The sequence below is a fragment of the Leptopilina heterotoma genome, unplaced genomic scaffold (assembly GCF_015476425.1).
Source record: "Leptopilina heterotoma isolate Lh14 unplaced genomic scaffold, ASM1547642v1 Lhet_275, whole genome shotgun sequence".
Lineage (NCBI taxonomy): Eukaryota > Metazoa > Arthropoda > Insecta > Hymenoptera > Figitidae > Leptopilina > Leptopilina heterotoma.
Window position 1 is genome coordinate 1,035,095 of NW_025110983.1, and position 227,251 is coordinate 1,262,345.

General features: G+C 25.0%; 11 protein-coding genes and 1 non-coding gene across 18 annotated transcripts; 5 read left to right on the forward strand and 7 right to left on the reverse strand.

Moving 5' to 3' along the window:
- The first annotated feature begins 10,428 nt into the window (after nt 1-10,428).
- On the forward strand, nt 10,429-12,861 carry LOC122503958. The gene is made up of 4 exons (XM_043614750.1): nt 10,429-10,670; nt 10,919-11,048; nt 11,426-11,722; nt 12,472-12,861. The coding sequence occupies exons 1-4, from the start codon at nt 10,567-10,569 to the stop codon at nt 12,634-12,636; spliced, it is 696 nt and encodes a 231-aa protein (XP_043470685.1). The 5' UTR covers nt 10,429-10,566; the 3' UTR covers nt 12,637-12,861.
- Nucleotides 12,862-13,447: 586 nt separating this feature from the next.
- Nucleotides 13,448-27,886, reverse strand: LOC122503932 (putative inorganic phosphate cotransporter). Its single transcript, XM_043614707.1, has 7 exons — nt 27,518-27,886; nt 25,108-25,238; nt 23,441-23,741; nt 22,808-23,046; nt 21,647-21,796; nt 16,682-17,059; nt 13,448-13,896 (listed from the first exon to the last, which is right to left on the reverse strand). Exons 1-7 carry the CDS (start codon nt 27,600-27,602, stop codon nt 13,663-13,665), a joined length of 1,518 nt encoding a protein of 505 aa, XP_043470642.1. The 5' UTR covers nt 27,603-27,886; the 3' UTR covers nt 13,448-13,662.
- Nucleotides 27,887-29,404: 1,518 nt separating this feature from the next.
- LOC122503933 (putative inorganic phosphate cotransporter) lies at nt 29,405-42,054 on the reverse strand. Of its 2 annotated transcripts, none has more exons than XM_043614708.1 (7): nt 41,901-42,054; nt 35,397-35,536; nt 35,036-35,336; nt 32,169-32,416; nt 31,710-31,859; nt 30,021-30,401; nt 29,405-29,863 (listed from the first exon to the last, which is right to left on the reverse strand). In XM_043614708.1, exons 1-7 carry the CDS (start codon nt 41,956-41,958, stop codon nt 29,675-29,677), a joined length of 1,467 nt encoding a protein of 488 aa, XP_043470643.1. In that variant the 5' UTR covers nt 41,959-42,054; the 3' UTR covers nt 29,405-29,674. The 2 variants fall into 2 exon arrangements, with proteins under 2 accessions (XP_043470643.1, XP_043470644.1); XM_043614709.1 differs by having other exon boundaries at nt 35,397-35,553; nt 41,901-41,972.
- A 2,553-nt stretch (nt 42,055-44,607) lies between these two features.
- Nucleotides 44,608-56,141, reverse strand: LOC122503934 (structural maintenance of chromosomes protein 4). The gene is made up of 7 exons (XM_043614710.1): nt 55,970-56,141; nt 54,192-54,438; nt 53,820-54,011; nt 53,207-53,383; nt 52,212-53,110; nt 46,846-49,320; nt 44,608-44,866 (listed from the first exon to the last, which is right to left on the reverse strand). Exons 2-7 carry the CDS (start codon nt 54,435-54,437, stop codon nt 44,683-44,685), a joined length of 4,173 nt encoding a protein of 1,390 aa, XP_043470645.1. The 5' UTR covers nt 54,438; nt 55,970-56,141; the 3' UTR covers nt 44,608-44,682.
- A 647-nt stretch (nt 56,142-56,788) lies between these two features.
- Trnaw-cca lies at nt 56,789-56,860 on the forward strand. The gene has a single exon. It is a non-coding gene; the product is annotated as a tRNA-Trp (tRNA).
- Nucleotides 56,861-57,348: 488 nt separating this feature from the next.
- On the forward strand, nt 57,349-63,728 carry LOC122504009 (THO complex subunit 5 homolog). The gene is made up of 11 exons (XM_043614829.1): nt 57,349-57,579; nt 58,053-58,190; nt 58,852-59,066; nt 59,508-59,583; nt 60,448-60,633; nt 61,006-61,138; nt 61,396-61,635; nt 61,760-61,862; nt 61,997-62,204; nt 62,533-62,830; nt 63,315-63,728. Exons 1-11 carry the CDS (start codon nt 57,493-57,495, stop codon nt 63,629-63,631), a joined length of 2,001 nt encoding a protein of 666 aa, XP_043470764.1. The 5' UTR covers nt 57,349-57,492; the 3' UTR covers nt 63,632-63,728.
- A 625-nt stretch (nt 63,729-64,353) lies between these two features.
- On the reverse strand, nt 64,354-69,310 carry LOC122503924 (dynein regulatory complex subunit 2-like). Its single transcript, XM_043614696.1, has 6 exons — nt 69,170-69,310; nt 68,438-68,690; nt 68,068-68,291; nt 67,368-67,760; nt 64,877-65,014; nt 64,354-64,602 (listed from the first exon to the last, which is right to left on the reverse strand). The coding sequence occupies exons 1-6, from the start codon at nt 69,308-69,310 to the stop codon at nt 64,429-64,431; spliced, it is 1,323 nt and encodes a 440-aa protein (XP_043470631.1). The 3' UTR covers nt 64,354-64,428.
- Nucleotides 69,311-71,227: 1,917 nt separating this feature from the next.
- Nucleotides 71,228-79,541, reverse strand: LOC122504000 (differentially expressed in FDCP 6 homolog). Its single transcript, XM_043614819.1, has 9 exons — nt 79,206-79,541; nt 78,165-78,284; nt 76,668-76,874; nt 76,055-76,170; nt 75,701-75,824; nt 74,756-75,097; nt 72,531-72,732; nt 71,930-72,085; nt 71,228-71,662 (listed from the first exon to the last, which is right to left on the reverse strand). Exons 1-9 carry the CDS (start codon nt 79,302-79,304, stop codon nt 71,415-71,417), a joined length of 1,614 nt encoding a protein of 537 aa, XP_043470754.1. The 5' UTR covers nt 79,305-79,541; the 3' UTR covers nt 71,228-71,414.
- A 2,552-nt stretch (nt 79,542-82,093) lies between these two features.
- LOC122504002 (aspartate--tRNA ligase, cytoplasmic) lies at nt 82,094-87,055 on the reverse strand. The gene is made up of 12 exons (XM_043614821.1): nt 86,901-87,055; nt 86,595-86,632; nt 86,155-86,239; nt 85,882-86,071; nt 84,724-84,826; nt 84,258-84,573; nt 83,665-83,836; nt 83,406-83,553; nt 83,046-83,235; nt 82,835-82,915; nt 82,640-82,751; nt 82,094-82,367 (listed from the first exon to the last, which is right to left on the reverse strand). Exons 2-12 carry the CDS (start codon nt 86,630-86,632, stop codon nt 82,204-82,206), a joined length of 1,599 nt encoding a protein of 532 aa, XP_043470756.1. The 5' UTR covers nt 86,901-87,055; the 3' UTR covers nt 82,094-82,203.
- A 734-nt stretch (nt 87,056-87,789) lies between these two features.
- LOC122503931 (protein sidekick) lies at nt 87,790-170,959 on the forward strand. Of its 3 annotated transcripts, XM_043614704.1 has the most exons (30): nt 87,790-88,929; nt 140,582-140,677; nt 142,063-142,242; nt 142,470-142,683; nt 143,664-143,837; nt 144,139-144,347; nt 144,766-144,916; nt 145,280-145,407; nt 147,829-147,948; nt 148,116-148,271; nt 148,395-148,521; nt 156,082-156,569; nt 156,920-157,225; nt 157,358-157,684; nt 158,832-159,028; nt 159,113-159,322; nt 159,521-159,781; nt 159,900-160,128; nt 160,218-160,520; nt 160,663-160,843; nt 161,061-161,276; nt 163,875-164,071; nt 164,282-164,478; nt 164,636-164,875; nt 165,354-165,693; nt 165,835-166,113; nt 166,243-166,263; nt 167,264-167,421; nt 167,659-167,821; nt 169,665-170,959. In XM_043614704.1, the coding sequence occupies exons 1-30, from the start codon at nt 88,830-88,832 to the stop codon at nt 170,234-170,236; spliced, it is 6,540 nt and encodes a 2,179-aa protein (XP_043470639.1). In that variant the 5' UTR covers nt 87,790-88,829; the 3' UTR covers nt 170,237-170,959. The 3 variants fall into 3 exon arrangements, with proteins under 3 accessions (XP_043470639.1, XP_043470640.1, XP_043470641.1); XM_043614705.1 differs by lacking the exon at nt 166,243-166,263; XM_043614706.1 differs by lacking the exons at nt 87,790-88,929; nt 140,582-140,677; nt 142,063-142,242; ... (3 more) ...; nt 144,766-144,916; nt 145,280-145,407 and adding an exon at nt 145,969-146,131.
- A 4,906-nt stretch (nt 170,960-175,865) lies between these two features.
- Nucleotides 175,866-179,746, reverse strand: LOC122504034 (aminoacyl tRNA synthase complex-interacting multifunctional protein 2). Of its 2 annotated transcripts, none has more exons than XM_043614906.1 (4): nt 179,420-179,746; nt 178,236-178,391; nt 176,553-176,769; nt 175,866-176,386 (listed from the first exon to the last, which is right to left on the reverse strand). In XM_043614906.1, the coding sequence occupies exons 1-4, from the start codon at nt 179,621-179,623 to the stop codon at nt 176,016-176,018; spliced, it is 948 nt and encodes a 315-aa protein (XP_043470841.1). In that variant the 5' UTR covers nt 179,624-179,746; the 3' UTR covers nt 175,866-176,015. The 2 variants fall into 2 exon arrangements, with proteins under 2 accessions (XP_043470841.1, XP_043470842.1); XM_043614907.1 differs by having other exon boundaries at nt 179,438-179,742.
- A 1,101-nt stretch (nt 179,747-180,847) lies between these two features.
- LOC122504035 (nucleosome-remodeling factor subunit NURF301) lies at nt 180,848-209,592 on the forward strand. 3 transcript variants are annotated; one of them, XM_043614908.1, is made up of 22 exons: nt 180,848-182,303; nt 186,342-187,130; nt 187,333-187,615; nt 188,042-188,250; nt 188,879-191,796; nt 192,747-192,980; nt 193,163-193,365; nt 193,737-194,061; nt 194,309-194,618; nt 197,708-197,843; nt 198,390-198,691; nt 199,200-199,343; nt 201,775-203,010; nt 205,083-205,253; nt 205,396-205,620; nt 206,107-206,461; nt 206,659-206,869; nt 207,129-207,391; nt 207,598-207,765; nt 207,995-208,190; nt 208,396-208,480; nt 208,778-209,592. In XM_043614908.1, the coding sequence occupies exons 1-22, from the start codon at nt 182,042-182,044 to the stop codon at nt 208,978-208,980; spliced, it is 9,228 nt and encodes a 3,075-aa protein (XP_043470843.1). In that variant the 5' UTR covers nt 180,848-182,041; the 3' UTR covers nt 208,981-209,592. The 3 variants fall into 3 exon arrangements, with proteins under 3 accessions (XP_043470843.1, XP_043470844.1, XP_043470845.1); XM_043614909.1 differs by having other exon boundaries at nt 207,132-207,391; XM_043614910.1 differs by having other exon boundaries at nt 198,423-198,691.
- The last annotated feature ends 17,659 nt before the right edge of the window (nt 209,593-227,251 follow it).

Below are 227,251 nucleotides of genomic sequence, written 5' to 3' on the forward strand. Positions count from 1 at the left end.
AGAACGAAGCCTTGAGGCTTGAGTCATCCGTAGTTGTCGGATTTGAATTTGGCACTCGCGCCTGATTATACACTACTGTCCCTACGAATACTCAACTTTTTGTCTCCTGTTACGCATATTAATTCATTTCTCCATCCCCCACACTTCCTTGCGCTTCATCCCTCATTGTATTTTATTTTACACGCCTAACGTTAATTATCACTATTATACTATAATTATTATTATTTCAACTATTTTACAGTAATTATTAATAGTTTATTATTATTATTATTATTATTATTATTATTATTATTATTATTATTATTATTATTATTATTATTATTATTTTTATTTTTCCATAGGAATTAAAATTTTTCAAAAACTCAAATTCAAACCTTTTTGAAATTCAACAATTTATAAGAATATTAATTTTATAATTATAAGAACATTAATTAATTAATTTTATTTATAAGAATATTTTTTAATATAAAACATGAAGATATCGATCACTTCCAGTCGAAGACTCGGAGTGATCGATATCTTCATGTTTTATAATAATTAAAGAGGTGACCGAGTGATAAAATCATTATTTTATATTATATGAATATTGTTAATGTAACTTCTTAAAAATTATTTTCATCATTACAATTCAATTATTATTTTCTAGAATTTCTAACTAAAATTCTTTTCTAAATCAATTATTATTAATAATTTTTGAAAAAGTTCTTCTTCGAGAATTTTTTTAATTCATTTGATTACAATTCAATTTTAATACGTGAAATTTCAATTATTCGGAAATTTTTCAATTAAATATAAATTAGAAAATAAAAAATTGAAATAATTTCAAAAACATTTAGATTTTGCTTTTTGAAAAAAATTAGGTTCCATATAGAATTTTTAATTAAAAGTACAAAAAATTCAGATTTTCAAAGAGATTTTAATTTGAAACCATTTACGCAAAATTCAATTATTTCTAAAAATTGCAATTTTTTAGTAACTTCTCCAAAAATTCAATTATTTTCTGAAACTTTAACTGAAATTCATTTTTAGATCAATTTTTATTAGAAAATTCTACGAGAATTCAATTATTTAAATGCAAACATAGATAATTTATTGAATAATTGAATTAAAATTGAATTCTTATACATAATTTTATTAACAAATTTTCGAATAATTGAATTCTTTCGACGAATTTTAATCAAATTTCTAAGAATAATTATATTTTTCGAGAAATTCGATTAAAATTGTATTAAAAATAATTTAAATTCTGCAATGAATGTTATTATTTATGAAAATAACTGAATTATTGCGAAGAATTTTATAAAAATATTTTAAACAATTGATTTTTTTCGAAAAAATTTATGCAAATTCTATTTTTAATAATTGAATTCCAGTAAAATTTCATTATTTTAGAAAATAATTGAAAAATAGTGTAAAATTTTGTCAAAATTGTTTTTAAATATTTTAAGTCTTTTGGAAATTTCTATTAAAATTATTAATATATACAAATTATTGAACTAAGAAAAATTGTTGAAAATATAATTGAAATTTTGCCTCATGAATTTTATTTAAATTTTTGAAAGTAATTGAATTCCAGTGAATAATTCTAATATTTTTGTAAATAATTGAATTCTTCCAATGAATTTAAAAAAAAACATTTTTCTAAATAGGTAATTAATTTTTTCGAGGAATTGAAATTAAATTTTTAAGGATAATTACATTTGTTGAGCTATTTCTGTAAAATTGTATTAAAAATAATTGAAATCCTGCTATGAATTTTATTATTTATGAAAATAATTGAAAAGTTGTAAAGAATTTTATTAAAATTTTCCAAAATAATTGAATTCCTGACATGAATTTTATTATTTATGAAAATAATTGAATTATTGTGAAAAATTTTATTAGTATGTTTAAGAAGAATTGAATTTCTGTAAAAAATTTTGTTATTTTTAAAAACAATTGAATTCTTGTAATAAATATTTGTTATTTATGAAAATAATTGAATTTCGCAAAGAATTTTATTAAAATGACTCATAATAATTGAATTTACAACAATTGCATTTAAAATAATTGCTTTCTTTCAAACAATATTTTGAAATAAATTTTAAAACAATTGATTTCTTTAAAAAAAATTGATGCAAATTCTATATTTTAAATATAGAATATATTTAATATATATATTAATATATATCATATGAAATTTTAATTTTTTTGGAAAATAATTGAATTTTTGTGTAATTGATTAAAATTGTTTTTAAATAATTGAATTCTTTTGGGAAATTTTAATAAAATAATATATAAACAAATTATTGAATTAAGAAAATTTTTTGAAAATAATTGAATTTTATTACTTTTGAAAATAATTGAATTACTGCGAAGAATTTAGTGACAAATTTTGAATACAATTGATTATTTTGAAATTTTTTTTGCAAATTCTATTTTAAATAATTGAATTCGTGTGAAATTTTTATTTTTTAAAAATAATTGAATTTTTGCGAAGAATTTTATTAATTTTCAAAAATAATTGAATTCTTGTGATAAATATTGTTATTTATGAAAATAATTGAATTTTGCAATGAATTTTATTAAAATTCCTGAATATAATTGAATTTCGGCGAAAAATTTTAATATTTTTAAATATAATTGAAATATTGACGAGGACTTTTTTTTAATTTTTAAAAATAATTGAATTTCTGTAAAGAATTTTGATATTTATTAAGATCGTTGAATTTTTTTAACGAATTGCGTTAAAGTTTTTAAAATTGAAACTAATTTTAACAGAATTGAAATTAAAATTTCTCAAAATTGTACTTTTTTAAAATATTTACTATTATTAAAGTTTCTTATTAAATTTAAGTTAATTTGAAACGTTCATATTCAGAAAAATTTTCTATTGATTGGCTTAGTGGTTAAGGCGCTTGATTTCTAATTAAACGACTGAGGTTCGATCCTTAGCAAAGTCATTTTTTATTTTATTATTTTTTATTACTATTATTGATTCATTATTATTATTATTATTTTGTTTTTATTATTATTATTATTATTATTATTATTATTATTATTATTATTATTATTATTATTATTATTATTATTATTATTATTATTATTATTATTATTATTATTATTATTATTATTATTATTATTATTATTATTATTATTATTATTATTATTATTATTATTATTATTATTATTATTATTATTATTATTATTATTATTATTATTATTTTGTTTTATTTTATCATTATCATTATTTTTGTTATTGTTACTATTTCCTAAACTTTTGTAAAGTTTTTAATATCAAAAAAAAAAAAAAAGAAAAAGAAAACGTGATGAAAAATTAAAAATAACAAAAAGTGAATCACACTGTTAAATGGAAGTTTATAATATAGCGGGCGGAAAAGTTTCTTGTGAACTAACGGATAACAATTTGGCCCAAGTACAAGAGCCATCACCAATGAATGTATTACATTACGTCTGGTTTGTTCGGTCTCGTACACACGATTTATGTTGCGTTACTCTTTCAAAAAAAATAAATTTTTCGAAAAACCACTTGTACACACTTTAGTTTTTCAAGACTTCATTCTTTAAAAATTTTTAATTTAGAACTCAAAAAAACAAAGTAGACTATCCAATGCGAATCACTAGTAAACAATGTTGTCAAAAAGGTTAGGTCTAATACGATCTCTATACAAGGATGGGTAGTTACGCATAACCTGAAATAATAAAGATTAGGTTGAGTCTACAATAGACAAACATATCTTGAGTAATGCATAGTTTATGGCGAGCTTACAGTAAGGGTGCATTCATACCTCTGTTCGTGGAAAAAAATGTTAAAACTGCGTTCACACTTAGCTGTAAAGGTGTCTCTACAATAACTATAACAAATGCATTTCTTTTGTCTAATTCAAAATAATTATATATTTTTTCCATTCAAATTTACTTCTAATAAATCAATTATTAATTATCGTAAATTTAAATGCAAATTAATACGATTTTACTTTGAATTAGACAAAACAAATGACAAAAAAAAATTTTCTAATCATAAAAGTTGTGAATGCACCCAAAGGCTAATGATAATACTTTAGACCCAATTTACAATAAATAAATGTCTACATTGTGTAAATATTTAATAATCGGCATTAAGGTACCGTCCCATGATGGCGTGAAAGCGTCGGCGTAAAGCGTAAACCATGTGAGTGAGTGAGAACGTGATATCTGTTCATCTCTTTCTATCGCACGATTTCTGCTTTACGCCGACGCTTTTACGCCGTCATGGGACGGTACCTTTAAAAAAGGTTTTTTTTTCTAATAATTATTTTTTTTCGTAAATAAAAAATAGAAATGAATAAATAATTTAAAAAATCGGCCCTCGAAATTGAACGTATATTTATAATTGATTGAGTGAGGCATAAATGCCAAAAATGAGTCGTTGATGAGAATTAGTCAACATTCCTCTATGTTTTTCCTATATACAACACTTGGCACCGTACAAAAATATCTCGTGCCGTTAGTGAAGTCGGGAATGTCGGATTAGAAATAATAAAAGTGAGACGAGCACAGCCCGTCAAAATTCCACAAATATGGGACACCATATAATTATATTAATAGCAATATAACACACGTAATACTCCCCAAAAATTTATTAATATTATATAATATTTGCTAATGGACAAAAAAATGTTTATATTTTATTAATAAAAAAATATTATTATTATTATTTTATTTTTATTATTACCTACCTATTATTATTATTATTATTATTATTATTATTTATAATCAATTTTTTTATTTTATTCTATATTTATAAATAAATTATTAAATTATAATTATATTTATAATAATTTTTTATGTATTTGCAAATATTTTAATAAATAAAATATTTTATGTATGAGTTCACATGGTCTGACCCCATATAACATATATAATATGGGGTCAGACCATGTGAACTCGTACTAACATTTTTTAATTTTTTTTATTTATTTTTTATTTATAAATTTTTTATGTATGAATTCACATGGTCTGACCTCATATAACAATATATGGGGTCAGACCATGTGAACTCATACTAAAATTTTTTTATTTATTTCTCGAAAATTGAAAATATTTATGAAAATCATTAGTTTACTATAACAAACTAAGAAAACATTTAACCGTTTTTAAAAAACTTTAATTTTTGTTACTCTCTTTTACATTAACAAATTTGTTTGCGTTTACATAAAAAGAATTCTGAAAATTCGTTAACCATAAATTTTCTATAAATTTTTTTTGTTTATGTTTCTGAAAAAAATTTGTATTCTTAATAATAACCATATAATTTATATTTTTTTAAATAATTTTATTGTCAAACTATAAAAATAATATTTAAAAATATAAATATAATACAAAAAAAATTTTTTATTATATAATAATAATAATAATAATAATAATAATAATAATAATAATAATAATAATAATAATAATAATAATAATAATAATAATAATAATAATAATAATAATAATAATAAGTGATATTAAAATTATTTCTAAATATGTATTAATAGGAATATAATAATAGATAACAAAATAATGAATCTGTCGTATTTTTAATTCCATTATATTAATTGAAGCATGATTTCTTGGCAAACCGTATACTAAACAGCGTAGACGAAAAAAAATTCTGAAAATAATCATCATAAATGACGATTAAACTAAAATTTTTTTTCTAAATTACATTCTAAATTTTTAATTATTTTTATTATTTATTTTTTAAAATTCTAAATTTTTATAAACTTTTCTTAAAAATAAGAAGAAAAGGAAAGAAAATGTATGATTTTAGGTGTTTTAGAAAATTTTTATAATTTAAGGGGATAAAATGGGGAAAAGGAAAAAAATTGTAAATTATGAGAAAATAATTTTTTTCTCCTTTTCTCTCTCTCTCTCATCAAAATGCAAAATTACAAATTTGGCACAATGCCAAAAAATTGTGTTTCATCCGGCAGAGTAAATATTATTACGTGTATAGACCGACTGGAATAATTAAATTTAATTTCTCCCCTACTCTCTCGCTCTCTGACTCTATAATTTCCTTTTCGTTTCATTTTTCTCTTCTCATTGAATTTTCCTCGTCTTACGCTATTTAACTTGATAATTTTTACCCTCGTACAACATGATATAGATATATATGAACATAGAAAGATACCTCGTCATCCACCTCATCATCTTTCTCTGTATCCTTATCGTCTGACTCCTTTCAACAACTTCTGGGCCAACTGCAGCTATTTTTGAGCGTCAGCAACAATGTAACATTTAATACACGTCTTCTTACTAACTATGAACATTCGGCAATGTGTGAGTAATATTTCTTTTCCATTTCATTTCATTCTTAATTTTTAAGAATTTTTTTAAGTCAAAAATCTTTTTTCTTTTCTTTAAAAAATATTGTCTAACAAATCGAAAATAAGGTATTTTTTCATAATTTATAATAATAATAATAGAAATAAAAAAAAAAAAAAAAAAAAAAAAAAAATGATTAACAAATAAAATATATACCCATTTTGTTTGTTATATCCTTTTTTCTATAACAAATTTCGTTTCACTGATCTAAATTATAATTATTATTTATGAAAATAATTGAATTATTTCGAAGAAATTTATAAAAAAAAAAATTGTAAATAATTAAATTCCTATGAAATTTTTGTTATTTATGAAAATAATTGAATTTTTGCGAAGAATTATATTAAAATTTTCAAAAATAATAAAAAATACCTTAAAAAATTCGTAGAAATTCCATTTTTTTTTTAAATCTTAATAAAATTCTTCACAAAAATTCAATTATTTTCATAAATTTTGTAAATTTTTAGAAAAATTCAAATATTTTCAAAAATTTTTATAAAAAACTTTTTCGTAGGAATTCAATTATTTTTAATACGATTTTACCAAAGTTTCTCAATAAGTTTAATTTATTTTTAAAAATTTAATGTAAAAAAATTTTATAATTTATGAAAATAATTGAATTCCTATACAAAAATTTTGTTATTTATGAAATAATTGAATTATTGCAAAGAAATTTATATAAGAAATTTGTAAATAATTGAATTCCTGTGAAATGTTTATATTATTTATAAAAGTAATTTAAATATTTGCGTAGAATTTTATCAAAAATTTTTTTTAAATAATTGAATTCTTTTGGAAAATTTGATTGAAACAGATAAAATAAAAATCATTGAATTGGGGGAAATTTTTGAAAATAATTGGAATTTTTCCAAGAATTATATTAAAATTTTTGAAAATAATTGGAATTTTTCCAAGAATTATATTAAAATTTTTGAAAATAATTGAAATTTTCCAAGAATTTTATTAAAATTTTTGAAAATAATTGAAATTTTTCCAAGAATTTTATTAAAACTTTGAAAAATAATTGAAATTTTGCAATGAATTTTACTAAAATTTTTGAAAATAATTGAAATTTTTCCAAGAATTTCATTAAAATTTTTGTAAATAATTGAAATTTATCCAAAAATTTTATTAAAACTTTTGAAAATAATTGAAATTTTGCAATCAATTTTATTATTTTTGTGAGAATAATTGAATTTTTAACAAAAATTTTATAAAAATATTTTTAAATAATTCTCAATTCTGGTGAAACATTAAATTATTTGTGCGAAAATAATTATAAATTCTTTGCAAAGAATATTATATTGCTTAAAATTTTGTATAATTTATGATGACAATTAAAATCATTGGAGAAGTTTTATTAAAATTGTATTTAAAATAATTAAATTTTTGCAAAGAATTTTATTTTCAAAAAAAAAATTTAATTTTTAAAAAGAATTTTATTATTTATGAAAATAATAAAATTGAATCCCTGCGTAAAAAATTTATTATTTATGAAAATAATGGAATTATTGCGAAGAAACTTATAAAAAAAATTTGTAAATATTTTAATTCCTATGAAATTTTTATTATTTATGAAAATAATCAAATGTTTACGTACAATTTTATGAAAATTATTTTTAAATGTAATTGAATTCTTTTGGGTAATTTTATTAAAATAGTAGTTATTGAAAATCATTGAAATGAGGAAAATTTTTGAAAATAATTGAAATTTTGCCAAGAATTTTATTACTTTTGAAAATATAATTAAATTTTGAAGAACATTTTTTTCATTTATAAAGATAATTAATGGAATTTTGTCGATTTTTTGTAAATTTTGAAAATAATTGAATTTTGTGATAAGAATTTTATTATACTTTTGAAAATAATTGAATTTCTACAACAAATTTTAGAGGATTTTGAATTATTAAAATTTTTCAAAAATCGAAGTTCATTAAAATTTCTAATTTAAATTCATTCAACATTGAAATTTTATAATATTTATAAAAAAAAATTTGAATTTAAAATTTTTACCTTCTATTATTTTTAAAATAATTAAAAATACACTTGTGTCTATATAAGTTTAACACTCTAAATTTATGTGTCTCCATGTTTGTATGCGCGTATATGTATATGTTCTTCCTCTTCTTCTAAAAAGAGTGTGAGGGTGATGAAAAAAAATGTAACCAAATTAGATTTTTCTTCTTTGGCTAAATAACCCACTGGCTTTTTTTTCTCTCTCCTTATCGTAGTTATTTCTATTTTTAAATTATTCATATTTGGAAACACAAGTCCTCCATCCCCTAGTTTAAAATTCCTTTGCTCTTTAAAATTTCTTCTATTTTCATTTTATCTTTATTTTATTTTGGAAAAAAGCACTTTTTTAATGCATCTATTTTTTTCTCCCCCACCATCATTCTAGAGTTTTAAATATAACTGTCATTTTATTTTCTATTTTCAGATCATTATTGTCCATAGTGTTTAAACACGTTTTGTGTTTAACTTTAAATAGGTCATTTTAGTATTGTTATTTTATGGGTATTATTTACTTAATTTTATAAATTATTTTAAATTTATTTTATTTTTTTTTATTTTTATTTAAATTTTTTTTTTTATATTTTTAAATTTATTATGCAGAGTATTTGTTGTATTATTTTGGTATTTTATTCTTTTTTCTATTTAGCAGTAGAAAAAATTCCAAATGACACACGTTTTCTTCTTTCTTAATACAAACAAATCTATTATTAACACCTAATATTAAAACAAAAAAAAAAAAACAAAAAAAAAAAAAAAAAAAAAAAACACTATGGTAAATATAATATTGTTAAATAACGATAGTGAAAATTTTTTTTTTCAATATTTAATGAGCGCATTGTCAAAATTTCAATTATCTTTATGAATAATAAAATTCTTCTCCAAAATTCAATTATTTTCGAAAAATTTAATAAAATTGTCAAAATTTCAGTTATTTTCAAAAATTCTCCTCATTTCAATTATTTTTAACATCTACTATCATAATAAAATTTTCCAAATGAATTTAATTATTTAAACAAAATTTTAATAAAAATTTCACAGGAATTCAATTACTTACCTACTAATTATTTTGATAAATTTCTTCGCACCAATTTAATTATTTTTAATGTTTTTAATAAAGTTTCCCGCGAAAAAATTCGAATATATATTCAGATAATTGAAAAAATTAATTCTGAAAAATTCAATTATTTCGAAAAATTTAAATAAAATTCTTTTAAAAATTCTATTATTTAAAAAAATTTCTCGACAAAATTCTTTACTTGATTTAGTTAATAAAAATTGCAATTTTAATAAAATTCTCCTATATACAATTTAATTATTTTCAAAATACAATTCTATTCTTAAGAATTTTATTATTTTCACAAATAATAATACATTTTTTTAATGGGAATTCAATTATTTAAAAAAAGAATAAAATTCTTCGCAAGAAATATTTTAATATATTTTTATAAATAAAATTTTTCTCTAGAATTCATTTATTTAAAAAAAAAATGTTGATATATAATGCTTTATAAATTTGAAAAATTATAATAAAATTGATCATAGAATATAATTTTTTTCGTAAAATATAACATTCTTCCTATAGGAATACATAATTATTGACAAAAATGTTTATAAAAATATTCGAAACAATTCGAAATTATTTTCGTAAAAAATAAAATTCTTCGAAAGCAATTCAATTATTTAGGAAATTTAAAAAAAAATTCTTCCCAAGAATTCAATTCTTTTCAAAAATAAAATTTTTCACAGGAATTCAATTATTTACAAAAAAAAAATTTTATAAAATTCTTCAGATTCAAATTATTTTCAATTTTTTTAAAAATGAAATTGTACCGTTGAAGTTTATAATCTAGAAAATCCATAAAGTAAATCTGATTATAAAATTTTCTGACTTATCATTTGTCGTTTAATAGTAAGCCGAAGAAAATCTCTACATTATTATGATTACGTGTTTCAAAAAATTGTCACCAGGTGATGCAACTTGTCAAACACTCAAATTACCACAAAATCACTAGAGATACTTGGTTGGTATGAACGTAAGTCGTAATGTTAGAAAGTAAAAATCTCTACATATTTTTTTTACCATCGAGAAAGATGCGTAATTACGTGCGTGTTTGTTGTAAATGTTGAAAATGTCAATATTTTTTTTTTAAATATAATAATAAAGGAAATTTTGTATTAAAGTAGTGTTTATGTAATAAAATGAATAAATTTGTTTTCTTATTATTATTTTGTCCCTTCATCAAATTCACGAGTTCTTTAAGTGCTGAGGTGAATCTTGAAATACCAAATGGCGGATTTCACAGGTAATTTTTGAGGTTATGTTTTGAAACCTACTTCACGGCCATTTAATTTTGCATTGAATGGGGAGGGGGTAAAAATTTTAAAAAAGCCGTTACGTTTGTTTTGAATGAAACCTTAAGGTGAATATTTTAATATTACTGCGTACACTGTATTATAATTGTAAAGTACATGTAACATAACAGTAACTTTACGTGCTACTTGGATTTACATAAAATATACAATAATACCAAATTCTATTTTTCTGTTTCAGAACACTTCGATATCACATAAATATCAAGAATTTCGAGGCGAATAATTGTCATGTCGCATTATATTTCGAATTTCCATCGTCTTTTTACGTGAATGTTGATGAAATTTCAAAACTCGTCAGGAAAGGAGAAGTATGTTTTAATATTATTTAAAATTTCTTTTAATGATATAATAATTATAATAATAATAATAATAATAATATAACTACTGCAATTCTTTTTGCAATATTAGAAAAATCGTTATCCATTATGTTGCCAGCAAATATAGGTTATGTGAACACCTACTTAAAAAGCATATATAGTAAATATTAACTAGATTATTTTTATCCTGTTAAACTTTGATATTCTCTAAATCATTTTGACTTATCACAAAAAAAAATAGTTCCAAGCTATTGGACGAGATAGTAGTATATACAGGCTTCAAAATTTGAAATACCTATAAATTATTTTATAATAAATATTAAATAAATTGTTTATTTCACGTTCAGAAATGATATTTTTTTTCGTAGCTAACAGCGTGCTCTGTTGGTGAATTTAATGTGGAATTATTTGCTGAAAATGCGGGTACACAAAATGTGACTGTGTGCTCGCGTCTCATTGGTTCACAAGTGACCTTGACATTGCCAATTCATCAGCGTTACCATGAAGCGCGTGAAGGTGGCGGTTATGTTGAATTAAAAATTCCCAAACCCAAACTTCTCATTGGCTGTGAAGAGCGTGTCAAAGATTATCGAGTGTCGAAAATTGAACTTTGCTCACCCTGCTCGGATGTCGTTGATAAATGGAGGGAAATTCCGTTTAATTTGGTAAAGTATCAGTAATTTTTAATTCGTAAATACACTCAATATAAATATGCTTTCCTTCCGGTTTGGACAACTTTTTGAAAAGTGGTGTGCCTTCTATAAGAATGTTTTAAGTCTATGACGTATGATACCATCGTACGTTTTTGATCCCGGCTCATTGTGGAATAATCGTAAAATGACGGTGGTGGTGGACATTTTTCCCCACCAGTTGAAATTCCCAACCTATTATTTTACCAACGTATATTTTTTCCAAACTACTTTTTTCCAATGTTTTTTTTTATTTTTCGACGACTACATATTAAACAACATTGTCCCTTACCTTGGAGGTTGCGGTTGTGTCAAAATTGTCTAGTATATTTATACTCGTTTAGTCGATTTTTATATTTTTTTTTAAAATAGTTTTGTTAAATTAATAAGTTTTAATTTATAATGCGGCAAAATAAAAAAAAAAAAAGCACAAGTCATTTACGCGTGAAAATCGAAAAAGAATTGCTTACAAATAGTTCAAAAAATATCCCGAATATGTTGAAAATAATGAAACGCTACAATATCTAAAAACTATTGGTTACTACGTACACTTCTAAATTCATTAAACTAATTCCACAACAAATATACTTTAATATCAAATTTCGAATTTTTGGTAATCCTATCTTGGAAATATTTATTTATTCGTTATTTAATAAATCCAACGCAGTCTTTTATCTGATCCTTAAAGAAAAATAGAAATTAAATTTAAAAATAACTATTTTTAGCATCCAAATGATTTTATTTGGTACATTCCAATTGGAGACACATTAATGCTGCCAATTGTCACTTGGGTGACAAATATCATTTTCACCTGTGGTTTACTTTACGTTTTATGGACACTATACAAAGTAAATATTAAGGACGAAAGAAAAAAGACGAAGACAAGTTGAAGAAAGAAAAAAATTCTTCTTTTTTTCTGTAAACATATTTATTTTACATTATTTGTTTTTTTTTAAGTAGAAGAATAAATCTTAAGGTTTGCTAATACTAAGATTATCAAGTGAAGTGCTTATCTGTGGTCTTACGATAGGAAAAATATGTACAAGATAAAAAAAAATGTCAATGTAGGTATATCGATATACTTAAGAAATAAATAAATAATTTTTGATAAAAAATACATGTTTACAATAGCTTCTGATCACTTTTGATATCTCACTTACAAGATAGATGAGAGGGGGGTATTTTTTTCACTCCGAAAACTTTTTATAAAATAATTTTTCGTTTTTGATTTTTATAACAAAATCATTTTTTTTTAAGAAAATGTTCTGCAAATTAACTTTTCATTTCCGAAAATTATAAAAATTTATTTTAAATTATAAAATTATAATTATATAATAATAATTATATTAAATTATACAATTTTTTCGATTGCAAAGTTTTTTTTTATAGATTCATTTTTGATTATGAAAATTAATTTCGAAATATAAAATGTTATCAAATATAAAATTTTGATTATAAAAATTTGGTTAATTTTAATTATAATTTAAAATTAAAAAAAATTTTTTTTTCTAATTATAAAATTCGAATTATAAAATTTTATTACTAGGGTTTTTTTTTGTTGTTGTAAGGAACTGAGTTTAGAATTATGAAAATAATTTCGAATATTAAAAATAAAATCTCGATTATAAAAAATAACTAAAATCAGACTTACTGTTAAATATTAATGTAAGGAATGGGAAAATGTGAAATTACTCAAAAAAAAATGCGGAAAATGAATATTTCATTTTTCAGAGTCTTCGATAAGTCGCATCGCGTTTCTTGTCATCGAGCGAAGAAAACAAAAAATTTGCCAACTCTGATTTTTAATGCAATTATCCTGTCAATGCGTGTTTTTCTCTTCTTTTTTTTTTTTGAGTGCGAGAAATGATTTTTCTTAAAGAAAAAAAAATTATTTAAAACAAAACGAATGTCGTGCATCATCGAATTTCTTCTCTTTGTGTATTATTCTTTTCTTTCTCGAGCTTCTCAGCCAATTCAATGCAAGATGGCGCCTCGGGAATACCATAAATTCTACTGTCCTTTCTGCTGGTGCCACTGGGATCATTCCATTTTTGCACTTTTGTCGAGCCAAATAGTAGAAAAGCCACTGCACCCAATATGTAAATTCCTGCAGTTAGGGAGAATACACTTCTCCATTGACTGACGTTTTCCTAAGTAAATTAAAAATTTTAAAAAATAAATAACATTAAAAAAAAGAGATATGGAGTAGGGGAAGCTAAAAGGAACCATCGGGGTTACCACAGGTCAGGGAAATTAGATTCAATTTTTAAAAACTTTAACGCAATTCATTGAAAGAATTCAACGATCTTAATAAATATTAAAATTCTTTCCAAAAATTCAATTATTTTCAAAATTTTTTTTTAAATTCTTATTGTCAATATTTCAATTATTTTTTTAACAAAATTCTTCGACGAAATTCAATTCAGAAATTTTAATAAAATTTATTGCAAAATTCAATTATTTTCATACGAATATTCATCACAGGAATTCAATTATTTTCAAGATTAATCAAATTCTTGGCAGAAATTCAATTATTTTTAAAGAATCTAAAAAAAAAATTGTGGTCAACATTTCAATTATCTTTATAAATAAACAGCAAAATTCTTCGACAAAATTCAATTATTTTCAGGAATTTTAATAAAATTTATTGCAAAATTCAATTATTTTCAGGAATTTTAATAAAATTCATTGCAAAATTCAATTATTTTCAGGAATTTTAATAAAATTCATTGCAAAATTCAATTATTTTCAAAAATAATAGTATCCATGACAAGAATTCAATTATTTTCAAAAATTTTAGTAAAATTCAATTATTTTTAAAAATTCTATTGAAATTCATGGCAAAATTTCAATTATTTTCAAATAATTTCCTTAATTCAATAATTTAAATAGAAATTTACGAAAGAATTCAATTATTTAAAAACAATTTTGACAAAATTCAACAAGAATATTCAATTATTTTCTAAAATAATAAAAATTTCACTGGAATTCAATTATTTAAAATAGAATTTGCATAAATTTTTTCGAAAAAATAAATTGTTTTAAAATTTGGCTTTAAATTCTACACAGTAATTCAATTATTTTCAAATAAGTATTAATAAAATTCAATTATTTTCAAAAATTTTAATAAAATTCTTGGCAAGATTTAAATTATATTTTCAAAAATTTTTCTTAGTTCAATAATTTGTACATCAATAATTTTAATAAAAATTTCCAAAAGACTTGAAATATTTAAAAACAATTTTGACAAAATTTTAAACTAATTTTCAATTATTTTCTAAAATAATGAAATTTCACTGGAATTCAATTATTAAAAATAGAATTTGCATAAATTTTTTCGAAAAAAATCAATTGTTTAAAATATTTTTATAAAATTCTTCGCAATACTTCAATTATTTTTATAAATAATAAAACTCATTGCAAAATTTCAATTATTTTTAATACAATTTTAATCGAATTTCTCGAAAAATATAATTATTCTTAGAGATTTGATTAAAATTCGTCGAAAGAATTCAATTATTCGAAAATTTGTTAATAAAATTATGTATAAGAATTCAATTTTAATTCAATTATTCAATAAATTATCTATATGTTTCTTAATATTTAAATAATTGAATTCTCGTAGAATTTTCTAATAATAATTGATTAAAAAATTAATTTCAGTTAAAGTTTCAGAAAATAATTGAATTTCTGGAGAAGTTACTAATAATTGAAATTTTTAGAAATAATTGAATTTTTCGTGAATGGTTTCAAATTAAAATCTTTGAAAATCTGAATTTTTTATACTCTTAATTAAAAATTCTATGGAACTAAATTTATTCAAAAAAGCTTCATAGAAATTTAAAAAAATTATTTCAATTTTTTATTTTCTAATGTATATTTAATTGAAAAATTTTCGAATAATTGAAATTTTACGTAAAATTGAATTGTAACCAAATGAATTTAACAATTCTCGAAGAAGAACTTTTTCAAAAATTATTAAAAATAATTGATTTAGAAAAGAATTTTAGTTAAAAATTCTAGAAAATAATAATTGAATTGAAATGATGAAAATAATTTTTAAGAAGTTACAGTGACAATATTCTTATATAATATAAAAAAATAAAAAAAAATAATAATGATTTTCTCACTCGGTCATAATTAATTATTATAAAACATGAAGAAAGTGATCACTCCGAGTCGAAGACTCGGAGTGATCACTTTCTTCATGTTTTGTATTAATATTCTTAGAAGTTGTTGAATTTCAAAAAGGTTTGAATTTAAATTTTTGAAAATCTTAATTCCCATGGAAAAATAATAATTGAATATTTATTTAAAAAAGAAGTTGTTGATGGTTTCGAATAATTTTACTTTTGAAGAAATTTGTAAATTAATGTAATAGAACTTTTTTTTGAGTATCTAATAAATTTTAGAATGAATCAAAATATTCTTTAGGGTCAGGGAAAAAGTCAAAATTTTGTGTGGAAATTAGGGAAAATATTAAATTTTTGTGGCAACTCTGAACCATAGAATACAGTAGAAGAAAGAGAAGAAAGGGGTAAGAAAATCAGTGAAGAAAGAAGCGAGAAACAGGTTTTTAGTGAAAAAGATGGAGTAAAGAAAGCAAAATGGAAAATTAATGAGAAAGGAAGAAAAAGTTAGTGGAAGAAGAGAGTATCAAAAAACCATAAAGAAGAGATTGAAGAAATAGAAGGAAAGAGTAAAAAATTAGAAGGTGAAGAAAGAAGAAATAAGAACTAAAAACGAGAAGGAGATGAAGTAGGGAAAACTAAAGCAAAAGTTTATTACTGTGAAAGGGACCATAGAACAGAGGAGAGAAAAAAGAGAAGAAATAAATAAAAAAAAAAAATTTTTTTTAAATTTAAAAAAATTAAAATTAATTAATTTAATAAAAGAAAAAAAAAGAAAAAAGGTAAGACAAAAAAAGCATATTACCTTTTCCTGTACAATCAATCCAGCAATAAGTGGAGCAAGAATACTGCAAACATTAGCAACAGCATTGGTGCAACCCATTAGTGAACCAGCAAAATTTGGACTCAAATCCATGTGATTCACATGATGACCACAATAAATTGACATATTTGTTGCAACGGCAATAACCAGAATGCTAATGGCAAGAACTGGATTATCAGGACTCACATAGCCAAGTGCAACCAAAGCAATTGCCGGTAGAATTTCACCAATTGAATTACAAAGGAATCTCGATGCACGAACACTAAGGAAATTCTTTCTAATTGACATATCCGAATAGTAACTAATCGGAAAACTGAGAATCCAAGCTGTGAGATATGGAATCGATGATATTAGTCCATTCTGAAAGAAACAAAAATTATTTATTTTATTTATTATTATTATTATTATTTATTTTATACAAAATCCTTTATTTTAGATTTGTGGCCTTTTCGGCCCTTTTGTTAAAAAAAACGAGTGTTTTTTTTATAAATATTAAGGTCTATAAATAAATAAGAAATTATTTATTTTATTTATTTTATTTACATTTACTAGCAAATATTATGCGCGAAACGTGCTATTCCATTTATATTATTATAAAAAATTAGACAATTTTTATTTTCCAATATGAATTTTTGAATAATTTCAGATTCAAACTTTACAAAAAAAAATTCAATTATTTATTAATTATTCTTGTTTATTAATTTCAAAAAAATTTTAATAAAATTCTTTGCAAGTATTCAATTATTTTCGAGAATAATAACATTCTTCGTAAGGATTCAATTATTTTTAAAAATAGTAACATTTTTTTGCAAAAATTCAATTATTTTCAAAAAAATTTTCATGAAGCAATTCAATTTTTTTAAATTCGTTACAAAAATTCAATTTACTTTCAAAAAAAAAAAAATGTCATAAAAGAATTCAATTACTTTCTAAAATTTTAATAAGTCCTTCGAAACAATTCAATTATATCATTATAAATAGTAAATTTAATTGCCAAAATTCAATTATTTTCAAAAAAATGTCATGAAAGAATTTAATTTTTTCTTATTTTTATAAAAAATTTCAATAAAAATCAATTATTTTCCAAAATTTAAAAAAAAACATTGAGATAATTCAATTATATTTGTAAATAGTAAATTTCTTTGCAAAAATTCAATTTTATTTTTATTTTTAATAATATTTTTTGAAAAAATTAAATTATTTTCTAAAATTATTTTAATAAAATTTCACAAAAAAATTCAAATTTTTTTAAATTCGTTACAAAAATTCAATTATTTTCAAAAAAATTTCATGAAAGAATTGAATTTTTTCTTGTCTTTATAAAAAATTTCAATAAAATTCAATTATTTTCTAAAATTATTTTAATAAAATTTCACGAAAAAATTCAATTTTTCTAAAATTGCTACAAAAATTCAATTACTTTCAAAAAAATTTCATGAAAGAATTGAATTTTTTCTTGTCTTTATAAAAAATTTAAATAAAATTCAATTATTTTCTAAAATTTTAATAAGAATTTCAATAAAATTCAATTATTTTCTAAAATTTTAATAAAATCTTGCAAAAAATTCAATTATATTTATAAATAGTAAAGTTTTTTGCAAAAATTAAATTTTCTTTTAATTTTTAATAATAATATTTTTCCAGAAAATTCAATTATTTTCTAAAATTTTAATAAAATTTCACGAAAGAATTCAAATTTTTTAAATTCGTTAGAAAACTTCAATTTACTTTGAAAACAATTTTATGAAAGAATTTAATTTTTTCTTGTCTTTATAAAAAATTTGAATAGAATTCAATTATTTTCTAAAATGTTAATAAAATCATCTAGAAAATTCAATTATATTTATAAATAGTAAAATTTTTTTGCAAAAATTCAATTTCCTTTTAATTTTTAATAATATTTTTCGAGAAAATTCAACTATTCTCTAGAATTTTAATAAATCCTTTGAATCAATTCAATTATATATATAAATAATAAATTCCTTTCCAAAAAGTCAATTATTTTCAAAAAAATTTTACGAAAGAATTCAATTTTTTCTCTAACTGGTTATAAAATAATTCAACAGAATTCAATTATTTTCTAAAATTTTAATAAAATTCATTATGTAATTAAATGTTTAATTTTAATATTATTAACAAACACGTTTTTTTAAAAAACTTAAAAGAAATTTTTCATAAAATTCAATTATTTTCAAAATTGTTAATTAAAATTATTAAAGAAACTCCATTATTTAAAAAAAATTGAAAGAAATTCTTCAAAAGAATTTAATTAAGATGTTCAAAAATTTTAATAAAATTCTTGTCAAGAATTTAATATTATTTTCATAAATAATAAAATTCTTCGGAGAAATTCAATTATTCTTAAATTTTTTGATGAAATTCTTTGCAAAAAGAATTCAATAATTTTCAATATATTAATTTTAAAATTGAAAAAAATATTTACAAAGAAAAATTATTAAAAAATTTAGGAAAAAAAAGTGATAATTAAAAAATAATTATATTACAATTTGTTTAGAACAAAATTTTAATATTGTAATTTTCAAAATTTTTTAATTGCTTTCTTTTTATGATAATATAAGAAATATATCAATGATGATAATGATTAAAATTTAACAAGAACAATTATTATGATATTATGATAAGAAATTAGAATAAAAAAATCCTTTGAATCGGTGACCGATTAATAAATTTTAAATTGTCATCTTTGATGATAGTGCAATTCTTTTGTTTTCACATTCCTTTCATATCCTCATTCCAACAATTTTTTTTCTTCTATCGCGTTGTAAATGTATTTTCTTCGCATATTTTCACATTTCTTTCTCAATTTTTTTTTTTTTTTGCTTTTCTCTTGTTTTAATGTTTTTTTAAAAAACTTTTATTTATCATTCTCATTATTTTTGTTTTTTTTAACATTTTTTTTCTATTTCTTCGTATTTCATTTAGTTCTTTTTTTAATTTTTTCTTTATTTTTTTTTGTTTATGTTTTATTATTATTATTATTATTATTATATTTTTATTATTTTTTTTTTATTTTTCTTTTTAAAATTTGAATTATTTCGTATTATTTTTTACTCTCTTTTTATTTCGTTATTCTTATTATTATTACCTAATATTATTATAATTAATAATAATGTTTCATAAAAAATTCAAATTTTTCGTTAATTATAATTATCAACTTTTTTGAAATGTAGATTATTTATTTTTGGACATTTAGAGATAAAGTTTTGAAATTCTAATGTCTCTTTAAGAAAAAGAAAATTATATTTTACAATGAAATTTGACAAAAATTTCATTGTAATAACAAATAGAATATAAAATTTGTTTTTCTTTTTTTTTAAATGAAATTTTTATTTTTAAATTTGTAAATATTGTATTAAAGTTCTCGTAGAAAGGATATTTATTAAAATTTTTAATAAAATAAATAATAAAATAAAAATAACAAAAAATTCTTTTTTGTTATGATCAATATTAGAGATAATAAAAGAATAGAAATTCTTAAATATTTTTTTTAGCTGCAAAATTTTTTTGGAAAAATATTTTTATTTTGCATTTATAAATCGAATTCTGATAAAAATATATATATTAAGAGTAAACCAATTAGTTTTCATAATGATAAGATAAAAAAATATTTGCAATTACAAAAATGTTAAATAGTGTGTGAAAAAACCTAATTAAAAGATATCGAGGAATTTCACGTGAATTATTTGAATAAAAATTGATAAATTAAAATAATAAATAATAATATTAATATAAATAATGGGAATAATTATTTTTACTTTCATCATCATTGCATACATAACATTATTAAAAAAAAAAAAAAAAAAAAAAAAAAAAAAAAAAAAAAAAAAAAAAAAAAAAAAATAACGTTGAAAAAAAGAAATTAACAATATAAACAATAACATTGCAAAAAAAATAAAAAAAACTAATAATTCCGCATTTCAATTTAATATTCGACAAAGTTTTCTGATTCTGATAATAAAATTAATATTCATTATATATAGCTGGACAAATATCATTCAAGGCAAGGTTCTACGCGACTCGAATCTATCTTAAAAATTCAATCGTTTGTAATTCTCGATGGACAGTCAAGGATCGATTTTTTTTTCAAGGCTCAAAATAGATTTAACTTGAAAAATCTCCCTTTTTCGAAGAAAATTAAATTTCCTTAATCGTTGGAATGACTCAAAACGACTTTTTGCTACTTTTCTTTCTCCTTCGACTGTGATACCATTTATAATCATAATAATAATATTAAAAATATTTATTAATAACTATAGTTAATAATAAAAAAATTGATTTTTTCACATACGGCCAAGATACAAATTTATTTATTTATTTATTTACCATAATAATAAATTAAAAAAAAAAAAAAAAAAAAAATTTAAATAATTATTAATTAACAAAAAGTAAAATAAATAATAATTTCCTTCCCCTTTTGAATATGGTACAATTTCATAATAATTTTAATTAATAATAATAATATTAAATTCTCTCACGTAACGCCCAGATACAATTTCAAATTCATAAGAAAATTTATCAATAATTATTAATAAACGAAATGTGCAATAAATTATAAGTTGTTTTTTAATTATAAATCCTTCTCCTTCGATTGTGATAATGTTTTTTAATAATAATATATATTAATAATTATAATTAATAAAAAAAAAATTAAAAAACTTTTTCAAATTAAAAAAAAAAAAAAAAAAAAAAAAAAAAAAATTCAAATTAATTATAAAATAATAAATAACATTCTATTAATATAGATAATTATATTATATATATAAATAAATATAAATAAATAATTGTTCTTAATTAAGAATACAAAGATTTTAATAATTATTATTTTTATTATCATTTAAAGAAATGATAATAGAAAAAAATTTTTCAATTTAGAAAATTGTCATATTGTAAAATTTACCGAAAAGAAGAAAAACAATTTTTACTTACTTCTTTAATATTGAATTTGAAAACTGAACTCAGGTAATTTGGTATTTTCGTTAAAAGCATCCAGAAGCCCCAAACTTGACAAGATTGTGTAATAACAATCGCCCAAACTGGTCCGGAGAGAAATATTTTTTTCCACGGTGTTGGAATTGGCTAAAAACAATAATTATTGTCAATTATATATATAATTTTTAATATCTATTTATATTAAATTATAAATTATTTTTAACAAAAAAAAAATTTAAAAAAAAGTCAATAGACCACAAGAACAAAAAATCTTTTCTTTATTATGTATGTATGGCTTAAAATAAAGGAGTATTTACACTTCATATATTATTATAACTGAAAAATAATATTTTTTCCTTTTTCTTTTTTTTTAATGTAAATTTCCTTATTTCTTCCAAATTTATATAATTTTAATTATAATACTTTTCTTTTTCATTATTACTAATAATAAAAATAATAAATACGTATTATTTACTAAATAAATAAATAATGTATTCATTAATATTTTATTTTTAAGTTATGGGAGAAAAAAGTGAAACTGCAAGCAAAAAAAAAACAATTTACACGCCTTTAACAATAAATTAATAGTTGTACAATTTAATTGGAATCATTGATATATATTTAATTTTTTTTTCTGATCTACACACGAAGGCCAGGAAATCACGATAACAATTAGATAAAAATACTTCATTAACGCTTTAAACATTTACATTGTAATTGGATCTCTCACGCGATTGAATTTGCAAAAAAAAAAAATAAAGAAAGAAAGAAAAAAAAAAGTAGAATAGAAACTGAAAAAAAAAAAAAAAAAAATTACGAATCCAAAAACATGTTTTTTTTTGGTGAAATAAACTTTAAAAAAATGCCAATGAACGATAATTATTAGAAAATTTTCAGAAAGTAAAAAAGTTGAAGTAAACAATGTTTTTTAGTAAAAGAAAAAAAAATGAAACTATGTGGAATGGCTTAGGGGTTTTCCCACTTGCTTTGTAATTATAAGGACCGGGGTTCGAATCTTCGTGAATGTAAATTTTTTCTTTTAAGCCAAAATGAAAAAAAATAAATAAAAGTAAAAAGAGAATTGAAAAATGAAAAAAAAAAATGTGAAATAAAAACTGTTTTAGAGAAAGAAGAAAGTTTAGGTAAAAAAATTATTACCTCAGTTGTCTCGGTGACACCGAGACTGACCTCGATGTACTCCCGTTCGTCAAGAGGCAATGAAGGATGTTCGGCAGGCGAATCCTTGCCGAGGCATAGCCACAAAATTGACCAAATTAATGTGATGATTCCCCAAAAGTAAAAAACACTGGGCCATCCCATCAATGAATCAGCAAGGACGCCAGAACTTTGCAGGGCAAACACGTTCCCAAACCATCCACCCGCATAAACAAACGTCGCTATTCATATAAGAAATAGAAGAAATTTTTTTATTTTACTTTTTTTTTATTAAAATTAATTAATTAATTAATTGAAATTAAAATTACATTTTTTTACAGCGGTTTAAAAAAAATTGTAATTTAATTTTAAGTTTTTTTTGAAAAAATCGAAAATCAATTTTAAATATTTTAAAATTAAATAATTTAAAAAAAAAAAAAAAAAAAAAAAAATTTTTAAATATTTTTTAAATAGTTTTAAATATTTTTAAATATCTCTTTAAAATGTTTCTAAATATTTTTAAGTATTTTAAATATCTTTAAACATTTGATTTACATAAAAATTTTTTTTTCATATTTTTAAATTTTTTGATAAATTAAAAATTTTTTTAGTGAAAAAAAATTTTTGTTTTCTTACTCAGCGTTCCTCGCTCTGGAAATGGCACCCATTTGGCACAAAGATTGTGAAGAATGGGGGGTACAACACCCTGGCAAAAACCAGAAATTACCCGACATGCACAAACGGCCTGCCATCCACCGTGAAAAGCGGCAAATGGCACCAATAATGTCACCAGCGCGCAGACTCCCATGCACGTACCGTAAATTCTCTTCGCACCCCATCTTTGTGCTATAAGGCCACCCGGAATTTGAGTCCAAATATAACCCCAAAAAAATGAGCTCAACACCACATTTTTATTGTCCTCACTCCACTCGAAAGTCTTTGAAACAAAAAATAATTAATTAATTAATCATATTTTATATTTAAAATCAATTATAATTAAATTAAAAATAAATAAAGCCATCGGCGTTCAAGCGTTTTTTTGAAATTAATTTTTTTTAATTTTTTTTTTTTTTTTTTTTAATTATATTAATAAAATTATGTTAATAATTTTAAAATTAAAAAATTATATTAATAATTATAAAATTAAAAAATTATATTATTAAACTTGACGGCCATCGGCCATCAAGCGTTTTTTTGAAATTAATTTTTTTTAATTTTTTTTTTTTTTTTTTTTTTTTTCAATTATATTAATAAAATTATGTTAATAATTTTAAAATTAAAAAATTATATTAATAATTATAAAATTAAAACATTATATTATTAAACTTTCACAATTTGGAATTAAATTTAAAAAATTATAACTATAATTATAAAAATAACTTACAATAAAATTTAAAAAACTTGTAACTTAAAATAAAATTAAAATGTGTAATTATATTTCAAATAAATTATAATTACATTAAAATAAGTTATAAATTAAAATTAATTATAATTAAATTAAAGTAAAATATATTTTTAAAAAAATAAATTTTGTTAAGGAAATTTTTGTCGGTCCAAACTAAGATATAAATAAATAAATAAAAAGAAATAAATAAGTAAAATAAATTACAGGTATAAAAAAATCGCAAATTAAAATTTTTAATTTTGCAAAAGAAATCTTTTTGCAATTTTGTTAATAATGAACTGACTGCGATAAAATTAAATTAAAAAAAGAAAAAATGAAAATGTATTTTTTAAAATTTTTAACCCAACAGAAAAAAATTGGTACTAGTTTTTTTTTTTAATATTATTATTAATATTACTTAAATTATTTTCAAAATTATCTCACATACCGCCTGGAAACAAATTTTCAAAACTAACAGAAAAAAATTTTGTTGAATTAAAAAACCAAATTTAAAATAAAAAAAAAAAAAAAAAAAAAATTTATTTGAAATTTCAATTTTAAAATAAAAATTTCGACTCTTTAGAACCTGATGAGAATTCAAAGAAAGAGTTGAAGCATGTTTTTTATAATAATAATTAACCAATATTCAAACCATTTAAAGGCCATGTATTTAAAAAATCTTGAAATAAAATTATTTATATTTAATTATAGTTTAAAATTATATAATTTATTTAAAAAATGTTTATTTATGAAAATAATATAAGAATATTTATTTTATTAATGAAAATTTAAAAAATTGTATTTTTTGATTTAAATAAAATTTAAAAAATTATTGTATTTTTTTATTTAGGTAAATAAAATTTTTAAAAAAATAAAATAAGTTTTTGAAATTTCTAAAAAAAAAAATTAGAGTCAATACCTCAAAGTCTGGATTTGATTTTTTGTCTGTCATTGCTTCAATGGCAACAGACATTGAGACCCTTATCACATAACAACAAAAGTATCCTCCAGTCATTAAGAGGACCTGAATGTGTCTACAACCAAACAGAGCTGAGAACAGAAATTTTTTTTTTTTTTTTATTGCCTATTTACAATATTTCTCTCGTAATAGTTGATAAATTGTTTGCAGTTTTTATTGCACTTAAAAGCAAAACCAAACAAATTAACATAAACCACGTTTTTCTTGATTTTAAAAATAAAAACATTTTTTAAAATATTCATTTAAAAAATTTTTTTCTATTTGTAAAATTTAAAAAAAGCAAAGATAAGAATAAATGTGTGTGCAATTTTGAAAAAATTAGATTAGTAGAAAAATTTTTAAATAAATTTTGAAAAAATTCGAAAAAATATTATATTATTAAACTTTTTTGTAAATAACATTTAAATTTTATTTTTAGTTTTATTTTTTAAATTCTATTTCATAATTTTTTTTTTGCAATTTAATTTTTCAAAATACTAATTTGTAATTTTTTTCGAATCTTCTTTCAATTTTTTTTCACAAATTTTATTCTGTAATTTGAAAAATTTTATTTTTCATTTTAAAAAAAAATTCTTTATTTTCAATTATTTTAACTTCTTTTTAAACTTATTATTTTATTTTATAGACTTTAATCATTTTTATTTTATTTTTCGAATTTCTTAATTTTAGTTTTCAAATTTTATAATTTATTTAAATTCTACTAATATTTTTATTTTATTTTTCTATTTTTATTTATTAAAGTTTTGTATTATCTAATTTTTTTTTTTTTTAATTAATTTTTTCTTTTTATAGAAAGTAAGTATTTTTAATTAAAGTAGAGTATAAGTGAAAATGAAAAGGCGTAGAGAACAATCATTTGTTTTCAGGTGAGAAACAGTGATTGGAATGTCTCACAATCGATAAGATTTCACAAACATCAAAGACCAGAAGTTTTACAGACACACAATGACTTTTTAATCTGACAAATTTCAATTCCACTTTTAAATTGACATTGATTTTTTATTTTCCCCCTAATCTCTCCTCTATAATTAACATTAATTACTTTCCTTTTTAAATAAACAAATTTATTTTATTAAAATATTTTTATTATCAAAATATAGAAAAAAAATATTTTACAATGAAATATTTTTTTAACTAAATACATAATTGCTTTAATACAATTTTTCATTTATATTTAATTATATAATTTTTTTTATTTTATTCATAATTTTTTTAATAGAAAAGTTTTTTTTTTTTTTTTTTTTTTTAATATAATTCTCAATACTATTTTTAAAATTTATTTATTCATTTAATTCAAACGTGCAAAAAACATTTATTTTATTTATTTAAATAATAAATAAATAACTTCCGTCTACAAGAAATAAATAAATTTCCTTTTTTTATTTTCATATTATTTTTAAAAAAAGAAATTTTTTTTTTAATTTAATGACTAGTAAATTAAATAATTTAATAAATAATAAAAAAAATAGAAATGTAATAATTGAATGAACTAAAAAATAAAACAAAAATCATTAATAAATTAAATTACTGTAATAATAATTAGATAATTAATCGGAAAAATTTTCGTCATTAAGATTTAATTGTTATCGCATAAATTATGAAAATTATTGAGAATTATTGTTCGATACATCAATTTTTTCTTTCTCTCGTTTTTTTCTTGATAAGATTATTTCGTGTTTTAAACGAATTTACAAAATTTCAAGAAAATCTATTTATATATATTTGTACGCATTGTAAATGGCAATATTTTTAATTAAAATTTTACAATTAATCACGTGCAGCCTATCGAACACTGACGTCTTTTTAATTGATAAAAAAACAATTTCTCACCCAATTAATAAATCATCGCACGTGCTTTTTTACACGAAAATAAGAGGAAAAATAAATTAAAAAACTAAATTTTATTTTCAATATTTTAAATAAAATAACAAAAATTGTTTTTAAAATATTTTAAACAATTGATTGTTTAAAATATTTCTAGAAATTCAAATTTTTTGAAAATATTTATTTAATATACAATTTTTATTTTGAAAAAAGAAAGCAAAAAATTTAGACTAAAAATAAAAATACATTTTTTTCAATTGGAAAACAAAAAAATATTTTTTTAATTAAAATATTTTGTATATAAAATTTTAAAAAAACATTTTTTATTTAATCAACAATTGTTTTTTGAAATTAAATTAAGAAGGCATAAAATTTAAATACAATGATATAAGTATAAAAGTTTAAAAAAAAAATTTTTAATAAAAAAATTTCAACAAAAAAATTAAAATACAAAATTATTTTAAAAAAATTTTATTTTTTTTTTAACGAAAAAAATTAGAAATACAAATTTTTTAGTAAAAATTACCTTTTGGTTTGTGTAATGGTGTTTTCATTTTTTCCGAAATGGAAATTCGCCTGGACGAAACTCTTCTCGATTGTGTCGTCGTCATTTTTGACGAGAAATGAAAAAACTTTTTTTTCTCGTCAACAATCAATTTTATAAGAAAAAAAAAAATAATAATTCTATTAAAGAAAATAATGCCTCTTAACGACTGCGAGACATCGAACAAGTGACCACAGTTTTATGTCAAAGACTTCAAATGCGTGGATCCCCTCTTATGAGCCTTGTAAAACGTGATATGACCCTGTAATACTCCAGACTTACGCATCATACCTGAATAAAATTATTTTCACGAAAAAAAGAAAAAAAATCAAAGTAAACAAAAATAATAGACGAAAAAAAATATTTTTTGTTATACACCCTTATGTGTTTTAGAATTTATTCCCATAGATTTTGAATCAATTTTTAATTTTCACTTTTGGAATTTAAAATGAGAAACTTAAACACTGAATGTGCAAAAAAAATTATTGAATTTTATTTCTAATTAAATTTGTAGTTTTTTAAAAAATTTTTTTTGTAACTTTACACACTTGTTCCTTCACATAGCGACGAGGTGCAAAAAGACCCAGTTTAGGGATTACGTACCAAAGCGGAATCTACCCCTTAAAATCATACCTAAAATCACACAATATTACTTACAAGAGGTGAAAATTTATTTAAAGATTTATTATCAAAAAAAAAAAATTAATTAGGAATTTTTTTTAGCAAATAGAAAATATTTATTTAAACTTTTAGCCAAACAATTTTTTCAGCTTTCAATATTTTCTATATTTTTTTTCAATATTTATTTATATAAAACTTATTTATTTAAAATAAATTATTAAACTATTAAATAAAACATTTTAAAATATTTATTTAAAAAAATAATTAACAAAAAGTAAAATAGAAATCTAAAAAAATTTTTAAGTTAGTAAAAAATGTATACCAATAAAAACATTTTATTCAGTTTTCAATATTTTTAAGTAAATTCGGTTTTACGAATTTTTGACAATTTTTAATAATTTAAAAAAAAATAATGAAGCTAAATGCCATAAGACAGAAAAAAAATGTTGAATTTTTAGAAATTCGGTTTTTCGAATTTTTGATCATTTTTTATTTTTTACCAAAGAGTGGAGACTATTAAATAAGTAAAGTATTTTTGAGAAGCCCAAAAATAATAAAGCTAAATGCCATGAAACAGAAAAAAAAATGTTGAATTTTTAGAAATTCGGTTTTTCGAATTTTTGATAATCTTAAATTTTTTGCCAAAGGGTGGAGATTATTAAATAATTATTCATATTTTTAACACTTATTCTTTATAAAAGAATGATAAATTATAATTATAAATTTAAAAAAATAATGTATAAATAAATATAAATATGAAATATAACAGAAATTAACAAAAACTTTATATTTTTGTGTTGTTCAAACTTAATAATATCTATTTTAAAATTTTGTTTCTAGTAAATAGTTCTCTCACATACCGCCCAGGTGCAAATAGACCTAGTCTAGGAGTTACGTACCGGAAGGTATAATTTTATAGTATTATAATTTAGTATTATAATTTATAATTTTTATAGTATATTTTTTAAAACTTAATATTTTTTTATATTTTATTTTCAAAAAATAAATCTCTCACATACCGCCCAAGTGCAAATTGACCTAGTCTAGGAATTACGTACCGAAAGTTAATCCTCTGCTCCGCCATTAACACATCGAGTCCACTTGTTGACTAAATAAATTCCAAGTCTATCATGAATTATAATAATAATAATAATAATAATAATAATAATAATAATAATAATAATAATAATAATAATAATAATAATAATAATAATAATTACTATTGCCATAAAAATTTAGACACAAGAATTCTTAAAAAACAACAGAATTTAATAACAATTTGGTAAATATGTACAGAGAGAATAAATATTCCGGCATTGATACAATGCAATTTTCATCAAAATATAACTAAAGAAATTTTTTTTACAAACTGAGGACCTGAAAAGCAGAACCAACATTGTGTCCTTCTTTAAAGTTCCCAACTGCGCAGAAGACTACGTCTGTTGTACTTTCCAGAATCTCAATTGCAATTCAAATTCAAATTTTCAAAAATCGAGAGGATAGGGAGAAGGGTGGCGATTATTTCTCAATTTTTTTTTCATTCATCTCCATATTATTTTGTCTTTTTATTTCCTTTCTTGCTTTCACCTCAATTGGATCGTTCCACCATTGAATTTCCGCTCTTCCAAAAATAATGAATATTAAATTGCCCGCAAAGTAGATAAATGTCGATATGTAAAATACAATGTGCCATGAATGTTGATCAGTCTGAAATTAAAAAATTTAGAAATAGTTAATAATTGTAGTACCCTAACAAAATCCAACTTGCACCAAAATATTCTATTCATATAATAAAAACTATATATGTCGTGTATGATAACTGGTTTATTAGATTATTTTAGAGATTTAACTATGAAAGACTTACCTCATCGCGAACAATCTCCCCAACGATTATCGGTGCAATAATGGCAATTACAGATGCAATGCAATTTGTAATTGACATCATTGTTCCGGCATAATTTGGACTGAGATCAATGTGATTTATTTGAAAGCCGCATAGTGAACCGGCATTGAGTCCCACTGATATGACGAGAATCAGTACAGGTATTGTTTTATTATTGAGATCAGTTGGTACAAAGCATAGGCCCAATAGTGCTAAGCCAGGACCCCAATGGGCAATTGTATTGGAGACTTTTCGTGTCGTTCCAATACTCGCTCCTTTCTTTAATGCAAAATCCGAGAGCCAACTCGCTGGGAAGCTTAGGAGCCACATGGCCAAGTATGGAAGTGCAGACGTTACGCCACTCTGAGGAAGAGACGAAGGATTTTATTTCTTAGGAGTAGTGCTACAAATACTTTTTTGCTAGGGTGAGAGTTGTGAACAAATTATAATTTATAAATAACAAAAAAATCAATACAAGTGTTCTTACAGCAATGGATTTTAGAAAGGAAGATGGCTTTGTGGACGATTTTCAAAAATACATGACTTAGTGGACAGTTTTCAAAAATACATGGCTTAGTGGACAAATCTCTAGTTTCTAGTATAAAAAGAGCTAAACCATCAACAACAAGTTAGTTAAGAAAATGTAGTCATAAGATGTAGTCGTCAGTATTATAAGTCTCAAATTAAGAAGTGGGTGCTCCGTACAAGTCTAAAATTTTCATCTTTAAGAAGTGGTCCTCTATACGATCACAGTTTTCTCTTTATTATACCAATCAAAAAGAGAATCATGATAACAAACAGATATCAAAATAACCATCACTCGTGTTTTCTCAACAATATTATCAATTACGTCACCAAGTCGTCAATTACCCAATTTCCCACCGTGTCTAGTGTCTGTATTCACTAATCTTGTCAGCACCTCTCATAAATTCTCAAATTCATGTAATTCAGTCTATGAACTTATAGAAACGATTAGATTTCAGATAGTGGTGAAAAAGATACTTGCATTCTACTTCTTATCTTTTCCTGATTTCCAAAAAAGTACATTCGACTTCGGAATTTTCAGACCAAAGTTAGCATATATTATTCCTAATCATCTACATCAAGTATGGCAACCTTCCTTCAGGTGCACCAAAAAAATCCCAATAAAAGATAATATAAAAAACGTTCTGAATCGTAACTAACTATATTATTTGATTCCATATCAGATTTGATAAACAGGGAATTAAAAAAATATCTCCCGTAATGATATAATTATCACCTGCGCACTTAAGCAATGGATTATTGAACCAATAGTTATCTACTTATACCCAAAAGTCTATAAATTCAAACACGACATAAATTGAATTATCACTCTTCAAACATAATTTGATAATATACAATTACAATTACAGATATAGAATCATATTGTATACAAATTGACCCCTTCTTTCACAATGAAATATAATGAAATTTTCCTTTCATCGTGTTAAGGGTCAAGTTTATAATATATAAATTATCTTCAAGTTGTATTCATTAGTTCCATTGAGAACTATATTTTTGTAGATTACAATGTTAAAAATAATTACTTTAATTTTTTATTCCGCAAGAACCTTCGGGGATGTATTGTATATAAATAAATAAATAAATAAAAAATTCAGGTGGTGATAATCGAAATTTGCATATAATTACCTCTTCTATGTTGAATTTCAAAATATTTTTCATGTAACTTGGCATTTCGGTTAGGAGCATCCAATAACCCCAATTTTGTCCACAGTGTACTATGATCAATGCCCACATTGGTATCGAAGTAAATATCTGCTTCCATGGTGTCTCCGATTTCTAAAAATGAAAAATTGGTAAATAAAATTTTTAAAAGATTTTTGTTAATCCGTTTTGCCCTTTGACTTCATGAAAAAAAAAATAAAAATGTTGAATTTTAAGAATTTTTCGTACATTATAGATAAAGGTAGTTTTTTACCAAAGGGTCGAGCCAAAAAAAAGGTATATAGGGTATTTTTGAAGAGCCCAAAAATAATTGAGCTAAATTTCATAAAAATATAGTAAAAATTTGAAATTTTAGAAATTATCATTTTTCGTGACCTAAATATAAAAAATACCCAACCTACTATTATTGAATTTATCACTTACGTCGAGTTTTGTTTTCTCCGTCATTTCGCCCAAACTGCCTTGAATGTACAATTTTTCACTTTGCGAAATACTTGGATGCAGAACTGGACTGTCGAAGCCCATATAATAGAAAGCAATCGACCATATTAATGCAATTAAACCAAATATATAGAAAATACTTGGCCAACCTATCGAGGAACCAGCCAAAAAACCGGAAATTGGCATCGTCACGACTGTACCAAATTGTCCCCCTGCATAGGCAAAGGTACCTGAAAAGATAAATTTAATGAAAGAAAAAGATAATTTTTAAAGTGTTTTCAATGACTTTTTATACGACTAAAAATAAAATAATTGAATTTCCAAGAAAAAATTTATTACTTTTAAAAATAATTATGAATTCTCATATTAACAGGGCTCGAAGCAGTGAAAGTATTTAAAAATATAGACTTTACGGACCAAAAATTAAAAATTACGGACCATTTACGGACCAACTGACAAAAATAGAATCAGGCCGAATCAAATAAGAGAACATTTTACTTAAAACTAGAAATTCAATTTTTCATAATTCTATAAAACATGAAGAAATCGATAACTCCGAGTTTTCGACTCGAAAGTCATCCATTTCTTCATGTTTTATAATAATTAATAATACTTATTAATAAAAATTAATAAAAATAATTTATAATAATTAAAATCATTATCAATTCAATTATTATTTTTAAGAATTTAAAACTAAAATTCTTCGATTATTTTTTTTAAATTTTCGAAAAAGTTCTTTGACAATTTTCAAATTCATTTCTTTACAATATTCAATTTTTACGAACATTCAATTATTCGTAAATTCTTCAATTAAATAAATATTAGAAAATATAAACTTTAAATAATTTCAAAAAAAAATCTGCAATTAAACTTTTTAAAAAAAATTAATTACAAAATTCAATTATTTTTTCAAATTCACGCTATATTGCTTTTAATATTCAATTATTATCTAAAATTTTAACTGAAATTCATTTTTATGAAATGAAAATCAATTTTTATTAGAAAATTCTACTAGAATTCAATTATTTAAATACAAAATTAAATATAAAAATACAAATAAATAATTTATTGAAGAATTGAACGTTTCTTAAAATCCAATTCCCATTAAAAAATCGTTATCAACAAATTTTCAAATAATTGAATTCAATCAACGAATTTTAATAAAATTTTTATGAATAATTACATTTTTCGACAAAATTCGATTAAAATTGTATTAAAAATAAATAAAATAATTGAAATTCTGCATTGAATTTTATTATTTTTATGAAAATAATTGAATTCTTGCGAAGAATTTTATTAAAATTTTCAAAAATAATTAAATTCTTGTAAAAAATTAACAGGAATTGAATTTTTATTTTTAAAAATTTTAATAAAATTCTTGGCATAAATTAAAAATAACAAAATTCTTAGCAGATTTTCAATTACTTTCAGAAATTTTAATAAAATTTTTCGCAAAAGAATTAAAAATATTTTCGTAAAATAATAAAAATCTTTGCAGAGATTCAATTATTTTTCAAAATTCTTAATAAAATTCTTCGCAAGAATTCAATTATTTTTAAAAATTACAGAATTCTATCAGAAATTCAAACATTTTAAAAAGTTTTGATAAAAAACAAAACTTTTTTGGTAGAAATTCAATTATTTTTAAGACAATTTAAAAAAAAAATGTCTCAATAAAATTCAATTATTTTAAAAATTTTAATGAAATTCTTCGAAAGAATTCAATTACATATTAAAATCTAATATTTTAACTGAAATCTATTTTTAAATCAATGTTTATGAGAAAATTCTACCAGAATTCAATTATTTAAATACAAATAAAATGCAAAAAAATAATTTATTGAATAATTGAATGTTTCTTGGAATTCAATTCCCATTAAAAATTTTATCAACAAATTTCTAAATAATTAAATTTTTTGGACGAATTTTAATAAAATTTTTAAGAATTTTTTCGAGGAATTCGATTAAAAATTTAAATTCTATTGAAAATAATTGAATTCCTAAAAAGAATTTTACTATTTACGAAAATAATTGAATACCGGTAAAAATTTTATTAATATTATGAAAATAGTTGAATGAATGCGAAGAAATTTAAAAATAATTCAAATTTTGCAATGGATTTTATTAAAATTTTTGAAAATATAATTGAATTTCGTTACTTTAAAAAAAATAATTGAATTCGTGTGATAAATATTGTTAATTATGAAAATAATTGAAATTTTTTAATGAATTTTAATAAAATTTTTGAAAATAATTAAATTTTGTCAAAGAATTTTGCTATTTATTTATAAAGATAATTGAAATGTTGACAATGTTTTTTAGATTTTTTGAAAATAATTGAATTTCGAAGAAGAATTTTAATATTTTTAAAGATAATTGAAATTTTGACGAAAATTTAAAAAAATTTTTGAACATAATTGAATTTTTGCGAAGAATTTTATTATTACTTTTAAAAATAATTGAATTTCTGCAATCATTTGTAATTTCTCTAAAATTCTCCAAATTATATCGTACAATTTACGAACTTTTCGTCTCTTCTCAATCAAATTACGAACTTTACGGACCTTTTTCCAAAAAAAAACGGACTTTTACTGACTTGAAGCAAAGTTACGGACTTTTTCAGGATTTACGGACTTACTTCGAGCCTTGTATTAAATATTGTTATATATATATAAATTCAAATATATTTTCAAGGTGAGAAAATGACTTTTTTAATAATTCTTTAAGGTACTTCTACAATAAAATTTTTGTCAGCAGGGTTGGGCGCAGTTGGTAAAATTTGATGCGCGCGCAATGATTTTCATGCCGTTTCTACAATAAAAATTTTATTTTTCTCATTTTCTACTCACCTAATCGTGCTCTCTCATTGGGTGGCACCCATTTTGCGAGTAGAGTTTGCGTCGAGGGCAAAAGACAACCTTGACAGAGACCCATTCCTACTCGGCATATACAGGCAGCAATCCAACCGCCATGTGAACTGACAATTGGAATTAAAAGTGTTAGTAATCCACAGAAAAATATTCCTATTGAAACTAATCGTTGAGCGCTCCATATTCCCGCCACATAACCTGCCGGTATTTGCGTTACTGTATAACCCCAAAAAAATGAACTCAATACCATCGACTTTATCGACGAGTCCCATTTGAAAATCTAGAAAGAAAAAATTTTTTTAATTTAATTTTTTTTTTGAAAATAAATTGTTTCCCTTACCTCGAAATTGGAGTCGATTGTTGAATTATCAGTCATGGCAACAATCGCAACTGACATACTGACTCGTAGTCCATAGGAGATAGTCATTCCCAGGAATAACAGGAAAACTTGAAGATGACGTTTTCCCAAACCACCTGATACTGAAAAATTAGTTGAACTACTTAAAAGATAAGTATTTTCGTTCTCCATTTTTTGTTTTATTTTTATTTTATTTTTTTATTTATTTTTTTATTTTTTTTTTATTTTTTTTTATTTATTTATTTTTTTTCTTATTTTTTTTTATTTTTTGTGTTTTTTAATTTCTTTTTTGTTTTAATTTGTTTTCTTTTTTTTACACGAAATTATCCGAATGACTGAAAAAATGAAACTACTGTTTGCAAAACAAGAGAACGCCGAACGCCAGCAATCTACTTTATTCTTCATCTTTGACCTTGATTTTCATATCGAGACATTCTTTACTAATTTTTTTTCATTTATATATAAAAATTTCGTAACTACTCTTAATTATCTCGTGTATGAAAAATATTCAAGTGGTACTATATTGAGTGAATGGAGACTTTACCTTGTTTTTGAAATTGCAATCGATAGTTTAAAAGTTATTCTTTCGAATTATCTGGTACTGAAACAGTTTTAAGTAAAATTGACCAGTACTACAAGGGTACGAATTTTGTTATCTGCACGTTTAATACACTTTTTCGAAATTAAGTAGACTTATATTTTTCGAGTATAAAAGTACTTCATTTTCTGTTTTAAAAATTTTTAAATAGTACTATTTAAAGTAAATGGAGACTATATCTAAATTTTAGGGTTGCTAACGATAGTTTAAAACCTCACATTTCGAATTATTCGGTACTGAAAAGATTTTACGTAACTTTGGACGGTACTACAAGGGTAGAAAGAGTTATTATTATTTTAGTAACTGATCTTTCGAATTTTGTGGTACTGAAACAATTTTAAATAACTCTGAACGGTACTACAAAGGGGAAAAGCTTTATTATTATTTAAGTACTTTGATTTTTCGAATTTTGTGGTACTGAAACTATTTTAAGTGAAATTGGCCGGTACTAAAAGGGTACAAAGTTTTAATTTTTTGACGCTAATTTTCCGAGTACTACAAGGTACTACAAAGGTTCAAAACCATCATGAATAATGAAAAAACTGGTTTTTTAAATTATCTGGTACTATTAAACACTAAGAAGCAATATATTTGTTTAGGAAGTGTAGTACACTTGTAGTACTGGCAAAAATTAGTCACTTTTATATCAGTACCGAAAAATTAAAAAGATCAGTGGCTAAACTACCGAAATCATTAACAAAATTACTGAAAAAATGTTCAGTACATGAAAATAGTACCACTTGAAATATTTCAACTTACTCAAAGTACTACAAAATGAATAATAATAATAATTTTAATAAATATAAAATATTTTACTGTATAATTAAGTATAAAAATTCTCATTAAGCAAAGGAATTTCGAAAATAATTCTTGTAGTCCCTCTATAGTACAGTTTTAATTTATTTCAAATAATTTCAGTACCAGACGATTCATAAAATCAGATCTCAAATTAAAATAACCTTTTTTAAAAAATAATGACAATGCATTATTTACTCGGTAATAGTACGTAGAAAAATATTTTTATAACTATTTACTACTATACATACACGCAGTTATTGTATTAACCATTTATTTCTTATATTATTATCAGAAAAAACAAAAGAAATTATAGATAAGTAAAACTGGCCATAAACATTTCCTAGTTCTAAGTAACGCGTATTGGAATAATAAATTAATTTACCCATTATTATAAATTTTATACAATATTGTATATGTCGAGAAACAATTTTTATTTTATGATATACGAGAGTGACATATTTTTTTTTACTTTTTTACTATTATAATTGCAATTAGGTACAATTAAAAACTTTTTTTTTATAATCTCTCATATAAAAAAGAATCTTTATTTAAATCATCATTTTATCGACTTTTATTTGTTAATTAATAATTTATTTTTAAATTTAGAAAATTCTTTTTCTTTTTATTTTGTTATCAATTTTTTTTTGCTTTTGGTTTTTTTAATTAATTATTTATTTATCAATTTTTTTTCACACTGTCAAGTTTCTTATATTTTTTTTTTTTCTTTAATATTATCGGAATTCTTTTTTTTTTTGTCTTCAGAAGAATGCATTAAAAATTCATTACATTCCGCGTTTGTAAATAAAAAAAAATGGAAATAAATATTATAAATAAATACGGAAATACAACAGGATGTGAATTTCCGGAAATTAGAATTTTTTTTCTCTTCTTTTAAGTAAAAATTACAATTGTTTTACCTTATTCAGCACTTTTCTTCGATACTGATAAGGAAAAATTCATTAATTTTGCATGAACAAATATTCACAATTAAATAATAATAAAATTTTTATTAAAAATAATTAATTGTTTTTTGGTAATTTTTTTTTTTAATATTTTCTTTTTAATTAATTGAGCAACTTTTACTTATTTATTATTTTTTGTTTAATTTCATATTAATTAATTAGTTTATTTATTTTTTGCTTATTTGTATACCTATTTTTATTAATTTATTAATTTGTCTACTTTATTGTTTATTTATTTGTTTTTTTTTTGTTTTTATACGATTTCTCTTATTGTTAATTAATTAATTTGTTTATTGATTATTAAAATATTTATTAATTTGTTTAATTGAATTTAAGTTTTTGCTTTTGTTAAATTTTTTTTTCTTATTTATTTGCCATTTGTTTAATTGTATTTTAATTTTATTAATTTATTCATTTCTATATTTGTTAATTGTTTATTTACTTATTTATTTATTAAATTTTAGTTAATTTGTTTATTTCGTAAAATTATTTGATTCTTGTTTCTTTATTTATTGTTTATTTGTATTTTTATAAATTATTTTGTAAATAAATAAATTAATTAATTAATTAATTAATTAATTGTTAACTAATTTGTTTATTTCATTTGTTTATTTACTTATTTATATAGTTTTAGTTTATTGATTTCTTTTTTAAATGATTAATTTCTTAGTAATTAATTTACTTTTTGTTTATTTGTATTTTTACTATTAAATTTATTTGTTTACTAATTTATTTATTTTCAGACAATTTGTATTATTGTTAATTTATTACTTCACTTGTTTATTTTTTCATTATTTGTTCGTTTAATTTTAGTTTATTTATTTATTTTATTAAATTGTTTAATTCATATTTATTTACTTAATTTTCGGATGTCAATTTATTTGTTTACATTTTGTTTAATTATAATATTTTGTTTATTTATGTTTTTGTTAATTTATTAAAATTCGTTTATTTTATTTTCTTTCTATTATTTATTTATTTATTTGTTTATTTTATTTGATTATTTTCTTCGTTTATTTGTTTATTTATCTAACAAATTAATTTTATTTGAAGTAATAAACTAACAAAAATTTATTTATAAAAAAAAATCTCAAAATTAATAATATGTAACTTTTGTTCCGGTTATTAAATACAAAAATGAAAAACAAATTACACGTTAGATTAAAAAAATTACAATTATTACATTTTTTTCTATAATTAATATTAATTATAACAGTTGGTATTTTGATTTTAAGTAAATGGTATAATTATACATTTAGTCCCTGTAATAGTGACCCAATTATCAATTTCCTAGAGAAATCTAGAAAATTATATTTCAAGGGCTTTAAACAATTTTCCACAGTTCATAAAACCGAAAAACTTTTTTTTTTCTTTTTCTCTTTGTTAATATTTACAAAAATTATTTTTCCAATGAAATTCTATTCTAATAGTTATAATTATTTTTCATATAATAATTCCTGGAAAATAAGTCGTGTTTAACATAATATTATTTTCTTTAAAGAAAAAAAAAGAAACAAAAAATGTTTTTATAATTATTGTTTAAGAAAACAAAAATTAAATACAAATACAAAATTAATTAATTTACTTTTAATACGATAAATAATATTAAACTAATGAGGTAATTAATTATAAAATTAAATAATTATTTATATAATTTAGTAAATAATAAAGATATTAATTATCCAATTTCTATAATTAATTAGCTTATTATTGAGTTAAGTAATTATTTATTTAGCTGATTAATTAGATACTTAATAAATTAATTATTTAATTAAGCTAATTAATCTAATTAACTTACTACATACCTCACTAATCATATAACTAGGTAATTATTTAGATATTAATTAATTAACTAAGTAGGTAAATAATTAGATAATAATTAATTATCTAGACAATTAATTATATAATCAGGTATTCAATTAGATAATTAGTGATTTACATAACTCATTAAAGTAACAAATCGAGTTCTTTAATTTTTTAATTCATTAAATATTTAATCGATTAATGATTAATTATCTAATTAATTAATGCATTTGAAATTAAATTATTTGTTTAAAATAATTAGGCAGATTTTCCAAAAGTTCCTAAGCAAAAAAAAAAAAAAAATTATTATTATAATTAATAATTATTGAGTCATTAACTGTGATTAATTTGTTTAAAATTATTGTAAATTATTAACATAATTAGTTCATTAACTATTACATTAACTAATTAACACTCCGATAAATAATTTATTTGCTTATCAGACTCTTTTCTTTTCTTTTTTTTTTTGCGGAAGATTTTAAATGGCATTAAATCGAGTCAATTACTTGGAAAGTTTTATAGTTTACAAATTTATATCAATTATAAAGAAAATGAATAAAAGTCAATAGATTATTATTCGCGGGACTTTCCTGACCGTGAATTTCAAGGGTAATACTTAATAATTTTCATGTTTTCGTCTACGTAACCACACGGTCCATAAGCAATTATCTATTTTACAATCGGATAAACGATTGTGAGAAAAAAAAATGTTTGAAACGTCAGACAATGAATTTTAGACAAAAATTTTTCAGTTTTTGAAAAATTTGTTTTTTAAACAAAAATAACAGAATTTTTTTTTTATTTTCAAAACAATTTTTTTATTTTAATTTCTATTATTCTTTTTCTTTAAAAAGTAATAATTATTAAGAAAAAACCAAAAAAATTGTAATTATCGAAAATAATTTTAAAAAAAATTTTTTAATTTAAAAAAAACAATATTTAAATAATAAAAAAATTTTGTTTTTAAAATTTTTATAAATTTAATTATAAAAATGTAAATATTTTCAAATGAAAAATTAACAGAAAGTGTATAAATTTAAAAATAAATATTAAAAAAGAAAATTAATTATCAAGAATAATTAATAAAAATTAATTAGAAAATTAATTAACAAATAATAATAAAAAACTAAATAAACTAATAATAATAAATAATAAACTAATAACTATATTAATTAAAAAATTTGAGAATGAAAAAGTTATAGAAAAAAATATTTAAAAATTAATTAAAATTAAAAAAAAATATTATAATTTATTTATCAAAATTTTATTATTATTTAAATTAATATTATAATTTATTTTCATTCATTTTTAGCTATTTATGAATTAAATTAAAAAATTAAAAAACATATTTCTATGAAATATGAAAAAAAAAAACATAAACTAAATATTATGTAGAAAATATTTTTCCTCTTCATCATTATTATCAGAGGAATGATAAAAATCTTATAAACATATTTTCTACTGGCGATTATTAACAAAAAATTGTATTGCCTCTCAGTTGAAATAAAATATAATTTAAAAGAATTTTTTAATTTTTGAAAATTTTTTAATAAACAAAACAAAAATATTCAGTGTACACTTAAAATTATGTAAATAATTATTTAGTGAAAAACTTTATTGTTTACGTTTTGAATAGATAAAATTAGACGAAAAGAAAAAAAACACAGTTACAAAACTTTAAATGCAAAAAGAAATGAAGATAAAATATATGTAGTGGAAAAAAATAAACAAAAATTTTTACATTCACAAAATAGTAATAAAATATTTTACAAATGGAATTTTTAAAACAACTTTAAAAAACTAATTTTCTTTTTTCAATAAAAAAGTATTATTATTAAAAATTATTATTTTGTTAAAAAACGGAAATTATTATCTTTCTGCTGTTCTTACATAAAAAAATTTTCGCTTAAAAACATTCTTTTAAATTTTTTTTTTTGTATTTCGTACACTTTATTAAAATTTATTTTTATTAATATTAATTTATTAATTATTTTAATTATTATTATTAACATTATTATTACTTTTGTTATTATTGGTATTATTATTATTATTATTATTATTATTTACTTTTTTTATTTTTATTTTCTATGTATTTTTTTTTTAATTATTATTGTTATTAATTTCGAAATAACAATTGTATATTTTCTATGTATTTTTTTTTTTAAATTATTATTGTTATTAATTTCGAAATAACTATTGTAAATCTAAAAGAAAAAAATTATTTACAAATTTTCTGGAAAGAAATTTTTTCAAAATATTAAATTTATGAAATTTTTTTAAAAATATTTTATTCAATAATGAAAAAATTGTTTATAAACAACTTACCTGGTGGAGTGGGAGGTCCAGTGTATGGACATATTTCTTGCACTTTTGTTACGCTCATTTTACATTGAAAACACAATTTTTTGATGATTCAAGTGTTTATAAGTCGTGCCCCTCTTTTTACCACAGCGCTTGAATATTGCAAGATCCCCACTACTTTTACAGCACACCGTTTGATATACGTCTAATCTCACGCGCTCACATAGCTTTATAGTGGAAAATCTATCGTTTCCGTTAAAGTGCAAAAAATAATTGTATACATTTTTTTTTTTTTTTTTTTTTTTAAATACATACGAAAAAATAGTTTTTTTTAAATAGGTGAAAGGAAAAGTTTTTTTTCTGAGAAAATAACTGCGACAACAATTTTTTTTTTTAAATAGGTTCAGAAAAATTTTTTTTGGAAAAAAACAAAGCTTTTTTAAAAAATAAGAGATTTTTTTTAAAAATGTAACAACAATAAAATTGAATATTCATATATATACGAATGTTAACGTAATTTAAAAATTAAAACATTAATAAAATTTGTACTGTATTACGGCACAAAAATCCGACATTTTGAATTTTCAAAAACTAACATCAAATTCATAATAAGCGACCCCGAAAACCCCCGAGTAACAAATTTTAAGCGATTTTTAAGATTTTCAAAAAAATTCAACCGCCATATTGGATCCGCCATTTTGAATTTTTAAAAACTAACATCAAATTCGTAATCTCTGACCCCAAAAACCCCCGAGTAACAAATTTTAAGCGGTTTTTAAGATTTTTAAAAAAATTCGACCGCCATATTGGATTTGCCATTTTGAATTTTTCCAAAACTAACATCAAATTCATAATCTCTGACCCCAAAAACCCCTGAGTAACAAATTTCAAACAAATTCTAAGATTTTTTATGAATTGGACAGCCATATTGGATCCGCCATTTTGAATATTTAAAATCCGACTCCAGATTCGTAATCAACGACCCCGAAAACCCCCGAGTAACAAATTTCAAGCGAATTATAATATTTTTAAAATTTTGCCCTCCATATTGGATCCGCCTTTTTGAATTTGTAAAATCTGACTGCAATTTGTTTTACAAACGAATTTTCAAACAAATTATTATTTTTTTCAGAAATTCGTCGGCCATATTGGATCCACAATTTTGAATGTTGTACTTTTATGGCCAAAATCGTATAAATTGGCTCTACAAATAAACAATAAAAAAATCTTAATCCGAAAACTCCTACAAATTGTAAGTGTATTTTACAGCTGTTTAATCATTCATCAGCCATTTTGGATTTTTTTAAATTCCACTTTAAATTTGCAACCATTGACCGAGTAACACTCGAGTAACAAAATTTAAAGTGGATTTAAAAATTTTCTAAACTTTGTACTTATTTTTACCCAAATCGTATTTATTGAACCCAAATACGAATTCGAAGTCAGATTTAAAAAATTCAAAATGGCGGATCCAACATGGCGGACGATTTTTTTAAAAAGCGTTAGAATTTGCTTGTAATTTGTTACTCGGGAGTTCTCGGGGTCGCTGATTTCGAATTTGATGTTAGTTTTTGAAAATTCAAAATGGCGGATCCAATATGGCGAATGATTTTTATAAGAAGTGTTAAAATTGTCTTGAAATTTGTTGCTCGGGGGTTTTTGGGGTCACAGATAACGAATTTGAGGTCGGATTTTAAAACTAATAAATGCCAGATTCAATATGGCGGTCGAATTTTTAGAAAATCTTAAAAACCACTTGAAATTTGTTACTCGGGGATTTTTATGGTCAAAGATTACGAATTCAATGTTAGTTTTCCAAAATTCAAAATGGCGGATCCAATATGGCGATCAAATTTTTTAAAAAGTCTTAGAATTCACTTGAAACTTGTTACTCAGGGGTTTTTGGGGTCGCTGATTTCGAATTTGTTGTTAGTTTTTGAAAATTCTAAATAGCGGATCTAAAATGGCGGACGATTTTTATAAAAAGCATTATTTTCTTGAAATATGTTACGGGGGGTTTTTTATGTCAAAGATTACGAATTTAACGTTACTTCTCGAAATTTCAAAATGTTGGATCCAATATGGCGGTCGCATTTTTTAAAAAGTTTCAGAATTCGCTTGAAACTTGTTATTTGAGAGGTTTTTGGGGTTTTTGATTACGGATTTGAAGTCGGATTTTAACAATTCAAAATGGCGGATCCAATATGGCGGTCAATTTTTTTTTAATCTTAGCAATTTCGAATTTTTTTAAAAATAATTTTTTACTCTAAATCCAACAAAACTTAGTGAATTTTTTTTCGATTTAAGGTAGAAATAATATAATGAATAACACTTTCTTTTATTTTCTAATTTCTGTTATTTATTACTATTAATGTTTATAATTATAAAAATTAACAATACTTTCTATTTTTTATCATTTAAATCATATTATTCATTTACATTATTAATATTAAACTAAATACAATAACTTTATAATTTTTCATAGTATAAAAAATATCCGTTGGACGTTAGTATTTTAAAAGAGCACTTATTTTCATTTTTCCTATTTTATATTATATACTTATTGAAAAAAAATTTGTTTTTAAATGATTTTTTTATACACTATAATAGTATAGTCGTTATTATTACAATAAACTATTGTTATTTAACAGAATTAGAAAAAAGTTACTTGAAATTAAACTTTAAAAAAATATATATATATATTTAATATTTTTTTTCTTTCCTTTTTTTCTTTTTCGTAATTACAGTCAACTATTTTTTTTTTTTAATTTTCATATTATTTATAAATATATATATATATTTTTAGTTAACGAGTTCTCTTACGTTGTAATCGTCTTTTTTTCGGCGTTGGCTCTTCAGCTTCATCTGTTTTATTAATAAAAGAATTTTCTTCATTGTCACCTTCGGATAATTCACTTAAGGAGAGCGATCTCCTCTCTCGTCCCTCGGAATTTCTTCGTGGCGTTGGACACAATTCGAGATCCGGTACACTGTAAAATACGTTTTTCTTCTTTTAATATTTTAACTTAGATTCAAATGTAAATTTAAAAAAAACTTTAATTTATAACTTTATGTTTAATTAGTGGGATTGTTCTTTACTAACAAGTGTCGATTATTTGTTAATTTGAAAAAAAGATAGTAAAGTTAAGTTCTAAGTCGTGTCTTAAGTCATAATTTTTACGTCTTGAAGTCTTTCGCCTTTTACGTACTAAGTCTAAGGGACGAGGATTTTAAAATGATTACCAATTTTTTTATATTTTTACTAGCATCGTATTTTACATTATTATTATTATTATAAAAAACTAAGTTTAAAATATGAAATTATTGCAAAAAAAAATATCTACTCTAAACTAACATTATCAATTGCCTTTTCATTTTAAGAAAACAAGGGCAGAATGTTTTAAGAGACGAGAAATAAATTTAGATGGGAATTTTTATTTTTTAATATATTACTAAATATGAATTTCTACAAAACTTACGAAAAATCATCTACACTTGTAAATACTTATCGAGATCCGGATTTATAAATTTCAAGCGAATTCTAAGATTTTTTAAAAAATTCGATCGCCATATTGGATTCGCCATTTCGAATTTTCAAAAACTAACATCAAATTCGTAATCTCTGACCCCAAAAACCCCTGAGTAACAAATTTCAAACAAATTCTAAGATTTTTTATTAATTCGACAGCCATATTGGATCCGCCATATTGAATTTTTAAAATCTAACCGAATACGTGACAAGTGACACCAAGAACCCCTCAAGTAACAAATTTCAGGCGAATTCTAAGATTTTTTAAAAAATCGGCCGCCATATTGGATCCGTCATTTTAAATTTATTAAATCTGATTTTAAATTCGTAATTAACGAGTTAAAAAAACTTCGAAAATAAAATAACCATCTTGATTGCTTTCTCGGCTCTTAGTCCCTTCTTTTCTGTGTCATATAGTTTACATTTTCAAAATCCAAGTCTTAAATTTATATTTATAATTTTGTTTAACAATAAAGATTCTTACTCGAAATTGATTTTAGTTTATTGCATCTTTAAAATTTGAGATTCTGAATCGAATATTAGTAGTTAAAACTTTAAATAAAAAAAATATCAGAATAGTACCTAATCTCTTTTGAGAATCCGAATTATATTACATAATCAGAATCTTTTTAAAAAAATTATATTGAAATCAAAATCTCTAAGTTTTTATATCAGAATCATAATCTTTTCAAACTTTAACAGATTCTGATTCGAATATTAGTATTTAAAACTTCAACCCATATCGAATAGCAGTTCGACTAGTCGAACATTAAAATTGTAAATCTTAAAAAATTGATTTTTTCTCGACAAGGCAAAATTTAAAAATATCTTTTATAATAAACGTTAGTTTTCTATTTAAACTTCAAAAAAAAAAATTTAGTGACCCTGTTAAATATAGGTTGAGGAACTAATATCGAAATCAAAATCTTTATAAAGTAATTATATTAGAATCTGAATCGTCTAAAAATACAGATATCGAAATAGGAATCTCCTTAAGATAATCATATCGGTATCAGAATCTCTTTAAAACAATCATATCAGAATCTCTTTCAAGACTTTAAATTATATTTCACATTTTCAAAATCCAATTCTTATTTATAAATTTTCACCCCTTTTTCTTCATCGTCAATTACTTTTGGCTAATTAGTGGTGCACAACGATAAGAGATTATTGGTTGTCTTTACACTTTATGGACTTTTAAATGTAATTTATGAATAATTTTGGATTAATTTAATGAAATTTCACAATTCACAAAAACATTGATTTTATGACATAGCGTACTAACTGGGTGAAATTCACCCGAATACAAATTTCAATAATTCGTAGCTCGAACAACAAGCCTCGATTGCTCAAAATTCGCCTGGGTTACGCTAACCCAGTTAGTACACTGAGGGCTAGGGACAATTTTTTTTTTTAAATAGAAAATTAATATTTTCTTACTTAGTGACCGCATTATTTTCCCCTTTGTCACAATTCTCCTCCATTTCATTATGATCCGAGCATGTCGCCACCTGTTGTAATCCATCAACACTCTTCAATAAATCCTGTTCATTAATCGATGGCTGACTCATTTTTTGCGACTGCGTCAAATAACGATTCTTTTGCTGCGTCATATTATTCAATTGTACAGGCGGTGCTATTCCATGATGTTTATACGCCTTATTAACCTCCAATGTCGCACACTTTGTACAATTATAAGTCTTATAAATACCAACCAAATAATTCGCCAACTCAAACATATTAAATCTCAACGATATCACAATAAACTGTGCATTCTTTGTTCGTTCCTTTATATAATTACCGACAATCGATACATTCTTAAAGTCCAAAGCAGCGTCAATTTCGTCCATAAAATAAAATGGCGTCGGTTTATAGTGATGAAGGGCAAAGATCAAAGCCAGGGAACTTAGGGTTTTTTCACCACCACTCAGATTGCTGATATTTTTCCAAGACTTCTTTGGAGGACGTACACTGAAGACAATACCTTCGCTGAAGGGATCTAGAGAGTCGACTAATTCCAATTCGGCGTCGCCGCCTAAGGTTATCATTTGATACATTTCCTTTAATTTTGTTGTTATTATTTTGAAACCATTGCGGAATTCTTCCATTCGTCGTCTCTTGGCGCCCTCGTAGATGTCACGAAGATTATTTCTCTCGGTTGTTATAACATCGAGTTCGGCCGCTCTCTCCAGGTATAAACGATCCTTCTCTTGATAGTCCTTAATGTACTGCATATTCGGTATTTCCTCCGGTAATTTTTCCTTCGCTCGTTGTAAATTTTGTTGAATTATCTTCTCGTCAAAGTTGTCCAGTTCCTCCTGGGTTGGTTCGATTAATTCCTCTTGGTCACTCTCCGGAATTTTGTGTAGTTTTAGCCCGCGGATTCTTTTACCATACTCTGGTATTTTACCCCCGATTTCTAGGATCTTCTTCTTTAGTTCGCTTATTTTTTGATCGAAGTCTATCTTTTTGGATTTTAGTTCGCTTTCATTTGTTTGGAGAACAGAAAGTGCTTCTTTCTGTTCGGCGGTTGCTTCATCTCGTTCCTGTAGTTGTTCGTTCAGTTCCTTGAGATCCTTAAGTAGCTGTTTGCCGATTTCTTCGAATTTTTCCTTCTCCTGTTTGGCGGCGAGGATTCTTTGTTCACAATTGGTGACGTCTGTTTCTAAGGTGGCGATTCTTTGTTCTGTTTTTGTGGTAGTTCGGGCGGCGGTTTTAATCGCGACGTTCAAACGGACGACTTCGCCATTCGCTTTGTCGATTGTTTTGGTGAGTTCGGCAATTTTTTTCTGTTGTACCTTAACGCGATTTCCCGCAATTATGTCTATTTCTTGGTTTATTTTCGCGACTTTCTCTTCGGTGGAACTTGAGGACTCTTCGGCGGTTTGGAGACGTTGTTCGGCACTTTCGACGCTCTTGGTAAGTTCCTTAACGCGTTGGGGATTCGACACTGAATTTTTGGTCTTCTTCTCTTGTTCTTTGAGTTGTTGCTGAAGAAGCGGTTCCTGTTCGATGAGATTCTTCAGTTCGAGTTTAAATCTATCGCGAGTGACTTCCATTTCGCGAAGGGCTCTCACGAGGGTTTGATGTTGGTTCTCGAGGGGAGTTTGCTCCATTTTCAGCTGATTGACATTGGCGAAGAGTTGATCGAGTTCGGCTTTGAGTTGTTCGACGTCGGTCTCGTTGGGCTCGTTTCTCACGACGCGTTGGCCCATTCGACCGCGTAGGGAGGTTCGACCGCCGCCGCTCATCGTTCCGGCGACTTCGATCAATTCGCCCCTTAGCGTCACGACTCGATGGCGTTGCGAACCGTAAGCGATTCTTGTCGCTTGATCCAAATCTTCGGCGACGAGTGTATTTTGCAACGCGTAGAAAAAAGCCGGACGTAAACGTTCATCCTCGATTTGAATTAAATCAAATAATCGCGGAACTTGTTCGGGTGTTTGAATTCTCTGACGACATTGTTGCGCGAAACGCTGTTGTTTCTCGAGGGGAATGAATGTCGCGCGTCCAAGATCATTGTCGCGGAGATGTTTTATGCACATTTCCGCGGTGCTCACTGTATCGACGACAATATTATCGAGGGGACCGCAAGCTGTTGATATTGCAACATCGTATTTGGCGTCAATTGCTCCTAAATCACCGAGACGACCGAAAATACCGGTTATACGGCCTTTGCGTTTTTCTGTCATAAGCGCGCCGAGAACAAGATTGCGCGAATGACTCGCTTTCATTGATGATTGTTGCTCGTCAAATTGCACTCTTTTTGTACGTAATTTTTGTGTTACTTCCGCTTCACGAGTTTTTAAATCATCTAATTTACGTTCTACTTCGGCGATACTCTTCTGAGTGGCGGGAATTTCTCTCTCCAATTCTCCTAATTGTTTTCGTCTATCCTCCAGTGTTTCGGTTGTACTATTTTTCAAAGAGAAGAACAAAGAGAAAAATTAAATTATTAAACAATTAAAAGGTGGGTAATAAAAAAAATTATCAAATATTGAAAAAAGAGACAATTAAAATAATTAAAAGATGGGTAATAAAAAAAATTATCAAATATTGAAAAAAGAGACAAGGAATGAATTTATTTTTAGGGGGACAAGAAATTAGAAATAAATAATAAAAGAAAATAGAAAAAGAGAATGTAATAGATAATCAATTATTTTATGATAAATTTATATGGTCGTAACAATACTAATCACTTTCAAGATTAATATTCAAGGCTTCTTTGCCTGTTAATTTCTAAATAAATAATTATAATTCATAATAAAGGAGAAAATATGTGACGCGTTCCGAAGAAAAATACCTAAGCAGCAAATTATCTTAAGGTTATGTTTGTATTATTTGTACATTAATTAAAAGTTTCTATTTTCATTAATTAATAACTATTCGGATTTTATTAATTTTTTCAAATGTAGGGAAGACTTAAACATCAGTGATTTATATTTAGAGTTGCAACCTCTTTGTGTATTTTGATTCCAAAAATTACAAACATAACTTAAAATCTTTTGCTTCTGAGGTAACTTTCTTCGAACCGCGTCACTTATAAATAAAATACAGAAGAGAAAAATTAAATGAACACAAAAAAAGAAAAAGTGACAAAAAAAGAATAAAACCATACAAAGTAAAATAAAAAAGAAGTAAAAAACACCCAAAAAATTAAATAAAAGCAAAGAATATGTTTTTAGAGAAAAGAAAAAGAAGGGAAAGAGAAAAAAAGTAATGGAAAGTTTGAAAAAAAGCAAAAATCATTTTTTTAGAAACAAAATTGATAAAATGCAAAAAGAAAATAAATAAAAGAAAAAATATATGAACTTTCAAAAAGAAAAGAAACTCAAAAAATAGAAAGAAAAATCAAAGACCAATGCAAAAAAAAATAAATAAAAGAAAAAACATGAACTTCCGAAAAGAAAAGAAGCTCAAAGAATAAAAAGAAAAATCAAAGACCAATGCAAAAAATCTTGTTTTCTAGAAAAAGAAATGAAAAAACAACAGAAAAAATCAAGGAAAAATACCAAAAAATCAAGAAAAATTAAAAAATAAAGAAAAATATCTGCTTTTAAGGAAGGAAAAACAAAGAAAGATTCTTAGAGAAGAAAACGAGAGAAATACAGAAAAAGCAATAAAATATGGAAAGAAAAATCTTTAGAGTAAAAATACAAAATAACAAAAACAAAAAATAAACGAAAATACCAAAAAAAAACTAATAAATAATTAAATAAACGCAAAGAATAATTTTTTTAACGAAAAATAATCAAAAAATATAAATAAACAAAAAATTTAAGCGAAGAATCATTTCTTAAAGAAAACTTTAAACGGAAAAATAAAAAATAAAATTACCGAAGTAAATTTTACAATTTTCGAGTGTAAATTTCAAATAAAATTAGTGAAATTTACTTCAAAAATTGAAAAATTTACTCTGTAGAAGTAATAAAATTGCGAGAAATTACAGACATTTTAGATTTCTACTTTTAAATGATGTAAAATTTGCTTTATATTTCTTTTCCTTGTAATAAAAAAAAAACAGAAAAAAAATTTTAAGTAAAAGAAAATATGCTTAATTACTTAATCATATCGGAATAAAAATCCACCAATAGGATCCTTTAGAAGGATAAATTTTGTGTTTGTCATATCGGAATAATAATCAGCCAAAAGAATCCTTTAGAAGGATAAATTTTGTGTTTCTTTGTCATATCGGAATAATAATCAGCCAAAAGAATCCTTTAGAAGGATAAATTTTGTGTTTGTCATATCGGAATAATAATCAGCCAAAATAATCCTTTAGAAGGATAAATTTTGTGTTTGTCATATCGGAATAATAATCAGCCAAAATAATCCTTTAGAAGGATAAATTTTGTGTTTTGTCATATCGAAATTAAAATTTCCCCCCAGAATTCTCTAAAATGAGTTATTTTGTGTTTAGAACATTCTACCCCAAGCGAACAACCAAAACTTCTAACAGAAAAAACGTCTAACAATTAATCGAAATTTGATTTTTTTTTAATACTACCCTGTTACGCATATTAAACTATTTTTAATCCATTTTCAAAATTTTCTTTTTAATTGCTCAAAGATCTTCGAAAATAAACTTAAAACTCTTATTTCTTTACTTTCTTCAATAAAAATTATTTAAAATTTTAAAAATTAAAATTCACTAAATTAAAGACACTTTAAAAACCAAGTAATTTTTAGTTTATATTCATGCACTTTATCTAAAATAAAATTATTTTAAAAATAGTTTTTTCAGTTAAAAGTTTTTGGTTGTTCGCTTCGCGTAGAATACTCTTGTTTTTCATATCGGAATAAAAATCTTCTCTAGAATAAGAGATTTTATTTTTTTTCATATCGGAATTAAAATTCACTTGCAGGTTCCTCTAGAATGAGTGATTTTCTGTTTGTCATATCGGAATAAAAATCATCAGTAGTTCGTTCCTAAGGTAATTATTTTGCTAAAAGCAAACAAAACAATAAAATAAATTGGAAAAGTAAACAAAGCAAAAATTAGAGTTAAAAAAAAGTAGAGAACTATTTAAAAAATAAAATGCAGATCAAAAAATGAAGAAAAAGAATTTTTAAATAAATGTAAATAAAAAGTGTGAAATTAAAATAGAAAATAAACTAAAAATAGACTAAAAAATAGAAAATAAACTAAAAATAGAGTAAAAAATAGAAAAATAAACTAAAAATAGAATAAAAAATAGAAAAATGAAAATAGAAAATATAAGAAATCAGAATCTAAATGAGAACCAAAAAGGAACAAAAATCGAAAAACAGTAGAAAAGCAAACGAAAAATGATAAATTTTTGAACCTAGTTAAAGCCTCTTGTAATTGTTGTAATTTCCCCTTTTCCTTCTCCTCCTCAGAAGTGTAGAGTTGCAATTCCGATTGGGCAATATCAAACGCCGATTTAGCCTCATCGACCTTTTTTCTCAATTCAATAAGCGCCGTCTCCTGTTTAACACGTTCCTTCAACAATGGTTCTGTTTTCTCCTTTAAACTGCTCATCATTGTTTTCAATGTCTCCTCCTCTTTCTCCCTCTCGACACTACTTTTCTTTATCAATTCCTCATATTCCTCAATATCTTTGGCATTCTTCTCAGGAACACGTTGCAGTTCCTCCAATTTTCCCATTTCCGTTTTAACAGCGGCTCTATTTTTCTTCCTTCGATTATTTGTCTCAACCAATTCCTCCTGCAGTGCTTGATCTTGTTTACGAATCTCATCGAATTCCGTCGTCTTTGCATCCTTATCGTTTTGCAATTTTTCCCATTTTTTACTCCTCTCCTTAAATTCCTTTTGCTTTTCAATTTTCTCCTCTTGTATTTTCTTCATTTTCTCCATTAATTCATTATAATCTTTCTCCTGTTCGGCAAAATTTTTCTCCTGTGCATCAAATTCAATTTTTGCATCGTAACGCTTACGATGATATAATTGATGTTGATATTTAATTATTGAATTTTCACATTTTAAAAATTGCACTGCATCTTGCATTGGTTCTTCGAGATCCTTCTTTTCTTTTTCAACAAGACGAAGACGATGTAATTTTTCTGTTCGTCGATCTGTCATTATTTCAACTTTTTCATTTAATTTCTCGAGTGGCTCTTTATAGCGATTTGTGCCAATAATATCCTCGAGAAATTCTAACAGACCAGTGTCATTATCGCCTTGGCCTTTTGGTTTCATTAGAGCAATTTGTTCAACTTCCCCCTGAAACGAGAGTGAGAAGAAAATTTATTTTATTTTGAAATTTTATTTCAAAATTAAAATAATAAAATATTTTAAGAAAGAAAACGGAAAAATTACCTGCAAAATTAAAAACCGATTATGATCCAAATCGACGCCATGCGAACGGAGAAGTTTTGCGATTTCTTTGAAAATGACTTTTCTCCCATCCAATTGATAATACGATGAACTGTCCTTAAAAGCCGTTCGTGAAATTACAAACTGACTGTTTGGCACGATCTCATAATCATCCCCTTCCTGCAAATATATAATTGTCTTATTAAAAAAAAAATAGTGATATTATGTTAATTATAAATTCTGCCCTACAACGGAAAAAATAACGAAGAGTCCTTTGTCGCTTAGGTCGAAGTTTCTAGAGTATAAACTTACAAAAATCAACCGAAAGTCTAATATTTTTTCGTTATTGGGCAGTATTATAATAATTGGATAATAAAATGAAAATAAAAATTTGTAACGATTTTTTCAAAGTCTAACGTTGGGTATATAAAATTATATATATTTTATATATATATAATATATTTGAGAGTACGTTTTGAAACATACACTGTTGGATTTCGAGTCAAAATATTTAAAATGAGGGCGACTCAATCATGATAGCTCAGATTTGAAAAAAAACACCCTTTATATATTGATAAATCGTTCGATTTTTCTCGACTTTTCCTCTATCCATTACCTTGTCAATAATTTGTTGAAAGTGAATAGAGACAGTGCAACTTTTCACATTGAGATGTTCACTTGAATTGTGAATGAGGACGGAGATTTTTTTCGAACGAATTTTACTCGCTCTGTAGCCAAATACAAAGAGCAGTGAATCAATCACGTTACTCTTTCCACTTCCATTTGGACCGACTATCGCCGAGAAACACTGAAAGAAAAATTATAGTTTTTAAGTATAAAATAGTAAAATTAGGTAAGTAAATAAAACGAAAACATTCGGACAATGTCCGAATTTTTATGTTTTCATTTTATTTACCCTGCTTTATAAAAAATCTCGAATGTTAAAGATTAACTAACTAAAAAAAATTAAGTAAAGTAAAAGCAAAACCTTATGAAATGGTCCGACTGTTTGCTCGCCGGCGTAACTTTTAAAATTCACATTATGAATGTGCGTTATCATTAAACGTGGACCAGTTGTGTCGACTTCGCCAAATTCCGTTGGCCTCGGTGGAATATAAATTTCGTCGTCAATTCTCAATCCACCTTCCTCGTCGGAATAAAATCCACCATCCTGATCTCGATCAATGTCCATTTCCTCATCCTCCTCAACGTTCTGCTGATTCTTTTGTGCCATTCTTTAAAAAAAAAACATAGTTAATTATCATTTTATTAATTTGCTTTCTAAAAGTTATATATTTCTTTTTTAAATGTAAACGGGCTAGAAATAAAAATATTGTACAAAATAAAACTGTATTTTTTTAAATAAGTACATTATTTTATAGAATATTAATTAAATTCGATTATTTTAAAGAATTTTAATACAAATTCAATTATTTTCGTCAATTTTTATAAAAAACTTGAAATTTAAAAAAAAAAATCATAATTTTCAAAATTTTTAATAAAATTCTTTTAAAAAATTCAATTATTTTCAAAAATTCAAATAAAATTCTTCGAAAGAAATCAATTATTTTCAAAATTTTTGACAAAATTCCTTTAAAAAATTCAATTATTTTTAAAAATGCAGATTTTAGAAAATTCTTCGAAATAATTCAATTATTTTTATAAATTGTAAAATTCTTGTCAATAATTCAATTATTTTCGTAAATAATAAAATTTTTCTGAGAAATTCAATTATTTTCAATACAATTTTAATAAAATTTCTAGGAAAAAATTCTAAACAATTCAAATTGTTCTCAAAGTTTTTAATAAAATTCTTTGTAAATTTCAATTATTTTCAAAATTTTCAATTAAAATTGTTTTTAAAAAAATTACATTATTTTTACGAAATTTAATGAAATTCTTCAAAAAAAATGTAATTATTTACAAAAACTCTAATAAAATTGTTTAAAAGAATTTAATTTTCTACGAATAATTTTAATATAATTTAATAAGAAAATTATTAATTACAATTATTTATTTACTTATTTATTTATTTAAAAATTAACAGGATTATTAAATTTATTATTGTTGAATTTATTATTCTTAAATTAATAATAAACACGATTATTTCTTAAAACCTAAAAGAAAATCATCATAAAATTCAATTACTTTCAAAATTTTCAGTACAAATTATTTTTGAAAAATCCATTATTTTCAAGAAAATTGAAATAAATAAATAAAATAAATGAAATAAATAACGAATTAAATTTTAATATGTGGAATTTTTGAGGAAAAAAACACAAAATTTCCAAAACGATCGAAAAATCATAAACAAAATTCATCTTGTCCAATTTTTCAATTTTTAAAAGCCAGTGAATAAATAATAATAATTAATAATTATAATTAATGAATAATTCTATAATTCGTGGTGTGCAAATAAATATCGGAACATAAGAAATATTTTACTTTTTTTAGAAGAAAGAAATCCCGCGTTAAATTATTTTTGAGGTTAGGTTAATCAAAACATCGAGAATAAATTCATGCACTTTATGTTTACGAAAAGAATTTGAATAGATTTTTCCTGATAAATGTGAATCGAGAGCACAGACAAAACAAAGCAAATAAATATTTTCCACAAAAGATAAAAATTAACTCCTTATTTTTTATTAGAAGAAAAAGGAAATGCGTCAAAAGTATATATTCTATTTTGTCACTTCTCTAACCTTAAAAATTGGAGCAAAACATTTTGCCTTCTTTTTAGAATAAAAAATAGAATCAATCACTCACCTTTCAATTAATTTTTACACAAACAAACAAACACAAAATTCAATTGTTTATCAACATTTTATCATTCACAAACAATTAACACTTTTTTTTTGTTTCAAAATACGAAACGGAGAGAGAGCGAAAAATCGACGCCTTGACAAGTGACGCCATTCGCAACCAAAAAAAAAACAGTTGTGAACAGATAGTTTCACACTTCACAATATAAACAAAATAAATTCTTCTAATTTAATATCAAAGAAATTTGTTTATCATCATTTTTTTACATTTTTTAAACAATAAAAAAAAAAGAAGCGAAAAGAATGAAAATTTATAATAATAATAAACAAAAAAAGAAATAAGTTTACAATTTCGAAAATAACGGCCGCCACATAACGGAAGTCACGTGACATGGTAAAAATTCTATTTTTACTAAAAAAAACGTAAAAACAACTGTATAATTTACAAGTTAGTAACAAAGTCAATTTCCAAAAATTCATAATATTTACAGTAAACATTAATTTCTATTTTCCCTGTGAATTTTCTTTCATAAAAATCAAAATAGAAAAAAAGTTATTTGAAAGCGGGGGAAAATCGACCGGAAGTGAATACAATTCGATTAATCGATAGAACCTTAATATTTAAAAGGAAAAAAAAAAATTTCTGATTTTTTAAATTAAAATATAGGTAAATTTATTAATTTACTATAAAATTATTAAATTAGTGAATAGAAAATTATTTCCACCCTTATATTTTCTTTGGTTAAAAAGTAATTATTGCCGTTTGATGAAATCGAGGTCAGCCGCCACTAAAAACAACGGTGTGAAAAATCGTTAACATGATGACTCCGTGGCGCAACGGTAGCGCGTCTGACTCCAGATCAGAAGGTTGCGTGTTCAAATCACGTCGGGGTCAAAAGTTTTTTTTTACACAAAAAATCAACTTTCAATCTATTCTTATTATAAAAAGAAATAATTTTTAGTTTTCTTTAATTTACAACTTTGTGTTCTTCATTTTTATTGAAAATTGTAAAATAATAAAATTTTTCAATCTTCTTGAAATTTGCATTGAGAAAAAGGCGGGGAAAATTTTTGAAAATTTAAAAAATTAATTATTTATATTTAATAAATTGATAAATAAATATAATTATTGCAAAATTGTATATTTTTAATTTTAATTATATTATACTTAATTATATTAACATTATATTAATAATATATTAATTATATTATATAATAATGTTAATATTTTAATATATTTGTTATTATTTTTAACAACTGAAAAAAAATTAAAATTTTACGGCGAGAAAAAATAATTTTTCGAAATTAGGAATTTTTTCTAAATTTGAAATTTCGCGCGCTTTTTTTTATTTACAGTTCTTTTTTACCGACCGAAAACCAACCTAACCTTATTGATTTGACATGCAACCCGCAACTTGCGTGAAAATTACATAAATATTTTCGTTTTAAATGGTTTTAATTGGTTTTAATCTTTAATTCTTCTTTTTCTAACGATTTTAACAATTTTGTCGGGAATAACAGTGAAAAATGGTGAAGGAAAGTGATACGGAGCATTCGAAAAAAAGAAGAAAATCAGTTGAAACGACAGCAATGAAGGACGGAGATGTTTATAAGGTTTGTGGAGAAATTTTATTCTTTATTTATTTTTCTTTGTTTTAAAGAAACTTATTTAGGAAAAATAATGCATTTCTTTCTTCGTGAATACAATTTTAGATTTGATATTTAAGACATTTTGTTTTTATAAATAATATTGAGAAGTGCGCGGAGAAGTCTTTTAAACATAACCTCAAAATTTTTTTTACTCCGAAATTCCGGCAAAAATATTTCTTTGTGATGATAATAATATATATTTCAAATAAAAAAATCCATAAAAATGATATTATTAATTAGAAATTATTTAATTTTTATATAAATATTAACATAAATATATATAAGTGTAAATAATAAATAAAAACATAAATTAGGACTTAAAAATAAAATTAATTTAAAGAAAAAAAGAATTGAATTATTGATACTTAAATTTTTATTTAATTTATTTTTAATTTTACAAAAAATGAAACTTTCTTTTGTTTAAAATGATAATTTAGACGATAATAACTTACGAGGAGAAGGAAGCAGTCGAAAGATATTCCGAGAAAGATTCCGAGACTTTTCTCAACATTTGCGATGAAATTCGCAAGTCAATGACAAAAATTGCGGAACTAAAAACCAGCAACGATGCAAAAGTGAGTAAAATTTTTTCTAAAATTAACAATTAAAATATTAAGATCGTAAAAATATGATTTTATAATCAGTTTATTTTTATTTATTTTATTTTTATTTTTAATAATAGGAATATAATTAATAATTAATAATTAAGGAATTTCAATAAAATTCTTCGCAATAATTCAATTATTTTTATAAATAATAAAATTTTTTGCAAGAATTCAATTATTCTCAAAATATGAAAAAAAAAATTCTATATGAAAATTAAATTATTTTCAATGCAATTTTTAAATATATTCGTCAGAAAACTTGAAAAAATTCAATTATTTTCAAAAAATAATAAAATTCTTCTGATAAATTCAATTTTTTTGAATATATTTAATTTTAATAAAATTCTTTACAGAAATTCAATTATTTAAAAAAAAAACTTTAATTAAATTTCTCGAAAGAATTTAATAATTTTCAAATATTTCCATAAAATTCTCCAAAACAATTCAACTATTTTCAAAAAATTTAATAATTTCTTCGAAACAATTCAATTATTTTTAAAAATAGTAAAAATTTTATCAAGAATCTTCAATTTTTAATTATTAAATATTTTTTTTGTTGAAATTTTTGAATATTAATTATTAAAAATATTATTTAGTTGTTAATTACTGTGAATTTTGAAATATTCTTTAGGCGAAGGAGGAAATAAGTGAATTACAAATAAAAACATCGTTGGCTTTCATTGAATTGAAGAAACTCAATCGAATGGAAAAATTTCGTACAAAATTTGCCCGCGATTCGTTGGCAAGCGCAAAAAGTAATGTCGACAGTCGGCATTTGCATTTACAAAATTTACTCTACGAAGTGATGCATTTAAAAAAAGAAGTCATGAAATGTTTACAATTCAAGTGAGTAAAGTTTATTTTTTTATTTTTTATTCTTCTGAGAGAAAAATTAAAATTTAATAAATTTATATTTAAATAAAATTAATTTTCGCCCTTCAAATAAAATTAATTTATTCGCCTTTCAATAAAATTAATTTATTCCTTTTTCAAAAAAATTAATTTATTCGCTTTTCAATCAAATTAATTTATTCACCTTTTAATAAAATTAATTTATTCGCCCTTTAAAAAAATTAGTTTTCGACACTTTAATAAATATTAATTTCCCTTTTACAATAAAGTTCAAATTTTAATGAAAATTTGACTTGTTTTCATTGCAATTTATTCAGAAAACATTAATTTCAGTTCAAGTATCTAATTTTTTTTTCTTCGACAAATAAATTTATTTTCTTTAATATTTAATTTTTTTAATTTGTTGAAATAAACCATTTTCTTTTTTTCTTACAGATCTAAAGACGAAATGATTGAATTAGTTTCCGAGGAGGAATTTTATCGAGAAGCGCCCGAAACAATTTCACGGCCTGTGAGTTTCGTTCTTTTTTTTTCTTCTAAATCGACTTGAATAGAAATTTGAATATTTATTTATTTATAATAATAATAATAATAATAATAATAATAATAATAATAATAATAATAGTAAAAGTAAAATAAATTAATAAGAAAAATAATAAAAACAGTAAAATATATTGTTGGACTTTAGGAAGAAGTAAGGCGAGCGATTAAATAAGAAAAGTAGATATTTTATTTTAGAACAAGCGATATAAATCGTTTACAGTAAAACAACTGACTGACGTATTATTGAAATTGACCAGAAGGGGTCGTATTAAAAAATAAAGAGAACGACATCTAGTGTCCAAAGAATAATTAAAATACCGCGAATTATAAAAGTGAATTTATAATATTTGAACTCCAACATATATTGATAGGATAAAAAATAAAAATAGTAAAATATTTTTATAGGCAAAATAATTAAAAGAGTAAAATATATTGATATGAAAAAAATAATAGTAAAATATTTTTATAGGAAAAATAATTAAAAGAGTAAAATATATTTATAGGAAAAAAAATAAAAGTAGTAAAATATTTGTATAAGAAAAATAATTAAAATGTCCATAAAAATAGTAAAATATTTTAATCAGAAAAATCATAAGAATAGTAAAAAAATGATAATAAGTGAAATTTTATTTTCGTTTTAAAAAGAAAATATATTATTTAAGACACTTTAAAAAGAATGAATTGTAATAATTTTGAATAATTTTTATTTTTAAATTCCTAATAGTTAAATTTATAAAAAAAATAATTTTTTATTTAAAGTTTTTTTTTTGTTGGTCTATATTTTTATGTTATAAAATAGAAATAAGAATATTTTCTTATTTTATATTTGTAGGAAATTACGAAGAAAGATGAACATCAATTGAAACTCGCACGTCTCGAATGGGAATTGACGCAACGAAAACAATTGTCATCACTTTGCGATGAACTTTCGGATAGTAAAAAAGGCGTTGCTTCGAGTATTGAACAGAAACAGGCCCGTTTGGATAATCTTGCTCCGCAACTTCGTACAATTTTGGATGTTAGTCATTCGAAAGAAAAAAGCATTTTTATTTTTAAAGCCACTTTTTTTTTGCTCCTTAAAGTTCTAGTTTATAGAAAATTTCTAAAATATTATTGTTTATTTTCTAAAAAGTTATTTTATTCTCTCTGAAAGAAATTATTTTTTCTCTTATATTTAAAATTCTGTTAAATTAAGTAGTCAAGGGATATAATTACTTTTTTCTTCTAATAATAATTTTTGTTTGTATTTTTTTAAAAAAATTTTTATTAATTTGTTTGTATTTTTTTGAATTTGTTTATTAATTCGTTTGTATTTTTTTGAATTTGTTTATTAATTCGTTTGTATTTTTTTAAATTTGTTTATTAATTCGTTAATTGTTTTGTCCTTTAGTCGAGTAAACCATTGCAAGAGAGTCTTGGTCTTCCGTTGGATAAAATTCGTCAGGAACATAAAATGGCTGCTTTGTTGTCATCGCCTCTTTACGTTCTTTATGCAAAAACTTCCGCCTATCGTGACGCTTACGGTTAGAGAATTTTTTCCTCTTTTCAATTTTTATTTACTTTTCTATTCATTTACGAATTTTATTTATTTTTTATTTTTATTTTTCTTTATTCTTCTTTTATTTTTTATTTTTCTTTATTCTTCTTTTATTTTTTATTTTTCTTTTTCTTTATTCTTCTATTATTTTTTTTTAATTTGTTTCTCTTTTTCTTTTTTATTTATTTATTTATTTCACGCCTTCGGGAACGTTTTTATATTCTTTTTGTCACGTTTTTTTAGATTCATCGTTAACGGTGACGATTGAGGGCGACGAGGACGAGGCGCAGCGAACGAATAATCAAGAGCGACCACAAGAATCGGATTCGGATGCGGAAAATGCAGGGGAAAATGTTATTGAAGAGGCGCCGGTGCACAAAAAACGACATCATCGAATGTCAAAGGAGGCGCGTCTTGAGGATAAAAAATCGAAACTCCTTCAACGACATCCGCTCAGTGTGAAATTAATAATTAATTTTTCGAGTGCGTAAAAAAACTTCTTTAATTTTATAGTTATTTTAATTTAATTTTTATTTTATATAATTTTATAGTTTTCTATTCTTCTTTTTTCAAGTTTTTTCTAATTTTTCTAATTTTTTTTTTGCAGAAGACACAAAATTAACTCTACAATTTTACTATTTGACAATTTTGAAAGTCATAACTGTTGAGTCGAATTTGGAAAATGTCGACATTGGTGGTGTCAGTGCTGGGTAGGTGAAATTTTTTTGGAAAATTTCTCCATTATTTTGTTTATTTTTTTAATTTATTTATTCAGTTTTTTTACTTATTTATTAATATTATTATTTTCTTTTAATTTTTTACTTATTTTTTCTCTTTTTAACAGAGATATGTTAATATCTGAATCGATATTACGCGAACTTTATTCAAAGGACACTGGATTGGAATCGCCGAATCCGGCAAATCATTATCAATTGGAAAGACATCGATTGGGCGCGTTTCATTCATTGGGACTTGGATATCCTTATAAATGGGCGCAAAGAATGGCGGGAATTTATTTCGATGCGCCGGACGTTCAAGAGCAGAGAGCAAATGTAAAAATTATTTTTGTTTTCTATATTCTAAAAATATTTCTATGTAGTTTTCGATTTTCTAAAAATAATTCTATGCAGTTTTCTATTTTTTAAAAATAATTCTATGCAGTTTTCTAGATTCTAAAAATCTTAAAAGTCTTTTAAAAGTCAACATCTTCTTTAAAAAGGAAATTTCTTTTTTTTTAAATGTTGTTTTCTATATATTTGAAAATTAATTGTTTGTAGTTTTCAATTTTCTAAAAATAATTCTATTGCAATTTTCTATTTCCTAAAAAAATTCTAAGTAGATTTACAAATATATTTTTTAAAAATAATTTCGATTTTTCAGGTGACGAGTCAACAACTTGCTCACGATAATATTGAGAATGTATTGAGAGAAGTGAAACGACGTGTAAAAGCGCGTCTCGCATTATGCACCGAAATACAACAATTGGAATCGGGAAATTTGCAAATTATTCCCGAGACAACAGATCCAATGCCAACGAAAATCAACACATATTTACATAAATTTGTCACAATGTCGTGGCGAAGTTATTGCAATAATCCCGAGACGCCATTATTTTGTCGTGAGGGTTTAGTTAATTCTGTCGATTTCTTTTATGAGGCAGTTTTCCGACGCGATAGCAGTAAGTTCTCATTAGCATTTTTTAATTATAATTATTTCATTCTTTTTCAATTTTTCTAACTATTTATTTATTTAATTCAATTTTCGAACTGAAATTTATTTCAGTTTTTATTTGAATAAAATAATTAAATAATTTTATTCAAATTTTTGAAAATAATTGAATTCTTAGAATTTTATTACTATTTTTTAAAGTAATTGAATTCTTCTTAGAATTTTATTCAAATTTTTGAAAATAATTTAATTCTTCTTAGAATTTTATTCAAATTTTTGAAAATAATTGAATCATTTCGAGAAATTTTATTAAAATTGCATTGAAAATAATTGAATTCCTGAGACGAAGTTTTTTGATTATAAAAAAATTATTATTCTTGCGATGAATTGTACTTTTTATCAAAATAATTGAATAGTTTCGAAGCATTTTATTAAAATTACATTGAAAATAATTGAATTCCAGCGATGAACTTTTAAAATTTTCTTTTTCGCAGATGAACTTGTCGCTCGTATTGCAATAAAACCCGATTATCCAAAAGTGACGCCCGTCTTCAGTATAAGCATGAATTCAATGAATTTAACATCGGCCGACGTTATACGCGACATGGAACGTGAAATAAATGTAATGTGGGAAAAACCACCAACACTCACAGCACAAATTCAAAGACTACGTGCTTGCTTTGATATTTTCCTGGAAACAGAGGGTCGCGTGACAAGGGAGAAAATTTTCTTCTATTCAGTTAAGGGCCGAACACGAGCACGTCCCTATAAATACGTTCCACTAGGCGGAGGTATTTTTACACATCGATAATTTAAAAAAAAAAAAAATCATATACAATAAGAATTGTACAATTTTTTTTTCTTCGTTTTATTTTTAAACTCATTTAAAGATTTTTTTTCAATAAATCATTTTCTTTTTTCACAAAGAGAAAAATTAATGAAGGAAATTGAATTATTGATAATAATTAAATTTTTTGTAAATAATTAATAATAATAATTAGTTAATAAGTGAATTCTTTTTTTAATTGAACTTTGAATCTGAAATTCGGGCTTAAAATTTCCTGAAGGTAAATAATTAAATTAGGTGCTAATTTAATAATAATAATTACTATTCATTATTAATTATTAATTATTAATTAAATTAGTTTCTATTAGGTATTTAGGTAATAATTAATAATTACTATTAATTATTAATTAAATTATTTTCCATTAGGTATTTAGGTAATAATTAATAATTACTATTAATTATTAATTAAATTAGTTGCTAATTAGGTAATAATTAATAACTACTGTTAATTATTAATTAAATTAGTTACTAATTAGGTTTTTACGTAATAATTAATAATTACTATTAATTATTAATTAAATTAATTTCTTAACCTATTATTTAGTATTTTACACTTGATTTTAATTTATTTTATTATTTTTTGTGAATGAATGATTTACAGAGAGAAGATGTGAGATGATGATGATGGACAATAATGATGATGATGAATAAAAAATTGAAGACTGTCCCCCCTCCCCTCGAGAAATTCAAAGAAAAAATTGAATTATTTTCTCCTCGTTTCTTGATTTTTTTTGTGAGTGAAAGAAAAAAGAAAAACGGTGTCAAATCATTGGAATTTTTCGTGAAATTGATATCAGGTATGTACGAAGTTTATTTCTTAAACGATTATTTTCGGACGCAAGTCGAGCTCGTTCTTCTTTCATTAGAATATTTTCTGCTTTCACGTGATTTATTTGTTGCCAAAAATTTTCCATATTGTCGTAGAGATCGACGATCTGCAAAAAAAAAAAAAATTTACACTACATTTACTTACTATTTACTTATCTTTTATTTAATAATATAAATATTCTCTATTTTTATAAATTATTTTTTAATTTTTCAAATAAATAAACGATAAATAATTTTTGAATTTTCCCAGAATTTTTCACAAAACAATTATCAATTGTCAAAAAAAAAAAAAAAATTATTTTTTAATAAATAATTTAATTTTAAATAAATAAATTAAATTGACAATAAATTCAAAGCGTGAATTAATTTTTTTTTACTTACTCCTGTCGTTAATATCTCTCTTGTCGACTCGGTGTCTTTTACAGAATATTTCTTAATCAACAAAGGAGGCTCAAGATCGGCACAAAGCTTTGTCAAATACTGAATCGTGCAACTTTTTTCCAAAAGTCCTCCAAGTTCCTGCAAAAAAAAAAAAAAAAAATTGGTGAGTTTTTATTTCAAAAATTTTATTCACTTATTTTTTTATAATTGGTACCTAATTTTCCTAATTTTCCCGATTTTGAGAATTGTTTGTTAATTCTTTTTGGCAAAACTTTCATTTAGCTAGAAAATTAAAAATTCGCAGAACTTCAATTTTATGTTCAAAAATTAGAAAAAAATTCTCGTCAAAATTTCAATTATCTTATTATAAATAATAAAATTCTTCTTCGAAATTCAATTATTTTTATAAATTTTCAATAAAATTCTTGGCAAAATTTCACAGGAATTCAATTATTTAGAAAATTTTAAATAAATTTCTTCGAAATAATTCAATTATTTTCATAAGTAATAAAATTTTTGACAGGAATTCAATTATTTAATATACAAAATTTCATAAAAATTTTTCGAAAAATATCAATTATTTAAAATTTTTTTTATAAAATACTTTACCGAAATTCAATTATTTTTATAGACTTGAATAAAATTCGTTGCGAGAATTCAATTATTTATATATAAATAATAAAAATTCTTCGCAGAAATTCAGTTATTTTTTATAAACTTGAATAAAATTCTTTGGAAGAATTAAATTATTTTCAAAAGTAATAAAATTCTTTTCCGAAAAAATTCAATTATTTTAGAAAAATTTTAATAAAATTTTAATTATTTTCAAAAATTGATAAAACTTATCGCAGGATTTTCATTATTTTTTTATGCAATTTTAATCGAATTCCTTTAAAGAATGTAATTATTCTTAAAATTCTTTTTTAAATTTGTCAAAAGAATACAATTATTTAAAAATTTATGATAAAATTCTATAGGAGAATTCAATTTCAACAAACATTTAATTATTCAATAAATTATTTATTTTTAAATTTAAATAATTGAATTCTTCCAGAATTTTCTAATAAAAATTAATTTAAAAATGAATGACCGAATAATTGATTTATTATTTATAAAAATAATTGAATTCTTGCAAAACGATTTTTATTACATTTTTTTTTAAATAATTGAATTCTTTACTTTGATAGGATTTCTTGACAAGAATTTATTTAAAATTTTTGAAAATAATTGAAATTCTGTAAAGTAATCAATTATTTATGAAAAAAATTGAATTCTTGACAAGAACTTGTTTCAAATTTTTAAAAATAATTGAAATCCTCCAAAGATTTGAATTATTTATGAAAAAAATGGAATTCTTGACAAGAATTGAATTTGTTTCAAATTTATGAAAATAATTGAAATTTTCCAAAGAATTTTTTTTTGATAATAATTGAATTCTTGCGAAGAATTTTATTAAAAGTTTTGAAAATAATTGAATTATTTATGAAAAGAATTGAATTCTTGACAAAAATTTGTTTCAAATTTTTGAAAATAATTGAAATTTTCCGAAGAATTTGATTGTTTATGAAAAGAATTGAAATCCTGCAAAGAATTGAATTATTTATGAAAAAAATTTAATTCTTGACAAGAATTTGTTTCAAATTTTTGAAAATAATTGAAATCCTTCGAAGAATTGGATTATTTATGAAAAAAAAATTGAATTCTTGACAAGAATCTGTTTCAAATTTTTGAAAATAATTGAAATTTTCCGAAGAATTTTATTATTTATGAAAATAATTGAAATCTTCCAAAGAATTTTATTTTTTATGATAATAATTGAATTCTTGCGAAGAATTTTATTAAAATTTTTGAAAATAATTAAAATTCTCCGAAGGATTTTATTATTTAAGAAAATAATTGAAATCTTTAAAAGAATTTTATATTAATAAAATTTTTGAGAAATTTTAATTATTTTCATAAATGATAAAACTCATCGCAGGATTTTCATTATTTTTGATACAATTTTAATCGAATTCCTTGAAAAATGTAATTATTTTTAAAATTCTTTTTTAAATTAAATTATTTAAAAATTTGTTGATAAAATTCTATAGGAGAATTCAACTTTAACAAACGTTCAATTATTCAATAAATTATTTATTTTTTTAATTTAAATAATTGAATTCTTCCAGAATTTTCTAATAAAAATTGATTTAAAAATGAATGACCGAATAATCGATTTATTATTTATAAAAAATAATTGAATTCTTGCAAAACTATTTTTATTAAATTTTTTTTTGTAAATAATTTAATTCTTGTGAAGGATTTTATTTAGGATATTTGTAAATAATGAACTTTTTTTGGAAAATTTTATGGTAATTTAAATTATTGCAAAACATGAAGAAGAATGTTATTTTTGAACACCCAAGAAGGAAAAAGCAATTTTATCAATACTCTGTAGAATTGAAAATGGTTTTTTTTAATTTCTAGGGAGGTAAAAATTATAGACGAAAACCTTGATAATATTTCCGCTAGTAACACTGAGACGTTTCAATTGTAGTGTATCGATTGTTTGCATTAATTTCAAATTTTGTCGTAATTTCCAAATTTTATTTGACAATCTTTCCAATTGGGATTTTAATTCGTCAATTGTTTCGTCACTTTCTCGCTTCATTGTGTGTAATTGATTCTTTAAATTTTCAACTGACTCGAATAATTGTGTATGAATTTTGGGAAATTGTGCGAATTCATGAATATTCGCCTCGTCCTGCTCCTTTAAATATTCATATTGCTTTCTTTTACTTTCCGTTGATGATTCATAACTGGAAATTACTTTTTGCAATTCTAAATTTTCTATTTCCATTAATGATTCAATGCGCTTTTTTATTTCTGACATGTCACCTTGTTTCTGAAACATAATTTTTTATAGTTTTTATAATCGTTTTTTATTATTTAATATTTTAAAGTATTTTTGTTTTTTTTTGTATTTTATACATAATTTTGTTCTATTTTTTATAATTTAAATTTTTTTACTATTTAGTATTTATTAAATTTTTGTATTTTGCTTATTTTGTGTTTTTTTTGTATTATTTTTGTATTATTATTTGTATTATTTATTTTTGTATAAGTATTTATTTTTTTGTCTTTTCTGTTATTTTTTTCTACTTTGTATTTTTCGATTTTTTAAATTAACAAAAAAAAAAAATTTTTATTACCGAATATTCGATGGTATAGGTCCAAACGGCATTTTTAATTTTCGTTTCATTTATTATTTCGTCAATTGATTTTTGTTGGGAGTAAATTATTCTCTCAACATTTCGTGCATCGTCTTTAAGAATTTTTTTTAATTTCTCAAATTCCATTTTGTCAATAATTTCTATTTTTTCCAACGATTGAAGATACATTTTTCTTAAAACTTCCAAACGCTGCTTGCCTCTCACTGTGTGAATTTTGCCGAAAAAAATTTTTTCAATTAAATTATTATTATTATTATTATTATTATTAATTAAATGGAATGAAATGAATTAAATAATAAAATTTAATTATTATTAATATTATTTTATTAATAATATTAATATTATTTACCTATTAGTGTATCAATAATGTCAATATGTCCCTCTTGCAACCTCCGATGATCGAGATCGGCAATTTCTAATTGCTCGCATAAATTATTAATTACAGCGTCTTTTGCATTTACTGATTGCAAAAAATTTTTCCATAAATATTCAACTTCCTCATATAATTCTTTACATTTTATTTTTCTCAAAATAAATCGCCACTGTTCGTTTATTTTCGCTGTATTTATTCGCGAAAATGCGTCTTCACGTTTTAATTTATTCTAAAAATTTTATTATTATTATTATTATTTTTAATATTTCTATCATTATTATTATTATTATTATTCTCTAGGTTAACGATTATTTTTAACCTTATAGTACAGTTTTCAACATCCCAGAGTTAAAAGCGTTTCATTTTAACTCTAGGGTCAAAAGTGATCATTTTATTCCCTAGGAGTAAAAAGCAACGATAAATAGAGTCAAAATTTACTTTTTTTTAATCCCTAGGGAGTAAAACTGCATGTTTTTAACACTAGGGAATAAATTAATAATTTATAATCCTTAGGGAGTAAAATATCTGTTTTACCACTGGGGAGAAAAGTAATCGTTTTAGACTCTAGGAAGCAAAATAAAAAAAAAATTAAAAAAATGATTGCATTTCAATCCTTAGAGAGTAAAAAATAGTGTTTTTTTACACTTGGGAGAAAAGTAATCGTTTTCGTCTCTAGGGAACTAAATAATTTATTTTTTATTTTATTACCTTTGTAAAAACTGCAATTAATTCCTGTTTTCGTCTTTTTGCCTCCAATTCAATTTCTGCTCGATGTTGCAAATAACGAGCACGTTCTTCGTCACTCATTCGAGCTAATTTGGAAGATTTACTTTTTTTCTTTCCCGCCATTTTCTATTATTATTATTATTATTATTATTATTCTATTTTATTATTATTTTTATTAATATTTCTACCCTCTTTCTTTAACAAAAATTACAATTTGATTGAGAAAGTACTTTATAAATAATTTAAAATTAAAAATAGAAAAAAATATTTCGAAGAATTTAATTTTTTACGAATAATTTACTGTTTTTAAATTTAAAAAAAAGTAAATTCACTTTTAAATAAATAACTTCAGACATTAAAAGAATAAATTTCATAGAATTAAAAAATTTAAATTTTGTTAGTTTAAAATAAAAAAAAAATTTTCGTTTTAAAATTATTGAAAATTAATTTATTTATAATAAATTTGATAAAGTTTCTAATAATTCGATAAATGAAATGTTTTTTTTCCTTTTGTAATTTGAAAGGCTAAATGGAAAAAATGGGTTAAATTTGAAATGATCGTTTTTTTTGAAATTTTTTTGAAATTTTTTTTAATATTTCTCTATAAATAACACGTTGTATGGTTAATCTCAATTTTCTTTTTTATTAACTTATATTATATATCTTATAACTATAAAAGCTCGTTTCAATTCCGATTTAAAGCCGACAATGTTTGGTCGATTATTTACCCTAATTACTCGCCATAGAGACAAAAAAAGCAATTCATTTTATTGCAATGTTCTTTCTCTATATTTACAAAATATAATTGCACTTTTGTTATAAAAAAGCTTGAATTTTCAAAATTTTATTTCAATTTTTAATTCTTCAAAATATTATTGTAAAATTGAAATTTTTCTAAAATTATAAAAATTTCTATTTCCTTACAATTATTGAAATTTCAATCTTTTCCAATTTTAATTAAATTTTAATTTTTTACATATCTAATTTTATTAAAATTTTCATTTTTCAAAATTATTTAAATTACAATTTTTTTAAATTTTTACTTAAATTTAAATTTTTCTCTTTCTTTTCTTTATGTTACTAAAAATAAAATAAGCATCTCAATTTAAAAATAAAGAGAGAATTAAAAAAATTTTAAACTCACAATAATTTCGTTTACAAATATAATTTTACATTTATAATAATTTTTTATAATGAAAAATTAAAATTTTAAACATAGAAGAAAAAAAAATTGAAAAAGAAAAATTTTAGAATAAAAAATATAGTGAAAAATTCACACTAAATTTTCTAAATTTAAAAAAAAGGAAAAAAAATTCTAAAAATCGTTTCTTAAAATAATGCATAATTATAAAAAAAATATTTTTTTTGTTTGGTAAAGTTTGGCAATGTAAGATATTAAAAAAAAGAAAAATTTTTACCACGCACGCAGAAGTAAAAATTTTCTCAATCAATTAAAAAAAATTTCTTTAATGGCAATTTAGTTGAAAAATTTTAATTAATTGATTTCTTTTTTATTAAATTAATTTTCCCAATAGGAATACTAATTTTAGTCTTATAAAATTTTTGTTTTCGTTTACTTATAATATTGCAACTCTGTTATCAAAATTAAGTCCCTTGTTTCATTTAATTAAGTTATAAAGTTTTTGCGACCTTAGGGGCGGAAATTGGTATTTTTCACCCTAGGGTAGAAAATAAAAATGTTTTCAAAACAAAAAAAAAATGCTTTTCTCGCTTTTTTTCGGGGAAAAATTATTTTTATGGAAAAATAGTAATTTCTAACACTAGGGCGAAAAAAAACGCTATGCCGATTAAAAAACCTTAATTTTTGCTCTCTAGAGATTAAAAACGTTCATTTTTTCTCCCTAGGGATTGAAAATGGTAAAGGATCATTATTTTGAACATTAGGGCAAAAAATGGTTATTATATCACTAGTTAGAAAAATAATTTTTTTAATTCTAGTGTGAAAAATATTATTTACTATGTCACTAGAGTAAAAAGTGATAGTTTTCAACCCTAGGGAGGAAAAACAGTCCTTTTTTAACCATATGCGAAAACTTATCATTTCTAAGTCTAGGGATAGAATTAAAAAATTAAAATCTACAAGGTTCTTAATTTTTCAACAAAATTTGTGAAAAACATCGTCAATTCTTTGAGCATTAATTTTTTTTTTTTTTGAAGCACGACCAGCGAGCATAAAAATTAATTGATTCGAATAATATAATTGTTTTTAGCAATGTTTGCGAAGTGTCATTGAGCGTTCCTCAAGTAATAATAATGGCTTTTCTTTAGTCGTTGGAATGAAACTTTGTGTACGTCTTATTCGCTCGCGTCCCTTTGTCGGTCGAACTGTCACTATTTCGGCTTCAAGTAAAATTTGCGCCTCCTCGGCGCGTCTCACTTTTTCGCGTGCCGATTTTAATTCAGCGTCGAGATTCTTCTTTTCTGCTTCCAATTGTTGAAGACGATGCTCCGCGTCTGTAATTGTATTTTTTTTTGCACACAGTGAGTAAAAAAACTGTTTTTTGCACTAGAGGAAAAAACGATTGTTTTCGACTCTAGAGTATAAAATAGTTTTCAAAAAATTTCAAAGATGTATTTAAGCCCTAAGAAGTAAAAAATATTATTTTTGGGGTAGAAAATAATATATTTTAAACCCTAGGGGTTAAAAACAATATTTTTATTCATAGGGAAAAAAAATTGATAGGGATTTTTTTGCTTTATGTGAAAAGTAATGTTTTTTACCTTGAAGTTGCATTTCATTTTCTTCTTGTTGACGCTCAAATTCGAGGCGTTTCTTTTTTTCCAACTCCAACAGATCTTGCTGTTCTTTTTGCAGTCGTTCCAATTCTTCGCGTCGTTCCCATTCCTCGCGAAGAACACGTGCTTGTAATCCTCTAACTGTAATTTTTATTTTTTTTATTTTCAATATTCAAAATGGGGTAAAAAAAGAGCTTTTTTACTCCCTAGGGATTAAAAAACCTTCAAATTTACTCCCTAGAATTAAAAAGGTTCATTTTTCTTCCAAGGGATTAAAAACTTTCATTTCTTCTCCCTAGGGATTTTAAAAACCTTAATATTTACTCCCTAGGAATTAAAAACGTTTGATTTTACACCCTAGGGAGTAAAAACATTCATTTTTCCTTCCTAGTGATTAAAAAACCTTTTTTTCTCTATTAAGAAATAAAAAACATTCGTTTTAACACCGTAGGGATTAAAAATGTTCATTTTTACTACCTAGGGATTAAAAACCTTCAATTTTACTCCCTAGGGACTAAAAACCTTCATTTTTACTCCCTATAGAGTAAAATTTCTTTTTGCCGCGTTAAGTTAAATTTTTTCTTACCTATTTCTTCGTCTCGCAAAGCCTGCGTTTCCTCTTGTAATAAAATTTCCAATTTTCGTTTAACATCCTCCAATTCTTGAACTTTTGCGTTCTCCTCTTTTGAAAGTGCTTCCAATTTTCGTGCCTGTATTTCAGCGGCAATTCGCGCCTGTCGCTCGTGCTGTAATTCCATTTTTGTTTCGTCCCTCTCCTGTCTTGTAGCCTAAATTTAAATGAGAAATGATATTTTTTAACCCTAGTGAGAAAAACAAGTGTTTTCTATTCTATATTTTATTTTTATTATTCATAAAAAGAATTGAATTCTTATGAAGATTTTTATAAATTTTTTTTTAAATAATTGAATTCTGTTTGGAAATTTAATGAAAATAGTAGATATTGAAAATCATTAAATAGCGAAAAGTTTTTAAAAATACTTGAATTTTACAAAGAATTCTAAATTTTTGAGAATAATTGAATGTCTGTGTGACATTTAATTAAATTTTTTTTTGAAAATAATTGAATTACTAAAAAGCATTTTATTATTTATGAGAATAATTGAAATCTTGTGAACGGTTTTATTAGAATTTTTTAAAATAATTGAATTTCCAGGAAAAAATTTATTACTATTAAAATAATTGAATTCTTATGATAAATATTGTTATTTATGAAAATAATTGAATTTTGTAAAGAATTTTATTAAAATGACTCAAAGTAATTAAATTTTCGGGAATAATTTTGTTATTTATTTTTAATAATTGAATTCTTTCGAAGAATTATTTATGTAAAAAATTGAATTCTTGGGAAGAATTTTATTAAAATATTGGAAAATAATTGAATTCCTGTGAAAAATTCTAGTAGTTTTGTAAATACTTCAATTCTTCCAAAGAATTTTAAAAAACATTTTTTTTAAATATTTAATATCTTCTAGAAATTGAAATTAAATTTTTAGGAATAATTACATTTCTCGAGCAATTACTGTAAAATTGTATTAAAAATAATTGAAATCCTGCAATGGATTTTATTATTTATGAAAATCATTGAATAGTTGCTAAGAATATTATTAAAATTTTCAAAAATAATTGAATTCCTGAGAAGAATTTTATTATCTATGAAAATAATTGAATTATTGTGAAAAATTTTATGAAATTATTAAAAAAGAATTGAATTTCTGTGAAAATTTTTGTTATTTCTGTAAATAATTGAATTCTTTATAAGAATTTTGATAAACATGGTTTTAAATAATTAACTTTTTCAAAATATAATAAATATTATGGAAATTTTATTTTAAATAATTGAATTCTTGTGGAAAACTTTATTTGTGAAAATAATTGAATTTTTCTATTATTTAATTTAAAATAGTATTAAGAATAATTGAAATTCTTCGATGAGTTTTATTATTTATAAAAATAATTGAATTCTAGCTTAGAATTTTATTAAAAAAAATTTTAAATAGAATTTTTTTGAAAAATGTTATTAGTAGTTAAAGTAATTGAATTTTTGGGAAGAATTGTATAAAAATATTGTTAAATAATTGATTTTCTCGAAACTTTTTTGAAAATGCCATTTTAAATTAATTAAATTCCTGTGAAAATTTTATTACTTACGAAAATAATTGAATTTTGGATGAATTTTATCAATTTTTTTTTTAAATAATTGAATTCTTTTGCGAAATTTTATGAATTAAATACTAGATATTGAAAATAATTGAATTTCGATTATTTTTTGAAAATCATTGAATCGTTTTAAAGAATTTGATTATAAATTTTAAGAATAGTTTTTTGATTTCTAGTATTAGCGAAAGCAATGTTTTTCCGCACTCTAGTGTGCAAAACTAGTATTTTCAACACTAGGGAAATAAAATAGCTTTTTTTCACAAAAGTTAGAAAAATAGGTATTTTTGAATGAAAATTCCCGATGCGAGAAAAAGACCTTTTTCGCATTGCAGGAAGCAAATCGAATATTTTAAACCCCAAGGGAGTAAATCAATGTTTTTTCGCACTCTAGTGTGCAAAACTAGTATTTTCAACACTAGGGAAATAAAACAAACTTTTTTCGCTCTCTAGGGAGTAAAATAGATGTTTTCGATCGATGTTTTTGAATCTAATCGTGTAACAAGATCTTCTTTCTCACACTAGAGAGAAAAACAGTCTATTTTCCACCCCGAATGTATATATATATATATATATATATATATAGTAAATTAACAAGTTTTAAAAGATAATTTCCATTTTCTCCGCATAATTTACCTGACGACACGATCGTCGTTGATAAGCGAGTGTTCGTTGATAGCCAATTTTTTCCGTTGAATGTTGAATGGCAATTTGAATTGCTGCCAACCATTGTAAACGTCCACGATGATCCTCGGCGCCAAGCTCAATTCCACGATGTTCGGGAGTGCTGAGAATAAATCGTCGATCGGGTTTGCCCCCATTACTTGCTGCATCCGCCCACGAATTTAAGTCCAATGGAATTACACCCGACGGTTCTTTATGCTGCGAATCCTTGTAGTACGTCAATTCCCCGGGTCGTAGTACAAACCAAAAATAACGATATGTAGGCAGTAAAAATCCTTTCTTCATCAAGTAACCCTTTTTGGAAAAATAAAATTATTTATTACTTTTCAATCCCTATTTGTTAATTTTGACTCTATTCATCGCCATTTTTTTAATTCTAGGGAATAAAATTAACACTTTTGAGACCCTAGTGGGAAAAATCTAAGTTTTCAGCACTAGGGAATTGAAGCTTTTAGTCTAAAGTTAAAATTGTACGTTTTTAATCCCTGGGGAATAAACTTTAAGGTTTTTTAGCCACTAGGGGGAAAAATGACCGTTTTTTACCCCTAGGGAGTAAACTTTAAGGTTTTTTAGCCACTAGGGAGAGAAATGAACGTTTTTTACCACTAGGGAGTAAACTTTAAGGTTTTTTAGTCCCTAGAAAGTAAACCTAACGGTTTTTAGTCTCTAGAGTGTAAAAATGGACGTTTTTAATCCCTAGGAAGTATACCTCGCGGTTTTTTAGTCCCAAGGGTGTAAAAATAGGTGTTTTTAACCCCTAGGAAGTAAAAATACGTCTTTTTATCTTAAGGAATAAAACTATTCTTGTTTTTTTTACTCTCTAGTGTTAAAATTAATAATTAGAATTATTTTTCGTTAAAAATTTGATTTTTTTATTCTATTTTTGTAAAATATTACTTTTTTGAGCACATCCTCGACATATGTTTGATACATGTCGTCGATTGCTTCCGTTAAAGCTGCTGGATCAACAGTTCCACCACCGGAATATTTTGATTCCAATACTGCCAGGAAAGTTGGAAATCTTTTTTTTTTTTGTTTTGAAAATAGAAAGAAAGAAAAAAATAATTAAAATACAGCAAATTTGTTGTTGTTTAAAAATTGAAAGACAAATTTTTTTTCTATTTTAAATTTAAATTTATTTATTGTTTTAATATTTAAGAAAGAATTTTCTTTTTTGAAATTAAAAAAATTAGTTTAAAAATAATTATTTTATAGTAAGGGGAAAAAAATTATTTTATTTGTAAAAATTACCGAAAATTTCCAATTGCCGCGGCTAATGCTGAAAAATCCAAGGGATCCCAATTTAAACCCAATGAAGTGACAAATTGTGATGCAATTCGCGCCACTTCGTCGCTATTCGCTGTTACCTAATTCAAGAAATATTAAAAGAAATAAAATTATTATTATTATTATTTTTATTATTATTATTATTATTATTAATATTATTATTTTTTATAATATCAAGTAACAAACGCTTTTCTATATTGTTGACAGTTAAAATTATAATTAAATAATAAATAATTATTATATTTTTAATTAATTTTAATAACAACAATAATAAAAATAATAAAATAAAAATTAGTAAAAATAAAAAAAATTAATAAATTAAAATGTTGACAGATAAAATTATAATGAAATAATAAATAATTATAATATTTTTAATTTATTTTAATAAAACCAATAAATGAAAATAATAAAATAAAAATTAGTAAAAGTGAAAAAAATTAATAAACTAAAATAGAAAATAATCGTTTATAGTCATATTTTTTTTTAAAAAATAAAAATGCAGTAATTATATATAATTATGATAATAAAAAATAAAAAAAATTATTAATAAAAATATTTAAACAAAGAAAAAAATTACCAAATAGGAAGAGTCCGTAACGTCGGCTTCCATTTCCGCTAGGAGGCAAAATATTCGAAATAATTGATAAACGCTGTGATCTTGAAAAATGGGATGGGTTCGATTTAGATAAATTTTTCGACAAACGAGCCAGCAAATTTCGTCGATTCCTTCTTCCAATGATCGACATGTTTGAATTGGCGTTGTTTCAGTGAGAGAGGAGAAAACCTATTTTATAGAAGAAAAAATATATTTTCTTTTCGTTCAAAATTATCCCTTTTTGAAAAATATTATTTATAAAATTACTTGATATAGGTATTTATTTTTATTAAAAAAGAAAAAAAAAGTGAAAATATTTTTTTTTACTTTCAATATTTTTATCCAAATAAAAAAACTTTCACTTTTTGAAAAATATATAATTAAATTTATTTACTCCCTAGGGAGTAAACCTTGCGGTTTTTAGTCCCTAGGGTGTAAAAATGGACGTTTTTAACCCCTAGGGAGTAAAAATAAACTTCTTTAACCGCTAGGGAGTAGAAGTAAACGTTTTTAATCCCTAGGGTGTAAAAATGGACATTTTTAACTCCTACGGAATAAATTTAAACGTTTTTGCCCCATTTTTATTGCATTTAAGTATTTATTTATATTTATTAAAAAAAGAGGGAAAATATTTTCTTTTTGTCGAATGTTTAAAAAAAAAGAAATATTTACATTTTTTGCAATTAATATGTAATTTTATTTATACTAATATTCATTAATATTTATTTTTTTTATTCTAAAAAAATTAAGAAAAAGGGAAAATATTTTCTTTTTAATTATTCTAACTGGAAAATTTTTCTTTCTTTCTGCAAAATATATATAACTATTATTTACTATTTATTTATTTTTCTTTGCAAAAAAATATACAACAGAAATTTTCATTTAATTTCTATTTTTAGAAAATATACCATTTTCGCAATTGTAATAAAGATAATTTACATTAATTTGAATTACATTGAATTTCAAAATGATAAGAACTTCATTAGCTTTTCCAATGTTGAAGATAGTCTTAATTTACATTTTCGAAAATTAATTTCCATTTTTTTTTCTCTCGAAAAATAAATTTTTGTTCAATATATTTTTCTGAATTTTTTCTATTTTTAAATAATGTTTTCCCTTTGTTTCAATTTTCATTTATTTTCTCTGCTTTTTATTTTTTACTATTTCTTCTGTTATTTATTTTTTTTTCCGAGTTTATTTATTTTATTTTTATTTTAATCTATTTTTCTTTTTTTACATCGAAATAAAAATATTTTTACGTAAATAAATATTTATTTTTTCGGATAAATTAATTTTTTTATAAATGTTTTTTAATTTTTAAAATAGATGTATTATTGAAATTAAATGAGTTTTGATTGTTTTTAATGAAAATCGTGAAGTTTTACACAAACAAATGTGCTTTTTAAAAGAAACGATAAATCACGAGAAACGATTTTGTTTTAATGTGGAAAAAAATTGTTTTATTTTTTATTTTTTTACCTCTTTTTGCAGATAGTAAATGTATTGTTCGAATGTCAATGTTTGCGTGCTACGATAATGCTCCAAACCCTTTTCGATTCCATAGAGATCCATTAATGTTCCAATATTTGCGGTTAAAACCTAAAATTTTCATTTTTCTTTCCTTTATTTTATTAAAATTATTTATTTTTATTCTTGTTATTTAAATTTCACTAATTGTAATTAATTTTTATTATTTCAAAAAAAAATTTGATTACTTAATAAAATTTGTATTAAAATTTTATTATTTAAAAAAGAAACTTAAATATCAAATTTAAAATTGTTTCTGAATTTTAAAATACTAATTTTCTACTGATATTAATTTTTAAACTTGAAAAATAATTTTTTAACCAAAATAAATATTATTAAAATTAATTTTTAAAGATCTTTAAAAAATATTTCAGTTTCCTTTTTTTGAATAAATTAAATTTGAAAAAAAATTATTTGTTAAACTTCAAAATATATTTATATAACTATTAAATCCTTAACTATTAAATAAATTATTAATTAGTTAGATAAATTTTGATTAAGAATAAAATAAAATAAAAAATTTAAAAACTAATGGTAATGAAAAAATTATATAAAAAATATCAATATGTTAATTAATATAAATGTTTTAATGTTCAAAAATTGACGAATAAAATAAATTAAAAATAAATAATAGGTAATTAAAAAATAAATAAATTAATAAAGAAATAAATTAATTATTTAAGAATTGAATTAATTAATAAAAACCCTAAATTTATTAATTAAAAAACCTCTTTAGTTCGGAAAAAAAAATTATTTTTCGCACTAAAACTAAATCGACTATGTAAAGGTTTATTTTTTTTCAAATAAAAAAATAAAAACAAAAATTAGGGGGTCGAGGTCGAGTCAAAAATAAACCACACCCGAATTTGGAAACTGAAGGAAATATTAAAGAAACATTCGGCGCGATGACTCTCTCTCTCTAACGATTTTTTTTTTTTTTTGTCTCTTAACACAATAAAAGCGCGATTCGTAATAATTAATAAATAGACCCACCTTTAATTTGGATTTAGCGACAACAAAAGCATCTTCGGCTTGCAAAGCATGAAATGCATGCCAAATACTATTTGTGAGATTTTTCAACAAATGGGTCATGCTTTTCTTGTAATATTTATTTTGAAAAATAATCAACAGGTGTTGCGCTTTTCAAGCTCACACACATATTTCTCGGCACTCACTATTATAAGAGAGCAAATGGTTGAATGACGAATCTCACTCTCTTTCTCTCTCTCTCTCTTTTACACACTCTTCTTTTCTTAACGAATGCGTCAATGAGAGAAAAGAGAGTAATTCTTGTCATTGACTGTACTTCAATGTGTCATGTCGTCGTCAGCTTCCATCTGTATCTTATCTTGAAAAAGAAGAAAAAAATGGGGTAGTGAATTTTTTTTTCTCTCACAAAATCCTATTATATAAAAACCACCTGTTTTTTCCTCTTCTTTTTTGACAATTGTCTAATATTTGACACTTTATTTTAAATTTTCAAATTCTTTTTTTTTAAATTGTATTTTCTTAATTTCCTTTTTCGAAAAATTAAGTTTTGAATTATTTAAATCATTTTTTAATATAGAAAAATATTTTATAGAAATAGAAATAATTTTTTTAGTAGAAAATTTATAAAATGAGAGCTTTTTTTTTGAACGGAGTTATTTTCCCGAGAACGACAATTTGTAAACTGAGAAAATTTATTTTTGATAATATTCTCGCGCGCAGTTTTCGAAACTGCGAGTGTATATTTATATCGCGATCTTTTTCCATAGGGGGGGGGAGATAAATTATTATTAAAAGAGAGATTGGGAAAATTTGTCAATTTTCCATAGAGTAGGCCGTATTAAAAGTTCTATTAATAGGTTTTTATATTCGGAAAATTTTATACTTTTTTATTCGAATCAGAAAGAATTTCCATTAGTTTTGAATTCTGTTGTAAATTTTATTAAAATTAAAAAAGGAAATATGGTAATTATTTTGAATTATTGAAATTAAAATTAAGAAATTTGTAACTTATTGAATAGATTTTAAATTATTGAAATTAAAACGAAAGTTTGTGGATTATTTTTTATTATTAGAATTTGAAAAAAGAAATTCGTAAACATTATTTTAAAATCAAAATTCAAAAAAGAAATTCGGGAATTATTTTAAAGTTATTAATTATTAAAATATAAAAACGAAATTCGTGACTTATTTTTAAATTATTAAAATACAAAAAAGAAAATCGTGACTTATTTTAAAATTATTAAAATATAAAAAATAAATTCGTAAATTATTTTAAAATTATTAAAATACAAAAAAGAAATGAAGAAGAAAATTTGTAAATTATTTAAATTAAAAGAATTCTATTTTAAAAAATAGAATTAAAAATTTTTAGGCGGCAAAAGTAGAAATCTATTTTTTTTTAAATTATTCAAATGTATCTTTATAGAAACTTTGTGAAGCAAAGAACAAAAAGTATTCTTTTCTTCTAAATAAAAAATTTGTTGCTTCTGTTTTCGAAACTAATATAAATTACGAAAAATTTAAGGTCTCAATTAGTCATGGAACTAATTTTGCCAAATTGAATAATAAACAAAAAAAACATTAAATTTATTTTTGTATTAAAAGTGAATATTTTTATAAGTACAAAAGAAAAATAATAATTTAGGGAGTAAAAATAGTTTTTTTTATATATTTACGTGTTATTATAGAAACTTAGTCAAAAAAAAGGTAAAAAAACGTTTTTTTGTTCGTTTAAATGAAAATCTTTTTCATCCTCTTTAAAAAAAACAAGTAAATAAGCAAAAATTGAAAAAAAAAATTTTTTTTTTATAAAAATTTCTAAAGCGGACATTTTAAAAATACAAAATAAGGAAAACTTTTTTAAAAGGTTGGATACATGTTTAAAAACAAGATTTTTATGGTATATTAGAAAGTTTGCGAAAAAAGAGAAAAGCAACGATTTATATTAAAGCAAAAATGTTTTCTGTTCTTTGCCTCGAAAATTAATATTAAAGAAAAAATAAGAAAAAGGAAATTTTCTAAATTGATGTATTCGAGATTTTATTAGGTAGAGAAAAAGAGATAGAGAGAGAGAGAGGGGGGGAGGGGTGAAATTTAAGTGTAGTAAATTTTAATAAAAATTGATAAATTGATGAACTAAAGAAATAAAATAAATAAAACTAAAAACAAAATGACTACGAAAAAAGGGACTGACCAGCAATATTTTTTTTTATTCTTTATGACGACCTCAGATTAAACGAGACTAGCCGGCAAATCTTTGTTTTTTTATGACGACCTCAGATTAAACGAGACTAGCCCGCAAATCTTTGTTTTTTATGACAACCTCAGATTAAACGAGACTAGCTCGCAAATCTTTTTTTTGTTCTTTATGACGACCTCAAATTAAACGAGACTAGCTCGCAAATATTTTTTTTATTCTTTATGGCGACCTCAGATTAAACGAGACTAGCTCGCAAATCTTTTTTTTGTTCTTTATGACGACCTCAAATTAAACGAGACTAGCTCGCAAATATTTTTTTTATTCTTTATGGCGACCTCAGATTAAACGAGACTAGCTCGCAAATCTTTTTTTTGTTCTTTATGACGACCTCAAACTAAACGAGACTAGCTCGCAAATATTTTTTTTATTCTTTATGACGACCTCAGATTAAACGAGACTAGCCCGCAAATCTTTGTTTTTTTATGACGACCTCAGATTAAACGAGCCTAGCCCGCAAATCTTTGTTTTTTTATTCTTTATCACGACCTGATTGAACGAGACTAGCCCGCAAATCTTTTTTTTTTGTTCTTTATGACGACCTCAGATTAGACGAGACTAGCCCGCAAATCTTTGTTTTTTTATTCTTTATGACAACCTCAGATTAGACGAGACTAATTTACATCTCGCAAAATTCTTCTTTCAAGACATTGAACTTTATTTATTCAAAAAATTATAAATTCTGTTCAATTTATTTATATATTTTTTTTGTTGCTTTTTTCTCTATATGAATAAAATGAATTCTTATGGCGTGAGACGTTTTGGATCACGTGGGAACATTGAAACTTTTCTAATGTTGTCTAATCCAAGATACAACATTACGACACGTTCCATTCCAATTCCACCTCCAGCGTGTGGAGGACATCCATAGCGGAATGAATCAATATAGGCTTTTATTTTCTCGATATCTGTATTTAAATAAGAGAAAAAAGTTGATTACATTTTTCACATTATTTGTAGAATTACATATAAAAATAGATTTTTTTATAGATTAAAAAGGGTTTAGAAAAATAGATTTTTTTATAGATTAAAAAGGGATTGTAAAAATATATTTTTTATAGATTAAAAAGGGTTTATAAAAATAGATTTTTTTATAGATTAAAAAGGGATTGTAAAAATAGATTTTTTTTATAGATTAAAAAGGGGTTTATAAAAACTAATAAATTGTTTCCACTCTTACCAATTCCGTGATGCTTTGCCCTCTCGGTTAAATATTGTGCATCGTGAATTCTTTGAGCTCCGGAAATTATTTCCTCACCTCTCATAAACATATCGTATGAATTGGAATATTTCTGAAAAAAAAAGAATACAGATAATTATTTTTTTTCTTATAAATAGAAAAAATCGAAAAGAAAACCATTTTTTTGTAACTCACCGGATTATTTGGGTCTGGCATTGTATAGAATGGCCGCACGGCAAGTGGATATTTATCCAACATGTAAAAGTCTGTGTCGTACTGGAAATAATCGGAAATTACAAAAACTGAAATGGTAATTTGAAATAATAATAATAATTATAATAATATAATAATAATAATAATAATAATAATAATAGTAATAATAATAATCATAATAATAAAAGAATACTTTAGCTTTGACGAGTTTTCCGAGAAGCTTCTCATCAGGGGTCGATAAATCGTCCTCATCGCCAATCGTAACTCCAGCTTCGGCTAGAAGTTTAACCGCCTCTGGAAACTCGAGTTTCAAAGGTGGATCCAAAAACTTGAATGGCTCCACTTTATATTGTTGATTGACTGCCGCAATTTCGTCTGCGTAACTAAAAGAAAAAAGCAAAAGAAAAGAATGATTATTTAATAATAATTATTATTATATATTATATCTAATTATTATTATTTATTTAATAATAATAATAATTATTATTATTATTGTATATTATAATTATTATTATTTATTTCTTATTTCTTAACTTATAAAAAAAACATTTACTTGTCACGAAGTCCCCGAAATAGATCAGTAAACATTTGTCCAATTACTTCAACAACTTCATGATAATGATGTTTAAATGCCATTTCCAAATCTAAACCAACAAATTCCGTCAAGTGTCGATGCGTATTCGAATCTTCGGCTCTGAAAACTGTGGAAAAAAAATTTATTAACTGAATTCGAAAAAAAAATTTGTAGAAATTTTTTTTTTATAAAATTTGTAATAACGATAGTAAGTTAATAATTAAAAAAAAGTGTAAACCTGCGCCAACCGTGTAAACACGATCGAAATCGGCAGCAATTGCCATTTGCTTGTAGAGTTGTGGTGATTGCGCCAAATACGCGGAGCCCTTAAAGTACGAGACAGTGAAGACATTCGCACCGCCTTCACTTGCCGCTGAAATCATTTTCGGTGTGTGAATCTCCACGAAACCCTTTAGAAAAAGAAACAGATAATTATTTGAATGTAGGCCTCGGATCGACTTTAAGAATATCCCTGAAGTTAGCGTTCAAAAACAATATTACTTTTTTATTTTAAAGATTGAAATTTCACTAAGTTTATCTCCATTATTTCCCTAGGGAGATAAAAGTTTTACAGAACTTTTTTTTAACCTAAAATCTTTTTTTAAAAAATGGTTTTTGACGCTCAGCGTCGACGCTAACTTCAAGGACTCAAAAAATCACGTTTTAGTCGATTTAAAGTAGAAAAAAATCTATTATTTGGAAATGAGTCGAAAAAAATTGCCAGTTTAAAAAAAAGGAATAAAAATAATTATTAATAATAAATGTCATTTTATAGAAAAATAAAAACATTCATTATTTTCAAAATCAATATGTTTAGAAAAATGAACGAACTTTGCTGTCGAGAATGTCACGGAAGAGTTTACAGACACCGGCCTCAACCCTGAAGATTGCCTGATTTGCCGGAGTTCTTAGATCGAGAACACGATTATCAAGCCTCGTGTCCTGATTGACCTTGATGGTGGGTCCCGATTCATCGCCCTCGGGTCTCGCTGCATCCTCAATTTGTAGCGGAAGTTGAGGTTCAGCGGCGCTCACAACGAAAATTTGCTCAATATGAACCTCGCAGTCTTTCTGCGAGCAGGATTCAATTTTCGTTGGTACATTAACGACACGCGCCTCTACATCGATTATCGATTCCTTCGTGATGCTGATGAAAAGTAAGAAAATTTATTATTATTTTTATTATTATAGATAACTATAAATTATCGTCAAATTTTATTTAATTTTCTTACTGTCCCTTTCTGGGACATGTAATATTTTTGTTTATTATTAAATCAGATAATTTTGTTGATCTTACTTTGAGATGAATTTAATCATTTGTTTGCTAATCCTCTCGTTAACGGCTATAAGACCCTGAACGGTATATGATTGTTGCCTTATAACAATGAAACATTGTTTTCCTAAAAGTAAAATATAATTAGTTATTTTCATTATTCTAATTATTAATTAATATAAAAATCATTCTAATTATTTAAATTTAATACAAAAAGAAACAAACATGAGATTTTTAAAATTTTTAAAATTTTTAAAAAGGGTTCTTCAAATTTTACATTTTTTTTTAATGGAGAAAAATATACTCATATCGCTAATTTTTAAAATTTTTAAGGTGAAAATATAAAAAGAAAAAAATCGTACACAGGGATTACAGTGATTTTTTCCTGTAACATTGAATAAAAAAGGGAATTTTCACTTTTAAAGAAGGGAATTTAAAAAAAGAGTATTTATCAAATGAAGTTAAAACGCTATTTTTTTTAAAATTACACGAAAATGGAATTAAAAACAGGAACTATATATATTAAAATCTTAATTTCAGGAAAAATTAGTAAAATATACTTTAAATAAAATTTTCTCTAAAAATATAATTTACATTGTAGAATCAAAAATTGTTATTTTCAGAATGACTTTTACTTTTTTCGAAGAAAATTTCTGTATAAAAATTAGAAAAGTTTACTTCAGAAGTAATAAAATTTATTTTGCACATAATAATTTTTAATAACAAATTATACTACAAGAAAATTAAATTGTTGGAAGAAAATTTAAAAAATTTTTATTCAAAAAGTAACCGTAGAAATGAGTTAAAGTTTACTATTAAAAATAATTTTAAAATAATTGTACCAATTAAATTTAAATTAAAAATTATTTTCAGGGTAAATTTTAATAAAAAATTTGGAAGATTAATATTAATTTAGGGGGATAAAAAAGTAAACTGTGATCACTGCTTACGATTCATGGCAATATTAATAAAAGCGAAATTGGGAGATTTTTTTAAGAAAAAGATAATGAAAAAAAGGAATTTAATTTTAAAAGAAAAAAAATTAGATCTTTGTTTCTTTATGACGACCTCAGATTAAACGAGACTAGCTCGAAAATCTTTTGTTTTATTCTTTATGACGACCTCAGATTAGACGAGACTATTTTTTGCAAAGTTAATGCAAAATTAGTAAATACTTTTTACCTTTGGCTCGACTCGTGTGTAAACGACCACGCAACCAAAGTAATTGATCCACACGATTAGAATTTAATTCCTTAATGTCAACATATTTCCTTTCCAAGTGTGCATCCTCGCTTTGAATCATTTTTAAAAGTCCATAACGCTCCTTTGATACGTCTTCTTCATTTGTAACCGATTCCGGTTCCTGTTCCGCCTAAAATTTTAAAAGAATAATTTAAAAAATAAAATTTAAATTTTTAAAATAGTTTAAAAAGAAATAATACCTATTTGACTTACGCGTTTTGCAGCATGTTCTGCTTTTTTGGCTGCTTTTTCTGCTTCTTTCATTGATTTTTTTAAGGCTTTCTTGGAAGGCGCGTTTCTGAAATGATTTTTTCATTTTTATTACTTTCTCACAAAATAATTATTTTTTCTATTTTAACAAAAAAATTGTTTTTTTTAGACAAAATAAATTTTTAATATTTTCTACATAATAAATTTTTATTTGTTTCTAAAAAATATATTTTTCCTACAAAATAAAATTTATTTATTTTATTTTATTTATTTTTGAGAAAGTATATAAAGAATTTCTCTTATTTTTTACTTTCCAAGCATACAAAATTTAATTTTCTACTTTTCGAAAATAAACTTTTTTGAAAACTGAAAAAATAATGCATTTGTTGATTGATAAAAATGAAAATATTTTCTAAATTCTAAATTAAATATAGAAAATTTACCCTTCGACTGCAGGAGGAGCAGCTTTGTCAACACCCATCTAAAAAAAATATTCGTCAAATAATCACATAAATTTCATCATTTTTAAAACAAAATTACAATTCAATTGATAAAAAAACTTCTTCTTAACCTTCTTATCTTTTGCCTTCGTGAACCAAAAAAAGTATTTTCGTTATTTTTAAGATTAAAAACGTGGCTAAAAAAAATAAAATGAGAAAAATAAAAAAAAATTGTTTTTCTAGGTTATGTTATGTTCACTAAATTTCTTGATATTTCTTTCTGAAATTTAAAATAGAAAATTTACTTACCTTTTTCTTGTTTATTAACGAAATTGGTAAGAAAAACTTGATCTATTTGTTATTTATTAGCTATTTTCTACACATACTACTTTAACCGTTAATAATAATAAAATATAACAATTTCTTCAACAATTAACTTCCCCTTGAATGTAGCCGCAAATCGAGTCTACGTAACGGAAAAAAATGAACCGGAAGTGTTGTGACATCTGGACAATTGACAAGTGAACCAAAATTGGCGCGAATTTTAAATTTTTATTTTTCGGTATTTTGTTTATTTAAACGATTTAAACAAATACTATCTTTATTATTAAATAGGATTGTTTTCAAATTTTAATAAAATTTTTCGTGAGAATTCGATTATTTTCATAAATTAAAAAATTCTGCGAGAGTAATTAAATTCGAATTTAATTCTCAAATTTTTTGATAAAATTCTTTGCGAGAATTAAATATTATATTTGCAGCTTTGTAGAAAAAAATTTTGTTACTTTTATATTATTATTTTTTATTTATTTGCTTTATTCTACTTATTTTTCTTCGAAAGATAAATTTTTACAGATTTCTCAATTTATCATTGCAAATTGGGTCAAATGCCATTTGGGGAAATCTGGAAATAGTTACCAATTACCATTTGTCGATATTACCGACAGTTTAAATTTTCCCGCGCTTTTTCACTACCGTTTGTCGGTATTTAAAATTTTAAAAAACCCTCCCCCTGCCAATAGATGTCACTTGCGAAGTGAAGTTAGCCGCTTACTTTTCTCTCCCCCCACCCAATGACGGTGGTTGGAGGACAAAACAAAACATTGTCTAAAGTGACACGCGATTGGTCGAGAATTCACCTCCTTGTCCTTGTCATGCGCACAAATCCCATTTTTCGACTTACATTCCACTCGCCGAGTCAAATCCAAGAATGTTTTAGAACCGTTGCGGCGATGCTAACAAAACCTGATGTTACTGATAATCAGAAGAACGCGGAATTAAAAATCGAAAATTTAAAAAACAACACGTGTGTTTAAATAAAATAAATTTTTAATTATCAGAAAAACAAAATATTCTCTAAAGTTCAAGTTTTCGTGTGTTGTGTGAAACGTTAAAAAAATTAAAAAAATTTTGTTGAGCGGAGCCAGGTGGCTCAGCAGGGTTGCCAGGTTGAACCAGGTGAACGTCAAAGCGTGCGGCCTCTCTCTCTCTTTACCTGATTTTCTGTGTCGCGGTACTCAAAAGCAACGTGTCAATTTTTTCTCCCCAAGGATTATTAAACCATTTGGATTTTTTGACTTGTGGAAAATCAAAAAAACTAGTGGATTATATAGTGTAATAAAAAAAAAGTGATTGTGATACAGAAAAATGTGAATAGAAGAAAAATAAAAGAATATTAAGTGTTTTTTTCGAAATTTTGTGTGTGCACGTGTGTGATCCGCATTTTCGCAACAAGTGGTTTTTTTTCTCGATTTCGTAAGAGCGGGAGTGTATTTTTTCAAAGAAAAAGGAAATTCCCTCTCTCAATTCTTCGTCGTGTCGACAATGGTTTTGTACCTTCAAGGGACCACTTTTATTGTGAACGCAAGTGAAATGGTGAGGAGCGAAGGGTCCCGTCGCTTTTAAGAAATAAATGCGCCGTTGCCAGGTGTGTCGTGGGTGACGGAATATTGTAATACAAAGTTGAAAAAAAAACACTTGAGAAATAAGAAAAAAAAATAGTTTCAAGAAGAACCTTTATTTTTTCGGTGTGCGCGGTGCATTCGAGGAATGTGAGTGGATAAAAAAAATGACAACGACCATGAAGTTCGAATCGTGGAAAATTGGATTGGTGTGAATATTATTTTTCTTTTAAGTAGTTTTTGTGTGTAATTTAGAAACTTTTTTTTTTGGAGAAGTGGCGAAGAAAAGGAGAAAAAAGCTTGGCAGAAATAAGTGACAACTGCCAAGCGAATAAATATGAATGAACCCAGTGAGTGTTTGAGGGCGTCGCGGCCATTTAGGAGATTATTTATTTGTTTCGTTGTAATTCTTGTCGCTGGCAGCGCATGGAGTACAGGTGAGATTCTATTGTTTATTTTTTCATTGTTATTACATTGCAAACCTGTTTGTGCTCTTTCTTTTAAATTTCATAATTTTTACAGCTAGTTTTTTACTCATTATAATAATAAAGGGGGTTAAATTATTCACAATATTTCAGAATAGAAAATATTTTATTTAGAATATTTTAAAAATTCTCAAAATGAAATATTCTTATATAGGACTTTGAAAGAAATTATTGTTTAAAATTGAGGTAATTTCTAAAACTTTAAATATAAAATTCGATAGATTTAAAATATTTTATATTCTTTAAAAGTATTTTCTAAATGTTCAAAATATTTTCTATAATTTTAAAATATATTTGAAATTTTCAAAATATTTTTTAAATCTTTAAAATAATTTCTAAATTTCCAGAATATTTCTATATTCTATAAAATATTTCAATATTCTTTAAAATATTTTCTATAACTTTAAAACTTTCATCATATTTTTAAAATCTTTAAAATAATTTTTAAATCTTAAAAACATTTTCTAAGTTACAAAATAATATTCGAAATCTGTAAAATACGTTCTAAATATTTAAAATATTTACTACATTCTTTAAAAAATCTTTGAAATTTTTAAAATATTTTCTAATTTTTTAAAAATATTCAGAATGTTAAAAATATTTTCAATATTCTTTAAAATATATTCGAAATTTTCAAAATATTTTCTATAATAAAATTTTAAAATTTCAAGATATTTTTCAAATCCTTAAAATAATTTCTAAAGTTTTAAAATATTTCCTATAACTTTATAAAATATCTTTGAATTTTTAAAAATATTTTCTATATTCTTTAAAACATATTCGAAATTTTTAAAATTTTTTGAATATTCTGAATATTTTTACAAATTTAAAAATATTTTAAAAATTTCAAAGATATTTTATAAAGTTATAGAAAATATTTTCTATATTATAAAAATATATTTGAAATTTTTAAAATACGTTCTGAATATTTAAAATATTCTCGAAATTTTTAAAACTATTTGAAATATTAAAAATATTTTCTATATTCTTTAAAATATATTTAAATTTATCAAATTATTTTCTATATTATAAAAATATACTTGAAATCTGTAAAATACGCTTTAAATATTTAAAATATTTTTTTTAATTTGTAGAAATATTCAGAATATTCAAAATATTGTTTAAATCTTTAAAATATTTTCTATATTCTTTAAAATATATTCCAAATTCTTAAAATATTTTGTATTAATTTCAAATGTATTTAAAATTTTCAAAATATTTTTTAAATCTTTAAAATAATTTCTAAAGTTTTATAATATTTTCTATATTATGAAAATATAATCGAAATCTGTAAAATGCGTTTTAAATATTTGAAATATTTTCTGTAACTTTAAAAGTATTCGAAATATTAAAAATATTTCCTATATTTTTAAAAATATACTTGAAAATATTTCCTATAACATTAAAATATATTTAAAATATTCAAAATATTTTCTAAATCTTTAAAATATACTTGAAATCTGTAAAATTCGCTTTAAATATTTAAAATATTTTTACAAATCTTAACATATTTTCGAAATTATAAAAATATTTCCTGTTATTAAAATTTATTTGAATTCTGTTAAATACGTTCTAAATATTTAAAATATTTAGAAATTTCTTAAAAATACTTGAATTTACTCTCAATTTAAAAATATTTTTAATATTTTGTAAAATTTATATATTATATTATATTTATATAAATAAAAATAAATTTTATAATTTATTTTAAATATTTTAAAAATAATTCTAAAATTTTAAAAACTATTTTCAGAATTATTATTCTAGTGTTAAAAACCTATGGTTTAGTTATAAATCTTTAACTAGAAGACAAAACAAAAATAATTGTTCACGTGTAAATGTGGAAAAAGTAACGAAAACCTTAATCATGTTGTATGGCAATGTTTATTGTTTGTGAGTCAACGGTCAACTTTATACTTAGAAAGCAATTTAATATATGAAAATTTTCTTGACCCTTGTGTTTAGAAATATTCTCTTAATTTAAGAATATCTTTAAAATATTTTCTAAAAATTTTGTACTCTATTTCAAGTTTATCAATATATTAAAATTTTGTTTTAAATTTCCAAAAAAACAGTTAGAGAATATTTATATACTTGAAATGTACTGCTAAATATTAAGACTTTTTGAAATGGATACTAAATTTTTTTTTTAATATTTTAGTAAATTCTAAATTTAAGATTGCACTGGAAATTAGTTTGAGAATGTATACTTAACACAGATTTTAAATTAACGACTTCATTATCAAATATTATCATTAGTACTTTAAATAGATATTCTAATTTTAAGAAACATTCTATATATTTGCTCTCGTAATCTTAAGAGCGTCCTGAAGATTGAAAGTTATATATATTTAGAAAAAACCAAAAATTTTATGTAAATACAAAATTTCTTGTATTTTTCCCTAAGAAACAAGTTTTAGTTTTTATCTAAATTTTACGTTTTTTAAATTTCATTCAAAGAGAAAAAGTACAAGGAAAAATGAAAAATTACTTTTAGAGCCATTTTTCTGTTTTTTTCTCTTAGAAATTATTGTACGCATCTAACATTATAATGAAAAATATAAATTTTTTAAAATATTTACCTTTAGAGGGCCGGTAAATTTGCATAAAATTTTAGTAGTTTTTTATTAAAAAAAATTTATAAATAAGAAGTCAATTCAATAAAAAGATTCGTCAAGATAAATGATAAATGCGGTGGCCAGGCACTCAAAGATTAAAAATTTTTGTTAAAATATATAAAATTTTGAAAGTAAACATAAATTTTTATTACTTTTACAAAAAATATAAAAATTACGTTAATTTATCTGCGATAGAATTTGATTTTTATATTATTAGGTCACATAAAGATAACTGAATTCAATCGACAGAATGCACAAGAGTTTATTATACATTGAAAAGAAAATCAAAGATACCATACAAAAATATATACCTCTATACACAAATGCCACAATGAAGCCATATAAAATCGATTGGAAACAATTTTGAGGTTAATTTGAGATTCCAAACGACGAATAATTTACACCGCTTAAATAAATCGGAAAATCCTCGCGAATCGATTCTCTCTAACTTTTATAAATCCCTCTCCTCATCATTGAATTCAGTGAACTTCATTTTAATATCGAACATATAATTTTATCATACTATAGATAAAATATAAAAATTTTTTTCTTCTTATTTAATAAGGATTAAAAATGTTTAATTCATATTTTAAAATCAAAGACTGCATAGAATTTCAAAAGTTATTTTTCTCTTTAAAAAAAAAAAATCAATTGCGTGTGTGTTGGATATCATATTTTGGTTTACGAAAATAATTGTGGTGCATGAAAGGAGGATTGTTTGTTTGAGGTCAGATGTTAAGAATAAAGAGTAGCTTGAAGAATGATGAAGAAAACGGATATGGAGAGAAAAAGGAAGAATAAATGTCGGGTGAGGGAATGAAGTATATAATGGAAGGGGGCTTTTTTTAAAGAAAATTCAAATCGTATCGTGTATTTTAAAGTGTAATTTTTGAAAGAATCCAGTAGGATAACATTCGACGAGTGTTAGTGGAGGATTTTACAATTCATATAAAAAATTGTTAGTTTCGAAGAATTTTATCTTAATTTTTGATAATAATTGAATTTTTTTAAAGGAATTTTATTAAATATTTTAAAAATAATAATCTTTTCTAAAGAATTTTATCAAAATTGTTGTAATTAATTTCAGGGCTCGAACTAGATCCGTAAATCCCCTATAAAGGTCCTAAACCTTAAGGTCCTAAACTATAATAAATTAGTTTTTTTGAAAAAAGATCCGTCAAGTTCGTAATTTGATAAAAAACGCACGAAAAGTTCGTAAATTGTACGATATAATTTTGGAAATTTTGAAAAAGTTACAAACGATTGCAGAAATTCAATTATTTACAAAAATAACAAATGTTTTTGTAATAATTAAATTATTTTCAAAAATTTCATAAAATTCGTCACAGAAATTCAATTATTTTCTAAAATTTTAATAAACTTCTGGACAAAAATTCAATTATCATTATAAATAACAAAATTCTTCGCAAAAAATGAAATTCTTTTCAAAATTTATCATAAAAAATTCTTCGCAAAAATTCAATTATTTTCAAAAATTTTAATAAAGTTATCAAAATTCCTCAAAGAAAATTCAATTATTTTCTAATCTTTTCATAATTTTCTTCGCAGATATTCAATTATTATTGAAAAATGTAATACAATTCTGGGCAAGAATTCAATTATCATTATAAATAATAAAATTCGTCGCAATAATTTAATTATTTTCAAAAAATAAAAATTTTTTTTAGCAAGAATTCAATTATTTTTTAAATCTTTATAAAATTCTTCGCAGAAATTCAATTATTTTCAAAACTTTTAAATAAATTTCTTGGAAAGAATTCAATTATTTTTTCATAAATAACAGATTTCTTCTCAAAAATTCAATTCTTTTAAAAAATAACACTTTCAGCAGGAATTCAATTATTTTTTTTAATTTTTCATAAAAATAACATTCAATTTAATTCTTTTAAAAAATAACATTTTTAGCAGGATTTCAATTATTTTTTTAAATTTTTCACAGAAATTCAATTATTTTCCAAAATTTTAATAATCTTCTTTGATTTAAAAATGAATTTCAATTAAAATTTGAGATAATAATTAAATAATACTTAAAAGCATTCCGAATAATCGAAATTTCACGTAAAAATTTATTGTAAAGAAATGGATTTGAAAATTCTCATAAGGAACTTTTTAGAAAATTATTAAATTTAGAGAAGAATTTTGGTTAATAAAAATTATAGAAAATAATAATTGAATTGAAACGGATGAAAATAATTTTTGAAGAAGTTGCAGTAAAAATATTCTTATAATGTAAAATAATGATTTTATCACACGATCATCTTTAATTATTATAAAACATGAAGATATCGATTACTCCGAGTCGAAGACTCGGAGTAATTGATTTCTTCATGTTTTATAGTTATGAAAAAATTTTATTTATAGTTTTAAGTAAAATTTTCTCTTATTTGACCGTCATGTTGGATCCGCCATTTTGAATTTTGCAATTTCAACTTCAGATTCGTCATAAATCCCAAAAAAAACCCCTAGTGTCAAGTTTTAAGCTAATTCGTGGAGTTTTTAAAAGACATGTTAGATCCACCATTTTGAATTTTAAATGTTAAAATAAGTTAGTTTTGAATTTAAGACCAATTTTTAAAAATATCTTTCATAATACTGAAAAGTAGTAACTTAATAGCAACGTGTATATTATGTGCTTGAGAAAAAAGATGAAGTCTTGCGCTTTGTAAGCCTAACGTGAATATACAGTTACTTAAACATGCGTTGACACTATCGTCTTAAGTACTGTCTGATGTTACCTTCCATGTTTTCTATACATAGAATCACACAATTGATAGTTTCATTGATGGCCTCAAAGATATGCCTCGTCATACAGAGACAGTATTTCAGAATGTTCCCGTTTCTCATCAGAACAATTTGAATTATTTTTTTTTGGAAAAATTTAGAATAACCCTTCTAAGAAGTACTTTTTGGGGATTTTAAACTCGATCCAAGGCTTTAATATAAAAATTTTCGTGGTGAGTTTCAAAATCGGATGAATTTTTAATCTTCAAAAAGAACCCCAAAGGTTTTATATTTTTTAAGTTTTTTTTTTCTTGTTTTATTTTTAAAGTTTAAATTTTATTAGGAGTTAAAGTTACAAAAACCAAAAAGAGGAGAAAAAGAAAAGAGGAAATGCAGTATTATTGCATAAGTAGGGTAAGGAATTTAAAAGTTCTTTAGTGAATAAAAGTTTAGTGAATAAAGTTTCTTATCTCTGTCTGGATGCGCGAAAAATCAGTGAATGAAAAAGATGCTGCGTGTGAAGAGTGGTGTGATGGTTGGTTTTGATGTATACACGAGCCCGAACTAATTGGGATTTATTACGATGTTAATTCGGGCAATTGTGCGAATCAAGTTAAATCGTTGACCCCTAGGTCTCTCGGTTTTCTTGCATTGATTAAACAGACGTTCAGCACGTGTCGATGTAACTCTCTCTGCTCTGTGTTGGTTTGTTTTACACCCTCTCTCTATATAACCATAGACATAAAAGCACACGAAAGGTTCAAATACATATAGGGCTTCAACTATCCGTTTATTGTTCCACATTAACAAGCGTTTAGAATGCAATACCCTTTTCACTCGATGCTTATTACTTTCAATAACATTCATAAACCATAACCATAACCCCCTGTGTGTTTCTTTAAATCAAAAACATTTAAATTCAAACCAAAACATTTAAACTCAAACAAATTTTAAATAACTAAAAATCAAATATTTTTTTAATTTAAATTTACTTCCTTTGGCTTGAGTTAAGACTTGAATTAAACTACTAATAATAATTCTTATCCAACAGGTAATGCAAGAAGAAAAAGTTTGTATTTTAGAAAACCAAATCGTAAAAAAAAGTCTTATGGACTGTTTCCCAACATTTTTTTAAAACTTTTATTTTTCTATGGAATATTTAGACAGAGTATATCTATTGACACATATACGGTAGGCAGACGACTCAAGGAATTAACTTTAATCAGGCTTTGGTTAAACTCAGAAAAACTCGAACAAGTCTAATCTCATATACTCGGGGTATTAACGTAGATTAGAACACTGATTATAGACAGAAAATAATAGAATTTCAAATTACGGATCAGGTGTTTTAATCCCAATTTTAAATATCAAAGTACTCTACGGTGGGTTTTAAAAAATAACCCTTCCTTTCTAACTAGATTGAAAAATGTTTTGTAGTATAGTAGTTTTTTAGCAGATGTAACGTTTATTAATTGGGAGGGTGAATAAAAGGGTAGTAGTGGGGGTATGAAGAACTGTAATAGAAAGAGATTAGAGAGGGGATAAAGAGTAAGAGCAGAAGAGGGTATTAAAGGGTAATGGTAGAGGTATAGAAGGTAATGCACGAGGGGGCATAAATGGTAATAGTAGAGGAGGTGTAAAGGGTGAATGTTGAGTTCATCAAAAAAGGGTGAATGTTAGATTGGAAAATAGGTGAATGTATTTTTGAGAATATAACGCAGAAAAAGGTGTGTATCTATCACTAGCGTCAGCTGAACCAGGTTACAATAGAAGTGCACAAGGGCCATTGCCTGCTCTCTTAAGAGACGTTTCCCCCTGGGTTTCCCTTTAGGTCGTGATTCCACTCGGCCATGTAAATTTTACTATAGTTATACCATTGCCCCCCGTCCCTTTTCACCTCTCAAACGAGCCTCTTCCTTTAGTCATAAATCCTTCAGTTATAAACCTTTATACCTAAAGTTGTCTTCTCTTTTTTGCCACCAGTTCTTGAATTCCAGGAAATTCTCCGTTATTTAAGGATTTTTAAATCAATTTAAAGACTTTAATTTTCAACTAACGTTCAGCACGACTTTTAAAAAATAATTAGCAAAGTTTTTAGAATCAAAAATCCTCTTTTAGATTTAGTCTAATCATTTTTCTAGAAAAAGAAGGGATAGAAACGTTTATAAACTATGTATTCTGGGAGAATACAAGAAATTGTGTTTCATTTCCTCGAGTTAATTTTCTCACATGCATTAATTAGCACAACGTAGCGTGGGACGAATTTTTCGAACCAATTGACATGATTTTTTGTTTTGTTTAACGCTCTGCTGCATTTCTCACAAAATTGTATTTTAAAAAAGCAACGAAAAGAGAACTGGTTGAAGGTTCTTTTTTTAAAAGAAGAGGTAGGGAAATGAAACACTACCGCTTGGGGAGTGAGATAATAATGAAGATGATGCGGTTGAGGAATAAAGAAAAAGAAGGGAGGGGAGCATCCGGTCGCTAAGAACGGAGCATTCAGACACGTAGGTGCTTCACTTTGATGATGCCAACAAAAAAAAAAAAAAAAAAAAAACAGCACCAAGTGCCCTTGACAATCAATAAAACTCTAGGTATCAATTTTCTACGACAACTCCCAAAAAAGAATTCTTCAACTCGATAGAAATGATATTAATTATCTTTTCTTTCTTCTAGGATAATTCGAGTGTAATTGGAATAGAAACTTAAAAATTTAGGACTAGGACCTCAAAAGGTGGGAAAAAAATTTTTAGTCTTTAAAATTATTTTCTAAAATTTTTGTCTAAATCGATTAATTGAAAAAAAGAGCATAATAGTATTAGCCATAATGGACAAAGGGAATACAGCAGTAATCGAGGAAAAATTTCTTGTAAGCATTAGAAAGAAGACGATATCAAGAAGTTGAATCATAATAGAAAAATTACTATCGGATCTAGTAAAGTGTGCGTAATCGCTTGTTGGTAGTGAAGGGGTGCATTAGAACTTGACCTTGACGGAGCATTAACTCCTATATAACTGGTTGTCTCTCATATATATATATATATATATATATGTATATATAGCTGGTTTGACTCGTTGTGGATGGAATCGGTGAACTTAGCGGACATTCCACGAAGGATAATATGATTCTGTAAAACGGATGCTCGTTTATTTCTTCTTTATGATAATTACGATAGTAACAATGTGAAAATTGCGATCTGCATTAACTATCATCTGCATTGTATTCTGTTGATAATTTCTCGAAAAATAGTGGAACTTCTAGTATATAATTTATGCACTAAGAGTATATACGACAACGTGTGGTTAAAATTTAAAACACTTGTTGTGATTTTAGATGTGGCATGATGTAGTACGAACACTACTACTACTACTACTACTACTACTACTACTACTACTATAGTACAGTTATCCTACTTCTTTTATTGTTGCTCCTACTACTACTATACTACAAAAAGTTATTCCTACTTTCACTACTAGTTCTTTCATTAGTACTGAAACTACTCCTAGTTTCACTACTAGTTCTATTATATTAGTACTACAACTACTCCTAGTTTCACTACTAGTTCTATTATTAGTACTACTACTCCTAGTTTCACTACTAGTTCTATTATTAGTACTACTACGCCTAGTTTCACTACTAGTTATATTATTAGTACAACTACTCCTGGATATTACTGCTACTTAAAGAATATTCTGATTCACTCTAACAATTATTAGATATACTCAAAAAAAAGTTCTGTTACATTTATTTACGAATTTCTTTAATTAGAAAATTATTCGAAACCATCAATAATTTCATTTTTCAATAAATATTTCATCATTATTATTTTTCTATGGGAATAAAGATTTTCAAAAATTCAAATTCAAACTATTTTGAAATTCAAAAACTTATAAGAATATTAATATAAAACATGAAGATATCGATTACTCCGAGTCGAAGACTCGTGATGATGATCGTGTAATAAAATCATTATTTTACATTATAAGAATATTGTTACAGTAACTTCTTCAAAAATTATTTTCATAATTTTCAATTCAATTATTATTTTCTAGAATTTTTAAATATAAAATTCTTCTTTAAATCAATTATTTTTAATAATTTTTTAAAAAGTTCTTTGAGAATTTTTAAATCCATTTGTTTACAATTCAATTTTACGTGAAATTTCAATTATTCGAAAATTGTTTAATTAATTGTACAATAGAAAATAAAAACTTGAAATAATTTAAAAATATTTTGATTAAGATTTTTGAGAAAAATTAATTTTATAGAATTTTTAATTAAATGTATATGATGAAAAATTCAGATTTTCAAAGATTTTAATTTAAAACCTTTACAAAATTCAATTATTTCTAAAAATTAAAAATTATTAGTAACTTCTCAAAAATTCAATTATTATCTGAAACTTTAACTGAAATTAATTTTTAAATAAACGTAGAATTTTTTAATAAAAATTATTTTTATTAGAAAATTCTACGAGAATTCAATTATTTAAATAAAAACATTGATAATTTATTGAATAATTAAATGTTGTGTAGAATTTTATCAAAATTTTTGTTTAATAATTGAATATTCCTTTGGGGAATTTTATTAAAATAGTAGAACATTGAGAACCATATTGAAGTAGGGAAATTTTTTGAACATAATTGAAATTTTGCCATGAATTTTATTAAAATTTATGAAAATAATTGAATTTAATACGTTCTTGAAAATAATTGAATTACTACGAAGAATTTAATGTTAAATTTTAAAATAATTGATTTTTCGAAAAAATTTAAGTGAATTCTGTTTTAAATAATTGAATTCATGTAAATTTTTTTAGGAAAATAATTTAATGTTGGTGTAGAATGTTATCAAAAATTTTGTTTAATAATAATTGAATTCTTTTGGGGAAATTTTATTAAAATATAAATAGTAGAATATTGAAAACCATTGAAGTAAAAAAATTGTTTGTAAATAATTGAAATTTTGCCATGAATTTTATTAAAATTTTTGAAAATAATTGAATTTTTGTGATGAATACTATTATTTATGAAAATAATTAAATTTTGCAATGAATTTTATTAAAATTCCTGAATATAATTAAATTTCGGTGAAGAATTTTGATATTTATAAAGATAATTGGAATATTAATATAAATTTTGATATTTATTAAGATAGTACCAATTATAATAGCCTTAATAGTAAAATAGGGTGTATTTTTCTATGTAATAGGACAGTAGTAGATAGTACCAATTATAATAGCCTCAATAGTAAAATAGGGTGTATTTTTCTATGTAATAGCACAGTAGTAGCAGAACTAGGAATAGCTGTTAGAATACTATAGTACAAGTAGAAATAGTTGTTAGAATAATAGTCAGGTAGAAATAGTTGTAAGAATAGTTGCAGTAAGAGTTTAGAATAAACAAGGAATAGTACAACTGTTCCTAGTTTTACTATAAGTAGGAAATGTAGTGGAACTAAGAATAATTGTATAGTAGTAAATGTAGGGGACCTAGGAATAGTTGCAGTAGGAAATGTAATAGTAGCAGAACTAGTATTCATAATCGAACTAGGAGTAGTAGGGGTCTAATAATATTAGGGGAATAGTAGTAGGAATAGATGTAGTAGGAGTAGCGGAACTAGGTACAGTAGCAGAAATATGAGTAGTTGTACAACTAATACTAATTTAACTACAAGTAGGAAATGTAGTGGAACTAGGAATAGTTGTAGTAGGGAATGTATGGGAACTAAAAACAGTTGCAGTAGGAAATGTAGTAGAACTAGGAATAGTACAAATATTCCTAATGAAACTACAACTAGGAGATGTAGTGAAACTAGGAATAGTTGTAGTAGGTAATGTAGTAAAATTAGGAATAGTACAACTATTGTTAGTTTTACTATAAGTAGGAAATGTAGTGAATCTATAAGAATAATTGTAGTAGGAAATGTAGTGAAACTAAGAATAATTGTAGTAGGGAATGTAGGAGAACTAGGAATAGTACAACTATTCCTAGTTTTTCTATAAGTACACTGAAAAAATAGGTGTCTTTTTTGATATCTTAAAATAAGATGTAAGATGGAAAAATGGTATCTTACATCTTAAAATAAGATGTTTTCTAAAGCATCTTACTGATATTTAAGATGCCTTATACGTTTTAGCAGTGATGAAGATATTTCTTCCATCTTAGAAAAGTAAGATACTTTGGTAAGTTCTTTAAAGTATCTTAAATTAAGATGTTTCTGTTGCAATAAGATGTTTAGCGATAAGTTACTTGAGAATCGTAAGATGCGCCATAAGCGTAAGTTACTAAAAACTAAGATACATAAAGTGTTTTCCATAAGAGCCCATAGTTAACCTCAAAACTTTTTTCCCGAAAAATACACAGAAAATGTGTACGAAGGGTACGAAGATACTTTTAACATCTTAAATTAAGATGTTTCAAGTAACTAAAAAGTGTCTACCAAAACATCTTAGAAATGACTACCAAAACATCTTAAATTAAGTTACTTCTTTTTGCAGTGTAGGAAATGTAGTGGAACTAAGAATAATTGTAAAGTAGGAAATGTAGGGGAACTAGGAATAGTTGCAGTAGGAAATGTAATGGAACTGGGAATAGTTGTATTACTAGAATAGTTCCTAGTTCTAGCAGAACTAGGAGTAATTTCCGTACTAATAGTAGTAGAACTAGGAGTAGTTGTACCAGTAAGTAGGTAAACTTGTAGGCTCGCTTGGAGGAGTTTTTTAGTTATAGTAACAGAAATAGGAGTAATTTTAGTAGTAGTAGTAGTGGTAGTAGTAGTACCAGGAGAATTTGCCCAATCCGGTCAAACAATTATCGATGACTAATCAACAGGAAGAGGTTTGCTTTCCCTTTTTTTTGTCTTCTTCTTATTATTTCGTGGTTCCACCCAATTCCCATTATTATTCTTCTTGTCGAGCGAAGTTAGAAGTGGAAGTCTCTCTCTATCTCTTTCTTTCTTTCTTTCTTTATCTCAGGAATATATGGTGGCCGTTCTCGCAGGGGCCAGTGACCGCCCCCGGCAAGGTTCTCGTCTTCTACTTCTTCTTCTTCTCTTCTCCTTCATTCTCTAGTTCTTCGTGTAACCGGCTGGGGGGTTTTGTTATAATGTGAGGTAAATGCGTGTCCGGTTTTTGTCTGCCCATGTGTATATTGCATATATATGTGCATACTTATAAGTTAGTGTAGGTTCTAGTGCGTAAGAAAAGGTTTGCTTTTCTAGGTAACGTTTTCACGACCGGTCACGCGACGCTCGAGTAATACTCAATAATGCCTAGAACACGCCTGATAACTTCTTAAGTCCTCGTGATTTTTTTTTTCTTTGTAATTTTATTTTATACTCAGCCACATAGTCCACACCTGTTATGTTCTTAATGATCTTAATATTTTAGTTAAAAATTCATTTTTCCCTAAAAGCATTATCTTTCATTGTTATTTTAGTGCTATTATCACTAATTAATGGAAATAATAGTAGTAACAACTAAAGTAGTACTAATGCAATAATAATAATAATAGTAAAATAATAAGAATAATAGCAAAAATAATATTAATAGTAGCAAAAAAATAATAATACAGTAATAAAAAATTGTATTGCAGTAACTGATTACTTTTGTCTATTATTAAATAAAATATTTACTTGAATTAAATAATTTTCTCTTTAGTACATTAATAATAGTGAAACAGTAATTTTTGAGCTCGATGACGATAATAAAATTCAGTATATCAAAGAAAATCATTGTATACAAAAAAAAGTGAAAGTTTAAGAAAAATGAACAAATTCTAAAAATAATTAGTTGATCATCAAGAACAAACAGTCGTAAACGGTTTTTATTTTTCTAATAAGGAATAACACATTCTCTGTGTGACTAATTGAATGTGAGATGGTGATTCTTTTTTTCAAAACCGCATCAAGAGAGTGAGGTCGAGATACCGTAATTTAAGAAGGTATTCAGCAATTTGACCGTAGATTAACACTAATTAAGAAAGAAGCACTTGTCAGCTAATGAATGAAACAGTTTTTAATGAAACTAGTCTAGTTTAACTTCTAGTTAAAAGCAAAAAAAAAAATTTCTTCTCTATCTTTTTCTTTCATACAATGTTGCTAAAAGTGCTACTTTTATGGTGTTTTGATAGGCTATTTCGGTAAATTGGTACTTTAATATAAAACATACCTATTTTATATAAATTCTTAATTTAAAATTTTTTTTTTTTTTTTTAATAATATTGAATTTTGAAAGAAATTTTTGAGAATTATTAAAAATAACAGATTAAGAAAAGGATTTTAGTTAAAAATTGTAGAAAATAATAAAATTTTGTCGAAATACAGTAGTAATTTCTAAAATAATTTTTTAAAAAGGGTTTTTGTTGAAATTTCCAGAAAAAAATTAAATTTTAGAAGAGGCCCCAAAATTTTTTGTATTAAAAAAAAATAGAAGAAAAAAATAAAAATTTTCGGAACGATTAAACCCGCATTGATGATGGAATTTTTCTCTCCCTTATAATATGCGACGACGACGACGACGGGAAGCGCCTACCGCAACTATTGGCCAGCTACCAAGAAACAATTTACTGCAGGGGTTTCGAAATTTTCCATTATTCGTATTGAACGCTTTTCGAAGCGAAAATAACGCCAACGATTGAATTAATCAAAATTGATTTTTAAAGAGAGAAAAAAAGAAAGAGAGTAGAGTGGGGGAAGAAGTCGTTCATAGAATTCCTAATTTTGAATAGAAGATAAAATTATATTTTGTCCTCGATTTTGTCCGTAAATGAAAAATTGAATCAGGAAGGATTTTCATTTTACGATTAAAAGCAGCAGTATTTCTTTTATTATTAGAATCATAAATTCGAAGGGGGAGGGAGAAAGAACTAGTATATCAGTATGTTATTCCAGTTCTTTAAAACTCTTGTGGTGGCAATTTTCTTCTTCTTTTTTTTTAAAGATCCAAAGATCCTTAGAAAGAAAAATTTTCATCGACCGCAGAAAAACCTGTATGTACATTTCATCTTCTTATTTTAAGTTATTTACACCAAAGGAATTGTGTTTTTTTTCCATATAGATTATAGAATAAATGTCTTCTCTTTTCGATTTCTCAGAAATATGAAGCAAAATTTACCTGAAAATATTGTTTCCCTGGTAAAAATGAATAAAAAAGTTCTTTGGAAGAATTTAATTGAATCTATCATTCTTGAATTATGGGGATTTTAATAATTTAACAAAGTAAGGTGGCCGAATTCGGCCTTTGGGTTTGAAACTAAATAAAAAGTTCTTTACAAGAATTTAATTGGATCTATCATTTTTGAATTATGGCAATTTTAATAATTTAAGAAAGTAAGGTGGCCGAATTCGGCCTTTGGGTTTAAAACTAAATAAAAAGTTCTTTGGAAGAATTTAATTGGATTTTTATTGAATTTTTGAATTATGGGGATTTTAATAATTCGTTATAGTAATGTGGCCGAATTCGGCCTTTGGGTTTAAAAGTAAATAAAAAGTTCTTTGGAAGAATTTAATTGGATCTACCATTTCTGAATTATGGGGATTTTAATAATTTATGAAAGTAAGGTGGCCGAATTCGGCCTTTGGGTTTAAAACTAAATAAAAAGTTCTTTGGAAGAATTTAATTGGATCTACCATTTCTGAATTATGGGGATTTTAATAATTTATGAAAGTAAGGTGGCCGAATTCGGCCTTTGGGTTTAAAACTAAATAAAAAGTTCTTTGGAAGAATTTAATTGGATCTACCATTTTTGAATTATGGGGATTTTAATAATTTAAGAAAGTAAGGTGGCCGAATTCGGCTTCAGGGTTTCAAACTAAATAATAAGTTCAAAATAATCGAATATAATTTTAATTACATTTTCTAATCGCATTAATTTTATAGATTAGGTTTATTATAGGTTTTAACTTTTGGGGTCAACAGGTCAACGTTTTGAATCTAGTGGTAAACCTTCAAAATTTTAAGGAATAGGTCAAAATTTGAACCGAGTTTTTCCTTTAAATTTGAAGGGAACTTTTTCATCTTTGACCTGTAGAAGAAAGATTAGTGTCATAGAGAATGTTCCTGCTGTAAAATTAATGAATCGGAAAATTCGACTTATAAATATAATGTTATGTATCAGATTACAAATTATAAAATATATAATATAGAGGTGATCGTAGACCGACTAATCGTATATGATCATCGATGATTTTCATTATATTCGGCTGGTTGAACCGATCAAAGATTATAATGTTCGACAGTTAATGAGTCTCTCTCAAACGGTCCATTGATGAAAAAATAACGGTGCAAAACGACCCCATGAGGTCATGCTCCCTTAACTTTTTTCCCTCTCTCTCACTCTTTCTCTCTCATTCTCTCCCTATCTCGTAAAGTTTTCTCCCTATCGAGCACGCGTACACTTTTATACGTGTACCGCCCATTTACATATCACTCCTGTGACACATGGTAGGACAGCTGCTCGTTTTTTTCTATTTTCTCCTTTTTTACAAACACTCATTGAACTTGAACCTCCGCTCTTCTATATCAATTTATTTACAACACAGACACAAATACATACATAGACGCATTGAGTTCATTCGGCGATAAATTAATTTCTCGTATCTGATTGTCAATTTTTAATTGTTTTATATTGAAATCTATTTTCTTAGTAAATTTTAATTTAGAGGAGAATTTTTTTTTTAAATTTAACCCTATGTCTGGTAAATTAACCCCCCCTTGTTATTAATTTAACCCCCTGTAAATTCTATAGTTTTCTGTTCAATCTGATGATTTCGAACTATGTATAACGATCGTTAGCTACAGCAGAGAGTTACGGAAAAGGGAAGTTTTATTGATTAATTTTTATTATTAATTATATTTCTGTTAATAATTTATTAATTAAATAGTTTAGAATTGAAAATTATGTTGTTTTCGGTTCAGAGTGAAAATTAGAGGAGAAAAGTCTCTTACGCGAAGTTAATTGGAATAATTCTCCTTGAGTTATGAACGATTTACTAAACGCTAAAGACGCGGCGGCCGAACATTAACGCTTTATTAAATTCATCATAACTCGGTCATTTTTCATCGAATCAAAATGCGACAAGAGAGTTTTTTGTTCGTCTTGAGAAAAGAAATAAATTCACATAAGTGAAAAATAATTTTCACCATAGATAGTAAATTTTAACTTAACTTTTTTTATTAACTTCATTCCGTAAACTTTTTTTCACTTTACTTTCTAATTTCTCTAATTTTTTTTCTTTTGGATTTTAAAGTATTATTCAAGTATTATTAAACTGAAATATAAACAAAATGAAATTAAAGAATATCTAAAAAAGAAAATTTAAATCTTTTTTTTTAAATTGCAAAAGTGATATTTTTTTTGCGGATAATAAGTCTTGTGGTCTTATATGTATAAGACAAAATGAGAAAGCGTTACGCGGAGTGTTATTAAAGCAGGAGATACACTTGCGTGACGAGTCCTCTTATGGAAGGGAAATGAAGGGTCTTTAAGTGAGAGGGATGAAAAGCTGGTTTTTAAACAAGAATTCAAGCTAAAGTAAAAAGTGGTCACTAGGTATACGTTGCCATTCAAGCTTTGCCTACCTCAACCTAGGTTTATAAAAGTCTACACAGCATAGAATTCTCAAACGACAAAAGTAGAAATTTTTCTTCTTTGCTTCGCTAAGAGAAAATTAAAAAAAGTAGAATTTTTTTTACAAAGAAAAAGGGAAAAAGAATTTTTTTGCATAAAGTATTTTTTTTCGTAACCTTTTTTTGCAAAGGGAAAAATAAAAAAGAATTTTGCAAAAAAGCAAAAAGAAATAAAGAAATAACTTTTTTTTAAGGGAAAAATAAAAGGAAGGACTTGTTGATGCAAAAGAAAACAATATATATTGTTTCCAAGAGACGATAAAAGGTTAACGACAATTTCAAGAGAAGTCCAAAGGAGACGTTACAATAGTCTTGTCACGACCCATCGAGAAATTATTTCTTAGAATTAAGTCGGTTAACAGAGAGCAACAGCCAATATTTTAAAGTTTTATTAGCCGAGTCAAATCTATAAATTTTAGTGTATTTAATATCTATTTTTATCAGCATAAAGCCGCATTTTATTATTATATTCGCTCTTAAGGATGTTCTCCCCCCTACAATAATCGCAAACTGAAATACAATTTTATAGTCTCTTCTGCTTCCTTTTATTCATCATTGAACCAGAACGAGCACCCACCCCATATTAAACCCCTCACTTCATAAGAAACGATAAAAATTATTTTTAATCTACATTTCTCTTCAATTTCTTTAAAAAAAGTTACATTTTGTTTAAGACCAATATTATCGTTAAGTTTTAACGTTAAAAATAAATTTTAACGTTAAAACTGTTTTTCAATATTTTATTGACTTTTCACTTATGTGAATTTCATTCTTGTGACAAGACGAACAAAAAAGTCTCTTACCGCATTTTGATTCGATGAATAATAACCGAGTTATGATGAATTTAATAAAGCGGTAATGTTCGGCCACCGAGCATTTAGCGATCAGTTAATCTTTCAAAACTCAAAGAGATATATTCCAATTAATTTCGTGTGAAAGAAGTTTAGTTTGTAAATTTCAACGCGAAGTGTAAACAAGGATTTTTTAATTTTTAGTTAATTAATTACTAAAGTAAAATTTATTTTTTTTTACGAAAGTTAGTTTTATGGTAGAATGATTCATGTAGAAAAACTGAATAAAAAATTCTCTTATCGCGGTTTGATCCAACAAACAGTTTTCGAGTTGTGATAAATTAAATACCAGGAAAAATTCGGCTCCCGATTTTTTGGCGTTTAGTAAATCTTCCATAACTCAAGAAAAATTATTGGAATTAAATTGGGGCAAGAAATTATTTCTTTAAAAATTTTACCTGGAAACGTGATCAAAAAAGAATTTTTTTGAATTTTAATTAATTAATTATTATTATTAATTAATTTATTAAAATACTTGGAAAATATATTTAATTATATTATTTTATTACCTACAAATTAATAATTTGCTGCATTTTGATTTTAAAAGTAATAGTCAAGTTATGATTAAATCAAATTCAGGCGGGAAATTCGGCCACCGCGTTTCGACTGTTTAGTAAATTTTCCATAAATCGAAAAGTATTATTCCTATTAAATTGACGTAAGAGGATTTTTTTCTTCAATTTTCACGGAGAAGAATAATCACTAAAAAAATTTTAATTCCACTTTAAGTAGTTAATTAAATAACCAAAAATTAAATATTTCACTTACTTAAAAATTTATTTTTTTCGATTTTCTATTCTAAAAGAAAATTATTTTCCCCCCTTTTTTATTACTTTAATTAAGGTTATTACTAATAGCGTAATTGACATCTCGTTCAAGAGTACTTCTTCAGAATACAAATTTTTATTTTTTTCTCTTCTCTCAAATTATACAGTAATTTTTTTTTTTTTTTTTTGAGTTGCAAAAAAATGAAAAATGACTTTCATTTTTCTTTACGAGCGAGACATAATGAAGATTTAGTGTTTTAAAATTTACTATATATATGTCTCATTATTGTTATTATTATTTACGCCCAGTGTGAATGTGAAAACACTTAAAGAGACTCGCATACGGCAGACGAAACTCTCTTGAATAAAATTCAAACTCGTCGGTGAACACGTGGCTGTGTAAATTTTAGCGTAAGTGCTCCACATGCCATATGTCTGGTTTTCCGAGTCAGTAAAAGTACTCTCCACTGGTGGCTGACGCCGACAACTTGGGCTATTTCTGTATACTGGAAAAGCAATCAAAAGTGCTACCTTCCTTTCCTTGTTTTTTTTTTTTAATTTTCTCTTTTTTTTGCCATTTCCAACTATAGAATTAGATAAATTTCGCAATATTATAGGATTGGAAAGAAAATTTTCTTTTTAATTTTACCCCCCCCTCCAATTTTAAAGCTTTTTATAATTTTACCCCCTCCTTTTTTAAAGCTTCTTCATATTTATAATTATTATAAATTTTATTAATATTTTACCTCCTCTCTTTTTCTAAATTTTTATAATTTTACCCCCCCCCCCTTCCTTTTTAAAGCTTTTCCAAATTTGTAATTTTTATAAATTTTATTAATTTTTACCCCCCCCCCCCTTCTATATTTATATAATTCTACCCCCTCCCCTATTTTTTAAGATTTTATATATTTATAATTATTATAAATTTTATTAATATTCCCCCCTATACTTTTGGGGTCATTCACATATTACGTGATCCATTTAGGAGTGGGAGGGGGGTAATCAAAGTATCACGCTTTAACAAATTTTCTATACTAAACTATAGAAAAAGTATCACACAGGGGGGAGGGGGTCTAAAATACCTAAAATATCTATCACGTAATATGTAAATGCCCCCTTTCAAAAATATTTTCAATTGTCACATTTTGAAGAGCAATAATCCCCTTTTAATTTCTGGCAAAGAAATAAGCATTTGGTCAAAAATTATTCGAGTTATGAATTTTTTTCCGATTTTTTTCCCCATTTTCGTTTTTTTTATACGGGCGGGTGGGGACGCTGGCTATCAAAAGTTTATTAAAAATATTTTCAATTGTCACATTTTGAAGAGCAATAATTCCTCTTTAATTTGCGACCAAGAAGCAAAGAATTGGTCAAAAATTATTCGAGTTATGAATTTTTTTTCCGATTTTTTTTCCCAATTTTCGTTTTTCTGATACGGGCGGGTGGGGACGCTGACCATCAAAAATTTTTTAAAAATATTTTCAATTGTCACATTTTAAAGAGCAATAATTCCTCTTTAATTTGCGACCAAGAAGCAAAGAATTGGTCAAAAATTATTCGAGTTATGAATTTTTTTCCGATTTTTTTCCCAATTTTCGTTTTTCTGATACGGGCGGGTGGGGACGCTGACCATCAAAAATTTTTTAAAAATATTTTCAATTGTCACATTTTGAAGAGCAATAATTCCTCTTTAATTTGCGACCAAGAAGCAAAGAATTGGTCAAAAATTATTCGAGTTATGAATTTTTTTCCGAATTTTTTCCCAATTTTCGTTTTTCTGATACGGGCGGGTGGGGACGCTGACCATCAAAAATTTTTTTAAAATATTTTCAATTGTCACATTTTGAAGAGCAATAATTCCCCTTTAATTTGCGACCAAGAAGCAAAGAATTGGTCAAAAATTATTCGAGTTATGAATTTTTTTCCGATTTTTTTCCCAATTTTCGTTTTTCTGATACGGGCGGGTGGGGACGCTGACCATCAAAAATTTTTTAAAAATATTTTCAATTGTCACATTTTAAAGAGCAATAATCCCCCTTTAATTTGCGACCAAGAAGCAAAGAATTGGTCAAAAATTATTCGAGTTATGAATTTTTTTCCGATTTTTTTCCCAATTTTCGTTTTTCTGATACGGGCGGGTGGGGACGCTGACCATCAAAAATTTTTTAAAAATATTTTCAATTGTCACATTTTGAAGAGCAATAATTCCTCTTTAATTTGCGACCAAGAAGCAAAGAATTGGTCAAAAATTATTCGAGTTATGAATTTTTTTCCGATTTATTTCCCAATTTTCGTTTTTCTGATACGGGCGGGTGGGGACGCTGACTTAAAAAATTTTTTAAAAATATTTTCAATTGTCACATTTTGAAGAGCAATAATCCCCCTTTAATTTGCGACCAAGAAGCAAAGAATTAGTCAAAAATTATTCGAGTTATGAATTTTTTTCCGATTTATTTTCAATTTTCGTTTTTCTGATACGGGCGGGTGGGGACGCTGACTATAAAAAATTTTTTAAAAATATTTTCAATTGTCACATTTTGAAGAGCAATAATCCTCCTTTAATTTGCGACCAAGAAGCAAAGAATTGGTCAAAAATTATTCGAGTTATGAATTTTTTTCCGATTTATTTTCCAATTTTCGTTTTTCTGATACGGGCGGGTGGGGACGCTGACTATCAAAAATTTTTTAAAAATATTTTCAATTGTCACATTTTGAAGAGCAATAATCCCCCTTTAATTTGCGACCAAGAAGCAAAGAATTGGTCAAAAATTATTCGAGTTATGAATTTTTTTCCGATTTTTTTCCCAATTTTCGTTTTTCTGATACGGGCGGGTGGGGACGCTGACCATCAAAAATTTTTTAAAAATATTTTCAATTGTCACATTTTGAAGAGCAATAATCCCTCTTTAATTTGCGACCAAGAAGCAAAGAATTGGTCAAAAATTATTCGAGTTATGAATTTTTTTCCGATTTTTTTCCCAATTTTCGTTTTTCTGATACGGGCGGGTGGGGACGCTGACCATCAAAAATTTTTTAAAAATATTTTCAATTGTCACATTTTGAAGAGCAATAATTCCTCTTTAATTTGCGACCAAGAAGTAAAGAATTAGTCAAAAATTATTCGGGTTATGAATTTTTTTCCGATTTTTTTCCCAATTTTCGTTTTTTCTGATACGGGCGGGTGGGGACGCTGACCATCAAAAATTTTTTAAAAATATTTTCAATTGTCACATTTTGAAGAGCAATAATTCCCCTTTAATTTGCGACCAAGAAGCAAAGAATTGGTCAAAAATTATTCGAGTTATGAATTTTTTTCCGATTTTTTTCCCAATTTTCGTTTTTTTGATACGGGCGGGTGGGGACGCTGACCATCAAAAATTTTTTAAAAATATTTTCAATTGTCACATTTTGAAGAGCAATAATTCCTCTTTAATTTGCGACCAAGAAGCAAAGAATTGGTCAAAAATTATTCGAGTTATGAATTTTTTTCCGATTTATTTTCCCAATTTTCGTTTTTCTGATACGGGCGGGTGGGGACGCTGACCATCAAAAATTTTTTAAAAATATTTTCAATTGTCACATTTTAAGAGCAATAATCCCTTTTAATTTGCGACCAAGAAGCAAAGAATTGGTCAAAAATTATTCGAGTTATGAATTTTTTGCCGATTTATTTTCCCAATTTTCGTTTTTCTGATACGGGCGGGTGGGGACGCTGACTATCAAAAAGTTTATTAAAATATTTTCAATTGTCACATTTTGAAGAGCAATAATTCCTCTTTAATTTGCGACCAAGAAGCAAAGAATTGGTCAAAAATTATTCGAGTTATGAATTTTTTTCCGATTTTTTTCCCAATTTTCGTTTTTCTGATACGGGCGGGTGGGGACGCTGACCATCAAAATTTTTTAAAAATATTTTCAATTGTCACATTTTAAAGAGCAATAATTCCTCTTTAATTTGCGACCAAGAAGCAAAGAATTGGTCAAAAATTATTCGAGTTATGAATTTTTTTCCGATTTTTTTCCCAATTTTCGTTTTTCTGATACGGGCGGGTGGGGACGCTGACCATCAAAAATTTTTTAAAAATATTTTCAATTGTCACATTTTGAAGAGCAATAATTCCTCTTTAATTTGCGACCAAGAAGCAAAGAATTGGTCAAAAATTATTCGAGTTATGAATTTTTTTCCGAATTTTTTCCCAATTTTCGTTTTTCTGATACGGGCGGGTGGGGACGCTGACCATCAAAAATTTTTTTAAAATATTTTCAATTGTCACATTTTGAAGAGCAATAATTCCCCTTTAATTTGCGACCAAGAAGCAAAGAATTGGTCAAAAATTATTCGAGTTATGAATTTTTTTCCGATTTTTTTCCCAATTTTCGTTTTTCTGATACGGGCGGGTGGGGACGCTGACCATCAAAAATTTTTTAAAAATATTTTCAATTGTCACATTTTAAAGAGCAATAATCCCCCTTTAATTTGCGACCAAGAAGCAAAGAATTGGTCAAAAATTATTCGAGTTATGAATTTTTTTCCGATTTTTTTCCCAATTTTCGTTTTTCTGATACGGGCGGGTGGGGACGCTGACCATCAAAAATTTTTTAAAAATATTTTCAATTGTCACATTTTGAAGAGCAATAATTCCTCTTTAATTTGCGACCAAGAAGCAAAGAATTGGTCAAAAATTATTCGAGTTATGAATTTTTTTCCGATTTATTTCCCAATTTTCGTTTTTCTGATACGGGCGGGTGGGGACGCTGACTTTAAAAAATTTTTTAAAAATATTTTCAATTGTCACATTTTGAAGAGCAATAATCCCCCTTTAATTTGCGACCAAGAAGCAAAGAATTAATCAAAAATTATTCGAGTTATGAATTTTTTTCCGATTTTTTTTCAATTTTCGTTTTTCTGATACGGGCGGGTGGGGACGCTGACTATCAAAAATTTTTTAAAAATATTTTCAATTGTCACATTTTGAAGAGCAATAATCCTCCTTTAATTTGCGACCAAGAAGCAAAGAATTGGTCAAAAATTATTCGAGTTATGAATTTTTTTCCGATTTATTTTCCAATTTTCGTTTTTCTGATACGGGCGGGTGGGGACGCTGACTATCAAAAATTTTTTAAAAATATTTTCAATTGTCACATTTTGAAGAGCAATAATCCCCCTTTAATTTGCGACCAAGAAGCAAAGAATTGGTCAAAAATTATTCGAGTTATGAATTTTTTTCCGATTTTTTTCCCAATTTTCGTTTTTCTGATACGGGCGGGTGGGGACGCTGACCATCAAAAATTTTTTAAAAATATTTTCAATTGTCACATTTTAAAGAGCAATAATCCCCCTTTAATTTGCGACCAAGAAGCAAAGAATTGGTCAAAAATTATTCGAGTTATGAATTTTTTTCCGATTTTTTTCCCAATTTTCGTTTTTCTGATACGGGCGGGTGGGGACGCTGACCATCAAAAATTTTTTAAAAATATTTTCAATTGTCACATTTTGAAGAGCAATAATTCCTCTTTAATTTGCGACCAAGAAGTAAAGAATTGGTCAAAAATTATTCGGGTTATGAATTTTTTTCCGATTTTTTTCCCAATTTTCGTTTTTCTGATACGGGCGGGTGGGGACGCTGACCATCAAAAATTTTTTTAAAATATTTTCAATTGTCACATTTTGAAGAGCAATAATTCCCCTTTAATTTGCGACCAAGAAGCAAAGAATTAGTCAAAAATTATTCGGGTTATGAATTTTTTTCCGATTTTTTTCCCAATTTTCGTTTTTTTGATACGGGCGGGTGGGGACGCTGACCATCAAAAATTTTTTAAAAATATTTTCAATTGTCACATTTTGAAGAGCAATAATTCCTCTTTAATTTGCGACCAAGAAGCAAAGAATTGGTCAAAAATTATTCGAGTTATGAATTTTTTTCCGATTTTTTTCCCAATTTTCGTTTTTCTGATACGGGCGGGTGGGGACGCTGACCATCAAAAATTTTTTAAAAATATTTTCAATTGTCACATTTTAAAGAGCAATAATCCTTATTTAATTTGCGACCAAGAAGCAAAGAATTGGTCAAAAATTATTCGAGTTATGAATTTTTTTCCGATTTATTTTCCAATTTTCGTTTTTCTGATACGGGCGGGTGGGGACGCTGACTATCAAAAATTTTTTAAATAAATTCTTATTGGTCACATTTTGAAGAGCCATAATCCTCCTTTAATTTGCGACCAAGAAAGCAAAGAATTGGTCAAAAATTATTCGAGTTATGAATTTTTTTCCGATTTTTTTCCCAATTTTCGTTTTTCTGATACGGGCGGGTGGGGACGCTGACTATCAAAATTTTTTAAAAATATTTTCAATTGTCACATTTTGAAGAGCAATAATTCCTCTTTAATTTGCGACCAAGAAGCAAAGAATTGGTCAAAAATTATTCGAGTTATGAATTTTTTTCCGATTTTTTTCCCAATTTTCGTTTTTCTGATACGGGCGGGTGGGGACGCTGACCATCAAAAATTTTTTAAAAATATTTTCAATTGTCACATTTTGAAAGAGCAATAATTCCTCTTTAATTTGCGACCAAGAAGCAAAGAATTGGTCAAAAATTATTCGAGTTATGAATTTTTTTCCGAATTTTTTCCCAATTTTCGTTTTTCTGATACGGGCGGGTGGGGACGCTGACCATCAAAAATTTTTTTAAAATATTTTCAATTGTCACATTTTGAAGAGCAATAATTCCCCTTTAATTTGCGACCAAGAAGCAAAGAATTGGTCAAAAATTATTCGAGTTATGAATTTTTTTCCGATTTTTTTCCCAATTTTCGTTTTTCTGATACGGGCGGGTGGGGACGCTGACCATCAAAAATTTTTTAAAAATATTTTCAATTGTCACATTTTAAAGAGCAATAATCCCCCTTTAATTTGCGACCAAGAAGCAAAGAATTGGTCAAAAATTATTCGAGTTATGAATTTTTTTCCGATTTTTTTCCCAATTTTCGTTTTTCTGATACGGGCGGGTGGGGACGCTGGCTATCAAAAGTTTATTAAAAATATTTTCAATTGTCACATTTTGAAGAGCAATAATTCCTCTTTAATTTGCGACCAAGAAGCAAAGAATTGGTCAAAAATTATTCGAGTTATGAATTTTTTTCCGATTTTTTTCCCAATTTTCGTTTTTCTGATACGGGCGGGTGGGGACGCTGACCATCAAAAATTTTTTAAAAATATTTTCAATTGTCACATTTTAAAGAGCAATAATTCCTCTTTAATTTGCGACCAAGAAGCAAAGAATTGGTCAAAAATTATTCGAGTTATGAATTTTTTTCCGATTTTTTTCCCAATTTTCGTTTTTCTGATACGGGCGGGTGGGGACGCTGACCATCAAAAATTTTTTAAAAATATTTTCAATTGTCACATTTTGAAGAGCAATAATTCCTCTTTAATTTGCGACCAAGAAGCAAAGAATTGGTCAAAAATTATTCGAGTTATGAATTTTTTTCCGAATTTTTTCCCAATTTTCGTTTTTCTGATACGGGCGGGTGGGGACGCTGACCATCAAAAATTTTTTTAAAATATTTTCAATTGTCACATTTTGAAGAGCAATAATTCCCCTTTAATTTGCGACCAAGAAGCAAAGAATTGGTCAAAAATTATTCGAGTTATGAATTTTTTTCCGATTTTTTTCCCAATTTTCGTTTTTCTGATACGGGCGGGTGGGGACGCTGACCATCAAAAATTTTTTAAAAATATTTTCAATTGTCACATTTTAAAGAGCAATAATCCCCCTTTAATTTGCGACCAAGAAGCAAAGAATTGGTCAAAAATTATTCGAGTTATGAATTTTTTTCCGATTTTTTTCCCAATTTTCGTTTTTCTGATACGGGCGGGTGGGGACGCTGACCATCAAAAATTTTTTAAAAATATTTTCAATTGTCACATTTTGAAGAGCAATAATTCCTCTTTAATTTGCGACCAAGAAGCAAAGAATTGGTCAAAAATTATTCGAGTTATGAATTTTTTTCCGATTTATTTCCCAATTTTCGTTTTTCTGATACGGGCGGGTGGGGACGCTGACTTTAAAAAATTTTTTAAAAATATTTTCAATTGTCACATTTTGAAGAGCAATAATCCCCCTTTAATTTGCGACCAAGAAGCAAAGAATTAATCAAAAATTATTCGAGTTATGAATTTTTTTCCGATTTTTTTTCAATTTTCGTTTTTCTGATACGGGCGGGTGGGGACGCTGACTATCAAAAATTTTTTAAAAATATTTTCAATTGTCACATTTTGAAGAGCAATAATCCTCCTTTAATTTGCGACCAAGAAGCAAAGAATTGGTCAAAAATTATTCGAGTTATGAATTTTTTTCCGATTTATTTTCCAATTTTCGTTTTTCTGATACGGGCGGGTGGGGACGCTGACTATCAAAAATTTTTTAAAAATATTTTCAATTGTCACATTTTGAAGAGCAATAATCCCCCTTTAATTTGCGACCAAGAAGCAAAGAATTAATCAAAAATTATTCGAGTTATGAATTTTTTTCCGATTTTTTTTCAATTTTCGTTTTTCTGATACGGGCGGGTGGGGACGCTGACTATCAAAAATTTTTTAAAAATATTTTCAATTGTCACATTTTGAAGAGCAATAATCCCCCTTTAATTTGCGACCAAGAAGCAAAGAATTAATCAAAAATTATTCGAGTTATGAATTTTTTTCCGATTTTTTTTCAATTTTCGTTTTTCTGATACGGGCGGGTGGGGACGCTGACTATCAAAAATTTTTTAAAAATATTTTCAATTGTCACATTTTGAAGAGCAATAATCCTCCTTTAATTTGCGACCAAGAAGCAAAGAATTGGTCAAAAATTATTCGAGTTATGAATTTTTTTCCGATTTATTTTCCAATTTTCGTTTTTCTGATACGGGCGGGTGGGGACGCTGACTATCAAAAATTTTTTAAAAATATTTTCAATTGTCACATTTTGAAGAGCAATAATCCCCCTTTAATTTGCGACCAAGAAGCAAAGAATTAATCAAAAATTATTCGAGTTATGAATTTTTTTCCGATTTTTTTTCAATTTTCGTTTTTCTGATACGGGCGGGTGGGGACGCTGACCATCAAAAATTTTTTTAAAATATTTTCAATTGTCACATTTTGAAGAGCAATAATTCCTCTTTAATTTGAGACCAAGAAGTAAAGAATTGGTCAAAAATTATTCGGGTTATGAATTTTTTTCCGATTTTTTTCCCAATTTTCGTTTTTCTGATACGGGCGGGTGGGGACGCTGACCATCAAAAATTTTTTAAAAATATTTTCAATTGTCACATTTTGAAGAGCAATAATTCCCCTTTAATTTGCGACCAAGAAGCAAAGAATTAGTCAAAAATTATTCGGGTTATGAATTTTTTTCCGATTTTTTTCCCAATTTTCGTTTTTTTGATACGGGCGGGTGGGGACGCTGACCATCAAAAATTTTTTAAAAATATTTTCAATTGTCACATTTTGAAGAGCAATAATTCCTCTTTAATTTGCGACCAAGAAGCAAAGAATTGGTCAAAAATTATTCGAGTTATGAATTTTTTTCCGATTTTTTTCCCAATTTTCGTTTTTCTGATACGGGCGGGTGGGGACGCTGACCATCAAAAATTTTTTAAAAATGTTTTCAATTGTCACATTTTAAAGAGCAATAATCCTTATTTAATTTGCGACCAAGAAGCAAAGAATTGGTCAAAAATTATTCGAGTTATGAATTTTTTTCCGATTTATTTTCCAATTTTCGTTTTTCTGATACGGGCGGGTGGGGACGCTGACTATCAAAAATTTTTTAAATAAATTCTTATTGGTCACATTTTAAGGACCATTAATCCCCCTTTAATTTGCGACCAAGAAACAAAGAATTGGTCAAAAATTATTCGAGTTATGAATTTTTTGCCGATTTTTTTCCCAATTTTCGTTTTTCTGATACGGGCGGGTGGGGACGCTGGCTATCAAAAGTTTATTAAAAATATTTTCAATTGTCACATTTTGAAGAGCAATAATTCCTCTTTAATTTGCGACCAAGAAGCAAAGAATTGGTCAAAAATTATTCGAGTTATGAATTTTTTTCCGATTTTTTTCCCAATTTTCGTTTTTCTGATACGGGCGGGTGGGGACGCTGACCATCAAAAATTTTTTAAAAATATTTTCAATTGTCACATTTTAAAGAGCAATAATTCCTCTTTAATTTGCGACCAAGAAGCAAAGAATTGGTCAAAAATTATTCGAGTTATGAATTTTTTTCCGATTTTTTTCCCAATTTTCGTTTTTCTGATACGGGCGGGTGGGGACGCTGACCATCAAAAATTTTTTAAAAATATTTTCAATTGTCACATTTTGAAGAGCAATAATTCCTCTTTAATTTGCGACCAAGAAGCAAAGAATTGGTCAAAAATTATTCGAGTTATGAATTTTTTTCCGAATTTTTTCCCAATTTTCGTTTTTCTGATACGGGCGGGTGGGGACGCTGACCATCAAAAATTTTTTAAAAATATTTTCAATTGTCACATTTTGAAGAGCAATAATTCCTCTTTAATTTGCGACCAAGAAGCAAAGAATTGGTCAAAAATTATTCGAGTTATGAATTTTTTTCCGATTTATTTTCCAATTTTCGTTTTTCTGATACGGGCGGGTGGGGACGCTGACTATCAAAAATTTTTTAAAAATATTTTCAATTGTCACATTTTGAAGAGCAATAATCCCCCTTTAATTTGCGACCAAGAAGCAAAGAATTAATCAAAAATTATTCGAGTTATGAATTTTTTTCCGATTTTTTTTCAATTTTCGTTTTTCTGATACGGGCGGGTGGGGACGCTGACCATCAAAAATTTTTTTAAAATATTTTCAATTGTCACATTTTGAAGAGCAATAATCCCCCTTTAATTTGCGACCAAGAAGCAAAGAATTAATCAAAAATTATTCGAGTTATGAATTTTTTTCCGATTTTTTTTCAATTTTCGTTTTTCTGATACGGGCGGGTGGGGACGCTGACCATCAAAAATTTTTTTAAAATATTTTCAATTGTCACATTTTGAAGAGCAATAATTCCTCTTTAATTTGAGACCAAGAAGTAAAGAATTGGTCAAAAATTATTCGGGTTATGAATTTTTTTCCGATTTTTTTCCCAATTTTCGTTTTTCTGATACGGGCGGGTGGGGACGCTGACCATCAAAAATTTTTTAAAAATATTTTCAATTGTCACATTTTGAAGAGCAATAATTCCCCTTTAATTTGCGACCAAGAAGCAAAGAATTAGTCAAAAATTATTCGGGTTATGAATTTTTTTCCGATTTTTTTCCCAATTTTCGTTTTTTTGATACGGGCGGGTGGGGACGCTGACCATCAAAAATTTTTTAAAAATATTTTCAATTGTCACATTTTGAAGAGCAATAATTCCTCTTTAATTTGCGACCAAGAAGCAAAGAATTGGTCAAAAATTATTCGAGTTATGAATTTTTTTCCGATTTTTTTCCCAATTTTCGTTTTTCTGATACGGGCGGGTGGGGACGCTGACCATCAAAAATTTTTTAAAAATATTTTCAATTGTCACATTTTGAAGAGCAATAATCCCCCTTCAATTTGCGACCAAGAAGCAAAGAATTGGTCAAAAATTATTCGAGTTATGAATTTTTTTACGATTTATTTTCCAATTTTCGTTTTTCTGATACGGGCGGGTGGGGACGCTGACTATCAAAAATTTTTTAAATAAATTCTTATTGGTCACATTTTAAGGACCATTAATCCCCCTTTAATTTGCGACCAAGAAACAAAGAATTGGTCAAAAATTATTCGAGTTATGAATTTTTTGCCGATTTTTTTCCCAATTTTCGTTTTTCTGATACGGGCGGGTGAGGACGCTGACCATCAAAAATTTTTTATAAATATTTTCAATTGTCACATTTTGAAGAGCAATAATCCCCCTTTAATTTGCGACCAAGAAGCAAAGAATTGGTCAAAAATTATTCGGGTTATGAATTTTTTTCCGATTTTTTTCCCAATTTTCGTTTTTTTGATACGGGCGGGTGGGGACGCTGACCATCAAAAATTTTTTAAAAATATTTTCAATTGTCACATTTTGAAGAGCAATAATTCCTCTTTAATTTGCGACCAAGAAGCAAAGAATTGGTCAAAAATTATTCGAGTTATGAATTTTTTTCCGATTTTTTTCCCAATTTTCGTTTTTCTGATACGGGCGGGTGGGGACGCTGACCATCAAAAATTTTTTAAAAATATTTTCAATTGTCACATTTTGAAGAGCAATAATCCCCCTTTAATTTGCGACCAAGAAGCAAAGAATTGGTCAAAAATTATTCGAGTTATGAATTTTTTTCCGATTTTTTTCCCAATTTTCGTTTTTCTGATACGGGCGGGTGGGGACGCTGACCATCAAAAATTTTTTATAAATATTTTCAATTGTCACATTTTAAAGAGCAATAATTCCTCTTTAATTTGCGACCAAGAAGCAAAGAATTGGTCAAAAATTATTCGAGTTATGAATTTTTTTCCGATTTTTTTCCCAATTTTCGTTTTTCTGATACGGGCGGGTGGGGACGCTGACCATCAAAAATTTTTTAAAAATATTTTCAATTGTCACATTTTGAAGAGCAATAATTCCTCTTTAATTTGCGACCAAGAAGCAAAGAATTGGTCAAAAATTATTCGAGTTATGAATTTTTTTCCGATTTTTTTCCCAATTTTCGTTTTTCTGATACGGGCGGGTGGGGACGCTGACCATCAAAAATTTTTTTAAAATATTTTCAATTGTCACATTTTGAAGAGCAATAATCCCCCTTTAATTTGCGACCAAGAAGCAAAGAATTGGTCAAAAATTATTCGAGTTATGAATTTTTTTCCGATTTTTTTCCCAATTTTCGTTTTTCTGATACGGGCGGGTGGGGACGCTGACCATTAAAAATTTTTTAAAAATATTTTCAATTGTCACATTTTGAAGAGCAATAATTCCTCTTTAATTTGCGACCAAGAAGCAAAGAATTGGTCAAAAATTATTCGAGTTATGAATTTTTTTCCCAATTTTCGTTTTTCTGATACGGGCGGGTGGGGACGCTGACCATCAAAAATTTTTTAAAAATATTTTCAATTGTCACATTTTAAAGAGCAATAATTCCTCTTTAATTTGCGACCAAGAAGCAAAGAATTGGTCAAAAATTATTCGAGTTATGAATTTTTTTCCGATTTTTTTCCCAATTTTCGTTTTTCTGATACGGGCGGGTGGGGACGCTGACCATCAAAAATTTTTTAAAAATATTTTCAATTGTCACATTTTGAAGAGCAATAATTCCTCTTTAATTTGCGACCAAGAAGCAAAGAATTGGTCAAAAATTATTCGAGTTATGAATTTTTTTCCGATTTTTTTCCCAATTTTCGTTTTTCTGATACGGGCGGGTGGGGACGCTGACCATCAAAAATTTTTTTAAAATATTTTCAATTGTCACATTTTGAAGAGCAATAATCCCCCTTTAATTTGCGACCAAGAAGCAAAGAATTGGTCAAAAATTATTCGAGTTATGAATTTTTTTCCGATTTTTTTCCCAATTTTCGTTTTTCTGATACGGGCGGGTGGGGACGCTGACCATCAAAAATTTTTTAAAAATATTTTCAATTGTCACATTTTGAAGAGCAATAATCCCCCTTTAATTTGCGACCAAGAAGCAAAGAATTGGTCAAAAATTATTCGAGTTATGAATTTTTTTCCGATTTTTTTCCCAATTTTCGTTTTTCTGATACGGGCGGGTGGGGGACGCTGACCATCAAAAATTTTTTAAAAATATTTTCAATTGTCACATTTTGAAGAGCAATAATTCCTCTTTAATTTGCGACCAAGAAGCAAAGAATTGGTCAAAAATTATTCGAGTTATGAATTTTTTTCCGATTTATTTCCCAATTTTCGTTTTTCTGATACGGGCGGGTGGGGACGCTGACCATCAAAAATTTTTTAAATAAATTCTTATTGGTCACATTTTAAGGACCATTAATCCCCCTTTAATTTGCGACCAAGAAACAAAGAATTGGTCAAAAATTATTCGAGTTATGAATTTTTTGCCGATTTTTTTCCCAATTTTCGTTTTTCTGATACGGGCGGGTGGGGACGCTGACCATCAAAAATTTTTTAAATAAATTCTTATTGGTCACATTTTAAGGACCATTAATCCCCCTTTAATTTGCGACCAAGAAGCAAAGAATTGGTCAAAAATTATTCGAGTTATGAATTTTTTTCCGATTTTTTTCCCAATTTTCGTTTTTTTGATACGGGCGGGTGGGGACGCTGACCATCAAAAATTTTTTAAAAATATTTTCAATTGTCACATTTTGAAGAGCAATAATCCCCCTTTAATTTGCGACCAAGAAGCAAAGAATTGGTCAAAAATTATTCGGGTTATGAATTTTTTTCCGATTTTTTTCCCAATTTTCGTTTTTTTGATACGGGCGGGTGGGGACGCTGACCATCAAAAATTTTTTAAAAATATTTTCAATTGTCACATTTTGAAGAGCAATAATCCCCCTTTAATTTCTGACCAAGAAATAAGCATTTGGTCTCAAATTGTTCGAGTTATAAATTTTTTTTCGATTTTTTTTTTAATTTTCGTTTTTCTGATACGGGCGGGTGGGGACGCTAGTTTCACCGAGCCAAAATTTCTTTTTATATAGATTATTATTGTTATTAATATTAATATTAATAATATTACTGCCTACTTATAGTATTATTTAATTTTTTTTTATTTTTCGTATTTTATTTTATTTTATTAAGTAAGAAAGACTTTTTTCTGTTTGAATTGAAAGAAATCTTGCCGGGAAATGAGGAGAATGATCGCGCACCAATAGGCGTTAAGCTGCGCGCGCAACTTAGTATTGGTCGACGCGAAGCTCGAACGTAATAATTGGCGCGCGTTCAAATCGTTAAATAACTTTTGACAATTTTTCTTCTTCTAAAATTAATAGAAAGTAATAAAAGCAAAAAAATAGTAAAATTTAAATATTAAAATTTAATAAATATTAAAATTTTTAAAAAAATTTTTTTAAATACCTAATACTAAAAAGAAATAGTGCAAAAAAATTCAGAAAATTAGAAACAGGTACAAAATTTATAATAAAAAAATAAAATAAATAAATAATAATAAAAAATTTTAAAAAGAAAGAATAGTTTAAATATCTAAAATGCGGAAAAAGAAAACATGAGAATAAAGAAAACAATGATGTTGTCAGCAGAGAATGTGACGATTAATTTGAAAAGAGAATTTTGCCATTATATAAAATGTAAAATAGTATTAAAGAAGAGAATTTATTGTGCTTCGGATTTGGAAAAGCTAATTTACAATTAGTTATGTAGAGAGAATTATTTCTAAATGAGGCTTCTTCTTCTTCTTCTCTGGGTTTCTGTATTTCCGACCCTGAACTTCGATTACGAGTTCGTAGACTTTTGCATGGCACGGGGCCAAAATGACTTTGTAATATGAGTCAACTGCAAACGTCTCCAATGTGTCTACAAGCGACTCTCATCTGGTTCACGACCCCCCAACGCAACGGTTGCAAAATTTTTCATTTATATTCAACGCACATTCCAATTTCTTCTTTACTATTTAATATCATTTTTTTTTCAATGTAAATCATTTTCTCTTTTTGAAAAAGTGAATTTTTTTTTAAAAGAAAATTATTATTTTCTTTTTCAAGAGAAGAAATACTTAGAGGGACTAAAATGAGAACTTTTACCCCTAGAGACCTATAGATAACCCCGAGATGAAAATAATTTTCTTTCTAAAAAAGAAAATATAAAATAATAATAATTACCTAGAGGGACTAAAATTACGTTTTCTAAACCTAGGAATAATAATACTTTCGAGAATAACTTTTTTCAAATTCTAGGGATTAAAATGAGCACTTTTACCCCTAGGAAACCTAGATAACCCCGAGATAAAAATAATTTTCTTTTTTAAAAAAAAATAATAATTCCCTACAGGGACTAAAATGGCATTTTATAAACCTAGAAACAATAATACTTTAAGAATTAATGGTCAGAATAACTTTTTTTTCAAATCCTAGGTACTAAAGTGAAGACTTTTACTCTTAGAAACCTAGATAACCTCGAAATATAAATAATTTTCTTTAAAAAAATAACCTAGAGAGACTAAAGTTATTTTTACTAAACCCAGAAACAATAATACTTCAAGAATTAAGAGGAAAAAAAATTTTTTTTTCAAACCCTAGGGACTAAAATAAACACTTTTAACCCTGGAGACCTAGATAATCCCGAGATAAAGGAATATTCTTTAAAAAAAAAAATTTTTACCAAGAGGGACTAAAATTACTTCTTTTATATTTAGAAAGTAGAGTACTATGAGAATTATGGAGGAAAATAGCTTCTTTTAAACCCTAGGGACTAAAACGAAAACTTTTAACCATACAGACTAAAATAAATATTAGAAAAATTATGGGGAAATTTTTTTTAAATTCTAAGGTCTAAAATGGCAATTTTTAAAACTGAATGTTAAAAGGCAATGCAAACAGAAAATTAGAGGAAAAATATTTTTTTCTAAGCAGTAGGAACAAAAATGAACTAATTGCAGACTAGGGCAAAAAGTAAAAAAAAAATTGCAGGGTAAATTTCCTTTTTTCAAATTCTAGGGGCTAAAATGGCAATTTTTGAAAACTGAAATACGAAATAAATGGAAAATTCGAGGGAATAAAAAATTTTTATCAACTGTAGGTTCTATGTAATAACCATTTTTTAAACTTAGTGGGGAAAATAAGAAAAAAATTAGAAAAATAATTGTTTTTTGAACCCTGGAGTTTAAAATGGCATTTTTTAACCCTAGGGACTGACAGCAATGAAGAAATTTAAGGAAAATTAAGTTAATAATAATAATTAATATTAGATGATAGTTGGTAATAAATAATTAATAGTAAACAATGTTACTAACATAAATAATTAATAAGAAATAATAATTCAGCAACTAATAAAAAATATTGCTTAAAAAATAAAAAAAATATTTTCTTTTTTTAAATTCCAGTAAAATGGAAACAATTTTTTTTCTCAATTTCATAATATATCAAAAGGGGAGATTAAATGCAAATGCAAAATTCGTGTATGTTTTTAAAAAGTATCATGCGGGGATTTAAAAAATATTTATTTTTAGAAGAAAAATAAAATGAGAGACGGCGACGACGACGACTATTCTAAACATATTATATATATATATATATATATATATATATATATATATATATATATATATAAGAAATCCTGTAGAGTGGATATTTTTTCCGGTCGGCCACGTGTTCTAGAAAATGTCTTTCGGAAATTATTGTCGTCGCCCTCTTTTTAAAAATGAGCTTCCGGATAACAGCTGCAAAAGTCAAAAAGAAAAAAAAATAGAAAAGGAAGGAAAAAATAGGGGTTGACGCCTGGCACAGGAAATAGTGGTACGACAATTGCAATTTTAGTGATAAATCTTATTAACAAAAAATGCAATTCATTGACTAATTTTTATTTTTATCGCTTCCTATGTTAATTTTTTTTCTCTCTAGCTACTTAAAAGGGAAAAAACATTTTCAATAAATTTTAAAAGAATTTCAATTTTTCAATATTTTGTATTTTTTATGGATTCTATCTGTTTTCTTATTTATTTTTATTAATATTTTCTTCTACTCTTATTGTTATTTATTAAACAATTATTTTTATTATTTACTTTTGTTATTATTATTATTATTATTATTATTTATTTATTTATTTATTTTTATTATTAATTTGTTTTTACTATATTAATAATTTTTATTGATAGTAGTTTTATAATAATAATTTTTATATTATTATTATAATTATTATTGTAGAAAATAAATAAATAAATAGGTAAAATAATAATTATTATTATAAATAATAACAAAACTGTCAATGATAATAAAAAATATAAAAAATATTGTTACTATTAAATTTATTTATTTACAAAAGAAACTAATAATTTAAATAATTTTTTTATCATTATTATTTGCAATAACTATTTATTATTATTGAATTCATTATTTTATTGAACTTTTTATGACATTACTGTGTATTTTTCTATACTTTTTACAATTACCCTTTAAAAAAAAAAAAAAAAAAAAATTAACGTTAATATTGTTAAAATTATTCATAATAATTTTTAATTTTAATATTATTGTCACAATCTTATTTAATATTTTTAATTAATTTTCTTGTCGACTTCATTTATTTTAACCGAGAATAATTTTGACACAAAAAAAATTTCTTTTTTAAATAATAATCTTTTCTTATTTTGTTAATACATTAAAAATTATACATATTTTATATATATATTTTTAGGCACAAAAAATCTATTAAAATTAATATTAAATTAAAATTAAAATTATAATATTAAAATTAATTTTGTCAAAAGAGATATTATTTTCTATTTTTTTAATTTAAAAGAAATTTTTTTTTTAATTGCATTTTTCCTCTCTTGAAATAATGTATTGCAAAAATATATTGAGCGCAAGATCGAGAGACGTCTTGTGTGTACATATATATAAATCAAAAGTTCAAGAGCGTAACGAAAAAGGAAGGAAAAAAATTTGCAAATTTTGCAATATACAGTAGTGAAGGAAAGTTTTAGAGCGCAAAATATACACGTGTCCGTTAAAAACTAATTCAATAACGTGAAATCTTTTGTTGGTTTCTCATTTAGAAAGCGAATTGAAGTTCTTATCTCAGCGGAAATTATGAAAGACATTGCGCGCTCCTGTCTTAACAGAATTTTTCTTTTTCACAAATTTTTTTTTTATTTCTCTCACATTTTTTTTCTTGTTATTATTTTTAAAACCAGTTTCTACAATATCAACACTTCCTATTGAAAAATTTAATAATACTAATTATAATCGTGACAAAATAGAAATAATAAAAAATATTAGAAAGAAAACAAAATAATAAAATATGTATTTTTTTTCCTTTTATCTCCTTTCTTTATTTGTATGCACAATGATGTATTACTTTAATTTTTAGTGCCTATAATGGTTTACCTTTGGCTGCATTTTTTTTTTTTTTGGTTCAAATAAAAAAAATTATAATATTAACAAAATAATAATAAAATATAAAAAATAATAAAATAATAATAATAAAAATAATAAGAATTAGAATAATAATAACGAAAATAATAAGGCTCGGTGAAACTAGCGACCCGCCGGCCGCCAGCCATCAGAAGAATACATAGGCGCCGACACACATAGTAGCGCGGTGGCCCTATACGGTTCAATAAACGCAAAAACAACGTACGCTAGCTATTACAGTTTATAGGAAAAAATTGCAATAGTCACATTTTAAAGAGCAATAATCTCCCTTTAATTTGTGACCAAGAAATAAAAATTTGGTAAAAAATTGATCGAGTTATGAATTTTCATGAAACTTTTTTTTCAATTTTTGTTTTTCTGATACGGGCGGGTGGGGACGCTGGCTATCAAAAATTTTTTAAAGACATTCTTACTAGTCCAATGACAAGAAGCATTAATCCCTCTTTAATTTGCGACCAAGAAACAAGAATTTGGTCGAAAATTGTTCGAGTTATGAATTTTTTTTGAACTTTTTTTCCAATTTCGTTTTTCTGATACGGACGGGTGGGGACGCTGGCTATCAAAAATTTTTTAAAGAAATTCTTATTAGTCCAATCACAAAAAGCTTTAATCCCTCTTCAATTTGCGACCAAGAAACAAGAATTTGGTCGAAAATTGTTCGAGTTATGAATTTTTTTGAACTTTTTTTCCAATTTCGTTTTTCTGATACGGGCGGGTGGGGACGCTGGCTATCAAAAATTTTTTATAGACATTCTTATTAGTCCAATGACAAGAAGCATCAATCCCTCATTAATTTGCGACCAAGAAACAAGAATTTGGTCGAAAATTGTTCGAGTTATGAATTTTTTTTGAACTTTTTTTCCAATTTCGTTTTTCTGATACGGGCGGGTGGGGACGCTGGCTATCAAAAATTTTTTAAAGAAATTCTTATTAGTCCAATCACAAAAAGCATTAATCCCTCATTAATTTGCGACCAAGAAACAAGAATTTGGTCAAAAATTGTTCGAGTTATGAATTTTTTTTGAACTTTTTTTCCAATTTCGTTTTTCTGATACGGGCGGGTGGGGACGCTGGCTATCAAAAATTTTTTATAGACATTCTTATTAGTCCAATGACAAGAAGCATCAATCCCTCATTAATTTGCGACCAAGAAACAAGAATTTGGTCGAAAATTGTTCGAGTTATGAATTTTTTTTGAACTTTTTTTCCAATTTCGTTTTTCTGATACGGACGGGTGGGGACGCTGGCTATCAAAAATTTTTTAAAGAAATTCTTATTAGTCCAATCACAAAAAGCTTTAATCCCTCTTCAATTTGCGACCAAGAAACAAGAATTTGGTCGAAAATTGTTCGAGTTATGAATTTTTTTGAACTTTTTTTCCAATTTCGTTTTTCTGATACGGGCGGGTGGGGACGCTGGCTATCAAAAATTTTTTAAAGAAATTCTTATTAGTCCAATCACAAAAAGCTTTAATCCCTCATTAATTTGCGACCAAGAAACAAGAATTTGGTCGAAAATTGTTCGAGTTATGAATTTTTTTTGAACTTTTTTTCCAATTTCGTTTTTCTGATACGGGCGGGTGGGGACGCTGGCTATCAAAAATTTTTTAAAGAAATTCTTATTAGTCCAATCACAAAAAGCTTTAATCCCTCTTCAATTTGCGACCAAGAAACAAGAATTTGGTCGAAAATTGTTCGAGTTATGAATTTTTTTGAACTTTTTTTCCAATTTCGTTTTTCTGATACGGGCGGGTGGGGACGCTGGCTATCAAAAATTTTTTAAAGAAATTCTTATTAGTCCAATGACAAGAAGCATCAATCCCTCATTAATTTGCGTCAAAGAAACAAGAATTTGGTCGAAAATTGTTCGAGTTATGAATTTTTTTTGAACTTTTTTTCCAATTTCGTTTTTCTGATACGGGCGGGTGGGGACGCTGGCTATCAAAAATTTTTTAAAGAAATTCTTATTAGTCCAATCACAAAAAGCATTAATCCCTCATTAATTTGCGACCAAGAAACAAGAATTTGGTCAAAAATTGTTCGAGTTATGAATTTTTTTGAACTTTTTTTCCAATTTCGTTTTTCTGATACGGGCGGGTGGGGACGCTGGCTATCAAAAATTTTTTATAGACATTCTTATTAGTCCAATGACAAGAAGCATCAATCCCTCATTAATTTGCGACCAAGAAACAAGAATTTGGTCGAAAATTGTTCGAGTTATGAATTTTTTTTGAACTTTTTTTCCAATTTCGTTTTTCTGATACGGACGGGTGGGGACGCTGGCTATCAAAAATTTTTTAAAGAAATTCTTATTAGTCCAATCACAAAAAGCTTTAATCCCTCTTCAATTTGCGACCAAGAAACAAGAATTTGGTCGAAAATTGTTCGAGTTATGAATTTTTTTGAACTTTTTTTCCAATTTCGTTTTTCTGATACGGGCGGGTGGGGACGCTGGCTATCAAAAATTTTTTAAAGAAATTCTTATTAGTCCAATCACAAAAAGCTTTAATCCCTCATTAATTTGCGACCAAGAAACAAGAATTTGGTCGAAAATTGTTCGAGTTATGAATTTTTTTTGAACTTTTTTTCCAATTTCGTTTTTCTGATACGGGCGGGTGGGGACGCTGGCTATCAAAAATTTTTTAAAGAAATTCTTATTAGTCCAATCACAAAAAGCTTTAATCCCTCTTCAATTTGCGACCAAGAAACAAGAATTTGGTCGAAAATTGTTCGAGTTATGAATTTTTTTGAACTTTTTTTCCAATTTCGTTTTTCTGATACGGGCGGGTGGGGACGCTGGCTATCAAAAATTTTTTAAAGAAATTCTTATTAGTCCAATGACAAGAAGCATCAATCCCTCATTAATTTGCGTCAAAGAAACAAGAATTTGGTCGAAAATTGTTCGAGTTATGAATTTTTTTTGAACTTTTTTTCCAATTTCGTTTTTCTGATACGGGCGGGTGGGGACGCTGGCTATCAAAAATTTTTTATAGACATTCTTATTAGTCCAATGACAAGAAGCATCAATCCCTCATTAATTTGCGACCAAGAAACAAGAATTTGGTCGAAAATTGTTCGAGTTATGAATTTTTTTTGAACTTTTTTTCCAATTTCGTTTTTCTGATACGGACGGGTGGGGACGCTGGCTATCAAAAATTTTTTAAAGAAATTCTTATTAGTCCAATCACAAAAAGCTTTAATCCCTCTTCAATTTGCGACCAAGAAACAAGAATTTGGTCGAAAATTGTTCGAGTTATGAATTTTTTTGAACTTTTTTTCCAATTTCGTTTTTCTGATACGGGCGGGTGGGGACGCTGGCTATCAAAAATTTTTTAAAGAAATTCTTATTAGTCCAATCACAAAAAGCTTTAATCCCTCATTAATTTGCGACCAAGAAACAAGAATTTGGTCGAAAATTGTTCGAGTTATGAATTTTTTTTGAACTTTTTTTCCAATTTCGTTTTTCTGATACGGGCGGGTGGGGACGCTGGCTATCAAAAATTTTTTAAAGAAATTCTTATTAGTCCAATCACAAAAAGCTTTAATCCCTCTTCAATTTGCGACCAAGAAACAAGAATTTGGTCGAAAATTGTTCGAGTTATGAATTTTTTTGAACTTTTTTTCCAATTTCGTTTTTCTGATACGGGCGGGTGGGGACGCTGGCTATCAAAAATTTTTTAAAGAAATTCTTATTAGTCCAATGACAAGAAGCATCAATCCCTCATTAATTTGCGTCAAAGAAACAAGAATTTGGTCGAAAATTGTTCGAGTTATGAATTTTTTTTGAACTTTTTTTCCAATTTCGTTTTTCTGATACGGGCGGGTGGGGACGCTGGCTATCAAAAATTTTTTAAAGAAATTCTTATTAGTCCAATCACAAAAAGCATTAATCCCTCATTAATTTGCGACCAAGAAACAAGAATTTGGTCAAAAATTGTTCGAGTTATGAATTTTTTTTGAACTTTTTTTCCAATTTCGTTTTTCTGATACGGGCGGGTGGGGACGCTGGCTATCAAAAATTTTTTATAGACATTCTTATTAGTCCAATGACAAGAAGCATCAATCCCTCATTAATTTGCGACCAAGAAACAAGAATTTGGTCGAAAATTGTTCGAGTTATGAATTTTTTTTGAACTTTTTTTCCAATTTCGTTTTTCTGATACGGACGGGTGGGGACGCTGGCTATCAAAAATTTTTTAAAGAAATTCTTATTAGTCCAATCACAAAAAGCTTTAATCCCTCTTCAATTTGCGACCAAGAAACAAGAATTTGGTCGAAAATTGTTCGAGTTATGAATTTTTTTGAACTTTTTTTCCAATTTCGTTTTTCTGATACGGGCGGGTGGGGACGCTGGCTATCAAAAATTTTTTAAAGAAATTCTTATTAGTCCAATGACAAGAAGCATTAATCTCTCATTAATTTGCGACCAAGAAACAAGAATTTGGTGGAAAATTGTTCGAGTTATGAATTTTTTTTGAACTTTTTTTCCAATTTCGTTTTTCTGATACGGGCGGGTGGGGACGCTGGCTATCAAAAATTTTTTAAAGAAATTCTTATTAGTCCAATCACAAAAAGCTTTAATCCCTCTTCAATTTGCGACCAAGAAACAAGAATTTGGTCGAAAATTGTTCGAGTTATGAATTTTTTTGAACTTTTTTTCCAATTTCGTTTTTCTGATACGGGCGGGTGGGGACGCTGGCTATCAAAAATTTTTTAAAGAAATTCTTATTAGTCCAATCACAAAAAGCTTTAATCCCTCTTCAATTTGCGACCAAGAAACAAGAATTTGGTCGAAAATTGTTCGAGTTATGAATTTTTTTGAACTTTTTTTCCAATTTCGTTTTTCTGATACGGGCGGGTGGGGACGCTGGCTATCAAAACTTTTTTAAAGAAATTCTTATTAGTCCAATGACAAGAAGCATCAATCCCTGATTAATTTGCGACCAAGAAACAAGAATTTGGTCGAAAATTGTTCGAGTTATGAATTTTTTTTGAACTTTTTTTCCAATTTCGTTTTTCTGATACGGGCGGGTGGGGACGCTGGCTATCAAAAATTTTTTAAAGAAATTCTTATTAGTCCAATCACAAAAAGCATTAATCCCTCTTCAATTTGCGACCAAGAAACAAGAATTTGGTCGAAAATTGTTCGAGTTATGAATTTTTTTTTTATCTTTTTTTCCAATTTTCGTTTCTTAACTCGAACAATTTTAGACCAAATTTTTATTTCTTGGTCACAAATTAAAGGGGGATTATTGCTCTTTAAAATGTTACTATTGCAATTTTTTTCGATAAACTATAATAGCTAGCGTACGTTGTTTTTGCGTTGATTAAACCGTATAGGGACACCGCGCTATTATGTGTGTCGGTGCCTGTGGATTCTTCTGATCGCTGGCGGCCGGCGGGTCACTAGTTTCATCGAGCCAAATAATAATAAAAATAAATATAATTTCAAGATACTATCAACAAAAACAGGAAAAACGCTTTTTGGGGTTGAAAATGAGCCATTTTCGCCCCTAGAGTCAGAAAGAAATTATTCCTTCCTCTAATTTTCTACTTTACTGCCTTCGGGGCTAAAAATTGTTATTTTAGCTCCTAAGGTTTAAAAAAATATATTTTTTTCCCTAAGTTTTTTTATTGTGCTTTCTAGATTTGAAAAAGATACATTTTAGTCCCTGGGGTTAAAAGAATTTTATTTTTGCCTAATTGTCTTTTTATTTTCCTGAGACCATGTTTGAAAATAGTCACATTAGGCCCTTGGGTTTGGAAAAATTTAATTTTACTCATAATTCTCTATTTATTTTGCTTACTAGATTTTAAAATTGTTCATTTTAGGCCCATATTAGTAATTAATTTTCAGTTTTTTTCTTTATTAATTCATTAATTTTCAATATTTTCTATTGATTTTGCTTCAGAATAGAAATTAGATGAAAAAAGTCTCTTACGTCAATTTAATAGGAATCATACTTTCCGAGTTATGGAAAATTTACTAATCGGTCGAAGCGCGGCGGCCGAATTTTTCGGTGATGTTTATTTTTATCATAACTCGAAAACTATTTGTCGAATCAATGTGCGTCAAGAGAGTTTTTTATTCAGTTTTTCAAGGGAAATTATTCTGCAAACTTTAAAGGTAAAATTTACTTTTGAAAATTAATAACCTCCGAAAAAATGTAGTTTCACAAACAGAAAAATAGTTATTGTAATTTATTTTATAAAGTTCGTAATAACTAGAGAACGTGGGAAATTATTTTAGAATTATTTTAAGTTCTTCGAACGATGTAAATTACGTTTTTAGAAAAAAAATATTTTTATTTTAATTAGTGATTTTCTGTTGATTTTGCTTTATGATTTTTTGGCTCAAAAAGTAAGTAACAAAAATTCTCTTAGGCGAAATTAATCGCAATAATACTTTTCGATTTATGAAAGATTTACTAATCGGTCGAAGCGCGGCGGCCGAATTTTTCGGTGATGTTTATTTTTATCATAACTCGAAAACTATTTGTCGAATCAAAGTGCGTCACGAGAGTTTTTTACTCAGTTTTTCAAGGAAAATCATTCTCTAAACTTGAAAAAAATAAATAAAATGAATAAATTTAAAAAAAATTAAATTTTAATAAAAATATGAACCAAAATTAAATAAAAAAAGAATTTTTTTTATAAAAAAATGTTTATTTTAAATATAATTTTAGTAAAACATAGTTTTAGTAAAATATAATTTTATTAAAATATAGTTTTAGTAAAATATAAGTTGAGTGAAATATAATTTTTAGTAAAAAAAAATATTGCTCTCGAAAAAAAAAATTTGTTTTCACTTAAAAAATATTTTTTTGATGAAAATAGAGGCAAATTTTTATTCACCGAGCGTTGAACCGTAAAGAGTTTCTTCAATCCCGCATTTTGAGCCTCCGGGGGGTAAATTCTGTATTCTAGTTTGAAAATTGAAAAAAAGAAGAAAAAAAAAGGGGAAAATGTAGAACTGTGATTACCGTGTTTTGAAAGGGACAGTGTCAATGTGAGAGTAATAGTTTTTCGTTGGTTGGATGAGCTTTAGAAAAGCGGAAGTTACTAAACTATTATTCAGATAAAGAGATTGCAATGGAGCGCGAGGTTGACCACCTGCAGACTGCAGAGATGCACTTTACAATACACACACTTACACATGAAACTAACACAACAGCTAGAAAAGCCAGTTGCGTTCAAAAAAAGGGACGCATTGCGGAATATCTTCGCCTCTCTCTAGTATTCGATGCAATATATTTTTTTTTCTCTCTCTTTTTTTTATTTTACTTGCATAGTATACATGCGCGCCTTTCTCTGATGTGAATTAAATTCAAAAGGAAAAGACGATTTCGTGTCTTATCTCGATCATCAACAATTCATTCAACACGTCTCAATTCGACGATTTTGTATTTAAATTCACTCTTGACTTTCCTCATCATCTTGAATAGGAGAAAAAAGAAAAGAGAAAAAAATTACTTCTTTTTACTATTGTGGAAGGAGTGTTATTTTTAGGGTGGTTCTATTATTGGATAGACGTTGTTCTATTGTAGAAGGACCTTTATTTTAGATAGTTTTCATGATTAGACATTTTTCCATTGTAGAAAAACCATTATTTTTAGGGAATTACCAAAAAAGGCTGTCCTATTGCAGAAGGATCTTTATTTTAGGAAGGTATCATAATTAGACATTTTTCCATTGTAGGAGAACCATTATTTTTAGGGAATTACAAAAAGGGGCCGTCCTATTGCAGAAGGACCTTTATATTAAGGAGGTTTCATAATTAAATACACATTTTCCTATTGCAGAAGGACCATTATGTAACAGTAGCATCTTCCCCCTGATAGTGTTGCGTATTTTTTGAACGGCCCCTTAAAGAGGAAAAAAATTGTTTTATAATAAACTAACTTTTTATTAATATCCTATTGCAGAAGGACTATTAAATTATATGTTTAATAAATAATTTCTTACAGAAGGAGAAAAACGGATTTTATTAATGACTGTGTTGGAAAATTTTATAAATAACTGTCTTTCCCTTATTAAAGTTATTTTAACAAAAATTGTTATTAAAAGAAGAAAATATTTTTAGTTTTTTTTAAACTATTTATATTTGCAACTAGATTCAAGAACTTTTAAGATATTTTTAACTAATTAAAAAATTTGCTTAATTGTATTTTTTCACAAATTAAAAATTTACTTTTTTGTATTTTTTAACTAATTAAAAATTTAGTAAATTATATTTTTATATAATTAAATGTGTTTAATTATAATATGTAATATAAATTATTATTTATATAATTAATTTATCATTCTTATGTAATAATTAACAAAATTTATAATTAGTTTAAAATAGATTTTTTAAAAAAGTAGATGAAAATATAATTAACAAAATTTACAATTAATTAAAAATATCTAATTAGGTGAAAATTTAATTAAGTACATTTCTAATTAGTCGAACGTATAATTAAGTAAATTTTTAACTGCCGAAAAATTTACCTAATAAAATATTTTTTTGTAATTAAAAAATTAACTTAATTACATTTTAAACTAATGAAATATTTTTAGTTTCATTTTAAACAAATTATAATAATTTAATTTGTTATAATTTAGTTATTTATTTAATTTCATTTTTAACTAATCATAATAATTATAATTTCTTGAAAATGAAACTAAAAATATTTCATTAATGTAAATTAGTGTAACATTTATATATTTTACATATTTTGTCCTATTGCAGAAGGACCATTACTGTTAGGGTAGTTTCATAATTGGACTGACGTTGTCCTATTGCAGAAGGGCCGTTACAAATATAATTATTATATTTTTTAATATAATTGACACTGATTATTAAATAATAATAATAATTATATTAATAATAATTTAAATTATAATTTAAAAATAATATATGTATAATAAAAAAATATATATAATAAAAATAAAAAATTATAAAATATGTAAAATAAAAAAATTAAAACACTCTGTAAATAGAAAATTAAAAATAATAATTTTAGTTTGTTTGCTTCTTGAGTGTTTAGGAAGAGATAAAAATGGAAAAAGGAGAAGAAAGGGGGGGGGGAGAGGGAACTTGAACGGTGAGCAGGTTTTGAGCAATGTCTCGGGTACACGCCCTATATATATGTATATACCTACCATGCTTATTAACCCTCTTCGAGTCTTCCTTTGGTGAATTTCAAGCCATATACATGTATAAACACGTATGCAAGAACAAAAGTGTGTGGAGTGATACCAAAATGGTATCTTCACCACTCGAGATGAAAATCTCGCTTGCTATCGTTTTTCTCGTTCCGAATGATTGCATCCGCCATTATATATATACATCCAATTCCACTTTACACTTTCATAAATCTTCAATGGAATTTATATTATGATTTTCTTTTTTTTCGAATCCAGAGAGTAATTATAAGTTGATAGGAAAGTTATTTTTATATTTTAACTATCTCTGTTTATCGATGAAAAAAAAGTAATTTGTTTTAGAGTTATTCTATAATTGGATTTATGTTATTATATTGTAGAAGGACCATTACTTTTGGTAGTGGATTTTCGTAATGGTAACCACCAATTGGATAATCGTAATTCTATTGTAGAAGAACCGTTACTTTCAGGGTGGTTCCATAATTAAATGGACGTGGTTATATTGTAGAGGGACCATTACTTTTAAGGTAGTCCAGTAATTTTTACCCGTTACCCCATTGTAGAAGAACCGTTACTTTTAGAGTAGTTCCATAATTAGGACGTTGTCATATTGCAGAAGTACCATTAGTTTTAGGGTGGTTCACATTGGAATTAATGCACTATTGTAAAAGCACCATTCGTTGTAGGGTTCTTTCACAATTTCATTAACATTTTTCTACTGTAGACGCGGCATTTCTTTAAGGTGCTTTCAAAGTGGGATTGCTTTCTTAATTTTAATTTAATTAATTTAATTATTAACTAATTAATTATTTTACTAATTATTTTTATTAATTATTAATTGTTAATTAATTATAATCATAATTTTTTATAAAATTAGATTTTAATTGTTACTTATATTAAATTAGTTATAAACAAAGAAATTATTAATTAAAATTAATTAAAAATAGAATCTCATGTATTATTTATAATTATTATTTATAATTATTATTGAATAACAAAATTAGAAAAATCCGTTTGAAAAAGTAAATAAAATTCTTTAGCTAATAATTCTTTTTTCTTTCTCTGTAAATAAAAATTTTTTTTCCAAAAAAAATTTTTTAAAATTAAAGAAAATACTTTTCTTAAAAGTGAAACGAAGTCGGATAACGGAATTCAATTGAGAGCAAGTTTAGTTATTACATAATAAGCTTCTTCTTCATTATCACTCAAGCATGGGCCCTTACGTTAGTTATTTATACACTACAATTTTATCTTCTTTTCTTATATATGTGTACATGTTATTTCTATTCTCTATATAATCTAATGTTTGCTTTTTTAAGAGTTTTTTCTCTCTTTTTTTGCTTTATGAGCAAATTATTATCCTATATCACGTAACTTAATTTACTTTCGCCTTAAAATACTCGTACTTTTGGAATTTAATTTTAATGACTATTAAAAAAAAATTCTTCACGCGCACGTAATTTGCAATCAACACTATTAATTAGGGAGTAAAGAATTTTTTCAAAAAAAGTGTTAAATATAATTATTTAAATAATTGTTGGTGGTAAACATAATAATTACAAAACTAATTAAAACAATATGTAATAATAATAATGATTATTATTATTATATATAAAACATATTATAATATTATTTTGGATTTTTTTAATTATTTTTATGAGGCCCCATTTTTATTATTATTATTTTTATTATTATTTTTATTTTTATTATTATTATTATTATATTATTTTTATTATTGTTATTATTATATTATTATTAATATTTATATGTGCAAATAATTTTACATTTCTAGTTTCTGAATATTTATTATTTTTTATTTTTTAATTATTGTTGATACATTAATAGAAATTAAATGTTTAATAAATATTTTCTTTTAGAAGCAAGAAAACGGTTTTTATTAATAACTGTGTTGGAAAATTTAATAAATAACTTTCCCTTAAAGTTATTTTAACAAAATTTGTCATTAAAAAAAATAACATATTTTTAGTTTGTTTAAAACTATTTATATTTTATATTTGCAACCAGATCCAAGAATTCTTAAGATATTTTTAACTAATTATAAATTTAGTTTTATATTTTTAACTGATTATAAATCTCCATATAAATTTTTAGTAATTATAAATTTGGTTAATAATATTTTCATTTTGTTATTTTTTAAATTATTTTATACTAAAATTAGTTATAAACTTAGGTAATTACATTTGAAATTTTACTACTTATTTCTAATTAGTTTTGTACTGATTAAAAATTTAGTAAATTATAATTATAATTTGGAATATATAAATTATTATATAATTAATTCGTAATTGTAATGTAATTGACAATATTTATAATTAGTTTAGGATAAATTAAAAATTTAAAAGAAGTTAAAAATAAATTACAAATATATAATTGGGTGAAAAGATAATTATGTAAATTTTTAATTAGTTGCAAATATTATTATAGGTAAATTTTTAATTAGTTAAAAATATAATTAAGTACATTTTTAATTAGTCGGAAATATAATTAAGTAAATTTTTAATCATCTGAAAATTTACCTAATAAAATATTTTTGATTAATTTTAAAAATTAACTTTATTACATTTTCCACTAATTAAATATTTTTAGTTTCATTTCCAACTGATTAAAAAATTAACTTGATTACATTTTCCACTAATTAAATATTTTTAGTTTCGTTTTAAATATTTTTAGTTTCATATTCAACTAATTAAAAAATCAACTTGATTACATTTTCCACTAATTAAATATTTTTAGTTTCATTTCCAACAAATTTTATACATATTCGAATTATTTTTAAAAATTATTTATTTACTAAACAAATACAATTTTTTTCTCTCTTTTATTCATTTATAAAAAAATTTACAATCTTTGACGTATTTATTTCTATAAAAAAAAATATTTCTAAATAAAATATTTCGAAATTTTTTTTTTTTAATTTAATTGAACCAATTTTCAAAATGAATCATCCAAATAAAAGGAAATGCGGAAATTGCATTTATATATATGCCTATAGCGTGTAATGTAATAGAGTACCCCGGATGCTGACTGATTCTTTACGCCTCGAGAATTATTTTCAATGGTGAAATAACAAATAAAAAAAAGCCCTGTGTATGTATTTTTTTCGCTATATAATCTTGTTAATGATTTTAACAGAAAACTCTCCTCTTGATTATTTGTCGGTAACGCTTCGTTGATATCGGAATGATAAATCTTTTGTTTACCATGTGACCTACTCTATTTACGTTCTTTGATGAAAAATTTTTCAGAAAATAGGGTCAATACCCTTCTTATATAAGATTATCTTCACTTTACAATTTTTTCTTAATTTATTTATTGATTTTTCCTCTTTTAAATTTAATTTTTTACTTATTTTATACCTTCAAACTATTTTAAAAAAATTTTTTTAAATTAATAAAATTAAAAAAAAAAAAAATTTTTAAACCACTCAGGCGTTTAAGACTTTATTATAGAAAATTTATAAATAAAAAAGAGAAAAAAATTGTATTTATTGTAAAATGTAATTAATATAAAGTTAATAATTATAATAATAATTATTTATTATTAAAATAAATTATTATTATGTTTATAATATTTATAATTAATTATATTTATTTATAATCAATATATATTATAATATAATATATATTATAATATAATGTATATTATATTATAATAATTATTATATTCATAATAATTATAATAATTATAATAATGTTAATGTTAAAATTATTATAATATTATATAATTGAAATAAATTAATAATATTATAAAATATACTATTGCTAAATAAATTATAATAGATTTATTCTAATTTATTTATTGAAAAAAATAATTAAAATTATAAAAATACCGAAGTACCTATATTATTTAAAAAATTTAATTGAATTCGATTTCTTTTTATTGAATCAAACTTTTTTAAAATTTTCATTCTCTATAATTATTTAGTAGAAAAATATTACATTATTTTAATACACTCATTGTTTAGAGGTAATCAATTATTGAAAATAATGAATGCAACTTTGATAAATATTTATACACACACACAAGTTATAAAGAAAAGAAGAGGAGAAAAATTGATGCAAGGAGGATAATTTTTTTTTTTTTTTTTTTTTTAATGGGATGACCATGGGATTTTAGTGGAATGATTAGGTCTCGAATGCCATACACTGAGTCATTGCTATTAAATGCACAAGGTATATAGTATACATATATAAAAATATGGTGAACCGAAAGGATAAAGATGAAAAGAATGTGAACAGCCGGATACCGAAGGGGGGAGTAGGTCGTTACACATCAGCGTAAAACGACGCTACCTTTCTTGCCACAAAACAGTTTCAGTTTTAAAAAAGAAATTCCCTTTTTTTGCTTTTTTAAAAATGAGAAAAAATTTTGTTTTTAAATCTTTTTTAAATTTTGAATAAAATAAAATAATTTTTTAATAATTTGAAATATAAATAATAGAAATGTTAATTAATTATTTATTTTTTTTAAATATATTTTTGTCGTTGTTTATAAATTTATTTTTATTATTTTATTGTAAAATTTTTTTAAAAATATTTTGTTTATAAATATATGTTTTTAACCCTTCGTTTGGTTAGAAATATGATGGGAATTTTTTCTCCCTGAAATTAAAATTAATTTTGAATTTTAAAACATTTTTTGTTTAATTAATATATTAAATAATAATTTTACTTATTTTTTATTTTATATAATAATTATGTATTTTATTAAATAATTTTTATTTTATGTTTCAGAGTCGCTCCAAGAGCCACGCTTTGTAACTCATCCATCTAGTAGTGGAAAATTTAGTCCTGAAAATCGAACAAAAATTTTACAGTGCCAAGCAAGGGGTGAGTTTTTTTACAGTTAAAAAAAATTTTCACGATTATTTATTAATTTAAATTAATTAATTAATTAATTTTTAATTCATAGAATTATTAATAAATAATAAATTTTTGATTAATAAAATTATTAATAATTGATTTAATAAAAATAATTTTTGAATGAGTTATGAATTTTTACCCTCAAAATTAAACTGTAATTTATAATCGCGTGAATTTTTGTCGCGGATGAAATTTAAAAAGGAAAAAAATTTGAGAAGTATGAGAGTCGCGTAGCATATTTTCTCACAAAAAAAAAGAATTTTTCGAAAGCCCTTCGGGGAATATTCATTGTCCACGTGAAATATCGTATGGCAAGCGGATAAGGTGGTGGCCAGGCGAAGCCTCATTCGTGCCGGTAACTTGATATCGTGACCCTATAGTAATAGCGTTAGATCACTGAAGGGTGCATAAGAAGCTTCCCTTTCCTCCCAATATATAAAATGATTTATAATTTCCAACTAAAGTCAATATTTTATTTTTGCCATTCATCAATTTTTTTTTTTGGTAATAAAAACTCAATTTCCTCTTTTTTAATTAAAATTTTTCGTAAATTATTATTTTGTTAATTATTATTACGCTTAAAGTGTAAAATCCCATTTGTAAATTGATTTCCGGTTTTAGTGATTAAAGAACGAATTTTTTTCGGGTTAAATTCAATTTTAGGGGAAAATTAATAAAGGAAGGGGGTTCGTTTCATTTTGTAGGAGAAAAAAGTATTTGGAAGTTTTTCGATCCGTTGAGAATTGTAAAAGTTACGGTTTCTCTAAAAGATTTTTTTCTCTTACTTTTGAATCCGGATATTTATAAATATTTAGAAAATTATGAAAAAAGGGGGGGGGGGTTTAATAATTTATAAGTTATGATTTATTAACTCACGGTAAAATTATTCTGAACGAGCGAAAATTCACATTTAAAATTGATTTTCCCCTGTTTTCGTATTTTAAAATTGTTTTTCTACTCATTTCCTTGTTTTGATAGTTTAAAAGAGTTTTTCCCGGTTAAAATCGAGGGGGGAGTAAAATTGATGAGGGGAGATTCTTCTCGAGACTTTTATAAAGAAAAAAGTCTTTGGAAGCATTTCGATCCGTTGAGAATTGTGAAAGTTACGGGGGATTTTGTGTTTGCTTGAATAGAACGCGAGGTGCGCGCGCAACTGGCGCCTGATTGGAGAGCGTTCTTCCCGCTCTCTCATTGGCGCGCGCTTTTTTCGCTCATAACTTTTACCGATCACAATGTACGAAGTTGGTGTAAAAGACTTTTTTTCTCAGTTTTTCATCTAGATTCCGAATGTGCAGAAGAAAATGGCAAAAAATGTCGAGAAGGGGTAAATTTTTTAATAACTTTTTTTTCAGGTCATCCACAACCACGTTACAGGTGGTTCAAAGATGGTCAACCACTAACGAACGAACTAACTTCCGAACCTTATTTTCGAATTAACATAACAAAGCGAGAGGACACTGGCGTTTACTACTGTGTCGCGACCAATGAAGTTGGTTCAATATTCAGCGAACGAATCTCTTTCTCCGTAGCGTGTAAGAATTTATTCTTTTCAAAATCAATTAAATTTTAAAAAAAATATTTTTAGCGTTAAACTTTATTTTTTAATTTAAAAAATATTTTAATTATTTACTTTTTTATTTAATTATACACATATTTATAATAATTTTAAAAAATAGATAAGAGTTGGAAAAATAATAAAATTACAAAAAAAAATTTTTAAATTACAATTAAATAAACAAAAAAAATTCCTTAATTCTAGATATGGGAATATTTGAGGATTTAACGGAAATTCCTTTAAGTGTGGAATCGGGAAATGCGGCAATTTTGCGATTGCCGCCCATTGAGAGTAATCCAACTCCAGAAGTTAGTTGGTCAAGTTCTGACGGTACAATTCCTTACACCATAAAATATGCGACCGCTCAACAAATGCTGATAATTCTCAATGCCGCCGAAGAGGATGAGGGATCGTACAGGTCATTAAATTTTATTAATTAATTCTTTTCACTTTCTTTTCAAAATTCTAGTCAATTTATTCCCGTTTTTTGACCAGTTGGCGAAAAATTTTTTAACTAGTGTAAATTAAAGAGAAAATAATTTTTTTCCACCGTATTGATTCGATTATTACAGAAAGTGAAAGAGGAAGCTTTAAGGAATAAAAAAGTCTTTGGAACGGTTTCGATCAGTTGAAAAGTGTTTAAGTTACGGGTGTTTATATACCCGCTCCAATGGGACGCGTGATGCGCGCGCAGGCGACGCCTGATTGGAGCGCGGTCTTTCGCTCTCTCTCTCTCATTGGCGCGCGATTCTTTTCGCTCATAACTTCTTTGTATCGAGACCGAAAAATTTGCTCCAAAAGACTTTTTTTCTTGTTTTTACGCGTAGATTTCATTTTCATTTGTATTTTTAAATAATATTTTGGTTCTAAATTAAATTTCGGTTTTTCTAGTCCTTTTTGTATTTTTTTATACTTTATTTATATATTTTTGGTATTTTTCTTCCTTTCTGTATTTTTTCCATTTTGTATTTCTTTCTGTCTGTATTTTTTTTTGTTTTGTATTTTTTTCTTTACTGTATTTTTTTTGTTTTGTATTTTTTTTCTTTTTATATTTTATTTATTTCTGTTTTTTTCTCTTTAATTTTTCTTTTTTCCGTTCTTTTTAATATTTTTTCTTTTTGTATCTCATTTATTTCTGTATTTTTTCTTTTTCATTTTATTTTCTTTCCGTTCTTTTCAATATTTTTTCTTTCTTGAATTTATTTATATTTTTTTTCTTTATGACTTTTTTCTCTTTTTGTATTTTGATTCTTTATCTATTCTTCTGTTTCTTATCCTCTGTCCTTTATTTCTTTTCGCGAAATAAAATAATAAAAAATGCCGAAAATGTTTTCACATATAAAAAAATAAAAAAAAATAAATTGAAAAATTAAGTGAAAATTAAAAATTTGGATACAGAGCTAAAGCGATAAATACTCAAGTGGCAAAGGAGGAAATTAGTCCCTTCTTCAAGTTGAGAGTTACGGGAGATTCAAATGCCGAGGTGCCGCCAACGATAATTGTGCGGCCACAGGATACAAAAATTATTAAAGACCAGGGCGTGACATTTCTCCACTGTATCGCAAATTCAAGGTACGAAAATAAATTATTGTGTAAAATTATTTTAATTTGGGTCATGTATTTTTTTTTTTTTTATTTTATTATTATTATTATTAGGTATTATTACTATTATTAATTATTATTTAATTTATTTATTTTTATAATTTATTATTTAGAATTGCTATTAATATTTATTTTATCGTTTCTTCATTATTTCAAAGTTTTTATTTTCATTTTATTATTTTATTTTTTGTTTTTAAATTTTTTAAAATTTTTTTTTAATTTTATTTTTTTTTAAATTTTTTTTATAATGAAAAATGTTTACTTTTTGCAGGTATCTCCACGAATTGAGAACTTTATGGACGAAGGATGACATTCCAATTGAAAATACAAGAATCTCGTATCAATTTGACGATCTTTGGAACCGGACTTTAATACTCAAGTCAGCGAATTTGACCTATACGGGAATTTACACTTGTCACGTTGATCTGCGAAGTGGAGGATTCCCCACGATTATTGCCAATGCCAGTATTGAAGTTTATGGTAAAATTTTCTTTATTTATAAATTAGAGAAAATAATTTATAGGAACTAAGAAAAAAAAATTTTTATAACTCAATTTTTTTTTTTTTTTTCTTTCGGATTTTCAATAGTTTAATTCATCTACCAAATTGATTTTTAAGTACTTTTTTGTAGCATTTTTAATAAATAAACAAAAAAACTAGTATTTTTTTTTTATTTTATTTTTAAATATAATTTCGTGATCTAATTAATTTTTAAATATTTCAAAATATATTTTTTATTGAATAAAAAAATAATAAATGTCAATTTTCTCTTTCATTGTTTACGATTTTCAATTTTATAATATTTGTGTTGTTAAAAAAAAGAAAGTTGAAAAAAAGTTAAAACAGAAAAAAAATTATGTAAAGAAGTTAAAATAAAAAAAAAATATTTTTTTTAAAGAAAAACCCTCGTTTATAAACGAACTGAAACGGGAGACAATTAGCGAATACGGATCGACTGTAATTCTTCCCTGTGAAGCCGAAGGAGTTCCTTTGCCAAAAATTAGCTGGTATCGAAATGCGGAATCAGTCGATCATTTGTTTGGCTCGAGGTAAGCAAAAAAAAGGAGAAAATTATAAAAATTAAGACAAAAAAAATTCCTAAGTAAAAGAAAAAAATAAAAAAAATTAAAAGAAGTGATAAATAAATCAAAATATTTCTAAAGAGAAAATAAAAATAATAAAATAAAATTTCTAGAGAGAAAATAAAAATAAAATAAAAATATTTGAAGCAAAAAATAATAAAATAAAAATATTTCTAAAAATAAAAATAATAAAACAAAAGTATGTTTTATAGAGAAAAACAAAATAGAAATATTTCTAAAGGGGGAAAAATAAAACAGAACAAAATATATATTATAGAAATAAAATTTTTAAAAAAGAAAAATGTATTAAAAAAATTTTTTTAATTTTAGATACAATTTGGAGGAAGACGGATCATTAACAATTAAAAAATTAACAATGGAAGATTCAGGAATGTTTCAATGTCTAGCGTCAAATGAAGCTGGTGAGGCTTCAAGTTACACATGGATCAGAGCAAAAAGTAAGTAAAAAAACAATTGTTTCTTTAATTAATTAATTAATATTAATTTTTTAAAAACTAACTTAAATTAAGTAACCGAACAAAACATTTGTTTCCTTTAAATATTTTTTTACTCACAATAATAATTGTAAATTTTACTTGATTACTTGTTTTTTAAATTTATTTTTACAATAAAAAAAAATATTTTTATATAATAATTTTTTTTACACTAAAAATACATATATTTTTACAATATAAAATAAGTATTTTCAAAAAATAAATTTATTTTTACACTAAAAGTAAATATTTTTATAAAATAAATTTATTTTTACACTAAAAGTAAATATTTGTATAAAACAAATTTACTTTTACAATAAAATATTTATTTATTCAAAGTCCATACCTTTCGGTTTCGGACGATTACAATAAAATAAATAAAATATTAATAATCAAAAAATATTATTTTTGGCGAAAAGAAAAAAAAACACTAAAAATAAATATTTTTATAAAACAAATTCATTTTTACAATAAAATAAATAAAATATTATTGTCGAGAAAAAAGCAAAATAAAAAAAAAAATTTTGTTGATTTTTGGAAATGTTGATGATTAATTTTTCTATCGGGACAGAGAGTGAAAAAGCTGAAAGCTCAATGAGGAACAGAGTGAGCCGATGGGCGGCTGGCTACAATGTAGTCAGAGTTCGTCAATCTGATCATCGATTTTTGTTTTCTCAATATCCAGACAGTAAGAATTTATCAATGAAATACAATTTTAGGCAGAAAAAAAATGAGAAAATATTCACGAAATATAGTTTTGTAATAGTTTTTTTTGTATTTATTTTATAGAACTAGTCTAGAGAATGAATTTGTATTTTTCAATGTTCTTTTATTTTGTTTTATTTAATTTTGTTTTATTTAATTTTGTCGTATTTTCTTTATTTTGTTTTTTTTCATTTAATTTTGTTTTATTAAAAAAAATTCGTTTCTTTTTGATTTATTTTGTTATAATAATAATTATATTAAAATTTTATATTGTTTTGTAAAAAGTAAAAACTTCTTTTCTTTTTTTCGTATTATTTCGTAATTTTTTTTTTTTTTAATAATTAGCAAAAGAATAAATTTGATTTTGTCTTATTTCATTTTTATTTTATTATTTATTTATTTCAAAGTATTTTAATTCAATTACCTTTTTGTTTTTTTCCTTTATTTTTTTTAATTATTGCTTTCTCATAGAGGAAGAATTGTATTTAATTATTTCTTTTTATTATTTAAAGTTTTCTCCACTGATTAGTTTCTCATTTTTTTAGATTGTATTTTTAATATATATTTTTTTGTTCTTTCATGTTTTTAAAACTATTTTTTTTCATATTTAAACACTTCTGCTTGATTTGCCAATCACTCTGCTTTCTGTTTTAAATTTATTTAGAACAAAAAAAAGGAGAAATTTTGCAGTTCCACTTTTTTTAAAATAGCTTTTTCTCTATTTATATATAGAACACCACATTTAATTATTTTAGATATTTATGAATATAGAATAGAAGAGAGAAAGAGAGAGAAAAAAATAGTAGATCACTCTTTTGAGAGCACGATACTTGTTTGGTGTGATTTTTTTTTATAGTTTAGTTTTCCTTTATTTTGTTAATTTTTTTTTCTTTTAGTTTAGAAAAATTAGTTCTTTTTGTAGTGTATTTTATATATTTTTATATGTACGCACTTTACGATGATGAGAAAGAGAGAAAAATTTTCTTAAAAGTATTTCTTTTTTCTATTTTTTTTAAATTTTTTTTTAGGAAAAAAATATTTGAAAAAAAATATTCGGTAAATTATTTTCCGTTCCGTTATTTTTTCTATTTAATTTCGTTTCTGTTTTTTTTCATTTATCGTTTATTCTTAATTAAATTAAATTAATTAATATAATTTTTTTCTTTATTTTCAGTCTCGTAGAATTTATTTATTATTTTTCCAGTCTATATTAAATAAATAAATAATTATTTTGTAGTTTTTTTCATAGTTTTATTATTTTTTTGTCATTGTTATTGAGAAATCTTTTCAGATATTCTTTTTTTTTAATTTTTACTTTCATCGATCTTATTATTGAATTAAAATTGAAAAATTGAATAAATAAGTAAATTATTATTATAATTATTATTATTATTATTAATTGAATTATTATCATTAAAAATATAATGTTAATCATTATTTTTAATGTTTAATTATTTTTTTTAATTATCAATAACTCAATTTTCTTTTATAGGTAAATTTTAAATTCAATTTTCTTTTTATAGGTGCAGCAAAAATAAAAATGTTTATTTTATTTCATTTTCTGTTTGTTTTGCATGAAATTTTAATTTTTGCATGTTTATGTCAACAAAAAATTGAATTTATTTTTCAAAAGAAAATAAATTTATTTTCTTATTTATTTATTGTTCTTTCTCTTTTTAGCTTCTGTTCCTGTAATGGATTTGGGACCACAAAATTCGACAATTTTGGACGGAAAAGATGTGACGATCACTTGCCGAGCAATTGCGGCACCAGTTCCTAATACCACCTGGTTTTATAATGGTAATTAATTTTATTTTTCTATTTTATAATTTAGAAAAAATTTATTTTCTTTTCTTTGTATTTTTTTGTTTTTGTTTTTTTTTTGTTTTTTGCTTTTTTTATTCTTTCTTTTTTTCTTTCAACAGCAGTTGGACAAATTTAACAAATTTAAATTGATTTCAATTCAGATTCGTTCCCAGTGGAAATTGCAGGACGAGTTCAACTGATGGAAAATGGTGATTTACTTATAACAGCCGTGAAGGCAAACGACGCCGGAAAATACACTTGTTATCGAGCGAATGAAGCTGGATCTGTGAATGGTTCCGCGTTTCTATCAGTTTTAGGTAAATTATTAAATTTCGCTTTAGTCGATTAATGACATAAATTACAATGATAGTTTTCTTTTCTTTTATTTTCAATATTTTGTCCTTTTATTTATTCTTTTTTCTTTTTGGAATTGTTTTCAGTTCGTACACGAATTTTACAACCACCGGCGGATATATCAGTGACTCTCGGTTACACAGCGGAACTTCAGTGCAAGGTTTCCAACGATCCCAGTGTTAAATATGATATTGCATGGTTCCACAATTCACAGTAAGTTATTAACAATCCCACATTTCCTGTCTTTAGAAAAACAAAATTAAATAAATGAAAAAAAACATTTTTTTACGCAAACAAACAAAATTAAATCTCTCGATTTGTAATAAAAAAAATTATATTTTTTCTACATTTTCAAAAAATAGAGACAACAAAATTAGAAACAAGGTTTTTTCTACTTATTTTTCTTTTTAATCAATTAAAGAAAGAATTGGATTCATTTCTAGGTTTGGTATTTATTTTTATTTAGAAGTATCAACAATTTTTGTAACAAAACATTAATATTTTTCTACTTTTCCAGGGAAAAATGGTATTAATATTTGATGATGAATAATATATTTAATAAGTTTTTAAACATTCGTTTAGAAACAACTGTTGACATCCAAAAGAATTGAGTTGTTTAAAAAAAATTGTTATTATTTTTTAAATAACAAAAATTTTACAAGAATTCAAGTTACAATTTTTTTTTATAAATATCTTCGCAATAATTCAATTATTTTCAAAGAAAAAATAAATTTTTTTACAAAGATTCAATTATTTTCGTAAATTATAAAACTTTCTTGGGAATTTAATTATATTCATAAACATTAAAACTCTTAGCAAAATTTAAAACAATTTCAATCGAATTCTTCGAAAAATAGAATTATTCTTGAATTTTTCATACTTTTAACTGACAATTTTGTAGAATTAACTTTTTTTTAACAATTTTCATTTCAATTTTATTGAAATTAGTCGAATCTTTTAATATAATATTTAATATTATTTTTGAAAATTTTAACGCACTAAGAAAGAATCCATTTATCTTTATAAATAATAAAATTAATTTTCAAAATTCAATTATTTCTAAAATTTTGATCAATTCAATGATTTTCTATATCTATTATTTTAATTTAACTTTCCAAAAGAATTCAATTAACAAATTTTTAATAAATTTCTTCGCAATAATTCAATTATTTTCATAATAAAATTTTCTATATGGATTTAATTATTTTCATAAATAATAAAACTCATTGAAGAATATCAATTATTTTTAATACAATTTTAATCAAATTCCTCGAAAAATATAATTATTATTAAAAACTTTAATAAAATTCACCGAAAGAATTCAATTTTTTAAAAAAAAATATTAAATTATTTAATGTATTATTTATTTTTGTTTTTAAATAATTAAATTCTCATAAAATTTTCTAATAAAAATTGTATTTTTAGAAACAATTGAATTTTATTCTTGAAAAAGTGAATTCCTCCAGAAATTTGAATATTTTTAAGAATTATATAATACATTTTTTTTTTGCAAAATTCAATTATTTTCATAAATTAAAATAGTTAAATAAATAATAATATATATATTCTAATAATATATATATTCTAATAATTAATTAGAATTTAATTAATTTTATAAATAGCAAAATTGTTCTCCAAAATTGAACTATTTTTAAAAATTTTGCGCAGTTCAATAACTTTCAACATCTACTATTTCATTAAATTTACCAAAAGAATTCAATTATTTAAAAGAAAATGAATAAAATACTACGAAAACATTTGATTCCGCTAGATAGCGCGTTCGAGTATAAACACGTTTTAAAGACTCTCTTGAATTATTATAGATAATTATCGAATTACAACAGATACAGTAATTTGTGACTCAGTGTAGTGTGCAGTAAAAAATTGTGGTCAGTGTTGTGTAAAAATCTGCATTTGAAGTACAAGGTTTAAAGCAAAAGAAGAATTTCTTTTGTAATATTAACCTAAGTTTCTTAGAGTTTTACCATACATGATTCAACCTTTTCCTCCTGCCCCTCTGATTGCGTCTCTTATCACCAACAATAAGTGATTTAAAGTGGTATGAGTGTCGATGACAAACAGCAGACGACTACGGGAAGGGGAAGACCAACTGACTTGTCACGTGCGCTGAAGGAAGGGTCTACAGCTGTATGCAAGATTGACACATTCTTATTGAAATCATCGCCCTCAACTCAACGCAAACGAAAAATAGACGAACTAGCGACTTGTGACAATAAATCTAAACGTATAAGCATATCGAAAGATAAAGAATTGAGATTTGATATGGATTCGCAAGAGATATCATCTTTAGAAATAAGAGACCAGCTCAAGGATTACATGGATGACGGATTTAATAGAGTTATAAGTACATTGACTCAACGCATGGACGCTGACCGTGATGCTTTTCAGAAAGAAATTACGGGTATGAAACAAGAACTTTCAAAAACGAATGCGAGACTTGCTGCTCTTGAGGCGAGACCAATTAGCATTGTGGATGCGGACGCTCAGCAACGCCTTACTCATGTTGAATCCTGGATTGATCCAAGAAATCCTGACGGACTTTTTAAATCGATAAACCAGCAACTGAATAAACATGCGAACTTATTGAATATACAGGAGCGTCGCAACCGGGAAAACAATTTGTTGATCAGTGGACTTCACGTCTCGAGAACTAAAATGAAAGAAGAACTTAACGATTTTCTTCTTTCTAGATTTGGATTGAAGGATCAGATAGTCGACGCAAAGATGGTATCGAAATCTGAAAATAAACCAGTGATAGTGATGAAATTACTGTCACGAGAGTCAAGGATGTCAATTCTCAGAATGAAGAGAGAAAAAATCTTCGAAAAACATATTTTTATTAACCCCGACTTAACCCCAGAGGACGCTCGTCTTGATAAAAAGTTAAGAACCAAGGCTCGTGAAGCTAGGGACGATGGGAAGACTGCACGAGTTAGAAATGGTAAAATCCAAATAGAAAACATCTGGTATACCTTAAACGAACAAACCGGACACTTAGACTGTCAAGGCCGACCTTCAGGTGGAACTCAAGAAGAAATGTCAAAAAACTACTAGCTTCTGGAGTGTCAGTTTTCTTCTGGAATGTCCATGGATTGGGAAACCTAAGAAATGCAGAGGATGGTGGGCAGAAACTTTCTGATAGAAAATCAATCTTGGCGCTATCTGAAACATGGGCAGTTGCGGAGAATATCAAACCACCTACTGGCTGGACATCGAGTACCTGTATTGTGTCACCTGCTTTGAAGGAGCGCAACATGGGGCGAGCTTCAGGCGGTCTTGCGGTGATGTTTAACTCTAATTTTAAAACAAAAATTTTAAATAAAACTATTCATTGGCTTTTTATCGAAATAAAAGTAGAAAATTTTAATTTTATTTTAGGAACTTTATATTTTAAACAGTCTTTTGAAATTGAAGTCTTATTAGAAATGCTTCAACCAGTAATTGATGATATAAATTGTAACTATAAAGATTCACCAATATTAATAGGAGGTGATTTTAATGCAAGGATTGGAACACTTTCGGATTTTGATCAAATTGCGATTTTTAATTCGGGGTTGTTCAGTAAGAGACGTACCTGTGATATTTTTGTTAATAAAAGAGGCTTAGAATTGAATGATTTTATGAGTTTAAACGGATTTATAGTTTTGAATGGTCGCTCAAGGAGTGATGCTGAGGGTGTATATACGTTTGTCGGAGGAAATGGATCCAGCGTCATAGATCTTGCTTGGATTGATGTAGCTCATGCGGAAGTGGTTTATGACTTTATAGTACATTCATCAGTAATTGATTCAGACCATTTCCCTATTGAAGTTATTTTTAAACCTATAAATCAATTAAAGTCGCGAGATAGAAGTGCTGGGCCCATTCCTGAAGATAGATGTATTAATCGCTTATGTTGGGATTCAAATAAAATAAATGATTATGTTAATATTTTGAATGGTCCTGAATTTGCTCCCCCTGACTCTGATCTGTCTTCTGACGAGCAGAACCGGATTCTGATTGATAGCATCACGAAAGTGGCGAATCTTTCGGGTATGATAAAAAGAACTAATTTGAATTTTAAATCTAGATACAAGAAACCATGGTTCGACAAGCAATTAATTAAACTACAAAAAGAAACAAAACAAAAAGCTAAGGAATGGAAAAAATCAGGGTTTAGTGCTGATGGTAGGCTCTCTTTATGCGCATCGAAGGCAAAATATAAAAATTTGTTAACTAAAAAACGAGTAGGTTACGAGCAAAGTATTCAAGAAAGATTTGCAAGTGTAAGAGATGCAAGATCCTTCTGGTCTGCGGTAGAGATTTGTCGGAGAAAGGGGGGATTTGAATTTAGAGAGAATCCAATAACAATTGAAGAATGGGAGGGCTTCTATGCGTGTATATATCCAGAAAGAGTGAACACAGATGTGAGATATTTTAGTAAAACAGTCCCTGAGTTGGATGGAGAAATCTTGATACAGGAAGTAATAGCAGCGTTAAATAAAAGTAAACCAGGTAAATCCCCGGGTACGGATGGCATTAATGCTGAATTCTATAAGAATTTGCCATTATCTTGGATATTTTTTTTACATTCATTTTTTAACAAAATTTTGGATGAAGGGCGAGCTCCTGAGGCTTGGTCTCAATCGATTATTACTCTAATACATAAAAAAGGTTTAAGAAATGATCCTCTTAATTATAGAGGAATTGCATTGTGCAATTACATCTTAAAAATTTTTACTTTGATACTCGCTAAAAGACTTTCCGAATGGTCTGAAAAAAACTCGCTTCTCCCGGAAACACAAAATGGTTTTAGGTCTGGAAGAAGCTGTGTTGATAATGTTTTCACATTGCAGTCTGCCCTGCATCTTCGACTGAGAATGAGTAAGACGTCAGCGTATGCACTGTTCATTGATTTTCGTCGAGCTTTTGATTCGGTATCACATGCTTTATTATGGCAAAAGTTATACGACATGGGAGTAAGCGACAAAATAATTAAAATTATAAAATCTATTTATGATTATGCATCTTTTACCATTAGAATTGCTAATGAGTTTTCAAACCCAGTCGAGGTAACAGAAGGCGTATTGCAAGGTGAAACGCTTAGTCCCATTTTGTTTATATTATTTATCGCAGATTTTGAAAGAAAACTCAGGGACGCTGGAAATGAGGGTCTGAATATAAATGGTTGTGTGGACTTGCTTGTTTCACTTTTTGCTGATGATGCGGTTGTTTTGGCGAGTACCTCAGTGAGGATGTGTAAATTAATAAAAGATATAGAAAATTACTGCAATGTAAATGGTCTGAAAATCAATACCTCAAAAACGCAAATCGTTCACTTTAGAAGAGGGGGTAAACCATCATCGAAAAAATTTTTTATTAACGGTGATTCTCTTAAAATTGTAAATTCTTACAATTATTTGGGAGTTGAGTTTTCTAGCTCCGCATTGGGCAAAAAGGCAACTGAGTATGCAATCTCAAAATCTAACCAGGCTTTTGGGACGATAAGACAGATTATAAATAAGGGAAAAATAGATTGCTGGGAGGCTCAAAGTAAACTATACTATAGTATTGACTCGGCAACACTTTTGTATTGCGGGCACATATGGGGATTAAGGTACTTACAAAAAATTGAATCTGCACACACAACACACTTTAAACAATTATTATCCCTTCCAAAATGTACCTTCAATGCTGCCCTGCGTCTTGAGTTGGGTCTTATTAGTTTAGAAATAAAAGTTTTCAAGTCAGCTTATCTTTACATTGTGAAAGTTTTGTCAATGGACAATTCTCGTTTACCTAAAATATGCTTCGAAAGACAGGTGGAATTGATGCGATGCTCTGAGCCAACCTGTGAATATAACTGGGTGGCTCAAGTAAATGTTCTGTTGGAAAAAATTAACATGACGGAATTATGGTCAACCCTTTGCCCCCTCATTTGGTCTGAAAAATTAAGTTTAGCCTTGGGTCGTTATGAGAGGTATTTGAGGTTTTCGGACCTAATTAGGTATGAACAATCCAATTCCAGATTATGTAATTTAACAAGGACGTTAGAAGATAAAGCGGCAATCTATCTGTCTAGGCGACGAAAATTGTATTTAACGAAAATATTTGTGCAGTTAAGATTAGCCTCAAAACACTATATCAGATTTTCATACAAAGGTAATTTGTACAGCTGGAATCAACATGAAGTTTGTACAATTTGCAATCTAAAAAAGATTGAAACTTTAAATCATTTTTTATTTGAGTGCCCGATTTATGAAGGGTATAGAAATTTTTATTTGAAGAAGCTAGAGTTTGGATACGACTTGAGCCAGCTGTGCAATGCGCCTGACGAGAAAAGTTTAAAGAATATTTGTCACTATATAATAAATAGTTTACTACTGCGAGCATTTATGTTAAATGAATGAATTACCAAATAATAATTGTATAAGCGGAAATTCCTGCTACAAAATGTATAATTTTTAAAAGCAGAAATAAATAAATAATAATAATACTACGAAAACATTTAATTATTTTTCTAAATAATAAACATTTCGAATTCAATTATTTAAAATCGAATTTTGCATTATATTTTTCGAAAAAATTCAATTAGTTACAAAGTTTTAATAAAATTCTTGACTGGAATTCCATTGTTTTCATAAATAATAAAATTGTTCTGTTAAATTTAATTCTTTAATAAATTTTTAAAAATTCTTCTCAAGTATTCAATTATTTTCATAAATATTAATATTCTTTTCCGGAATTTAATTATTTTTATAAATTATACAATTTTTTTTAGTAATTCAATTATTTTTATAAGTAATAGAACTCATCGTAGATTTTCAATTATTTTTAATGTATTTTTCGAAAAATATAAAAATTGTTATTAAAATTCGCCAAAACAATTCAATTTAAGAAATAGGAAATTATTCAATAAATTATTAATTTTTGCATTTAATAATTAAATTCTCGTAGAATTTTCTGATAAAAATTGATTTAAAAATGAATTTTAGTTAAAATTTTAAATTATAATTAAATATTAAAAGCATTATAGCGTGAATTTTTATAAATAATTGAATTTTAAAAAGGTTTAAAATTAAAATATTTGAAAATTTGAATTTTTATTACTTTTAACTGACAATTCTGTAAAATCAAGTTTTTTGAAAAACTTTAATTGAATTTTTTTAAAATTATTTGAATTATAAATTTAATTGAACAATTAAATTCAATTTTTCAAAATAATCGAAATTTTTGGTAAAATTGAATTGTAAACAAGTAAATTTAAAAATTCTCAAAAAGAACTTTTTTAAAAATTATTAAGAATAATTGATTTAGAGAAGAATTTTAGTTAAAAATTCTAGAAAATAATAATTGAATTGAAATGATGAAAATAATTTTGAAAAAGTTACAGTAACAATATTTTTATAATATAAAATAATAATTCCATTACTCGATTATTTTAAAATTTTAAATAATTTAAATTGAGTGTTTTGAAAAATTTTAATTTCTACGGAAAAATCATGATTAAATATTTATTTAAAAAAGAAGTTATAGATGTTTTCGAATAATTTTAAAATTAGAGAAATTCGTAAATAAATCTAACAGAACATTTTTTTTGTGTAAAATTTTTTTCTTTATTTTCTAAACATTCAAAAATTTTCAATTTTATTTTCAATTAATATTTTTAATTGACAAATAAAATTTATAATAATTTTTTTTCTAATATTATTTTATTTAAAAAAAAATCAGGTTTGCAATTTTCAAAAAAAAAATTTCTTCTTTTACTTTTAGATTAATCAACACACGTTCGAGTCAACGAGTGAAAATGCGTGACGATGGAACATTAGAGATATTCGCAGTGCGCGCATCTGATGTTGGTGAATACACGTGTTCAGTGATATCGCCCGGTGGCAATGAATCGCGAACGGCTCGTCTCAGTGTCATTGAATTGCCATTTGCGCCAATTAATGTGATGGCACAAAGAGCCGAGGAAATTTCTCTACGTTCAATAAATGTCTCCTGGGTCCCTGGTTTCGATGGGAATAGTCAAATAAAACGTTTCAGCGTTCAACGTTGCGAGGTACATGAATTGGGACCAATTCCCGATTTATCGCCAAATTGGGTGCGCGAAATGACAAATATCTCGGCTCAAACCAACTGGATTTTATTGCACAATTTGAAGGCAGCGTCGGCCTATCAATTTCGTGTGAGCGCCGAAAATGACGTTGGCGAGGGTCCATTTTCTGAGCCTAGTAATGTTGTTGTTCTGCCGCAAGAACGTGAGTATTTTTATTTTGTTTATTTCTTTTTTTTCTTAATTTTTCTCACTTTTTATTTTTTTAGGTTTTTTACTTTCTTTTAGGTTTTTTCCCTTTTTTCAAAACAAAAATTAGTACTTTTATTTTACTTTATTTTTTTCTGAATTTTCCTTATTTAAAAATAATTTTTTTTTTTTTGCTTTTCTTTGGGTTTTTTCTTTTTTATATTCTCAATACAAAAATGATAGTCTTGGATTTTTTTAAACTTAAAATTAGAAAGAATAGCGAATAGAAAAAAAATTAGAAAAAATAGCGAATTTGAAGAGAAATAAAAAATGGAGAAATTAATTTTCGAATTTATTTGCACACAGCTCCTTCGGGACCACCATCGGGATTTGTTGGTTCGGCGAGATCGTCATCGGAAATAATTACCCAGTGGCAACTTCCGGCCGAGGAACACAGAAACGGACATATTTTGGGATTTATTTTACGCTACAAACTCTATGGTTACAATGTAACGCCGTGGACAATTCAAAATATCACGAATCAAGAGCAGAGGAATTTTCTCATCACCGATCTCATCACGTGGAAGGATTATGATGTTCAAATCGCCGCCTACAATGATAAGGGCGTTGGAATCTTCACCGAAGGCCTCAAAATCAAAACCAAAGAAGGCGGTAAGCTATTAGATATTTTAGATATTTTTTAAAGACTTCGCTTAATTAATCAAAAATTAATTTTTCAAAAAAACAGGTTTTCTTTTTTAAAATTTTTTGAAATTATTTTGATTTTTCATTTTTTGATTTTAGTGCCGGAAGCGCCGCCAACGAATATAAAAGTAAAAGCGCTGAATTCAACGTCAGTGGGCGTATCATGGACGCCGCCGAATCCACAAAAAATCAACGGCATCAATCAGGGTTACAAATTACAGGCGTGGATCGGTGGAAATTTTAGCGACGATAATGAATACAAGGCAATAACTGTTGAGCCAAATTTATTTAATCCGCTGGCGGAGCAGGCTGCCGTTATTTCCGATCTCAAAAAATATACAAAGTACAACGTGACTGTTTTGTGTTTCACGAATCCAGGCGATGGCGAGAGGAGCAATGCCGTCGAGATACGTACCAGTGAGGATGGTACGTGCAAAAATAAATAAAACACCAAAAATTAAGCAGACAAAAGAAAGTTTATAAATTCTAAAAAAAAAAAAAAAAAAAAAAAAAACAATCGTAAACGTGACCAAAAAAATTAAAATATAATCAGAAAATCTCAAAAGACATATTTATATAAATATAAGAATAATAATAATTTCTCATGCAAGGAGAATGTAGGAAAAAAAGTATGAATTTTAGGAGAAAAATACGTTCACTTTAGAAAAAATTATTTTATATTTTTTTACTTTAAAAAAAAATTTCAAATTTTTCTTTCCTTTTTTATTTTTTTTCTTTCTTTTCATTTTTATACACTTTTCTTCCTTTTTTCGACATTTTTCTTTCTTTTTAAAATTTTTTTCTACATTTTTCTTCCCTTTTCGCGCTTTTTCTTACTTTTTATCAACAAAATTTTTCAATGTTTTTCGTTTTCCAAGATTTTTTATCGATTTTTTCACTTATTTTCCTTTTTCAACATTTTTGTTTCTTTTTAAAATTTTTCTTACTTTTTTCATTGTTTTTCGTTTTTCAAGATTTTTTTATGAATTTTTTCACTTATTTTTCTTTCTTTTTAAAATTTTTTTTCTTCATTTTTCTCCCCTTTTAACGTTTTTTATTACTTTTTTTAAAAACTTTTTTCATTGTTTTTCATTTTCCAACATTTTTTTAATCGATTTTTTCACTTATTTTTCTTTTTCAACATTTTTCTTTTCTTTTTTTCTTCATTAAAAATTACAATTTTCAAGGAAATATTTCAGGTCAATTGACAAAAATTTATTTTTATTAAATTCATAAATTTAATTTTTTTAATTTAATTTTTAAATTCAGTTTTAAAATTTTCAGTTCAATTCAATTAGACATCAGTTGCATTAGAATTGAAATTAATTAAAAATTTTAAATAATATATTTATAATAAATTTTAAATAAATTTTTAAAGAGGAAAAAAAAAGAAAAGAATTATTTTAAGAGAATTGAAAAATAGAAAAGAAGATGAAAAGGAAAATAGAGAGAAAAATAAATAGAAACGGGAAAATTTTGTGAGAAAAATATTTCTCCGAATCGAAGATGAAAAATAGTGAAATGTAAATGAAAATTCCTTTGACAAATAATAATAAACAATTTTTATATTCAGTTCCCGGCGAGGTTGAGAATCTCCAGTTTCTAAATATCAGCGATCGAGCATTAACAGTGAAATGGAATTCGCCGAAAGAAATAAACGGAATTCTTATAGCCTATCAATTGAAATATATGATTAAAGATTTGCCCGGATCATTACGAGTTGAAAATTTAACTTCCGAAATTCATTCCGTTAAAGTTGAACATCTTCAGGTAATTTTATTTTTAATAAAAACTTTTTTTTTTCTTTTAATACTTTTAAATAAGTTCTTTATAATTTTTTGGTTTCTTTTTTAGGCAACGACTCACTATCGTTTCGAAATCGTTGCTTGGACATCGAAAGGCCCCGGAAAATCGAGTATAGCAATTATTCAATCGGGAATCGAACCCGTTTTGCCCGAGCCACCGACGAAATTGGCCTTGTCAAATATCGACGCATTTTCCGTTGTTTTACAATTTACGCCCGGATTTAATGGCAATTCTTCTATTACAAAATGGACAATTCAAGTGAGTTGTAAATTTTAATACGAAGACATTATTTTTAATAAATTATTTTTTATTAATAATTATTTTCCATTATTATGAATTATTTTCTATTATTATTAATTATTAATATTAATTAGTTTAAAAGAAAGATTGTTTCTCAATTTTCGTTTAAATCTCGAATTTTTCAGTTTTATTTAATTTTTTTCTTTTTGCCATTAGGCGCAAACGAGTCGCAATACGACGTGGCATACAATTGACGAAATCTCTGATCCTGACTACGATACAAATACAATAAACGTTCAGGGATTGACGCCATTCATGCAGTATAAATTGCGATTAATTGCAAATAATGTTGTGGGAAGTTCACCGCCTTCGGAGCCGACAAAACAGTTTCAAACAATTCAAGCGCCGCCGTCGCATCCACCGAGGAATGTCACCGTCCGGGCAATGAGTGCGACGGAATTACGAGTTCGATGGATCGTGAGTTTCTTTATTTTTCTCGAGTTTTATGCAAAATGGAAAAGTTCTTTTTAAAAAAAAATCCTTTTTACCTTTCAAGTATAAGATTAAAATTTCCTTTTTCTGTTTCCCTCTACAGCCACTGCAGCAAATTGAATGGTACGGAAATCCAAGGGGTTACAATGTGACATATAAAGAATTACGAACAAATAAATCGAAAAGTATTAGCATTGACGATCATACGGCGAATTCTTATGTTCTGGAGAATATGGAGGAATTTGCCCTCTACGAAGTTGTGATGCAGGCATTTAATGATGTTGGTTCATCGTCATCGAGTCCAAAGGCAATTGAAAGAACGAGAGAATCTGGTGAGGAGAAGAAAAATTATTTACTTTATTTTTTTTTTTTTTTAAACTTTGGAAAAGAGAAGAAAAATTATAATTTTCTATTTCCGTAGTTCCGTCGATGGGACCAATGAATGTTGTGGCAAACGCGACATCATCGACGACAATTGTCGTTAAATGGGGCGACGTACCAACGAAAGATCAAAATGGACAAATCGAAGGTTTCAAAGTTTATTATGGGGCGAAGAGTCGCTCGCCGTTTCAATATAAAAATATTCCCAGTAATAGTACATTCACAACGACATTGACCGAGCTCAGGAAATACGTGCAATATCATATTCAAGTTTTGGCCTACTCGAGATTGGGAGACGGCGCTTTGAGCGTTCCGCCGATTAGGGTGCAAACTTTTGAAGATGGTGAGAATTTATCTGCTTTTATTATTTAATTATTATTCTCTATTTCTATTTTATTCGTTTTTAATTTATTTTCTCGTTTTTCTATCTTTATTCCTTTTTTATTGTACTTTATTTGTAACTAGTTTTATTCTATTTTTAACAGTACCCGGTCCACCGTCGAATGTCTCGATTCCCGATGTTTCGTTTTCAACGGCGAGAATTATTTGGGACACGCCCGAAGATCCAAATGGAGAAATTCTCGCTTATAAAGTTATGTTTCATTTAAATAGTTCCAGCGAAAAACCATTTTCCAAAGAATTTCCCGCTTCGGAACGAACTTTCACGTAAGAATTTACTTTCATCGAAATTCTACATTCTACAAACATAGAAATTATATTTTGAATTTTTCCAGAATTTTTATTAATTTATTTCAATGGAAATTATAATTTTTACTGAATTTGTTTTATTTTTACTAAATTATAAACAAATTATGTACAAAATTATTAATTTTTATTTATATTAATTTGTTACTTTATGTATGTTTGTTATTAATATTTTCAGTGCCACGGAATTGCAAGCCGAGAAGTATTACATGTTCTCAGTGACGGCCCAGACCCGATTGGGATGGGGTAAAACTGCCTATGCACTTGTTTTGACGACAAATAATCGAGAACGCCCGCAGCCGCCTTCAATGCCGCAAGTCAGCAGATCGCAAGTTCAAAGTCGACAGATTACCTTCAATTGGATTCCAGGACGCGATGGTTTTGCTCCACTCAGGTGAGATACATGCAATATATTTCAAACTTAATTAAATTTTAAAAGAGTTGTGTTTACAATGTTCATAAATAGATCAAATTCAAAAAGTTTTAATTTAAAATTTAATAAAATTTCTGTTTTCCAGGGAAAAATGGTATTAATATTTAATGATGAATAATATATTTAATAAGTTTTTAAACATTCGTTTAGAAACAACTGTGGTCGTCCAAAAGAATTCAGTTATTTGAAAAACATTTTAATTATTTTTTAAATAATAAAAATTCTACAGGAATTCAAGTAACAATTTTTTTTTATAAATATTTTTGCAATAATTCAATTATTTTCATAAATAGAAATTTTTTTTATGGAGATTCAATTATTTTCATAATTAAATAATAAAATTTTTTTTTAGAAATTCAATTATTTTTACTAATAATAAAACTCATCGCAGAATTTATATTATTTTTAATAAAATTTCAATCGAATTCCTAGAAAAAAGTAATTATTCTTAAAATTTTTATTAAAATTCGTCAAAAAAAATTCAATTATTTTTACTAATAATAAAACTCATCGCAGAATTTATATTATTTTTAATAAAATTTCAATCGAATTCTTAAAAAAAAGTAATTATTCTTAAAATTTTTATTAAAATTCGTCAAAAAAAATTCAATTATTAAAAAATTTGTTAAATTTAATTTAATTTAAAATTAAATTTTAAGAAACATTCAATTATTCAATAAATTTACTTTTTTATTTAAATAATTGATTTCTCGTAGAATTTTCTAATAAAAAATTAATTGGAAAATGAATTTCAGTTAAAATTTTGGATTATAATTGAATATTAAAAGCAGTATAGCATGAATTTTTAGAAATAATTGAATTTTGAAAAGGTTTCAAATTAAAATCTGTAAAAATTTGAATTTTTCATACTTTTATCTGATAATTCTGTAGAATTAATTTGTTTGAAAAAGTTTTATTTAAATTCTGTTGAAATTAGTTGAATTTTTTCATATAATATTTAATATTATTTTAAAAATGTTAACGCTCTTCCTCGAAAAAATTCAATTATCACGATAAATATTCAAATTCTTCCACAAAAATTCAGTTTTTCCAGGAATTTCTAATAAATGTTCTGAATTAAAAAATTAATATATTAAGAATCATTGATTTCTTAAGAGGAATTTAATCAAAACATTTGAAAATAATTGATTTTTTTCGAAGAATTAAAATAAAACGTTTGAAAATAATTGCATTTATCAGGGAATTGATTTGAAATTGTATTAAAAATAATTGAAATTCTCTGAAGAATTTTATTATTTATTGAATTCTCGATACGAATTCTATTAAATTTTATTAAATAATTGAATTCCTGTAAAAATTGTTATTATCTATTTGTTGATATAATTGAATTCTTGGGAAGGATTTTATTAAAATTTTTGAAAATAATTGAATTTTTTTAAATCATTTTATTGAATTTTAAAAGAATAATTTAATTATTTCTCCTTCACTATAATTAATTATTTCGAATAATTTAGTTAAAATTGTATTAAAAATAATTGAATTCTTGCAAAAAAATCTCCTGTTTATTAAAATAATTGAATTCTTATAAAGAATTTTATTAATACTCTTAAAAATAATTAAATTCCAAAACATTTTTTTTAATTTCTGAAAATTTAATTGTGAAGAATTTCTTTGAATTTTTTTAATAATCAATTTTATTAATAACTGTAGTAAATAATTATATTATTAAATTTTATTAAAATTATTTATTGCTGTAAATTAAATTCTTTTTCGAACAAAATTATAAGTGTTTTCGTAAATATTACATTCTTTTCAAGAATTTCTTGGGACTTTTTTTTTTAAATACTGGAGTTTCTTTAATAATTTTAATTGAAAATTTTGAAAATAATTGAATTTCAGAAAGAATTTCTTTCAATTTTTTCTAATAATCGTGTCTGTTAATAAAATTGTACTTAAAAATATGATCTTATAAAACAAAATTATCAACACTTTGAGAATAGTAATTGAATTCTTTTAAAAAGTAATTTAACGAATTTTTAAAAGTAATTGAATCCTTTCGAAATATTTTATTAAAATTGTATATTAAAAATAATTGAATTCCTGGGAAAAATTTTTATGATTTTTAAAAATAATTTAACTCTTGCGAAGAATTTTACTATATATTTTTAATTAAATCGTTTCAAAGAATTTTATTAAAATCGTATTAAAAATAATTAAGTTCCTGTGTTGAATTTTTCTATTTATAAAAATAATTGAATTTTTCCAAAGAATTTATTATTTATGAAAACAATTGAATTCTTGACAAGAATCTTATTAAAATTTTTGAAAATAAGAAACAATCGTAATTAATTAGTAAATTAGTTAATAATTGAATTTATTGAATTTTGAATTTGAAATTATTCAAAAATTAAAGTCAATATTTGAAAATAAAAAATTTTTGTAATTTGCATAATACTGATGATAATAATAATAATAATAATAATAGTAAAACGAACATGGCGTTACGCGCGCGTAACATTTGCTAGTATAATATAATAATGAGAATAATAACAATATTTATTAATATAAATTTATCTTATTTTTCATTTAATTGCGTAGGTATTACACGATCCAAAAATCGGAAAATTCCGGACCATTCCAAACAATTCCGGAAAGAGTGAATCCATCGTTGACTTCCTATACGGCGAATAATTTGAAGCCATTCACGAATTATCAGTTTCGAATTCAAGCGACAAATGATATTGGACCTTCTGCGTGGAGCGCGGAATCGAGTCAGGTTCAAACTTTGCCTGCAGGTTTGTTTCACTTTATCTTCTTTTTCTTCATTTTTATTTTTTTTTTATTGTATTGATTAATAAGAAGAATTAAAAATATATATTTATATAATTCTTCTTTTACTTTTTGTTCGATTCCTTAAACTCTTTAACAAAATTGTAATTAATCTAGAACTATTTATTTATTTATTTAAATTCAATAATTTAATAAAAATTAATAAATTTGTACAGCCCCAGCTAAAGGTGTGACGGGACTAAAAGTCGTTCCAATCACAACAACTGGTATCGAAGTTTATTGGAACATGATTGAGGAAATTCATTGGAGCGGCGATCACGTGACTGGCGGCTATCGCGTTGTCTATCAAATTGTCTCCGATTTTCCAACTGCAATTCAAGCAACGCCCAAGGAGGAGATTATGGGCATTAATGTGAGTTTAACGGAGCAAATTAATTTTAAACGAAAAAAGAAAGCTGGACAATTTATATATTTTTGTAAAAAAAAAAGAATAATAATTTAGAAAACAATAATTATAGAAATAAATAAATAATGTTAATTAATGTTAATTTAATGTTTTCTTTTTGCAGCAAACAAAAATGACGTTGACGGATTTAACGGAGGACAAAAATTACGAGATTATTGTTGTGCCATTTAATTCAGAGGGTGAGGGCCCACCGAGTCCTCCGGTGACGGTTTATGTTGGCGAAGCCGTTCCAACCGGTGAGCCGCAACATTTGAAGGCCGAATCAATTTCTTCGACTGAAGTTCTACTTCATTGGAAACCGCCGCAGGCGAATATGCAAAATGGCGATTTACTCGGTTACAAGGTCAATATTATTTTTTACTTCTATTTTTTTTTACTTATTCTAGTAATTAATTGTTTATTTGTAAAATATTTTTTCGATTCATATGTTTGTAAAGAACGCAATTTTGTACTTTTTTTCTTTAATTAAAAAATTGTAGTTTTAAAAAAAAGTACAAAGAAATAAGAACGTAGAAAAGTACAAAAAGGTAAACAAAAATAGAAAAAGTAAGGAAAGTACAAAAGTAGAGAAAGTATAAAAAATACAAAACTAGAAAAAAAAACAAAAATACAAAAAATACAAAAACAAAAGAACACAAAAGTAGAAAAAATGGAAAAAGTGCAAAAGTACAAAAAGATAAAGAAAAAATACAAAAATAGAAAAGCACAAAAGTAGAAAAAAATAGAAAAAGTACAAAAAGGTAGAAAAAGGTAGAAAAAGTGCAAAAAGTACAAGAAGTAGAAAATTACAAACGTTTTTATTTGCATTTTCCTTTTTGCAGATTTTCTATCTCGTGACGGATTCGCCGCAAGCATTGGAGGGCAAACAAGAGGAGGAAATTGAAGTTGTTCCCGCGTCATATTTAACGCACAGCCTCGTTTTTCTCGATAAATATACGCAATATCGAATTCAAGTATTGGCCTTTAATCCAGCTGGCGATGGACCAAGAACACCGCCAATCACAGTGAGAACAAAGCAAGATCTTCCTGGACCATGTCATAATTTACAATTCACCGAAATAACAATGACAAATCTTCGCGTCTCCTGGGATCCGCCAAAAATGCGTAACGGCGAAATTATCGGCTACATTGTCACTTACGAAACTGCCGAGCAAAATGATCGTGAGTTTTTTTTTCTCCCCTATTTAAAAATTCTAGTTATTAACATTAATTTAAATATTTAGTCGCAGACAATAAATTATTATACGAAACTATTTTCCTAATTTTTATGTATTAAAAAAATTGTATTTTTCTTTTGCGCAGGTTTTAGCAAACAGGTGAAACAAAAAGTGACGGAAACGAGTTTATTGGTGCAGCCATTGGAGGAGGAAGTGATGTATACTTTTGTGGTGAGAGCGCAAACAATTGATTTTGGCCCGCCAATATCGGGAAATGTGACAACCGGGCCGCAAGAAGGTTCGCCAATGGTTCCAAGTGAATTGGCAGTTTCAAAAACTGTCTCAAGTGTTGATCTTCAATGGAAAAATGGCGCTTCCGGCAAGGGTCCGATTTTGGGATATTACATTGAAACCAGACGCAAAGGTAGAAATTGTTTTACTATTTAAAGTTTTCAAAAAAAAAAAAGTAATTGAAAAACAAAATAATAATAATATTTAGGTATTTAATAATACAATAAAATATTTTTTCTGTTCTTTATCAACTCGATTCAAGTCTCAGAAGAGTGGCAGCATTGTAAGTGTGATTTTCGCACACTAAAATTTAATATTGTTTGTCGCATGTTTTTGCTGTTTTTATCGTTTCTCTTTTTGTTTAATTTTTTTTTTTTTTTTTTTTTTTTTTTTTTTATAATGGCAAAATTTTTTAATCGCTTTTTTTCATTGTTCGTTATTTTTTTTGTTTATTATTATTATTTTTTAATGCGCCAATTTTGCTTTAAATGTTATGAAGAGTTTATGTAAACAGCATAATCATTTTAATTAATTTTCATTTGCTCTTCATTTTTTTCGCTCCTTTTTTTAAATAATTAAATTTTTTTTCGTATTTAAAATTCAAACCTTAATTAATTATTACATTCGATTGCATCGTATTTTTGCTTTTTTTAACATTATTCTTAAATATTTTCATAATTTTTCACAACTATCATTACATCATTTTTATTTCCAATTTATTTATTTAGAATTAATAATAATTAATAATAATTAATAATAATAATTAATAATAATAATTAATTCTAATTCATAAATTTTGGTATTTATATTCGAAGATATTTTATGTATTCGAAAAACAAACAAGACGAAACTATTATTAATTTTTTATTATTTGACAAAAATATGTACATTTTCAGTAAATCTTCCAATTATTTTCATTTTTTAATTTAAAATTTCTAATTTTATTTTAAAATAAGAAAAAATCTGTTTTATTTTTCTTTAAATCCAGTTTAGAATTTTATTACTAATTTATATTTTTTTTTCTTCATTTTATTGCTTTAAATTTTTTTCCAAATTTTATATTTGTATTTTTTTTTTAAATTTAAATCTTGTATTTTATTTTAGAAAATTTTATTCTCGAAATGTATTTTAATTTTCCATTGAAAATTTTCATTCGATTATTATTTTTTTTGCAGCATTTTATTGAAATAATTATTTACCATTTTAATTTTAAGAAAAAAGTGAAAAACTTGAATTTGAATTTTAAAAATGTAATGATTTTTTTTTCTTTTTATTAATTTTAGATGACACACGGTGGCAGACGATTGTGAAGAGCAGCAATGGACCATTAAATGAGTACACAGTCTCTTATCAAAATTTATTGCCATCAACTTCATATTTATTCCGTATAATCGCTTACAATCGTTATGGAATCAGTTATCCTGCATATTCGAGCGAAACGGTAAATACATTTTTCTTCGTTTTTATAATATTTATACGTAACTTTAACAATTTTAAATAAAAAAGGAATTTTTACTCTTTAAATAAGAGAATTGACATAATTTTTATATAATGAATAAAGAAATAAATTATTGTTTTGATTTTGTGTAAAAATACAGTTTCTAGTTTGAAATTAAGTCAAGAGGTTGATTTCTGTTTTAAAAAAAAGTGCTTTATGGTTTTTTTCCACTTGTTTCAGATACTCACACCGTCGAAATTGTATTTAGAGTACGCTTACCTACAGCATAGACCATTCTACCGACAAACGTGGTTTATGGTGAGTTTAGCGTCAGGTTCAGTGATTGTCCTCGTTATGGTTGTCGCTGTTCTCTGCGTTAAGAGCAAGAGCTACAAATACAAACGTGAGTATTCAAAAAAAGTAATTAAAATATTAAAACAAACCACAATGTTTCATATAGTGTTCCAAAGTTGACATTTTCAAATATTTTTAAAAATAAACTCAAATTTTTGAATATAACTTCAGATTATTTAAAAATTTCTTTGAAATAATTCAATTACTTTTATTAATAGTAAAATTCATCGCAGGAATCCAATTATTTTTGTAAATAGTAAAATTCTTCGAAGGAATTCAATTATTCCTTTTATTAAAAAATTCACAATTTTTTGATAAAATTTCACGAAGGATTCAATTATTTTTCGAAAAATTTTTCGAAATAAATCAATTTATTTCCTTAAATTTTGGTAAAATTCTTGTCAAAATTTCAAAAATTTCCCTCAATTCAATGATTTTCAATATTTGCTATTTTAATAAAATTCTCCAAAAGAATTCAATTATATAAAAAATATTTTGATAAAATTCTACGCGGACATTTAATTATTTTCAAAAATACATAAAAATTTCACATGAATACAATTATTTCCAAATTTTTTAAAAATTTCTTCACAATAATTCAATTATTTTCATAAATAACATAATTCTTTTTAGAAATTCAATTATTTTCAAAAAAATAATAAAACAATTTTTGCTACTTACAAAAATAATTGAATTTTTACGAAGGATTTATTAAAATTTTACAAAATAATTGGAATTTTTCAAAAAATGTTATTAAACATTTTTTTAAAAATTGAATTTTTTCATGAAATTTTATTACAATTGTATTCAAAATAATTGAATTTTTTTGAAAAATTTTACATCAAATTGAAAAAAAGGAAATTTAGAAATTTAACGAAATTTATTGAAAAAAATTAAATTTTTGACAAGATTTTACTATTTAAATAAATATAATTGAATTGTTTCGAAAGCTTCTCTAATATTTTAGAAAATAATTGAATTCTATCTCGAAATTTTATTAAAATTTTGTTGAAAATACTTGAATTTTTGTAAAAAATTTTACTTACTTTTAAAAAGAATTGAATTCTTCCGAAGAATTATAATAAAATTTTTGAAAATTTAAACAATAATAATTAATTATGTACTTAATAAATCAATTTTAGTAAAATTCGGAAAATTTATAAAATTTATACAATGAAAAACTGTCAATTTTGGAAAAATTAACATAAATAAAATTGAGATTTTAATATTTTAAAATTTCACCTTTCTTTTCAGGAATTTTTAGTAAAATTTAGTTACTTTTAATAAAATTTATAAATTTTAGTAAAACTTATAAAGTATTAGTGGAAATTTTGTAAATTTTAGCAAAAATGAACATTAATGGTAGCAACATTTAAATTTGAAATATTTTACTATTTTGGAAAGATATTTAAGTAAAATATAGTAAATTTTACTGTTTTTTTAAAGAAATTACGTAAAATTGAGTAAATTTTACTAGTTTTCTTGTTCATTTTAATAAAATTTCATTACTTTTAATAACATTTAGTAAATTTTAAGAGTAAATTTTTTTTTCGAAATTTATTTAGTAAACTTTAGAAAATTTTTAAAAAATTTGTAAATTTAATGCAAAATTTGTAAATTTTAGAAAAATTAACATTGATTGTAGCAAAATTGAATTTTTTAAATATTTTACTACTTTGGAAAGAAATTTCAGTAAAATATAGTAAATTTGATTAAAAATTCATTAAATTTTAGTAAAAATTTGTAAATTTGAGAAAAAATTAACATTTATTGTCGTTAAAATTTAAATGTTTAAACATTAAAAACATTTGCTAGTTTATAATTTATAAATAATATAAAGAAAAAAAGAATATTTTAAAAAATAAATAAACTTTTAATTTTGAAATTTGCAGAAGAAGCGCAAAAAGTCCTCGAGGAATCAATGGCAATGGATATTGACGATCGTCAATCGTCCGATCTTGAATTATATCGTTCGCGACAAACTGGCAGCGGACTGAACATTGGCAATGGCTGTGGAACTCTAGGCAAACGTGGAACCCTATCGAGAAAGGCAATGCATCCACCGCCACCGGCCGCACTCTACGGTAAATCGCCGCCACGACCATCGCCAGCGTCGGTTGCCTATCACAGCGACGAGGAGAGTCTCAAGGGCTACGACGAGAATCCCGATGACAGTAGTGTCACTGAGAAACCCTCGGAAATAAGTTCCACCGATTCGCAAGCGTCCGAAAGTGAAAATGAATCGGTACAATCAGATCCGCATTCATTTGTCAATCATTATGCGAATGTTAATGATTCATTGCGACAATCGTGGAAGCGACAGAAACCAGTGAGAAATTATTCATCGTACACGGACTCTGAGCCAGAGGGCAGTGCTGTTGTTAGTTTAAATGGCGGTCAAATAATAATGAATAATATGGCGAGATCGCGTGCACCACTTCCTGGTTTCTCTTCATTTGTATGATAAAATCTCAAATTTTCTGAGAGGAAGAATTTTTTTGTTTTTTTTTATTATTTCGTTAGACCGCACGGAAGAAAAAGAGTTAAGGTAATTTTTTTCCTATTTAAAAGAATACAATTGAAATTTTTTTTTTGTAAAATTTGCTAAGTTTTACTATTTCTAGAGAGTAAAATTGAGTTGGAAATATAATTTTTTACTGAATTTTACTTTTAGAAATTAGTAAAATTTACATTAACAAAAATGGTTTAAAGTTAAAATTGATTTTAAAAAAGGCGCAAAACTCAAAGAGCGAAGTTTTACTATTTCTATAGAGTAAAATTGAGTTGGAAATAAAATTTTTTACTGAATTTTACTTTTAGAAATTAGTAAAATTTACATTAACGAAAATGTTTAAAATTTATTTAAAAAAAAAAAGATACAAAATTCAAAGAACGAAGTTTTACTATTTCTAGAGAGTAAAATTGAGTTGGAAATAAATTTTTTTACTGAATTTTACTAAAATTTACTCTTAGAAATTGGTAAAACTTACATTAACGAAAATGGTTAAATATTAGAATTTATTTTAAAAAAAGACGCAAAATTCAAAGAGTGAATCCGACTAGAGTAAATTTTATTCAAATTTGGTAAATTTTACTGAAACTCACTTGGAAAATAGTAAAATTTGTATATAATCTACGGAAATGAAAAAAAAATGATAAAAATTAGTAAAATTTGCAAAGAAAAATGTACAAATTTTGACTATAATTTTTCTCTTTAAAAAAAAGTCAAATTAACAGAAAAAAAATAAAATTTCAGTTTAGAAATTTTACTATTTCTAAAATAAATATTACTAAAAATTTCTAAATTTTAAATTTACTAAATTTACACTCTGAAAATAGTAAAATTTGCAAAAAAAATGAGTAAAATTATTCAAAATTTAAATTTTACTACGATTATTGTTATTTTAAAAAGAAAAAAGGAAAAAAACGACAAACATTATTATAGTAAAATTTATTAATAAATTTTATTATAGTAAAATTTACTAAATTTTCTTAAAATTTACAAGGAAATTAGTAAAATTTACTAAATGGTGTTAAATTTTACAGAAAATTTATTTTAAAGATAGTAAAAATTTAAAGATTTTTAATTTTTTACAACGATTAATAATTTTTCTGAAATTTAATAAATTAATAAATTTTAGTACAATTAACAAAATGTCAAAAAAAATTAGACTCAATTTTAAATTTTTTACTAAAATTTTGTTTCGAAAATAGTAAAATTCTTAAAAAATTTAAATTTTACTAAATTTTTTCGAGTAAAATATTTATTCAAAATTTCTTTCGAAATTAGTAAAATTTGGAAAAAATTTTTATTTTAACAACTATTGTTAATTTTTCTAAAATTTACAAGTTTTGACTAGAATTTCATAAAATTTTAGTACAATTTACTATATTTTACTGAAATTTCTTCGCAAAATAGTAAAATATTTAAACATTTTAATTTTGCTGCAATTAATGTTAAATTTTTGAAAAATTTGCAAATTTCTATAAAATTTTGAATTTTTTAAAAAATTTCCTTACGTTTATTAAAGAAATATCGAAAAAAATTCTACTGGTAAAATTCACTAAATGTTACTAAAATTCATTAAATTTTATTAAAATTTACAAAAAAACGTTGAATTTACTAAATTTTTAGAGTAAATTTTTTTTATTGAAATCTCTTTCCAAAATTGTAAAATTTTAAAATTCAACTATAATTTAATGTTAATTTACCTGAAATTTATAAAATTTTAACTAATATTTCCCCTAATATTTTATAAATTTTACTAGAATTTACACTAAAAAATTCATTAAAATTGAAAGAAATGCGCAAAAAAAATTTAAAGAGTAAATTTTACAACAGGCGAAGTAAATTTTACTAATTTTTACTGAAATTTACTTCGAAACTGGTAAAATTTACCATTTCGGAAATTAGTCAAAATTTGTGAAAAAAATAAGCAGAATTTTTTAAAGAGTAAATTTTACAACAGGCGAAGTAAATTTTATTATAATTTTTACTGAAATTTACTTCGAATCTGGTAAAATTTACCACCTCGAAAATTAGTCAAAATTTGTGAAAAAAATAAACAGAATTTTTTAAAGAGTAAATTTTACAACAGCCGAAGTAAATTTTACTAATTTTTACCGAAATTTACTTCGAAAATGACAAAATTTACCCTCAAGAGCTAAAAAAATTTGATAGAAATTTGTAAAATTTTCTAAAGTGTAAATTTTTCTGATATTTTCTCCTCGAAAGTAATAAATTTGGTCTCTTTCGTAAAAATTGTCAAAAATGCAAAAAAATTTTCCAAAGTGTAAATTTTACTACTTATGAGGTGAAAATTTTCTTAAATTGCACTATAAAAATTACTCTTTAAGGGCATTTGAACCTTGATGACGTTACACTTTGTGCAAAGCATGTGTGACGTCATCAAGGTTCAAATGCCCTTAAAAATATTAAATTCTACACTCAAAGAAATAGTGAAAATTACCCTAAAAAATTTGTAGAAACAAATTATTTTATTTTTCTAAATAGTAAAAATTACTTTATTCATTTATTTTCCGTGCCCCGAAAAGAAAAATTTATTAAAATCTAAAAATTATCGAAAAATAGTAAAAAATTATGAGTCAAAAATTAATTATTATCAAAGTAAATATGTTTTCTAAAAATAATTTTCTTTTTTTTAATTGATTTTATATTCGAACCAAATTTATTATTAATCTCCGACTTTCAAGCTAATAATTAATTAATTAATATTTTTGTTAAAAACTATTTGGTTTTGAGAAACTGATTTAATTTGACAATAATAATTTTGATTAATTGTTATTATTTTCGATAATAAGAAGCAAATAAATTTTTTTCGTCCAATTTAAATAAAAATGAAAAGAAACAAACCCTTTTTATTGTGATATCGACTTATTTATATATACAATTTATATTATATAATATAATATAGAAAAAAGAAAAAAAACGCGATAGTTAGAAATAAAGTTCGTTTTTCTTTTTTTTCACTTCATTTCAAAGAAAATGGAGATTAAAATGAAAATTAATGAAAAATAAACTCCTCGTGATTTAAGTTATACTTCTGTGATCCGAGGGTTTCTCTCCCAATGTATTATTGCATTGCCGGCAATAATTAATAATTAATTAATTAACTAACTAATTAATTAATAAAACTCTGTATAGAAAAAAAAATTTGATCTCGAAACTCCTTTTTTCTCAAACTTAATTAATTATCTAATATACGGAAAAAAGGATTTCTTTTCAAATATTCGAAAATTTGCAGAAAAAAAATGCCAATTTTTATTTTCTTGCAAACAACTAGCAATATTTAAATAAGCGAATTTGTATTATTATTTTTTTTGTACTTTTCAATTTTTGTACTTCTCTCGATGCCTAGTATTTTATATATGAAAAGAAAAATAATAATAATAATGATAAGAAAAACATGATCGACGCGTGTCATACTGTGAATAGTAATTATATAAATAAAATATTTACGAAATATTAAATAGTAATTTAGGACCAATGCGAAGATTATAGAAAAAGGCTGATTTAATATGAATATATTTATAGGATTTATATATTATAATAAATAGAAAAGTAAACAAAAATTTTCAGTTACAAGAACTGAAAAAACGAATTTTTTTGCGGAGAAGAAAAAAGAAAAAATTGACTCGATTCTTGATGACAAAAATTGCAATAATTATTTATTTAATAATTAATAAATTAAATTTATAAATCGATTAATTTAATTGTTTTAATTAATTTAAATTAATTAAACTAATTTTTTAAATAATTTAAATTAATTAAACTTACTTTTTAAATATTTAAATTAATTTTTTAAAGAATTTTAATTATAATTATTAATTAAATAATAATTAATTAGTTAAAAAAAATCGAGTTATCGAATAAAATCATATCATGTTTGGGAAAGAGTTCGAAAAGCAATAGCTGTTTGTAAAATATTGTAATTAGATTGTTTTAAAAGCAAAAGAAAAAATATTCTTTATTTTTTCCTCTGGTATCGTTTAAGAAAATTATTGTGTAATTATAAATATTTTGACTATAGTGTGATATATAAGAGACAGAACACACAATAAGTGTACGAAAAATACACTGCCACAATTTTTGAAACTTAAGTTGATGACTATTTTTTGTTTTTTTTTTTTTTTTGTAATTATTTATCAACAGGATAATTATTTTCTAAGGAATGTAGAAAAAGAAAATTTACAAAAAAATGTTTGCGACTGAATATATTCGTCTCTATAAAAATACGCGTTTTCCAGCGTGTTTGTGAGATTTAAAAAAAAATGTCAGTGGGCGAGAGTTATGAGTGTCTGATAATAAAAAAAATGCATCTATTAATTCTTAAGTATGTTGAAATTATTTATTGCTTACATAACCTCAAAAAACTAAAAAGTGCGAATAGAATAATAAATTCACTTCACTAAATTTTTATTTAATTATTTTGAATAAATCTGAAAAAAGAAAGGAAACTAAAATTTTTTTTAGAAAAAATTATTATTTATTTACTTTTACAGAAATTATTTAGTTGCAGAAAAGAAAATGCCGTTAATTTGAATTTAGAATAAGAGAAAGTTTATATTTTTGGTTATCGTTGCGATTGGCGGAGAAAAGTTAAATATTTTTTTGTTTCGAAAATCGTTGTTTTTAAATTTAGTGATTAGTATCGTTAATTTGAATTTTATTGCGACCCTAACGACTTTTTATTTTGAGGTTATGTCATAGTAAGGGGATTGAACCCCCTTAAACGTACTCGCTCATACTTATATGTTTTTTGCACGTCTCGAATCTCTGCAAATCGTTTTTAACTCGATTTACAATGTTATTTGTATATCTCAACAATTGTTTTACGCATAGATTTTTAATAAAAAAGAAAATAAAAAAAATAAAGAGCTTGTCTAGATTTAAAACATAACATGAACAACACTATCAAGTCTTTTTTTTAATATGTATGTTCACAAGTTTGTTAATAGCAGACTTTGCACTCGATAATTAATTTTCAAAAAGTAGCAAAAAGTATCTTTTAAACTAAAAAAAAAGTTATTAAAATTTTTTTAAAGAATTGAATTCTGTTTCGAAATTTTATGAAAATAGTAGATATTAAAAATTAGTGAATTGCGAAAAGTTTTTAAAAATAATAAAATTTTACAAAGAATTCAATTAAAAATGTTGACAATAATAATTACATTTTTTTGAAAATAATTGAATTACTAAAAAACATTTTATTACATTTTTTTTTTAAATAATTGAATTTCTAAAAAACATTTTATTATTTATGAACTTAATTGAATTCTTGCGAATGATTTTATTAGAATTTTTTAAAATAATAGAATGTGTTTAAAGAATTAAATACAATTTAATCACAATATTTAATAGTTAAATTTCATAATTCAAAAGTTTTTGTTATATAGTTATATCGTGTGCGAAGTTAAATCGAGGACTGAAATCATTTCGTCTGATATTATTTGGTATTGTTCATGAATTACTCATAACTCGTTAATTACATTTTAATTGCCATTTCACACACTCGTCAAATTTGCGGTTTTTATTTTCGAGCACCTCAACAGCTCAATCAGAACACAATGTAAAAATTGTAAAATATTTTATTTTCTATACACTTCTTAAAGAAAATTTTTTTTTAAAAAAAACCCCTATTTGTCGCAATTAGATTAATAGATATATAAATATGTACAAATTAAAATTGTCTTCATTTCCTTTTTTAGCTAATAATAATATTTTAGACAAACTTTTTTTCACACTCTTGAAACCATTTCGCAAGAGATGGTGATTGTAATTTTAAATTTAACCGTTTGATGAGAGACCATACGGCCATGTCAATAACTGAGGGTTCACTTTTATTTAAAAGCCATGGGCCTTTTGTCAAATGTTCATTTAATCGTAAAATTGCTTTTTCCACTTGTCGCGTCGTTTCAAACATTGATGAATGACAAAAATCTAAAATCGAATCAATTCGAGTTATTTCTTCAATTGATGAATTTGAATTTTCGTAGGAATGACTTTTTACAACACGACATAGATAACGTAGAAAATTCACTTCGCCGTCAATTGGGCATTTTGTTAGGCCGCAATTTAATCTCACATCCGGAACTGCAAGTAAAACAAAATTATCATTTAAAAAAAAATAAATAAAATTAAAAATTAATAAAATAATGACAATGGAGAAAATTAATATTTTCTCCATTGTCATTAATTTTATAATTATATACTTAATGTGCCTCTTAATTGTTATATAAATAGACAAATAATTTCATACCATCTTTCCATATTAATCTCAAATTTATGCAATTTTTTTGCGTCTTATTTTCCTTATTATCATTTAGTGAAAATTCCGGAACACTTTCATTAATAGACGAATGAGTGTGTGATTGAATTTGAAAAATGGAATCCTTCCAAATTTTCGTCAAGGCTAAAATTGAGAATGGCGGGTTTTTTGGATTTGCACTTAGAATAATGTCAACTGTCACTGGATTCTGCAAAAGAATCAAAAATAAAAATTTTCCATTAGTTTAGTTTTCTTAGAGGAAAAACAAAAATTAAGTTCTAGTTACTGTTATTCGAATAAAAATAAAATAACACGGTCTTTATATAATTATTTGAGAGTCAAAATCAAAGAACCGGTTATAATTTTTTCAGACTCAAAATTCTCCCCTTAAAGAGTTTCAAAATTTTATTTCTATTCAAAGATTACGAAAAAGTTCCTTAAAAAAAATTATGATTTAGAAAATTTTTGAATTTTTAACTTTAAAAAAAAATGTATAATTATGATTTAGAAAATATTTTAATTTTTAGCTTTAAAAAAATTTATAGTTATGATTTAGAAAATATTTTAATTTTTAGCTTTAAAAAAATTTATAAACGGTTCTTTGATCGGCACCTTCGATTATTATTATAAACAAATATAAAGCAAAAATAAATAAATATGATGGAAATTTAAAAAAAAATAAATAGTAATGAAAATAAAAACAAATTTAATGATAATGCGGGTTTTTAGCCCGTATAGCTTGAAATAAATAACAATAAAAAAAATATGAAAGTAAAAATTTAATAGTTCGACGAAAATAGAATTAAAAATGAAAAAATAAAAAGAAAATAAAGAGAAATAGAACAAAAATAAAGATAGAAAGAAATTAAAAAATTAAAATAAAAATAAAAATTGAATAAAAAAAAAATACAATGAAAAATATATAAATAGATTGAAAGAAATAAAATTATAAATAGAATGAAAAATATGAAAATAAAATCGAGAGTAAATAACAAAAAATTAATAATAAAATATAATGAAGCTAAATAAAATATAAAAATAAGCACATAATTCTCTTTAATTTATCTTGAGGACCAAATTATCTTTGTCCTTTATCTTGAGGAGCGCCTTGGGCGTTTTAGTATGAATAATTTCATTTTTGAAAATAATTTTATACTTTTACAACAGAGCATCGACTCACTCGATTCCGAGCGAGAATAATGTTGAATATATTATTTTTAACGAAAAAATGTTTAAAGACATTAACAAGACGACTTTTTCAAAGTCTAACGTTGGATGTATAAGTAAAATATTATACACCTAGAAAATTCATATCGAATATTCTGTATATTATTCTGAATTGAATATTGAAAAAACTGAAGAGGAAATCACTTAGATTTCGAAAAATTGGAGTAGCTATATTAAAATCATTGTCCGAATGTTTTCGTTTCAGTTCCTTTTGTTTTATAAAAAAAAATATAAAGAAATATTTAAAATATATTAAAAAATAAAAAAAGAATAAGAAAATGAAAGAAGAATAAAATAAAACTAAATGAAATAAAAATTGAGTACTAAAATTATGATTAAAATGAGACGAAAAAGAAGAATAAAGAAACTTAATGAAAAATGAATGAAATGGAAACGAATAAATTATCTGTATTCTTTCTGAAATTTAACTGTAAGAATAAATCTTACGTGAACAGTATGAACTGTTGATGTTTTTACTATTGAATTTGAATTTGATTGTTTCAATACATCGCGAAAGATAGCGACTTGTTGCTTAATTTCTGCCAATTGAGATAAAATTTTCTCCTGTCGCGCCTCCAAAATATTCAATTCCGAACAATTTTCCTGTAAAAAAATACAACAAATTATTATTAAATATTTTCGAAAATTACAAATTTTCAAAATTCAATTTTAAAATTCAATTTTTGAGCTTATTTTTAAAATTGAATTTTGAAAGTAAAAAAATTTACTTTTAAAATTCAATTAAAAAATTCAGTTTCAAAATTCAATTTTAAAATTAATTTTCGAAATTCAATTTTAAAATTTACTTACTTTGAAAGTAAATTTTAAAATTAAGTTTCGAAATTTGATTTTAAAATTTACTTTAAAAATTCAATTTTAAAATTAACTTTCGAAATTAAATTTTAAAATTTACTTTCAAAATTAAGTTTTGAAATTCAATTTTCAAATTTACTTTCTAGGTTCAATTTTAAAATTTACATAGTTTTGAAACCTTATTTCGTAAGTAGATTTTAAAATTGATTTTCGAAAATAAGTATTTACAATTGAATTTTGAAACTTAATTTTTAAATTTTATTTAATAATAAATGGCTTTCGTCATTTTCTGAAAACTTAACCAAAGAATAAAATACAAAAATTCAATATAACCACAAAAAAAATAAAAAAAACAAAGACAAACTTGTAAGTAACATTTTTCATATATACATATATTTTTCTCATTTACGTCATCACAAAAAAATGTTTCTCCCTTCGATTCTTTTTTTCAATACAACAAAAAATTTTCACGTTGTAAAAAACTCTTTTTTTTTTACTTCTTTTCCCTTTTCATCATCATCATCATCGAAACAAGAAACGATTGTGTCAGATTAGTTTAGTTAGTGAGAAAAATTTTTCCAAAGCAGAAAGAAGAGAGACTCCTCTTTCAATCGTTATAAGTAAAAGGAAGCGGAAATTTTTCACGAATAAAGCAAAAACTTTAATATATTCCACACCGCAAACAAAATGGAAAAACACGTGAGTAAAAATTACATTTTTCTTCCAAAAAAAAAGAAACAGTTTATGTTTAAAAAAAGAAAGAACCCAAAGAAAAAAACGGAAAAAAATTATAAAACTTTATAGTAACTGAAAAAAACCTTTAAAAGTTTTGTAACCTGCTCTTTAATTTCTGTGACAATTGTGTCCTCGTTGGATGAATGGTGGACAACGTCATCGTTGGCAATTATTTTATGTTGAATCTCGTGAATATTATTCATTTCGTACATCACATTTTTTTCTATTTTTAAATTAATATCGGACATTATTGGTTTTAATGTGTACATCGCGACTGGACCGCTCATTTTTTCCGTATTTTTTTAATATACTTTAATTTAAACTTTTTTTTTTGTTCGATAATAAGAGTGAGAGAGACAGAGAGAGAAGGTCGTCTTCGATTTTTTTCCAAGAATTTCAAGTTTCGGCCATTTTCTTTCGTTGGAATTTCGTAGACGAGGGGAAAGCGAGGGAGGGGAGAATCCCCACCTAGCGGCGAATTCACGAAAATATTTTGAATTTTCCCGCGAAATTTCCAATTTTCTCTTTATAACGTTTCTTTTTAATTATATTTTTTCTTTATGTATTTATTTTTAATTTTTTTGTATATAGTTTTTTACTTAATTTACTGAAAACAAAAAATTTACTGAAAAAATCTCGAAAATATTCCGAATCATTCGGGAATATTCGAAAATAATCGAAAGTAATAAAAAGAATAGTCGAATCTAATCAAAAGTAGTAAAAAAAATCGAAATTACTAAAAAGTGACTAAAAATAATCGAAAATAATTAAAAATAAATTTTTATAACCCGAAAAAATATTTTGGAATTTGAAATTCGCGCGCCTTTTTTCAATACTTTTTCCCGTCCAATCGCACGCGTCGCCTATACGAAAACTGTCGCCATTGGTCGGCGTGCTCAGTGCAAATGTTCTCGAATAAAAAAAATTATCGCGCCATCTAATGTCAATTTATATTCAAAATAATTTGGAACAATTTACCTTTCGAAATATTTATTTAGAAACAATTTTCTTCTTTTTAGTATTTTAATAAATATTTTTAAAGTATTTTTAATTTTCCTCTCATCCGGCAACACTGTACGCAATCACCTCACAGTTCAATTTAGTAACAATAACAATTCGTTAAATTTCCTTCGTTCTCGTTAAAAAATTCACCAATAATTTTCGTTCTATTAAAAGTGATTTTTTTCATCCAAATTCTGTTAAATTTCGTTAAAGGGAAATTTATATCATTGTAATAATTAGGCGGAAAAGACAATACATCTAATTGAATATGGCGGTTATATTCGGTAGTCACGTGATCAACAAGTGTGTGCAACATTCCAATTGTAAAACCACGAAACAAATGGAATTTAACAAAACTCAAAAGAAATAATCTTTGTTATTTTAAATTCCGAGAAGAAGCTTATTTTTCAAGAAAGAAATAATAAAGAAGTAAATATTTATTTTTTCTATGAAAACAAGATTAGAACCGTGAGTTTAAATTTAACATTCGAATGTTGGTAGCACTCGCTCTAGGCTTCATCTCGAAAAACAAAATGGCGTCTCTTCAGTCTAGCAAAGTGCCAGTTGCTCATTAATTTACAAGCACAAATTTATCCCCTTTTCACAATTCAAATAAAAATTCAAGTGAATAATTCGTGTAAATTCGTGTAAATTCGTGACGCTAGCGATACAATTGTCGGGACATAGTGTTTCGCGATAATTTTTCCCCAAAAGAACAGTGAAAATGTAGAGAGTGTGAAAAAAAAGAAAAAAATTCCCGAAAGTGCTGTCCTCTGTGCAAGCTTCTTGGAAACGGAAAGTTTTTTTTTGAAAATTCGTACTTTTTGAAGTGAAAAAAGAAAATTGAACGGGAAAATTTTTTTAACTTAAATAAAGAGAGTAAAAAACATTTATTTCTCTTCAAATGATGTTTTTTTCAGTGTTAAAACGTGTGAAATAGGTGAGAAAAAGTGTCGCCATCTGTCGGAGGAAATGAAACTCGATTGTAATTTTTCGTGAGTAGGAAAATCAATTTTCGAAAGAAAAACAATTTTTAATTAAACAATCTCGTGTCTCGTAAATAGAAATTTGGTTTTCTTTTTTTTTACATATTAAAAATTAAAAAGAAGTGTTTTTTACTAGTGTCATGGCTACTTTTTCATTGACCAATCAGCGTCGATTTTCGTGAAAACTCCTGTGACTTCGCGTCATTTCGTCGTGTTACCCCCCCTCTCTCTCTTATTTCGCGTGTTCACAACGTCAATCAAAGAGAAAATTCTTTTTTCCACTAAATTGACAAAAATTGTTCACCCCGCTGAAAAAAAAGAGAAGCGAACATTTTTTTCCATTGAAAATAAAAAACTTTTTACGTGAATTGTGTCTCTTTTTCTCTCTATAATGGCGGTACATTGGGTCACGTGACCCCCTCCTTTCAGGAAATTTGGGGGCAGGAGAAATGGCGCAAACCAGAGATCGAAAACATGGGAAATGTTGCGTGTTCCCGGGGAATGTCAATGTTTATTTGTTTACAATATTAATTGAAATGTTTTATTGTGACACGTGTATTTGAATTTTAGTAATTTTTAAGATTTAGAAAAAGAAAATTCCAAGTGTGAATTGGTGAATTTTTTTTTCTTTGTTTTTTACGGGGGATATATATATATATATAGATATATAGTGTATTATATAGTCTTGTGTGTGTCGTTGTGGAGAAAAAAACAAAAATGACGGGACGTGGGACAAAACGTCGGGGAAGACCGCCAAAGTCGGTGGTTATGGAGAGACCGAAAAAATTTCAATATCATTTAATGAAAAAACCGAAATATTTACAAAATAAAGGTTCTGAAACGCCATCGAGTCAACCGGGTACGCCGACGATATCGAGGGCGTCGTCACCGGTCGAATGCGAGGAAACAGGCAGTAGCAGCAGACGAAGTACGAGGAGCAAAAAAGGACGTGGTGGACGTGAACGAAATTCGAGAAAAGGTAAATAAATAATAAAATGTTTATTTTTAATTGTATTTTTTCTTATTTTTCCTTCTTTTCCTTTTTTTTAAATTTTAATTCCGATTTTTCTTTACTATTTTTTTTCAACCTTTTCTATTCACAATATTTATATTTTTACATTTTTCTTTCATTTTATCTTTGCAATTAATATTTTCCCTAATTAAAAGTGAATTTTCAATTAGGAAATTTTTATTTGTAAATTTTTCTTTTTTTTTCAAATATTTATTAACTTTATTTCACCTCAAAAAAATTGGTTTCTTATTCAATAAAAGGAAAAATTTCGTTATTAATTTTGAGGTTAGGTTTTGCTTTTCATTGTTTACGACGTTTACGATTTTGTTTGTTTTCGTTTTCTAGGTTTTCTATTACAATAATTTTTCCTTCGCGGCGGTAAATAATAATTGTTTATTGTAAATTTACAGGTGATTATTATTATTTATTATTTGAAAATAATATCGAAATTTACTACTTCCAGGTTTTTTTTAATAATTTTTTTACGTTTAATATACTTTTTTGTGTTTCTGACTAAAAAATTTATTATTTAAATTCCTTTTTTGAGTTCTTTGCAAATTATTTATTACAATTAATACAAATTTATAATAAAGAACATTTTTCTAATTCTTGTAATTTAATAATTAAAAAATGTAAAATAAAAAAATGAATCGAAATTTTTTCAAAAATTAGAAAATGTTTCTTTTTTTTTAATTTTCCTCTGATAGTGAGAGGGAATTTTCTTTTTTTAATATAATTTTTCTTGGAAAAATTAATAATTTTTTTGAGTCGTTTTACGAAAGAAAAATCGAAAAGTAAAATTAAAAACTTTGAATTTGTTTTGAGTAATTGTTAAATTTCTATTAACAATTGATTGAAGTTGATTCGTCTTCTTTTATTTCATTTTAATGTATTTTTTATAGAAATAATCAAATTTGGATAATTGAAATTTTTTTCTATTGTTGTGTAAAATGAAATTCTTGTAATTAATATTTCCTTTGTTTTTTAACAGGGTTTTTAATTAAAATCTTTTTCATTTATTTTTTATTTTTTTATTTCGACGTCTCTGTTATTTGTTCTCTTTTTCATATATTTTTTTTCGTTGTTGATTTTGTTATTAATTTTTTTTTATTTTCTCTGCTCCGTTTTAATTTTTATTTAATATTTTCACATTTTCTCGAAATTTCATTCTTTTCAGAAATTTTTTCCTTTTTATCTTTTGTCATAATTTTTCTTTTACATTTCAAAGAATTCTTTTTTTTTCTTTTTAGAATTTTGCCTTTAATTTAATGAAAAAACTTGGTTTCCTTTCGAAAATTTCCTGTAATTTACAAAAATTTTTCTTTTTTGTACAAATTTTTATTAATTTAAAAACAAAAGTCTTTAATTTAATACAAATATTTTCTTCTCTCAAAATTCTTTTAATTTAAATTAATTTTTTCTGTTTTTTCAAAATTTTGTTTTTGTTTATATAATTTTTTCAAAATTTTGTTTTTTTTAAACAATTCTTTCTGTTTTGGTATATTTTTTTTGCCTTTGACTTAAATTTTCTTTTGTTTTTTATTAAGTTTTTCTGTTTCTAAAAAATTTTTATTTATTTTATTTATTTATTTAATTTTGAATAAAAATTTAACTGTAATTACAAAAAAAAAAATCTTTTTGTCTATTTTACGAATTTCCTATTAATTTTTTCTTTCTTTTTCTGATTATCTTAAATTTTAGAAAAGAATTTTTTGTTTTTAATTTTTCTTTTTTGCACAATTTTGTCTTTAATTTAATAAAAATTTGATTGTTTCTTAAAATTTTTCTTATTTTCTACATTTTCATCAATTATTAATTAATTTATTAATTTTTTTCTTTCAAAATTTTGTTTTTAATTTAAAAATTTTTGATGTTTCTCGTAAATATTTTCTGTTTCTATAATTTTTATTTATTATTCTTTTTTGCATAATTTTACTTTTCACTTAAAATATTAATTTTTGAGGGGAGGGAGAATTTTCTTTTTCTGTAATTTTTAATCATTTTTTTTCCATAACTTTTGTCTTGAATTTAAAAATTTGTATTTTTTGTTAAATTTTTCTATGTCTTTAAGTTTTTTATTTACTTGTTTTCTTTGCATAATTTTGTCTTTACCTGAATTTTTTTATCTGTTTCTTAGCTTGAAATTTGCTTCTTTTTTGATTTTTTTTTGATTTTTTACGTCTTTATTAATTTCTTTTTCTTTGGAAAATTTTGCTTTTAACTTAAAATTTTTTATTTTTTTTTTAAATTTTACTAGTAGTTTTATAATTTTTATTTATTAGTTTTTGCATAATTTTGTCTTTACTTGGCTTTTTTTATTCTTTACTTGAAATTTGCGTCTTTTTGGGATTTTTTTTCTATTTTTTACTTCTTTATTAATTTTTTTTCTTTGTAAAAATTTTGCTATTAACTTCAAATTTTTTTTTTTTAAACTGAACTATTTTTTTATAATTGTTATTTATTTCCTATTTCTTAATAAGTTTTGTCTTTGAAAATTTTTTGTTTTTTAAACTTTACTATTTTTTATAATTTTTATCATTAAAATTCTTTTGGTTTTTTTTTAAACTTTATTATTTTTTATGATTTTTATTTATTTTCTATTTAATTTGTATAATTTTGTTTTTAAAAAATTTGTACTATTTTTACTTAATTTTATATTTTTTTATTCGTTTATTATTTTTTTTCGCATAATTTTATCTTTAACTTAAAATTTGTATTTATTTATTTATTTATTTATTTATTTATGAAAATTTTCTTTCTTGCTGTAATTTTTGTTTGTTTATTTATTTCATTTTTTCTTCTATTTAAAAAATTTTGCATAGTTTTTAAATTTTCCCTCAGTTTTCACTTTTTATTTAAAATTACTTTTTTCTTTAACAAAATTTTGTCTTTAGTTTAAAAAACATTTTTGCTCATTTTTTTCTTTTTGATTCCATTTATTTATTTATATATTTTGTACAATTTTTCCTTTAATAGAATTAATTATTAATTATTAATTCTTGCATTATTTATAATTCGCTAACAAAAAAAAATAATTAATTTTTATAATTGAAGTTAATAGTTAAAAATCATTGTTAATAAAAATTAATTTTTTTTTCGTATTCTTTGAAAATGAAGAAATATTTTTAAAAATTGCTTTCGATTGTTTGCTCTTTTTACATGAACTAAAAAAGTTATTACTTGAAAATGAATCTTAATAAAAGTTAATATTTTTTCCCATGAATTTAAAACGAGAAAAAAATGAAAAATTCTCTTTTTTTTCTTTTTATATTTATATTAATGTTATCAAAAATATTTCCGTTTTTTCTTTTTATTTATTTATTAATAATGTTGTCAAATTAATATTTTTGTTTGAAATTCATAAAAAATTCTCTTTTTTTTCTTTTTATATTTATTTTAATGTTTTCAAAGTAATATTTTTGTTTCGAATTAATTTAAAAAAAAGAAAAATGAAAAATTCCCTTTTTTTTCTTTTTATTTTAATGTTGTCAAAGTAATATTTTTGTTTTGAAAATTAATTTTAAAAAAAATGCAAAATTTACGTTTCTAGTTTTCTTTCTTTATTTTAAATGAATTGATAAAAGTAATAATTTTTTATTAAGTTTCATTTTTAAGTAATAACTTTTTTAGTTGATGTAAAATTAGGAAACAAACGAAAGAAGGAATTTTTAAATTAATTTATTTAATTAATAATTAAAGTATTTAATTACATACATAAATTAAATTAATGTTGTCAACAATTAATATATTTTTGTTTCGATGAATTTAAAAGGAAGAAAAAGTAGAAAATATTGACAAAGAATTAATATTTTTATTTTTTCGACTATTAATTGAAAATGGAGAAGAATTAATATTTTTTCGACTATTAATTGAAAATGGAGAAAAATTAATATTTTTTCGACTATTAATTGACAATAGAGAAGAATTAATATTTTTATTTTTTCGACTATTACAAAATTGAAAAATGGAGAATAATCAAAAATTGAATTTTAAATTTTTCATCAGGTGGACACTCAACAGGCGCATATCAACGACGTGGTTACAATACAAACGTCGACTATCACGATTCAGAATATCACTATGGCTCTGATTTTGGCGATGAATCAAGTGAAAAAAGTGATCTCGAAGAGGAGCCAATACAATCGGAGGATAATTCATCGGATTCTATAGAGGAGCCCGATCCATCGAGTGACAGTGATTTTTCCCTATCGAGTTACAGTAATACAAGTGGAACACCAAGGAAATCATTATTAAATCAACAACAACGTCCACCAAGTCCCGAGCCATTGTGGCTGCAAAATCGAGAATTACCAATTCTCGAAGTACCAAAATCATCGGACGATCTTCTTGTACCAAAAGAATTTGTCATGCCATGTTTATCAATTTACGAAGTACTGAGACATTTTCAAACACTCGTGCGTTTAACGCCATTTCGTTTTGAGGATTTTTGCGCCGCAATTATTTGCGATGATCAAACAAATTTATTAACGGAATTACATATAATGTTGATAAAGGCATTATTGCGTGAGGAGGATTCACAGCAAACGCATTTTGGACCATTAGATCAAAAGGATTCGGTGAATGTGAGTTTATATTTTGTCGATTCAATGACATGGCCTGAAGTATTACGATCTTATGTTGAGAGCGATCGTTCATTTGATCAATGTATATTGACAATATTAACAAATTGTGAATATCCATTTACAACAATTGACAATAGGATTAAGGTCCTACAATTTTTGACGAATCAATTTCTAATCACGAATCCTGTGAGGGAGGATCTTTTACATGAAGGTAAATTTTACTTTTCCAACGCTTTTTTTTCTATTCGAAATTCAATTATTTTCAATATCTACTATTTTCATAAAATTTCGCAAAAGAATTCAATTATTTAAAAAAAAAAAAAATTGATAAAATTCATCAATTATTTTCATAAATAATAAAATTTCCACAAGAATTCATATAATATATAAAATTTTCTTGTTTTGTTCTCCAGGAAATGTTCATTACGATGACCATTGTCGCGTTTGTCATCGACTTGGCGATTTGCTTTGTTGTGAAACATGTCCGGCTGTATTTCACTTGAGTTGCGTCGAGCCGCCGATGGTCGATGTACCGACCGAAGATTGGCAGTGCAGCCTCTGTAAGGCGCACAAAATCAGTGGCGTCGTCGATTGTATTCCCGATGTCGAGAAAAAGGGAATCCTCTGTCGGCAGGAGCATCTTGGCTTCGACAGGCACGGACGTAAATATTGGTTTCTCGGACGACGTGTCTTCATGTGAGTCTTCAAAAATAGTTTTATTTTTCCATCATTTATAATAAAATAATATTAGAAATTAGAAAATTATGATTAATAAATAAAAAATATACCCATTTTGTTTGTCATAACAAATTTCATTTGACTGATCTAAATTATGATGCAAATTATTCTCCTTTTTATTTATAAAATACACGAAAAAATTGTTAATTGGTAAAAAATTTTGGCTAAGAAGTAGAAAAAATACCCATTTTATGCATAATTTTTATTTCTCAATTATTTAAATATTTATTTACAAAAAATTATTTAAAATAAAAATATTATTTACAGTAAATTATCAAAAATAAAGGAATGATTTGTAATAAATTATTGAATTATCGATCGCATAAAATTGATTTATATAGTAAATTATTGAATTGTAGATGATAAAATTGATTGAAATTTCAGTGAAAGTGATGATGGACAAGTATGGTACTACAGTACACCTCTGCAATTGGAAGAATTAATCGCTGCCTTTGATAAAACCGAAATGGAAGTTGCTCTCTATCGTGAATTATCCGATTATAAAGACGAAATTGTACGTCAAATGGAAATAACCGAAACACTCACGAATCAATTTAAGGGCAACAAGAAATCCTTTCTAGAAGTTGAAAACGGTAATGAAATTTCTTTTTAAATTTCCTCTTAATTTCCATTCAGTGATATAATTACAAAAAAAAAATTAGTTAGTTTTTGTTTGGTTTTTTGTTTTCTAATTTTTTTTTTTCTATTTTTTCATTTTAAATGCCTTGAAAAATATTTGAATTATTTTAAAGAATGTTATTTAATTTTTTGAAAATAACTAAATTATTCCGAAGAAATTCTTTGAATTTTTTGGAAATAATTGGGTTTTTTATAATAATTCTACTTGAAAATTTTGAATGTAATTGAATTTTACGAAGAATTTCTTTTAATTCTTTTTTTTTTTTTTTTTTTTTTTTTTATTAATAATTGTAATTTGAAGTTTCATTTAGGATTTTTATTAAAATTTTCAGATAATAATTAAATTCTTTTCATAATTTTATGAAAATTATTTCAAATAATTGATTTCTTTCAAGGTTTTCTCTAAAAATAGTATTAAGTGTAAATTAATATATAAGTTTTTTAAATTTATTTTTATTTATTTTTTGTAGGTATTTACTTTTTTTTTATTTACTTATATTTATTTATTTTTTTAAAATTTTATTTATTTATTTATCACACATTTTACATCTAAATAAATATATAAATTTTGTACTTTTTTAGCGGCGATATTGAAGCAGAGAAAAGAGCGCGAAGAGCGTATCGAGAAGGAGAAAGAGGAGAAACTTGAGAAAGAGCGTCTCGAGGCCGAGGAAATGGTTCGTAAAATGCACGAGGGTCCCGATTCACTCGAGGAACGTTTAGCCATCGTCTCAGGACAATCTGAAGACAAAGAAAATGAAACATCGCTAATTTCCTCTTTGAATCAAGTTCCCGATTGTGTCGGCGAAACCGTTGAGGTCGCCAACGAAACCGATACAACAACAAACACCGATTTAACATCTACAACAACAACAACAACAACAGCTACAAAAGTGGCGAAAACACCCTCTTCATCTTCTGCCGATGATGTCGATGATGAATCTTCCACTGTCGAACCAGGAACTGGAACAGTACCTGGAACTGGTACTGGAACTGGAACAGGAACTGGAACACCAGGAACTGTAGGAACACCAGGAGCAAACGAAGAAGGTGTAAAAATCACCAAAGACGGAAAAACCCATAAAATTCTCACTCGTTCAAAAACCGGTTCCCTAACGCCACGCACCTTCAACATGGAGGATCTAAAGAGGCGAAACAAGGAAGAATTGGAGCGTCAATTAAAAGACGAAAGCGACAGTACTCGTTTAACGAGACAAAAGGCCCATCAAATAGCGACCGGAACACATCTCTTCAAACTCGGCATGGACAATAATTTCAAGTCCTACGTGAATCAATACACGACGAACGTGATCGCTCTGAATAAACCCCAACGGAACGAAGAGCGCGACAAGAAACGTCATCTGTCGCATAAATTCTCCCTGACGCCGCTCTCCGAGTTCAAGTGGATCGGCAGTTTGACGGGAACGCGCGCTCTTCTTGTTTCGACCCTGCGGCAAACGATTCTTCAGCTCGAGAGTAATATTCAAGCTTCGTTCATGCACACAAATTGGCCGTTGCTGCGAAAGCCTTGGACCAGTGCAGTCGGGACTTGTGTGAATCCTCGGGACTTTGCGAGAGCGTTGATTGTCCTGCAGGCTTGCATTAAGCCGGTGGTGTTTGCGAATGTTTGGAACGAGCAATTGGGACATGTGAAATTGAAGAGAGTGACGGCGTTGGAGCGCGAGGAGAAGAAGAGGTTGGATAAGAAGGAGAAGAAGGAGAAGGAGGACGAGGAGGAGAGGAATCGATTGACGTATAATTTTGTGAAATACACCCTCGGGTTGAAGCATCAGATTTGGAAGCAGAAGGGAGAGGAGTATAGGGTGCATGGACAGTGGGGATGGTTGTGGAACTCGGCCGGACGAAGATTGAAGAACTCGGGGAAAAGTGAATTGAAAATGGAGGCGCAGAAGATTATGTTGCAAATTCGCGATCAAGAGGGGATTAAAATTTTAGCGCTTGATCCGGCGACTTATGATTATATTGTCGAGGAATTCGGCGAACCGAAACCGAAGGCTTCCGTCGTTAATTCTTTCGCTAATTCGAACCCTACTTCTGTCGCTAATTCAAACGCTACTTCTGTCGCTAATTCGAACGCTAATTCCGTCGCTAATTCGAACGCTACTTCTCCCTTAAAAAGCGAAAAGAGGGAAAAGAAGGAAAGACGAAAAAATAGCGAGAAGGGCGAGAGGAAGGAGAGGGAGAAAATCGAGGACGAAAAGTGCGACAAGGAGGTGAAAGTGGAGGTCAAGGAGGAGACGAGGCTCAAGCGGAGTTTGCGGAATCAGCAGCGACGGAAGTCGAGAGTAGTGAGGGAGGAGGAGATAAAGAGCGAGGTTGATTCCGCGGATCTTCAGTCTGAATCCGCAGCCTCCAAGATCGAGAAATCCGCTGAGACGAAGAGCGAAACCGAAAGAGTGAAAAGCGAGGCGGAGAGAATGGAAATCGGAACCGAAGGCGACGCTGAAGCGTTAAAAATCGAAACCGAAGGCGCTAAGACGCTGAAAACCGAAAGCGAAGGCGGTGAGACGCTAAAAACCGAAAACGAAGGCGTTGAGACGCTAAAAACCGAAAGCGAAGGCGCAGAGACGCTAAAAGGCAAAAGCGAAGAAAACGAAGGCAAAAAGACGCTAAAAGGCAAAAGCGAAGAAAGCGAAAGCAGCGAAGGAAACAAAGAAGTAAAAACCGAAGGCACCGAGGAATTAAAGAGCGAAACGGGGGGAATTGCGATAAAAAGCGAAGCGGAACAAGGAACGAGTGGAACGAGCGCAAGTGAGAGCGACAACGAGAGTAAAAACAAAGAAACAACAAAAGAGGAAAAGAACCGATTGAACCTCGCCTTCCTCGCCGGGATGAAGATCCAAAAGGTCTTCGATCCCATAGAGAGTCTGGAGGAGATCGACATTACAAAAGCCCTAACCACGCCCGGAAGAATTCTCTATCCGAAGATAGCGAAAAAGACCCGAATCGATGAGTTCCTGGCGAGGCGCACGCATCTAAAGCTCCTCGAGGAGAGGAAATTTATCCAGATTGAAAAATCGGCGCCGAAGAATACGGCGATAATTAATAATGCGATTCGAGAAAATTGCGAACGGGGAAATGAAAATACAGAAAGCGGAACAACCGGAACGGGAACAACGGGAAAGGGAACGAAAGGAACGGAGACGAAAGCAGAAAGTGGCGGTGGTGGGGATTTTTTGCATAATATCCTGTCGGGAAAGGCGATAAATAAGGGATTGACGCCGTACGCAAAGGAAATGATGATTGTCCTGGCAAAACGAATTCAACAGGTTAGATTGCAATATGCAAATATTATGCGAATGGGACGCAATGGAAAATGCTATTCGAAATATTGTAATATTCAACCAATTGAGAAGACAATAAGTGCTACGCAATTGTTGACGGCTAATTGTTATTCGCCGATTTGCCTGCAGAAGGCGAGATTGAAGAGGGAATTGATTATTCTGATGAGAAAGGCGAATGCTTTAAATAATAATCAGGTATGTTTTTTTACACTTTTTTTCTCTCTTTCTTTACTTCTTTCCTTTTTTTCTTTCTCTCTTTTTTTATTTTTATCAATATTTTTTTCCCTTTCGGTCTTTTCCAGAAAGAGAGAGAAAATAAAAAAAAAAAATTTTGTAAAAATTTAGAGAGAAAATTAATTAAAATAAGGGAGGAAAGATTTTTTCCAACCTGAAGTTAGCGTCAAAGCTGAGGGACAAAAGGAATTCTCTTTTTTCATAAAACCATAAAAATTAGAACAATTTAAAATTGTTTTTGGAAGAGTTTTTAACTCTGTAGATAAAATAGGATTTAAAAAAAGGGAAAGTAGTGACACTTTGAAGACTAGAAAGTTTAAATATTAATTTTCGGCTCACTTAGCGTCGACGCTAAATTACAGTGGGTGAAATTATTATATTTTAGGAGCAAAGTCTTCTATATTAATAATTGTAATTTTTTTTTATTACATGTTTAATTTCAATTATTAAAAAATACGATTATACTAACTAAAAAAAAAATTTTTTTACCATTTTCAAAATTTTATTTTTTGAAAAAATTAAAAAATTTTTAAAATCTATACGATTGATTGTTCAAAATCGTAAGAAAAGCTTATAAAAGATTCGGCAATGAAAAATAATAAAAAATGTGGAAGTAGTTGAATTTTTTAAGTATTACTATAGTAAGATTTGAACCAATAAAAAAACCTTGAAAATTTCTTACAAACCTTGAAAAAACCGGGAAATAGACGTGAATTTGATTCACGAGTTTTGGTGGCCACCCTGAATAATAATAATAATAATAATACCTAATTATTATTATTACATATATTATTATGGGTGAATTCTTTTTCAATTTTGAATTTGAGATTATTAAAGAATTCAAGTTGACATATTGTGTTTGATTTCTTTTTTGCTGATAAAGTAATTAATTTATCTTTTTATTTAAACAGGTTCCTGGCTTGACAAAAATTGGCGATGCAGCAGCAGCAACAGCAGCAGCAACAACAACGACAGCAGCGACAACTGATAAAAATTTACCCATTAAAACTGAAGTTGTTGAGGAGAACAAAGACGCCGTTCGAAAGAATTTAGAATCGTCGATTTCAAATACGGTCACAGAACAAGTGAAAACGGAAAATGGCGATGAAAATGAGCCAGAAGCAAAACGTATCAAATTGGAAGTTGTAAGTAGAATTTATTTAATTATCAGTAGCAGATTCCAAGTTTTATTTATTTAATTAATAATTAATATATTGTTATTATTATATTGTTATTGTTAATATTATTATTATTAATTTTGTTATTATTATTATTATTATTTAATACACATTTTTTAAATAAATACATTTTTTTATTTGTTTAACAGAAGGAGGAAGAAAAGGAGATAAAAGTTGAAAAGCCGGAAACAGTTTCGACGACAAGTAATGTTACAACAACAACGACAGTGACAACAACAACAACAACTAGTCAAACTGTTAAAACTGTCGATGGTGTTGTTCAAAAAACTCAAGAAAGTGTTACGTCGGAAAATTCTATTGATGTCACGACAGTCACTTCCGAGACAAAAAGGTAAGTTTACGAAATTTTTCTATTTATTTTTTTTACTAATTTTTATATTTATTTTATTAGTCAGGTTTGACAAAAAGATATTTTAGTCTCTAGGGTATAAAGAAACGTATTTCTCTCGCTAATTTTTCTTTTTATTTACTTATCCGGGCTAAAAACAATTTTATCCCCTATGGTTTTACTGAAAGGTTCAGAAAGGTCCATTTTTAACCCCTAGGGTTTTTCAAAAAAAAAAAAAAAATTGTTATGCTACTTTTGAATAATGGTAATTAATTTGAAAAATTGTTATTAATTTAAAAAAATGTAATTTTTGTTTTTAAAATAATAATAATAAGACTTTGTAAATAAATAAATAAATAATAATCAATTTTTAGTGTCGCTGGCAGTACAACGACAATAATTGTAAATAAACGTGGACGTACAGTGCATCGTTGTGCAGTTGCAAAGGAATTAAATGCCGATGGTTCGGAGAGAATATACTCGGCACAATCGACGGAGGGTAAAGTTTATTTGAAGAAAATTTCCATTTCCTTAGCTGAGAGAAAGAAGAAGCGCACCCCAGTCAAGTATCCATTGTGCTCGACATTCTGCACAAAAAATAAACATCGCAGTATTCTTTTGTTGCCGCAACATGAATTACGAAAACTCGCCAGGCACGGCGGACGAACGCCCGTTCTTGGATTTAATCATTCAGCGAAGGTTCGCATTTTTCTTTTAAACATAAATATAACAATTATACAATAATATTTTTAATAAAATTTCTATTTTTATTATTATTCGCATCAAAATTTATTTATTTCAAAGAATTGTAATATTTTTCTAAAGAATTCATTACAAAAAAAAAAAAAAAAAAAAAAATTAGAAAATACGTTTTAGAAAAACTCGAATCGAAAAATGTGTTAAAATTCTGAAAAAAATTGAACTTTTCTTGTTTATTTTTAAATAGGCGAACATGTCAGTGTGGCCGTATCAGTGTTCGCGGCCACTTTTCAAAACGTGCTGGCTTTATCGAACGGTGGGACTAAAATCGTTGGCATCCGCCGCATTGCAATTGAGAATATTGTGGGCTTGCTTACGATGGGACGATATGGCGACAAAACCACTGTCAAGTGACGGCAAACATCAAATAACAACTGACACTGAAATAATGTCACTGGAAATATTGAAACATCGTCACGTTGGACAATTTTTGGATAAGTCGCAATATTTGCGTCGGAAAGTTCTCATTCCCCTCGAACTTCCTAAACAAGTCAGAGGTAGGGAACAATTCTTTAAATTTATATATTTAAAAAAAAAAAGAATTCAATTTTTTTACAAAATCAGAATTTTAAAAGTTCTCTAAAATATTCCGATAATAATCATATAAAATTACCACAAATTCTATAAAAACCCTTCAATTTTTTCTATTTCTGCAACAATAATTTCTTTTTAAATAACTTAATTCTATTGAAGAACTGCCATAAAGTTATTACTTATAAATCATTTAATAAAGTATTTTTTTGAAAAATTACAATTTCAATTCTGTTGAAATTGGTTTCAATTGTAAAAACTTTAACGCAATTCTTTAAAAAAAATTCAACAATCAATAAATATCAATAATATCAATAATAAATATCAAAATTCATCGCCGAAATTGAATTATTTTCAGGAATTTTAATAAAATTCATTACAAAATTCAATTATTTTCATAACTAATAGTATTTATCATAAGAATTCAAGTATTTTCGAAAATTTTAATAAAATTCTTGTCAAAGTTTCAATAATCTTTATAAATAATAAAATTCATCAACAAAATTCAATTATTTTCAAAAATTTAAATAAAATATCTGGCAAAATTTCAAATATTTTTGAAAGTCATAAAATTCTTCGCAGAAATTCAATTATCTTTAATAATTAAAAACAATTCTCGCCAAAATTTCAATTATCTTTATAAATAATAAAATTTTTCTCTGAAATTCAATTATTTTCAAAAAAAAAGTAATAAAATTCAATTATTTTCGAAAGTAATAAATTTCTTCGACAAAATTCAATTATTTGAAGGAATTTTAATAAAATTCATTGCAGAATTCAATTATTTTCAAAAATTTAAATAAAATTTTTGACAATATTTTAATTACTTTTCAAAAGTAATACATTTCTTTGTAGAAATTCAATTATCTTCAATAATTAAAAACAATTCTCGTCAAAATTTCAATTATCTTTATAAATAATAAAATTTTTCTCTGAAATTCAATTATTTTCAAAAAAAAATGTAATAAAATTCAATTATTTTCGAAAGTAATAAATTTCTTCGTAGAAATTCAATTATTTTAAAAGATTTTAATAAAATTTTTGTCAAAATTTCAATTACTTTTCGAAAGTAATACATTTCTTTGCAGAAATTCAATTATCTTCAAAAATTAAAAACAATTCTCGTCAAAATTTCAATTATTTTCGAAAGTAATAAATTTCTTCGAAGAAATTCAATTATTTAAAAAAAAATTAATAAAATTCTTGACAAAGTTTCAATTATTTAAAAAAAAAAAAAATAAATAAAATTCACATGAATTCAATTATTTAAAATAGAATTTGCATACATTTTTTCGAAGAAATGAATTATTTTAAAATTTGGCATTGAATTCTTCGTAGAAATTTAATTATTTTCAAAAGAAAAAAATAAATAAAATTCCACATGAATTCAACTTTTTTTTGAATTTCAATTATTTTAAAAAAATTTTTCTTAATTTGCATAAATTTTTCCAAAAAAAATCAATTGTTTAAAACTTTTTTGTAAAGTTCTTCGAAATTATTCAATTATTTTTAATACAAAGTTTAATCGAATTTCTCGAAAAATGTAATTATTCTTAAAAATTTTATAAAAAATCGTCAAAAGAATTCAATTATTTAAAAATTTTTTGATAAAATTTGTATTTTTCATATAATTTTAACTAACAATTCTGTATAATTAATTTTTTTCAAAAGTTAAATTTGAATATTTTTTAAAATTATTTCAAATTTTTATTTTCCGAAGAATTCAATTTTTCTTATAAATAATAATATTCTTTGTAAGAATTCAATTTTTTTTGTAAATAGTAAAAAAGTCATCGCAGAAATCCAATTCTTTTCAATCCAATTTTAATAAAATCTCACGAAAGAATTCAATTATTTTCCAAAAATTCAAATAAATTTTTTAAAACAATTCAATTGTGTATTTTCAAAAATTTTATTATACTTCTTGACAAGAATTAAATTGTTTTCAAAAAATTCAAATAAAACTCTTTGACAAGAATTTTATAATTTTCATAATAAAATTCTTTCGAAAGAATTCAATGATTCTCAAAATTTTTGAAAAAATTCTTTGTAAATTTAAATTATTTCCAAAATTATTCAATTAAAAATATTTTTAAAGAATCAAATTATTTTTTTCTTAAAGAAATTTAAATACATTCTGCAAGGAAATTTAATTATTTACGAAAACTCTAATGAAATTTTATTAAAAGAATTAATTTTCTATTAATTTTATTAAAATTTAAGAATAAAATTATTAATTACAATTATTAGAAAAACACGATTATTTTAAAAACCCCGCAAAAAAAAAAAAAATTCTTGGTGAAATTCAATTACTTCCAAAATTCTCTATAAAAATTATTATTAAAAAAAATTCAATTATTCAATAAATTATTTACTTGCATTTTATTTTTACTTTTGTATTCAAATTGTATTTAACTAATTGAATTCTCGTAGAATTTTCTAATAAATATTGATTTAATAATGAATTTTATATTATAATTATTGAATATTAAAACCTTTATACCGGGAATTTTCTGAAATTGAATTTTGAAAGGGTTTTAAATTAAAATTTTGGAAAATTTGAATTTTTCATTCTTTTAACTATCAATTCTGTATAGAATTTATTAATTTTTTTTGGAAAAGTTTAATTAAATTTTTTTTTTTTTGAAATTATTTCAAGTTTTGTTTTCTAACATATATTTAATTGAAAAATTTCCAAATAATCAAAATTTCACGTAAAATTGAATTGCAAACGAATGCATTTAAAAAATTCTCAAAAATAACTTTTTTTCAGAAATTATTAAAAATAATTGATTTAAAGAAGAAATTTAGTTAAAAATTCCATAGAAAGTATCTAATAATTTTGAATATCTAATAATTTGTTTAGAGTGAATCAGAATATTCTTTAGGGTTAGGGAAAAATTCAAAATTTTTGTCTGTGTAATCAGGAAAAAAGAAAATTAAATATTTGTGGCAACTCTGAAAATATTTAATTCTTTTTTTTTAAAAGAATTTTCGTAATTTTGTATTTGTATTTGTAATTTTAATTTTTTTTGGTTTTTCAAATTTTTTGCAGAAGTCACATCGATAAGAAGCGGTTTGCGAAAGCGGAAGAGACCGGAATCGCCGCACAGCACTGAACCACAAGTTTCAGAGGAATGGGTCGATGAGGACAAACTCGAACTCTGGGAAATTAAACAATACGGCGACAGGTATTTTTTCTTCTTTATTTTTTTTTTTTTTTGGGAAAAACGAAAAATAACAGTTTTGCTATTTTGTGTATTTAACGCTTTTATTGTTGTTTCCGTTTTTTATCACTCGACTTGTTTTTTTTATGCTTTTTACAATTTTTTTTTACAATTTTAACCACCAGAATTTAATTTTGTTTTCTTAAATTAATATAATTTTTTTTTGTTTAAATATTATTTTTTTTTGTTCTTTAATTTGTTTATTTATTTAGAAGATATACCGGCTAAATGCCCGTATTTCATTTAATTTTTTTGTCTATTTATTTAGAAGATACTTTTTCATTTTATTTATTTATTTAGAAGATACTGTTTCATTTTATTTATTTATTTATTTATACACGGACGATGTGTCCGTATATGTTTCTTTTTTTTAAATTTTAAATGAATAATGAATGCTTAATTTAAAAAAAAAAAAAACCAAGAGTCTCGTAAACTCAAATAACAAAATCGCGGGCTCGTTTTTTACTAACCACGTTTTTCGCTTGGCGCGTGTGTGTGTCTGAATTCTAGGTTAGAGAAGGCTAATGCCCAGATTATTACTAGGAGCCGTTCGGGCACGCCTCTAGTTGCGCCCGGCAATCGTTCGTCGGGCATTGGTGTTGGTGCGAATGCGGCGACAACCGCCGCCGGTGGCGATCAACAAGTCAGCGGTAAGCAAACGCCCGAGGAAATCAAGGAGAAAATGGAGCAACAATTGCGAATGCAACGCGCCGCACATCAACAGAAACGCGCCCTCGAAACACTCAAGAGTCCTGCGAATGCAAATTTACCCGCCAATCAACTCGTCAAAGTCACCACCAGCTCCAATCAGGGTAAATTAAATTATTCTATTTTTTTTAATTCTAATAATTTTTATTTTCACAATTTTATTTCATTTTTCAACTATTTTTTATTATAATTTTTTTTTTTTGACTATTTTTATTTATTTATTTTACTATTTTTATTTTTATTTATTTATTTTACTATTTTAAACAAACGGAAAAGATTAAATTTAATTCAAAAAGAAATTAACTTAAAACAAATTAAAGTAGAAAAAAAAGTTTAGAAAAATTAGACAAAGTTTGAAAACTAAAATAAAAATAGTAAAAAAATAAATTATAAATAAATTTTTATTTATTTATTAATTTTTTTTACTATTTTTATTTTAGTTTTCAGCTTTGTCTAATTTTTAACTTTAATTTTCTAAACTTTTTTTTCTACTTTAATTTGTTTTTTTTTTAAGTTAATTTCCATTTGAATTCAATTTAATCTTTTTCGTTTGTTTAATTTTGTGTTTAAACAAGAAAAAAGTAATGTTTCGTTTTTTTTTAATTTTTATAGACGGCGCTATAAAGGTGGTGACAAAAGTTGCAATTCCCGCGAATCCAAATGCAACGCCAGGAAAATCGCAACTTACTTCTTTGCTCACAACGCCAACGCAAAATAAAACTTTAATAGGAACTCGTCGAATTTACATGACAAAAAGTAAGTTTTCAAACAATATTTTTCTTTTTTGAAAAGAAACAAAATTACTGTATAATTATCACTATAAATTATTAATAATTATTTTCGTCATTTTTCTTTCAATTATTATTTTCTAGAATTTTCAACTTAAATTCTTCTCTAAAGCAATTAAATTTTTCCAAAAAAATTAATTCTACAGAATTTTTAGTTAAAAGTATGAAAAAATCAAATTTTCAAAGATTTTAATTAAATTTTTGAAACCTTTACGAAATTCAATTATTTCTAAAATTTTCAATTATTAGTAACTTCTCTAAAATTCAATTATTACCTACAAACTTTAACTGAAATTCATTTTTAAATCAATTTAAATTAGAAAATTCTACGAGAATTCAATTATTTAAATACAAATAAAATGCAAATAAATAATTTATTGAATAATTGAATGTTTCCTTAATAATTTTTAAAGAGAATTTTGAAAGTAATTTAATTTCACCAAGAATTTCTTTTAGGATTTTAAAAATATTGTGTTTTTCTAATAATTGTAATTAATAATTTTTAAATTAAATTTCTTTGAAGAACGTCTTTAAATTTCTATAAAAAAATAATGTGGTGTTTTTAAATATTTTTAAGTGAAAATTTTGAAAATAATTAAAATTTACAAAGAATTTTTTCAAAAATTTTGAGAATAATTGAATTTTTCCGAAGAATTTTATTATGAAAATTATAAAATTCTTGCCAAAGAGTTTTATTTGAATTTTTTGAAAATAATTTAATTCCTGTCAAGAATTTTATTAAAAATTTTGAAAATTCATAATTAAATTGTTTTGAAGAATTTATTTGAATTTTTTTAAAAGAATTGAATCCATTCGTGAGATTTTATTAAAATTAAATTGAAAATAATTGGATTTCTGCGATGACTTTTTTACAATTTACAAAAAATAATTTAATTCTTCCAAAGAATATTATTATTTATAAGAAAAATTGAATTCTTCGGAAAATAAAAACTTGAAATAATTTAAAAAAATATTCAAATTTAACTTTTAAAAAAAGTAATTATACAGAATTGTCAGATAATAGTATGAAAAAATACAAATTTTCCAAGATTTTAATTTGAAAATTCAATTCAAAATTCAATTATTTCTAAAAATTCATGATATACGTAATGCTTTTAATATTCAATTATTATTATTTAAAATTTTAGCCAAAATTTAGTATTACATCAATTTTTATTAGAAAATTCTACACGAGAATTCAATTATTTAAATAGAAAAATGAATAATTATAATTGAATAATTGAATATTTCTTTAAAACTTAATTCTTATAAATAATTTTATCAACAAAATTTTTAAATAATTGAAAATCTTTTGACGATTTTTAATAAAATTTTTAAGAATGATTCACATTTTTTGAGGAATTTGATTATTTATGAAAATAATTCAATTCCTAAAATTCCTAAATTTTAATATTTATGAAAATAATTGAAACCACGTAAAATTTTTTTTTATTATTTATGAAAATAATTGAATTATTGCGAAAAAATTTATGAAAAATTTGTAAATAATTGAATTCCTCTGAAATTTTTATTATTTTTGAAAATAATTAATTTGCGTAGAATTTTATCAACAATTTTTTTCAAATAATTGAATTCTTTTGGAAAATTTTATTACAACAGTAGATATTGAAAATAGTTGAATTAAGAAAAATGTTTGAAATTAATTTCATTTTTGCCTAGAATTTTATTAAAATTTTTGAAAATAATTGAATTTCATAGAAGAATTTTATTATTTTATAAAGATAATTGTAATTTTGAAGAGAATTTTTATTGAAATTTTTGAAAATAATTGATTTTCTACGAAGGAATTTTTTACTTTTGAAAATAATTGAATTTTGCAATGAATTTTTAAAAAATTTTTGAAAATAATTGAATTTATACGAAGAAAATTTTTACTTTTGCAAATAATTGAATTTCTGCGAAGGAATTTATTATTTTTAAAAATAAATGAAGTTTGACAAGAATTTTATGAAAATTTTTGAAAATAATTGAATTTCTGCGAAGAAATTTATTACTTTTGAGAATAATTGAATTTCTGCGAAAAAATTTATTACTTTTGAAAATAATTGAATTTCTTTAATCATTTGCAACTTCTCCAAATTTAAATTTTTTTCAGTGTTTTTAACTAAAATTCTTCTATAAATTATTTTTTTTAAAATAATTAATTAAATATAACAAAAAATTTTAACGATTTGTTGATAGTTTTTATTTATATTTTTATCAATATTTTTATTGTATTATTTGTATATTATAATTTTGTTTTATAATTCTTATTATATTTTGTATTTATCTTAATTATTAGTTATCTTTAAGATAACTAATAGTTAATTATTAATTAACAATTTTTTTTTAAGATTTAAGACCTAATTAATAATAACGAAATTAATAATTGTAAATAGCTCCTGACGGCAATACGAGAATTATATCAGGACCAACGAGTATTCTACCAAAGAGTGAACAATCACCGCAAACGCCTAATCGTCAACAGTCATTGATTAAAGTAACCGGCACTCCAATACCAGCGCCAAGTCCCGCACTCCAAAGTATACAGCAACGTGTACAAATTCTACGCGGTCCCGATGGTAAATTACAAGTTCGCGGCCTAATGCCCGGTCAACAATTGGTACAAATGCCCGATGGTAAACTACACGTTCTCAATACTGGTCAAACTGCTCAACAAATTGCCGCCGTACAAACAAATTCACCAATAGCGACAACAACAACTACTATCGTTTCGACTCCACCAACAACAGTAGCAGCATCGCCAGCAGGCACAGTCGTAACGACAAAAACACCACAAACAAAAATTGCACCAGTTAAAATAACACCGGCGAAAACAACCGTTGTTATTCAACAAGACGGTACGGAGAAAATTGTCCAACAAAATGTCCAGGGTAAACGATTAACGTCAATAAATGCGAGTCCACAGGGTGGAAAGAATACAATTTTAGTGACGAGTAGCGGGCAAATTGTTCAGGGACAACAGATTATACAGAGCGGTGGTGCGACGCAAGTTGTCGCTGGCAATCAAATTGTCGTTAATAATCCAACTTTGGCGCAACAATTGGCCACGGGTAAGGCGCAATTGGCAACAATTGGCGGTCATCAAGTCATTATAAGGAGCACATCGGCTGGTAATCAAATATTCCATTTGAATTCAACGGCGAATAGTGGAATTATCGTGAAACAGAATCAGGCGACAACGACGCCGGTGAAAATTGCGACGAAGGTGGTGGAAAATTCACAGGAGGGAAGTGTTAATAATAATGTTAGTGCCAGTGTGAATAGTAGTGTTAGCGCTGTCACGACGGCGACAACAACGACTAGTAACAATAATATTGCAAGTGGTGCACCGACATCGACGACTGTGAATAATACCGCGACGGGTCAAGTGAACGCTACTGCGACTACGACAACTGCGGCAACGGCAACGACGCCAACGGCCGCACCAGGAAGTGTTGAGGCATCACTCTTGGCGGGACATCCGCCTGGAACGATCATCAAGTGCGTTACCGCGCAGGTTATTCAAACGAGTCAGGGACCAAGAATTGTGCTTCAAGGTTTACAGGGTACGGAATTTACTCCTCAGCAATTGACCATGGTGCAGCAGCAGGTTAAGCAGCAACTGTTGAAAGGTATAAATTATTTTAGATATTTCATCCTTCTTTTTTGTTATAGTCATCTTTGCTGTTCCCTGAGTCCAATATTGTTTAATATGTTGAGGATCTGGAAGAAAGAAGAGGGGAGAAAGGGTCTGGGTTATATTGAAGAATGGAAGAATTTATACACTGGCATATGCAGATGATGTGGTTTTGATGGCTGAAGATGAAAGTGGAATGAAATTATTAATGAAAGAGTTTGAGAAATATGTGATGGAGAAAGATTTAAGAGAAAACGAAAGTGCTGAGATTTAGAAAGAAAATAGATAAGCAGGGCTTGAACCAGTGAAAGTATTTAAAAATACGGACTTTACGGACCAGTTGAGGCTCCGTATCTTAAAAGGGCACTTTTACCATTTAAAATCAATGCTGAAGTGCCCTTTTTAAACAGGAGCCTCAATTATTATTTCTGACAAAAATATAACCAGTGCGAGTCAATAAAAGAGAACATTTTACATAAAACTACAAATTAAATTTTTCATAACGGTAAAACTATAAAATTTTTGAAGATATAAAAAATTCCGAGTTCGGAGTGATTCGACTCGAAGTGATTGATTTCTTCATGTTTTATAATAATTAATGACCGTGTGATAAAATCATCAATTCAATTATTATTTTCAAGAATTTTAAACTAAACTTCTTCTTTAAATTGATTATTTTTAATAATTTTCGAAAAAGTTTTTATTTAAGAATTTTCAAATCTATTTGTTTACAATATTCAATTTCACGAAATTTCAATTATTCGTAAATTCTTCAATTAAATATATATTAGAAAATAAAAACTTCAAACAATTTCAAAGAAATTTGTAATTAAACTTTTTCAAAAAATTAATTTAAAAATTCAATTATTTATAAAAATTCACGCTAAATATTCCGTTTAATATTTAATTATTATCTAAAATTTTAACTGAAATTTATTTTTAAATCAATTTTTTATCAAAACATTCTTCAAGAATTTCTGCAATAATTTGTAACTTTTCCAAAATTAACTTTTTTCTCGTGTTTTTAACTAAAAATTTTCTATAAATGCATTATTTTTAATAACTTTTGAAAAAGTTTTTTTAATAATTTTAAAAAAATCCCCAATTAAACTTTCTTAAAAAAAATTAATTCCACGGAATTGTTAGTTAAAAATATAAAAAATGATCTAATGCTTTTAAAATTCAATTATAATCTAATATTTTAACTGAAATTCATTTTTAAATAAATTTTTATTAAAAAATTCTACTAGAATTCAATTATTTAAATACAAAAAACAATTTATTGAATAATTGTATGTTTCTTAAAATAGAATTCGCGAAAAGAATTTCATCAATAAATTTTTAAATAATTAATTCTTTTGTGAGATTTTTATAAAATATTTTTGAAAATAATTGAATATCAGAAAAGAAATTAGTTATTTCTACAGATTATTGAAATTTCGACGAGAATGTTTAAAAAATTTTGAATATAATTGAATTTCTACGAAGAATTTTATGACATTTGAAAATAATTGAATTTCTGCAATCATTTGTAATTTCTAAAATTATCCAAATTATTATCGTACAATTTACGGTCTTTTCTCAATCAGATTATGGAATTTACGGAACTTTTTTTTTAAAAAAACGGACTTTTACGGACTTGTGTCATAAACTGCTTGAAGATAAGAATTTAACTTCAAAGTTGTTGAAAAAATGACGCCTAGATCTCGGATTTCTAATTTCTGAGTTTTGTTACTTAGGGTATTGTTTTATTTATTTAAACACTTGATCCCGCGGTCCAATTTGGACGATTTATCTAGGAAATCGATTTAAATTTTGTTTTTTGTGTAAAGAGCGTTTAAATCTTGGGAATTCGTACGTTTTTTTCTCGTAATTTGCGATATATTCTTAGTGCGCATCTATTTAAACGTGTCGCGATCTACTGCGCAGATTTGTCTTCTGCGCATGCGCCTAAGATCGCAAGACACTTTGGAAGGGTCCTAACAATACATTGCAAAATTTTAAACTGCGTCTTTAGTTAATTTTAATTTTTGTATTCAATCAAATAATAAATAAATTTATCACTAGCTCAAGCAACAACCGGTAAACAAGGAGTTCTTGGTCCTACGAAACTTTATGTCGCTGTTCATCCACCAGTGCCAACGCAAACTTCAACCACTCCGCAAACAAGTCCAGTGGTTAATGCGAAATCAGAACCTGAAAGTGAGACGCCAGAGAGTCCAGCTCCTCCTACACCAGGTAAAATTCTTTTTGCTTTTTCTATTACTGAATTAATTTGTTTATGCAAAAATGACGTTAACTTATGCTAAAAGTTTCTATGGGCATAAAATTATATTTACGATAATCAAAAATAAAATGCAAATTTTTATTTTCATTGTAGTGGTAATCAAGAAAGAATTGGAAGTAAAAACAGAGGCAAATTCAGCGCCAGCAACACCTGAGAAGCCAAAAGTCGTTGTTCAGCAAGTGGCAAGAAATGCCGGAGCCGAAGGCGAACCGCAAAAACAACAAATGGCCAATGGTCAACAGCCTTTGCAGACGCCGAAAAAGGAACCTGGCCAAGCGTCGAATAAATTCGTCATTACTCCGGATTATATTCAGCAAAGTAAGTTTTAGTCATTAAAATTAATTATATTAATAGTTTATTATTAATTATATTAATAGTTCATCACTTCTAAAATTCTAATTATAATTCTAAAAAATTCTATTAATAGTTCATCAAAAATTTTAGTATAATTTATCTTTTTTTCTCTTTATTTTTCACATAAATAGTGTTCAATTTTCGATAATTTGTGGTTTTTTTCTCAATGTGTGCGATATAAATTTAGTGCGCATCGATTTGAACGTTTCGCGATCTACTGTGCAGAATTACATTCTACGCATGCGCAAAAGATCTCTAGACATGCGCAGAACACTCTCGACTTATCTTTTCATGCGCAATGAACAAAATTTGTTTATTTTTCTATTAATAATTATTTTTTTTATTATAATATTATATATTATTATATTAATAATTATAATCTTCTTATATAATTTTAATAAATTATTATTTTTTGTTAATTGTTGTAAATTTTTTTTTTCATTTTTGCAGCAATTAAAAGTGCTTTGAAACAGGAGAATTTGAATCCAGAAATTGAGGAGAAATTATTGCAACTTCAACGTTATCAGGAGAAGCAAATGAAAGGCACGGAGAATACAATTTCAAGTAATCAAAGTCATAATCAAATTGCAACAACGCCACGAACACCGGCGAGAAAACGACCGACGCCAACTGCAACAGCAGCAACGGGAGCAGCAGCAGCAGCAACAACAATAAATACAACAAACATTCCAGCCACAAATGTCACGACAAATTTGCAAAATCTTGTCAATGACAAGGACATTGATTGGTCTGAGCCACCGAAAAAGAAGATATCGCCGAAAATTGAACCTCGAGAGCCCGTTGGGTAAGAATTTTATTAATATGTATAAATTTTATTAATGTATAAAATATAAATTTTATGTTAATTTTATTTTTTATTTATTTCTTTTTTAAATAATGCATTTTTTACTTGTTAGATTTTAATTTTTTTGTGGAAAATATAAATAATAGAATTTGGTGATTTTTATTGTTGTTGGTCTAATAATAAAAAATGATTTTCAGTAAAAGAAAAAGCGATGAAATGGAAATGCAGGAGAATGAAATCTCGCCCAAGAGTCGACCGAATAAATTACGTGACTCACAGGATTTGAAGAGGAAATCAAGAGTCACATCGCAAATGAACGTTTTACTCTTTCGGCATAAGGAAATGCTTAAAAAAGATATTCTGAAGAAACGAGCGCTTCTTGAGAAGGAACTTTCCATTGACATACAGGTATATTTTAATATATTTAAATTTACAACAAAAAACGGAAAAAATTAAAACAAAAGTTTTTATGTTTCTTTTGTTTTTAAAAATTACAGAATAATTTTTTTTAGAATGTAATTAAAGGAAAAGTGATTTTTTATTTATTTATTAGTAGAGAATAATTATTTTGAAAAATTGGAAACAGAAAAAAAACATGGAAACGAAAAAACTGTTATAATTATGAAATAAGGTGATTATTGGTATTAATGAATGGATTTGTCGACAGAAGGATCTCTCGGCAGAATTGGCGAGTCGAACGAAAGCAGAGAGACATAAACAGGACGAGGTGAAGGTGGGAAGCGCAAAACGCAAGAGTAATGCGCAACCCGCACAACAAGTGAGTCCACCGAATCGTAATGTTAAACCGAAGAGTCGAAAGAGTCATGGAAATAGTACAACGCCACCGGGCGGCTCTTCAGCGGCAAATGCGAATCGAATCAAAAAGGAGAAACTTTATTGTCTCTGCAGGACACCATATGATGAAACTAAGTGCGTTTTTATTCCCTTTTTCCCCTTTTTTTCTTTAATTTTGATGATATTTTCCATTTTTCTTTTTTTCCCCTTTTTTTGGTTTTTATTACATTTTTCGCCTTTTTCAAAATATTTTACAATTTTATATTTAAATTTATTACATTATTAAATTAATTAAAAATGATCGTTTAATTAATTTCTTTTTTGCGAAAAACAATTTTCAGGTTCTACGTGGGGTGTGATTTGTGCAACAATTGGTTCCATGGCGAGTGCGTTGGCATCACTGAGGAAATGAGCAAAACTCTTTCGGAATTTGTTTGCACCGAATGTCGTCACGCGAGGGACACACAGGAACTTTATTGCCTTTGTAAACAACCCTACGATGAATCTCAGTGAGTTTTCTCTTCATTTTTCTTTCTCTTTCTCCATTTCAAAAATTTTAAATATTTAAAAAGTTATTTTAAAATTTTTATTATTCAAAACACGGTAATTTAATTTATTAATTAAACTATCCGGTGTTTTAATTGTTGAATATACGAAAATAGAAAGAATAAAATATTGAAATGTTAATATTTATTTCAAAAAGAGTAAATAATAAATTGTTTTTTTCTTTTTGTGAAGGTTTTACATCTGTTGTGACAAATGTCAGGACTGGTTCCATGGGCGTTGTGTTGGTATTTTACAATCGGAGGCTGACAATATTGACGAATACGTGTGTCCGAATTGTCAACGGAATTCGTCGGTTAATTTTGCGAATATGAAAAATTTAAACGCAAAAGATCTTGACCTCTTGAAAAAATTAATCAAACAAATACAGGTGGGTTTATTGAATATTTAAATTGAAGTCAAGTAATTTTTTAGTGAAACATTTCTTTCGTTTTTTTTTTTTTGGTAAAGTTTTGAATTATTTTACGCAAAGAATTTATTTCATTTCTGTGTTAATTTTGTGTCATTTGACTTTTAATATTTTTTCTTTTTTTGAAAAATTTATTAAAGTAAATGATTTTTCTGTTATTATTTAGCAACACAAAAGCGCTTGGCCGTTTATGGAACCTGTCGATCCGAATGAGGCGCCAGATTATTATAAAGTTATCAAAGAACCAATGGGTAAGTCAAAAATAAATTTTCAATTATTTAAATATTTCGTAAAATTAACTTAATTAAGTTAAAAATTCGATTTTTGTAAACATATTTTTGCATTTAATTTTTTTTTTTAAAGTAAACTATACATTAGTTTTCAGTACTTTTCCTTTATACATTTTTTTTTAAATTTTTTATTTTAAGAAAAAAAAATGTTTTCTTTCTTTTGAATATTTGTTATTAAATATAGAAGAAAAAAAAATTATTTAAAAATTTTAAAATTTGTAGAGAAGAGAAAAATAATTTCACAATTTCTCGTTTCAGATCTACAAACAATCGAATTGAGGATAAACGACAAGAGTTACAAGAAATTAAGTGAATTCATCGGCGATATGACGAAAATATTCGACAATTGTCGTTACTACAATCCAAAGGAATCGCCATTCTTTAAATGTGCCGAGGCCCTTGAAACATATTTCGTCCATAAAATCAAGTGTCTACGGGAAAAGTTCTCCGAAGGTAAATGAAAAATCAAATAAACAATTTCAAAGAAAAAAAAAATAATTGTGAAAAGAAAATGCAAAAAATGCAAAATGAAAACTTGAAAGTGTCCAAGTGTTGTAAAATATTTCTCTATATATATTAAACAAAAGACTTTTTAAAAATTAAATTCGCCAGCGAAGAGTCAGTGCGGTTTTTTTTAAATCATTACTTTCCTCATTTTTTGGAAAAAATTGAGAAAAAAAGAAACAAAAAGGGAGCCGTGAAAATTTCGCGTTTCAAGATGAGATGAAAAAAAAATGAATTAAAAAAATAGAAGAAGAATTCAGCGAAAAAATTAAAAAAAGAAAAAAAAGAGAGAGAGAGGGAAAAAGTGTATAATTAAAAAAATGGAGAGAAAAACCGCTTCTGTGCCAGTAAAAAACACGAAACTCAAAAAAAAACCTAGATTTTAAGTTATAAATATATAAAAAAAATAAAAAAAAACTAGCGTTAAAAACGTTTTTTCTTCACGTTTTAATTTATTCGCTCGCGCGTCTTTTTAAAAAAAATGAAAAATTCCTCACTCGACGCGGAAATGATTAATTATACATATATTAATTAAATTGAAGAAAAAAGAAAAAAAAGTTAGCTGAAAATAATTTAAGGAAAAAAAAGAATATTTGACGCTAGAAAAATATTTAAGAAACAAAAGGAATGAATGAAAACCCCCGAAGAAAAAAATTAATGAAAAATCAAGAAAAAAAAACTTTCAATTCTAAGTCATTTTATTATTTAATTTAAAAAAAAATCCATCGATTCCGGATTATTTCTACGATTGTTTTTAACAAAAAAAAGGAAAAAACGCCGCATTTTCGTATTTTATGGAAATAGAAAAACAAGAAAAATCGCATAATATTATTAATAATAAGGATTAGAAAATAAAGAAATGAAATGTTTGAAAATAAGTAAAAAAAAAATAGAGAAAAAATACAGTAAGAATAATGTACAAATTTTGTTTATTGTGCTCATTAAAGTGACAATTGATCAATTCTGTTGTTTTAATTATATAAATTTTCTGTATATTAAAATTGTTTATAAAAAGTGGAGAGTAAAGGAAAAGAAAAAAATTTTTTTGTAAAAAAAATTGTCGGGAAAAATTTGAGAATTTTAATTTTTTGAAAAAAGAGGAAAAGTTTTGGCAAAATGGAAAAACAGGAAGAAAAAGAAGAAACAAAAAATTAAATGGAAAAAACAATAGTAGAGAAACTGTGAAACGATGGAGAGTAAAAAAATCCCCCGGATGTGTGAAGAAAACTAGGAATAAATGAAGAAAAAAAGAAGAATAAATAATGAAAAAAAAGAAGAATAAGTGAATAAATTAAACAAAAAAATATAAGTGTAGTAAATAGGAAGGAAGAAGATTAAATGAAGAAGAGAGAAAATAAGAATAAATTTTAAAAAAAGAAGAAAAGAAAAATAAATGACGAAGAGGAAAAAATGAAGAAGAAACGAAAAGAAGAATAAATGAAGAAGAGGAAAAAATGAAGAAAAAATGAAAAGAAGAATAAATGAAGAAGAGGAATAAATGAAAAATAAAGAAGAAGAAGAAATGAAGATAGAAAACAAGAATAAAAAATATAGAAGAGGAATAAATGTAAAGAAATAGAATATTTGTTTCTTTTCTTTCTTTCTTTTTTTTTTTTTTGAAAATAATTGTAAATAGCGATTTAAAAAGAAAAAAAAAGTGGCGCTGAAAAGCTTTTTTTCGCTTTTGAAAATAATCATTTTTTTTGTGCGTGAAAAAGAAGGCTTTCTTTTTTGTTTCGACCCTTCCCCCCAACACCCCCTTTTTCTTTTTTCAAATAAAAAAAATATTCTTTTAATATTTTAGGAGAGAAAAAAGTAAATTTTTTATTTTAATTCAATCTAAAAATTATTGTACAAATAAATGAAAGTGTAAAATACTTTTTTTCAAAGAAGAAGTAAAGTATTTTATTTTAACTTTTATTTATTTTCTTTTTCATTCTTTTTTAAAGCAATGAAACAGAGAGAGAAAGAAAGAAAAAAAGTGGATTAATTTAATTTTAATTATTTATTAATTTTCTTCTTCTTTTCTTTTCGGTTTTTAATTTACTTTTTTTTCTATTCTTACAAAGTAGAAAAAGAAAATTGTAAAAATAACGTTTTTTTTATTAAAAAAAAGAAGAAATGTAAAACATACTTTTTTTAGTACAAAAAAAGCTAAGAAATTGCTTTTTTAGTTTAAAAAAATTGCTTTTTTAGTTTTTCTAGTTAAAAAAAAGGAAAATTTATTTTTAAAAAATTCTATAAATAAAAATTGTAGAAATTAGTTTTTTCAAGTAAAACAAGAAATTTGAAAATTTTCTCTTTTTCTCTCTCTCTCTTTCTTACTCCTCGAATTTTTTCTTTCTTTTTTTCTTACGTTTTTCTAATATAAATGATTATAACAAAAAAAATTGTTTATAAAAAATATTTAAAAAATGAATTAATTTATGTAATATTTCTATATATGTATAAAAAGAGACGAAGATACTTGTACAGTATTTTTTTTTAAATGTAAATCTTTCCCCCTCCCCTCCCCCTGCTTGCAAAAAATTGCGAATACTTCGAATGTGTTTATTGTTTTACTTTTTTTCATTTCAATTTTTTTTTGCCAATTGTACTGTATTTACGATAAATTTATATATATATATATTTAAAAAAAAATTGTAATTGTTAAGATTGTTACCCCCCATTTTTTTTATTTTTAAAAAGAAAAAAAAATCCGTCTTTTTTAAATCGCAAAATCTTTTTCTCTCTCTCTCTCTAATTTTCCTTTTCTTTCTTTCTCTCTCACTTTTTTAAATTTGAGAAAAAAAGAAAGAAACAAAAAAAATTATTTTTTGTGATTTAAAATTTGGGGATTTTTTTTTTGAATTTATATTATAAAGATAAAGATATTTTGAATAATTTTATAATTTTTATTGTAAAAAAGAAAAATTTCCTTCACCCTCCCTTTTTTTTCTTCGTCTCTTGATAATTTTTTTCTTCAACCCTCGACACCCCCCCCCCCCTTCAACCCCAAATTAAAATATTTTTTCAATATTGTAATTTCTATTTTGATTATGTTATATAATGAGGTGTTTATTTTTCATCGATGAAAGAGAAAGAAGAAGAAGAAGAAGTAAATAAAATAAAAAAAGAGCAACAAAGTGTGATTATTATCTAAGTATATTCATCTCGATCTTAATATTAAATAGTTTATAATAAATATATTTGTACTAATTTTAAATCAGGAACTTTGTTGTTTTTATTGCACTATACAATATAAATTAGTCTATAAAATTGAGAAAAAAAATGAATATTTATAATTCCTTGATACCTTAAAAATCCGTCTTTTAATTGTTTTTTTTTCATTTATTTTAATACATTTTTTTTTATTACATTAATTATAAATTAATAATTAAAATTAAATAAATTAATAGTTAAATTAAATAATTTAAGTTTTAAAATTTTAAATATAGTTAGTTTTGTCGGTATTCATATGAAGAAAGTTTATCGATTATTGGTAAGTCAGTTCACTGATTTACCGTTTGTCGGTAATTTGGGAAAACTGTATTACCGACTTGAGGTAACAAACAAAAATTCTATTAAAACTGGAAAATTTATGAAAATCAAATTTAAACTTACTTTTAAATAGAAATAAAAAAACATTTAATTTAAGTTAATAAGCATTAGCAAATAATCTTTATTAGCAGTAAAATTATCGATTAAAAATAAAAGCAATAAACATTAAATAAAATTTAAATAAATTTTTCTTTAGAAGAATATTTCTTCCATTTTTTTTAAATAATTTTTTTTTAATTAAAAATTTTGAATATAATTGAATTTTATGAACAATTTCTTTCAAGTTTTTAAAATAATCCTTTTTTTTAATAATTGAAACTGAACCTTTAATTATTGAATTTTATTAAAATTTTATAAAATAATTGAATTCTTTTGAAAAATTTTACAACGAATTAAGAAAAAAAATTGAATTTTTGCAAAGAATTTTACAATTTATAAACATAATGAAATTTTTTGAAGAATTTATTAAAATTTTAGAAAATAATTGAATTGTATTAATATAATTGTCGGCAATGTTAATAAATGTTAATTAATGTAATGTTAATTATGTTAATGTTTTTTTTTAAATATAATTGAATTTTTGCAAAAAAATTTACTATTTATAAATAAAATAAATAAAATTGAATTAATAAAAATTTAGAAAAAAATTGACTTTCTTCGAAAAATATTATTAAAAATTAATTTAAATTGAAATTCTTTCAAAAAAATTGATTTTAATTGTATTAAAAATAATTGAATTTTTGAAAAGAATTTTACTATCAATAAATATAATAGAATTTCTTTGAAGAATTTATTAAAATTTTAGAAAATAATTGACTTTCACTGGGTTACAAAAAAATGGTCATATCGTGTTTATTCAAAGTTTCCTGTGTTTATTGAAAGTTTAGGTGTCACTGAATAAGAATATACCAGTAAAACATTTTTTCATTCGGTCATTCCCTTAAAAAAACGAGTTTAAAGTGTCAAAAACCGTATTTTTAGCACTTATTGAGGCAGCGTAACAAGAAAACGCAACATGATAAAAATCTCTACAAGAGCTTAAATAAAAGCTTAAACCTTCAACTTTGAGGCTCAGAACTGAAAAGTACTTAAATAATCAATGAAAACCTCCTTAATTAAGCAGTCGCTACCTGAAATTGTCAAAAAAAGCTAGAACAGGAAGCAATTGGTAAAAATCGATTTCCTTAAGCGGATTCGGTTGCAACTTGTTATTTGAAGTTTTTTGAGGTTTCTAATGACGAATTGGAACTTAGATTTAAAAATTTCAAAATGGCGGACTGAAAATAATGAATTCACTCAATTTTTCAAAATTTGCGTTAATAATTTTAAAAAATTGAGTCCGCCACTTTGAAATTTTTCAAATCTAAGTTCCAATTCGTCATTAGAAACCTCAAAAACCTAAAATAACAATTTGCAACCGAATCCGGTTAGGGAAATTGATTTTTACCAAGTGCTACCTAACCCAGCTTTTTTGATAATTTCAGATAGTGACTGCAGGTTTTCAGTGCTTATTTAAGTACTTTTCAGTTCTGAGCCTTAAAGTTGAAGGTTTAAGCTTTTATTTAAGCTTTTGTAGAGATTTTTATCATGTTGCGTTTTCTTGTTACGCTGCCTCAAAAAGTGCTAAAAATACGGTTTTTTGAGACTTTAAACTCGTTTTTTAAGGGAATGACCGAATGAAAAAAAGTTTTTCTGGTATATTCTTATTCTGTGACACCTAAACTTTCAATAAACACAGTAAATTTTAAATAAACACGACATGACCATTTTTTTGTAACCCAGTGTTTTTTAAAAATAATTTATAATAAATGAAGAAAAAAATTGAATTCTTTAGTAAAATTTCTTTGAAAATAATTGTATTTGTTCGTGAAATTTTATTAAAATTTTGTTTAAAAATAATTTAATTTTTGAAAATTTTTGAAAAAAATTTACTATTTTTAAAAATAATTAAATTCTTACGAATAATGTTATAAAATAATAGAATTCTTTGCAAAGAATTTTATTTAAAATTTTGAAAGTTATTATTCATTACCTTAAAAAATAATTGAATTCTTGTGAGGAATATTGTTATTTATATAAAAATAATTGAATTTTGCAAAACAATTTTATTAAAATGCCTCAAAATAATTGAATTTTTGTGAAAAAATCTAATATTTTTTTAAAATAATTGAATTCTTCTAAAGAATTTAAAATAAAAACATTCTTTTTTAAATAATTGATTTTTTCGAGTAAATGAAATTTAATTTATTATTATTATTAATTTATTCCTGTAAAATTGTATTAAAAATAATTGAAATCCTGCGATTAATTTTATTATTTATGAAAATATAATTTTGAATATAGATGCAAAGAATTTTATTATTTATGAAAATAATTGAATTATTGCGAAAAATGTTATTAAAATTTTTAAAAAGAATTGAATTTCTGTGAAAAATTTTGTTACTTTTGAAATTCTCGTATGATAAAACTCAAATGGTAAATTACCGACTGGAGGTAAGAAACAGAAAATCTACCTTACCAACTCGTATGATAAATCACACCGTTTAAGGAAAAGAAGTATATCAGAAAAAATAAATAAAAAAAAAAATTAATAATAAACAAAGAAAAAAATAGAAATAATAATAAATAATGACAACTAATGAGAAATAATGTGAAAAAAAAATGCAAAAAAGTTATGGGTCGAATCATATTGATCAGGCTACCAATGTAATTCCACTCCTGGGCGCGATCCCACTACTGCCCGCCACGGAGACTTTTGGCTGCTGGGTTTCCCCTCTGGCCCGATTCGCCTCTCCTTAGCCAACCTGGCCAACCTGGACTCCTCCAGGTTGTCCATATTGATGGCGAGCTTAGTGCGGACGTCCAGTCGACATGGACACCACACTAGCAGTGATCCCCGACCTCAGACCCTCCACCATAACTAGCTTCCAAGTAGCTGGATTACAGGAGTCGCCACACTCCCAGCTGATGTTTTTTGCTTCTCATCGTCCATATAAATTGTAACTTGAATTTTCTTAAATATTCAAAATTTCATAATTTACAATTTTCTTTTAAAAATTTATTTTTCTTTAGTGGAAAGACGTTGAAAAATTATTGAGATAATTTTTTTTTATTTTTGATATTTTTTTATGGGTTATTTTCAATGATATGTGTATACAGTACGGAGACTTAGGCTCCGCCCACTTGAGCTCTGTCTTCTGCAGTGATGAACGATTGTAAAAAATATATCACTATAATATTAATAATAATAATAATAATAATATACTATTATAATATATATAATATAATATAATATAATATAATATAATATAATATAATATAATATAATATAATATAATATAATATAATATAATATAATATAATATAATATAATATAATATAATATAATATAATATAATATAATATAATATAATATTATATTATATTATATTATATATATAATATAAAATATATACTTTTATAAATTTCAATCTGCAAAAAAATTTTATAAAAATTTTAAACAATATTTGAAGTCCTATAAAGAATTTAAAACTTTGTCGTAGTGGAAATTTTTGAAAATGTCTTAAATTTGTTTGAGAACAACTTTGGGTCATATTTTGAGGGACAAAAGAGACTCTGGGTTTTAGGCGGTTCGCCTCTAAAACTATATAAATTATGATAACCATAAATGATAACGATATGGTTCGTCCTTCGAAGAATTTTACTATTTAGGAAAATAATTGAATTCTCGCAAAGAAGTTTGTTAGAATTTTTGAAAATTCTTATTTAATTCTTTTTCAAGAATTTCTTAAAATTTTTCTTTATAAATATTGAAGTTTCCTTAATACCTAATTTTGTAATTAAAAATTTTGAAAATAATTGAATTTTATACGAACAATTTCTTTCAAGTTTTTAAAATAATTGTGTTTGTTAATAATTGAAATTGAACATTTAATATTATTGAATTTCATTGAAATTTTAGAAAATAATTGAATTCTTTTGAAACATTTTATAATAAATTAAGAAAAAAAATTGAATTCTTTCTTAAAATTTTTTTTGAAAGTAATTGAATTTTTACAATGAAGTTTACTAATTATAATTATAAAAATGAAATTTTTCGAAGGATTTATTAAAATTTAAAAAAAATTGTTGTATTTGTTCGTGAAATTTTGTTAAAATTGAATTTTTGCAATGAATTTTACTATTTATATAAATATTTGATTATATTTGAATTGTTTCGAAGAATTTATTAAAATTTTTGAAAATAATTGAATTTTTTCGAAAAATTAGATAAAAAAATTGAATTTTTTCATGAAATTTTAATAAAATTTTATCAAAAATAATTGAATTTTTGCAAAGAATTTTACTATTTATAAATATAATTGAATTTCTTTGAAGAATTTATTAAAATTTTGGAAAATAATTTAATTCTATTGAAATTTTTTATACTAAGGGAAAAAACGTTCATAAACTACGTAGCACGTCTAGGGGGAGGGGGGGGGGTCAAGCAATTGTCTACCATAAGAGGAAAAAATGGCGCTAATACATGTAATTGCGTCCACGTGGGGGGAGGGGGGGGGGTTAAAATTTCCAAAAAATTGGTCTACGTAGTTTATGAACGTTCCCTAAGCTAAGAAAAAAATTGAATTTTTTCGTAAAATTTCTTTGAAAATAATTGAATTCTTGATAATAACAATTTACAATTTTTAAAAATAATTGAATTGTTTAGAAAGATTTTATAAAATTTTTGAAAATAATTGAATTTTTCCGAAAAATTTAAAAAAATGAATTATTTCATGAAATTTGATTAAAATTCTATTAAAAATAATTGAATTTTTGCAAAGAATTTTACTATTCATAAATAAAATTGAATTTTTTCGAAGGATTTTAGTATTTATGGAAATAATTGAATTCTGGTGAAAGAATTTAATTAAAATTTTTTTAAAATAATTGAATCTTGTCGAAAAGTTTTAGAAAAATTATTTTGAAAATAATTGAATTTCTGTGACAAATTTTCTGATTCTTGAAAATAATTGAATTTTTGTTAAAGAATTGAAAATAAAAAAATTTTTTAAATTATAATTGAATGTCTTTGAAGAATTTTATTATTGTTGATAACAAAAGTAATTAATAATAAAATATAAAAATTTTATGGAAAATAATTGAATTTATCTGACGAAATTTATTATTTTTGATTAATAATTATTGAATTTTTGTGGAAGAATTTATTATAAAATTTTTTGAAAATAATTGAATTTCTTCAAAGAATTTTATTATTATTATTAAAATAATTGAATTCTTGCTAATAATATTAATAAATTTTTTTGAAAATAATTGAATTCCTTCGATGAATTTTATTATTTACGAAGATAATTGATAATTATTATTAATGATAATAATTGAATTTTTGGCGAAGAATTTTATTAAAAATGTTTGAAATAATTGAATTTGTTGGAAGAATTTTATTATTTAGGAAGATAAATGAATTTCTTCGAAAAATTTTATAATTTTAGAAGATAATTAAATTGTTGCTAAGAATTTTAATAAAATTTATAAAAATAATTAAATTATTGTGAAGAATTTTATTATAAAAATAATTGAATTTTTGCTACGTATTTTTTTGAAATTTCTTTAAATATTTAAATTTCAGCGAAGAATTAAAATAAATTTCATGATAATTGTATTGAAAATAATTTAATTTTTATAAAGAATTTTATAGATAAATAAATATATAAGTAAATAAATAAATAAGTGAATAAATAAGTAAATAAATAAGTTAATAAATAAGTTAATAAATAAGTAACTAAATAAGTAAAAAAATAAACAAAATAAATAAGCAAGCAAAAAAGCAAATAAATAAACAAAAATAATAAACAAATATTAAGTAAGTAAATAAAAAAATAAACAATAAATTTAAAAAAAAATGTTCTGAATTTATGACGAAAAAACTAAATATAAAAATTGTAAAGCAAAATTTTGGGGCTAAACATTTAAATTTAAATCTACAGCAGACAGAGTATTTGGGAAAACCCAAAAGGAAAATTAGCCTCTCTTGGTCGTCTCTAAAAAGGTGATGCTCAACAGTAGGGATTCTGGTCACTTATTTGTAGTTATTGTTATACAAAATATTATGTACAATAAAGAATTGATTTAAAAGCAGGTCTGGTTATAAAAATTTTACCATTGCAGCTGCTTACAATATAAATGAAAAGACGGCGAAAATGTAATTATAATCGTATTAAACTTGTACTAAAAGTGCATTAGGGAAAAATTTAAGAAAAAGAATTGGCGACGTACAGTCGTAACAAAAATTATTTTTGGTCCAGTGCTATCTAGTTTTGTATATAAAATAAAAGGAAAAAAAAAAATTAATAAGTTAATATTATTAATATTATGAATATGAAAATATTATTATTAATATAAAAATATTATTATTTATAAAGTATTAAAAATATTTATATTTTTATAATAAATTAAAGGTTGCCTTTGAATAAAAACTACAATTTCGTCAATTGGAAATGTTTTTTAAATAAATTTTCGGTTATGTTATATAAACATAAAAATTGTTTTTTATTTTATTCAAAAATAAAATTATTTTCATAGATAATAACATTTTTCACAGGAATTCAATTATTTTAACACAACTTTAACAAAAATTCTTAAAAAATTCAATTATTTGGAGCTTTTCTATTGTTTATAAAAGATTTTTTTTCAATTCTTTGAAACAATTAATTTTTAGTTATTCAAACATTATTTGAGATTCTTCAATTATTTTTTAAAGTTTTCATAACTTTTTTCGTGTACGGAATTTAATATTGTATTCAATTCAATTTTAATAAAAATTTCCGAACGAATTCAATTAATTATTAAATTTTTCGAAATATTTCAATTATTTTCAAAAAAAAACTTTAGTAAAAAATGTCTTTAAAATTGAATTTAATAACTTCCAATATTTTCTAATAAATTTTCTTGAAAGAATTCAATTATTTTCAAGAAGTTAAATAAAAATTTCTCGCAAGGATTTCATAATTTTCATAAATAATAAAAAATATTTTCTCTGTAATAAATTCAATTATATTTTCAATAAAATTTTAATAATATTTTATAATGAATTCAATTATTTGAAGCTTTTTCAATTATTTATAATAGTTTTTAATAAAATATATCTGAATAATTCAATTATTGAAAAAAGGGTATTAAATTTTTTCCACAAGAATTCAATTATTTTACAGATTCAAAATTATAAATGTTACAAAAATTTCAACAAAAAACAATTATTTTTATGAAATTTAATAAAATTCTCTATAAGAATTCAATTATTTAAAAAAAAAATAATAATTCTATTAAAATACCTTGAAAAAATTCAATTAATTTCAAGTTTTTTAATTTTTAATTTCAAATCTTTTCAAAATTTCAACAATTTTTCGAAAAATTTCAATTATTTTTATAAATAATAAAATTCAATTATTTTTAAAAAGTTTTGGTAACATTTTTCTCATGGAATTTAATTGAATATTAAATTCAATTTTAATCAAAATTTCCGAACGAATTCAATTAATTATTAAATTTTTCGAAATATATTTCAATTATTTTCAAGAATTTAAGTAAAGTGTCTTTAATTTTTCTAAAAATTATGTTAATATAGTGTTATGATTTTTTATAGTAAATGAATTTTTTTGTAAAGAATTAAAAATAAAAATTTGTTAAATTATAATTGAATGTCTTTGAAGAATTTTTTTATTTATATAACTATGAAAATAATTGAATTCTTGATATAAGAATGTTAATAAAATTTTTGAAAATAATTTAATTCCCTTCGAAAAATTTAATTATTTACGAATCTAATCGATAAATTTTATAAAAATTGTATGGAAAATAATTTAATATTTGTGACGAACTTTATTATTTTTGAAAATAATTGAATTTTTGGTAAAGAATTGACATTAAAAATTTTTATAATAAATTGAATTTCCTCGAATAATATTTTATTATATATTTAAGAAAATAATTGAACTCTTGTCAAGAATTTTATTAAAATTTTTCAAAATAATTGAAAAGAGAAATTTTATAAAAATTATATTTGGAAAATAATTGAAGTCCTGTGAAAAAATTTTATTATAAAAATAATTGAATTCTTAAAAATTTTTTTTTGAAATTTAAACACAAATTTCTTGCAAGAATTTCATAATTTTCATAAATAATAAAAAAATTTTCTTATTAATTCAATTATTTTTAATATAATTTAAATATTTGTTCATAGTGAATTCAATGTGAAGTATTTTCAATTATTTTTGATAAAATCTTTCTTAATAATAATTCAATTTACAAAAATGGTAATAATATATTTTTCACATGAATTCAATTATTTCATAGATTCAAAATGATATAAAAGTCCCAAAAATTGTAACAAAAATTTTACCATTTCAAATATTTTTAAAAATCACTTAATAAGAGATTTTTAAAAATATTTTGAATACAAAATTATACTCGGAAAGTAAATTAAAATAATTTTTAAATTTTTCTTACAAAAATAGTATATTGCACAAAATTAATTTTTCTAACTCTGAATTAGTAGAAATTTGAACTAATTTGAATAATTAGGGACCAACAGTGATATCTGAAATTTTAAAAAATTAATTTTTTATGTTAATATGTTAATAATTTTTTTGAATTTTAATAATAAAGAGTTAGTTTTAATAATAAAATAAAATTAATAATAAATTCAAAAATGAAAACGATTTTTTGACTCTAAGTGATTGTTAAATATTAATTTTTAAATAAATTTTTATTATAAATATAATTTTCTTTTCATAAAATAATTCCTGGCTTGTAGTGGAGTAGTGGAGGAGGGAGTAAGGTCCAAGCCAAGTGGGCCCAAATGTTAGAGTGGGGGCAACGTCTGTCATGCGCTTTAAAATTTTTCCAGGAGTAGGGACAGAATTCGGCTACGAAGAAGATTCTCAAATGCAAATGCAAATTGCAAACATTCCTCATCGGCAGTTCACTTTGGAAGGATGGTGCCTCCTCTTCTCTTTTTTCTATTTTTCACTTCAAAATTTTTTTCCAAAAAAGTGTTAAATTCAAGTTTTATAAAAAAAAAAATGTTTTTATATTCAACCGCGAGTGAAATAATCATAGATCTATAGTTCAGTTCTTCTTTTTGTTTTTTATATTTTATTTTTTTTATTTTTAGAAGAAAATAGTTTTAGATCCTAATTTTCAAATTTAAGTGCAACGTATTGAGTTATTATTTTTTTTTTTTATTAATTTTTATTTACAATACATTAAACTTTATATGTGTATTAAAAATGTATTATATTCTATCATCGCTTCGTGTGTGGTAAATATATTCTTTATATTTCCTAAGAGGAGAAAATTCACAATTTTTTCATCTGAAGGTCTGTAAGTAGAAATTTTTTTCAAATTTATGTTTTTTAATACTCGATTTTTTCGGTGTGGAATTTATTTAACTTTTAATCGTTTATTATATATTCAAGAATAATAATTATTATTAAATATTAAAATTAATTATAATTATTACAAAATTTTGAAAATAATAATTTATTATTACTAAATTACTAAATATTGAAAATAATAATTATTACAAAATAATAAAAGTAATTATTACTAACTATTAAAAATATAATAATTTACATAAATATTTATTATAAATAAATATATATTTCATTCATTTTTTTTATAAATTCAACATTCCGTTGAAGGTATAAAAAAAATTCTGATTTCTGTTCTTGGATTTGTATCGTTTTCAATGAGATATTTTAAAAAAAAATGTCATTGTTAGAAATTTTTTTTTCGAATAATTTCGATTAAAAATAATTTCCTTCCCCCCCCCCCCAAATAATAATGTTGAAACCATTTTTTTGACTTTCAAAATAATTGATGGACAATTTTTTTTCCTCTAAATTTCATAATATGCATATGAAAATTAATTTTTCAGACAAATTCTTTTAATTTTTCTGTTTTGAGAAATTCATTTCTTGAGTTAAATTCCTTATTCTTGTGTGACTCTTCTTTTAATTTTTCTGTTTTGAGAAATTCATTTCTTGAGTTAAATTCCTTATTCTTGTGTGACTATTAGAGAACATAAAGAGTACAAATTTTTCTTCATTTTGAAATTTTCCTGTTTTTCCGCTTCAAATTTATTTTCGGAAATCGTGAATGCTTTCGATTTCAAAAGAATCCGCTGCTCTTCCCCCGCCCCTCCTTAAAAAATAGTGTTGAAACCACAATTTTTTTTACTTTAAATAATACTAATATTTTATATTAAAGGAAAAATTTTTTTCCTCTCATTTTTAAAATTTCATGCGTAAAAATTTAATTTTTTGGAATTTAAAAAGTAAATTTACTTTTTAGTAACTAACTATTAACTAATAATTATGAATTTTTTTAAATTCTACTCATAACTCATATTTCTTTGCTCTTTTATTAATGTGTTTGTTAGCTTTTCGATAGTAAGGCATACTTTTTTGCATTTCTACGTGATATGCTTAAATTTTTGTCTTTTACGTAAAGTATAAATTTTGTGTTGTCATTAACATAAAATATAAATTTTATTTTGTCTTTAACATAAAACATAAATTTTATGTTGCCTTTAAAATAAAACATTAATTTTATGTTGTCTTTAACATAAAATTTATGTTTTATGTTGTCTTTAACATAAAATATCAATTTTATGTTGTCTTTAACATAAATTTTATTTTTGCTTTTTAACATAAAACATAAATTTTATTTTGCTTTTTGCTGTAAAAAGCATAAATTTTTTTTTGTTTTTAACATAAGGCATAAATTTTATTTTGCTTTTTAACATAAAGTATAAATTTTATTTTCATTTTTTGCTATAAAAAACATAAATTCACTTTATTTTGTCCAAATAGCACGTAATCTTACAGCAAGCTTGCTGCAAGTTTACTTGTTGTGTGAGTATTTTATATAAGCAAATTTTGTGTAATTTTAGAAAAAAGGCTTTTATTATTTTTTTTAAATAAAAATTATTATTAATTATAATTATTTTAAAAATTAAATGTAACGCTCTAGGACTAGGAAAAGGATTTTATTTATAATTTCATGTACCATTGAAGGTAAAAAATGCTTTTTTTTCTTTGAACATCTTTATGAACCGATTAAGCAAATTTTTTTTATTTTTTACAAAAATTAAAATTTTTAAATTTCACAATAAGATTTAAAGGCAGTAACCATATTTTTGTCTCAAAAAAGCATAAATAAGGTTATATAGAAAAAAATCTGGAAATTTTTTTCTCAATTCTTGCTGGACATTATGATAAATATTATTAATCAATTGTTGTTTAATTAAATAATTAATTATTTAATCTAATGTTAAATTAATTAATTGATTATTGTCGTATATTTTATTTATTGTTAAAGTTATTATTATTATTATTATTATTATTATTATTATTATTATTATTATTATTATTATTATTATTATTATTATTATTATATAAACTATTGGGAAGCATAATATTTGAAATTGTATTATATTAATTATTGTCATATATTTATTAATTTTTCCTATTTTCAATGTTTATTTTATAATCAAAGAACAATCTTTAAAAAAAAATTTTTTAATCTTTATAAAGAACTTTGTCTTATTTTCAATTTTTAAATATTGAAGGACTTTAAAAATGATTAAATTTATAAAGAAATTGAGACTCGACCTCTCAATTGTTAATAAATAGTAGAAAAACGAAAAAAAGTATAATTAAAATTTTGAAAAAGTGAAAAAAACGAAAAAATAAATAGCAATCGGATTTTAATTCAAAGAAGTAGCCTAATTTTGAGGTTATGATGATAATAATTTATTTTTGATAATTTATAATTAATAATTTATAATTAATCTTTTAATTTTTGATAATTTATAATTAATCATTAATTTTTGATTATTTTTAATTATTAATTTAAAATGAAAAAATATTTATTATCAATAATTAATAATTGGTCGACAAGTGGAGGCTACAGCGCACAGGACGCTTGGAAAAACTTAATATATCTAGCTGTGAGATCTGAAAAGTGCATTTCAAAATAAAAACAAAAGGACTAAGTAATCCTGATTGTTTTTGAATGACTTAGTAAGTAATCAGAATGGCAGATAAATGAGTCTGCCGAAGCTAATTTGGCCAAAAACTATTAAAATCCGATTTTTGCTTATTTTATATATTTATCTTAATCTTTATGGATTTTTTAAATTTAGAAACAAAAATTTTATTTCTACTATTTATTAATTATTACAATAACTGTATTGCAAAAATAAGAGTTGTTCTTGATTTAAAATAAAACATTAAATTGAATCCTTAATTTCAAAAAGGGTTCAAATCTGAAAATCTTAAGAGTCATTTTCCCTATCTATTGTTATGGGAAAATGAGCCTTATGCTTTTACGAGTTAAGAATTTTGGAAAAATCACTCTTCTATTAAATCAGTTCAAATACAATTTATAATTTGGTAATAATAATGATGATGATAATAATAATAATTTTAAAAGAAATTTCTTTTTAAAAACCCATATAATTTAAATAACAATAATTGATTAATAATAATTGATGGTAAATGAAAATATAAATTGCAAATGCAAACATTAATTGCAAATATTAATTTTGCATATTCAAATATTAAGTGCAATACAAATTGCAAACAAATATAAATTTAAAAAATAATAATAATTAACAAAACATTTATACCACTATTAATATTTATGTATTTTCAATTCGCTTATAAATCTCGAAATTTACAAATAAAAAAAGCATTTCTTACAAAATTCAATGGTATTAGGAAAAACAATTTTTTTGTATGCTGCAAACAATTTTTTAAAACTTTTATTATAATTATTTTTTATTTTAAGTTGGTTCAATATTTTATATCAATTTGATACCAAATGCTACTAAATACAGGTTCACTTGAAGTGAAGTAATTTCTAATTCTTGTTGATACAATTGTTAAAAATTTCATATTTTGTTTAATCAGCCGTAAAGTTACACAAAGCTTTGTTTATATACTTATATTAATTTTGTAAATACTCCATCAGTAGTTTCCAATTTTTCACTTAGAAGCTCAAAAAAAACGAATTTACAAAATTTTATACTCATATTTTTTTTATTATAACATACATAAGTTCATTTTATTGCGACAATATGTTCTGCAAAATACCTATTTTTTTGGTTTTATTATAAAATATAGTTATAAATTATTTGTATATTTTTAAAGTAGTGTTATTTATATTATTTTAATATTTTTATTAATTAAAAAAAAATTATTATTTTTGAATCTGCAATTTCCAAAAATGAACATAAGATAAATAAATATCTATTTCTTGGATAGGAATTCTTCTAATTCCATTGGATTAATTATTCAATTCATTATAATAATCATCAAAAACATTGCAAATGTTTAGAATAAGTTCTTGAAATTTTGATTCGAGATTGAAAAGTGAAGCGCAGATGTTGGAATTTACTTTTTTATTCCATGTAGTGCTTTAAATTCACTTCATCGTGATTATCCGCAAAGCAGAGCTGATATTTCTGCAGAATCATTGCAAACTCAGAAGTCACTGAATCCTTTTCTTCTTCTGATATTCTTGTAGATGATTCGCCTTCCTCCCCTGTCTTAATAATTATTTAAGAAAAATTCTTCCATATGATTACGATTGCCTTTTGTATTTATTCGTCAAGAATTAGTTGTTCTAAATTAAAGTTACAACATTCCCAAAAAAAACATTCCAAATGTTTCGATAAAGTCGTTAAAATTTTGATTCGAGATTAAAAAGTGAAGCGTAAATGTTGGAATTTACTTTTTTTATTCCATGTAATGCTTTGAATTCACTTCATCGTGATTATCCGCAAAGCAGAGTAAATATTTCTGCAAAATCATTGCAAACCCAGAAGTCATTGAATCCTTTTCTTCTTCTGATATTCTTGTAGATGATTCGCCTTCCTCACCTGTCTTAATAATTATTTTAAGACAAATTTTTCCTTATGATTACAATTTTATTAAATTAAAATAATAACTAATTGTAGATAGAAGTTTAAAACTGATAATCCCCTTGGATTTAATTTTCCATTTCATTATAATAATCATCAAAAACATTGCAAATGTTTAGATAAAGTCGTTGAAATTTTGATTCGAGATTGAAAAGCGAAGCGCAGATGTTGGAATTTAAATTTTTTCTTCTATGTAGTGTTTTGAATTCACTTCATCGTGATTGTTAGCAAAGCAGAGCTGATATTTCTACAGAATCATTGCAGACTCAGAAGTCACTGAATCCTTTTATTCTTCTGATGTTCTTGTAAATGATTCGCCTTCCTCCCCTGTCTTAATAATTACTTTAAGACAAAGTCTTCCTTATGATTACGATTGCCTTTTGTATTTATTCGTCAAGAATTAGTTGTTCTAAATTAAAGTTACAACATTCCCCCTAAAAAAAAGCATTCCAAATGTTTCGATAAAGTCGTTGGAATTTTGATTCAAGATTGAAAAGCGAAGCGCAAATGTTTGAATTTATCCCAAAATTCTTCCCACGTTTGAATTTGTTTCAAAATTCTTTCTTTGTTTAAATAATACATCTCCGCGTAAATTTGAAGGAGTATGTACTACCTCTCCTGCAATTTTCGGCTTGAGTTGCCGAAATAATATAATTGTGGCTGTCCAATTCTTCACTAATGACCTTCCACATATGTTT

Bases quoted from the DNA above. Each gene is read 5' to 3' on its own strand.
- LOC122503958 (XM_043614750.1), top strand. From the start codon at position 10,567: ATGAATAAATTTGTTTTCTTATTATTATTTTGTCCCTTCATCAAATTC. The intron at 10,671-10,918 runs GTAATTTTTGAG...TTTCTGTTTCAG, and splicing joins CCAAATGGCGGATTTCACAG to AACACTTCGATATCACATAA. The intron at 11,049-11,425 runs GTATGTTTTAAT...TTTTTTTCGTAG, and splicing joins AACTCGTCAGGAAAGGAGAA to CTAACAGCGTGCTCTGTTGG.
- LOC122503932 (XM_043614707.1), bottom strand. From the start codon at position 27,602: ATGACGACGACACAATCGAGAAGAGTTTCGTCCAGGCGAATTTCCATT. The intron at 25,239-27,517 runs GTAATTTTTACT...TTCTGTTCTCAG, and splicing joins ACCATTACACAAACCAAAAG to CTCTGTTTGGTTGTAGACAC. The intron at 17,060-21,646 runs GTAAGTAAAAAT...TGTTTCTTTCAG, and splicing joins TCAAATTCAATATTAAAGAA to AATGGACTAATATCATCGAT.
- LOC122503933 (XM_043614708.1), bottom strand. From the start codon at position 41,958: ATGAGCGTAACAAAAGTGCAAGAAATATGTCCATACACTGGACCTCCC. The intron at 30,402-31,709 runs GTAATTATATGC...TCTCTTCCTCAG, and splicing joins TGAAATTCAACATAGAAGAG to AGTGGCGTAACGTCTGCACT. The intron at 29,864-30,020 runs GTAAGTCTTTCA...TTTTAATTTCAG, and splicing joins GGGAGATTGTTCGCGATGAG to ACTGATCAACATTCATGGCA.
- LOC122503934 (XM_043614710.1), bottom strand. From the start codon at position 54,437: ATGGCACAAAAGAATCAGCAGAACGTTGAGGAGGATGAGGAAATGGAC. The intron at 54,012-54,191 runs GTTTTGCTTTTA...TTTTTCTTTCAG, and splicing joins CAGTCGGACCATTTCATAAG to TGTTTCTCGGCGATAGTCGG. The intron at 53,384-53,819 runs GTAATGGATAGA...ATATATTTGCAG, and splicing joins TTCAACAAATTATTGACAAG to GAAGGGGATGATTATGAGAT.
- LOC122504009 (XM_043614829.1), top strand. From the start codon at position 57,493: ATGGTGAAGGAAAGTGATACGGAGCATTCGAAAAAAAGAAGAAAATCA. The intron at 59,584-60,447 runs GTGAGTTTCGTT...TTATATTTGTAG, and splicing joins CCGAAACAATTTCACGGCCT to GAAATTACGAAGAAAGATGA. The intron at 61,636-61,759 runs GTGCGTAAAAAA...TTTTTTTTGCAG, and splicing joins ATTAATAATTAATTTTTCGA to AAGACACAAAATTAACTCTA.
- LOC122503924 (XM_043614696.1), bottom strand. From the start codon at position 69,310: ATGGCGGGAAAGAAAAAAAGTAAATCTTCCAAATTAGCTCGAATGAGT. The intron at 67,761-68,067 runs GTAATAAAAATT...ATTATGTTTCAG, and splicing joins CCTATACCATCGAATATTCG to AAACAAGGTGACATGTCAGA. The intron at 64,603-64,876 runs GTAAGTAAAAAA...TTTTTTTTGCAG, and splicing joins GAGAGATATTAACGACAGGA to ATCGTCGATCTCTACGACAA.
- LOC122504000 (XM_043614819.1), bottom strand. From the start codon at position 79,304: ATGACCCATTTGTTGAAAAATCTCACAAATAGTATTTGGCATGCATTT. The intron at 76,875-78,164 runs GTAAAAAAATAA...TCTATAAAATAG, and splicing joins TTTACTATCTGCAAAAAGAG to GTTTTCTCCTCTCTCACTGA. The intron at 76,171-76,667 runs GTAATTTTTTTC...TTCTTGAATTAG, and splicing joins TTACGGACTCTTCCTATTTG to GTAACAGCGAATAGCGACGA.
- LOC122504002 (XM_043614821.1), bottom strand. From the start codon at position 86,632: ATGGGTGTTGACAAAGCTGCTCCTCCTGCAGTCGAAGG. The intron at 82,916-83,045 runs GTATTCTTTTAT...GATTATTTCCAG, and splicing joins GAAAACTCGTCAAAGCTAAA to TACGACACAGACTTTTACAT. The intron at 82,368-82,639 runs GTAAGAGTGGAA...ATTTAAATACAG, and splicing joins GGCAAAGCATCACGGAATTG to ATATCGAGAAAATAAAAGCC.
- LOC122503931 (XM_043614704.1), top strand. From the start codon at position 88,830: ATGAATGAACCCAGTGAGTGTTTGAGGGCGTCGCGGCCATTTAGGAGA. The intron at 140,678-142,062 runs GTGAGTTTTTTT...CTTTTTTTTCAG, and splicing joins TTTACAGTGCCAAGCAAGGG to GTCATCCACAACCACGTTAC. The intron at 165,694-165,834 runs GTGAGTTTTTTT...TCTTTTGCGCAG, and splicing joins AACTGCCGAGCAAAATGATC to GTTTTAGCAAACAGGTGAAA.
- LOC122504034 (XM_043614906.1), bottom strand. From the start codon at position 179,623: ATGAGCGGTCCAGTCGCGATGTACACATTAAAACCAATAATGTCCGAT. The intron at 178,392-179,419 runs GTTTTTTTCAGT...ATTTTTTTACAG, and splicing joins AGGTTACAAAACTTTTAAAG to GAAAATTGTTCGGAATTGAA. The intron at 176,387-176,552 runs GTATGAAATTAT...TTTTACTTGCAG, and splicing joins GAGATTAATATGGAAAGATG to TTCCGGATGTGAGATTAAAT.
- LOC122504035 (XM_043614908.1), top strand. From the start codon at position 182,042: ATGACGGGACGTGGGACAAAACGTCGGGGAAGACCGCCAAAGTCGGTG. The intron at 193,366-193,736 runs GTAAGTTTACGA...ATCAATTTTTAG, and splicing joins GTCACTTCCGAGACAAAAAG to TGTCGCTGGCAGTACAACGA. The intron at 207,766-207,994 runs GTGAGTTTTCTC...CTTTTTGTGAAG, and splicing joins CAACCCTACGATGAATCTCA to GTTTTACATCTGTTGTGACA.